This window comes from Centropristis striata, chromosome 9 (assembly GCF_030273125.1).
Source record: "Centropristis striata isolate RG_2023a ecotype Rhode Island chromosome 9, C.striata_1.0, whole genome shotgun sequence".
NCBI classification, from domain to species: Eukaryota; Metazoa; Chordata; class Actinopteri; order Perciformes; family Serranidae; genus Centropristis; species Centropristis striata.
In genome coordinates, this window is record NC_081525.1 from 40,271,756 (window position 1) to 40,542,712 (window position 270,957).

At 38.0% G+C, this 270,957-nt stretch overlaps 8 protein-coding genes across 13 annotated transcripts in view; 4 read left to right on the forward strand and 4 right to left on the reverse strand.

Moving 5' to 3' along the window:
* Positions 1-972, reverse strand: part of LOC131977922 (angiopoietin-related protein 4-like) — an 8,443-nt gene extending 7,471 nt beyond the window's left edge. For all 3 annotated transcript variants that reach the window (XM_059341395.1, XM_059341394.1, XM_059341393.1), the window contains exon 1: positions 798-972. The gene's annotated coding sequence lies outside the window, so the exon portion shown is untranslated. The remainder of the gene's footprint in view (positions 1-797) is intronic.
* An 18,564-nt stretch (positions 973-19,536) lies between these two features.
* On the forward strand, positions 19,537-65,991 carry kank3 (KN motif and ankyrin repeat domains 3). Its single transcript, XM_059341391.1, has 12 exons — positions 19,537-19,629; positions 41,294-41,358; positions 44,057-44,137; positions 46,254-48,050; positions 49,865-49,964; positions 50,166-50,399; positions 51,349-51,439; positions 52,373-52,592; positions 53,251-53,393; positions 57,208-57,408; positions 61,163-61,264; positions 65,267-65,991. Exons 3-12 carry the CDS (start codon positions 44,101-44,103, stop codon positions 65,315-65,317), a joined length of 2,976 nt encoding a protein of 991 aa, XP_059197374.1. The 5' UTR covers positions 19,537-19,629; positions 41,294-41,358; positions 44,057-44,100; the 3' UTR covers positions 65,318-65,991.
* A 5,144-nt stretch (positions 65,992-71,135) lies between these two features.
* Positions 71,136-75,995, forward strand: LOC131977924 (GTP cyclohydrolase 1 2-like). The gene is made up of 6 exons (XM_059341401.1): positions 71,136-71,906; positions 72,805-72,914; positions 74,192-74,247; positions 74,332-74,363; positions 74,480-74,564; positions 75,605-75,995. The coding sequence occupies exons 1-6, from the start codon at positions 71,648-71,650 to the stop codon at positions 75,732-75,734; spliced, it is 672 nt and encodes a 223-aa protein (XP_059197384.1). The 5' UTR covers positions 71,136-71,647; the 3' UTR covers positions 75,735-75,995.
* A 2,129-nt stretch (positions 75,996-78,124) lies between these two features.
* LOC131977925 (phosphatidylinositol 3-kinase regulatory subunit gamma-like) lies at positions 78,125-101,173 on the forward strand. Its single transcript, XM_059341402.1, has 12 exons — positions 78,125-78,651; positions 83,581-84,251; positions 87,289-87,429; positions 87,996-88,095; positions 88,643-88,741; positions 94,372-94,552; positions 95,312-95,437; positions 95,707-95,846; positions 96,727-96,903; positions 98,513-98,584; positions 99,894-100,064; positions 100,984-101,173. Exons 2-12 carry the CDS (start codon positions 84,011-84,013, stop codon positions 101,171-101,173), a joined length of 1,638 nt encoding a protein of 545 aa, XP_059197385.1. The 5' UTR covers positions 78,125-78,651; positions 83,581-84,010.
* Positions 101,174-110,884: 9,711 nt separating this feature from the next.
* LOC131977893 (gamma-interferon-inducible lysosomal thiol reductase-like) lies at positions 110,885-115,675 on the forward strand. The gene is made up of 7 exons (XM_059341357.1): positions 110,885-111,065; positions 113,378-113,566; positions 113,654-113,725; positions 113,805-113,894; positions 114,455-114,607; positions 115,296-115,364; positions 115,469-115,675. The coding sequence occupies exons 1-7, from the start codon at positions 110,925-110,927 to the stop codon at positions 115,526-115,528; spliced, it is 774 nt and encodes a 257-aa protein (XP_059197340.1). The 5' UTR covers positions 110,885-110,924; the 3' UTR covers positions 115,529-115,675.
* A 7,049-nt stretch (positions 115,676-122,724) lies between these two features.
* On the reverse strand, positions 122,725-180,029 carry pde4cb (phosphodiesterase 4C, cAMP-specific b). Of its 4 annotated transcripts, XM_059340877.1 has the most exons (16): positions 179,593-180,029; positions 138,944-139,135; positions 137,982-138,023; positions 136,638-136,674; positions 135,832-135,905; positions 135,696-135,745; positions 135,298-135,410; positions 131,807-131,900; positions 128,955-129,127; positions 128,775-128,873; positions 128,139-128,303; positions 127,953-128,052; positions 127,270-127,424; positions 126,527-126,649; positions 125,226-125,408; positions 122,725-123,305 (listed from the first exon to the last, which is right to left on the reverse strand). In XM_059340877.1, the coding sequence occupies exons 1-16, from the start codon at positions 179,832-179,834 to the stop codon at positions 122,751-122,753; spliced, it is 2,397 nt and encodes a 798-aa protein (XP_059196860.1). In that variant the 5' UTR covers positions 179,835-180,029; the 3' UTR covers positions 122,725-122,750. The 4 variants fall into 4 exon arrangements, with proteins under 4 accessions (XP_059196860.1, XP_059196856.1, XP_059196857.1 ...); XM_059340873.1 differs by lacking the exon at positions 137,982-138,023; XM_059340874.1 differs by lacking the exons at positions 137,982-138,023; positions 179,593-180,029 and adding an exon at positions 157,653-158,080.
* A 71,747-nt stretch (positions 180,030-251,776) lies between these two features.
* Positions 251,777-260,655, reverse strand: LOC131978174 (integumentary mucin C.1-like). The gene is made up of 4 exons (XM_059341705.1): positions 260,522-260,655; positions 257,726-258,094; positions 256,568-256,731; positions 251,777-252,330 (listed from the first exon to the last, which is right to left on the reverse strand). The coding sequence occupies exons 1-4, from the start codon at positions 260,592-260,594 to the stop codon at positions 252,286-252,288; spliced, it is 651 nt and encodes a 216-aa protein (XP_059197688.1). The 5' UTR covers positions 260,595-260,655; the 3' UTR covers positions 251,777-252,285.
* Positions 260,656-262,488: 1,833 nt separating this feature from the next.
* Positions 262,489-268,271, reverse strand: LOC131977209 (mpv17-like protein 2). The gene is made up of 5 exons (XM_059340408.1): positions 268,097-268,271; positions 266,675-266,836; positions 264,120-264,196; positions 263,420-263,548; positions 262,489-262,777 (listed from the first exon to the last, which is right to left on the reverse strand). The coding sequence occupies exons 1-5, from the start codon at positions 268,269-268,271 to the stop codon at positions 262,655-262,657; spliced, it is 666 nt and encodes a 221-aa protein (XP_059196391.1). The 3' UTR covers positions 262,489-262,654.
* Positions 268,272-270,957: the final 2,686 nt, after the last annotated feature.

Below are 270,957 nucleotides of genomic sequence, written 5' to 3' on the forward strand. Positions count from 1 at the left end.
AATGTAAGTTAGCACAACAAAGGAAGCCAGTTGTCTGCTCAAAAACAAGTTGGTGAGTTGTTGTTACTTATATCTTTAAGTTGGGGTTCACAACAAGGGACAATAGTTCTGATAACTCTTATTTCTTTGTTGGGAAAAGAGGTCATTAGCGAAAGCTAGCGGCTAACTGATGCTAGCGGCTAACTGATGCTAGTGGCTAACTGATGCTAGCGGCTAACTGATGCTAGCGGCGCTGCTTGTTACAGCTACAAGAGTAGCCATTAGCGTATCAATGCTAACTCAATATTGTGGCAGCAACATTAGCTGACATTTCATAGCGGCGTTACAATCGTGCCAATTCAGCACATTGCAGAAGTTAGCAGAAGTAAGGATTAAAAGTTATTACAATGTAAAATTATAAGTTAGTACAACTTACAGTTGAGTTGACAAAAATCTGAATTCAGAGTTGAGCAAACTCAAAAACAAAACTTAAAATATTTAGTTTAATTGTCCAACTTAAAATTTTATGGAAGTTTGTTGCCTTGAAATTTTGAGTTCACCCAACTTTTCTTTTTTTGCAGTGTAACATTATGCAACTTAACCTGACAAACCGCTGATTCAGCACACAGACACACAAAAAAAACATTAGTTTAACTTGTAATGGCTGAAAATGAAAGCAGACAGCAGAGAGGAGCTATGACTACATGACATGTAGCACAGAGTCAAAGTACAGTAGATCCACTAGAGCCAGCAGTGACCTGGAGGATCCTCATGGTTTGGTTTGGTGTGTAATGTGTGGACTGATCCGGAGCACGTACCTCCTGCTGCTGCAGGCTGCAGACCTGCACGTATCCTCAGACCTCCGGCTCTCAGCTGACGTGAGGAACCAGTTTCTGTGTGCAGTCTGGTCCAGGATCAGCTGGGCGAGGACGTTTTTCCGTTCTTACTCAGCTGAATCAGGACACAATGTTCGACTGGTAGATGAGGTTGTGATTGGACGCTCTGCTTACAATAACAGCTGTTTCCTGAAAGTGGGAATAAATGTTCAGGAGGAACAGAATCTGAAAGATCTGAGTATTTGTATTAAAGTCCCTCATTTGAATTTGTGGTGGGAGTCATCACAAAATGTTGTAACTAAATCTTCAGTCAGGATGCTGAGAAACCAGTCAGGGAACAGTTTTATATTTTTTGGCCCTGCTAGCACATTATCCTTTAGGCCATATTTCAAAATAAGCTCCAGCTTCCTTACTTTCCTTGATTTATGGCATTTTAAGTGATAGTCTTTTAATCTTTTCAGTGCTTTGAAATACTGTCATAATATCGACTGCAGCTGATAAACAAGACATGTCAGGTCAAATCAGATTTATTTATAAAGCGCATTTACAGACGGCTGAGCCGCACCAAAGTGCTTCACATAAAAGTGCAATAAAATACAGAATTGACAAAGGTAACAAAGAAAACAAAAAACAAAACAAAATTTAAAATAAATTAAAAGAAGATGGGATATTTTTTAAAAGCACTGTGGGATTACTAGGGTACACTATTCCCTAGCACTTGCCAGAGGGAAAAAAAAAAAAAACTTTAATCGAAGGCAAGAGAAAAGAGGAGGGATTTAAAAACATTTAGTGACTGCGCTGCACGGATGTGGAGGGGGAGGCAGTTCCAGAGTCTGTCAGCCAAAAATAATTTAAAAGCCATAATCTGCATTGCACACATTTGTCCCCTCTCAGTTTGGAGAAACTCTGCAGCAACAAGCCTTGATATTCAAACTTCATGTCTACTGACATCCCATCTAATATATGATGTGTTCCTTCAAGGAATCCATTATTTGCTATTTTTGATTTCATCATTAGTCAGCTTCTTAAAGACGAGCTTTATCCTGAAGAACTCCACCTCTTTACTCCACCAACACAAACCCATTTTAAAGGGAGATGGATGGTCAACAGTCGATGCCACTTTGTGTCAAGTTGTGTCATAAATCTTTAATACATTACATTACATTACATGTCATTTAGCAGACGCTTTTGTCCAAAGCGACTTACAATAAGTGCATTCAACCTGATGGTACTAGACATAGACCATAGGAATCGAGTAAGTACATAACTTTAAGAGCTAACTGTCATTGCTAAGGAGTGCTATATGTTAAAGAAGAAAAGAAGAGAAAAGAAGAAGAACATTTTTTTTTTTTTTTTTTTTTTTTTTAATATATATATATCTGTTAGGTGACCATGACTTAACCGAGGTATTGTTGGAAGAGATAGGTCTTCAGCCTGCGGCGGAAGATGTCCAGGCTGTCTGAGGTCCTGATGTCGGTGGGGAGCTCGTTCCACCATTTGGGAGCCAAGACAGAGAAAAGTCTGGAAGAGGTTTTGAGGCGAGTTGACCCACGCAAGGTGGGAGTCGCTAGCTGTTTGGCTGATGCAGAGCGGAGAGGACGGGCAGGGGTGTAGAGTTTGACAAGGTCCTGGATGTAAGTAGGACCTGAACCGTTAGCAGCAGAGTACGCCAGAGCTAGAGTCTTGAAGCGTATCCGCGCAGCCACTGGTAGCCAGTGGAGGGAGCGGAGGAGAGGTGTTGTGTGTGAAAATTTGGGAAGATTGAAGACCAATCGAGCAGCTGCATTCTGGATGAGTTGTAGAGGTCGGATGGCTTTGGCAGGCAGACCTGCCATGAGGGAGTTGCAGTAGTCCAGGCGTGAGATGACCAGTGCCTGGACCAGGACCTGAGCTGCCTTCTGGGTGAGAAACGGGCGGATTCTCCTGATGTTATGCAGCAAGAATCTGCAAGATCTGGTGGTGGCGGTGATGTTTGTTGAGAGGGACAGTTGGTTGTCAAGAGTTACGCCAAGGTTTTTGGCGGTTTCTGTGGAGGCAACCACTGTGTCCTGGACAGTGATGTGGAAGTCAGTGGTGGGGGAGCCTTTCCCTGGGAGGTAAAGTAGCTCAGTCTTTCCCAGGTTGAGTTTGAGGTGGTGCGAGGACATCCACTGGGAGATGTCGGCCAGACATGCAGAGATACGTGCTGCTGCACGTGTTTCAGACTGGGGAAATGAGAAGATTAGCTGGGTGTCGTCGGCATAGCTATGATAGGAGAAGCCATGCGAGTGGATGAGGGAGCCAAGGGAGTTGGTGTAAATCGAGAAGAGGAGCGGACCAAGGACCGAGCCTTGAGGGACCCCGGTGGTGAGTAGACAGGGTTCTGAAACAGAACCCCTCCAAGTTACACGGAAGGTGCGGTCCTTGAGATAGGATTTGAGCAGAGAGAGGGCGGAGCCAGATACTCCCAGGTGATGAAGGGTGGAGATGAGGATCTGGTGATCCACAGTGTCAAAAGCTGCAGAAAGGTCCAGTAGAACCACAACAGATGAGAGAGAGGCCGCCTTCGCCTTGTGAAGCTGTTCAGTCACAGCGAGAAGGGCAGTCTCTGTTGAGTGGCCCTTCTTGAAACCAGACTGGTGAGGGTCAAGGAGGTTGTTCCCATGCAGATAGGAGGACAGCTGATTGAAGATAGCCCGTTCCAGAGTTTTGGAGAGGAACGGCAGGAGAGAGACGGGTCTGTAATTGTCCACTAAGGATGGGTCGAGGGTGGATCTCTTTAGGAGAGGATTCACCCTCGCTTCCTTCAGAGAGTTAGGAAAGCAGCCAGTAGTCAAGGAAGTGTTGACAAGATGGGAGAGGAACGGGAGGAGATCAGGAGCAATAGACTGAAACAGGTGGGAGGGAATAGGATCCAGCTGACAAGTGGAATAGGATCCAGCTGACAAGTAATAAAAATAAGTTAAGTGATCAATTAATGTCTCATAAGTTGTTGCAGCAAATTTTGCGTTGATACCATTTGTTACATGGGTTTAGTGAGAAAAGTTCCTTTTTTTTAACTTGAGAATTGATGGAAAAAGTTAAAAAGTTCCTGTTTTAGGATCCAATCACAGAGCGGGGAGGGACGGCAAGACGATGACGCGTACTACTGGACAGATGGAAGCTTGTAGTTTTGTAGTTTTCTTACGGATCCAACATGGCTGCTGCAGACGCGAAACTCTCTTTAGCTGTAGATGGTGTTTTAAATAGTTTAGAGCCAAAGTTTATTTTAAAAGAAGAACGTTTTGACTTTACACTCTTGTTTCACCATGAAAAGATGTTTTAGCCTTTCTTCAGACAGGATTTGGGAAAAATCTAATCTACTGCTACTAGCGGCGCTACTAAGCTAAGAGCTACCTACAGACGCTTTTGATAGACATTCATAGCGTCCAATAAACGGCTCCGGAGGATCGTAAACCACACCTCCTCTACGGAGAAATGAACGGCTGGTTCCAGACTAATCTCATTTGTGATTAGTCTGGTGTTAGCCAGGCTAGCAGAATACGACATAAAGACACCAAGACCTTGAGAAACACAACAGAAATATCCATGCTAAAACTTTTGAGATTATGAATTATTTGTAAAACTCAATGCGTGTTATATAATAATATAATATAATATATAATATATATAATGCGAGTGTTAGTGTTAAAGATGCTCACGTTCATTAGTTGCAAACTGATATGTTCAATTCACCAAAAACATGAATATCTTCTCTTAGAGCCTTCTTGTATAACAACGATAGCTACTAAATGCTCCTCAGTGTTCACCAGCTGGTCTCTGACTAGCTGATTGTTGATAACTGATCATTAATGATTATTGATTGGTGGAGACCAAAAACAGAACAAAAACAGAACAAATGTTGGACTTAAATTCATCAAGTGTTCTCTGTTTAGGATCAATGTCTGCTAACAAGTTTATTATAACAGATTTATAAGTTGTCAGTCTTGTTTCCCACTTGTTTCAATAATTCACTTCATGTAGCTTTAAAGTAATGCGCCACTAAAATACTTAAAAGAGGCTATAAAGTGTTTTTGCTTAGTTTGCTCCATCAGTTAAAACATTTTAAAGTGAATTAAACACTGAACGCTGCACCTTTTCATTGACAGGAAATATAGTGATTAAATAAATAAAAAACAGTTTTCTTTTGTGTTTTTATGTTGTAAAACTGTGTCACACTTGGTTTTAAACTTCCCTTCTCATACTTTACATTTCTAAATCTTTCTATTCCAGCTGAAGCCTTAAATGAAATGAAACTATGTCAAAGTTCAGACATGGTGGATATCTGATCAAATGATAATATTCTCCCTAATTATCAGACAGAATGTGTTAATCTGCAGATAGTAAATCACTTCCCTGTGACATCAGCAGGAGGTCGAGACACTTTTCATCTTCTAACACTTCCAGAAACATTCCTGAGCAGATTACAGCAACACAACATGTCCCATCAGAGCAGCACATGTACAGTACATGAGGAGGAGGAGGTGTAGACTGGCTGTAGTGGGTTAGTGTGTGAAAGGTGACGGTGTTTTCACGTGTCTGTGTTGCATCAGCCTCTCAGAGAGTTTCCCCCTCTGTTGGAGTCAGACATGCTCAGCTGGAGGGAAACATCCAGAAGATCTGCAGCTGATCAGATATCAGATATTATCTTCAACCTCCAGAGCTCCTCAAGACAATTATCAGTTACCTGGAAAAACAAACAGCCACTTCACAGAAACTCACGATGAGGATGCTAAAGCTAAAGCTAGCAAGGATCGGTTTGATGACTAGACGTCACATCGTTGACAGACGACACACACGTTTATCACACTATTATTATTATTATTATTCTGTGATTTACCTCTGAAACTGTTTCTCTTGGTTTATAATGAGATTCAATGTGTTTAAAGCTGTTTGTCCACTGATCCCATATCTACTTTTTGTTATTAGTTATTTATTATTGTTGTTTCCACCAGCTTCATTCTTCTCAACTGGGCTTTATTGATTATTATTAGTTTATTTAAAAGGGGACAGTGCAATTTCATAAAACACATGATTATACATGGTTAAAAAAGCCAGAGTTAGCCAGAAGGCTAGTTTTCATCTGTAGTCCCCTGGCCATGATGTAAAAAAGCAGAGAATTACGAAACAAAAACAAAAAAAAATACGTACAGTGAGGCGATATATACAGTTGAACTGTTTTTATCCTCGATGGATCAGTTTGATTTTAGTGTTTACATGAACAATTAATGTAGTTTAACCTTTGTGCATCACTAGGGACATTTTGGATTTCATTTTATGTTTATCAATCATTTTGTTTTACAGCATGCAGCATACATTTTGGCAAGGTTAAAGTAGTAAATTAAAGTAATTTAACTCATTAAAGTTATGTTTATTTATAGTCGTTAAGGATGCTATCAATATATTTATGTTTGTATTTACAACCACAGGACATGCATCATCAGAAACCCAATCCTATTAAAAAATACCATAATTTTAGTTAAATGTTTTGTACTTTTATATCTTCACAAAAGTATTTCAGATGTAAGTAAAGTGCATGTTTTGGAGGAGAGTGTGAGGGAGTCAGCTCAGTTCATTGGCAGAAGGAAAGTGTGTGAAAGGTAACGCTCGTGCTCATATGTTGATGTCATGGAGGGATTTATAAAAAGCAGCTGTTATTTACAATTCAAAGGTTGAATCTCTGTCCATTCACTGGGATCACAGTGAACTTTTACCCAGATTCCCTCTCAGCATCTGTATCCTGGTTTCCCTCTCGCCTTTTTTTTTTTTTTTTACAATCCGATTCTACGGCTTGCACTTTAACCTAGAAAGAGTTTCCCCGAGGCTTCCACTCCGTCAGGAGAGTAACTGAGGCCAAGGCGTGTAAACGCCTCATTACTGACTGACTGAGAGCTTTTTACACTGAACGTAGAGTTTCATGGATTAAATCAGCAGCTAAAGAACAAAATCAACACTTGAGCTTAAACATCAAGAAGTTTTATTGTGTTAATTAAGTTTCTGCTACTCTGTACCATAAAAATACTTCATGTTTTTGTTCTTTTTATCTTTCTGTTTGAAGCTTTTCCTATAATTTGTATATGTTTTGATTATGATGTCAGGTCAGTCCACCATTTTTAATCCACACTGAAATATCTCAACAATGATGTGATTGATAGGTTGAAGTGTTCTTCATTCACAGAAGATCTTAATGACTCAAGTGTTCCTCTGACTTTTCTTTTCGTGCCACATGCAGGTTAAAGTTTTCACTCATCATGTCAAATATTTCAATATCTGCAAGATGAATCAGTACTGAACTTTTTTCCCCTGATGATGATTCTGCAGGTAAACAAACTTTTCATTTGACCAATTCTTTGATTTGTGGCCACAACTGATAGCTTTGCATCCACGACTCTACTGGCAACTATTTCATACGACTTAATGTCAAAGATCCAAACGACTAAAGCTTCACAGACTCTTAAAGGAGATATCTGAAGCAATTTTCACATATTTATCACTTTGTATTACTATGTGTGAACGGATTGTAACGTAACTTCAAAATGAAGACTTTTTTGGGTTACCCATATATATATATATATATATATATACACACACAGAGGGCAAGGGTAGGCAACCTGCATATGGCTCTTTTTTATGATATGGAAATGAATTAAGATTATTTGTCTACATTTTTATTCTAATGTATCTCTGTTGGAGACATTGTCCGATTGTAAATATACGTAGCATATAAACAGACATATTCAACTTAAATGTGCGTCATAGCCCACATCTGGCTCTTTGCCTTATCATATACAGAGGAAAATAGACAGATTTATTTATGGTTGTGGCACCAGATGGATTTATCTTTGTCTTTTTTTGGCCAAAAGTGTCTCTTTGCCCCCTGATCTAGTGGTCTAACACCTGGGTCACTGCAGAAGTGCTTTAAAGCTGCATTATTTGTAACGGCCAGCAGGGGGCGACTCCACTGGCTGCAGAAGGAAAAGTAGGTGTTGGAAGAAGACATTTCAACCATCCAAGAGGCTCGTTGGCTGAAGCATCCAGACATGTTTCGTCTTGTTTAACCTGAGCATCTTTATTAACTTGTAAACTGTCTTTGACAGGCTGCTGATGCTGAACGACAGCTGGAATGTTTCAGAAACTGAAAACAATTTGAGAGCAGAAGATTCATGATGGACGTCCTCTCTTATCACTCCATGTTGTTGTCAACAGATTCAGGTTCAAGCCAACCTGAACTCTGTCACTCATTTCTGACCTTTAACCACCAATAAACCACAGAACCATTCTGTTTACATTACTAAAACATTTCTCACCTTTAACCCTTTATCAGGCAAAGAACTATATTTGGTAACTTCAGGTAATATTGCAAGAAAAAAGTTGCAAATTTACTAGATTAAAGTGGCAAAACTACAAGAAAAAGAGTTGCAGATTTAAGAGATTTAAAGTGGCAAATCTGTGCATAAAAAGTTGCAGATTTACACGAAAAAAAAGATTCACCACTTTAACCCTTAATAGGACACTCATTGAAATACTTGCAAATTCTAAATTTCAACCCTAGAGAATATTGAAGGATATTACATACTGTTAGAATGTGTGAAAAAAAAATACGAAAATAATATTTTGAGAAAAAAGTTTACAAGATTAAAGTGGCAAATCTACGAGCAAAAAATGTGCAGATTTATGAGATTTAAAGCGGTGAATCTGGGGGAAAAAAGTTGCTTTTTTCCCACTTTTTTCTTGTAAATCTGCGACTTATTTCGTGCAGATTTGCCACTTTAAATCTCTTAAATCTGTGACTTTTTTTCTTGTAGATTTGCCACTTTAATCTAGTAAATTTGCAACTTTTTTCTTGAAATATTACCTGAAGTTACCAAATATAGTTCTTTGCCTGATAAAGGGTTAAAAAAGTGAATCAGGTACTTTGTTCAGAGTTAAAATGTGACAGCAAATCTAATCTAAACTCATCTTGAAACATCCTGCATGAAATAACATCCATTTTAGAATAAACCACAGTTTACCTTTTTTTTAGTATTAATCTCCAGATATTAGCTCTCATGGAGCTTCTCTGGTTCACCGCCACATTACTTAACGCTCGGCGTGGCCGTGACCTCGGCTCTGAGGGTCAGATCGCTTCTCTTACACATTTCACCTTTTACCCAGAAAGCAGAGGGAAGCCTGAGGCATGTGGAAATCAAGAGAAAACTTTCAGATGAGGTTATTTTTAACCACGTGTACAGAGAGAGTTAGCTAGTTAATCTCCTCTTTCATGTTTGAAGGTTAATCTTTGAATTATAAAAAATAATTCTGTTCACTTTTTGGTTTTCTAACATTGCCCAAATGTTTTTCCATGTCGTTAACAGAAGATTAAACACATACATGTTTCAGTTTTATACAGTTTTAAACAGGAAATCTGACGGTTTAGTTCTGTTTGTTGTGTTTTGTTAACACCTTTTATACACTACCGGTCAAAAGTTTTAGAACACCCCAATTTTTCCAGTTTTTTATTGAAATTCAAGCAGTTCAAGTCAAATGAACAGCTTGAAAGGGTCCAAAGGTAAGTGGTGAACTGCCAGAGGTAAATAAAAAAAGGTAAGCTTAACCAAAACTGGAAAATAATGTACATTTCAGAATTATACAAGTAGGCCTTTTTCAGGGAACAAGAAATGGGTTAACAACTTAACTCTATGGAGTCTTGGGATATTTTGTCCATTTTTGAATTCTTTTCATGTCTTTGTGAGTCATTTTGTGTCTTTTTTTGGGCATTTTGTGTCTTTTTTTAGTCCTTTAGTCCAACATAAAATGTGATTTTGTATCTTTTTTTTACTTTCAAAACACTATCATGCTCAATAAAGAATTTTAAATGTTGCAAATGTGCATTAATTTCAGAGTACACAGACATTAAACTGCATCATTTTCAATTAAATTCTGGAAAAGTTGGTGTGTTCTAAAACTTTTGACCAGTAGTGTATATCTGGCAGAACCTTGACTGCTACTTTGCGCTGATATTTCATATAGTGTCTTTTCTATTATGCTAAAACAAGTTTATTTTTTATTTTTTTAATCAGATTCTGTCAAATTAAATGCATGGTAAAAATGAAGCGTTTGTATTTTGGGGCTGTTTGTCGACCAAACTAAACTGTGTTGGACACTTTTTTTGAAACCATGCTTGTGCTTAAATGCACTACAATTAATTATTAATAGACCAAAATCATCATCAGATTAATAATGTTGAAGTTAGTTGCATATTTAATTTTATGACCTCTTCAGCTTGTTTTTCTGAAGCCAAGCGAGGAGCTTGTTTCCTCCTCGAGAGGCCTTGAAACTAATGAACGAGCTGTTCCTGTTTGGCCTCTCCTGCAGGCCGCGCTGATGAAAACATGTTTTCCTGCCAGCGTCTCTGGACTTTGAGTCGACTCGTCCAGAATAGATGGACATAGATAGACACAGAATAGAAGGTGTCCTCTTATCTCCATCCTGCCGCTCGCTGCTCAGCAGGGAAACTACTCGTTCTTCTGATAAAGAGCTGCTGGCGTTTGGCGTCCAACTCTTGTTTTCCTCACCGGTCATTCACTGTGTACAGAGTTAAAGTTAGCATGACCCGTGATGGAGGTGAAGGGTCAAAGACACACATGAAGGCAGGGGTGTCAAACTCAAATTTGCCCCGCAGTGTAATTTTATTTGGCCCGCGAGGCAATACCAAATTATTATCTTATTATTGTACTATAAAAGCTGACCCGCCGGTATTATACGGCGCATTTACAGCTAATACTACAAATCAACCAGATCAATTCAACAAAATGTAACAATTTGCTAATCCTTTTTTGTTTTTACATGGATTAAATTGAAAACTGCTCAAAGACAAAACATTTCACTCTTTGCATATGTTAGACCTGGATAATAAGTTGGAAAAAAGACGCAGATTTACGAGAAAAATGTGGAAAAAAGCAACTTTTTTCTCCCAGATTCACCACTTTAACCCTTAATAGGACACTCATTGAAATACTTGCAAATTCAAAATTTCAGCGCTAGAGAATATTGGAGGATATTACATACAGCTAGAATGTGTAAAAGAAAAACATACGAAAATAATATTTTGAGGAAAAAGTTTACAAGATTAAAGTGGCAAATCTACGAGAAAAAAATGGGCAGATTTATGAGATTTAAAGTGGTGAATCTGGGAGAAAAAAGTTGCTTTATTCCCACTTTTTTCTCGTAAATCTGCAACTTTTTTCGCGCAGATTTGCCACTTTAAATCTCTTAAATCTGCAACTTTTTTTCTTGTAGATTTGCCACTTTAATCTAGTAAATTTGCAACTTTTTTCTCGAAATATTACCTGAAGTTACCAAATATAGTTCTTTGCCTGATAAAGGGTTAAAAAAGTTAATCAGGTACTTTGTTCAGAGTTAAAATGTGACAACAAATCCAATCTTTTAGTGCAGGGGTGTCAAACTCTGGCCCGCGGGCCAAATTTGGCCCGCAGTGTAATTTTATTTGGCCCGCGAGGCAATACCAAATTATTATCTTATTATTGTACCATAAAAGCTGACCCGCCGGTATTATACGGCGCATTTACCGCTAATACTACAAATCCCACAATGCCCTGCTGTTGTTTTGGCGCGTCCATCAGGACAGGACCCAGAAACGCTCCTCTGTGACAGTCGTCATAGCAACCTCAAGCTAGAGCTGTCTCCCAGCTACCCCTTCCCAAAAATGGAGAAAAGAAAGGCAGAATTTATTAACCTGTTGAAAAACTTTATTTTGATATTTAAATCAGAACGATGCAAATAGAAATGAGGCATACGATTTTTATTTAATTTTTATTTAATTTTTATTTAATAAATTAATGACATTGATGTGTTTTTTATTTGAAATTTGATTTTGCATGTCTGGACTATTTAGTTATATATTGTATGTTTATAAGCGTTGCTGGTTCCATATTTAATGTTAAAGCAAAACATGTTTGGTATATATTAAAAGGTTTATTTGTTCAAGACACAAAATGACCAAAAAAAGGAAACAAAATGACCAAAAAAAGACACAAAATGACCAAAAAAGACACAAAATCACAAAAAAAAGACACAAATTGACCAAAAAAAGACACAAAATGACAAAAAAAGACACAAATTGACCAAAAAAAGACACAAAATGACCAAAAAAAGGAAACAAAATGACCAAAAAAAACACAAATTGACCACAAAATTATCAAAAAAAGACATAAAATGTCCTAAAAAGACACAAAATGAACAAAAAAAGACTTGAAATTTGATTTTGCATGTCTGCACTATTTTGTTATATATTGTATGTTTAAAAGCATTGCTGGTTCCATATGTAATGTTAAAGCAAAACATGTTTGGTATATATTAAAAGGTTTATTTGTTCAATGTTGGCCCGCGATTTTATTCAAGTTTTACATTTTGGCCCATTGTGTATTTGAGTTTGACACCCCTGCATGAAGGTGTAAAGAAATGCTTGTAAAATTGTTTCTGTTAGGATAAGAGATGCAGCTCTCTGCTCCGTTTTTTCAGATATTATTTTTTGGATCTTTCTCTTGTCGTGCTTTGTAGTTCAATGCTGACATTTTTATTTTATTTATCTGCAGTGTTTCACACTCGTTGTTGTTAAAGCTACTATGAATTGCAAGAAAATCCTCATTAAAGACACCAGCAGCTAGTCCTTGAGCTGCAGCAGCATCCTGTAGCTAGCTCAGGGAAGTATCTCCAGACTGAACACGCTGGAAGATTGATGTTAACTAGCTTAAATGACTGATAGCTCCATGAACAGATGGATCTGGTTTTTACTACTGAATCAGCCATTTTGGTTCACCTGCACTGCTTCATCAGGCCTGAAGCTGTTTGTAGTGAATGACTCCAATAAACCAACCGTGTGTATGCTACATGATCTGAACAACTATAACAAGCAGCATGAAGATCATTTGCTTCTTACGTGGCCGGTCTAAACCATATACAGTCTATGGTCTAAGCTAAAACTAATATTACAGATGTTTTGCTTCCTTCTAGTGGCCAAAAATAATCTGTTAAAATCAGTTCATGCTGCTTTGATGTGTGTCTAAATGATATCCATCTTCTATGAACTGAACTCAGTTTTTGAAAGAATTAATCTTTAAATCTGACTAAAATATCCAATAAAATAATTTAAAATGTCACATTAAATGCGTTTCATACGTGTGGAGCTGCAGAGTGTTTACTTCCTGTCTTTGTTCCAGAGTGAATCAGAATGTCTCATCATGGAGGTCATGACTCACAGAGAGAGTGACGCTGCTCCTCCATCACCTCTTTCTGTTTCTCTCCTGCTGAGATAAACTGTGTTCAGCTCCCTGAGAGAGTTTATGATGTTTATTAACCAACAAAGTTTATAATGTGATCAAACACTGCACGTTCTAGCTCTGATAGTAGAGCATTAAGATAGAGAGGTCAGAATGACTTTATTCATCCTGAGGGTAAATCCAGTTATTCTGGTAGAATCTCTGTTAGAATGAGACAGTCTGATGACTGCAGGAGAGAATAATAAAATAAATACATAAATCCGCCCCTTTTTGATCATTGAGTGTCTGTGTTTATGGACCAGTCCAACTTATTATCCAGGTCTAACATGCAAAGAGTGAAATGTTTTGTCTTTGTGCAGTTTTCAATTTAATACATGTAAAAACAACAAAGGATTAGCAAATTGTTGCATTTTGTTAAATTGATCTGGTTGATGAAAGGCTAAAAAAAGTCTCAACCCAAGCAAACAAATGATTAATATTATTTTTTACAAGAAGAATCAGTTTTATTGTCATGGTATAATACCTAGTTTTCATATTGAAATGCAGTTGTAGCCCCTCCATGCTAAATACAAAATGTATTTCAATTTTTTAAATTAGAATACAACATAGGCATAAAATAAATGTATATATAAGTAGAAGTATACAAAAGTAGCACTAAAGAATGTAAAAAGGAAACTGAATTATATTTGCAAGGAGATATACAGTTGAATATCTAATTACGTTGGAATAATATGACTTTGTATGCAACATATTCACTTATTTTTGCATTTTGGAGTTTAGTTTTAACAGGTTGTATTTAGCTGAGAGCAGTAGAATGAGTTTAGTGAGGATGAGGGTGTGTTGGTGTCTCCAGGGTCTGATTTATTCTCTCAGTGACCTCGTGGAGCGGAGCTGACGCTGACACGGAGGAAAGAGAAAACATGAAACGCCTCGATGCTTCCTCCATCAGGAAACTCTCCTCCTCATATATATATATATATATATATATATATATATATATATATAAAGACTGCTGGGAGTCTGTGAGGGACGCTGTTGGTGCAGCAACATTACGAGGCAACATTTATTATTTTAAAGTTGCATGGAATCTAGGGCAGAATTTTTAAACATTAAATTACTGGGTAACGCTTTGTATTAAAGTCCTTGTAATAACCATTAATTAACAAGTAATAAGGCATTGTTCTCACTTTAGATCCCTTTAGCTGCAACAAGCATGGTTAACTGTTAACAAGTGCATAGCTAACTTATAATAGATGAGCAATAAAGATTATTTTAATATCAATAAGCAAACAAAAGATTAATAAAGGCATGGCAAAGACATAATGGGTGGGTTATGGGTGTTTGTAATGCTATTATGAACAATTATAAGATACTCATGAGGCTTTTATTAATGTTCTTATTATACATCTCTTATAGGTAACACTTTATATTAAGGTCCTTGTAATAACCATTAATTAACAAGTAATAAGGCCCTTGTAAGTCCTTACAAGATGCTTATTAACATTATTGTGTGTTTATAAGCTTATATAAGTGTTAATAATGGCATTACAAACACCCATGATCCACCCATTATGTCTTTGCCATGCCTTTATTAATCTTATTTTGTTTGCTTATTGATATTAAAATATACTTTATTGCTCATCTATTATAAGTTAACTATAAGTTAACTATGCTTTTTGCAACTACCAGATCTAAAGCGAGAACAATGCCTTATTACTTGTTAATTAATGGTTATTAAGGACCTTATTATAAAGCGTTACCAGAGCTTGTTTGTGTGCGTGTGTGTGTGTATATATATATATTGTTGGTAAGTCTCATTGTTTCAATCAATGTATATCTTCCAAATATAGATAAATTAGATTTTTTAAGCTAAAATAAAGGTTTAGAATGCTTAAATATCATCTTTGGCGTTTTTTAATGGGCCCCTTTGATTAAACAGTGGCCCCTGCTTGGCCCCCACAGTAACACTGCTCTAGAACCACCACTGCCTCTGACGTTATTCATTTTCCTCTCAGCTCTGTTTCTGGTTTCCACCAGCTCCTGATTGTAAATATCTTGTTGTGTGTCATGTTTCTGGTGGTGGCGAGCTGCCAGTCACTGCATTGTTCCTCTGGTCCCTGGGGAGACACGACTTCCTGTCCCTCAACCTTTCACAATAAAACAGCAGGATACAAAAAGAGTTGTCAGTTGACTTGTGATAAAGATCGTCACTTACTGACTTCAAATCCAGCAGACTAAGGTCGTCTGATGAAACAATATGAACACTTATTAGGGATAAGTTATTATTATTATTATTTTTTTTTTTTTACATATTTTTTTTCTTCTTTATATATTTTTTTATTGGAAATTAGCATTCATAAGCATCAGTACAAGACATAACTTATTCCACAGCTGTTTTCCACATTTTTGTTTTTTAAAGGGTACATTAGAACAAAGAGCCACAAAAGAAAAATAAATACAAAACAAAACAAAAAACATAGTATTATAATAATATATAATAATATATAGGGAGGCAAAAAAGCAGAGAAACAGAAACATTAACAATTATGCTAATAATACCAATACATAAATAAACACAGGATGCCAAGTATGCTCATTAAAAAAATTAAAAAATATTTAGGGATAAGTTAACTACTCAAGGTTCACTTGCAAGCTTTTTCTGAGGCTTTTAATTTTGTTTTAGTAATTTAGTAAAATGTGTCACCTCTTTTTAACTTGTTTTGAGAAGTTAACTCAAGGTTCACTCATGGGCTTCCCCACTGTTTGCTTCAGTCATCTGGATTTTACTATTTACTACTTTTACAGATTTTTACTATTATCCATTTTTACCCAAGTCTGATAAAAAAAAGAGCTTATAACCACATCTCCTGGTCTTTCTCACCATATGAAGTTTGCTTTTATCATGTGATCACATATTATTATAAAATATATTATTTTTAGTCCATGTTTCTGTTCAAAGATGGTCTTTGTTATTGGATGTAACAGCCTTGATGATCAAACTCCATCCACGAGGACGAACATGAGATCACATTGAACGCTCAGGAAAAAATGTTTCCAATGTCAAAAATTAACTTTTGAGCTTTGTAGGAAGCCTTTAATCTAAAGAAATGTTAATATAAATAGGTGAATAAACTGAACATGAGCTTTGTTAAATGAAACATCTTTAGCCAGAGGAAGTGGAAACTAAGACTGGATGGAATAATTTCTGTTTCTGTGATAGTTTCTGTTGTTTCTCAGAGCAACAGATACAAACCAGATGCTTGACAACAGCAGTTATTGATTATTATATGTTTATTATCAGCTTTGGCTTTCTAATTCTTCAAACATTCACAAAACTCACCCAAAGCTCTATTACAATCACACACAATTTATGTAATCCTGTGACTGTTTACACTTAAAAAATAAATGACAATGCCACTTTTTCACCCTGCCAGAATGTAGCTCCTTCTGCTAAAGATAGTATGACGTTGTTTTTAACAAATGGAAGTTTTATTTTCACTTTCTTGTGGCTCCTAGTTCGGCGGTTGCTTCTCTCTTCTTTTCATTTTCTTATTCCCCCGTCACCCTGTTTTTCTTTTTTGAGCCCGTGATTTTTCGTGAGACATTTTATATATTATATTATATTGAATTCTGCTCATCAGACCCACACTGTTATTGTGAAAATAAAGTTTCAACCACATAACATATTGAAATGTGTATGTGTTTATTATGTAAATACACATAACTTGTATTATAAGTGATAGAAGTCAGCAAATAAACGTAGGGGTCATCTCTATCATCTGAATAAATATTAATACTGATGCTTTAACATGTAAGCAGCAAATTTTCAGTTTTACTGTATTATAATTAACATACTGTTGAATAGTCGTTTAATAAGTTCATGTGGTTTGTTTGTAAAATCTTAATCTGTAAAGTAGCTCCAGCTGTCAGATACATGTAGTGAAGTAATAAGTATAATTTCCTCTGAAATGTAGTGAAATAGATGTATAAATACATAGTAGACTAGAATAAAACTGAAAGCACTTTGAGTTGGTTTCAGGTGTAACTTCAACCTGAAGACAACAGCGTCCTCCTGTGCTGAGTGGCAGGTAATGCACTTTATCAGGCTTTATTATTATTTAATACACTATGAAAAGCAACATGTAAACACACAGTTTTGTTGTTGTTGTTGTTGTTGAAATCACTTAATTTTTGCATGAAACACAGGGTAAATAGGCCTAAGTCGTCAACACAAAATAGTCCAAAAACAAAAAACATTCATGAAATAACAGTGACTTAAATACAGATGTAGCCTATTATTTCATCTTTATTATTGCTAACTCCCCTAATGTAGCGTTCATAAACAGTATATGAACATTAAATGACAGCTTGTTGGTGTTATGAACAGGTAAGTATTATCACATTGATATTTAGAATGTAAACAGTGAAAGACGGGACTTTTGAATCAAGCATCATGGGTTACAAAAATCTGTTTATTATTTTGACATTACTAATGGAAAAGCGGTGTAATAAGGGTGGGCCGACATCTGTACCGGCCATGAAGCATTATAACGACGCGTTTTGTCACTTCTTTGGCGCCGTTTGACTAAACTGACTAATAAGTTCCGCCCCTCTGACGTATCCAGCCGGAGGCTCTATCTCGATCCTCATTGGATGATCCAGCTGCCTGTCATTGACTCCTCCAAGCTGTCATCAGCGGCAAAGTCAAGAAAGCTGCGTCACAACCAGCAGATCAGACAGGAAGGTGCCTTCAAAACAAAAGCACGAAATGGGTAAATAAAATATATATTATTATTTATAAAAAAAATAAAAAAAATACTTTATACAACCTTTATAACGTTGTTGTAGTATGTTAAGCACTCTGTAAAAAAAAACAAAAAAACTTTAACACCTCCACTGACCCTTTTTTAGTCTACAGAAACATAATCAAGTAAAAATGAACAGTTTGTAGCTGGTTAGATTCAATTTAAACTACAGAAAAACGATCTCAGTCATCAAACATCCTATAAACTACATATGAAGAATATATAGTTTTAGTTCTGTTATCATAAATATAGCCTTTGATTCAAAATATAGGCTACTTTGGTTGATTAATTTTTGATTTTCTAGCAATTAAGATTGTGTGTAATCATATTTTTAAAACATCTCAGACAAAACTAGCAAAAACAAAATCAACACAGATCCAACAGAAATAGGTAAAAACTGAAAAAAAGTATTCCCACTCGACTCAAGTAAGGTATAATTTTGAGTATTTACATTTTCTTAACTCAACTACAAGAGGAAAATATTGTGCTTTTTACTCCACTACATTTATTTGATTACTATAATTACTTTGCAGGTTTAGATTAATAATACAAAATTTCAGTCAACAAATTATGACATTCTATGTCAAGACAAGACTTTATTGATCTCTTGGGGAAAAGCTACCCAACCTTTACCAGCTGCAACATTAATGTGAAACTTAAACATTAAAGCATCAGTAATTATAATCTAACAAAATAAAATAGCCTACATTCTTCTGAAAAGGGCCGTTCTACATGAAAAGTGGAATCAGAATCAGAAAGGTCTTTATTGTCATTATACTCAAGTACAATGAAATTATGGATGGCTTGTCTCCATGCGCTTAGAAAAAGAAGGATATATATATTTATATATATACAACCATAGTAAACAGAATCTATAAAAATATTTAAAATAGAAAGATAGACAATATATATAGGACAATAAAAGCAAGAAAAGGTAAACAACAGCAGTAATAGCAGCTTAAAAATTAAAATCATTTTAATTAACCCTTTATCAGGCAAAGAACTATATTTGGTAACTTCAGATAATATTTCGAGAAGAAAGTTGCAAATTTACTAGATTAAAGTGGCAAATCTAAAAAAAAAAAAGTTGCAGATTTAAGAGATTTAAAGTGGCAAATCTGCGGCAAAAAAGTCGCAGATTTACAAGAAAAAAGTGGGAAAAAAGCAACTTTTTTCTCCCAGATTCACAACTTTAAATCTCATAAATCTATGCATTTTTTTTTCTCGTAGATTTGCCACTTTAATCTCGTAAACTTTTTTTCTCAGTATATTATTTTCGTATGTTTTTTTTTTACACATTCTGGCAGTATGTAATATCTTCCAATATTCTCTAGGGTTGAAATTTTGAATTTGCAAGTATTTCAATGAGTGTCCTATTAAGGGTTAAGACAAATTAAGTACGCCTACATTTTGATGTTTTTATTGTTGTACTTTTACTGTAGTAAAATTTTGAATATATTATTGTTGCTCTTCCACACAGTGATATTGCTACTTTTTATGAAGGTAAACAATCAAACCACTTCAACGTTAGTGTTTTATTTTGAAATCCCAAACCGGAAATACATTTACATGTTACCTATCTTGACACCAGTCAGAGAGGAAGGTTTTTTTTTTTTTTTTTTTTTTTTCCAATCTTCTCCTCCCAAACTTTTCTTACCTTCTCCTGAAAGTCATGACAAGTCTCAGAGAGACTGAGCGGAGAGACGCGAGGAGGTAAGAAACAGCCCGAGGGATCGATCCATCACATGATACTGATACTTATTGATTAGCTCATTATCGACTGACTCACTGACTGACTGACTCCGTTAACGACAAAACGATTAACGCTGCGTGTTTTAACTAATTAGCTGTTAACGGTGAATTATTGATAACAAACTGAAGTTATTGTCTCGTTATTAAATCATTGCTGCTGCAGTTATTCCTGCAATGTTTACATAACTTTTATTTGTTTGTTTATAACTCTACAGTTCTTCATATTGTTTATAAACTTTAAATCCTTTGACATCTCAATAGAGACCTTTAGTTTCTATCTTTTTAGTCATATGACTAATAAGGCTTTTTTTTCGCTTCTAACTTTGTCACTATTATTGTTAATAGGGCTTCTTTTTTTTTCTTTTTTTTTGCAATTTTTTTAAAGCATTTTCTAAACAGCTTATTTATTATTTATTTATTATTTGTTTATTTTTGACACTTTAAGTCTCAGAAACATTTTTATATTTTTTATTTTGTTTTATATTTATTTATTTATTGTTTATTTTTAAGACTGTCTAATAAGGCTTTTTTCGCCCTAAAAGCGCTTCTAACTTTGACACTATTATTATTAATAGGGGTTCTTTTTTATTTTATTTTTTTGCTATTTTTTAAAGCATTTTCTAAACAGCTTATTTATTATTTGTTATTTATTTATTATTTTTGACACTTTAAGTCTCGGAAACATTTTTATATTTTTTATTTTATTTTTTATTTATTTATTTTTTGTTTATTTTTAAGACTGTCTAATAAAGCTTTTTTCGCCCTAAAAGCGCTTCTAACTTTGTCACTATTATTATTAATAGGGGTTCTTTTTTTTTTGTTGCTATTTTTTAAAGCATTTTCTAAACAGCTTATTTAATATTGAGTGTTTATTTTTGACACTTTAAGTCTCGGAAACATTTTTATATTTTTAATTTTTTTTTTTTTTTTTTTTTTTTTGTTGTTGTTTTTTTTTAAGACTGCCCAACCAAGCGTCCACTTCTATACTTAAAATGTATTTTCACTGTCTAAAATATGTTTTTGTGTGTGTGTGTCATATTTTGGTATTCTCAGCATATTTAGACAGTAATGTGCTTTTATTGCTCTTTAATTATTGTCTCCTTAAAGCAGATTCAGACACAGTATTGTTCTTCAGCGTTCATTGTTTTGCTGTTGTTCTACTAATCAGAGAACTAAAAGCATCTTTTCTCTCCTCAGGCCTTCTCTTGTTTTATAGCCTTTTATTTTGTGGCTTGTCCTTCATTCAGCTGGTTCTTTATCTCTCCTCTCCCTCTCTTTCCTTCTCTTCCTCCTGTAAATCACGTCTGTTTTGAAAAGTACTGCATAAATCATAGAGCTGGTTAGCTTGCTGGTAGGAGTAGAGATCTATGAGAAATCTCTCTGGTTGTGTTGTGGGCTGTTCCATGGATGGAAATCCCCCCTCTCCTCCTCCGTTACTGTCTCCTCCCCCCGGGCTGCTCTCCTCTCTGTTATTACCCACTGCATCATTTTCCAGTTTTTAAACTGTTGAAGCTTCAGATGTTTGTGAGGAAACAAAACATTAAACAGCCTCGAAGTATCAGAGTCAATAATAGAGGAGAGAGATCTAGTTAAACATGGACGCTCCTCCTCTTCCTGAGGGAAACATTTAACAGTAGGCCAGTTGGTTGTTTACACTCTGTTTCTTAAACTTAACCAAGTGTTTAGCTGCCTAACCTTAAAGTGGCTGTCATCTGTATTCTTATGATAACAACGTGAAATTACCACCTGAATCTGCAGCTCCGCTTGGTTTGATGGAGCTTTATTTATCAGTTCTAGGGCCGATCGCTGGCTGGGGGCGGGATTGTAAAGCACTTTGTGTTGCATTTATATGTATGAAAAGCGCTATATAAATAAAGTTTGATTGATTGATTGATATCGTCACCAACAAGACCGACAAAAACATTTATCTTTCATTTGATTTGATTTGTTTAACTGCACTGTGATTGATACGGGATTATGGAGTTATCTTACAGCAAAAGCTAACATTAACACCTTACATTCAGTGTTAATAATAATAATAATAATAATAATAATGATAATAATAATAATAATACTTTTTTACTTGTTTAATTGCTAGTCCATTTTTTTTGTTATTTAAGTTTTTATTCAATTTCTTATAGGTCAAACATCATTCAAAAGAGATCAAACTTTCACACAAACAAATCGACCATATTAAACAAAAATACATCAAATAAAAACAGAAAATGCATAAACATGCAAATACACATACATACCCAAATCCCTGCCCATAAACAGCGCAGCAGCACATTTCCCAACACTAAACACTGTGTTTGCAAAGTTAGTATATGATAATAACATATATACACGCATATATACATACACACACACACATAAACACAAGTCGTCCTCCCTTTATATGTTGTAGGCACTTATTCCCCATTGCTAGTACATTTTTTAGATTTCTAGATTATACTGCTTGTTTACTATTTATTGTTATTTTTATTTATTATTTTTTATTCTTCTCTATCTTGCTTTCCACTTTGCTGCTGTAATACTGGAAATGTCTCCGTTGTGGTTCTAATAATGGGAAAATCTTATCTTATCTCTAAACGTAACGGCTTCCATAGCGTTCAAGACGAGCTGCAGCATCGTGTTGTTCATGTCGTTTCTCAGGTTTCTTTCTGAGAAGGTTCGAGAGTTGAACCAACTGCCATCCAGCTCCGCCAAGCAGAAGAACCAGGTGCCCGTTGGTTGGTTGGTTGGTTGGTTGGTTGGTTGGTTGGTTGGTTGTTTGGTTGGTTGTTTGGTTGGTTGGTTGGTTGGTTGGTTGGTTGGTTGGTTGGCCCACTGCTTCAGTCTCCATCAGTCTCGTTGTTTCTAGTTATTTGGCTGCAGCAGCTGGTTGTTTGCTTGATGAAAAAACCTTTTCGTAACGGGTTTTTAGCAGATTTGATTTGAGAGAATTTAATGGGGTCCGAATAGGTAAAAAGATATAATGACTCATCAAAAGGAAAAACTACATAGCAGGGCTGGGCTGCTGAATGATGTTATAGTTTATATATAAAATAGTAAAATAGAACATTTAGCAGGTAAAGACAGATATTCCCTTCAGGAGTTGGTGGAGACCAAAAATGGAGCTAAAAGTCTAAATATTTGACTTCTTCGGGTAAACTCAGCAACAAAGATTTGAAGTTAGTGTGGAAATAGACAACTTTTAATGTCATTATTGTTGCCGTCGCTGTGAAAAAAGACAATCAGATCGCTTTCTAATCTCAGTGCTATGATAACAGGAAACAGCCAGCAGTGTTATCTGAAGTTTTTATCACTTCTATTTTATTTATGTTTTGTTTCTTCTATCTGATGCTTTAAATGAATGTTAATAAGCCTATATATGCCATTGTTTCACTACATTATGTCCATTCGGTGATAGAAGTTTTAATTTGGGGCTTGAAAGTCATTTAAAGGTTTTTAAATTTGTTCCATGAAAATCCATCGGACCGTCTACAGGTTTGAGACGGCGTCCACTGGTGAAGCAAAGTTTATGTTTCTGGTTTCTGAGTGAGGATTTGATAGAAACCACAGAAAACATGAGAATCTTTAGTCCTGTTTGGGAATAATCATGTTAAGAATGTGGAATAAACTGAGGCTGAAGAGAAACAATGACTGTTTATTTACTTTAGTGAGGAATGTCAGGATGCTGCCGCCTTTCTGTTCTACTTCATCTGGGAAAATGAAAAATTAAAGCTGCTTGAGTGCAGCTTGAAAAAGCTGCTGTCAACTCTGTCACTTTTCAGACGGAGGTTGTTTCTTGATGAGGATGTAAAGCAGAAGACAACCTGAGAGAACAGAGCTTGTCTTGTTTATTGGTGTTAATCTTTGTGTCAGTCCTCAGGGGAAAGTGTCTTTCTGCAACAGGACTCTTTCTGGCTTTGACTTACTGCTGTCCTCTAAAATAGACTGACTGTAAGTTTAGTTGGTGTCAGGAGGTCAGGCTGATATTTCCTCTCTTCCTCCTCTTATCTTTTCCTTTTAAACTTTTCTCTGATTGCATGTGTTCTCGCTTTGTGCACACTGAAGAACAACAGGACGGTTTATTGAAACAAAACTGAATTAACTTTGTGTGTGCTCAGACTCACGAGCCTGATAAGATGCATGCTGTCATATTTTTAGCTCCATTACGACTGGTTTCAATTTTAGCACCTCGAGTCGCTCTGCAGTCACACGACCAGAGAAGAGAACGCTGTTCACCAGGTTTAACCCATTGAAGCCTGGAAAGCGTTTACGTCGTTTTTGTAGTATTTGTATAAGCTCTTAAATACTTTTTGAATTTCATTTCTATCTGCTACAGAGGCTGAAAAATCTATTATTTAGTAGAAGAGTTGACACTTTTTTCCCCAGAATTTTTCCAGAATTTCCAGAAAATTAGAGGCTTATTTTAAAATCGCCCAGCGGTTTTTCAGGCCTCAATGGGTTAAAGGGATACTTCACCCTTAAAATCCCTTTTTATATCAGTTAATCACCCGTGTAACCTTGAACTGGAACTGGAAGAACATTTTGTCTCTTTTGAGAATCCGTAAAATTAGATTATTTTTTTTAAATGACTCTTGTGCTTACAAGAGCTGCAACCAATGATTATTATTTTTGATTTATCTGCAAATTATTTTCTTGATTTACTGTTATAATGGTCTATAAAATGTCCAAAGTAATGTCTTTAAATCTAAAGTTTTGTGAGTCCAAGATACAAGACAGGGAAAAGCAGGAAATCTTTTCCATTTTGCCATTTTTGCATTAAAAATGACGTGAATCATGATTATCAGAATAGTGGGCCTTTTTTCTTTTGTCCATTGATTCATCAGTTAGTTGCCTAATCAGTTATTACCAGTTTGTGAAGAGAAACCAGCCTGTTAAACAAGAATCAGCTGACTAAACCTCACAGCATTCTCTTTGTATTGAACGTTGAATTATTGAAGTTATTATAATATTTAAGTTTTCCAGCAGGTTCTTTATTATTTCTGAGTGCAGCATCAAGTGGACAATCAGATGTTTGTTAGACAAAAAACAACATAAAGTAACAGAAGAGTGTGTTTAAAGGATCATCAGACACATGAGAACCACTTTATTAGGCTTTTGCTTTTCAAAATCTTTGTTTTGATTTTGATAAATGTCATTGAAAGCTCATTTTGATTGATTTAGAATAATATTCTTTTTTTTAATCCACTGCATTTATTTAAAACCTTTAATTACTAGTATATAATATATTACTATAATAACTATACTATACTATAAGTTACTGTAGTTGTTTATTAAAAGATAAGATCAGTTTATAAAGTAGTTGTATAGAAACAAGTTTTTTTTAAAAACAGTAAAATTCTTCTTATACATGAATGCATCTGTTTTATTAATCCAGTAATATATTGCATATTAGCATTCACAGGGTCAATATTTTTGCATTATTATTTCCTTTACTTTTAACATTTTAAAGTACATACAGCTGATTTTTTGAATGCAGGAACTTTACTGGAACGTATTTTGGAGTATTTTTCTGGAGTATTTTTCCATGACAGCTCTGAATGACTGGCCCCATTGAAGTGAATGGCAGCAGTGAGTTTTTTTGGTTGTTTTTTCATGCATAGTGAAAGTCACTTCCTGTCAAAGGTGGAGCCATTTGTTGATTAGTTTGATCCTGTACTGTTGTTTATTTGTTATTAAACCATCTGATTAGAATCACAACAATAATTCCAGACTTTAAACATATTAATTGTTCCATGAAAGTCTGTGGTTTGTTTATCTTTTTTAAAGATCTTCTTCTACAGCAACAGTTAGTTTTAAGTGTCGAGCTGCATGGAACCTGATAGCAGCAGCTTTTCATCATAATTAGCAGCCGTCCAGGCTTTGGAAATAGGAAATTACCACTTTCAGCTTTATGCCAGATCCTCAGATTCTCCCTGAAGGAGGAGAAGCTCTGCAGAAGTTCACAGTGTTTGAGAGAAGCAGCTGAACCTTTTCTACATATGCACTACCGGTCAAAAGCTTTAGAACACCCCAATTTTTCCAGTTTTTTATTGAAATTCAAGCAGTTCAAGTCAAATGAACAGCTTGAAAGGGTCCAAAGGTAAGTGGTGAACTGCCAGAGGTAAATAAAAAAAGGTAAGCTTAACCAAAACTGGAAAATAATGTACATTTCAGAATTATACAAGTAGGCCTTTTTCAGGGAACAAGAAATGGGTTAACAACTTAACTCTATGGAGTCTTGGGCTATTTTGTCCATTTTTGAATTCTTTTCATGTCTTTGTAAGTCATTTTGTGTCTTTTTTTGGTCATTTTGTGTCTTTTTTTAGTCATTTTGTGTCTTTTTTGGTCATTTTGTGTCTTTTTTTAGTCCTTTAGTCCAACATAACATGTGATTTTGAATCTTTTTTTAACTTTCAAAACACTATCATGCTCAATCAAGAATTTTAAATGTTGCAAATGTGCATTAATTTCAGAGTACACTGAGACATTAAACTGCATAATTTATCAATTAAATTCTGGAAAAGTTGGTGTGTTCTAAAACTTTTGACCAGTAGTGTAGTTTTAGTTTTTATGGTAACAAGGTAAAAAAACCCATCTTGTCTGTCGTTTGATTTTTGTAGAAGAGATGCACAAGTTTTAGAAATGTCTCCAGAGCTGGACAGGAAGTAGAGAGCAGTTACAAGCTGTAAACAGCAGAATGTAATAAACAGATATTTAATATTGAAACAAACGCTCTTTTGTTTTATCTTCTTGGACAGTTTGAAGTTAGCAGACGCTTTGATATTAACAGGAATCCATTTCTCATGATTATATTTACCTCGGTTAGTCTCGAGGTCAATAACAATCTGCTTCTGTGAAAAGATTCTTGCAAATTGAGTTTGAATTTTATTTAATTATTTTAAATCAAGATGACAGATTTATGGGCTTTTAACTTCGTTAAATAATGATGAATTAATGTAATTTCTTTCATGAACTCCCTCCTCTTTGCGTGCTGAATAAATAAAATCAGCTGTGATTTGTCCTTTTGATGTTAATTCTGTCCAGCGGGGACACTGAGAGACAATTATCTCTGAAAAACAAAGACATTTCTCAGTTGTGATCCTGAGAAAAACTTGTTGATGGAAGCGTTGGAGAAAATGAATAGAAGACTCACACTTTATCATTATGAAAACAGTCGTAGATGTCCATATAAGTGAACAGTCATCTGAAGATAACACATGACCTTTAATTTTCTGATTGAAAGTTAGTGAAAGGTCGTCTCTTTGAATAAGATCTACAGTCAGCCGTCGCCTGGAGCTCTGGATCTCTAGCTCTGATAAATAGCCGAGTAAAGGATTAAAGATACATACACTACTGGTCAAAAGTTTTAGAACACATTTGCAACATTTAAAATTCTTTATTGAGCATGATAGTGTTTTGAAAGTAAAAAAAGATTCAAAATCACATTTTATGTTGGACTAAAGGACTAAAAAAAGAGACAAAATGACCAAAAAAAGAGACAAAATGACAAAAAAGACACCAAAAGACACAGAATGACTAAAAAAAGACACAAAATGACAAAAAAGACACCTAAAGACACAGAATGACTAAAAAAAGACACAAAATGACCAAAAAATGACACAAAATGACAAAAAAGACACCAAAAGACACAGAATGACTAAAAAAAGACACAAAATGACCAAAAAATGACACAAAATGACAAAAAAGACACCAAAAGACACAGAATGACTAAAAAAAAGACACAAAATGAAAAAAAGACACAAAATGACTTTCAAAGACATGCAAATAATTCAAAAATGGACAAAATAGCCCAAGACTCCATAGAGTTAAGTTGTTAACCCATTTCTTGTTCCCTGAAAAAGGCCTACTTGTATAATTCTGAAATGTACATTATTTTTCAGTTTTGGTTAAGCTTACCTTTTTTTATTTACCTCTGGCAGTTCACCACTTACTTTTGGACCCTTTCAAGCTGTTCATTTGACTTGAACTGCTTGAATTTCAATAAAAAACTGGAAAAATTGGGCTGTTCTAAAACTTTTGACCCGTAGTGTATGTTCCTATAAATAATCAGAATTTATAGAATGTTAGCGAGCGTCTATGTGCTCTAATCAGACGCTAGTCCCTCTGTCATCTCCTCGGCCTGTGAATGCAAAACCAAGGGCTAAAAATACCCACGTTAAGTGAAGTGCTTGGGAGAGAGACACTAATCAAACATCAGGGTGGGAACAGTTCTGGTTCTGGTTCATCTGGTGAGTTTCAGGCTCCACCAGACTCTGGTGATGATTGACAGGTCAGGATATTTGACCCTGAAAGGCTTTTTGGCGGGTGAAATGGTGAAAGTGGCGTTCTGGTTAGAGCGTCAGGTCAGACTCACTGACCCGTTCTCTCTGAGGAGAAACCAAACCACCGCTGCTTTTGGAAACGTGTCACTGCCATGCTGCCACGTTTAAAAATCTTTCTGAATCCAGTTTTCATTTTTGGATCAAACAATCAGAGTTTTGTTGAAGTTTAGTTTGCGGTTGTACTTTTCTCGAGATTCTGAATCAGATGCCTGAGAAAACGTCTCTGAGGGCAAAGAGAGAGCGAGGCCTCGACCTCCAGCTCAGACAGAGATGTTTCTGTCTCTGGCTCCCAACGGGAGAAATGTTCAGTTTAACTCCATGAAGTCATGTTCAGTTTCACTGCAAGAGGAAAACAATCTCTCATATCTTCATTTCATTCTTTTTCTATATTCCCACCAATCTCATTTTTCTGTTTAATTTTTATCTTTTCTTTTCTTTTTTTTTTGTAAATTTTATTTATGCAAAGTTTTGGCACATATATATATATATACAGACACATACAGTACAAGAAACATAGAAAAAAATAAATAAAAGTAAAGTAAACAAACAGATAAAACAAAACAGAAGCACCAGACAGCCAGCCACCACTTAATCATTAACGTAAAAAGAAAATGTGCACAAAAACATGTCGTTCCAACAAAATGCTTTATCTTTTCTTTTGTGTTCTTTTCTACTGTTTTTTATGAATATCAGCATTCTATAAAAAGCTTTTTTTAAAATTTGTTTTTACTAAAACTCTTTGAAAAATATCATAAAAAATACTGGTTCAATTTTCTAATAGAATGCTAAATACATTGAAATAAATTACATTATAAAATTAAATTAATAACATTAAAGTTATAACTTCCTCTTTTTCTTTTATTAATTGTAATTAAATAATGAACTCCTGCCTTATAGGTGAGTTATGTGCCATTAATAAGAGTCACATGCTGTGAAAATTCATTAAAGTGAAGTTTTAAATATTATAAATTGTAGATAAACATTTAATCTAATATAAGTTTGAACATTTTCACCACCCACAAGTTTGCAGCTTTCATTTTTTCACAAATTATTAATAAAGATTCACAGGTTACGACACAGATTCCCCAAAAAGGCAGGACGTTGTCTGAAACTTAAATAAAACTTCATAACATATTCAACTGAAAACTTTACAGACGGACAATATCTTGTATCTTCAGACAGATTATTTCTGTATTGTAGAATGATTTAATGACGTTTAACACGGCGTCTTAACTTCATTGGAACGGGGATGTGAGTGGTTCTGGTCCGGATGCTCTGCAGTATTTATCTATTCCAGAGTTTACTTAAAGTCTTAAAGTCTGTAGTTCTGAAAACTAAAATGCTAAAAAAGACATTGTGGGTCCTGATGGAGCCAGGGGTAGTTTGACAACCAAAGAGTTTGTTGTTTTTGCTCAGAAATCATATCTGATGGCCTTGAAATCAGTCAAATCTGCCAAGCTCATGTTTTATTTGCTCTGGTTTATGTCATATGGGGTTTGACAGGACGGTTTGACTAGATGACTGAGGAAACTTCTACTTTGTTGCCAATTTCTTGCCTTGAATGTTTCCAGTAAGACATTTTAGTGACTGTTTAGGTGACAGTTTTAGACCCGGCTGAGAGTTTTTCCTGCTTGAAAACAGTCCAAGCTGCATGTCACTCAGCAAGACATTTCTCTCTTCACTGCTCTGATTGGTTGGATTGGTTTCATTGCTTCATTAGTTAACTTTAACCAATCAGAGCAGACTCTCTCCTCATGCTGAACCCTGCTGCTCCCTGGGAATAAAAAATATGCTTCAAGACTAATTAATCTCTTAAAGCATCTGTAAATCACTTCTAAATGATTCATTCACCCCTTTAAACCATTTCTTATTAGAAAGTGGAACCATAATACAGAAAAACAGATCAATAAAGCAGCAAAAACATGAAGGTAAATGAGTAGTGTAATAAATGGAGTAGGTAGTGTAACACAGCTATTCTCAACCTTTGGGTCGGGACCCCAATTGGGGTCGCGAGATGATTTCTGGGGGTCGCCAAATCATTTTGGAAGTCAGCTCTGTCTCCACTGTGTTAAAGTGTTCATGGGTTAATGTGTTTTAGTCTTTTTGGTCATTTAATTTATTTTCTTTTTTTGTCATTTTGTGTTTTTTTGGTCATTTTGTGTCTTTTTTTGGTCATTTTTTGTCGTTTTTTAACAACATGCATGTTAAATTGGGGGTCGTGTCTCAAAAAGGTTGAGAACTACTGGTGTAACAGACCAGGTGAAGGTTAGACAGAAGGACATGTAGAAGCCAGATTACATGAAACGAGGCTCCTCTACAGTTTGGGTCAGATCCCTCTGCAGATTGTCGAGGCATCGATACGTCCAATTAAGCCCCTTAATGTCTGCCAGACATCAGATTGCCCCTCAGGAGCAACGAGAGGCCCAATCTGAGACGCTAACTGCATCAGTGCCTGATGGAAAACTGAATTAGAGCCCACAAACGTGTATTTTCCAGCAGAGCAGCCGTGTGCTGATGAAGGTGTGTTTCAGGAGCTTTGAGACATTTCAAAGACGAAGCAACACCCGCTGCCTTGTCATTACTGACACTCTGCATCAAACACATGCTGAACTGGTATAATTTCCACCAGTGGAGGAAATAGCCTCATAATAGACACATATTTCTGTTGTTTCTGGGCAGAAACGGGCTGACATCTGGTCCTGTTCTGTAGTTATGAGAATCAAACATCTGGAGACTCCAGTTGCTACTGTTGTGAAACAGACAAATGGGTCACAGTCTTAAAACGCAAATCTGGGGACCTGATATCTAGGTCAACTCAGAGAGCCTTTTAGAGACGCTTAAAGCTGGTTTATTTTAGTTTTTTATGCTTGGCTAGAAAACACAAAGAGCTGAAGTGATTATAGAAAAAGGAAATGTGAGGAAAGAGACACATTCAGCTGAGAGAAAGAGGCTTTTGTTAGGTTTTCCAAAAAGCAGCTTCTATAAAAGGTTCAGTTATGGAGAGTTTGTGTCTCACCACAGAGGGAAAACAAGGTGTTTTAGTCCAAAATGCAACGTGACATCAGAGCTGGAAACTGGATAATTGGGGAAAAGTCGATTTGTGAGCGCTGCCTTGTTTCAGGAAGGGAGGGGCGGCCTCAGTCAGCTGATGGACGCTCCTACTGGGATACAAACTGTCTGCAGACTCATGCAACATTATTATTTATATAGTTGAACAACTGATTTACATTTTAGCCAAATGTCAGTATGGACGAGTGCAATATATCCAAATGCAGGAGGTGCAAAATTAGTTATTATAATCTGAAAATAACAAATATACAGTACAGGCCAAAAGTTTGGACACACCTTCTCATTCAATGCGTTTTCTTTATTTTCATGACTATTTACATTGTAGATTCTCACTGAAGGCATCAAAACTATGAATGAACACATGTGGAATTATGTACTTAACAAAAAAGTGTGAAATAACTGAAAACATGTCTTGTATTTTAGATTCCTCAAAGTAACCACCCTTTGCTTACTAGAATATAAGACATGTTTTCAGTTATTTCACACTTTTTTGTTAAGTACATAATTCCATATGTGTTCATTCATAGTTTTGATGAATTTACAATGTAAATAGTCATGAAAATAAAGGAAACACATTGAATGAGAAGGTGTGTCCAAACTTTTGGCCTGTACTGTAATCACAATTATATATTTTCCCAAATCGTTCATCCCTTGTTGTTATTCCAAGAAGGAGTTCTTGTCCAGTCAGGTCTTTTGGTTCTGTGGATCTCCATCAATCTTTACTGGATTAAAAACCATTAAAAACATTCTACCAGCAGATGAAAAGAGGAAGTTTAGTGTTCTCTGGGTTTGTGGAAGACTATTTGGCGGGGTATTAAGGGATCCTCGAACTAAGGACCATTATTATTATTACCATATCTGTGTACAAAAGGTTGGAAAAGGCCTTTAACCCAAATGAAAATGAAGCCCTCCCCCTCGAATGAACGTGCAGGTAGCTTCCTAAGCAGATGTGGAGCTGGAGGTATATCATTCCCCCTTTTCCAACAAAATCGTGCTTGTCTTTGAACCAGGATCTTCTCAGCGTCCTCAGATCCGCTGTGGAGGTTTAATGTCGTCTTCATTTTAAAAATGAAGTGCCGGACTTCCCCTGCGACTTTATTGAATTCGCTTTGTGACATTTTGAACCTGGACACTGTCGGGAAACAACGAGGCCTCACAAAAACCTCCCAGAAACAGAGTCGCCAGCAGACTGGCATAAAGCCTCATTGTGGACGCTGAATGTGGCTGATTGTGTTTGCAGCAGAATCTGGAAGGAAGCGGGGCGGGGCGGGGGGGGGGGGGCAGCATGTGATGTTTGAAGTCAACCTGATTGTGATTTCTTTCAGTTGATATTTCTCTTTATCTGGTTACTGCAGGACACTTGAGATGTCAGAGATGTGACGTCAGCGTGTGATTTATGTCGAGAGAGGGGAAGTTTCCGAACCCCGTATGAGTCTATGAGGAGCGAGGCGGCCGAGTGTTGCTGCGACACTCAAACACTCGAACACTCGGCCAAAAGTGATAACATGTTATCTAACCTCCGTGTGATGCATCATGTGATGTCGGCCTCGCTGCTGTTGTTGGCCTCAGGATGCTGCAGTGTGTGTGTGTGTGTGTGTGTGTGTGTGTGTGTGTGTGTGTGTGTGTGTGTCTGTATTTGTTCAGCTCTCAGGTTTTGCTTGTCTTCTCGCCGGTGTTTTCCTGCTGCCTTCAGGAAGCAGCTTTCAGGACGGCCTGATGGGTTTCCTGACAGGACCCCCCCCCCCCCCCCCCTAACCAGTTCCTACTGGGAGACAATGGGAGGTCTCCCACAGGGGCATGGAGGGGTTATGTGTGTGTGTGTGTGTGTGGTGATGAGGGGGATTTATTGGGGGAGTAGTGGGCTTCCCTTCAGGAAACTGCAGATTTATCCCCGCAGCAGAGAGGCCCTCTGGTGTGTGTTGGTGTGTGTGTGTTTGTATCAGTGTCTATTAGTCCTAAATGTCCTCACAAGGATAAAGACATTAAATAAATCTCCTCCTCTCCTCTCCAAGAGATTAAGTTCAAGATTGGCAGTTGGTTTTAGGGTCAAGATGAACCAGGATGGGAGTTGAAGAGTTTGTTAAAATGGACATTTGTGGCCAGATGCTCTTTCCTGTTTCGTAAAGCAACAAATGAGTCGAGGTTGAAAGTTCATTCTTGACTGTAGAAACTACAAAAATATCCAACGTCTAGGTCAGTTTAGCAGCTCTTCTGGAGGCCGTTCGGAGCCGGAGCTCGTGTGGTTCCCAGTTAGTTCAACTAGTGAACTAGTTCCCAACATCTGCTGCTCATCTTGATCACTATGGACGCTGAATACATTCTGATTAACACTGAACGTAAGATGTTAATGTTGGACTTGGTTGTAAGCGCTGGCCCGCTAGCATTAGCCCGCTAGCATTAGCCCGCTAGTCCGTATCAATCACATTGTAGTTAAACAAATCCAGTAAATGAATGATGCACGTTTTAGTTGTTCTCTTTCAACGGCATCGAGTTGTTCCTGTTGGTCAGAGAGCCCCGCCCCCCAGTCCCTGAGGTAGAGTTAGCGGTTCAAGACCAGCATAGAGTTGGTGCCACTGTGGAACCAGTTCCCCCGGCCGGGAGCCGGTTCTTTGGCGTCGGAGAACCAAAGAACAGTTTGCAACTGGGCAAAACCCTTAAACTTGACCGGAGTCACTTCAGGTGTTAGACTGTGAGCAGCCATAACCAGAACATGCTGCAGAAAAACATTGCAGAAGCACAACTGAGCATTTTAGTCTCAAAGTAGAGATGCTAGAGGGCTAGTCTGGCTATGTAAACATCCATTTCTGTTGCTCTACTACGTCATCTGGTATAACTGATCTGATTGGCTAAGAGCTACCTACAGACGCTTTGATAGACATTCTAACTGGGGATTCACACCGGGCGCGTTACAGCAGCGTCACGGCAGCATAGCGAGCCGGTCGTATACACGCGAGAACACGCGATAATCCTGACCATACGGGAGACCGCGAGATCCCGTGATAAACTCTAAACTCTATTTATACAGTCTATGGATAAACTGTGAATGAACTGTGTGTATAAAGTAAACAACAACAACAACAAACAGCTTACTTTTCTTCTCTGACATGAAAGATCTGTTGATCTGACCATCTATCCTTATAAAAACAATATGTTATGTCATAAATGATTGTATGATGTTCCACTTCAACAATCAGTCTCTTGTCGTCCGTGTCGCCGATCCTCTGAGACCCTTTGATTGATTGATTGATTGATTGATTGATTGATTGATTGATTGCTGATCTGGTGCCCCAGTCATTGATGTGAAGTAGTTTTAGGCTGCATGAACTGCAGAACTGTTTTATTTTAAAAGGGGGCGGAAGTGTTTTACGTTGATTCTGAGTCGGACTTCCTGTCTGGTGATCTGCTCTGTTGAGATTTACGCGGTTTAGCAGCGTCTCGCGGAGAAATAGAAGTCCTAGCTAATGCTCACGTAGAGACGCTGCTGAGACGCTGCTGTAATGTTACGCTACGTGCCCGGTGGAAACGCTCTCATTGATTAGAGTGGCGGCTATTTGCAACGACTGTAACGCGCCCGGTGGAAATCAGGCTTAAGCGCCCAATAAACGGCTCCGGAGGATCGTAAACCACGCCTCTTCTACAGAGAAATGAACGGCTGGTTTCCAGACTAATCTCATTTGTGATTAGTCTGGTGCTAGTGTGTGGGTGTGTGTGTGGGCAGATTTGTGAATGGGTTTTTTCTCATGTAAAGCAGTTGGATAGTAAAAGTTTCTGTGAGTGAGAGAGGATGTCGGCTTTCACTCCCTCCCTGTCTGTCAGATTCTGAGGATGAGGTCACTGCTTCAACAAACCAGAACAACATTTCCTCTTCCACTGAACACAGGACAACTCAAACACTCCATGTCACATGTTCCTGGAAACAACTGCATCAATAACAAGCTGTTCTGGAATAATTTTGGGTTATTTTTATAGAAATAAATGTGTGTGTTGCTCCTAAATCTGCCTGCTGTATCTCAACTACCCCGATGGTTTGATGTCTGATCAGCTCATCACAAAAGATGATTCCTCTAAGTTCATTTTATGACCTTTTGGGGTTCCCATTTACTAGATTTGACTCATTTCACAGAGCCTGGTGCAGCTGCCATGTGAAGAAATGTGACTGTGAGCTGCTGCAGTTTAAAGTTGATTGCACTGCTGCATTAAAACTGAAGAAAGCCGTGTAATTTGCAGCCATGGACTCACAGTTTAGTGAGTCTGAAGAACAATTAAGTTTATCTGTTGGCAATAAAAATACAGTTTGGCGTTTACTGAATTAAGGTGGTATGCCCACAATGTGTTCGCTGAGTTTTGTAGCTGTGAACGTCTTCTTTGTGTGACTGCAGGATCATGTGATTGTGTGTGTGTGTGTGTGTGTGTGTGTGTGTGTGTGTGTGTGTGTGTGTGTGTTTGTGTGAATCTGCAGACGTTTGCGTGTTTCTGTTAGCGCACACATGTATAGCATTTATGGGCATTTTTGGTATTTTGTTTCTGGCTTGTGCAAATGTCATTATGAGCATTGGCATCTCTCTCTCTCTCTCTCTCTCTCTCTCTCTCTCTCTCTCTCTCTCTCTCTAGAGAGTTAGTTGACAGCGTGGCTCTCAGCTGTTCTTTCTGTTGTAGAAAGAAGGAATGCAGCTTCTCCCTGAAGTCTGTAATTTGCTGCCTGTCATCAAATCAGAGAGAAAAACAGCAACACTTGAGAGCTGTGTGTGTGTGTGTGTGTGTGTGTGAGTCATGTGAGGAGGTTAAAGATGAAGAGTGGAGGTGGGTCATGTATAAAAGGGTAGAAATGAGGCGGAGGAGAGATTTAATTTTCTATCTAATCACAAAAAAACAGAAGAATGCTTCTCTGCCTGTTCAGCGGCCATCTTTGTTGTTGCTCGTCATGATTTTTCTTTGCTGTTGTGGCGGACTTATTTAAAATGCATTATTGTGTCTTTGATTCCTCCTTGAAAGTAGATACTTGTATGTTTGTTGGGTTAGTAGGTACTGTTCTTGCTTTTCCATTAGCAGAAGTTGATATTTTTTGGTTCCACCTCTGTTTGTTGGCTGAGCTGACAGTTAAAGTTGGAGAAAGTTAAAGTTTGCTAAAACAAAGCAGAGAATCTTCACTGGTGTGATGCAGGTCATCCTGCACAAACTTGTGATTTTTAAACAGCCAAGCTGAACTTTTCTCTTCCCTCGACTCAGAAAATGGCGAAACTACAGCTTACAATTGATAAAGTGCAGACTTTCCTCAGTTTGGTTGCAGATGAAAGAAACAAATGTAAATTTGGTATCACTATCAAACACTGAATGGCGTCGTTTCTGCATGCACTCATAGTTGTTATTGTGTATAAAATGTGGCGCCAATAATGATGATGTCACATCGAAACTTCCCCAGAAACCTATGTGTTTTATCTTTAAAAACACATACTTTGTTGACATTGATACAAACCATATCACAGCTCGACTGGAACAAGTTCACTAGAATACGATACCATCCAGCTTTTACTAAGAAATAAAGGTACTTGCACACAAACTTTAGTTTTTACACAAGTAATAAGTACCTACTTATTGCAAATGATGCTTAAACACATCGGATCATGTGAAGAATAAAAGCGGCAATCGGCTAAAGTTGCATAAACTGAAGCCAGATTTGTTTCAACCTCATCTAATTCCAACCAGACGGATTACACGCTGCTAGAACGGCCCCATAAACAAACACATCCTTGAGTCATGTGACTTGTTTATATGTTGTATTGGATCCTAAACAAACTCAAAAGAACAGTAAACTCACCTCGCTGTGGGCCGGACCAAAGTAAACGCCATGATGTCACATCCTTAAAAACCTTGCTGTATATATATATATATATATATATAACTTGTGTCTGATTGGCTGAGACACTGCGGCGTCATGTTTACAGACCTGAGAGCTGAAACTGACAGAAACCCTGATATGCTGATAAACATATTATTATCAGTTAGAGAAGATTATCTGTTTCTTTTCACTTTGTACTCTAATTCATCCATAGTCCTAGCCTGGCTAACAGCAGACTAATCTCAAATGAGATCTAGTCTGGGAACCAGCCGTTCATTTCTCCGTAGAGGAGGTGTGGTTTACGATCACGAGGATTTATTTTCACGCTTTATTCCCCCTCATGTCATTCAGCCACACACATCCACTGATTTTATGGGCAATAAACAAGCTGCTGCGGGTCTCGTAGCGATACCGGTGATCTGGCTACCAGCCGGGGGACAGCGGAGCCGCTGAGAGACCTTTCGCCTTTCAACTTTCGCTCTAAACTATTTAAAACACCATCTACAGCTAAAGAGAGTTTCGCGTCTGCAGCAGCCATGTTGGATCCGTAAGAAAACTACAAGCTTCCGTCTGCCGAGTAGTACGCGTCATCGTCTCTCCGTCCCTCCCCGCTCTGTGATTGGATCCTAAAACAGGGCTAAGAAACGGCCCTGGTTTCCAGACCGCCCTGGTTCGAAATTAAATTTGAGCGCGCAAGGCAGTCTGGGTATACCCAGGCTACCATAGTCCTAATAATAATAATATCATGAGAGCTAATTAGTCCTCTGTGTGTTGTGGTCTTTACTTTGACAGTAAACTGGCTGCTGTGTGTGTGTGTGTGTGTGTGTGTGTGTGTGTTTTATCAGTAGTCAGTCAGCTAGAAGGACGAGCGGCGTGTTTCAACAGCGTGTGAGGAATGTGCCCGAGGCTGCTGGAAACCACATCAGTGTGTGTTTGAAACAGAATGAATGAGTTCATGTATGTGAGGTGTGTTACTGTATGTAACTCTGTGACTGTGTAGCGGCTTTGTGCTCTCTCTATCTCTCCTGCGTTGTGTAATTTATAGTGAGACGAAGAGACCCAATCAGCATCCAGACATTTATTCTGGTACAGGAACAGTCAAATCAGTTGCATCTCTCATACACACATAACATCTGAAAAGTATAAAATTAAAAGACAGTGCAGGTTAGCTAACTTGTAAATAAAAATAAAAGAAAAACACTGTCAACTTTCTACGAAAAAAGAAGAAGGGCTCAACCATAAGGGAGCTATATAACAAACAAACACAACTTAAACCAGCCATCTGCAGTGAAATTAAATTAGTTAATATAAAAAAAGACGGAGCTCATAGCCCGTGAACCCACCATGGAGCTGCCCCCCGGGGTCCACCACCCCAAACCACAGGGGTGCTGCGTTCAATCACCGTGGTTACTGAGAGATGCGTTTTTATACATGGCAAGTAGAATCAAATTTCTCATGAACTGATTAACTACGTTACACATGTCAGAGTGTAACTGTATCAGTGTGCATTTTTGTAACTCTGTTTGTGTTGCATGAATCTTTCCCTCCATTTTAAAAGTTGTAACACAGCGGCTGTATATTAGTCTAGACGGATTTCAGAATAAAGGCCTCCTATAAGAAGTGAGGAGCATTTATGGGTACAAGTCAGGAACCCACCGACCTTACAGAGTCCAAAAAAAATGGTTCCCAAGCGAACATTTGAGTTTTTGACCTTCTAATTTGTATATCAAATGGCCACCAAATTGCCCATCTTGCAGTCATTGGACCATTTCCCCTTAGTTTTTTTTGTAAGTAGGCAATCAAAGATGAGGAAATTAAGTTTCTGGATCTATAGTCTAGAGTCAGAGCAAGGATATAGTGGAGGCTCAGTGTCTTTTTTATGTATATATATATATGCAAAATACCAACTGGAACATTTAAAAGTGATAGATTGAATATTTATGTCGGCCTTAAAAAATGACAAAAAATGCTTAATTTCACCTTAAAAGTTGATATTTTGCATATATATATATATATATGTATATATATATATATATAAGACACTGAGCCTCCACTATATCCTTGCTCTGACTCTAGACTATAGATCCAGAAACCTAATTTCCTCATCTTTGATTGCCTACTTACAAAAAACTAAGGGGAAATGGTCCAATGACTGAGCAAGATGGGCAATTGGCCGCCATATTGATATACAAATTAGAAGGTCAAAAACTCAAAATTTCGCTTGGGAACCATTATTTTTTGGGATTCAGCACCCTTGAAATAAGTAAAGTAGGCCGGTTCCTGACTTGTACACATAAATGCTCCTCACTTTCACTTTTTGGACAATTCCGTCTAGACTATATAGTCCACATGGACAACGACACCTGGACTTAACTTAATAAACTAACACACCTGTGCTGGTGAAGTTTTTGGCGGTGCAGGTGGACGCTCACCTTGTCACATTTTATTGTTTGCTGCTGTTTCGGCCTTTCATACTTCTCTAACTTTCACTTCTCTTGATTTTGTAGATGATTCAGTTCATCCAATTTTGAAATTAAAAAAGAATACTTTCTGCAAGAATTTAGGCTCTTTATATTTATTGCATGTCGTATTTCTCACGCTTCTAAGTATGTTTATTAATAGTGATGTTACCTATTCATAGAATCCTACTTAATCTTTTTTAATGTGTCCCTTATGGCTTCTTCAGTTTTAATCTACAGTATTTGGGGTATGAATCAGTATTTTTCATTGAATATTCCATTAAATGAAGGTTTTGGGGAGTGTTATGATTTTGATACGCATGTTTTTCCTGTCAGGCTTTATAAGAAATTGTTGAGTGTCATTTGATGCTAATTGATGATTTAAATGTTTGCTCTTCTGTGGCGTGTAGGTGGTTGCGGCTCACAGCCACTCCCTAGTAAAGATGTCTCCTCATGTTCAAAAAAACATTTGCCTGATGAAGGTCTCATATATCTAAGTTAGACCGTGAACAAGAGTCTTCTCTGTATTTTTTATCTCTTACACAGCTGCCCATGAAATAAATGCATGAAGTTTTTTCCTTTTTTTGAACCTTTGAGTAAAAAAGATGTAATTGAGAGGCCCCAAATATAGTGCACAACTCCAGATGTTATGTCCTCAAAGGTGGCAAATTGACAATTTTATACATATCGTATATAATATATAATATATAATTTGGTGTTTCTTAGATTGTGTTGCAAAGCATTGTGCATTCTAGTCGTAAATCTCCAAAAGGTGATGACCAGATGTTAAGACGAAGTTAAGACTCATTTCCTCTGAATGGAAATATCTGCATCCAATATGATTTTCTACTAGTTTGTTCAGGGTCAGAGTGGTTAATTTGTCTGTTTAACGGGTTAATTAGCTGTATAAATGCATCAGTTTAGCATCACAGCGAATCAGAAGAGAACTTTAATCACAGGAAGAGTTGTAATCTGTTCTCAACATGTCCTGTTGGTGGTAAAACTGAAAAGGTACTAATAGAGGTCTATTTCAACTGTAAAATAAAGAAAATGGTCGTGTGAAAGTGTGAAAGGTTTTATTTGTGATGGCAATGTTCTTATTGGTGGTCTGTTCCTTTTGCTACCGGCATGTGCGCTCATTGTCCACTGCAAAAAAAGCCAACTTGTATTTTTTGGCCTAAAACAGTGATTTAAGTTGGTAAAACTTGGAAATATAAATTATTGACATTTAGGGCAATAATGTAAGTTAGCACAACAAAGGAAGCCAGTTGTCTGCTCAAAAACAAGTTGGTGAGTTGTTGTTACTTATATCTTTAAGTTGGGGTTCACAACAAGGGACAATAGTTCTGATAACTCTTATTTCTTTGTTGGGAAATGCGGGAAAGCGGCGGTGAAATACGGTCATTAGCGAAAGCTAGCGGCTAACTGATGCTAGCGGCTAACTGATGCTAGCGGCGCTGCTTGTTACAGCTACAAGAGTAGCCATTAGCGTATCAATGCTAACTCAAAATTGTGGTCGCAACATTAGCTGACATTTCATAGCGGCGTTACAATCGTGCCAATTCAGCACATTGCAGAAGTTAGCAGAAGTAAGGATTAAAAGTTATTACAATTTAAAATTATAAGTTCAAAAATCTGAATTCAGAGTTGAGCAAACTCAAAAACAAAACTTAAAATATTTAGTTTAATTGTCCAACTTAAAATTTTATCGAAGTTTGTTGCCTTGAAATTTTGAGTTCACCCAACTTTTCTTTTTTTGCAGTGTACTTTAATGGGTCTACTGAGTTGTTAACATGTGAAATGTGACGGTGGATCTCTCTCTCTCTCTCTCTCTCTCTCTCTCTCTCTCTCTCTCTCTCTCTCTCTCTCTCTCTTTCTCTCTCTCTCTCTCTCTCTCTCTCTCTCTCTCTCTCTCTCTCTCTCAGGGCTGAAGGAAGGAGGGAACCAGCCTGATCTCAGCTGTATGAATCTCTCTCTGAGCAGCTGAGAGGTAAAGCTTCCCACCAGTCAGGGATAATTCCCCTCACAATCCTTTAACACCTCATTGTGAACACATTAAATCCTGATTATCCCATGGTCACTCGCCACAGAACAAAAAATAACACTATTCATTTATATTTTCATGCAAAATCTGAAGTTTTGCACAAGCCATTGAAATCATTATTATCCCAGAAGGTTTTTTATGCAATGAAAACAACGTTGACAACTCCAGTAGAAAGTACGAATCTCAGGCCCCGTTTACACCAGGACGCTTGCGGGTAAAAATGACAAAATCTTTTATCGGAAGTGCCTTTTGTTTAGACAGTGACGCCGTTTTTGGAGCTTAAAAAAGCAAAAATCTGAAACCACCTTCCAAAGTGGAAAAGCATGCATACAAGCCAAATCCACACACTTTTGCATCACCGTATGCAGCAGATTTCCTCCTGAAAACGCTCGTCTAAACGCGGAATAAAAAGTGAAGACGCAACGCCACTTTTGCGTCTTCTGTTCAGACCGTCATCATGTAAACATAGTCACAGACAGGCTTGGCAACGGGAGATGTTGTTTTTAGTCTGCTGAGTTCTGAGACAGAAAGCTAACATTATGTACGGATGGTTGACATACGGTGAATATCATTTGACAGCATATTAAACTGGACTAGTTATTATCCAGCTGTCATTGTTACTGAATCAATACCATGATTGATTTGTAGTGTGGAGACGGTGAGACGTCACTGAACTGATACAGAGGACCAGAAGGTTCAGAGGGACTCTTTACTTCTTCCAGTTTATGTGTCAGCACATTCATTTAGAACAATGAATGTTCAGGAATTAATAATCAGACTCAAGTATTCACCCAGACCATTGTATAATTCATTTTTACAGTTTTAAGTTCTAATCTGTCATATTTAAGTTAATGTAACTTCTCTGTAGTTATCCAGAAAGTTTTCCATTTGCTGTTAGGAACTCTTTCTGCTGTTTTCTTGAAGCAAAATAAATGTTTTTCATTTCCTGTCTGTTTCCAACAAACGGAAGAACCACATCAATGTCAATATGGCGAGGATAAAAGAAAAAAACCCTCCGTCAGGTTTCTCTCTTAAAGATGTTGAACAGAAAGATTCAGTTGAAGAGTTTCCCAGTCACCAGTTTATGTTTCGCCTGTTTAAAACTTTTTTGACGCAGGATTCATCACTTAAACATCCTGCAGTGTTTTACAATGAAGTCGGTTCCCTTAGAGTTTCTTCTTCTCGTGTGTCTGAATAAATAGACATTCTGCTCAAAGTAAGTGAGGTTTCCCTCAAATCTGTCCAGAGTTCAGCGGTGTGGTGGTGAGGAGGATCCTGAGCTGGATGCTGTCATTAATGGAGCAGCTGTCTGCTGGTTTCTGGACTCTGTTCATCTCTTTGTATGGAAGAATTATCCTCTCTTTATTCAAGAACGTAGATTTTCAGTTTGAGAGCATAATTTGTCTTTCTCGTGCTCAGATTTGTTCTCCTCATGCTCACATTTTGCGCTCGCACTCAGATTTCTGCTGCTTTCTTTCAAAATGTGTGCGTGCACTTAAAAATCACATGCTTGTGCTCACATTTCTTCTTCTTGGACACAAACATTGCGCTCGCACTCAAATCTAAAGTCTACGTGCTCAGATCTCAACTCTGCACTCTCAAAACTTTTTAGGACTACTTAAGATTAATTCTACCTAAATATGCTGCGTCTTAAATAGGTGACGATTCAAATAGCTGGCTAAATATGCTGCGTTTTGAGAGCGCAGAGTTGAGATCTGAGCACGTAGACTTTAGATCTGAGCGCGCACAGGACATATTTGAGTGCGAGTAAAATGTTTGTGTCCAAGAAGAAGAAATGTGAGCACAAGCATGTGATTTTTAAGTGCACGCACACATTTTGAAAGAAAGCAGCAGAAATCTGAGTGCGAGCGCAAAATGTGAGCATGAGGAGAACAAATCTGAGCACGAGAAAGACTAATTATGCTCTCAAACTGAAAATCTACGCTCTTGAATAAAGATAGGATAATTCTTCCATACTTTGTTGTTGACTTTGTTCGGAGGTTTTCCCCCTGACTGCCAACTCCACAGTGTGCCATATAATAAACATAACACACACTCACATGCTCAAAACTCCAACGTGCATGTGTTTGTGTGCATCTGGCCCTCTTGGTGACTTAATGACTCTTCTACTTTAAGTCTGTAGACAAGTTCAAGCAGCTTCCAGTAAAGAGGAAGAGAGCTTGGAGTTAAAAACACTCTCAGGTATGGATGATGTCACGCTCAACGTCCTTCAACGCCTCTGAAGAGGAGAGCAAACAATCCGTCTTTATCTCCAAAGAAAGGAATTCACCTTCTTCTGAATCCAGTCACACGTGCTAACGAGCCAGAAAGAAAACACATAAACTTCCTCCACACTCTCTAGTGAGTTTACAGCCGCTATAAAGACGCCTGTGTGTCCGCCATTAAAGTGAGAGCAAGGAGCTTGTTTTTGTGTCTCCTGTTAACAAAAACATGTCCTTAAGAAGAAGAATGTGATTCTGATTACAAAATAATTTAATATAAAATCGAAGCATGCTGGTTGTCCATCAGTCGGTCAGACGGACTTGTGACGATGTTTTCACTGAACTACTGTGCTGTTTGTATAAATCACATTATTTTCCTGCTCTTCTTCTTCATGTCCCTGTGTTTATTGTGTTTACTGTAGCCTGGTGTTGATCCGAAGCTGTGTGTGCTGAAAGGTCCTGAAAAATGGCTCAGTCGGTACAAGTGAACCCGAAGCTGCCTGGTAAGAAACTGACTTTATATTTCCAGCTTGTATCCAACTTTCCTCTGTGACTGAGAACATCTAAATATTCACTTTGAGATAAAGTGTGGGTGTTGGAGAGCGCCGCTGTTGTTGTAGTCGACCAAAACGATTAGTTTGAACTTGTCAGTAGCATGTTTGGTGAGTTAATGTTTCAGATAGTATCACACTGATGTTAAACCGCAGGAAATAAAACCTATTTTAAACTCTGTGATGTGAATTAATGTCGTTTGTACTGTAAACACGACAGATCAACTCACATACACTACTGGTCAAAAGTTTTAGAACACACCAACTTTTCCAGAATTTAATTGAAAATGATGCAGTTTAATGTCTCAGTGTACTCTGAAATTAATGCACATTTGCAACATTTAAATTTCTTTATTAAGCATGATTGTGTTTTGAAAGTAAAAAAAAGATTCAAAATCGCATTTTATGTTGGACTAAAGGACTAAAAAAAGACACAAAATGACGAAAAAAGACACCAAAAGACACAAAATGACTTAAAAAAGACACAAAATGACCAAAAAAAGACACAAAATGACTTACAAAGACATGAAAAGAATTCAAAAATGGACAAAATAGCCCAAGACTCCATAGAGTTAAGTTGTTAACCCATTTCTTGTTCCCTGAAAAAGGCCTACTTGTATAATTCTGAAATGTACATTATTTTCCAGTTTTGGTTAAGCTTACCTTTTTTTATTTACCTCTGGCAGTTCACCACTTACCTTTGGACCCTTTCAAGCTGTTCATTTGACTTGAACTGCTTGAATTTCAATAAAAAACTGGAAAAATTGGGGTGTTCTAAAACTTTTGACCGGTAGTGTATATCATGACACATTGTAACTTTTTAGGTTATTGCCTCTAATAGAAACATTGTGTCAACACTATGGCATATAGAGGAAGAAATACTTTATTAATCCCCTCCAGGGGAAGATCCAGTTCTTCTCACGCTGTTGTTTTATTACATGCTCATGCGTTGGAGAGGAGCCAGGTGACGGTGCAGCTACCGGCTTCCCTTTCAGCGAGCCGAGTCCCTGCAGACGGAGCTGCTCTACGTCTGAAATGTTTATCCTGATTTATATTTAGACACAGAAAACATTATCTGCAGTCTAGTAGACATGATGCAAGATTTGAAAGAAAACAAAGTCACCACAAGTGTTTTTTGAGGCAAGCAATACATTTAACACGTTTGTGGATAATTTCAGTCTAAGTATATGACTGTATTTTTCTGTTTTAATAAGAAAAACTTTATTGCAGTATTTCCTTTCTTAACTAAAGCTTGTGGAACACATGGATGCAGAATAAGAAAGGCTGATGCCACTTAGCCTTGTAGCCAGATTTTCCCAGTGGACACTTGCGGTATTACATCGAAAAATTCCCCTTGCAGCCCAGAAAGCATTTCCCCACAAGCTCCATTATGTTGCTTCCTAATATGAATTTTTGATCCATGAAGGTTTTATGTTCTTAAAACTTTCCTACAGCCGAGAAAAAAGATTTTAAAGTCTGTGACATCATTGCAATGTAAGACGTATGCAGAGTGGGAACTTGTGGGTCATATTCAGTGGGCTGCATGACGCGGAAATAAGAAGTCAGTCCGGGATCCATTTCTTATAAAACATCCATGATGGAACGTAGCAAAGTAAGGCAAGGCAAGGCAAGGCAAGTTTATTTGTATAGCACAATTCAACACAAGGTAATTCAAAGTGCTTTACATACACATCAAAAACAGCAAGACATATTTGAAAACAGTAAAAACAGTCAATAGATAAAATAATAAAAAGCACAAGTCAAACATTGTGTAGTTAAAAAGTAAGGGCAGTAGAGTAGAGCAGATAAGTGTTAAAGTTAAGATACGCTGCAGTAAACAATAGTGTTTTTAGTCCTGATTTAAAGGAGCTGAGCGTTTGGGCAGACCTCAGATCTGCAGGTAGATTGTTCCACAGGTGAGGAGCAGAATAATAAGTAATCGCCACTCGAACGCATCTCTCACCTGCAGCTCCAGTGGCCGGGGGGCGTTTACACTAATAACAAAGACTAGCTGGCCATCTTTAAGTATGTAACTACTCCGTCCAGTCACATGTTCTCTCCCCGTCAGATCTGGGCTCTCCGTTCATCTACTCCAGCCAGGAGGAGGCTGAGCAGCAGGGCTCCTACTCCGTCCAGACTCCGTACGGTTTCCAGCTGGATCTGGACTTCCTCAAATATGTCGAAGAGATAGAAAGTGGGCACAACCTCCGCCGGGCCCCCGTCAGCTCCCGCCGGCCCGGCCGAGGGCTGAAGCTCTCCCAGAGGAGCGTGGGGGGGCGGACCAGCGGCTGGACCTCCACAGAGTCTCTGGCGTCTCCGGCCAGCGAGGACGGCAGAGCTCCGCCGCCACCGCCGCCTCGTAACCGCCTCGGCTCGGCGCCCTGCGAGGTGCTCTCTCTCTCCCCCGTCACCCTCCTCAGTGCTCCTCCTCTGTCTGCAGGAGCTAAGGTGCCACCTCCTCCTCCGCTGCGTAACCCCCGAGTGGAGCGGACGCTCCTGGAAACCAGCCGGAGGCTCCAGCAGGAGCAGACCCACCAGCAGCAGAACGGCGGGCGCCTCCAGCTGGCAGATCCTCCCAAACCGCTCCAACCCACCCAGTCCTCTCAGCCCCTGCAGAGCAGCTGGACCAAACCCAGTCCTCAGACCTCGGGGCGCAGCACTCCAGCCACCGGAACCACAATGACTCCGATCCCTCCGAGCCAGCTGCAGACCGTCAGGGAGCAGATGGCGACAGCCTTGAAACAGCTGAAGGAGATGGAGGAGAGGGTGAAGGGAGTTCCTGCCCTGGAGAGAGAGGTGGCCAAGCTCCGAGCTGAGAAGGACATGCTGCTGTTAGCCCTGCAGGAGAAGAAGGAAGCCATAGAGGCAGCGCAGCAGAAGCAACAGTCCACAGAGTCTTCTACCCAAACCACAGAGATCCTTCAGACCGACCACGGCCTCCACAGCCGCCTGGCGGCGCCGGCATCACCTGGCCGGAAAGGCCTCGTAAAATCTGGAGAGCTGAAAAGGCTGACTGAGAAATTTGAGGGGAAGGAAGAGAAAGCTGCAGAAGCATCAGCAAAAGTTTTAGTAAAAGCTCCAGAAAAAGTATCAGTGGTTGAGAAGAAGTCGGTGGCTGTAGGCGACGATGTGCCGATGGACTGTGTGGTGTTCTACCACCGCCAGAGTAGGAAAGATGCTTCTGAGGGCACCGAGGTCACCGTCTGTGATCAAGGCACCGGGACGGAGGCGCCTCTGGTTCACGAGGAGGGAGTTCAGGCCAGCGTGGAGACCGGAGACGCTGAGGTCTGGGTGATGGAGTCTCTCCTCGGGGTGACCAGCGAAGCTCAGAGGGAGATCGACACCTTACAGGACACCATTAAGTTCCAGCAGGAGTCCATCGTGGCTCTGGAGGAGCGGCTCAGCGTGGCCGATAAAGACATGGGGGTCCTTAAAGCCCAGGTGGAGGAGAAAACCTCCAAAGTCACATTTGAGAAGGGGGTTCTTGCAAAACCAGACATGGTGAATGCTCAGGTGGAGACGTTTACTCCTGCATTGATCCATGCTGCTGTGTCGTGTCTTCCTGAGGTGAAGGACGCTTGTGTTGGTGAGAACTTCTCAGCAGATCAGATGGACCAGTTCACCCAGACTGAAGCTGCTGCAGTGGAGGCAGCAGAACCAGCTCCTGCTGCAGTGGTCAGCACGGGCTCCCAGTGGGAGATCCTGTTTGAGGAAAAGCTGGAGCAGCAAAAAGTTTCAGTCCCGAAGAAGAGACAGCTGACCATCGCTGAGTACAAAGTCTCGCCAGGAGAAGAGATGGTCAGCGCCGCCGAGAGCAGAGAAGAAGACGGAGCAGAGAAGACGGCAGCCGGTAGCACCAAGACAGGTGAGTGTAGCCAAAACTATAAAAATTGACAGAAATACAAATTCCAAAGTACCAGATTTCAGTAAATAATGCATAGAAATTATGTTCACATTTTAAACTTAAACAAATACATTTTAGTAAACTTTGAATTAATGAATTTTACATGAAATTACCCTTTTAAACTGCTTAAAATGAATTACAGCTCTTATTCAAATAAAATTAATGACAGTTTCTCTTTGTTTTAAATAAAATAAACCACTCTTTTTACAATAAATGCACCGTCTCCTCCAACCTCCTTCTGCTTCCAAGGGAGAAACACAATGACACAAAAAACACGGAGCGAACCACAATAAAATAACCATTTACGAGCTTTAACACAGGATACGACATGTAAATAATAGTTATTATTTAATAGTTATTATTTACATTATAAATAATGTAAATAGTTTCTTTTCATGTTTTACCAACTCTGTAGCATCATAATCGTGCTGTTTTTGCCGTAACGAGAGCAGGAAGTCTAGTGCCTTCGATAACAGGAAGTAACAAAATAAGAGTGGTGCTCTTCAAAATAAAAGCACAAAAAATAAAGTGGCATAAATTATAGATGAAATTAACTGCCATTTACAGTGAGCACTTTGAGCTATTTGCCTTTATTGTCAGGTTAAAAATCCTGGGCATCATATGTAGTCCTTTTGAAAAACCTTTCACTTCAATCATTTCAAATAAATTCCCTGGAAAGTTAATTCAGTAGAACATACTGTAATTTATTACTTATTTAACCCTGCTATTATGTTGCGGGTCAAATTGACCAATTTCAGAGTTTAAAATCTTAAAAATATATAGTTAACAGTATGTGTAATCCACATATAAAATAAAAATGGTTAATTTCACATATTTTCAAGTTTATATTGCATAGATACTATTCTATCTACTGAACAGTAGAGGTGACTCATATCAACATCACTCCATAAAAGAAAAAAATTAAAAAGAAAAACATTTGTGCATTCAATAACTAAATGTCATGTTAAACTGTTATATTTTATACGTAAGTATTTCCAATGTACATAAGAAAAGTTTTAAAATGCAAGAGAGGTAAAGAACACCACTGCACTAAATACTGATTGAGATGTTAGTAATGGAGTTAATCATGAAATATAAACAATGTTTATGGGGATTTTTGGGTTTTCTGACACTTTTGGATAATTAAACACGCCTCGGGTCATGTTGACCCGTGAACATGAGAAACAAATATAACAGGAGGAAAATAAGAATGTGCTCGAAAGAAATATCTCATTAAAAACCAAGTAAATATTAAGTCATCATTCTTTTTTTTTAATGGACTGTTTTTCATGGCCTGTAGGCAAATCCACATTTAGCTGCAGCTTACCTGTTATTCACTGGCTAAAAAGATCACAAGGTTACACTAGTAAAATTAATATTTATTTATTTATTTATTATTTATTGGGAAATATTTTTTCCCAATAGAATTGATTAGAATAGAATAGCTCTTTATTTGTCATTGTCACATGTACAATGAAATTCAAAGTGCTCTCCAGTAAGTGCAACATTTAAGAGTCTCTAAAAATATAAATATAAAAAGAAAAAAAAAATATGTACAATTCAAAATACCCAGTTTAGACACATAAACACACCCAGACATACATGCATAGTCACACAGGAAATGACCCCAAATAAAGCATTTCCCACATAAACATTTCCAATTAAAAGAAAGCTCAGTCCTCCGGAGAAAGACTGATAACATAATGTTGTATACATCATGAGGGAGGTTTGTGTTTGTGATGTATTGATCCATCTGCTTCCTTTATAATTATCAGGTATGCTGAAATCAATCATGAAGAGGAAAGATGGAAGTAACTCTGAGAATCGCACCGCTGGCAAGAAGAGTCTGCAGTTCGTTGGCATCCTAAATGGAGGGTGGGTAACATGAGCCCTATTTTATTTTTTACCACAGTCAAAATAAAATTAGAGCAGCAGATAGTCTCCAGGTTGGAAATAACATGTTGATCAGGTCTCATGTTGAACAAGTAACAACAAAACCTTTTTTCCCTACTAATACCATTATTCTACTTTAAAAAAAGCTTTCTTTGTAATCCAGCAAATATTTGTGTCTCCCAGGTATGAATCTACATCCAGTGAAGATGAAGAGGAAGAAGAGGAGGAGGAAGAGGAAGATGGGAGTTCTTCTGGAGAAAGTGGAGAAGGCGAGTGCTTGGACAGCACGGAGGAAGACGAGGCGGTTCTGGAGGAAGAAACATCAGAGGAAGAAAGAAACGTCAACCTGGACGAGAGCGACACTGACGAGGAAACTCTGAGAGCTGAAATCTATTCACCCGATGCTGTCAAAGAGAAGTTAATACACTTTAATTAAAACTTTAGTTAATATGAGTTAATAATTAAAGCAGCTCTTTTACTCAGGAGCCCGCAGAAAATGGGTTGAATATACACTACCGGTCAAAAGTTTTAGAACACCCCAATTTTTCCAGTTTTTTATTGAAATTCAAGCAGTTCAAGTCAAATGAACAGCTTGAAAGGGTCCAAAGGTAAGTGGTGAACTGCCAGAGGTAAATAAAAAAAGGTAAGCTTAACCAAAACTGAAAAATAATGTACATTTCAGAATTATACAAGTAGGCCTTTTTCAGGGAACAAGAAATGGGTTAACAACTTAACTCTATGGAGTCTTGGGCTATTTTGTCCATTTTTGAATTCTTTTCATGTCTTTGTAAGTCATTTTGTGTCTTTTTTTGGTCATTTTGTGTCTTTTTTTAGTCCTTTAGTCCAACATAAAATGTGATTTTGAATCTTTTTTTTACTTTCAAAACACTATCATGCTCAATAAAGAACTTTAAGTGTTGTAAATGTGCATTAATTTCAGAGTACACTGAGACATTAAACTGCATTATTTTCAATTAAATTCTGAAAAAAGTTGGTGTGTTCTAAAACTTTTGACCAGTAGTTTCCTGATGAAAGTTTAGTGCTGATAACAAACCAAGCAATTCAATTCAATTCAGCTTTATTTATAGAGCGCATTTCATGCACAAGGCAGACTCAATGTGCTTCACCATGTATACACATAATTACAGTTAAAAAAACAACAACAAAAAACACAGAAAAACAAACAAAAATCAATTACAAATTAATTGAAGAGTGCAGGTAGACAAGCTATTCCATATTCACCACATATACACTTACTTACTCACACATGTGCACAATTCAACCAAAAGATAGGTTTTTAATCTGTTTTTAAAAATGGTTACTGATGTGGCAAGCAGCAAATAGTTCTGTGTTTGGCCTGTTTCAGGTTTGAGCTGAGCTCTAAGATGCGTGAAGCGTGCCTCATTCTGAAGAACCACCTGAACGATGACATCACAACACTGAAGAGTAAGGAAGTGGTGCGTCCCTGCATGTTTTTTCTTTTATCACCATTTTATCACTTTAAAAGTTACACATTTAACTCCACCACGTCATTTTTGGGATAATGCTAAATTGTAGTTAAGGTTGATGGGGGCTGTGTGACTGTATTTTATTGTTTAAGAATATATTTGGCACCAGCAAACATTAATTAAAAACAATAGGAGCTTCATGTAACAATAACAGGATAATAGCTTTGGGAACTGAATCATTGTTGAGTTTAACAATAGATGGTTAAAAAGGATTTCCCTTGATATTCAGTCAGATGACAGCTGCTGTAAACTCTGACTTCCACTCTTGTTTTTAATTATTTTTTATTATATATTTTTATTGATTCACAGTTGCAGTAAACAGCACAATCGAAGAGACATATTTTCATTTTCTTATATAACATATATATATATTCTCATTCCACTCCCCCCAGAGACCCTTACATTGTTGTATTAATAGGTTAATACATCAGATCAGTTAAGACAACAGTAAAAAAATATATATATATTAATAATAAAAATAAATATATATATATATATATATATATATATATACACACATATACATAAATATATATAAAATAAAATAATAAAAAAATAATAATAATAAAACATACATATATATACACATTCACACATGCATATGCAAAAATATATATATATAAGAAAATACATATCGACATATATACACACACCCTTACACACAAATATGCACACACCTATCCATATAAAACATAGTGTAACACAGGTTGTTTGTTTGCTGCCTCAGCATGTTCAACAGATCAGCTGTTGTTTTTAATTTGATCAAATTAATGAGAATATGGTGAGACAATAGCACTTGTAAAATGAGTTGTGGAAGAAGTAAACAGATGAGATGTGGACTGTAGTATGATGTAAGGTATTGTATGTTGATGTTCCCTGCAGCTGTCCAGCAGCCACACCGTCCAGCTGGAGTGGTTCCGGATCTCCAGCGCTAAGATGGCCCAGTCCTGCCGGGTCTCCGACTACCTGATGGCGTTCTCCGAGGTGTCGTCTGTGCTGCTGCAGCACGTCGTCAACATGACCGACGGCAACGGAAACACGGCGCTCCACTACAGCGTCTCACACTCCAACTTCGGGGTGGTGGGGCTGCTGCTGGACACAGGTCAGTGGCAGGGGCAGTGGCCTCGGAGAGAAATAATCCACATTATGAGATGTCACCGGACCAGCCATGGAGATGATCCAGTTCATAATTTAACCAACTGTTGAAGAAGCTTTCAGCTGATGATCTCGTGTCTGTCTGGGGACCAACGAGCCAATGAGAGAAGAATACTGTCTTTATCTATTTGACCAGATTTGAAAACTGTTTCTGCTCAAAACTTTAAAGCAATCATCTTGAAAATGTTCAAGTTTCAAAATTTCAAAACTTCTGTTAAGTCACTATCTAAAGAGGACAAAACAACAAAGGGCTTTAAGATTATAACTTTAAATAGTGTTAACATGATGCTTATTGACAGAAAAAATAGCTTAATATTCTTTCGTGTAGTGTGTTTGGAGTGAAATAAATATTATGCTATATAATCTTTACAAAAACAAACAAACTAGGGCCTGCTCCATGAAGCAAGTTTAGGAGTCAGATTAACAATAATAAGCCTGGTTTATGTGGTAAATTAGCTTTATGGAACAGGCCCCTGCTATAAAACTTGGTACAGTAGGTTTATTAATTTAGGTTTATTAATCTAACTGTTGTGTTAGACTGCAATAGTAAGTGGTAATGACTGTCTATTCCTATGTAAGTGTGTAATAAAGGCATGTGTTTGCAGGAGTGTGCAGTGTGGATAAGCAGAACAAGGCGGGCTACACGGCCATCATGCTGGCTGCTCTCTCCACGGTGAAGGAGGAGGACGACATGGCCGTGGTCAAGAGGCTCTTCAGCCAGGGGAACGTCAACGCCAAGGCCAGCCAGGCAAGTCCTCACTGCTCACAGCCACAACTGGCTCTGTGTGTGTGTTGCACACACACACACAGAGCCAGTACTCACTGAACTGAAACACGGCCCAGCGTTCAGTTCTGCAGCCGTACGTGAATGAGCCAATGAGCTGAGAGTTAAGCTGGATAAAGCTTCAGTTTGCACACTGAAAATTGCAATAACAATTAGAAAATTTCCCCTGGGGAAATTCTGAAACAACCTTGCTAGCATCTATTACTAGGTTTAATTTATCCAAAGCGTATTTAAACACAAAACATATTTAAATATGTAAGATTACTGTGAAACTAACCTCATGCCTCTTTGGGGGCTAAATCATAAATATAGATTGAACTCCTTGACGTTCATTTTACAGTTTAACCTCATTTGAGTTAAAGTTAGTCTAACGATCGACAGGAAGTCTCTTTTTGTCCTTTCAAAATAAAAGCGTCCGTTTTCAAAACAGGCTTTTGCAGGGTACTGTATTATATATATTTTATGTTGCTCATGTATGCATGTTTTTATACATACTGGAGTATAAATCATAGTGATTAATTGATTATTAACGTTCTAGATGCTTGAGTTGAACGCCCGTCCCTCGTTTGTTGTTTAGTCCTAAAGTTATACATGTATATATATATATATATATATATATATATATATATATATATATATATATTATGTAGACACTTTCTTTTTGTCCTTCCATGGTCCCACAGTCATTCCTCTCTAGATAAATAGAAACATGCTGGATTTGTGGATGAATTTAAATGTGTTCTCATGCTGTAAATGTGCACGAGATTAATCAGTAGTTACAGATACGTTCAAAGAGCGTGTTCTGTATTTAGACAGGTATCACCTCAGAGGTGTGAATGACCAACACGTGTCTGAAAACAACACAAAGACTCACTGTTGAGTCTGTAGTCGGCTCCAACAGCCTGAAGCGTTTTATCACCTAAAAGAGTCGATCCTGCTCAGCTGGCTTTGTTAAATGAATTGAATCTGATGTAAACAGTTAATGTGAAAGCATTAAAACCAAACATAGCAGCAGTTTTACATATAACAGCCCAACAGGAGAGTGTAAGTGAGGTGAGTCACCAGTTTAATCTGTTCCCAACATTACAGGATACTCTGAGGTTTACAGCATTCCTCTGCTGAATCTAAACTTTGTTTTCCCCCCTGCTGCTTTATAGTGTGTGACATTCACAAACATCTCAACAACAACACACGCAAACACTCAAAGCTCAATATTACTTTTGTTATTCGTGAAAACAAAAACTATTTTTTCAATAAATGGCAATACATTGTTTTCCTTCTTGCTAGTTTGGTTGAAGGTAAAGAAACCAGTGTTGTGGTGATGAAAGCTTCTTTGTTCCTGTGTTCTCTGACGGGGAAACAGCATTTCCTGTGTTGTAATAAAGAAAGAAGTACATTCAGAGCCAGACTGGTTCTAGGTGTGATTGGGTTAAATGTGTAGCCTAACGTGCCACATTCATGAGGATCTGTTGACTTGAAGTGGTTTTGTCTGCTGGCTGATTGAATCAGGTTGTGTAGCCTCTCACTGCCAAGTCATAGGACTCTGAATTTATAGCATCACTGCTATAAATCCAATTACTGCTGCTTGTTATTGTTGCTGTGGGGAACAAAACACAAGCACGCTATGCACTTTTAGAATCAGGAATTTAAGTCATTCTGGTTCCTGCTGGGTTTAAGTTTAGCTCACCAGGGGTGTGTGTGTGCTCAATGACATTTACAAAACCAGTTGCTTGACTTTTATTTTAAAGAAGTGGCTCAAATTTAAAGCAAATGTTGAAATGTCATGATGAAACTGAAGTTTGACAATAAACAATCCTTTGAGGCATTCAGTCGTTCGCTCGTTGGATCGATTTTCCAACAGTCTACTGAATTCTTCTGAAAGAGTTTCGACAGTTTCAAGGCAACCAGCAGCGTCTCAATTAAATGTTTGAATCAAAAATGTTTGTTTGTAGCTCCAGTTTAAAACTAAAATAGTTGTTCTGCAGATTTTTCCCCTCCAGGGATTGACTGAAATTATAACTTCAACCAAAGCCTGGTTAATGGTAGAGTACAGGTTGGCGTGCAATACAACAAAACTTTTTTTAGAAACACTGTCTATTCTTTTCAACCTGTTTTCTTATATAACCAAATTGTCAGATGTGATCAGGTTCATTCTTATGTGACAAGGTCAGCTAATGGTGGTCAGATGATGTTACCATGTCCAAAATCAAATGCCTTAAAGAGAACAGTTATTTATCGTGCTATCAGTTATTGGAATAATTGCCCACTGAATATACGTGAACTGAATAGTAAATATCTTTTAATTATTACTTGAGAATGCACTATTTAAATTTGTGAGTAGTGAATTAACATATTTACTGTATGAAAGTGAGAATTAATGTAATAGATATGAATGTAATAACTTATTCGGAATGATTTCTGATGACGTATATAATAATGTCTACAATGTTTAATTGTTAAGTGATTTTTGTTTTGTCTTGTGAACCCCAGGAGGACTAGCTCCTCAAACTTTTGGTGACAGCTAATGGGGATCTTTTTAACAATAAACAATAAACCAAAGAAGATTTTCTTTGTTGACGACAGCCCGATTTGCTAATTTAATCTGCGCTGCCACTAATAAACAGTGAGTGACTCCTACATCCTGCTGTTGTCAGTCAGTTTGTTTAGGTTGCACTGACCATAAAGGTGGTAAATGTTCTTGCACGCAGCCAAACTGTGTGCACACGCTTATACAAGTCATTGTTTACGAACTGTAGAAGTGTCCACATTTAAAGCTGGCTCTGATAGAGGAAGCAGCAATCTGCAGATGCAGGCTTTTTGTGAGAAAGTCACTAACGGAGAACAAAAAATGTGCGTTAAGTAGTTGAATGATTGCTGCGTGATAACCATAGACTGTATAAAATAGATGATAACTAAAATGCTCTGACCGAGGTGCCTTAGATTGAAGTGTTCCAGAGGAGCTGTACTGGAATTTAGCTTTTAAAAGAAGCGGGGTAGAACTGAAAAACAGATAAAGCATGTTTGCTTAGCAAACCTTATCTCTCTATATAAACGTACCTTTTGTAGTTAATCTTTAGTTAAAGTCAACAGTTTCCTCATTCACATTGTTTCAGATAGTAGAACAACAGGATCAGCATCAATAAGTCAGTGTTGTTTGTAGGCGTGTGCCATATCATATCGTTCACGATAATATCGGTATTATTTTTTTTATGGTTAAAGAAATGCATATCATGATATTGGCAACATTCCTACTTCTTGATGTCGTGGTTAAAGTTGTTTTAATCACAAAAAGCTACTTACTCCCTGTTGCTAAACACATGCAGCTTTCAAAATAAGAGCACAGTGTGTGAAGAGAATCCACCACAGAATTTACAAGAAGACTGTCAAAATAAGATGCCTTAAATAAAACATACAAGAACCTTTATTCTCCTTTACAAAATGTCATTAAAATATGCCCCCGGAACCCCTAAATGGTTATTTTTATTATTTGCTCATACGAGCAAATTTTTTGTATTTGACAACTGTTGAGATTTGCACTTCAAACTACATGTTAGATTTTTATTTATTTATACAGACTAAAAAAAAAACATTTTCTATATCTTTTTAAGTATTTCCTAATATGGTCAAGAATATCGTTATCGCAAAAATAGCCTGCAATATCGTGATAATCTTTTAGGGCCATATCGCCCAGCCCTAGTTGTTTGAATGGTGTGATCTTTTTTCATCACTTAATAAACAGGAAGTAGAAGAAATGACGTTATTTGTTGATGTTTTGCAGGCGGGCCAGACGGCGCTGATGCTAGCCGTTAGCCACGGCCGGCAGGAGATGGTGCGCGCGCTGCTGCAGTGCGGCGCCGACGTCAACGTGCAGGACGACGAAGGATCCACGGCGCTGATGTGCGCCAGCGAACACGGCCGGGCTGAGATCGTCAAACTGCTCCTGGAACAACCTGGCTGTGACATCTCCATCATTGATAACGTAAGGCTTTTATAATGTTCTGATCAACTCACTGAGGGAAACTTTCAGTGACTTTCCCTGAGCTAACCAAGGTTATAATAGTTTGGGATTTTTCATCAGTTTTAGTTTTAATTTCTTTGTGAATTTTTGTTTTCAAATTCAGTTAGTTTTAGTTAGTTTTTAGAGTGAGTTTTCTAGTTTTAGTTTAGTTTTTAGTTTTTGAAAATGCTTAGTTTTAGTTTAGTTTTTATTAGTTTTAGTGTTAGTTTTAGTTTTTTTTGTAATGGGCTATGTGTTGGTGCCAGATTCAAAGAGGTCATAATAAATGTTTCCTTTATTTCCTTTGGTTTATCATCTCAGCCCCAATAAGGTTATTAACTCTTACAGTTCTGGGTGTTTTGTATTTTGGTTCTAGTGTAAACATCCCAGTCTCAGTAAACATATTCACCATGTGTTGCATGTTCAAATAGAAACACTGAATTATGAATGAAAAAACGAAAAATAAGGACATTTTCACTATAATTTTAGTTAGTTTTAGTTAGTTTTGTAACCACACAATACAGTTTCAGTTAGTTATCGTTTTTTTTAAAAACTCTAGTTTTTATTTTTATTTCAGTTAACAAAAATGTGTTTTCAATTCTAGTTTTGGTTATTTCGTTAGTTTCCGTTAACTATAATAACCTTGGAGCTAACAGATGAATGTTGGATCGCTGACTGGAGGAAACATCTGAGCACTTCCTGGTCTGGGATTCAGTTTAATCTGCTCAGGAAGCTGCTCCTCATGGGAGAATGCTCTATGTTCCTCTCCTCGTCACCTCGTTCTCTGCTGTTTCTCTTTGTGTTATTTGTTAGCAAGATGGGCTGAGAGCTAAAGAGCCTCGATCAGATTAGTTTCATCTGCCTTCTACAGAAATCACTGCTGTTTACAGGAAACACAATCACTGTAAAACCCTCCGGGGACGAATTAAACAGCCACGACTCCTCTTCACAACCGCAGACGAGCAGATTTCAGACACGATGCCCTGCAGCGCTGCACACTAACACATGACCCAGTCACAAGCAGCAGCAATGCTGCAGCTGCTAAAAGCTAAATAAGGTCAAAAATGTCCATCAGGGATTCAATATTTTGTCCAACGATTGACTTATTTTTGGGACAAAATGTAAAGTGCATCAGACTGTTAGTGGGAACTTTTCCTTGTCTGAGTCTGGAACAACACTGTGTGACATTTCTTGCTTTGTTTTCTGTTAATGTGAACAGCCGGTTGTTGGAAAGTGATTTCACAGAGGATTGTTCTGGATGCTTGACGAGGCCAGACAGATATTTGAGCGTTCACATGTGTGCCATGAATGAGTCGGCCCTTCAGAGCAGCAGCTCCTGGTTTCTGTTTCAGTGTTTCAGTGTTTCAGTGTTTCAGTGTTTCAGCACAGCTGGACAGACAGAGAGCTGTAGGGGGGATGGAAAACATTTGGGGAAGCCCCCACCTCCACAAAACACAGAGCAGCACCACAAACCATGATGAAGATACAGTGGAAGCAATCACTGAACCTCAGTTAGTTCGGTTTTCATTTCATGCATTATTGAAATGGAGATTGTTAGCATTCACAGCTCTAATGATATCATTTCTGTCTAATCAGGCCTACAGTACAGGCCAAAAGTTTGTTTCCTTTATTTTCATGACTATTTACATTGTAGATTCATCAAAACTATTAATGAACACATTTGGAATTATGTACTTAACAAAAAAGTGTGAAATAACTGAAAACGTGTCTTATATTCTAGTAAGCAAAGGGTGGTTACTTTGAGGAATCTAAAATATAAGACATGTTTTCAGTTATTTCACACTTTTTTGTTAAGTACATAATTCCATATGTGTTCATTCATAGTTTTGATGCCTTCAGTGAGAATCTACAATGTAAATAGTCATGAAAATAAAGAAAAACGCATTGAATGAGAAGGTGTGTCCAAACTTTTGGCCTGTACTGTACGTCTGAGATATTTGGGAACATATATGCCAAAGCATGCGACAGCTTGTTAGCTAGACGGGTTATTTCCCTGAATGTCCAAAATCAGTTCAATAGGATATTAAACAGAGAAAAGCACAACATCTCCATATTTGAGAGGATTTAAATGACATTTTCAGACATAAAAAGACTAATTCATTCTGTAAAATGTGCTAAAAAATATTATTTCTCCATCAGTAAACTTAACCATTAATCAACTAATTGTTGCAGCTCTTAAAAACACACAATACACCAATTATATGTATGACACAACGCTCTAATGTTTGTTCACATGTGTGATTCAGTCTGTTCTGCATGTTCTGTAGATGGGAACAGTATGCAATGTTCCTGGAGTTATTCCTCCAGCAGTCTCACTACTGATTTGAGTTTTTTGGGTCCATTTATTTTGTATTCGTAACATTTAACAGTGGAAAAAAGTTATCCATATCTTTTTGTTTTCCCCCTCTTTAACTCACATTTGCCATTGCAGAAGAATTAAAGTCCTTTTAAAAACATTACATGAAACCTTTTTTCATAATGAATTATTCTTTTGAAAGGTCAAAATGGCAGGATCTCTCCTCCTCTAGATGTATGTCCTGCCTGAGCTGTTGATGTAATCGTAGAAAAAGAACAATTACAAATACAGAGAAATGCTGATGAATGTCTTTGCTGTTTACGGCCAGTTAAGGACGTCTGATAGTGAGCTACAGTAACTGATGAGAGTGAACAAGTTTCCCCTGCAGCCATTATAAGAGTGATATAACACAGTCTGAACAGGAACAACACTGTGTAATGTGGATCACATGTTCCACCTCCAACTCTAAAGCTCTCTGTCGTCTCGTGTTTTAAGAAGAAAGTAAACTTACATTTCCTCTCTGTTCCCTCCTAATATATCTGATACCTCTGTTCTAATATATACAGTGGTGAAACAAGTATTCAGATCCCTTACTTAAGTAAAAGTACTAATACCACACTGTGAAATGACTCCACTACAAGTAAAAGTCCTGCATTCAAAACTTACTGAAGTAAAAGTACAAAAAGTATCAGCATCAAAATGTACTTAAAGTATCAAAAGTAACAGTACTCGTTATGCAGCACGCCCCCACTCATTGTAATGTATTATCTAATATATTATTAGATTATTTGTATTGATGCATTTATGCAAGTAGTGCTTTAATTACATTTTTTTTAAATGGGGCTGATTTTAACCACTTAATATACTGTTGTGAGGTTTAACTTAAAAAAAAATGTCTCATGACTTTAAATTTTTTAAGTTTTTATGTTAAATTTCGACCTGAAAAGTAACTAAAGCTGTCAGCTAAATGTAGTGGAGTAAAAAGTACAATATTTGCCTAAAAATGTAGTGGAGTAGAAGTATAAAGTCACATAAAATAGAAATACTCAAGTAATGTAAAAGTACCTCAAAATTACACTTAAGTACAGTACTTGAGTAAATGTACTTAGTTACTTTCCACCACTGAATATCTCTAATATCTCTGTTCTAATATCTCTAATATCTCTGTTCTAATATCTCTAATATCTCTGTTCTAATATCTCTAATATCTCTGTCCTAATATCTCTAATATCTCTGTTCTAATATCTCTAATATCTCTGTTCTTATATCTCCTTATATCTCTGTCCTAATATCTCTAATATCTCTGTTCTAATATCTCTAATATCTCTGTTCTAATATCTCTAATATCTCTGTCCTAATATCTCTAATATCTCTGTTCTAATATCTCTAATATCTCTGTTTCCTCTCTCCTGTGTGCAGGACGGCAGTAACGCTCTGTCCATCGCTCTGGAGGCGTCTCACAATGACACAGCTGTGCTGCTCTACGCCCATATGAACTATGCCAAGACCCAGCCGGCTGTGGTGAGTCCTGCTCCTCCTCATCCTCCTGCTGCTCTCTGGAGATGGAATAGTCATACGTAACAGAGCTAAAAACTCCAGATATGTGCTGTGCTCATGATGCATTAGTGTCGTGTTTCAGATCACACACTGCTGTCATGCACTGACTGTAAACCTGGTGGATCAGCTGGAGATAATCAGCTCCAGACATCTCTGTGTATCTGCACTAACTCCATTAACCCTTTGATGCACAACATATGGACAACCCTTCTAATACACAACATGGGTTCATACAAAGTTGATTTAAAATGAAATGACCTACTATAATAACAGTAATTTGTTTCAAATAGTTACTTTCCACACTCATATATTTTGCCACACATACACTGTATCTGGTAGGTATTCACAGCACTTTAGTTTTTCCACATTTTTTTATGTTTCAGCCTGATTCCAAAATGTATTAAATTCATTTTTCCTTAAAGTTATACACACAATACCCCCATAATGAAATGTTTGACCCATGTTGTGCATTAGAAGCGTAGTGATACAAAAAGGGTTTTCATTCAAAAAGTAAGAAATGAAAACGAAAAGTGAGGATGTATGATGATCTAAAACAAGCTGATTGAGGAAAACCTGGAATACTGAATGATGAAATTAATTTATTGCGAAGATATAGAAAATTAAAAACTCAGTCGGGTCACTTTAGACCCATGTTGTGCATCAAAGGGTTAAAACTGATGCATTAGCCCACTGATGGCTTCAATGTGACTTAAATAATGTGCTACTAAAAAAAACCTACATGCAGAACATAAAATTGCTTAGTTGGCATTTCAATCACTACCACTGCAGTTTCCTTGCCGTCATTTAGCTGCTGCAGCACTGCAAACAAAGAAAATTTCAAGGCAACAAACTTCAATAAAATTTTAAGTTGGACAATTAAACTAAATATTTTAAGTTTTGTTTTTGAGTTTGCTCAACTCTGAATTCAGATTTTTGTCAACTCAACTGTAAATTGTACTAACTTATAATTTAACATTGTAATAACTTTTAATCCTTACTTCTGCTAACTTCTGCAATGTGCTGAAGTGGCACGATTGTAACGCCGCTATGAAATGTCAGCTAATGTTGTGACCACAATGTTGAGTTAGCATTGATACGCTAATGGCTACTCTTGTAGCTGTAACAAGCAGCGCCGCTAGCGTCAGTTAGCCGCTAGCATCAGTTAGCCGCTAGCGCCAGTTAGCCGCTAGCATCAGTTAGCCGCTAGCTTTCGCTAATGAATTTAACCGCTTTCCCGCATTTCCCAACAAAGAAATAAGAGTTATCAGAACTATTGTCCCTTGTTGTGAACCCCAACTTAAAGATATAAGTAACAACAACTCACCAACTTGTTTTTGAGCAGACAACTGGCTTCCTTTGTTGTGCTAACTTACATTATTGCCCTCAATGTCAATCATTTATATTTCCAAGTTTTACACAAGTTGGCTTTTTTGCAGTGTGGCGGCTCCCCTCCGCTGCACTGCAAAAAAGCCAACTTGTATTTTTTGGCCTAAAACAGTGATTTAAATTGGTAAAACTTGGAAATATAAATGATTGACATTTAGGGCAATAATGTAAGTTAGCACAACAAAGGAAGCCAGTTGTCTGCTCAAAAACAAGTTGGTGAGTTGTTGTTACTTATATCTTTAAGTTGGGGTTCACAACAAGGGACAATAGTTCTGATAACTCTTATTTCTTTGTTGGGAAATGCGGGAAGCCAACTTTCCGAGGTGCCACCAGGCTCTTGAAGTCTCCTTGTAGCTGTGCTGCCTCCAGCTGGAGTCCACACATGTAAACAACCCTCATCATGTTTCAACTTACAGCTGAGTTGACAAAAATCAGAATTCAGAGTTGAGCAAACTCAAAAGCAAAACTTAAAATATTTAGTTTAATTGTCCAATTTAAAATTTGATCAAAGTTTGTTGCCTTGAAATTTTGAGTTCACCCAACTTTTCTTTTTTTGCAGTGTTCGTACCAGAGTAGGAGACTTTAAATGGTCACAGAGTGTGGGACACTTGACATTTCTCACCTCATGAGTGTAACATCCACTTACTCACTTCATGCACTCAGAATAGCAAGTATAAATACAAATGTACGTACACTACTGGTCAAAAGTTTTAGAACACTCCAACTTTTCCAGAATTTTATTGAAAATGATGCAGTTTAATGTCTCAGTGTACTCTGAAATTAATGCATGTAACAAATAAACAATTGAAGTTAAAAAATAAATCATAGAATCAGTTTAGAAAGGAAAATGTATTCTAAACTGTTGACTCATGGAAGTAGCACCTTAACAGATAGAACAGCTGAACACACTCAATGGAAATCAAATATTCTTCAGAAAGTTCTTCCCAACTCTGTTGCAGAAGTTCCCTTAAACGTGGAGCAACTTGTAGGTTGTAAGTGATCAAGAAAAGTTGGGACACCTGTAGGAATTGGTAGCAACTTAGCAACTTTCAAGGCTTGATCAACCTCCGTTGCTGCAGAACTGCTTTAAGTTGTTAACCCATTTCTTGTTCCCTGAAAAAGGCCTACTTGTATAATTCTGAAATGTACATTATTTTCCAGTTTTGGTTAAGCTTACCTTTTTTTATTTACCTCTGGCAGTTCACCACTTACCTTTGGACCCTTTCAAGCTGTTCATTTGACTTGAACTGCTTGAATTTCAATAAAGAATTGAAAAATTGTGGTGTTCTAAAACTTTTGAGAGTTCAAAATGTGGCCTCCTTACATTTATCACATTTAGCTGTCTGCAAAGACAAAAGGAGAATATATATGAACATCTGTAGTCAACCTTTGAAGTTTCACAAAAAAAAAAGCCACCAGTTCTGAATCAGCTTGTAAACAGCCTGTAAGCAGGCTGAGTCTGTCCAGTGAGAGTGTGTGTTGTATTTAAAGTGGTGGATCAGTAACTGAAGCCTTGTTTGGGTCCTAGCTGCAGGTTTGGGTGTGGTGCACTGACTGGAGGAGCTCTGCTGCCCCCTACTGCTGTTACTGAGCTGCTGTGGATTGTGTTTTATTGTAGGAGACAGAAAACTAAAGTATTTTCATTACTACTGCATAACTAAAATATTTCCATTTAACTAATTTAAGTTCAGTTTTTAAATTTACATACCAATACAAGTCAACAATGAAGGAGCCTTCCTTCAAGGTTTAATGGCTCTAAACCCTTTTTTTTTTTTTTCCAACACTATCTTTATTTATTTTCAGACATAATAACACATACATATAACTACTGGGACTCCGAACATATGCCCCAAACCATGTAAAACACAAATAGTAAATATAAATCACAAACAAAAGAAGGAAACTTAAATACTCAATAAAAAAATAAATAAAAATTAAATTAAATTAAATTAAAATTTTAAAAAATGACACGATACTACATAAGTAAATAAAAATAAATAATAAAATAATACATAATAGAAATAAGAGTACAGATGGGGGAGAATAAATACAAAACCAACCATATACTGCATATAAATGTATAAACACGTAAATTAGAAAGTCAACACCAGACAAACATTTTTCCAAAATGGGCTGCAGAGGGCACTGACCTACCAGGTGTTTCCTCTAAACCCTTTTTACAAAGTCTTCAAAATTTGAAATACGCTTAATTTATTTTTTTTAATTTTTATGCTTTCAAAGTGGGATTTAAATATAATGCTTGTTTTTTAACATAATCTGGTCTTTCAGCTACACAATCACTCATGTAAACCAAAACGGTTTTAAATAAATGTTGATAAAATGATCCAGTAATCATATTTGTTTGATAAAGAAAACTTTATTTTCCTTTGTTATTCCTTTGTTATTCTTCCAGGAATTAGCAAGCATTAAATAATCAATGACCAATAATAATGATCAATGACAATATACATTGATTCATGTTTAATGTGTTCAATTTAGACTTGATGACAAAAAAGTATTATTTGGACGTTTGTTTACCGCTGTATTAACAGACGGACCTGTTGACTCTGTGTGTTCCAGGCCAGTCCCCGGAGCCCCACCAGTCCCCACAAGCCCTGGCCCTCTGACTGAAGGGACCAGACCAGCAAACTCAACTGGATTTGAGCTGTGACAAGCTCCACTGGAATTTACTTAAATATAAATGTATTTATATATTGCCATATGTCCTGCATTTATAAGTATTGTTAATATGAGAATATTATTTTTCCATAAAGTCGTGAATGGTTATATAATATACTTGACTAATATGAGTTCCTAGCATATCTACCAGAGGTCACCAACGCTTGTTGTTGTTGTTGTTGTTGTTGTGACAGGAGATGAGGCCTTTACACTTATTATTTGCACTCCACTAATATTTTTACTGTTGGGGGCAACACACACCAGTTCGATGTGATGCATGTCAGAAAAACTACAGCCATAATTTTCCATTGAAGCCCAAACACTGACATCAAAACAGACGTCAGGATACCTCACAGAAACCAAATAGCATGCATTTTTTACATGCAAAACATGCAGATTATTGACTGAATGGTTTGAAACATCGTGCTACTTTATCTCACTACTTCTGTTAGAAACATCACATGACACACACACACTGTGTGTGTGTTGCCTCTTCTTCTCTTTCTGTTTGTCTTTGTTAACTGATCTGTGAACCTCTTCACCTTTGTAATCTGCACTGTCTGTGCATTGTATGTTCATATAAATATATACATATATGTATTCATGTCTAAAATAAACATTTACATAAAAGTTGATTGTAAATAGTTGTTTCTGCAAGCATTAGATAGACAGACAGACAGATAGATAGATAGATGGATGGATGGATAGATAGATAGATAGATAGATAGAAATTGAAAGAATTGGGAAATGACAGTGTAGCAGCAGCATTACACACAGAGACAATAACAACACAATTAAATAAAAAGAACAACCTAGGCATACTTCAAGCAATAAAATATTTTTAAAAAATACAATAAAAAATAAAGTGTCTAAAGAAGGAGTATGTATTAAGGAGTAGAATAGAATTCCAGTGCAGAATAAATATGAATATACAGTATAAAAATGTTGGTGCTATGACAAACATGTTGTAAATGATAAGGGTCTGAAATCTCTTTCAAACAATAAGTTTTGAGCAATTTTTAAATCAAAATATATTAAAAAATATTTTAAATGCAGCAATGAAGTTATGAAAGCAATGTTGCAAAGTCATAATATAGTCTGACATCAAACTTTTATTTAAAAAGTCATACACTGTAAAAAAATGTTTGTAAAAATTACAGTAAAACACTGTCAAATTGCATCAGAAATAGGCCCTAAAATTAAAAATGTAATATCACCGTAGTAGATGCTTGTTATTACCGTAAATCAAGGAATAATGCAAAACTTTTAGACTGTAGAAAACACAGTTTTTTCATGTAAAATGAATGGAGAAATACCATAATGTCACAAGGACACAATCACCCTAAAAATAAAGGCACTACTCAGTCTAAATTACAGTTTTTGCTGATTTTTGCATTTAAATTTACAGTAGAAAACTCCCTGTTTTTTTAAGGTGAAATTCTGGCAACCACAGCTGCCGGTATTTTACCGTAAATTAAACAGATTTTTTTTACAGTGTAGTATAGAATGCCAAAAAATATGAAGAGAGACGCCATATTGTCGTATGTCCAAAAAAACAAAACAATAAACGGCGTAGAATAATACGGTGATCATGTTGAAAAATGTCATTGTGTAGTTTGTCAAAAAATGCTTAAGAATAGTATGTTGATTGTGGTTACAGTATATCCAAAAATATATAAGAACCTACCATATTATGTTCACAAATGTTAATGTTGATAATGGTAATAGTGTAGTATGTTGGAAATACATACAAAAGCACCATGTTACAGTAGTGTTCAATATAATATCAGTCCAATGTGACAAACCAGATTAATCAGGTTAGTTGAAAGGGGCGTGTTCATAAATATAGCAGTGTCTGCTGTTGACTTTACAAACACAAAACTATTTTGTACAAACGTTTTTGTTTCTATGATTTATCAATCCTGTGATCACTAAACTAATATTTAGTTATATGACCAGTTTTAACTGCTTCACATCTGTGTGATGGATCAACCAACTTGTGGCTCCTTTCAGCTGTTATTACACTCCAAGATCCTCTAACAACAAGTTTATAAAAATTATTTTTGGTCCTTTTTGGACATCCCATAATATGATGTTTATTCACTATTTTTGGACAAACTATACTAATACTTGTATAAATAGAGTATAATTAATAAAAATTGACATACTATAGCATGTCTGTTTTTTTTTTTTTTGAGGGGGTCATTTTCAAAAAGTAGTGAGTCGACAACTTTCCTGGCAGCAACACATTAAACAAGTGTACCAACACAAGACAGAGCAAGTCAGATAATATTGATTATTCCAACAGCTGGTTTTCTGTCTGCAGCCTTTATTTCTCCATCACAACTTGGAACACAAAACTTGTGAGATGATGATGAAGCAGGTTAAATTTGCAAGACTAAAACACTGCATGCAACAACGCTGATTTTAAAAAAAATGTTATTTAACCTTTATTTAACCAGGGAATATCCCATTGAGATTAAGAACCTCTTTTTCTTTAAGGGAGCCCTGGCCAAGAGGCAGCAAACACAGAATACAGTTACATATTTACAGAACATACAGACCTTAAACACGTCATGAGAAACAAGTGCATGTTGTGGAATTGGCCTCAATAATTTAGTTTGGATTTAAAAGTGTTCAAAGAAACAAATTCAGTTAATTTCCATTCTTTCTGGCGCATATTCCAGCAGAAGGTGCAGAGTAAATAAAAGCCCTTTTACCAACTCTGTAGAGCAGAAGGACAGAAAGCAACAACTGATTCCTTTGTAATTGTGACATTAGTTGACAGAATTCCTAGATCTTTTCCATCGTGATTAAATAATGAAACAGAGGAAGAGAGTTGAGACGAGGACACATAGAAACTGTAAAACCACAGTAAGCTCAGTTCATCATTGATCATACGTTTGGTTTTGGTCTGTCTGATGTTTATCTTGCAGTAATACAACATACAACAGATAGCAGCAAGCTTTAGAGGCACAAGACAGTCAGCAGGCTGAAGGTCGATCTGTGAGGATTAAAATACTGTGTGTGACATAAACTGAACACAGGACACTCAGAATATAAACTGTATGCACCCATAGGGAATGTCGGGTCATTTTTCAGTATTTAGAGAGCCTTCACATCCCTCAGAATAAAGAATACCTTTATTATAAAGTTGTTTGTAATTTTATAATTAAAAAAATAATTGTTTTTTATTTTATTTTATTTTTTTATTAATTTAGACAAAACACAACACAAATCACCAATGGACAAACACAGAGAGAAAAACAAAAAACAAAACAAAAAACTCAGCAACAAAATCACAAAACCAACCCAAATAAATAAATAAAACCACAATAATAAACAAGAACCTTAACACATCAAAACTAAACAAGACACAAACAAACATCAAACATAATTACCACATAAAACATACAGTATATCAGTAAACTTGATAACCTAAGAAAAAAATAAAAAAAGGGTTAAGTTAAAAGCTTCCACCTTTCCAAATACCGTCCAACATCACCATTCCTATTAGCAATATAACCTTTAAAACAAAACAAAATACAAAATAACGTTTAATAAGCATCCTAAATTGATTAATATTCAAATAATCTGCATTGACAGCTTTAAAAAATAAATCTTTTCCCCAACAAGATAATTAAATTAATAATATAACTGCTTGTCTCTGTAACATCACCTAGTATAACATGTATATTTTTTATATATATAAAAAATAATTGTTTTTGGAATAATTAGACTAATTAATGCCAGAACATCTCTCATTTCGGAAATGCATGTTGGTTCAGGTATTTGAGTATAAACTGGCTGACAAATCTGTTGTATGATTGATCCTCCTCCTTCTGATTGTTTTCAGCTTGTTTATAACAATTTTCCATTAATAAGGAGCTCTGCATGACTGTGTAAAACAAACAGTGTGGATACAATACTGTCATTTTGGGCTGAATTACCATTACTGGACTTATAGCATTTACTTTTACTCACCAACATAATTTGTAAATGTAAGTGTTTAAAGTGTAAAAGTCTGTTCAGTTGTATTAGTTATGATGACGGCAGAGGTTGATAGTTTAACTCAGTATAACATGAGGCCAGCAGAGATCTTTACAATAGTTCTTGGAAGCAAAAGGGTAAACAACTCCCTTGAAACAAATAGAACACACAAAACCATGTAATCTGTGGAAAATGAGTATGCAGAATCAATGATCTTCAGGTCACAACACAAAGGGAGATAGTAGAGAGCTGTCTGATCTGACATCATGTGAAGAACCTGTTCTCGCTGCTCTGCGTCAGAGACATTTCTAATATCTTCACATCAAAGGTTCCACTACGTGTTACTGTGCATCATGTTCACTGCTGACCTAATGTGATGTTAAATAAAACTAACTCCAGTTAGGATCTGTCAGGATATTGATGACAACCAGACAGCCAGTCTAACAAACAGCCGTCCATAGTCTAAAGACACTTATCCAGATTAAGGTTGAAGCAGTTTATAGAGACAAATATTCATATTAAAGACTTTAATTCAACCAGCAGGATCAGGTTAAAACCCAAACCTTCTTTATCTGAAAAGACAGTGAAAAATCTAGAAAAGGGGAAACAAAAAAACAACAATGACATTTGTGATAACATGAAATACTGACCCTTCTTAGAAACACTGCACTTCCAAGAATCATGCATCTTGTATGATGATGTAAGTATTCACACAACACAAGACTGCTATGTTACTGTTTTAAATATAAACTTAATAAGCATCTCCGATTATTGTCTCCTCCTTTAAGGTTATGTTGTCACTGCAGCTGATCTGTCAGCAGGATTACGTAAGAAGCTAATGGCACAATTTTCATGTATTCTGGAGTAGATGAGAATCATGAAGCAGAGACAAACTTTTTTTAACTTTCGTTAACATTGCACGTTGAGCAGCATTCATATGGAGTCAGAATAATTGGAGAACTATTCTCCTGTTCATATTAATATCTCAACTCATCAGTTTCCTTTGCTCTTTGATGCCACACAAATACTGAAATCAGCTGTCAACGTAGTTCTTCTTGTAGTTTCCATCTTGTTAATGGCTTAAAGATCATGACACACAAAAGAGGGAACAACTTCAGAACTAAGGAAATGATCAGTTGGATCATGTGATGGTCACTCACTGACTGCACCATTCTAGTTTTCTTTTCTTAATGTATTTTAAGGACATTTGTTCTTTCTCTTGTCACCATGTGAAATACATCTTCAGTAAGTTTATGTGAGTGTGGCTATAGTTTCTTTTTCTTTCTTTAGACCAGTAGTTCTCAACCTTTTTGAGTCGCGACCCCAAATTTAAATGCATGTTGTCCGCGACCCCCACTCACTGAACACAATCTCACACGCACAGTTCAGATCACCCAAAAGACACAAAATGACCAATAAAAGACACAAATGACCAAAAAAGACACAAAATGACCAAAAAATGACCAAAAAAGGCACAAATTGACCACAAAATGATAAAAAAAAGACACAAAATTACCAAAACAGACACAAATTGACTACAAAATGATTAAAAAAAAGACACAAATTACCAAAAACAGACACAAAATGACAAAAAAAAAGACACAAAATGATAAAAAAGACACAACTTGTCCAAAAAAAGGAAACAAAATAACCAATATATATATATATAAAATATTCCTATATTATATCTATAAACTGTACATTTCTCTGAGTGGCCCCCACTTTTGTACAATGCTAAATTTAGAAATATAAAAAGAAAAAACATAATTTTTTTAGAACCATCGGAACAGTTTGAAAGCATCTCTGTCCAGAGCTATATTTTAGCCATCTGCTAAATTTGATTAGACTTTATTTTTCTGCTAAATGTGAACAAATAATTCAAAAGCATTTTCAGGCTTGCATGTACTTACATTATGGTTGTTTCAAGAATGGAAGACTATTTTCCTGTGACCTTAAATCAGTTTGTAGTAACTTGCTTCTAGGTATTTACAGTCAGATCACAGGATCAGCCAAATGTACTTCCTTGTGATGTAGAATTTGGAATTGATTTATGTGGTGATTAGATACCTTGTCAGTGCTGAGTTTAGGCCCACGCAACAGCTCAAACACGTAAATTGTTCAGAACTAATCACTTTCTGCACGGGTGTCTTGAGGCTCCAGTGATGCTGTAGCTGGAGGGCCCACATCAGGATATAAAACCAGGGGATGCTGCTCTGAACCACCAGCAGACTACTGGGCTAGTTTCATTGCTTCCTGCAGTATCTACCACTGAAAGAACAGCTAACATCCAGAATGGAGTATCACAATGCTGCAGAGATGAACGGGTCTGACGACTATCTGAACATATGCAAACATAATAATTTGTGCAGAGAAGAGAACGACTCCAATGATTCTGCTGATGCTAACAAGCTGTCTCACATTGAGAAAGCTTACAGCACCATCCTGAGCGAGCTGGGCGAGGACGTGGACCGGGAGGGACTCCTACGAACGCCACTACGAGCCGCCAAAGCCATGCAGTTCCTCACCAAGGGCTACAAAGAAACCACTCAAGGTCAGGACTCTTCTTTATGTTCTTTATATTGTTGGAAAGAAAACTGGCAGTAGAGCTAACTTCATACAATCTCAATACTAAAGACTTTTCATGTTAGTTTAGAAAAGAATAACGGTATTTTGAATTGAATTGATAACTAGCCTACAGCACCACCACACACTGCAAAAAAAGAAAAGTTGAGTGAACTAAAAATTTCAAGGCAACAAACTTCGATAAAATTTCTAGTTGGACAATTAAACTCAATATTTTAAGTTTTGTTTTTGAGTTTGGTCAACTCTGAATTCAGATTTTTGTCAACTCAACACGATTGTAACGCCGCTATGAAATGTCAGCTAATGTTGCGACCACAATTTTGAGTTAGCATTGATACGCTAATAGCTACTCTAGTAGCTGTAACAAGCAGCGCCGCTAGCGTCAGTTAGCCGCTAGCGCCAGTTAGCCGCTAGCGTCAGTTAGCTGCTAGCGTCAGTTAGCCGCTGGCTTTCGCTAATGTGCGAATTTCACCGCTTTCCAGCATTTCCCAACAAAGAAATAAGAGTTATCAGAACTATTGTCCCTTGTTGTGAACCCCAACTTAAAGATATAAGTAACAACAACTCACCAACTTGTTTTTGAGCAGACAACTGGCTTCCTTTGTTGTGCTAACTTACATTATTGCCCTAAATGTCAATCATTTATATTTCCAAGTTTTACCAACTCAAATCACTGTTTTAGGCCAAAAAATACAAGTTGGCTTTTTTTTGCAGTGCATGTTGAAGGTTCGTTGTCCTGCTGTCATTTCTGATTTATGAAACATTAAAAGTGAATAAATTATTTTTTTCTTTGCTGAATGCTCGGTTCCTTTACATCTATTGCTCCAGTATGAATACAGAATGTAAAGCTAATATCAAACCCACAGATATCTTAAACGACGCCATCTTTGATGAAAACCACGAAGAGATGGTGATTGTCAAGGACATTGAGCTGTTTTCTCTCTGTGAACACCATCTGGTGCCCTTCTTTGGCAAGGTAACTATTCATGCTCCCATAATTATGTATTAATCATAAAAATCCAAACAGATTTTGATATTTGACAAAAATGTAGTGCCTTTTATTAATATCTAAACATAAACACACAAAGATCTCTTACATCTGGTTTGTTAAGATTACTGAAGAAATATTTACTGAGCATTACATTTTACACAAAAAATATATTTTCAAACGTCTACTTCTCCGGCATAATTTCACCTAGAGACTCCATTTAAACTTTAAACAGTAGACACAAGTCTTGTGTATCGGTGTATTAATCCACGTTTCGATAGGTCATCTAGTTTTTTGTCAATCCCTGTTCAATGACCATGATCATTTTTGGAGAAATTCTGAGATTATAATGGGTGTGTATTGCACGGAATGTTCGTGTCACAGTGTGTGACATCATCGCCAGAGTGTAGAGGGAGAGAAAAAACTGTAAAAAAAATAAATTTGAAAACTGCGCTCCAGGCCGCAAATTCCACTCTACAGAAATAATTTATACATAGAAACGTAGGAAAATTAGTCTTCTCCCTCACAATCCTCTGGTAAAGCTGTCAGAGTTATAGTTTGGGCGTAGGATGCACAGATGCTCCACCAACACCACCAACAGCCTCATTGGCTCCCATATTAAAAACGCAGGAAGATTTCTGAAAAAGGGAGATGTAACAGCTTTTTTTAGATCGCTGTAACTAATCTATTTTTTCATTTTTCTTTAAAAAAACATATGTAGACGTTCAGGAAGAACTCAGGACGCTCAAAGTGAAGTCGGATCAATGATAGGTATTATGGTTTTGCCAAAAATGATTTCTGTTCGAGGCCAGAAATTCCAGTCTGTCCACCTCTGGCTGCTGTCACTGTTCCGGTACATTGGCAGTTGGTGGCAGTTAATTCTGTTGATTGCTCTTCTCTGATTGCCTTTGATCCTTTGATGTGATTACAGTTACAGATACACACACACACACATTAGCGTAAGCGTGCACACTCCTCCAGATACACATGCTTCAAACACACACGCACATTTTGAGGTTAAAGGTCATAGGTTGCTGTATAAATAAATACTTGTAAAGGAATGCTTGTTGTAGGTGTGCTCCTTGTATATTATATAGTATCATAACATTACTAGTATTAATTGTTATAAATCTCTGAAGAATCTCATCATAGTGTACACACACCGGCAGTAGCCCCCGTGGCCCTTTCACTGTTTACCCAGAGGACATTTTCTAGTTTAAATATATTATGTTATTTGTAAACTATACTTTCTTTACATATTCCAGGCTCATATAGCATACCTCCCAAACAAGAAAGTGGTCGGCCTCAGCAAGCTTGCTAGGTAGGTGAAACAAACACACACACACACACACACACACACACACACACACACGCTCATCACTTTCATTCTCTTCACTTTTTTCAGAATTGTTGAGATCTACAGCAGGAGGCTTCAAGGTAAAAATAACTGCTATAATACTGTATGAATATACCTTTCTTTTCTTTACTAGCTTTATTTTTTTAACTTTCTATTGCGTGTGTGTGTGACGTGTAACATGTTGTTGTCTCCACAGTTCAGGAGCGTCTAACCAAACAGATTGCTGCAGCCATCTCTGAGGCGCTGCAGCCTGCTGGGGTCGCCGTGGTGATTGAAGCTGTGTGAGTATCAGCTTTGCTTTTATTCATATCAGACTGTACAATTAATGTTCTGCTGGAGCCACACACCACCACTAATCACAGTAGATCAGAGGTGTCACACTCTGGCCCGTGGGCCAAATTTGGCCCGCAGTATAATTATATTTGGCCCGCGAGGAAATACCAAATGATAACCAGAGCTGGCCCGCCGGTATTATACAGCGCAAATAATACTACAAATCCCAGAATGCTCTGCTGGTGTTTTGGCTTGAACACAGTAGATCAGTGTGGAGCAAACTGAGCAACAATTAAAGTGTCTTTATGCACTTTTTCTTGCTAGTCCAAGGCTTGAATGGCTGCACATTCATTGAAGGATATTATTATTAGTCATTTGGTTTATTATTGTTATTTTATTCTTATATTTATTTTTAGCCTGTGGAAAATGATTACTGTTAAATTTAAATTTAAAGAAGGCCTCATATAAAATAAAGGGACATAGGATTTTTATTTAAATTTTATTTGAGAAATGAATGCCATTGATGTGTTTGTTTGTTTTATTTGATATTCGATTTTGCATGTTTGCAATATTAAGTTATATCAAGCTTTGCTTGTTCCATTTCGTTTGTACTTGTTTAGGTCCATTTTTTCAATAAATATCAATGTTGGCCCGCGACTTTGTCCAAGTTTTAAATTTTGGCCCACTGTGTATTTGAGTTTGACACCCCTGATGTAGATCTAAATGTAATTGTATTTGACTTTATTATTTTCTATTATAATGATATTGTTAGATAGATAGAGATGTACTCGAAAAAAATGTTTGTGGTTATTTTGACAATTGATAAATAGGGAATGTTTATTTTTGTATCATTTTGATTTTTTTTCCAAATCTCTACCCTTCAAAGTCTGTAGACTACAGCCCGGACACATATTGTTGCCTTTAACAAATATTCACTCAACTCAACTAACTGTTCTGCCATAAGAAGAATGTGAAACCAAGATTGGACGTAATGGATTTTGTGCAAATGATTACTGAAGCAGTTTAAACATTTTTCTTTGTTTTTCAGCCACATGTGCATGGTGATGAGAGGTGTTCAGAAGATGAACGCCAGCACTGTTACCAGCGTCATGATGGGAAGATTTAATGACGATCCCACGACCAGGAAGGAGTTCCTGGACCTCACAATTAAGAAGTGAAACGTGTTTCCATGGGCAGACAATGTAAACACACAATCAGCTGTTGACTGGTGCATCTCAGCCAGCTGAGCGTTGGTGGTGACTCATCTGCAGCTGATATTTTTGTATTTGTCTCTGTCAAAACCTTCATTTTGTGTTTACGATTTTATTGTCATACAAATACTTACAATTTACTATTAAATTGTCTATTTCTGTTGATTTTATGCCACAGTGGTGCTGTTGTTTTGGCTTTGAAACAAGACAAGACCAATAAATCTTTAATGATTTGCTTTAACATGTTCTTACTTCTCATTCTTTCAATGTGTTTTTTTCGAAACTGTGTTTTAGCATTGATACGCTAATGGCTACTCTTGTAGCTGTAACAAGCAGCGCCGCTAGCATCAGTTAGCCGCTAGCGTCAGTTAGCCATTAGCATTGTTTAGCCGCTAGCTTCAGTTAGCCGCTAGCATCAGTTAGCCGCTAGCTTTTGCTAATGATCGAATTTCCCAACAAAGAAATAAGAGTTATCAGAACTATTGTCCCTTGTTGTGAACCCCAACTTAAAGATATAAGTAACAACAACTCACCAACTTGTTTTTGAGCAAACAACTGGCTTCCTTTGTTGTGCTAACTTACATTATTGCCCTAAATGTCAATCATTTATATTTCCAAGTTTTACCAAATTAAATCACGGTTTTAGGTAAAAAAATACGATAAGATTATTGTTCACCAGCAGCTGAAAGACACACATTGGATGCATTTACATGTTTGCCAGGTAGAATTGTTGAACAATATTTCTAACCTCTTTACATGTAATTATCATGTCATTAAACGTGATTCCTTAGTCACCCTGTGATGAGATCATTTACTCAACAGCTCTGCAGAGACATAATGCAACCAAATAATCTGTAAATAATATCAGTACTTATGAGATTACCAAAGACACAATCTGTTATAACTGTAGATGTGAAATATAATCTCTTTTCATTTGAAACATAAATCTAATAATATAATGTATGCTACTGCAGATCCATGCTGTTGGAGGATCTGTTGAGTTTAACAAGATAATACATAAATAAAATACATTTCAACCTCTACTTTCATCTACTTCCTCTTTTTGCTGCAAATATTGCTGAAATGATCATAATCTATATTAGATTAGAAATGAGAATAGAGCTTTAAACATGAACTCAATCTATCTCTTTTAATTATGTTTTTTTATCTGAACTATAGAAATATGATTAATGTTTAAATTTATGGAAGAAAAGAAATGGAAATAGAAATGGCGGGGGTGTAAGAAACAGCACGACCCAATTTAACCTGCAACATACCAGAAATATGATAATAGATATTTAGGAGCTCTCACCATGCCTGATTTAAAAATAAATAAACCTAGAAACCCATAAACATATAGTGAATGGCAAATACATGAATAGCATTTTTTTCTTTTACAGAAATGCTGCAAATATCTACTAGGCTCCATAATAATCACTGTTTTGGATCCTGTGAAATGCATTTGAAGAAGAAATGCCAATTTTCTGTGTTTTGAAAAATGTACAAACAGATAATTAGAAGATAAATATATGCTGACGCTAGAATCCATGTTCTCAAGATAAAGATGTGGAAATACATGACAGTTTCTTTTGAAGAATGAGGCAATTATTATAATGAATGTTATTCACAAAATATATAGCAAATACAGAGTAAAATAGCACACACCAGCAGAGGAAGAGTCGGCAGCATGCTTAAAGAAGAAATGCCTTTTTCTTTGCTCACCAAATTTGTTTAATTTTTAATGCATGGACTTAGTTTATTACAGCAGAAACTGTGTGTATAAGATTGCTAGAAATCTAGCAACATTCCACTAAAAACAACAAATGATATCTCACAAACTGTATGTTGCTGTAATTATCCAGAGTGTAAAAAATGATCACAAGATGTTTCTGTATCAGAAACCAACAGAAGACGACCTGTTTTCTCTCTTCCAGTCTGTAACTGGACTGACTGGGATATCATGGGGGGAGTTGGGGGGTTTCTGTTTTGTCTACAGTGCCGTAACATTTTTTTTAACCAGTTACTTCCACACCACTTCTTTCATTATGCTGATCTGTGAAGTGGAACGTAACGCTGGCTGAGTTGAGAGGTCAGGGGCTCCCGCTGCCTAGATACATACAGTCTAATATTAGAACATTTCCTTGATTTGTTAGCAGCATCTCTGCTGACTCCTGAGCACATGGCAACAGCCCGGCCAATAGGATTTCAGGAGACCACTAAGCCCCTCGCTCTGTATAGCAACAGTGGCATCCTTCCCTTATTTATTTATATAGGAGTTTTTTTCCCACCGACTCATTCTCATGCTCCTGTCCCCCACTGTGCTTCCACACTGAGCTCTCAAACTGTGAAAAAGAGTTACAGAGCGAGGAGTAGAGCTGCTTTTACTTTTGCCTTTCCTTTTCCTGCAAAAGCTCTTGAACCTACACCTCTTTTTAAAGATTCTTTTTCATACTTGCATATATTTTTAAAGATTTTTTTTTTATATATACTGCACCCCACAGATCAGTGGATTTTTTTTTCTGTGCATTGCATTTAAAAGTAAAAACAAAGTGGGAAATGTCTTGGAAAAGGTTTGATTTTCATGAAGACGTGACGTGTCTCGGTGAAGAGGAGAGGGAATACCCAGAGGAACGGCATCGTGGGAAAATGTGGCACTCAGAGGGGACGGACAACAAGCAAGTGGAGAGGATCTTTAAAAGATGGAGGACACAGACAGGACGGGATGGGAGGAGTGGGGGGTGGAGGGACATTGGATGGCGTGAGGACCGAGGCCGGTGGTTGGTTTGATCTGAGCCACGTGTCCGTCCAGCCACGTCTCTTCACCGCTTCATGGATGTCGATGAAACGTTCCTTCCTCTGCCCGGTCCCGTCTGTCTTGGCCCAGGTAGGTGCTGCTGTCCCGTCCTGATGAGCTTTCAGTATTTTAGCCTGTTCAGATGCTATCTACACCAGAAGTTGCCATTTTGAAAGTTCTGTGCATGTTCAGGCTTCGTATGTCTTCGTCATTCCGAGCTTGGCTACGGGACGATGAAGCTCGAAGGCGTTTGGGGAAATATGGCGCACATCAGCGTCCCGTTTTTGAGATGCAACGCTGATCGATAACAGACAACGATCCAATATTTGCTAAAAACAAAAACACGTTCAGGGGACAGTCGTCAGCAAAATAAATTACATTTTTCTTGGATGGTGGATTGACGGTTTTAATCGCCCCGCACTCTGAAAGTACTTGACATTTTCAGGAGAGCGCTGCTGCACAACATACGTGAAGACATTTTTATGTCTCCAACTTTGCGTCTCTCCAATGCTTTTCCAATCCAATAATAAGAATAAAGAGTAAATGCTGTTTTCTCACCTCGTGCGTTGTTTTGATGAGGTCATCATTAAAACACAACCATGTTTGGGAGAGCACCATTTTTTGGACTCACAAACATTAGAAAGATTGACATTGGTCCCAAAAAAGGTTATTAATGAAATAACAGCTGTGCGTCATCCAGGATGCATGGCTGTTTGAAGTTGTTTTTTTTAAGGGAAGTATTCAAACATTGGCTTATGAAATAAAAGATTGCAGGACTTAATTGATCGTGTTTAGTATGTTGCATCGTCTCAACAGGAACTGGACACAATGTCCCGTCAACATCAGCCATGAAGACTTTACGGCTGCGTACCATTTAATGTGGACGCCATTTCAAATGCTTTGACTTTTGATCTGCATTGCTGCATCGTTTAGTAAATGTGGAAAATGCTATATCCTCTTTTTATTTACCATAAAGACATCTGACTATTAACAGTAATAATACAGATAAAGTCAATCTGATTGTCACGTAATCTGCATTTTAAAAGTTTTTTCCGATACCTTGGACGCTAAAATCAATGCAGAAAAGCTTTAGTTGTACAGATTTAGTGAATGTGGAAAAAAGATTTGATAAAGAAATGAAATGAGGTGAAATGTGTTTTGTTTTTTCAGTTGCAGTTTACAGCAACTATGAGCTCATTTTTTTCTGTTTTAAACATTATCTGTTGTGATGTGATCAGATCAATCATGATTGCAAAGAAAATAATCCATCAGATCTTTAATTAAACACATTTTAATAAAAAATAATAAGTTTGGGTTATTTTCCGCTTGTGGCGCAGATGATATGCCGATCTCACATCTCCAATAGGACGTCATGTTTAAAGGCTATAGGAGGATAATAAACCGCTGACTAACTCCAGATGCTTGGAGAGGACGAGGATTTTAAATTCTTTTTACCATGTAATGCTTTCATGATATAATACTGGACTGTTTTTATACATTAAAAAAATTATTGATGGAGATTTCCCAATTAGCAAAGTCCCATGACGAGCCAAAAGGCAATATTCTAAACTCGGTCGGATATTATGTGCCTGGACATTATTTTACCTTTTAGGTTTCAAGGGCAACACTCGAGAAGGAAAAGTAATATTTGTTTGTGGAAAGATATACTTGAGTGATTGTTTTACGCAAAAAGAAAGAAAGACAGAAAGAATTAAGAGAATTAATTTTATTGTGGGGTTGTTAAATGTTGATCTGGTCCGTCACTGAAGCAACATGAAACATAATCTGCTTAAGTGTGTTTTGCAGTTATTCTCATAGAGCAGATCTGTCTGTTACGCATTTATTTAATTACCAAATTAACTACTTACATTTTTCATAATGCCCTCTAAGACAGCCTTTTCTCCGATAGAAGTCTGCTAGTTTTCTTTTCTATGATTGGGAAGTAAAACCTGACACTGAGCTCTTCTCAGAGTCTTCCAGTCTGCATACAGCTTGTTCTGCAGTTTACTGGCTGCTCTTCATCACACTGAACATTAAAACTGGCTGATGTTGATATAGTCATCAAACATGTTGCATTATGTGCCATTTCAGATATAAATATACATCGTGATATATCTCCTGACAAATCACTTGAAAGGAACATCTGATATTAAATAATTTATTAAGTGAATTAAATACCTGACAATTCAACAAACTTCGGTAACACAATAACCAACTAAGTGATGTTTATAGATGGTTTATAAACAATTAATAACCATTTACAAAGTGCTACACATATTTAATCTTTAAATGTTTTCAACCAATTTCTCAAAGGTATATGAATCATTTAAAAATCATTAACATACTTAATATGCTGTTAAAAATGTTAAAATGAGTGCAACTAAAACTATTAATAAACTATTAATTATACATATTAATTATACATTTTTAATGGTAAAGTAACTATAAACTTACATTAATATACCATCTATTTGTCATTTATAAATTATTTAGTTAGTTAAACATTAATAAATGATGTATTTACCATTCTAAAAGGCCTATATACGGTTTATAAATGATGATTAAACATTAATAAACTATCTGTTTACCATTTATAAATGAGGGTTATTGTAAAGTGTTACCCAAACTTCATGTTGAACACTTCATTGCATAAACATGTCAGTGAGTCTGAAACATGAAGCAGTAATAAAAGGGTTAACTGCCCCAAATATCAACCAGGGGACAGAGCTTAGTGCTGCTTCTTCAACTGTTACTGGGCCAGATGTTTGCATCTGTTCACACCTGACATTATTATGGCTGATCTGATTTAAGTCCAGGTGTAATAACAGCGAGACGCTTTGAGATGTGATCACTCAGAACACATTCAGGTCAAGGTTATTATAGTCAACGAAAACTAACGAAATAACGAAAACTAGAATTGAAAAAACATTTTCGTTAACTGAAATAAAAATAAGAACTAGAGTTTTTAAAAAACGATAACTAACTAAAACTGTATTTTGTGGTTATAAAAACTAACTAAAACTAACTAAAATTATAGTGAAAATGTCCTTAGTTTTCGTTTTTGTCAACTTTTTTCATTCATAATTCAGTGTTTCTATTTGAACATGCAACACATGGTGAATATGTTTACTGAGACTGGGATGTTTACACTAGAACCAAAATACAAAACACCCAGAACTGTAAGAGTTAATAACCTTATTGGGGCTGAGATGATAAACCAAAGGAAATAAAGGAAACATTTATTATGACCTCTTTGAATCTGGCACCCAACACATAGCCCATTACAAAAAAAACTAAAACTAACACTAAAACTAATAAAAACTAAACTAAAACTAACCATTTTCAAAAATAAAAACTAAACTAAAACTAGAAAACTCACTCTAAAAACTAACTAAAACTAACTGAATTTGAAAACAAAAATTCACAACAACTAAAACTAATGAAAAATCCAAAACTATTATAACCTTGGTTCAGGTGATCCTGGCAGCAGTGAAAGTGTCCTGGGCCACATGAAGGACCGCCTCCTCAAGAGACTGCCTGAGACTACTCGCTGGCTTTTTCCATGACGTCTGGGAGTTTTGGAAAAGCCCATACACTGTAATAAATGATTCTGTAGTCATTTAATTTTACTTAATATATTTGATAAAATGTATTAAATATAAATGCGTCCTTGATTTTGAGGCAGTTGTTTAAGTAACTTTAATATAAAAATGTTTGGGATATAATCTACTTATTTTGATCACATGAAATATAATCTTTATGTGTATGTAATTCTAAATCAAGAGAGTTTTGAATGAATCCAACACAATAGAATTAGTCTGTTTTTAATTGACAGGCACTTCCTGTTAAGTTATTAACTCAACTTGCAACGTAGTTAGATTTAATTAATAATATTGCGTGCAATCTGTTGCCTCAATTTTATTGAGTAGTTATTGTTTATCTTTTTTTACAGTGTAGAGATGTATACATATAGAGGGAAACATAGAAAAGAGTAGATCTGAACGTGCCCCTCCTCTGGTGTTCATGATGTGGGGAGTGAAAAATGTCTACACGACTTCAAATGTCATTTTCGTAAATTACATTTGAAGGAAGCAATATTACAAATGCTTCAAACATTTACAGTCATTAGGTTTTCCTGCAGCAGGCCGAGGAACGGAGCCAGTCTGGGTTCTGATTTCTTTAGTCTGACTCCTGTTCCTCCAGCAGCTCTCTGAAACTCTCACAGGTCTATCACTAGACAATAACCTGATAGTTTAGGTTCCTAAAATGTACCTGAACATTTTACCTTTGCACATCAGGAGGCCTCCTCACTGTCCGCTTTTAAAAGGAATCTTAAAACCCATTTTTATTCTCTGGCTTTTAACTCAACATGAGCCTTTGCTCTGTTTTATTTTTTGCTTTTATTTGTTCTTTGTGGTTTTTTAAAATTAAGATTAATTTTAAAACCCACTTTTATTTACTGTTTTTTGTTTTACCCAGCATGAGACTCGCTTTGTTTTAGTTGTTTTTGCTTGTTCTTTGTTTTTATTGTTTTTATTGCTGGTCTGTCCTGCCATGTACAGCACTTTGTATCAGCTAACGCTGTCTTAACCCATTGAAGCCTGGAAAGCGGATACGTTGTTTTGTAGTATTTGTATAAGCTCTAAAATACCTTTTTGAATTTCATTTCTATCTGCTACAGAGGCTGAAAAATCTATTATTTAGTAGAAGAGTTGACACTTTTTTTTCCAGAATTTCCAGAAAATTAGAGGCTTATTTTAAAATCGCCCAGCGATTTTTCAGGCCTCAATGGGTTAAAGGGCTCTATAAATAAAGTTGATTTGATTTGAATTCACAAATATGTAGGATATTACTCTAGACATATGCATGTAGTGGTACTTCTCCTGTGTTAGGCAGGTGTTTATAATGTGAACTGACTCTACTGAGATCAGATCACCCTAAACATGTTTATGCCACGTCTGAAAAGGGAAATTTTCCCAGTTTACAGTACTGACTCTCAAACTGCCTTTTCTGTTTCAGATTTTCTGCCATGAGATGATGAGTGAGTCGTTGAGGAGGTGGAGCTTCAGTGTTTCCCTCTCCGCTGGTTCACAGATCAATAACTAGTGTCCAGGTGTCCGTCAGCTGTTCTGTAGTTTCTCTGGTATCTCCAGGTATGACTCCCTTTAAGAGAATGACTGGAGCAGAACAGAGGAAACTCCCTCTGAGTGCATTAAAGTGAACAGAGGATATCCTGGCGATGTCCCCGCTCTGCTGTGTGACCAGGTTCAACTGGAGCTTCAGGCTGACAGACATGCTCTACCTCCACAACACAGGCCAGCCTTGAACTCTGCAGCGCCCCCTGTCTATCAGCCATGAGTCCAACGGTCAGCTGATAGTATGTGATCAACATCCTGCTGCTCCACCACCTCAATAAAACCTACTGGACTATTCAGTCTGTGTTGTGAAAATGGCAGAAGAGAGTTTCAGAGCTCTGGACTGCTCAGAGGACCACGCGCTCCGGCCGGCTGACTCCCCGACGTCATCGCTAGCATCGCTCCATCTCAGGGACGAGGTCATCGACCATATGGGGGATAATCCTGAGCCTCATTCTGTGTTTTCTGTGATGATGTCATCACCACATAACCAATCAGGACAGCAGACAGACACATCCATGGCTTCTAGGCCTGAGCCTTCACCAGCAGCTCACGGTAAGGTTTGGTTCCATAATAAACATTTGAGGCATTAATACTGATGATTGTGAAGTTATTTTGATGCATTCCAACAATTACAGGAATACAGGAAGGATGAGAAAATTATCTTTTAACAAAGATGTTGGCTTTGATAAAATGTTATACTTTTTTTTCTGCTACAAAAAAACCAGAAGATTTCCAAATCAAACTTCTGTGGCATTTAATGAGCCATTAGAACACATGAAGACATTCCTATATGTAAGGACCAAGTCATTTATCTGATTTTTCAGTTTTTGTCTCCTGGGTGATGTCAACATTTACAGGAATCATGTTGGTGTGAGAAATTATAAACCTACATTTACAACAGGGTATCACAGTTATTTCAGTTATCATTCAGAGCTCGGGGAGTCACTTTTTTGGCAGTTGGAACCAAGGTTATTATAGTTAACGAAACTAACGAAATAACGAAAACTAGAACTGAAAAAACATTTTCGTTAACTGAAATAAAAATAAAAACTAGAGTTTTTTAAAAAAACGATAACTAACTGAAACTGTATTGTGTGGTTACAAAACTAACTAAAACTAACTAAAATTATAGTGAAAATGTCCTCAGTTTTCGTTTTTGTCAACTTTTTTCATTCATAATTCAGTGTATTTATTTGAATGTCTGGGATTGGGATGTTTACACTAGAACCAAAATTCAAAACACCCAGAACTGTAAGAGTTAATAACCTTATTGAGGCTGAGATGATAAACCAAAGGAAATGAAGGAAACATTTATTATGACCTCTTTGAATCTGGCACCCAACAAATACCCCATTACAAAAAAACTAAAACTAACACTAAAACTAATAAAAACTAAACTAAAACTAGAAAACTCACTCTAAAAACTAACTAAAACTAACTGAATTTGAAAACAAAAATTCACAACAAAATTAAAACTAAAACTAATGAAAAATCCAAAACTATTATAACCTTGGTTGGAACTAATCCAAGACCTGGATGGGCATGAAACATAATAAATGAGAATGTCTGAAAATAATATGGTTCTTTGGTTTATACTGTGTACATAAAAATAAAGAAGAATATCAACTTAAAGACCCAAGAAGCTTTGCAGGAGAAAAAAACATCCTCTTTAAACTTTGAAGAACCCAGTTCATACATTTTGCAGTTTAATTCACTTAACTTTGTGTTTTTGGTTAAGTTTTGACTAAATTTAACAAATATAAGGGCAGTATCTTTAAATTATTTTTGGCTGTTAAGGTTGATTTTGCCACAAGTCAGATTGACACCGTACAAGTCAATATGCGTCAGGGGGCTTTACTTTGCTATTGGAATAGTCACTGAGGCTCCAGATTCCTCAGAAACAGTCAAAACATTCATAACTAATAACTATCACATAACCCTACAATGGACTATTGTAAAAATTATCTGGGGGGCTTTCATGCTCCAACTAACCAGTTTCACAGTTCACACACACTGCAAAAAAAGAAAAGTTGGGTGAACTCAAAATTTCAAGGCAACAAACTTCGATAAAATTTTAAGTTGGACAATTAAACTAAATACTTTAAGTTTTGTTTTTGAGTTTGCTCAACTCTGAATTTCTCTGGCACGATTGTAATGCTGCTATGAAATGTCAGCTAATGTTGTGACCACAATTTTGAGTTAGCATTGATGCGCTAATGGCTACTCTTGTAGCTGTAACAAGCAGCGCTGCTAGCATCAGTTAGCCGCTAGCATCAGTTAGCCGCTAGCATCAGTTAGCCGCTAGCATCAGTTAGCCGCTAGCATCAGTTAGCCGCTAGCTTTCGTTAATGACCTAATTCCCCAACAAAGAAATAAGAGTTATCAGAACTATTGTCCCTTGTTGTGAACCCCAACTTAAAGATATAAGTAACAACAACTCACCAACTTGTTTTTGAGCAGACAACTGGCTTCCTTTGTTGTGCTAACTTACATTATTGCCCTAAATGTCAATAATTTATATTTCCAAGTTTTACCAACTGAAATCACTGTTTTAGGCCAAAAAATACAAGTTGGCTTTTTTGCAGTGCAGCAGCTGGTCACTGTATTACATTTATCAAAGCCTGAGGTGTCATCTCCGTACTGACTGTTTCTTATGATTAACAGTCCAAAGCCTAAATATAATCAGTTAACTATGACAAAAAAAAACTGTTTTAAAAGCAATGAAAAAGCTAAAACAAAGAGCGAATAATTGCTCTATGATTCATCAATTATCAAAAAAGCTGCCAGCTGATCGATAAATCCTTTCAGCTCTAGAGAAACAGAATGAAAACACTTCAGAAAGACAAAGAGAAAGTTTAGCAGCTGGTTCAAAGCCTCACCAAGATTCAAGATTTATTGCAGAGCTTTTCTTAGCTTTTTATACCAGGCAAGTTTTAACAGAGCTGCTCTGTTTGTAGGTCAGAAGTTAATGAGATTACGCCCTTTCTAATTTTACAGCAGCATTGGTATGATTCCTCCAACATACGCCTCCGTCTGCAGCAGCGATGCCATGCATCTCCAGACATGCTGCAGGATGATTTACATCAGCTCTCACTACATGCATGAACCAGCCACATACTGTAAACACAAACAATTCAAACATGAATGCAATGCTTTCAGCCAATGCCTGACAGACAGCTTCTCACCTTCCACTGCTCTCATAATGCCACATTAACACACACAGGGCCAATAAACACAAAGGGACATCAGCAGCTCCACATGGCATCTCACTGGGACAGCTGCTGTTTGTTAGGCGAGGCCAGGCGAGGTGTTGAGGAGTGTTGAGGAGTGTTGAGGAGTGTTGAGGAGTGTTGAGGAGTGCCCTTTCTGGTATTCGAGGCAGTCAGACAGTGTCACCTGTCAGCAGACTAGTCTGGACAGACTCTCCCACATGGTGCAAGACTGAGCAACACAACGATATCTCCCTCTGGAGTCCCTGTCAGGGGGCCAGCAGTGTGTGCTGAACAGCCACAAAGTTCAGATAGCCACATAAAGCCTGGCCTCAGCTGACTCCAGGAGTAACACAGGGCGGCTCTACGCTTGTTTGCAGAGTTGGCAGAGGCTGAAATGGGCCAGAGCGGCAGCGAGGCTCAGTCTGCTACCTGGACAGAGTTCCTGCAGGACCTTTCCTCCCCCGGAGATCATGATGACGCGAGTCCTGCACTAACAACCAGCTCTGTTCAGGACGGAGGTACTCTTCACTTCACCATCTCTTTTTTATGCTTGTTAGAACTTTAACAGAAGCATATTTCATATCCAAAATTAGAGAAAATATATGCATGTTCAGACAAACTGTTGTGCAAGCATACTTTAGAATTTGAGCTATTTACAATGTCTCTTGTTTTTGTTTTGAAATCTGTTAATCAATTAAACATAAAGGCTATATAATGTGTGAAAAAGGATAGAGACTATGATGAATTTTCTATTATGAAAGCAGTTTTTAACGCAGTCTGTGACAAAAATAAGCCCTGATGATTCCAGTCTACACTGTGCAGAATACGAATAAGAAAACTTTATTATCCACTGAGTAGAAATTCCTCTTTGGTTTCACCATAGACATGTCTCAAAACCAACAGAATAAATAGTAAAACAATAAAGAAAAACATTTCAAAGATAGAAAAATATAAAATAGCCTACAGCAATAACTGTACTTCACACATCACCCATTTAAGTACAAAATGCAAGATTACTTAAAGATTTGACACTGTTTTTAAATTTTGTACTTATAAGCAAAAGCTTCATTTCCTCTCTGGTCAGAACTTCAAACCAAGAAGAACAGAAGCAAAGCGATGGCAGCCAGTGAGTCTGAAGACAACCACCTGTGTGATGCTGAGTGGTACTGGGGAAACACCTCCAGGTATTAAATATGTTCATATGGCAGCTTGATGATTTAATGCATCACTTGCTTATTTAATACAAACAATGTATCTGTTGCTGCTTTTAATGGAAATTCCTTCAAATACTTAAGATATCTGAAATGTTGAGACTGTTGAAACTCATTTTGTTTGCAAGTTTTCCTCCTTAAACTGCCACATGGACAGTTTGAAACCTTCATGTCCTCCGTTATTATGTTGTTCTTTTTTAACTTCTTAAGTGTTCTTGTTCTATTCTGTACTTTGTTTTCTATTGTTGTTTTTATTTATGCTACCTCAGTATTTTATTCTATTGTATTTTATTGTACTTGAATACCGGACTGCTGTGACAACCGAATTTCCCTTTGGGGATGAATAAAGTAATCTATCTGTCTATCTATCTATCTATCTATCTATCTATCTATCTATCTATCTATCTATCTATCTATCTATCTATCTATCTATCTATCTATCTATCTATCTATCTATCTGTCTATCTATCTATCTATCTATCTATCTATCTATCTATCTATCTATCTATCTATCACCCAGAGAGGAAGTCAATGAAATGATGAGAAACACTCCTGACGGCACGTTCCTGGTCAGAGACGCCTCCAGTAAGGTCAAAGGGGAATACACTCTAACACTAAGGTAACTAGTGTGTATTATGAGCATGTCTGGTGTGTGTTTGAGCTCCCACTAATATAATAAATAATAAATAACATCATGAGGAGACTGTGTTCGCTCCAAGTAGTCCGAGGTCAGTTATTATTTCCTGGTTTCAAAGTCTAACTGTGGTTGTCTGGTTTCAAAGTCTAACTTTAGTTGTCTGGATTTATAATGTAATTTTATACATTTCCTGGTTTTCTGTCTAATTTTAGCTAAATCAGGAGCGACTAGGTTTCAGATATAAAAGCTTTGTTGATTAGACTTTGGCGCAGACTTCAGCGCTCAGCAATATAAAACCGGTTCTGACCGTAGTGTTTTTCCAGACTCATCCATCTCAGACGTGTCTGAGGGAACGCTCCGACTCAGATCAATGCTGTCTGCAGCGTCTTTTACACCTTACGGTTGACTCCTGCTTTATATTCTCATGAAGCAACAGATGACACTGTGTTGTTGGGATGTTGGCTGTGGTGGAAGAAGTATTCAGATCCCTTACTTAAGTAAAAGTACTAATACCACACTGTGAAATTACTCCACTACAAGTAAAAGCCCTGCATTCAAAACTTACTTTAGTAAAAGTACAAAAGTATCAGCATCAAAATGTACTTAAAGTAAAATTACTTATTATGCAGAATGGACACATTCAGATTGTTTTATACATTCTATATATGGTAGATTATTTGTATTGGTGCTTTTTGGAAGCAGCATTTAAATTTGGTAAAAATAGTGTAATGAGGTTTAAAATGTCTAATCACTTTAACTTTATCATGTTTTTTTATGTTAAATCTTGACCTGAAAAGTAACTAAAGCTGTCAGCTAAATGTAGTGGAGTAAAAAGTACAATATTTGCCTCAAAATGTAGTGAAGTAGAAGTATAAAGTTACATAAAATGGAAATACTCAAGTAAAGTACAGGTACCTCAAAATTGTACTCAAGTACAGTACTTGAGTAAATGTACTTAGTTACATTCCACCACTGGATGTTGGCCTCCAGTAGAGGTGTGTGCAGGAGGCAGTTGGGTGTTAACCCTCTGGGCCCACTAAGGACATTTTCAGCCATTTCAGAAATTTTTCACTTGATTTTTGGCAATAATTTTGGCTGTGATACTGCAAATGACATGATTTTTGGAAGAAGGATTTCTTTTTTGATATATTTTGAAATTCTAATTTAATTTTTTCTAATGGCTCTATAATACACTGTGTACAAGCTTACTACCCTTTCGAGCCCTTTCGGGCTGAAAATGTCCACCTCCAAAAAAATGCTATAAAAACTTTACAGATTAATATTTTTTTTACTTTTTTCTGCATAAACCTCTTAAACAACTTCTGCCCTGCTCAAAACTACCAAACATTCAAAGATGTTGAGAATTTTAACCCTTTAAATGCCAGTTTGATTGCACAATGTCACTGTTTTTCAAAGAAAAAACACAAAAAAATTGAGTTATTTTCCATATAATAAATAATTTTTGGCTGGGGCATTGGTTTTTATCACAGCCTTGGGTAGGTCAAAGATTAAGAACAAAATTGATTTTGATGCATTTTTAGTTTTTGTGTAGTGTCAGATTTAAAATGTAAAAACCCCTTTTTGGCCACTTGATAGCAGACATGTCCACTTCTAAATAACGCTTCAAAAATATTACTGAAATATATGTTTTTCCAACTTTTTGGGGTTAAATCTTTTGATCAACTTCAGTCCTGATAAAAACTATCAAATATTCAATTATTTTCAGGATTTTAACCCTTAAAATGCCAGCTTGATTCCATGATGTCACTGTTTTTCAGATAAAAAACGCACAAAAATTGAGTTATTTTTCATTTCATAAATAATTTTTGGCTGGTGCATTTATTTTTTATCACAGCCTTGGCTATGTCAAAGATTAGCAACAAAATTGATTTTGATGCATTTATAGTTTTTTGTGTAGTGTCAGATTTAAAATGTACTACCCTTTTATGGCAGACATGTCCACTTCCAAAAACACTATAAAACTATTACTGATATATATTTTTTTCAACTTTTTGGGGTTAAATCTTTTGATCAACTTCAGTCCTGATAAAAACTATCAAATATTCAATTATTTTCAGGATTTTAACCCTTAAAATGCCAGCTTGATTCCATGATGTCACTGTTTTTCAGATAAAAAACGCACAAAAATTGAGTTATTTTTCATTTCATAAATAATTTTTGGCTGGTGCATTTATTTTTTATCACAGCCTTGGCTATGTCAAAGATTAGCAACAAAATTGATTTTGATGCATTTATAGTTTTTTGTGTAGTGTCAGATTTAAAATGTACTACCCTTTTATGGCAGACATGTCCACTTCCAAAAACACTATAAAACTATTACTGATATATATTTTTTTCAACTTTTTTGGGTTAAATCTTTTGATCAACTTCCGTCCTAATCAAAACGATCAAATATTAAATAATCATCAGGAATTTAACCCTTAAAATGCCAGTTTGACTACATTATGCTAATATTTCTTATGAAAACAAGATTTGCTGTGTTTTGTTAGATGTGTGTGTGTGTTTGCTGTTTCATGTGTCTAGACCTTACTGTAAAACTTGTAATGTCTAATAAAGTTACTCCTGTCATACAGAGCCATATATTAACTCTTTCAAGTCAATAAAAACATGGTCCCTCTTCTCTTACTGCACTTCAAAGAGGTCACTGTGGAGAAAACAAAAAACAACGGTTTGTAAGTTTCTGCACCTGGCTGGAGTCCTGTCACAAACTGTCTGGAGCTTTTTTTTTTTAAGTGCCCATGTTTTTATTGACTTGGAAGAGTTAATATATGGCTGTATATGACAGTAGTAACTTTTCAAGTTTTACAGTGAGGTCAAGATACACGAAACAGCAAACACACACACACATATCTAACAAAACACAGCAAATCTGCTTCATAAGAAATATTAGCATAATGTAGTCAAACTGGCATTTTAAGGGTTAAAATCCTGATGATTATGCAATATTTGATGGTTTTGATTAGGACTGAAGTTGATCAAAAGATTTAACCCAAAAAAGTTGAAAAAAATATATATCAGTAATAGTTTTATAGTGTTTTTGGAAGTGGACACGTCTGCCATAAAAGGGTAGTACGTTTTTAAATCTGACACTACACAAAAAAACTATAAATGCATCAAAATCAATTTTGTTGCTAATCTTTGACATATCCAAGACTGTGATAAAAAATAAATGCCCCAATAAATGCCCAAGCCAAAAATGATCTATTAAATGGAAAATAACTCAATTTTTTTTTGTTTTTTCTTTGAAAAACAGTGACATCATGGAATCAAAACTGGCATTTAAAGGGTTAAAATCCTGAAAATAATTGAATATTTGATAGTTTTTATCAGGACTGATGTTGATTGAAAGATTTAATCCAAAAAAGTTGGAAAAAAATATATATCAGTAATATTTTTAAAGCGTTATTTAGAAGTGGACATGTCTGCCATCAAGTGGCCAAAAAGGGTTTTTTTCATTTTAAATCTGACACTACACAAAAACTAAAAATGCATCAAAATCAATTTTGTTCTTAATCTTTGACCTACCCAAGGCTGTGATAAAAACCAATGGCCCAGCCAAAAATTATTTCTTATATGGAAAATAACTCAATTTTTTTGTGTTTTTTCTTTGAAAATTAGTGACATTGTGCAATCAAACTGGCATTTAAAGGGTTAAAATTCTCAAAATCTTTGAATGTGTGGTAGTTTTGAGCAGGGCAGAAGTTGTTTAAGAGGTTTATGCAGAAAAAAGTAAAAAAAAATATTAATCTGTAAAGTTTTTATAGCATTTTTTTGGAGGTGGACATTTTCAGCCCAAAGGGCCTGAAAGGGTTTTACATTTTAAATCTGACACTACACAAAAACTAAAAATGCACCAAAATCAATTTTGTTCTTAATCTTTGACATATCCAAGGATGTGATAAAAACCAAAGACCAGACCCAAAAAAATATATTATATGAAAGATAACTACATATTTGTGTTTTTTTCATATAAACATCAGTGACATTGTGCAATCAAACTGGCATTTAAAGGGTTAAAATCCTCAAAATCTTTGAATGTTTAATAGTTTTGAGCAGGGCAGAAGTGGTTTAAGAGGTTTATGCAGAAAAAAGTAGAAAAAAATATTAATCTGTAAAGTTTTTATAGCATTTTTTTGGAGGTGGACATTTTCAGCCCAAAGGGCTCGAAAGGGTAGTACATTTTAAATCTGACACTACACAAAAACTAAAAATGCATCAAAATCAATTTTGTTCTTAATCTTTGACATATCCAAGGCTGTGATAAAAACCAATGCCCCAGCCAAAAAAAATATATTATATGAAAAATAACTAAATTTTTGTGTTTTTTTCATATAAAACATCAGTGACATCATGCAATCAAACTGGCATTTAAAGGGTTAAAATTCTCAAAATCTTTGAATGTTTAATAGTTTTGAGCAGGGCAGAAGTTGTTTAAGAGGTTTATGCAGAAAAAAGTAGAAAAAAATATTAATCTGTAAAGTTTTTATAGCATTTTTTTTAGAGGTGGACATTTTCAGCCCAAAGGGCTCGAAAGGGTAGTACATTAAAGTGGGCCCAGAGGGTTAAGGACAATGCATTTACATGGTGGTTAAAGCCAATAAGAACGCCTCTCATGTTTCCATATCTGACATTCATCCAACAGTGATGCACCAGTACGACACTGACCGGCTGCTCCTGTCTGCAGAGGAGTAAAAATATCCTGCACCAGCAACATTTGTGCTGGGTTGTGCAGGGTTCACTACATTTTTGGATGACGCATTTTAGATATCAGCCACGAGAGATTTCCACTTAAATGTTCAAACAAACCAGAATATCAATTATTGATTGTCACAGCTATTCAATGCACCATAAGATGTTTAATTTGATGGGGTGGTGCACTGCAAAAAAAGAAAAGTTGGGTGAACTCAAAATTTCAAGGCAACAAACTTCCATAAAATTTTAAGTTGGACAATTAAACTAAATATTTTACGTTTTGTTTTTGAGTTTGCTCAACTCTGAATTTCTCTGGCACGATTGTAACGCCGCTATGAAATGTCAGCTAATGTTGTGACCGCAATTTTGAGTTAGCATTGATACGCTAATGGCTACTCTTGTAGCTGTAACAAGCAGCGCCGCTAGCATCAGTTAGCCGCTAGCGTCAGTTAGCCGCTAGCATCAGTTAGCCGCTAGCTTTCGCTAATGACCAAATTTCACAACAAAGAAATAAGAGTTATCAGAACTATTGTCCCTTGTTGTGAACCCCAACTTAAAGATATAAGTAACAACAACTCACCAACTTGTTTTTGAGCAGACAACTGGCTTCCTTTGTTGTGCTAACTTACATTATTGCCCTAAATGTATATTTATATTTCCAAGTTTTACCAAATCAAATCACTGTTTTAGGCCAAAAAATACAAGTTGGCTTTTTTGCAGTGTGGTTGAATAATGCTTTCATTGAAAACAGAGCAGAGAAAATTGTTTAGAGATGCATTAAACATGTTTTAAATTAACAAAAAAAGGACTGTTTAATATAGAAGAAAATAGAAATATAACATTTGTAATTTGGGGGGCATTGGAAGCAAAATGTGACAGTTATGCTTTGAATTTTGCAGGAAAGATGGCTGCAACAGACTGATAAAGATCTTCCATCATGGGGGGAAGTACGGCTTCTCTGAGCCTCTGGCCTTCCCCTCTGTGGTGGACCTGATCCACTACTACCAGAACAAGTCTCTGGCCCAGTACAACTCTAAACTGGACACACGGCTCCTCTACCCAATCACCAGATACCAGCAGGTGGGTCTATGGGGCCTTGAGCTCTGAACGTCTTGATTTACAACTATATATTTATTAAATATAACAGCATAATCCTTTTCAGTTTCATTTATTGCAGCCATTTATTGTTACTGCTGCCATTTGAAAATCTGTCAGCCTAGTCAGTATTGTTTAAAGCAGTAGTTCTCAACCTTTTTGAGTCGCGACCCCCAATTTAACATGCATGTTGTCCGCGACCCCCACTCACTGAACACAATCTCACACACACAGTTCAGATCACCCAAAAAAGAAACAAAATGACCAAAAAAGACACAAAATGACCAAAAACAGACACAAAATGACCAAAAAAGACACAAAATGACAAAAAAAGACACAAAATTACCAAAAAAGACACAACATGACTAAAAAAAAGACACAAAATGACCTAAAAAGACACAAATTGACCACAAAATGATCAAAAAAGACACAAAATGACCAAAAAAAGACACAAAATGACCAAAAAAAGACATTAAGTGACCAAAAAGACTAAAACACATGAACACTTTAACACAGTGGAGACAGAGCTGACTTCCAAAATGATTTGGCGACCCCCAGAAATCATCTTGCGACCCCAATTGGGGTCCCGACCCCAAGGTTGAGATAGCTGGTTTAAAGGATCCTTTTAATGACATTAGTTAGTAATAATGGAACTAACAGGCTACAGTTCCAAACCTCCTGTAAGTTTAGTGAAGTTGAGACAGTTTAAATGGTTCTAAATATCTTTTATATTGTGGTGTGCAGCAGCAGGTTGTGATGGAAGTGGACATCGATGCGGTTGGAGAACAGCTGAGGATATTTCAGGATCAATACAAGAAGAAGAGCAAAGAGTACGACCGTCTGTTTGAGAAGTTCAACCAGACCTCACAGGTATGACAGCACCATTCATACTTTTACTCCTTTAAATAAACCTGTGCTTTTTATTGGTTCAGCTCTTTTTAAGTAAATGTTTTACCTCGTTGCACGAAACCCGCGATTCGCGCCGCCGGCAAAAATTTGCGTCTATTCGCGTGTTTGCATTGACTTTGTATGTAATCTTGTCGCGCGAAATATTCGCTACGCGTCCGGTCTGAACACACTGTAACGCCTCACCACAGTCTTAAATGTAAAAGTAAAGATTTGTTGCCTTTTCCCTCCAGGAGCTGCAGAGCAAGCGGACGGCCATCGAGGCTTTCAGTGAAATCATTCGGATCTTTGAAGAGGAGTGTGAGACTCAAGAACGCTACAGCAAAGAATACATCGATATGTTCCTCTCACTGGACTCCACAGAGTCAGACAAGTAGGATTCAACATATCTACAGTTTGTTTTCATTTTGTCAACATTCTTTCATTCTGTTCTACCCACTTCTTGCATTTTAAAAAAAAAAGTTAAAGGAAAAATCTAAACTGAAGATACTCACTGTTGGCCACGATCAACAGCATAATCCTTTTCAGTTTAATTTATTGCCGCCATTTATTGTTACTGCTGCCATTTGAAAATCTGTCAGCCTAGTCAGTATTGTTTAAAGCAGTAGTTCTCAACCTTTTTGAGTCGCGACCCCCAATTTAACATGCATGTTGTCCGTGACCCCCCACTCACTGAACACAATCTCACACGCACAGTTCAGATCACCCAAAAAAGAAACAAAATGAACAAAAAAAGACACAAATTGACCACAAAATGACCAAAAAAAGACACAAATTGACCACAAAATGATCAAAAAAGACACAAAATGACCAAAAAAGACACAAAATGACCAAAAAGACACAAAATTACCAAAAAAAGGAAACAAAATGACCAAAAAAGCCACAAATTGACCACAAAATGATAAAAAAAGACACAAAATGACCAAAAAAAGGAAACAAAATGACCAAAAAAGACACAAAATGACCAAAAAAAGGAAACAAAATGACCAAAAAAGCCACAAATTGACCACAAAATGCTAAAAAAAAAGACACAAAATGACCAAAAAAAGACACAAAATGACAAAAAAAAGGAAACAAAATGACCAAAAAAGACACAAAATGACCAAAAAAAGAAACAAAATGACCAAAAAAAGGAAACAAAATGACCAAAAAAAATTGAAGATACCCACTGCTGGCCACGATCATTCAGCATACTCACAGCAGACTGTGAATGGTTTGTTCAAGTTGTTGGTTCTCTTCCATCTTGTCCAAAGGATTCAGAACAACTCGGATGAGCTCCAGTCCAGGGTGGAGGAGATCCACAACAGCAAGAAGAAGCTGGAGGAGGAGCTGAGGAGCAGAGCGCTGGCTCACCTGGAGGTCGACAAGAAGATGAGCAGCCTGAAGCCAGACCTGGTTCAGCTCAGGAAGATCAGAGATCAATACCTGCTGTAAGTTCATCCTGCAGAGAGGAGCTCTGAACACTATGGAGATAAATTATTACACATTTAATATCTTATGCCTGTCTGTTTTTGTTCATTCAGACTTAAGAGAGGTTTTTTTTTCAGTTTTTCTGCAAGTTTTTTGTACTTTTCCCATTCATGTACAACTATTTTCAGTACTTAAAGAAGACCTTGTTTTACCACAAATGTGATTGATTAGAGCAGAGTAAACATGGTCAATTATTCTCAACCCTCAGATGTGTCAACATCTGTATCTGTATCAAGGCTATTATAGTTAACGAAAACTAACGAAAACTAGAATTAAAAAAACATTTTCGTGAACTGAAATAAAAACGATTTATAAAAAAACGATAACTAACTGAAACTGTATTGCGTGGTTACAAAACTAACTAAAATTATAGTGAAAATGTCCTTAGTTTTCGTTTTTGTCAACTTTTTTCATTCATAATTCAGTGTTTCTATTTGAACATGCAACACATGGTGAATATGTTTACTGAGACTGGGATGTTTACACTAGAACCAGAATACAAAACACCCAGAACTGTAAGAGTTAATAACCTTATTGGGGCTGAGATGATAAACCAAAGGAAATGAAGGAAACATTTATTATGATCTATTTGAATCTGGCACCAACACATAGCCCATTACAAAAAAACTAAAACTAACACTAAAACTAATAAAAACTAAACTAAAACTAGAAAACTCACTCTAAAAACTAACTAAAACTAACTGAATTTGAAAACAAAAATTCACAACAAAATTAAAACTAAAACTAATGAAAAATCCAAAACTATTATAACCTTGGTCTGTATCTGTATCAGCTCACAAGCAACCACATAACTATAATAAGATGTAATCCATCTGATAAACGTGATAAAATCTTTAGTTCTAAACAGTCACATACAAGTTACACAGCTGACTTGGAGAACCAATCAGCTGTTCTCATTAATGTTCTCAGCTGTGAATCAGCTCAGCACCTCGACAGCCTGATGGAGAGTCAGATAAAATAAGCAGATGTTATGATTATTCAGGCTTTGTGGAAGAATTTCACTCACAGCCGCACAGTGTCTCTACAGAAACAGGTGCTGCTACTTTAATTAAAGCAGAACTCTGCTGACAGAATCATGCATTAAGAGTCAACTTGTACTACATTACCATGAAACATTTCACACAGGTGTGTGTAGGGCTGGGTGGTATATCAGAATAACACCGATATATTCTAAAAGAGATATGTAGTTGAGACAATACCTCCATACCGATATATAATATCTTTTGAGGTTGCCTTAACTTATCACCACTATTTGTTTGCTCCTCTCTGCTCACTAGCAAGAGCTAGTTCCTAAGAAAGAAAAAACAATGGTCCTGCAAATTTTTATTGCATATGAAGCTGGATCTGATGAAATTGCTTATGAAGGTTTTTAATGTGATAAAGTCTTTAACACAGGTTGATGTTGATTTCCTGTGGCGTTAAGTTAAAACGAAATACTTGGCACGTTTTGTTTAAAGTTAATCATCCTTCTATCTTGTTATAAAAGCATCATCTTCATCTTTTACTTACTAACTATCAACATGTTTCACTGTGTTTGGTGTGTTTCAGCTGGCTCACCCAGCAGGGAACCAGGCAGAGTCAGATCAATGACTGGCTGGGCATCAGGAACGAAGAAGAGGAGTGAGTATCCTCTTCATACTAGTCAACTGAGCTTATAGCTTATATTTTAACTCAACAGAAGTATATAAATTAGTGTTCAATACTAGAAAATTTCCCCTGGGGAAATTCTGAAAGGGCCACGGGGGCTACTGCCGGTGTGTGTACACTATGATGAGATTCTTCAGAGATTTCAAACTATGCCCTTTAACCTCAAAATGTGTGTGTGTGTGTGTGTGTGTGTGTGTGTGTGTGTGTGTGTGTGTGTGTGAGTGTGTATCTGTAACTGTAATCACATCAAAGATCAAAGCAATCAACAGAATTAACTGACACCTGTTCCAGCTCAGTGACAGCAGAGGTGGACAGACTGGAATTTCTGGCCTCGAACAGAAAGCATTTTTGGCAAAACCATAATACCTATCATTGATCCAACTTCACTTTGAGCGTCCTGAGTTCTTCCTGAACGTCTACATATGTTTTTATTTAAGAAAAATGAAAAAATAGCTTTGTTAGAGCGATCTACAAAAACTGTTAAATGTCCCTTTTTCTGAAATCTCCCTGCGTTTTTAATATGGGAGCCAATGAGGCTGTTGGTGGTGTTGGTGGATCATCTGTGCGTCCTACGCCCAAACTATAACTCTGACAGCTTTACCAGAGGATTGTGAGGGAGAAGACTAATTTTCCTACGTTTCTATTTATAAATTATTTCTGTAGAGTGGAATTTGCGGCCTGGAGCGCAGTTTTCAAATTTATTTTTTGACAGTTTTTTCTCTCCCTCTACACTCTGGTGATGATGTCACACACTGTGACACGAACATTCCGTGCAATACACACCCATTATAATCTCAGAATTTCTCCGAAAATGATCATGGTCATTGAACAGGGATTGATAAAAAACTATATGACCTATCGAAACGTGGATTAATACACCGATACACAAGACTTGTGTCTACTGTTTAAAGTTTAAATGGAGTCTCTAGGTGGAATTATGCCGGAGAAGTAGACGTTTAAAAATCTCCAATTATTGTTCTTTTTTGCTCATTTTTTTCGGCCGTCCCATTCATTTCAATGCAAAATTTTGACATTGGACAATTAGTTGAAAGGGTTTTTTTTTAGTTTTCTCTATTTGGTTTTAGCCACCTTACAGAGTTTGATTCTAAACCATGAGTGCATACATCTGTGTAGTGTACAAAGTCAAGAATGTAAACAGTAAAACCTTATATTCTACTTTTTGAAATGTTGTAAAGTGGCAATAAAACCCAGCTTCTGGTCAATTTTACGCTTTAAATAATATATTTCATAACTAAATGCAACCCTTCCTAATGCCCTCCAGCCCCTACACCCTGGCAGAGGACAGCAGCCAGGAGGACCAGGAGGACCGGAGCTGGTACGTGGGAGGGATGAGGCGTAAGGAGGCGGAGGAGGTGCTGAGGGGGAGGAGGGACGGGACCTTCCTCATCAGAGACAGCCAGACTCAGAGAGGCTCCTTCGCCTGCTCTGTTGTGTGAGTACCATCAGATTTGCATCTTTTCCATAATTCAATGGATCGGACATTTTTACCAAAACTTGGTGCAGTGCAGATTCAAGTCAAGTATAGTTTATTTGTCCCAACTTGGGCAATTTGTTTGCAGTCTAGGTGTATAAAATACATAAAAAACAATACATTCCAACACACATACATACAACAGATCACAGCCTCATTATATATATATATATATAAAAATAAAACAAACAAAACAATAGTGCAACAGAAGGCCAATTGCGGCCCTCATGATGATATTTTGTGGCCCCCACCTTGATATGAAAGTTTAATGTCAGTTTATAGGAATGGTACTTTACTTTTTTGTGTTTGGAAGGTCCCTTTAATTACTTTTTGGGTAATTTTGTGTCTCTTTTTTTTTTGGTAAATTTGTGTCTTTTTTTAAAATAATTTTGTGTCTTTTTTCGTAATATTTTGTATATATATATTTTTTGTAATTCTGTGTGTTTTTTTGGTCATTTTGTTTCTTCTTTAAGTAATTTGGTCTTTTTGGTAATTTTGTGTCTTTTTTAAATGATTTTGTGTCTTTTTTGGTAATTTTGTGTAGTTTTTGGTCATTTTGTGTCTTTTTTAAGTCATTTAGTGTTTTTTCAGTCTTTTTTGTAATTTTGTGTCTTTTTTTGATTATTTTGTGTCTTTCTTAAGTAATTTAGTTTTTTTCTGTCATTTTGTGTCTTTTTTTGTTGTTATAATTTTGTGTCTTTTTGGTTATTTGGATACTGCCTCCAGCGGCCCCCAGGTAATTTGAGTTTGAGACCCCTGCATTAAGGTCTTATCAACTTGAAATGTGGCTAGTTTTCTTAAACACGATTATCCTCGTGTCTGCAGGGAACTAAACTCCTCTCAGAACATGAATCATTATTGTGATGTGTTTCCTGTGCAGGGTGGATGGGGAGGTGAAGCACTGTGTGATCTACAGGACGTCCAGCGGCTTCGGCTTCGCGGAGCCCTACAACCTGTTCCCGTCTCTGGGAGAACTGGTCCTCCACTACCGCCACACCTCCCTGATGCAGCACAACCAGCAGCTGAATGTAACGCTGGCCTGGCCCGCGCTCAGCCAGCAGCCCAGCTGAGACACCAGCAGCCATGATGGCGCCTTCCCAAAGCTTCAACCTGCACCACAGAGGCACCAACCAGGACTCTGTTACCCCCCCCAACAGGCTCCAACAGAGACCACCACCAGAACCTCCAGATCAGATCAGATCTAAATGTTTTACACTGGTAAGATGTCATAGCAAACTAAAACATTACTCATCACTTCAATCCTTAGTTAGCTTAGTTATTAGGAAGAGTTTTTGAACAGCTTTTCATTTTAAGATTAAACAGTTTAACATCAGCTCTGTTGGTTAAATACAGTGGTTGCATACTGAATGCAGCTGTGTTCTAATCTACTTTGTTTTTTTAAAGCCATTATTCCTAATAATTTAAATCCCATTTAGTCACCATCTGCACATACAGCTTTAAAAGACAACTGGGGTTGAGTGTGTAGCTGAATTAAACCTTTTACTGAGGTAGTCCTGAAATAATGCCTCATCAGACAACACAGTCCTGGCGTTGGTGAGGCTCCAAACTGCTGCTGGTATAAAAAATGTAAAAATCTTAACAGTTTAGTAGTTTAACATCAATATCAGGGTAACAAAGGAAACTAATATCCAGATTTCAGAAGGATACTAGTATCCAGCTGCCACAATACTGATGTTAAGTACAATAATCAAACTATTTGGCTTATCAAATAATCAGGACACTACATATTTATTTATTTATTGCTTGTTTTTCTTTCTAAAAGGCAAGCACAATATATCATGAAGGAAGTATTAAGTTTCATACAGTATTGAAGTCATTTCTACAGTCCAAAGCCGTCATCCCTCCACAGAACATATCTTAAATCAGTGCAGTTGCAGTGTTTAACTTGCTTTTGGGAAACTGAGCTCAGGATGAGACTGCACTACCATGCACAGGTGCATTATGGGTAGTGTAGTGTAGAAACTGAGGAGACACACAAGCACTTTATCAAACAAGACACCAAGACAACCAGAAGACAGACATGCAGATAAAAGAGAGCTGCAGGTTTGAGACTCTGATCTCATGTTGTGATGTTGCTGGTTGGACAGACGTTAATTTCAGTGATTAAGGAAAATAGTTATTTTCTTACTGTTCATTCTGACATTATATTCAAGATATTTACAAATGAGACAAACTAGGGATTCATGGATTCTACCTCTGGGGTGTATTTATACTGTCCAGCTCCTATGTGTAGAATATTTTTGTCATTATAGCATCTCCAAGCTATTGGCAGATGATGATTTTTGTTTGTAGAAAAATGGGACAATCATGCTAAAGTTTGCATAATCTATAACGTGTTGCTTTGTGCTCACTCTTTAACACTTTAAAAGTGTTAATAATAATAATAAATGTGTGGGTGTTAACTGTGAGGTAGCAAACATAAGACACATACTGAAATATTTTCTCTGTGTTGCACATTTTTGAATATCAACCCAAAATAAGCACAGTTAACTGGGTGTTTGTGAGATAATCAGGTTCAGATTAATCTTTGGTGAATCAGACAAATGTTATTTTAATATTTAATATTTTTGTAGGGATGCACCGATATCGATACTGATAACAGATTTTGGGCCATTACTGACTTTTTTTTAGTGATAATGGACCCGGTCCATTCATTTAAAATCTATGTCTATATACATTATATATTAGACATTTTAATTCCTCTTTAAATTCTGACTTATTTGTTGGTGAAAAGGCTTACATCTTTTTCCCATGTGCACAAATTTGTTATTTAAATGATAACTTTATATCCATGCATTTATTAGCTACATAATTGTTTGAAAAAGCAGTGATCCCAAAGTCTAATTATCTGTACCGAGACTGGCAAAGATGAATCAGTGCATCCCTGGATTTTAGTTTAGAGATGATGTACACTGCAAAAAGAGAAAAGTTGGGTGAACTCAAAATTTCAAGGCACCAAACTTCGATAAAATTTTAAGTTGGACAATTAAACTAAATATTTTAAGTTTTGTTTTTGACTTTTCATAACTCTGAATTCAGATTTTTGTCAACTCAACTGTAAGTTGTACTAACTTATAATTTTACATTGTAATAACTTTTAATCCTTACTTCTGCTAACTTCTGCAATGTGCTGAATTGGCACGATTGTAACGCCGCTATGAAATGTCAGCTAATGTTGCGACCACAATGTTGAGTTAGCATTGATACGCTAATGGCTACTCTTGTAGCTGTAACAAGCAGCGCCGCTAGCATCAGTTAGCTGCTAGCATCAGTTAGCCATTAGCATCAGTTAGCCGCTAACTTTCACTAATGACCTAATTTCCCAACAAAGAAATAAGAGTTATCAGAACTATTGTCCCTTGTTGTGAACCCCAACTTAAAGATATAAGTAACAACAACTCACCAACTTGTTTTTGAGCAGACAACTGGCTTCCTTTGTTGTGCTAACTTACATTATTGCCCTAAATGTCAATCATTTATATTTCCAAGTTTTACCAAATTAAATCACGGTTTTAGGTCAAAAAATACAAGTTGGCTTTTGTTGCAGTGTACAGCTAGAGAGAAGATGTTCAGGTGTTTTAGGTTTGAGCTCTGGTTGAAAAGTGTCCTTAAGTGTTCCAGCTCCAGCTGTCATCATTTCTTCGTTCCTCTCAGGAGAGAAGTCTTGTCCCTGCATGATGATGCTGAGGTTGTTTCTAGCTGAGGCTATATTAGCACAAACACCCTGGAGTACCCTCAAGGAGAGTAGTATTATCCAAGATAGATGCTCTCCTATGACAGCATAATATTTAAATGATCATATTTAACCCTTTTTTTAAGGTGCATGTCTAATAGACCTTATCAGCTGAACTTACATCACACTTGGCATGTGAAGCTGAACACATTAAAATGGGCCTGTGTGCTATGTATTACACATTTATGTGACATTTTTAAAATCAAAACAATAAGAAAAACAAAGGCTCATAACAATTTGGTAACAATAATGGTGTTGATCCCAGACAATTCAGTCTGAATTCAGTTAAATTCACCTGAAGTGAAACTAAAGACACAGAGGCTGAAACTATATCAGAATAATAGTCAAAAACTAGTTGAAATTAAACATATAAAGACTTAAAAACATTACAATGAATGCTTGAATTTTGAATTTTGCAAATCAACTAGCTAAATAGGTATGATTCCAGCTATGGTGGACCAAATATAGTATATAACCATAAAATGTGACAAACTTATGATACTGAAATTAGAAAACAATAGTTTGAATACTGGTTCACAGCAGCAGAACATACCTAAAAGTATTTTTCTAAGTGTGAGGTTTATTCAAAATGGTGATGGAAGTTACATCTATCATGATAACTCATTGTGAAATAAAAGTTGTTTACATTGTAGGCCTACCAGGGGAACAGGGACTCCTTTAATAGTGAGTTACAGTAAATCATTCAAACTATTTTTATAGACAAAAATATAGTATAGTCATTAAATATGCCATGGTTAGTCTGGGTTAATGTGATGTTTCCTGTTTAATGGGTCTCATAAACTGCACTTGTCTCTTAGCGACCGTTAGCTCGATGCTAGTTGCACTAAAGTTTCTGTTATCAGACTGTTTCTAGCCAGTAAGGGAGTTGGAAATATTGTGTCAAATTTCTACTTATTGGCAGTCAAAAAGATGTAAATGTTGATGATTTTGCATGCCATCATCGTGTAACAGACTTGGGTATTATATGTATTACTGATTATAATATAGACATTATGGCTGGGGACTGTTTTGATACTATAAGTTCTTCACCAGCTATAAAAGTTGTGTTAACTGTCTCTGATGATGGGTTAGCCATATTCTATGTTTTTGTCTCCATCCTTGGTGCTAAGCACTCGTTGCTGTTAGCATCTCTTCACTCAGACAGTTAGTGATGCTGCAATGTCTTCTTTATCAAAGCTAGTGAACAAGTTTCATGCTGGTTTGGTTTGTTGAATCTGTAATATAGTGTTGCACAGTGGAGAAAGGCAGGACTCACCTTACCTTCAGGTAGTTACTCTTTAAAGAGAAGAATCAGATTTAGACATGTTGGTCAGCTGTTCATTCTGTTTTTAATACTCAGTGCTTATGGACAAGCAGTACTGCATTCCTGTGTAGAAATGAGGATGTGTAAGAGTAGTTTAGTTATGAAATACTGTGAAGTTAAGGGATGTGTGACTAATGTCCCGTATTACAGGATGTTCATCAAAACCAACATGGTCTCCAGCAAATCCGTGGCTATTTCACGGATTTGCTTAACTCAAAATCCGTGGAATAGCAACGGAATCACTCAAATTTCCGTGAAACTGACACGGATTTCGCTACAATGCAAGTTAATGCCAGTCATATCCCGTGGCTATTCCAACATACAAAGTGATTATGTACATTCACTGAGTGAATATTTAGAAAATAAAACATATATTTCTCGCTAGAAATGTGATCAAAATCCATTTTTATGCAGAAACTAAGTCAAAATATTGATTTTTCACTAAAAATGAGAGAACTGTCCGCCATGTTGTTTGTTCTGACCGCCGGGACCTTGAAAGTCACGTGACTTGGAACAAACCAATAGGAACAAATATTAACTTGCATTGTAGCCAAATCCGTGTCAGTTTCATGGAAATTTGAGTGATTCCGTGGCTATTCCACGGATTCCTGTGAGACCATGTTCTCAAAACACCATTTCTTCATCTTTTTGTGAAATGTGATACAGTAAAAAATAAAAAAAGGATAGATGCACCTGAATGATGACAGTGTTAATGACTCTATGTGAGGCATGGAGGTACATCTGGCATGTGAAACCAAAACGTAACCATTAGTCCATTGTGATTAGAGATATTTTTTTTAATCTTATATTAAATACATTTTGCACTCTAAATAGATTAGTTAAGTGTTCATTTCTGTCCAAAACTTAAAAAATAATATTGTCAATTCTAAGAAAAGTACTTGTATATCCCAGTAGGCTTGGATGGTTTTATGGTAGACAAGGATTTAGAAATTAAAAACATCCCAGTCAGTTTTGTAGCAGGAATACAGAAATGCAATTGTTTGTGGGTTTTAGGTTAAAGCATGGTATTTGCACACGAGTCTCTACTGTGAGGTGGAGATACTAAACGTCTTCATGTCCATCACTGAAGCAGGTGCTGGTGCTAAATATGGACACGTTGCTGATGAGATTGATATTTCGTAGCTGATAAAAGCACCGATGAGTTTTTAAATGTCGTCTTTAATGAGCTGACCACTTCGTTCTGTGAAGTTACATTTTTTGTGCAATTTTTTTAAACTGTTTCATTATTATGGTTCTACAGAAATGAATTGGAAACTTATCAGAAACATATTTCAAAATGATTGTTGGCAAATACTTGGTGTCTCATATCATAAAATGTGTGTCATGATTTACTTTCAGCTCATTCTTCACTATTACCTGATGCTTTAACAACCATTACCATGATTGATTTGCTGTTGCATATTCAGATCATTTTACACAGCTATAAAAATACTATTATATTGAAATAAAAATGAGAAGCAGATTAAAGTTATCTCTACAGGTACTAGCTATTTTTGGTAAGCTACTTAGCTAGCCTGCCAATCTTAGACTTCTGTCTTTTTTATTTGATACTCTACATAAAACCTCTAAAGAGGTTTAGAATGAACAATGCCTGATTAACAATAAGACAACTGGACCCAGTCGGATGCTTTAGGAAGGACTTTTTAACTGGCTGTCTTGTTAATTAGGTTCAAGTTGATGAGATTAAGTGAAGGATAAATATTGATATTGTTAAATGTAGAATGACTGTCTGACAGCAAGGTGTTGCATTAAACAAGGAAAATGTAACAGATTTAGTGGAAATGATGCTGGGGTGAATTCCTAAGAAGGGAATGTATTTTTTTACACGGTTCCTCCAAGGAAGTTTATATTGGATGATTGTTTGTGTTGCAGGAAGTAGTCTGTCTCTGAGGGAAAGAGGAGCAGGGAATGGGAGTTGGGATTATGGATTATGTAATGTGTTTTTATACCGGAGAATAGGGCAATTTGTCTGGATTATGGTTAACAAAGTGTTTTTTAGCTTTTGTTAGCTTGTCGTCATGATCAATGGGCCTCATGCAAGAACATTTGCATGTCATTTGTAATTAATATGGATTTTCAAACTCAAAATCACTTCAAAGTAATGAAATATGAAATCCATTGGTGAAGAAATGCACATAACTCAGGTGGTCTGCACAACCTGTAAACTGTCTGTGTGCAAAACAAACACCTGAAAATACGAGGAAATTGGTACATGCATCACAAACACAAACAGATCTGTTTGTGTTTGTGGTTTCTGCAGGAGGCCCAGTGGTGTTGTAGTGAGCAGGAGGATAACAGAAGTGTTTGGGTACAGGGACGTATGGAGGAAAGGAAAAGATTCTGGAGGTTTGGTTCGGTATATGTTTCTGACACTGGAGACAGATTAGGTTCAGTGTGAGTTTATGGGATGTTAAGAGGAAGAAGGTCAGTGAGTAGTAGGTTAGTTAGTTAGTTAGTTAGTTAGTTAGTTAGTTAGTTAGTTAGTTAGTTAGTTAGTAGGTTGGGCCAGTGGATGATGATGCCTTCAGGCCAACATGGGGATTTAAAGCCCCCCCCACCCACTCATATGCACCTACTGATGTGTGTGTTAGTGGTGGTATTATTTTTATTATGAATTCTTGAAAAGTAACAATTCTGATTTATTCAGTGGTGCATAGACTGATTTTGAAAGGGCAACAGATCTAAAGAAGAGGTTCAAAATAAACTTTGTGCTGATATGATACAAGAAGTGTCATTAACTAACGAGATCATCGTCAATTGTGATGTTTCATTGTTGACATCGTTTTGTGCCAATTTGGTACAAAAACACAACAACCAACATGGTCTCACAGGAATCCGTGGAATAGCCACGGAATCACTCAAACTTCCGTGAAACTGACTAATTTCACTACAATGCAAGTTAATGCCAGTCATATCCCGTGGCTATTCCAACATACAAAGTGATTATGTACATTCACTGAGTGAATATTTAGAAAATAAAACATATATTTCTCGCTAGAAATGTGATCAAAATCCATTTTTATGCAGAAACTAAGTCAAAATATTGATTTTTTTCACTAAAAATGAGAGAACTGTCCGCCATGTTTTTTGTTCTGACCGCCTGGGACCTTGAAAGTCACGTGACTTGGAACAAACCAATAGGAACAAATATCCATGGAATAGCCACGGGATATGACTGGCATTAACTTGCATTGTAGCCAAATCCGTGTCAGTTTCACGGAAATTTGAGTGATTCCGTGGCTATTCCACGGATTCCTGTGAGACCAGGTTCCAACACTTAGCAGAGGTTTGTTTCCAGTCTCACCTGACTTAGATGGAAGGATCTTTATCAACTTTTTGTTAAATATTGATAATCCATGACTTGATTCATTGATCAGGTTGAGCTGTGATCAAATACCTCTACTGTCTCTGCAACACATTCAACATAGTACTTGATGTTTCTGCAACTTTTATTTGATTTCCATTGTGGTTGTATTGACTTGTGTTTGTGCTTTAAACTGAAGCATCTGCTGTAGATGCCCTCTGTTGATAGCCTGTTGCTGTGAGAAAATACTGTTATTGTTAAAGCTTATTTAATGTATTGATTATGCAATGACATTCAGCTTTTTTGAAATAGCTTGTGTTTCATTTCGGAGTCATATCTGAGGAAAATTGATGGTTTCAAACATTTTTTTGTTGGTGTAAAACCTGACTTACCCACTTCAGAACATCAGTGTTCATGTATGCACTTTCAGATCCCCAAATAAATCTGAGATGATGATTTCATGAATTGTTTTGAGTCTTATTTGATAACCTGAGGATTTCAAGGGTTTTTAAATTGTTTTATTGACCAACAGGAGGATACTGCAGCAGATCTTTTTCACTATGTTTAGCTATGTTGCTCATTCCATGAAAGCACAATCCGTACAAGTTTCACCTCGATGTAAAGGGGACTAATCAGGCTATTATTATTAATATTATTAATATTATATTAGTATTTTTAAAGGGGAGAAATAATTGACCAAAATAATGTTTCCAAACTTTTGAGGAGTTTATAAAGAATACAATACAATACTATGGTTTGCACCATTGATTTAAATGATTACTGCACATAATCATGATTAAAAATATCTACTCACAGCATATTAAAAACCCTAAACATTCCCCAAGAGTACAAAAATATGGCCGCAACACAAGAGGTATAACATGTAAACTACAGCGTAGAGTCAAATACATGAACGTGTGAGAGATATTGATTTGAGAAGCACTTGACTTAAAGTAAAAATAGCAACATCAATGTGGAGAAATATTCAGTTTAAAGTAAAAGTCATGAATACTTTTTGTAAAAACTTCAGTAAAAGTACAAATATATATGAGAATGATATATTTTATATTATTGGAATATACTGATTGATCAGTTATGTTTACATCATGTATATAATGCTGGGTAACTTGTGAATTTACATCTGAGGAGCAATAGAATCTTACTTTAATGGATAATAATACACAATCACTTGTTTGTTGTATTTATTTTATATTAATAATCTGAATCTGCAGAGTGACTAACGTTGTTAGATAAATACAGTGGAGATAGATAGATAGATATATTACTTTATTCATCCCCGAAGGGAAATTCGGATGTGTATTTAGTTGCTTTCCACCACTAGAACCTGTTATCTGATAAACTTATGCAACATGTACATGCAGTAATACCATCACCAAATACAGTACCAGTGGTGGGAGAGGTATTCACATCCCTTAATTCAGTAGAAGTACTAATACCATATTACAGAATAACTCCACTACTAGTAAAAGTCCTATTTAAATTAAATTAATTTAAGAGCTGATATCTAGACGTTTACCATGGTTTTCTTGATAATTATTTTGGTTATCATCAAGAAAACCATTATTATTATTATTATTATTATTATTATTATCATTATTATATTGTCTTTCTTGCTTAAAGGAGCTGGTATGACTATTAGTACATTCTTATAAGGATGGAAGGAGGGAAGAACACTATTTTGAAATTGGTTTCACTGACTTTCCTTCTGCAAAGGAAAATCAATAATATATCATCAATCTTATCATACAATTGGCCAAATGGCATATCCATAAATGTCGCTACATTAATCGAAAACCTCTCTTTCTTGTTTTTGTAAATGAAACCAAACAGTATATTGAATCTATTAAGAAATCTTCCAACCTGAAAGCTGTAAAAACTTTTAATTTATGTAAACTTTACAGTTTTTTCGTATGAGGACTTGCATATCTATTGTTGATGCTGACGGCGTTTTGTATTGTTGTTGTATTGTTGATGTATTGTCTTGCATTGTGTTGCTTTAATAAAGTTTAATTTAAAAAAAAATAATAATAATATTTTGAAATGCTTGTAAATCCTGCTCTGCTCATATGCGACCACTAGAGGGATGCAAATCACCATAAAAATACCCAGGTCTATTTTATTTAAAGGCTTTATCACCAATAATATTGTGGCGTGTGTGTGTGTGTGTGTGTGCGTGTGTGTGTGTGTCACTTCATTCCCCACTATGAAGCTGTTCATATTAATCCTAACTTTTGAAGCAGATATGATAACTTGTTTTCTGTCCTGGCTCTTGGAGTTCTCCGAGGTTCCCTGAAGGCAGCAGCAGCTGAACACACCTGGCGTTAATCAGCTGATGAGGAGGCTCTAAGGAGGAGCAGCTCCTCTCCTCTCTGCTCCTCTCTCCTCCTGCTGTCAGACATGAAGCTGTCGGGGCTGCTGGCGGTGCTTCTCCTCCTCTCCGGTGACCGGAGGAGCTCCGGGACGTCTCACCCCAAACCGGCCTGCCGGTACCCGCCGTCCCAGTGGTGCCGCTCCCTGGAGATAGCCATCCAGTGCCATGTGAGTAGAAAAATATACTGAATATATAGTTACATATGGGATCACAGCAGAAAAGGCTTAACCCTTTATCAGGCAAAGAGCTATATCTGGTAACTTCAGGTAATATTTCGAGAAAAAAGTTGCAAATTTACTAGATTAAAGTGGCAAATCTACAAGAAAAAAAGTCGCATATTTACGAGAAAAAAGTGGGGAAAAAAGCAACTTTTTTCTCCCAGATTCACCACTTAGGGAGTAGGGACTCATTGAAATACTTGCAAATTCCAAATTTCAACCCTAGAGAATATTGGAGGATATTACATACAGCCAGAATGTGTAAAAAAAAAAAACATACGAAAATAATATTTTGAGAAAAAAGTTTACGAGATTAAAGTGGCAAACCTACAAGAAAAAAATGTGCAGATTTATGAGATTTAAAGTGGTGAATCTGGGAGAAAAAAGTAGCTTTTTTCCCACTTTTTTTCCCTTAAATCTGCAACTTTTTTTCTTGTAGATTTGCCACTTTAATCTAGTAAATTTGCAACTTTTTTATATAGAATAAGTTGCGAATAAGTTGCAGATTTACGTTTTTTTTCTCGTAGATTTGCCACTTTAATCTCGTAAACTTTTTTCTCAAAATATTATTTTCGTATGTTTTTTTTTTTTTTTTTTTTCTTTTTTTTTTTTTACACATTCTGGCAGTATGTAATATCCAATATTCTCTAGGGTTGAAATTAGTAATTTGCAAGTATTTCACTGAGTGTCCTATTAAGGGTTAAAGTGGTGAATCTGGGAGGAAAAAGTTGCTTTTTTCCCACTTTTTTTCTCGTAATCTGCAACTTTTTTTCTTGTAGATTTGACACTTTTATCTAGTCAATTTGCAACTTTTTTCTCTAAATATTACCTGAAGTTACCAAATATAGTTCTTTGCCTGATAAAGGGTTAAATATTTACATCAAGTGAAATGTGTCAAGTGTTTTTAAATTAGTATATTGTCTCACAAAAAGAGGAAAAAACTGCTAAATACTAAAGTAGGCTATATTTGCATATGAAGAATTCATTTCTTTTAATTTTCTCTGTCTGTTGTGGTTTATTGTAATTTTTCTTTTGAGAATTCACAACAATATATGAAATGCCAAACTGTTTTTATTTTATTTTATTATTTATTGTGGCAGGAGAAAATAGATTTTCTAAAAGAAACCTTGTTCTAGCTGCTCTTTAAAAATGGGCTAATACTGATTTCTTGAACATAGACGATGAGAATATTATTTTTGTTGTCCCAAACATGAAAAACTCTCTGTCTGTGTCCTAAATGAGAGTCATGCTGCAGAAATTGAACACCAGAGGTTGTTCATGTGACGCAGAGCAGCTCTGGGTCAAACTTTAATCACATTAAAGTTTGAAGAACAAAAACAGAATAATTTGCTTTTACTTTGAGCTACAGAATCTATTATATTATGTATAAAATGCTTTTCTGAAACTACAAAGTTCAATTTACAATTAAGTGAGACAAAGAAAAGCAAGTAGGAGCTTTAACCAGCATCATCAACACGCTTTGATTTTAAACTAAACTGTTGAGTTTATTTTCCGTGTGGACTAAAACAGGATGGATCCCTCTTCCTTTACTAGCGGATCAATAAATGAATATCGTGTCCTCTGCTTCCTGACCATCAGTGGTTGGTGGGAACGTCCTTTTAAAGGTCCCAGAAACTAAATGTTTGCTTTCTTCAGCTGATGTTCAAACATCTGAAAGTCACTAACGGTGAGGATAACAGACCAGCTAAAGTGGTCTGTTGACTAACCGTAATATAAAACTTATAATAAAGACGAAGGAATCTTTCATATTTTGAAAGTCTGAGTGATGGCAGCATCAAATATAATCAGCCTTGGTGTCATTTGTAGAGTTTAAAAACAATATCAAAATGTTAAATGGTCAATGGCAAAAATGATTTGGCAGATTCCATTTTTTTTTTTTCTGTTTCCATTAGTTGCCTCATTATTTATTCCGTAAATTTAGCACAACCCGGTGATTGGGCCAACTTTAATCAAAAATCACCTAATTTTAGAAAACACTTGCTGGTTGGAATATTATATAAATAAAACAAACATAATGCATACACAAGTTATGCTAGACAAATGAGTCAGAAAGGAAAAAGTTTACCTTCCAACCTTTGTCTCCTACTGGTAAAAAATAAAATTAAATATGGCTTTTTTTTAATTGTCCCATGGTTTATTACCAGACTAGAACATGTATATTAAAGCTCACCAGGATCTGCGTGACTGTAATAACTTGTATGTGCTGATATTTTTCCTCCTGGTCTGGTGTCCTGCTGCAGGTCCAGAAGCAGTGTATGGAGGTGAACGCTACCAGGACCAGCCGGGCCGTTCCTCCGGTCTCCGTCACGCTCTACTACGAGAGTCTGTGTCCGGCCTGCAGGAGCTTCATCACCCAGCAGCTCTTCCCCACATGGACCATGCTGCAGGACATCATGGCCGTCACGCTGGTTCCCTACGGCAACGCTAAGGTACGCTAAGCTACGCTAAGGTACGCTGCTCCTCCTCCTCTATTACTGTAAATATCATCTCATGACTCATAAACTCTTCTGTTGCAGGAGATCCCATCAGGAAACTCTCCGTTCACGTGTCAGCATGGAGAGGCTGAGTGCAGAGGGAACATGATGGAGGTCTGAATGTTTTATCATCTTCATGTGTCTCTAACATCTGATCTACAACATGCTGACTGTAGATGATTCTGTTCTTCAGGCGTGTATCATCCATCTAACGGGACATTCAGCGTTTCACATCATCAACTGCATGGAGGCGTCTGCAGACGTCCTCAGCGCCGCTCAGCCTGTGAGTATCTGCAGATAAACACTTTACACTGATACACAAGTTAACTTCATCCAAATGAGTCAAATTATTAGTGACAAGACATTGAAACATACCAGGAGCTTTATAATACGACCTACTGTACAACAGATGGAGTGGTGCTTTGTTAAATCATAAAAGTAGAATAAAATATAAGTAGAATAAAAAAAGTAGAATAAAATAAAGGCAAAATGAATACCTTTGGGGTTTCAGGCAGTACAGTCTGGCTAAATAAGCAACAATCAGAGTTTTAAATATCTTTGGGTGATTGGGCACTGATGTGCAAAAATGTGCTATTAAATGAACCAAAAATAAAATGTAGGCACTTATTGATTAAAAACTAACATAAATTGATATTTCTCTTAAAATTTACTTCTTTATCAATTCCCCTTTATTTTAAATTAACTAAATTATTAATTATGAATTATTTTAAATTATAAAAAACTATAACATTTTCCCCTTTTCTCTCAGTTTTTAAGTGTTTTTCCTCCAACTGACTGGTGTTGTGTTAGATCCATTAAGCCTCTTTCTGTATCTCCGTCTAGTGTCTGCAGCTGTTCTCTCCCTCCGTCTCCTGGTCGCGGGTCGACTCGTGTCTGAACGGCGCTCTGGGTCACCAGCTGATCCACGCCAACGCCGCCAAGACCCGAGCGCTAGGCCCCGCCCACACACACGTCCCCTGGGTCACCTTCAACGGGGTAAAACACTCTGACTGGTTATGATAGATGGATATTAATAATAAAGTGTTCCAAAGAGAGAGAAACATTAACCACATTCAGTCAGAATGTGATTGTCCTTGACTGTGATCTTCCATAAATGATTCATAAGGCAGTCATAACCACTCAAACCCCCAAAACTACTAAAAACTGAGACCTTTTAAAAGAGAAAGCAGCAGATAGTTATTGGTGAATCTGGGATAATGACGTGTTTTTGCATGAGAAATGACTTTAACAACACTGAAATAGTTTCAGCTGAACTTTTTCATACATGGAAGTAAAATGTAGAATATTTACCACTGAAATGAAGCAGGAAACGGCTTGAAGAAAATATTCAAAGTAAAAGTATCTCAGATAAGTAAATGTACTTGATTACACTGAATTGTACTGATGACATAAGAGTGGTGCTTTCATTTCATTAGAATAAGAAACTTCAGATATTGGACTGATTTTTAAGTATTTAAAGAAAAAAAAAAAATTGTGTTCCAAATTGTACAAAAGTTTGCACACCACTGTAAACTATGACCTCAGTAAACATGTTGCATATCTCAGTAAACATGTTGCATATCTCAGTAAACATGTTGCATATATCAGTCTCAGCTGCTAGTTTAAAGTCTTCTTCAATACAAGATAATTTTGTAAATGAGATTTAAAGATGAAACTGTTTCAGGAGTACACGGAGGAGAACGAGGACCGGGCCATGTCGTCTCTCTTCACCTTGGTTTGCCAACTCTACAAGGTAAGATCTTTAGTTTTTTTTTAAAGATTATTGGATTAATTTGTCCGTTTCTGGTCAACTTGACGACATGTTTCAGTTTTTAATGAGTGTGTTTGTGTCTGCAGGGCGTGAAGCCTCCAGCGTGTACTGGAGCTCCAGTCAGACTGAACAGAGGCTTCTGCTGAACAATAACATGTATAATAATAACAGCAAATAATAATAAACATATTGCACAAATTAACCCCATATAAATCATATTAACATGTTTAATAAAAACCCAACGCATGATCTCACATCTGAAGAACTAAAGTGTATTAAATGTCTCTTATGAACTTCCTGTTTGTGACTTTATTCCCATTTGAAGAACAGAGTTTATTAAATGAACAAACAACCAGTTAAAATAAATTTCCATATTATTTATTGGCATTTTCCACTTAAAACACCCTGAACTCCCGAGAGTCTTTTGGCTTAGAATGAGAAACAAAAATATATATTTTTTTTCTTTGATAAAACCATTGGAGTGGCAGATGTACACTTTAAAAGCATACTTGATTTTTAGGCTCCAGAACATAAATCAGATGTCCTATGATACAGTACTTTGTCTCCACAGACATGTTGAAGAATAAATATCTTTATAGCACGACACAGGCGGAGAAAACAGACAGCATGAACATTAACGGTGGCAGTATCGGCACGGTAACGGAGAGCGTCAACACATTAACACTGTATGGCACAGACCACTTCCTGTCAGAGCCACGCCGCTGCTGCTGCTGCAACACGCTGCTGTTGCTGCAACACGCTGCTGCTGCAACACGCTGCTGCTGCAACACGCTGCTGCTGCAACACGCTGCTGCTGCAACACGCTGCTGCAACACGCTGCTGCTGCAACACGCTGCTGCTGCAACACGCTGCTGCAACACGCTGCAACACGCTGCTGCTGCTGCTGCAACACGCTGCTGCAACACGCTGCTGCTGCTGCTGCAACACGCTGCTGCTGCTGCTGCAACACGCTGCTGCTGCAACACGCTGCTGCTGCAACACGCTGCTGCTGCTGCAACACGCTGCTGCTGCTGCAACACGCTGCTGCTGCTGCTGCAACACGCTGCTGCAACACGCTGCTGCTGCTGCTGCTGCTGCTGCTGCAACACGCTGCTGCTGCTGCTGCTGCTGCTGCTGCTGCTGCTGCTGCAACACGCTGCTGCTGCAACACGCTGCTGCTGCTGCTGCAACACGCTGCTGCAACACGCTGCTGCTGCTGCTGCAACACGCTGCTGCTGCAACACGCTGCTGCTGCAACACGCTGCTGCTGCTGCTGCAACACGCTGCTGCTGCAACACGCTGCTGCAACACGCTGCTGCAACACGCTGCAACACGCTGCTGCTGCTGCTGCAACACGCTGCTGCTGCTGCAACACGCTGCTGCAACACGCTGCTGCTGCTGCTGCAACACGCTGCTGCTGCTGCAACACGCTGCTGCTGCTGCTGCAACACGCTGCTGCTGCTGCAACACGCTGCTGCTGCAACACGCTGCTGCTGCTGCTGCAACACGCTGCTGCAACACGCTGCTGCTGCTGCTGCAACACGCTGCTGCTGCTGCTGCAACACGCTGCTGCTGCAACACGCTGCTGCTGCTGCTGCAACACGCTGCTGCTGCTGCAACACGCTGCTGCTGCTGCTGCTGCAACACGCTGCTGCTGCTGCTGCTGCTGCAACACGCTGCTGCTGCAACACGCTGCTGCTGCTGCTGCTTCAACACGCTGCTGCTGCAACACGCTGCTGCTGCTGCAACACGCTGCTGCTGCTGCAACACGCCTCAACTACAGTCGGAAATCATTCAAATCCACAGCAGGATGAAGATGCCATGTTTCTCTTGTATGTGTGGCGTTTTCCCCAAGAAAGTAACGTTTTCTTGCATCAAAATGAAAGCTTTTTATAATCCATTAAGAGCTTAAAATGATTAATTTGTTCTTGACCTCCATTGTATGCATTTCTGTCTCTTACGCCAGAATCACATGCATCACCTTTTAATTAAATATTTCCATATATTTTACAAGGGGAAACTTATTTTTTTCAACCTGGACCATATTTTGCCATATTTCTGTCCATGTGACTAATGGGTAAAGTTTTACATTGGTTGTCCACTTAAAGTGCTCGTTTTGATATTTGACAGTATTATGGTCAGACTATACAGAAAAATAAAACTTTTTCCTAACCTTTGGCTTGATGTTATTGTGAAGTTTCCTTCTGAAGCTGTGACTGGTCTCCAGTCTGGATGAGGAGTTTAAACTCCACACACATTAAATGTTTGGAGATATTTGTTAGCGAGTCTTAAAGCTTAACAGACGATATCAGAACTGCACAGCTCAACTTTAGTCTCTTTCTGAAAACTTTTCAGTAAGAGACTAAAAGTTGAAATGCCCAGTGTTTCATGTAAAACAGGTTTATGATCAGAGCCATGCAAAATATAAAAACAGAAGATCTGTTTCCATGGCAACCTGCCCTCGAGATGTTGATATTGTGTCACATTTGGCCTGTTGATGGCGCTGGAGCATCACTGGAGGAAAAGTTTGGTCTAAATGCTGCTGATGGGGTTCACATGGCACTTTCATACTGGAGCTTTGACAGATTTCATCACTGGAAGGTAAATAAGAAACTTGATCAAACATTTTACACACAGTTTAATTTCTCATGTGATTGTTTTCACAACAAACACAGTTTGTGTAAAAGAACAGAAGCAGAATATTGCTGCTGTTATGAGAAATATGTGTTTACTATGGAAGCCCATTTCTGCAAATGTGAAATAAAAAAATCCTGTAAGTCGTTATGATGATTATATATTATGACTGTTTTCCAAAAGAAGCCTTGTAGACGAAGACATTTCAACACGTTTTCTTTAAGTTGTGATGAGTGACTCGTATGCTTAATAAGAATAAATCAAGATTATTCTGACACACATTCAAAGAGAATTGTCTTTGATAAAAAACAAAAATCATATCAAAGAGGCAAAACTCAAATAAAATTGCTGTCTTAATTGCCTTAATTGGCTAAAGCGCTGTAACAATTGTAATTATAATTGTGTGGCCTACAGAGTTCACCACGAGGCAATATTCTTTAAATATTTACACAAAGCAAAGAAAAAAAAACAATTGTTACAGAAGTTTCCCATTATTTTGGTATTTTAATATTTTTTGTGAGTTTCTCTCACTTATCTCAAAATAATGAGATCTATCTATCTCAGGGAGATAGACATTATTTCGAGAGTTTTCTCATCATAATAACTTACAGAATCTTTTTTTTTCTTTTAATGGCAGAAATCGTCTTCCATATTATTCTGATTAATTCTTTTCAAGCCTAAATAATCAGTTTTCCTGTCTGTGGATGAAACGTGTTGTAAAGCAGCAGCGTGGCCCTTTAACACTCTATCACTCATATATCACATGTAAGGCTGAGCAGTGAAGCTTATAGCTGACTCATGAATACTGTTACTAGTGTTACTAGTGTTTCTACCAGCAGGAGGCGCTCCGTCTCTTTGTGTAGTGCTTGTTGCTTCCTGGTTCTCTAAAACACTGAACGTGACTCTGAAACTAAACATTCTCAGTCTCAGCTTTATGAAAAAAGACTCAACAGGCTGATGATGAGCTGCACAAACTCTAATAAACTGTCTGCTTTAAATACTGGAAACACGTATCATTGGTAAAAACTAACACATAAAGTCAAAGACTTTGATACAATCATCAGGTTAAAATCTCTAGTGTAAAAACATTCAGCATCATAGGCTGGCAGGTGTTGGTGAGGTTTGGACACTTATGGCACACAGTTATTATCCCAGTCGAGCACTTCCTGTCAATAAGATTATAATAATAATAATAATAATATAATAATAACCTGATGGAGCACAATCTGGTTAGTTTGATCCGATTCATTTCTGTCAGAAACTTCTGATCTCCACATCAGCAGGGCAGGAAACTTATTAAAGGAATTAAAAGATCCTTACAGGAAATAAAACATTTATTATACTAAACGGGCTGAATAAGTTGAACTTTGGTGCAAAAATGTTACTAGAAGCTGTTCTAGTAGTAAAGCATCAGATCAGATTCACTTTAGGTTTTAATAATAAAAGACAGTCATTAAACTGCCGTATTTAAGTTCCTTTTTTTAGGCTGATATAAATTTAACTGATTGTTATAAATTATATTGTCTCATAACAATCAAATGCAGCTCAATTGAATCAAAATCATATCTTGATACTTTTTGATATCAGCAGATATAATATCGTCAACAAAATTAACATAATTTTGTGATGAAACCTGTGAGTTACATCCATAATCCCAATTTAAATGATTGTATGAAAATAAAGATTAAAATGATTATAAAAATGATATAAAAATGTCGTCCGGGTTAAAACATCTCATATCCCTTGTTGTTGAAAGACTTTTGTTTTGTGATTAAAACTGAATCAGTGTTGGGGAGTAAACAGGAACAAATTACAGTAACCAATCAAAATGTTGGCAATTCAAATACTATTAATGATTCTTATTTTCAGTAAAAAGCTTATGAAGCATCAAGCAGCTGTCTCTACAGTCAGACAGCAGTATGTGCTCTAATGTTGATCCATTGATTATTGATTATCACTGGATCTGTTGTCGATCACACTGCTCTAAACAACTGACTGCATCATGTTTATGAGGAGCTGACCACAAACATTTTCCCTCTAAACTCAGAAACAGGCTCTAACATTACTGTACAGAGGAAAGCTTGTTTAACCCTTTATCAGGCGAAAAAAGTTGCAAATTTACTAGATTAAAGTGGCAAATCTGTGCGAAAAAAGTCCCAGATTTACAAGATTTAAAGTGGCAAATCTACAAGAAAAAAGTTGCAGATTTACAAAATTTAAAATGGCAAATATTTGCGAAAAAGTTGCAGATTTAAGAGATTTAAAGTGGTGAATCTGCGAGAAAAAAGTTGCAGATTTAAGAGATTTAAAATGGCAAATCTACAAGAGAAAAGTTACAGATTTACGAGATTTAAAGTGGTGAAACTGCGTGAAAAAAGTTGCTTTTTTCCCCACTTCTTTCTCTTAAATCTGAGACTTTTTTTCTTGTAGATCTGCCTCTTTAATCTGGTAAATTTGCAACTTTTTTCTCTAAATGTTTTTATTTCTTATTTTGGATATCCGCTGCAGTTACCAAATACGGTTCTTGGCCTGATAAAGGGTTAACAGCGGTGACTTTTACAAAAACATTTTTTAGGACTTTGCAGCATTATTTCCCAGTTTAAAACATTTGTTTTAAAAGTCTTCAAATATGAATCAAATGTAATAAGTTACATTACATTCATGAAGTTATTAAAATAGTTAAATTACATTTTTAAACAGGGTAACTGGTGATGTGTAATCTTTCCAACACTGATGCAGATTATGAAAGGCCGAATGGTGAAAATTTTAAATGTTGCTGCCAAAAGGAATTATGGGACGACATTATCAGCGTTCCTTTAGCTTTTAGAGATTTCAACCAGCTCTTATCATGGCTGCTACGGGTCATCTCTCTCTTAACCCTTTATCAGGCAAAGAACTATATTTAGTAACTTCATTTAATATTTCGAGAAAAAAGTTGCAAATTTACTAGATTAAAGTGGCAAATCTACAAGAAAAAAGTTGCAGATTAAAGAGATTTAAAGTGGCAAATCTGCGTGAAAAAAGTTGCAGATTTACAAGAAAAAAGTGGAAAAAAGCAACTTTTTTCTCCCAGATTCACCACTTTAACCCTTAATAGGACACTCAATGAAATACTTGCAAATTCCAAATTTCAACCCTAGAGAATATTGGAGGATATTACATACTGCAAGAATGTGTAAAAAACACATACGAAAATAATATTTTGAGAAAAAAGTTTACGAGATTAAAGTGGCAAATCTACGAGAAAAAAATGCGCAGATTTATGAGATTTAAAGTGGTGAATCTGGGAGAAAAAAGTTGCTTTTTCCCACTTTTTTTCTCGTAAATCTGCAACTTTTTTTCTTGTAGATTTGCCACTTTAGTCTAGTAAATTTGCAACTTTTTTCTGGAAAAATTACCTGACTCTAACTACCAAATATAGTTCTTTGCCTGATAAAGGGTTAAGGAACATTCCTAAGCAGTGTGTCTTATAAATCCAGTATAACGTGACCTCCAGATGGTTGTGAATATAATAAGTTCCTGCCCTGTCTGTGTGACCAGCAGGTCTACAGGTCGAAGCCCTTTGTGTGTCTGGTAGAAGAGCTGAAGCAGAGACGGTAAAGTGCTACTGTGGACCGGAGGCACCCTGATAAAAAAATGCTTTTCAAGCACATAGACACAGACGAGACCAGCAAATACAACAAAGACTAAAACTGTCCGGAACTCTAAAACTATGACACCATTTAAAGTCATCTCAGGTAAAAAAATAAAGCCCAAACTAATGATACAGGTGGTGTCTTTGTGTCTCCACCAGGTGAGACTGGGGCCAGTCTTCTTCTCTGTGCTGCTACACGCTGGTTTAATATATTCTTTGATTGCTTCAGTTGCCAAATTCTCTATTAAAGGGTTTTAATTCAATGTAGAGACACGCAGGTGGAACAAAGTCTCAGTTTGGAGGTAAATCAAAGAGGAGAGACAGTTTGGGGTCGAGGGTCAGGTCAGGGACTCCACTCCATCCGTGCTACATTAGATTTATGTTTCTCTTCATACCTGAGCTTTAGTCCATCATTCTCTCTCTTCTACATCCTGTATTTGGTAAAATGATTCATCTCTCACATCATTCTCAAACAAAGAAATCACACTCACTTATCCCAACCGGACTCTAATTTCATATCCTAAATTACAAACTACGGTGCAAAATTATTTCCAGGACCCTGTGGGACCCCGTGGGACCCCGTGGGACCCCGAGGGACCCCGTGGGACCCCGTGGGACCCCGTGGGACCCCGTGGGACCCTGTGGGACCCTGTGGGACCCTGTGGGACCTCCTCAGACGATCCTCATTCTCCTGTCTGAAAGTCTCTTAAAACACTTATTCTGGAGGAAGACGTTTCCGTTACCTTTGTTCTTGTTCTTGTGTCTCACATCGCTCCGTTCTTCTTCTCTGTATAAATGCAGCAGTCTTTGTTCTGGGACTCTGAACCGAAGCTACAACGAAGCAGGACGGGACGATCAGGCACCCGGAGAGGATCCTTCTCGTTAAATATAAAATAAAGCAGAGGGGGAAGGTCCCTCTGTCTCCAGAGTGTCTCCAGTGTAAAGGGACTGTAGTGATTTACAGACGTTATTGGTGAAGGCCTGCCCCGCCTCCTCTCCTCCTCCTCCTCCTCCTCCTCCTCCTCCTCCTCCTCCTCCTGCTCCTCCTCCTCCTGCTCCTCCTCGTGTCTGTGGGCGGGCGGGGCAGGTTGTGCTGGTTGTTACGTTCCCATGCGGAGGCAGGCCACCCCGTCCCCCTCCTGGCTCAGGTCTCTGTCTCTGTCGGGACCCTCGCGCCCCGGGGACGCCAGGGTCCTGTGGGGACTCCGCACCGACATGGCGGCCAGGTTCAGGTTTCTGGAGGGGTGGGGCGAGGGGGGGCGGTACCTGCTGCTGCGGGGGTCCGGGGACAAGGAGGGGGAGGAGGAGTCCCGGTGCCGCTCCCCCCCGGACTGGGACTCCTCATCCAGGGGGCTCTCCAGGTCAGAATCCAGCTCCCCCTCATCCTCCTCTTCCTCCTCCAGAGTCAGTTCAAACTGGAACTTGTCTCCTCCTCCTCCTCCTCCTGAAGGGACGGCGCCTCCTGCTCCCACAGCTCCTGGTATGGCCTCCAGGTGGCGCTCCTCGGGGCTGGAGGGCGAGGGGCTGCGGGGGATCATGCTCTGGTACCACTCCCTGTTGTCCTCCAGCGTGTCCAGGATGTCCTGAGCGTCAGGGTGGACCAGGTCCGCCCACGTCTCCCACAGGGGGTGCACGATGAAGTCTATGAAGCCCACCTGGACATAGGAGAGGGAAGAGGAGTGGAATAGAAGAAGAAGAAGGAGAAGAAGAAGGAGAAGGAGAAGAAGAAGAAGACGTAAGTCGCAAAAAACTGCCCAAAATTTAGCATTGAAATGAATGGGACGGCCGACAAAAAATGAGCGAAAAAGAACAATAATTGGAGATTTTTAAACGTCTACTTCTCCGGCATAATTTCACCTAGAGACTCCATTTAAACTTTAAACAGTAGACACAAGTCTTGTGTATCGGTGTATTAATCCATGTTTCGATAGGTCATATAGTTTTTTATCAATCCCTGTTCAATGACCATGATCATTTTTGGAGAAATTCTGAGATTATAATGGGTGTGTATTGCACGGAATGTTCGTGTCAGAGTGTGACATCATCACCAGAGTGTAGAGGGAGAGAAAAAACTGTCAAAAAATAAATTTTAAAACTGCGCTCCAGGCCGCAAATTCCACTCTACAGAAATAATTTATACATAGAAACGTAGGAAAATTAGTCTTCTCCCTCACAATCCTCTGGTAAAGCTGTCAGAGTTATAGTTTGGGCGTACGACGCACAGATGATCCACCAACACCACCAACAGCCTCATTGGGTCCCATATTAAAAACGCAGGAAGATTTCTGAAAAAGGAAGATGGAACTGTTTTTTTAGATCGCTCTAACAAAGCTATTTTTTCATTTTTCTTAAAAAAAAATCATATGTAGACGTTCAGGAAGAACTCAGGATGCTCAAAGTGAAGTCGGATCAATGATAGGTATTATGGTTTTGCCAAAAATGCTTTCTGTTCGTGGCCAGAAATTCCAGTCTGTCAATGTTCCGGGACATTAACAGGTGGTGGCAGTTAATTCAGTTGATTGCTTTGATCTTTGATGTGATTACAGTTACAGATACACACACACACACACACGCGCGTAAGCACACACACTCCACACACACACACACATATTTTGAGGTTAAAGGGCATAGTTATAAATCTCTGAAGAATCTCATCATAGTGTACACACACCGGCAGTAGCCCCCGTGGCCCTTTCACAATTTCCCCAGAGGAAATTTTCTAGTTTTAATTATCATATATTCTATTGAAATAATAGATTTAATTATTCTAGTCACAAAAATTTTTATTTGTATTTGTAATATTAATAATTTACAAAATGATGATTGCCTAATCTGCAACATGAGCCGTTATTAAATGATTTTGTCAAGTCAGTACTGAGAAGTTGCAGCAGCAAGTGTGACTAACAGCATGCTTGTTAGATAACACTGAATGTTAGCACATTTTAAAAATAAACAAAACAAAACCTGTAAATTAATGAATTTAAGTCATTATGTGTGCCTACTTCTAAACGATTAGTAGAGGGAGAGAAAATATTGTGTTGACACATGAAAAGTGTATTGCAAATACATTATAATATAAAAAATAATACAATAAGACAGACACACAAATGTGTATGGAAGGTCTCCTCATAGAACCATATGGGTTTCTACATCACAGATAGTGACACTGTGGCATCTCACCAATCAGCAAATCAACAAGATTCAAGCTTTCCTTTACTGTCATTGTAGTAAAAAGTATACAACTAAATTAACGTGTGCTTCTCATATATAAGGTGCTTTAAAAAAGACATTCAGACATTACACATATGTAATAAATAGTCTAAAAAGATAATGAATATTTAAAGGTAAAAGATAAAGTGGTGATGGATGCAGATGATGTGTTATTGTCTGTTTAGGGTTGCTGTGGGAAAGAGACTATAATAAATATAATAATAATGACTCAATTGACCTCAATATAAAAATGAAACATTTTGCAAAAAGTCTTGTAATATCCTCCAATAACACTTCAGAGTTGACATTTTGAATTTTCAGAAGTGCCCTATAAAGGGTTAACCTAGCTTTATAACATGTATCACCTGGGTCTTCTCTATGGAGGCGTTGTGTTTGTCACACATGGCGCTGATCTCCATGCCTTTGTCCCGCTCCCGGTCTCCCTGGGTGAAGAACTCCCTCATGATGCGCTCCGTCCACTGGCGGTACAGCTCCAGAGGCTTGGTGGGGTTGCTCAGGTCAGCACAGTGGACCATGTTCTGCAGAACCTGCAGGAGAAACAGTCAGACTTCACCAGAGAACCTCAGAAACACTTCCTGATGTGAGAACACAAGAACCTCTCTACCTTTAAAAACCTCCTGAAGACCTTCAGCTCTTCAGAGAGCATCTTCTCTCCTAGCACCACAGCACTTATTGATGCACTAATTATTATCGCACTATACCTTGATTGTTTGTTTTTACTCTTCCTGTAAGTCGCTTTGGATAAAAGCGTCTGCTAAATGACTAAATGTAATGTGTAGAGGAGTTCAGCTCAACAGATGCAGTAACGTCTCTGTGTCCAGCAGGTGGCAGCACCTTCACACTAACACCTGGTTGAACCACAGACTGTATAAAGGGTTGAACCACAGACTGTATAAAGGGTTGAACCACAGACTGTATAAAGGGTTTACTACAGATGGTTGTCTGAGAGTCTGCTGCTGAGTATTTACTGCTCATTTTAAGTTTTTGAGCTAAAAAACTGTTTAAGTTTCTGACTATGGTGACAGATTAAAGGGTGTGGATCTGTGGGGTTGTATGAGGTGCTATAGTCATATTATATTATATTATTATATCATATTATATTATAGTATTATTAGCTACAGTGTTGGTTTCTACTGGAGCAGCAGGCAGTAGTACTGGTAGAAAACCTGAGCAATGTAAAGCTGTGGACAGGGGCAGCAGCATAACATGTTTTAGCCCCTAAAATAGTCAATATCAGTATAAGTTTATAGATTTAGAATATTTTCACGACTTGGCCATAAGACAGCTCTTTCCCAATTGAATCTATGATCTGTTCCCTCTCAAAGCCTCCAGACTTGTTTGTCAAAAACAGGAATTTTACCTCACAGTCCACAGGAGCTGCTGGTCTACTGCTGCATCAATAACACATAACCCTTTCAACTAGTTGCCCAACTGCACAGCCTTCAGAGCTGCATATCACCAATGCTGGTCTGGTTGGTTTCTGAGAATCTGCTGCACCTACTGGTACCTTGTTACCATGTAGCAATAAAAATATACTAGAAACCTGATTAATCTGGTTAGTCACATGGGACTGATACTATATTGAACACCACTGTATCTATACTTATAAATACTTGTATATTAAGTGTGAAAGGTGCGTTCTCACCTGGATGCGGTCGGAGTAGTTGTCTAGCAGCAGGACTCCCAGACTCGTCACCTTTTTGGTCTCCACCATCGTCTTCATGCCGCCCAAGAAGTCGATGTGTTTGGACATATCTGTGGCAAGCACCTGATCAACACATTCAACACATTGTCAGTCAGTTCAATTACATATTTCTGTTTCCCATGCATTTTTGCTTTTCTATATTCCGAGAGACAACTAGTTCCGTTGGCTTTTAACAGAAGAGTTTATTTGCAAATAAATGAATAGATGATCACAACTTTGTCTGATTTCCCTTTAGTACAAAATGAAATACATTATTATTATTATTTTTTTTGAGTGAAGTTTGTTCTTGTCGGTTTCCTCTTTCTCAAAACTCTATTTTTCCCATTTTGTTGGTTCCATCCAGCTGTAGAGCTTCAACTAACGATTTTCATTAACAATAATCACTTGGTATATAAAATGTCAGAAAATAGTGTAAAGTTTCCATCCCAGATTCCCAAAATCCAAGGTAATGACTTTTTGTGTTTTGTTATATTTTGCACTAAAACTAGTTGGCAAAATATTTATTTTAGAAGTGATTCTACCAGCTGCTGCAGCTCTAGACAGATGATGATTAAACATGGAGTTAACCGTCAACTCTAACTGTCCATGAACATGAAGAGAATAGAATAGAATGAAAAGCAGACTGTGAAGTGACAGACTGATGAAAAGTATATCAAGATGTAAGAAGCGGTGCAGCTGTTTACCATATCGATCACCATCTTCCGGAGAGAGTCTCTCTGTTTCTTGGTGAGGTTTTGGAAGATGTCACAGTTGTCTTCTTGCAGCAGCTTGAAGCCCACAGCGAGGTGGTGGTTCTCCAGCACCGAGGCATCGTTGTACATTAGCGCCAGCTCCGAACCTGCAGAGATGAGCCATGAAATAGTTAAAAGCCTGTAAGCAGGGCTGCCCTGTCTACATCATATCCTGTGATACCCTGGACTCAGTTCAGACCAGTTCAGACCAGTTCAGACCAGTTCAGACCAGTTCAGACCAGTTCAGACCAGTTCAGACTCAGTTCAGACCAGTTCAGACTCAGTTCAGACCAGTTCAGACCAGTTCAGACCAGTTCAGACTCAGTTCACAGCAGTTCAGACTCAGTTCAGACCAGTTCAGACTCGGTTCAGACCAGTTCAGACTCAGTTCAGACTCAGTTCAGACCAGTTCAGACCAGTTCAGACTCAGTTCAGACTCAGTTCAGACCAGTTCAGACCAGTTCAGACTCAGTTCAGACCAGTTCACAGCAGCTTAAGTCTAAAAAAACTAAAAAGACCATCAGCTGATTACTGAGGCACACAGTGAATTTATCTCTTTCATTCAGGTTTTCTACAATGTTGATGTTTGTTGTTATTGTGAGAGGAACCTACTGGTGTTTATTAGAGTAACCTACTGGTGTTTATGAGGAACTGGTTGGTGACTCCCGGGTGGTCCACATCATGGATGGCACTAGCAAACAGAACCGCCATGATCTCCAGGTCTGTGAACACCGCCTGGGTTAACAAAGAGGAGAAAACACATGTTGAGAACAAAACACTGATATTAAATCATAAAGAACTAGAGACTGGACTGGGCTCACCTCTAAGGCGGGGGTGGACAGCAGCACGTGGGTGGACTGGACCACGTCAGCTGCATGGATGTTGTTGTGGTACGCTACGTCTGCGTGGTAGTGGTCCTCCAGGGTCATCATCAATGTGATGAAGGTGTCATCTGGGATCTTAAAGGTTTTCAGAAGGTCTCGCTCCTGGAAGGGTGGATGAGGAAGAGAAAATAGCCACATCAGCCACACATCAAAGGTTTCTTCTTCTGTGGTGTTGATTCAAATGAGTGGGGGAGCTGCCTGACCCTAGAGAATACAGCAGATAGCTGGCCTGGTCACAATACAGGACTTCTGGTTCAAACTACGTATTGTCACAAAAGCACATGTGACACAGGAAATGATGTAATAATCACGTAGTCATGCTGGACAATAATGTGGTTGGAACACATGTTCACAAAACAGCTGTTCCACATTCTTTACTACCTCCAGTACTTTTTCTCCAAGTGCAACTTTGGTCCTTGTTGCAAAACATACAATAAAGTTCCTGTTGTTTCAGGGTATTTTTGGCGCGGGTTCCTATATATTCCAATATCATGTGACAGAGTCAATTTATAACTCTGGAACTGTTATATAGTATCACATTGTGATTATTTCAGCAGACTGAGTGATTCCTACCTGGAAGATGGAGTACATGATCACCGTCAGAGGGCGGTTGCCAGAAAATTCTGCTATCTTGAATATATCCAGACCCCAACGATTAATGTCCTCAACCTCCTGCAGAATAAAACAGACATCTGTAAGACACACTGTGTGTGTGTGTGTGTGTGTGTGTGTGTGTGTGTGTGTGTGGCCCACCTTGGCCAGCAGGCTCTCGTGTGGCGTGCTGACTCCAAAGCGAGGGATGCATGCGGGGGCTAGGCCGGGGCTCTGGGTGACCTTCTTCACCCCGATGATCTGGGACATGGGCCTCTTCTTCTTCTCCTTCTCCTTAGACGGCGGGGACAGGATCTCCACGTCATGTTGTTTCTCTGCAAGGAGTAAAAACACACACAGAATGTTGAATAAACGTCATCATGTAACTTCAGAAATTAAAACTTAACCTGATTGTTTCACTGTCACACTGTCAGATTCCACAATACAGCAGTTCTTATGGAGCTGCTGACTTTAAAATACAAGATCACTTTTTAACGTGAAACTGCTTCAGTCAGTGTTATTCCTGTCACCGGGTCGAAGACAGAGCTAAAGATAATTCAAAGTAAAATAAAAAAAAAATCTCCTGAACAAAAACACTTAAGGAATCCTAACCACCATCCTCCAACGATCCCTCTCTACTTCACAGCAAAAAACATAAATAAAGTGTGTTTAACTTGAAGTGTTATTCATAAATCATGTTAACAGGCAGAATGAAACACAGCTGCAGTATAACAGCTGAGGTTAAGGTGAATGAATGTATAATATGAATGGACTAGAGGAGTAGAACGCTAAGCATGATGGGTAAAACGTGTCAGCGTCAGGAGATCAGCTCTGTCTTCAGCTTGGACTTGTTGGGCGTCTTCAGGTTGGAGATTTATTTATTTATTGATTGATTGATTGATTGTAATCCTTTCAGCAGCAACATCACAACAAGGTTCCCACAACATCAGCAACATAATCTCCAGATGATTGTTGACACAAAGGTTCTGATCCTGCAGACGCCATGCTGTTGGATCATGACTCATCCAGACTGGTTCAAACCAAGAAAATAATCCATGTGACATCACAGACCGCTGTTTTACCTCACGTCCTCATCATCATCACCTCAGTATCCACATCACCACGCTGCTCTGTTAGGATTTACCGCCTGATAACAGCAGATACAGCAGCTCACGCCTCCATAAGGAGCGTCTGGCCTCCCTCACCTCTCTCACTGTGCCTCCTCTTCCTCCCTCACCTCTCTCACTGTGCCTCCTCTTCCTCCCTCACCTCTCTCACTGTGCCTCCTCTTCCTCGCCCCCAGCACCACGGTGTTCATCTCCTCGCCGAGCCGCTCCTGTCAGCTCCGTCCTGGCCGGGCTGCTCCTCCATCCTGCCGGCGGAGCTGCTGAAGACTGAGCCTCCTATTGATGCAACACGCCGTCTAATAATAATGCACCCTGTTGCTACGACAACGCCACACAATGTGTCCAGGAATGCTGTCTGTCGCCGCGCCGGCTTCTCTTTTAGGGAAGGAAAAACCTTCCTCACCTCCTCCATCTCTGCTGCTAACAAACACTCTGCCCTTCCTCTCTTCTTCAGATATCACATAATAGATTCTTACATCAACACTTCCTCTTTCCTTCTCTCTTTCCTTCTCTCTTTCCTTCTCTCTTTCCTTCTCTCTTTCCTTCTCTCTCTCCTTCTCTCTCTCCTTCTCTCTCTCACAATGCTGAAATTCTCAGCTCCCTGTTTCTTCAAAAATCTTTTATTTATTTTACTTGATTTTTTTTACTTCTGTTTTTTGTGCCGTTTTTTCTTCCTTTCCTCTTCCATCTCATCCTTTTAAAATCCTCCTCTCCTCCATTTTTCTCTTTATATTTAAAAGCCCTTTTTCCTTGTAAATGTTCTGTATTCTTTACTCAGATAATACACAATTTATTTTATTTTCTTATTTTATTTATTTTTCTCTGCTATATCTGTAGCCGGATGATTCTTCCTTTTAAATGTTCTCTAATGAAATGATAAATTATAAGTGTAAACAGCTGATATGGACACTATAGACATCTGAATTAATGATTTTTGCAGTATAACATTTGTCAGGTAAATATGAATGTAGAATTTTTTAACAGTATTGCATGTATGTATTGATTGAGTTTGTTGTTGTTTTTCTTGTATGTTCTGTTTTTGTTTATGTTGTTTGTATGTCATGTTCTATGTCTTTATAGGGACCCAGGAAGACTAGCAGTCGCCAAGGCAACAGCTGATGGGGATCCATTCAATAAACAAAAAATAAATAAACAAAATAAACATGACTATAAGCTATTCCTCTTCCTTCCAAGACCCTCTTTTCTCAGTCACCTCATACACACACATTTTAAATGCAAAAATGATAGAAAATGCTGAATATGTAGATTTCCTGCTTTTCTTTTCTTGGTTTTATATTATATTACACTGAACATCTTTGGGTTCTGGACATTTAATGACATCACCATGAAACTTTGAGAAACTGGGATAGACTTTTTATCGTCCAAAAACTATTAATCGAGAACATAATTTGGCAGATTAGTCTATAATGTAAAAAAAACCCACATACACTTACACTACTACTTATAAAATAAAATGAACAGTTAAATAGTAAATAAAGCAGCTAAGGCTTTCTTTCTTGGGGCAACACAACATTATAGCATCGCAAGAGACCAGTTGAAACTTTAAAAAAATATATAAAATACTAAAAATGTGTAAAAGAAAAAAAAGTGTATAATTCACACAGAATTCTACAAAAATATTTTGACATAGACTTTTTATTTTTAGCACATTTACCTATTAGCATAAAACATGCTATATCATGATATATAGTGTTACTGAGGTGAAAGGTGAGAAGATGTTAACCACAGTGCCCACACTTCATTTTTCTGAATAACTATTGAATGAGGCTGTGCCAGTTTTAGCTAACTAGGCCTAATAAACAGTCAGCTGAGTGTTTGTTTCCATTGAAAGGGTGAGCAACAGCTTTGTTTTCCACCAGAACTCACCGAGGAAGGTGTTGGTGATGAACTCTGACACCTGGTTCCCTGAGCGACTCGTCTCTGACAGCTGAGTCAGCTCGCGGTTCAGCATCCTCTTAAACTGTGGCGACAAAAAAAAGGAAAAACCAGGTTAGTAACCAGGAAACACTGCAGATAAACAAGTTAAAATACATCAATATGGCCGTTCATTTAACTGTGAAACCTTTACAGAACTGACACCATGGTGGAGGGATTATATTTTTCATTTCATTTCTTTCACTATGATGTAAAACAGCTATTAAATAACTTGTTTAATTCACATTTAATGATGTCTTTGCTTTTACTGAATACTTTTGTTAATTCTTAAGTTGATTTTTAAAAAAGTTTACATAAAAACATAGTCTAAGAATATGGAAGAAAGGTTTCAAGTCTCAAGTTAATTAATTGTCATACATAACATACATACATAAAGACTACATATGGACAAAAAAAATCCTGTTCTAAAGACCAGGATACAAAAATTGCAATAATAAATTACATGCCTAGGAAACACAAAATCAAGACAATACAATAATAGAATAATAAAGGCAGCAGTTAAAAGACAACAGTGTCAAGTTAAAAAAATGCAATCAGAGCAAAGTACTTAAATAAGGCACATAATAAATAAAATGGCATAAAAATAATAATAGGTAGTTAGATGCTTCATCAGATAGAGTCAGTGAAGACGTGTCCACTAGGTGGCGCTACAGCACCATAACAAGCTGTCCTCATGTTAAAGAAACCACTGAGAGTAAAACTTGTTATTATCAGACTGTCTGAACAAGGAACTCTCCACGAACCCTTCAACTCACTACAATATTAGCCTCCTTTATTTAAACTACGTTAGGATAATAACTGGCAACTTTTGGTGGATGTGGGAGCTCAGTGTGGTGCACTTTGCGTTTTCAGAATTCAGGCATGAACTTGGTCCAGACGTGTTTGTTCTCATCCCCGGGGTTCAGGTTCATAACTATGTTCACACTAATGAACACATAGTCATGAATATTATATTCTAATTCTTGGCAATCCCCCTAAATCGTACACACTGGTCCTTTAACTTTGGTGAAATTGGTGATGTATTTCCATTTAAGGTAATAAGTTGGTTGATCTAATTCACTTTAATGTCATAATTTAATTTCAGCAACATGTTGGCACAACATGTAGACTGATGCTGACAGACCTGCTGTTATTATTATTATTAGCACATTTATTTCTCATATCTCTGACTATGTTGTCTGTTGCAGACACACAGGAGAAATCTGCTCTGAGGTTGTAAAGAAATCACGAGTGAAAGTGTGAAGAGTTTTATCTCAGCGGTAGCTCCACAATGATTATATAACAGCTGTGGCACGTGGAGAGAGAGAGAGAGAGAGAGAGAGAGAGAGAGAGAGAGAGAGAGACGGAGAGAGAGAGAGAGAGAGAGAGAGAGAGAGAGACCTGCTGCAGTGGATACTATGTGACACACATATAGCCACAAACAAAAACACTCTGACATTATGTAGCTTTAACCAAAATGTCTCCAAAATGTATCAAGCCTTCCTCACAACATTTATCAAGTTACAGCTCTAAATCATTTTACTAAATCATCATAGCTTCTCCCTCTACCATTGATGTGTTTTGCCTTTTTTATGCACACACACACACACACACACAGTCTCAGCATGCAGCCTGTGTGTCGCTGCAGCCCTGAGTCCAGTCTGACAGGTATCTCCCTCAGCGTTCAGCCTCTCTATAGAGCTGCTCTGCTGATCAACACGTCCTGATGTAAACAAGAGGCAGCTCCCGCCGCTCACCAGTCTGAGTCTCGAGCAGAGACTCACCTGTCTGAGTCTCGAGCAGAGACTCACCTGTCTGAGTCTCGAGCAGAGACTCACCTGTCTGAGTCTCGAGCAGAGACTCACCTGTCTGAGTCTCGAGCAGAGACTCACCTGTCTGAGTCTCGAGCAGAGACTCACCTGTCTGAGTCTCGAGCAGAGACTCACCTGTCTGAGTCTCGAGCAGAGACCAACGCAGAGAGCCGGTGCAGGCATGTCCGCCCACGCATGTTGATGCTGGAGGTAAGAATCCCCAAAACACGAGCAGCAGACAGAGTCTCTGCTGCTCAGAGGAGCTGCTGGCTCAGCGGGGACGGGTCCAGCACCAGAAGAAGTCCGTTAGAAAATAAAAAGTTCCCACAGTCCCATGTGCTGTCCTGGAGGTGAGGGGGGGTCGGAGGGGGAGGGGGGGGGCGGGTGAGGGGGGGGAGGTTGGGGATGTGGTCCAGCATCGGGGGAGGAAGGAGGTGACTGCAGTCGCTCCTCAACTACTGTCACACTGTCAATGAGAGCAGAGAGGGAGCTGAGGAACCCCCCCCCCCGCACGCTGCCTCCCTGCCTCGGCCAATCAGATCCGTCCTGCTCCAGGGGCTGGGTGGAGGAGAGCGATCTGATTGGCTGGCTGGGAGACGGAGGAGGACTGACTGTAGCAGCCAGATGGAGAGAGAAGCATGAAGGAGATGCTCATTAACTCTTTCAATGGAGGGAGACGCCATTCATGATGTTCACACTGCAGCTGCATGTTATTACACCAGAATATAACCGCTCACAGCTGCTTTATAACAAGAATAAACAGGAAAATATACCAGGACTGCTCTCAACACACATCCAGATGCATGTCACCTGCTTTTGATTCATATTTTTAAGCTAAAAATAAAATAAGTCATTGTTTTGATGATGAAAGCAGTCATTCCAAAGATCAGTGAACGCAAAAGGCAGGAGAAAATACACACATTTATTTATTCTTAGTATAATTTACCCTAAAAACAGGTAAACCACTGATTCTGCTCTCGGTTTTTGAAACATAAAAGCTTGTTGTTTCACAGCAAAGAACACTTCACCCTTTAAATCACCATTTATACAACAATTACTCACTCTGTGTTGCCTTGAATTCTAAAGGAAAACTTTGTTTTTCCAGGGTAAACGGAAATCCCAAAACTGAGAAAACTCTTGATGAATTGCAATTAATGGGGTCAAAACTACACTAAAACATCCAATTACAAATCCTCTCACCACTCCCTTACTTCTTCCCAAACACATGCACGTTCTCTAAGATGTACTTCAAACTCTCCTGCATTAAACAGACTCATGCTCTTCATGTGAGTGAATCTTATGAAGCTGCGATCAAAATAGGTACTTCACTCTTTTTCTTGTATTTATTAGTAAGAAGTGTATTTTGTGTATCCTGTTGTATGCTGAAACTTTGACTTTTTATTTGTATGGCATTAAAAACCTGAGTGCACATGTTATTTGCTCCAAACTCTTTCATTCTCGTGATTTTTCGTGTTGTATGACAGAGGATCATGTTTGTACCACTTGTTCATGACAAATTGGAAACTCTTTTTGATGAAAAAAAAAAAATTGCTCCGTACGCCTCTTAAGATGTGTAATGTTTTGTTCACTGACCCATTCTTAATATTCTCTTTAACAGGAGTAGTAAGTCACCTTATTGGAGGCCATATCTCCCACTGAGTGTCTGGTCTGCAGCGTCTCCAGCTGGTCCAGACACCAGTCCAGCTCCTCCAGCGTCTCCACCGCCAGCTTCTGGTAGGGCTCCTCTGGAAAACACACAACAGGTCAGACTTTATCTCAACATCCACTTGTTGAGATCCAGAGATGTGGTTCGGTTCTTCTGAAGAACTGTTTTTCTTTGGAGAAACAACTTCAAAATCTTGATGAGCTTGTCATGTTGCACCTGTCCTGGTTTAAATCTTTATGGATCTAAACACCCAAAATATCACACTCCTGCCTTTTGTAATAGAGAACAGTATTTTCATAAAAAGACAATTAATCTAAAATTAAGATAAAAGTATTCACAGTTTTGTGAGGATGTTAACACTGACCTGTGAGACATGGCTTACACATGGACGGCTGCTCTCTGCTGGTGGGCCTCCTGCAGGAGCAAACAGAGGAGGAGTTGGCACAAATAGAGAAAACAAGCAGTCATTCACATGTTTCTCCTCTTTCTTTCTTTCTTACTTGTTTGCTACACGTTCCTGCAGATGTGTCAGAACAGCAAAGTTACTTCTCACTGTTCGTAGGCTGGCGAGCACCTAGAAGGAAGGAAAAGAGGAATGAGAATCTGAGAACTATTAATGGGTCTTAATGGAGAAACATGAGAGACTAACTGAAACCTACAAAGACTGAACAAACAATGCATGGCTCTACTCAACTAAACAATATCTGCACTTGGTCATCTGCATGCTGGTTAATATTCAAGCAGTAAAACTGCTCTGCACTGATGTAAACTGTCTGTAAAGCCCTTTCAGGCAAATCTGTGATTTGTGATTTTAGGCTCTATAAATAAAATTGACTTGACTCTCATGCTTTCCCGTAACATTGTATTAAAAACATGTGACATCAGTTATCTCTGACAATAAGACTGGTAATATAAGGGATTAGTTCAATATCAAGCTGCAGGTGGAACAAAAGTGTATTTTAGAGGATATTTTTGAGAAATAACACAGAGACAGATTGTGTTAACAGGACAACATTAAAGAGCACACACACACTCTTACATAAAGACTTAGGCTGTTCAGGACAAAGAGTGTGTGGGTGTTTACTGTGAAAAATGAACCATGTCTTATTCCTCAAACTGGTGAGTAAGGAGACATGTGGACTGTCTGGGTTGACTAACACCTACAGTAACATTAGACACTAAACCTTTGACCTTTGACCCTGCTGTCAGATTCCACCAGTCCCATGATGGCACACAGACACCGGACTAGGACTCTGTATTTCTTTTTAAATCCTTTACAAAACCAGCAAAACACAGTTTCACTAACCTGTGCAAAAGGAGTCACTATCATGTCTTCTCCATGCCTGCAGAGACCAGACAGACAGAAAACATCCAGTGAAAAAGAAGTTTGAGATACAAAAACTCAGAACACAAACACACAAACCAACAATGACAACAAATAAGGGATCTTGTTGTCATCATTTAACTGTGAGAACTGTGAAGGAAGAGTTAGCTCAGGTGTCAAACATCACACTGGGCATGGGGAGAGGAGGAGATTGTTTTAGTTCTACAAAAATGTCTCAGAGGCAAAGATACAGATTATAGTGAACCCTCAGAGCAAGAGAAGTGGTGCTTCATCTCACCAGGTAGGACTGTACTGATCGAGGGTTACTGGCTCTGTGGTCATTATTAAGCCTGCCATGTAAAACCACTTTGTCCCTTCAGGTTCAACATGAAGAGGCAAGAAAACCAGAAATGAACCCACTGATTGGTTAAACTGTACTGAACCATTTAGCAGCTAGACACAGATATGTGATGCAGGTTTTAATCTGCTCTGCCTCCAAGATATATATTTGTACAACAACAACTCTGTGCAGGTGAGGAGCAGCGTTAAGGCGTTGTGTGCTGGGAAAGACAACTTTAGGAGAGGAAGTGTTTTCTGGAGGTTTTGGGGTCTCAACATGCAGCTCATAACATCCAGACTTCAGGGTGAATCATGCTGCCAGTGAGGAGTCAGATGTGAGGCAGCCTGCCCAGCAAACATGTTGAATAAAGACTTAAAGATATTCTCATGAACAGGTTCCTAGGATTTCCTACAAAAACGCTGCATGATAGCTTATAAAATATGACTGTTAACTTCTGGAAACGTGCTGTGAATGTTGTGAAACTGAACTATTTGGTTAGCTTTAGGCACCAAAATCACTTGGTTAAGGTTAGGAAAAAATAACAGGGTTAGGGTAATAAAAATACTTCCAACAGAACACAAACAGGTCTCCCATTGTCCTGGTTTTAAGGGACTTATGTAGACAAAATTTTATTAGATTGCTAGGAATTCAAGTGTATTACTTTTGGTAGGAAATCACAGGAACCATTCATGACAGCAGCCTGGTATATAATATATATATAATATGACAATTAGCAAATTTAAAGCGTATTATCAAATTGCTGAATGTTTGAAATCCCTTGTGTTCTCTTCATCTGTCCAATGCTTGCTGGGACTGTTGTTCTAACTCATAAACATGTTGTTCAGGTTGTGGTCAGGTAAAGGTAACGAGTGAGTGGGAGTCAGTGGGAGTTGGTGGGGGGAAGAGGTGGAAGAGGTAATAAGTTTGACTTGTGGCAACAATCCAAAAGAAGAAGAATCACAGCATCTTGTCACACTTTGTCTCACCGAGGTAGCCAATTGACTTCCCAATGCTTCAATCCCTCCTCCCTTCAAAACAAAGGAGCGACAGCTATTGGTGGTCGAGGCCCATTTACACTCAAAGACTGTTAGCTGCACAGAGAAACCTTTAGCTTTATGAACAAGCAGAAACTGGATGAAAAAATAGTTCTCAGCTAAGATTTTAGTTGTGAATGTCGTTGTACGTAGCTGAGAAACATGAGCTCTGCTATAAAAGCCTCTTTAAAGCCAGAATGTAAACATGACATAATACATTATTGACAATGAAATCCAATGTTTTTCATAGTAACTCAATAAAGTATATTTGTAGTATAATCAAATGAAAATAGAAAAATTAGCTTCAGTATTAATTTTCAAAACAAACATGCTCTTAAAATGTACTACATGTACAGTACAGGCCAAAAGTTTGGACACACCTTCTCATTCAATGCGTTTCCTTTATTTTCATGACTATTTACATTGTAAATTCATCAAAACTATGAATGAACACATGTGGAATTATGTACTTAACAAAAAAGTGTGAAATAACTGAAAACATGTCTTATATTCTAGTAAGCAAAGGGTGGTTACTTTGAGGAATCTAAAATACAAGACATGTTTTCAGTTATTTCACACTTTTTTGTTAAGTACATAATTCCATATGTGTTCATTCATAGTTTTGATGCCTTCAGTGAGAATCTACAATGTAAATAGTCATGAAAATAAAGAAAAACGCATTGAATGAGAAGGTGTGTGTCCAAACTTTTGGCCTGTACTGTATCCCATTCCAGTAACAAAAACTGACAATAGTAATTCAATTAAATGATTTTTCAGTGTGAAGGCCCACTACACTGGGATTGAGTCATGTGTTGGTATCCAGTACGTAGTAACAAATAAATAAATAAATAAAACACATTGGTAAACATATGTCAGATGAACAGCTCTATGAAGCATTTCTTTAAAATACTCACAGGTCGCTGGCGGTGGAGGAGTTTCGGGACATGGTTTTGGGCGACAGGTCGAAGTCGGAGTCGGAGCGGTAGAGGAAGGACTCGCGGCGCTGGCTGTGGGGGAAGTTGGCCTGCAGCACCAGACCAGAACCAGGACTGGTCTGGGGGTCCAGGGGGCTGCGACCCACCGAGAGGCCATTCTCCACATCAAAACTACAGAGAGAGAAGAAATACAGACATAAACACCACTGGTACACTCTCAGCTGTTACCACCTGCTAATGCACTTTAATTTAATTATTTCAGGCTACCTGCTAATACCACTATGTTTAATAGTATAAGACTAATGCTCCTATTACTATTACTGACTACTAGCACTACTTCTATTACTGCTACTAGCACTACTTCTATTACTGCTAATGCTAACCAGATTGATTAAGCCTATTTTAGATGTCACATTTAACATTTAGGCAAAAATAAACCATTTACACAAACCAGATCCTGTAAAAACATTAAATTCTCTGAAGGCATGAATGACTCAGCTGAGACAGTCATGTAGAAATAAGGCAGTTTACACAGAGCAGAGAGGAGAGGACAAGAGAGGCTGTTTACACAGAGCAGAGAGGAGAGGACAAGAGAGATTGTAAAAGTGTAAATAGTCTAATATGTATAGCATGAGGAGCCCCGAAAAGAATAAATTATTTAAAGAAACTCAATTAAAGTTCCCCCCTTCACTGTTACCATAGAAAACCTCAAATGCTAAATGAACTGGGGTCATGTCTCAGCATTACCTGTAAACCCTACGGCCCAATAATGTGACAGTAATATAAGTCAGCTCACATGGAGACAGAAAGACAAAGCTCTAATATATGATTATATATATAATGATAGCTGAGGCAGAGACAGGATGATAAACCTCTATACAGAAGGCTGTGTGTCCACATAGAAACGTGTTTCAAACAGCAGCGTGTCTCTAACAACCCTAAACAATCACAAAGAAGACACGAGATGCTGAAACTAAAAAGAAACACAAAATCATCACGTGTATAAATATTCATCGCATAAAGAAACATCTGTACAACGAGCACAGACCAACGTCTATAAAAAGGATAAAAAGGTTAGATTTGAACTGCTAGATGACCTTGTGATTACTCACAACTAAACACACACACACACACACACACCTTCCCCTCCGATATCTCCATGTGACGTCAACAATGACTCCATGCATGCTACGTCAGTCCCCCCCCCCCCACTATCCCCCCATCACTACAGTGAAAGGCACCCCTACTGCTGAACAAAGCACTGATACCATATACTTAGCGTCTATCAGCATCATTTTTTTAAATTGGATTTTATTGGTATGATCAAAATTAAATTAGGTTTTTTTTTTCCACCTGCTGAGACCAGACAGGACCAGAGCTGGACCTAGACCTGAGTTAATCCCTCTGAAGGTGAGGAGGTCCTGCAGGTCTGATGGAGAAGCTTCTTTTTGCAAACATTCATTCAACTAAACTCCTCTCACCCAAAATGTCCTTAGAATGAAACAAGCGACACACAGAGCAAAGAGCAAAGAGCTAAAAATACAGAGAGATGAAGAGGACGAAGGAGAACTTGACTTTGAGTTTTAGTCTGAGCACACAGACAGGGAGGGTTCAAGTTTTCACCATCATCCTCATCATCATCATCATCCTCATCATCCTCATCATCATCCTCATTCCCTCAATGCAGCTGCAGCTTCATGACACACTGATCCACTAAAGAGAGAAACAACCGTTGGATTCTCTTCTTCTCTCACCTGAATATAGCACCACAAACATCCTCTACAATATTAGATTATATATAAAGAAATATCTATACTATAATAAATATCTATACTTGAGTGGTCATTTTAAGGTATTTATTTTATAAGTTAGATCCATTGTTATCTTTTACCCCCCCCCCCCCCCCCCCCCCACCCTCTCCTGGTGATAACAATAGAAACAGAGAGTGGAAGGCTGCTCCTGGTTCTATTTTTAGCTCCGCAGCCTCCAGCGCTCCAGCAATAGCAGCGGCTGATAAATGAAAGATGGTTATTATGCAATCGATGCTGAATGAAAGACCCGATTCACAGAACAGAGACAGACAGAGTAGGGGGGGGGGTGTGTGTGTGTGGGGGGGGGGGGGGAGAGATGATGTACTGATGTGGCTCAGCATCTGATTGGTGTGACACGGCAGAGGGGCGGGGCTTGGCTGCAGCAGGGTTTACCTCAGTGATAACACCCCCCCCCCCACACACACACACACACACACCTCTCCACTACACCCCCCCCCCCCCCCCTCCCCTGGCTGGTGTAGTTGCCGTGACGAGGCTCCATCAGAGGCGCCTGATGACGTCAGAGGCTATAAATAGATCAGCCTGCCAGGAACGAGGAGAGAGGGAACTGAGAGACTGGTGACGGAGCTGACGTAGATACCCCCCCCCCCCCCACACACACACCCCTCCCCCCCAAATGATTTCTCCCCTCCTCATGAATAAATATATGAAGGATTTTCTTTTTCATTTTGAATTGGTTGAGTGCTTCAAGATGACTCCAAGTAGAAATAAACCATAGAATGTTCTCTACAGCAGGAGGATGTTGGACTGTTGCTCAAGGGCACGTTGACATTCGTGTACATGGTTAGAAGGTTTTTACTGCTGCTGACTTATCCTTTTTTTATTTCTCTTTTTATTGTCTTTTTTTTGCTTTAATTAACCTCTTTATTTGTGTTTTTGTGTATCTGGATGTATTTATTTATTATAAATTGATATGATGTGACCCAGCTTAATGTGAAGTGCTGCTAAGTTTCAGTTCACTTATTGTTTTTTTTTTAAGGTTTTTGGTAACAAAAGATTTTCACAGATTCTTTGTCATCATCATTGAGCTCTTCAGCAGTGAGCTGTGCTGCTGGTCACTGGGACTCAACCCCATTCAGAAATATGAGAAGAGGACTGATGGGGAGAGAGCGCCCACTAGTGGAGAAAACACACTACTGCACTGACCCATAAACAGGCTCTGCTCAGAGTTGGTCTACTCTACTGCTCTATGTGAGCTCAGTTTTTATAATTTCAGTATTAAATAGACAGCTGACAACAGTGATGAGGCTCTTTGAGGACATATTCGGTTTCTTGTGCAGGAAGGAGAAATAATGTTAGTTTAAAACAAATATAAAGGATGTTCAGCAGACAGACAACAAATGTATCAACCTTATTTTGTAGTTTAAATTTAAAGGCCGTTATAGAGTATAACACAACAAGGCTAATGTTTTCAGATCCAAGCTCCGTTTTTGTGTAGAATAATCAGTATTATGTTTGAGCATTTACTTTTACACGACTTCTGTCTACTGCTGATTGATTTCTATTACTACTAGAACTACTAGTTGTACTAATGATACAACTTGTTATACCTCTACTGCTGCCACTGGGTATGACAGGCATCATCCCTTTAAACAGACAGACAGGCAGATGAACAGACAGACAGACAGATAAACAGACAGACAGGCAGATAAACAGACAGATAGGCAGGTGAACAGACAGACAGACTGATGAACAGACAGACAGGCAGATAGACAGACAGACAGACAGGCTGTCTGGCGTCTTGTTTAGTTGCAGCATAACAGGTTGACCTTGCTCCGCTCTGCTCAGCATTGTTCTCCATTTCTCTGACGTAAATGACGGCTCCCTTTTCTCTCTTTAACTCTGTTTTAACAAACTTTACCCCCCCCCCCCCCCCACACACACACACACTCACACCCCTCAACGCCCACATCCGACCCTGCTTTTGTTCGCAGGATGTTTAGTTTTTCACCTCGTCAACATCTGGAAGAGGAGGAATCCTTTTCTTCAAACCAAATAAGACACATGCCAATAATAATAACATGGCAATTCTAAAATTGGCAAGCAACAAAGTTTCCTTTTGTATTATCACTCAGGATAAGTGTGTGTGTATATCTGACTGCTGTTAGATTATTTGATTATTCAATTTACAGAAAACTAATAACCAACAAGTTCACTGATTGAAGGGCTCGATGCTTCTGGTTCCTCAAACTACAAATATGGTTTCCATTTTTACTCCTCTTCTATTTTAAGTATTTGAGATTAAATGCAATTATATATCAACTTAATAATGAAAATGTGACATGAATGAACAAAAGTTTTGGTATTAGTAAGTATCCCAGCATGCTATTTGAACCAGTGAACCTCTGAGTCTCTTGTGTCAGCAGTCATCAGGTTATTTGTAATGTTGACACACTTTTTACTCAACAAACAACTTAATTTGCTTCGGCATTGTCTCTAAAACAGAAACCTGTAATTAATGCAATGTTCATGTTCAAAAGTCATCAGTGGCAACCTCGTACTGTATAAAGGCAAACAAATGGTTTAAAGGACATTACTTTTTCAAGCAAAAGTGGCAAATAGTCGATTTGTTGCATTTCTTTATCTTATCTGACAGTAAATTAAGTTTTTTGGGGCTTGAGGATTTTCGGACGAAACAAGTAATTTAAAGACTGACCTTAAGCTCCGGGAATTATTTGCTGGCTTTTTTTTTTACAGCAAAGATAGCTGAATAATTAAAAAAAACTTATTGTATTACAGTTACTGCTGAGATGATTGTTTTCACCAAAATTTGGGAAGAAATCAGTCTTCACTTCAAAAATGAATCTAAGAGATTAACAGTCACACAACAGTGAACTTTTACTGCTAAAGTCGAATCTAAAAATGTCACATTAATAAAGCTGCTGAACAAAGAACTGCATAGATGAAGAGTCTTTCAGTTTGGTGTATTTTAGGCCAACGTTTCTCATCAGGCTGACTTTATATTATGCTCATGAAGCTTTTCTTCTGTAACTGTAGCAGAGGTTAAACTGTGCAGCAGGGATGCCCATGGGAACCCGCCCAGGGATTTAAGGAACTTTCTGTTATGTGTGTGATACAGAAAACAAGCATCAAGGACAGATGTTATCTAATGGGGATGACACAGGCCCAGGGTCAAAGGTCAAACCTCACACACACACACACACACACACACACACACACACACACTCCCTCCTGTTTTCTTTCCTCGTAGCGTGGGAATTGGCCGAGGGACCAAAAGCATCACACCAGGAAGGAGGCGAGAGGTGAGGAGGAGAGGAGCAAACAGGCCAGGAACACTGTGTGTGTGTGTGTGTGTGTGTGTGTGTGTGCGTGTGTGTGTGTGTGTGTGTGTGTATGTGTGTGTGTGTGAGAGAGAGAGAGAAAAGGAGAAATAAAGAGAAAATGGCTAAAATGTACTAATGATTTTACATGATTTGAAATGACAAAAAGAGAGAGAGAGAGAGAGAGAGAGAGAGAGAGAGAGAGAGAGAGAGAGAGAGAGAGAGAGAGAGTGTGTGTGTGTGTGTGTGTGTGTGTGTGTGTTCAGGGAGTAAAGAGGGTTTGTTTGTTTTACACCTTCTCTAACCTTTTGTACATTTGATCTGAAAGCAGCAGAAAAACACCCCCCCCCCCCCCTCAAACACCCCTGACTAACAGACCTTTCCTTTCATCGTCACTGTGTGTGTGTGTGTGTGTGTGTGTGTGTGTGTGTGTGTGTGTGTGTGTGTGTGTGTGTGTGTGTGTGTGTGTGACAGCACACAGAGAGGAGATGTTGGCAGGAGAACAACAAGCAACAAAGTTGCAAATAAATGCTTTTAGTTAATAGTTTTCCTTTTTTCAGATACACTGGTACTTTATAAAACATAGCTTGTAGTGTATGTTTTGGACTTTCATCCACAAACAAGCTGTATTTTCTTCTTCTCCTCCTGCTGTGATTGGCCAACATGGCTTTATGTTAGGGTTTACTGCTGCCTGTCAGTCTGGTGTTCTGTGTCTTCATTTGGTCATAGATCTATCTCAGTGATTGTGTGGACGGGATTTATTTTTTCTTCTTGAGAATGAAGGAAGAAAAAAAGACATTCTCATAAATTTTCATATTTAAATTCTCATTGATTCCTCGAGAAAATAAATAAATAAAGGATAAATGAACCACAACCTTCTCCAGATGCTACAGCTGTATTGATAATCCAGATCAGACACGGATAGAAGATAAATGCATATAAAGCCACACACTGCTCACTTCTGGTGAGAAAACTTAAGAAAAAGGATCAAATCAGTTTTTGGACAGTGTGCTGCTCACATAGAATCACTCTCTGAACCTCATGGATGCTCATTTTAACAATAAAGATAAAAACAGCCAGAAACAGTGAACATGGTGCAGCTCTATGCCTCTTGCACCATGTTGTATTCGAAATCAAGGAATGCTAAAAAAAAGTTTCCTGCACCCTGAAGAATCCGGTTAACATCAGAGCATCACTGCTGTAACAGCTGAACCTGGTCTCACAGGAATCCGTGAAACTGACACGGATTTCGCTACAATGCAAGTTAATATTTGTTCCTATTGGTTTGTTCCAAGTCACGTGACTTTCAAGGTCCCGGCGGTCAGAACAAAAAACATGGCGGACAATTCTCTCTAATTTTTAGTGAAAAAATCAATATTTTGACTTAGTTTCTGCATAAAAATGGATTTTGATCACATTTCTAGCGAGAAATATATGTTTTATTTTCTAAATATTCACTCAGTGAATGTACATAATCACTTTGTATGTTGGAATAGCCACGGGATATGACTGGCATTAACTTGCATTGTAGCCAAATCCGTGTCAGTTTCACGGAAATTTGAGTGATTCCGTGGCTATTCCACGGATTTAGAGTTAAGCAAATCCGTGGCTATTCCACAGATTCCTGTGAGACCATGTTGAACAGCTGGTTACTGTTGGTACATTTGGTTTATCGCCCAGAACAAGGTGAATTACTGCTGTTCATCAGTCTGCTGCTGATGAAATATTACTCTTCTTCATGGAGCCACGCCTCCATGAAGAGCTGATGAAATATTACTCTTCTTTAGGAGCCACGCCTCCATGAAGAGCTGATGAAACATTACTCTTCTTTTAGAGCCACGCCTCCATGAAGAGCAGCTGCTGCTTCATCCACCTGACCATCCAAACACAGAAACACTCTGAGTCCAACATCAACATCTGATCTCAGAGCAGCTCATGTCTCTCTAAATATAGCCAAGGGGAGGAGAAGGTTGCACCAGTCAAACCAGCTGCTGTGTTATTATTTTTCTGTGACCTTTGACCTACAGGCAGAGGAAACACTCCTTAAAAACAGCAGACATCTGTTTTGATTGCTGTCACGAGAGAGAAAAGAAGAAGGAAAGCGAGATAAGAAAGGAGGCAGACTGACTGTTACTCTATCAGATCCTGAGTGTAATAAATACAACATATTAAATATATATATAAATATATCAACACAAACTGTAGAAACCTTGGTGTGTCTACAACCGGTGGAGCTGTGCACTTCATTACAAAGTGTGAAGTGTTTTCACACTAGTTTTAACATTAGAGTTGCAACAATCATTCAGAAAAAAAAATCATTTTTATATTTTACATTTTTCATGCAAAAATGGCAGGAAAAGCTTTTTTTCAGCCTCTCAAACACAGAGATGTCCTGCTGTTTGAACTGACAAAACAAGACATTTAAAGACTTCAACATTTCATTTTTTTGACATTTGTTGTTTGTTATTTAACTGATAAACCGAGATGCAGCTTCATCAATAAAAAAGGAATTATTAGTTGCAGTTTACATACTTTGTATACGCTGCAGATGCACCACAATATATTAAGTTCTATTATATTACATTACCACAATATATTCAGTTCTACTTCAGGTTAACCTCCTGATGCTTTCTGCTTTTCATTTTACAAGAGTTGTAGCTACGGAGTAGATCTCAGCACAAACTCACAATCGCCATTTATTTATTTTTCAATTTCAGTTTTGTCTTATCGAGGCATCATTGTCAGAAAACTATGTTTTAAGTAAAGTATAGTTACTTATAGGTTTAAGAGGGAGGGGCGCGTATATAAACCCTTTGGGCTTTTTGATCTTTCCTGCATTTTCTTTTACTGTTTCTTGTACTGTTATTTCCTAACGATTGTATGTTTTTTTTAAGTGCAAACAACAATAAATAAAAGAAAAATAAAAAAAACAGTCTTTCCCCTCGTCTCCTGGTTGGAGGTGACAGGTTGGTAGGACTGGCAGTGATTTATTTAATACTTTAATACTGGCAGTGATTTATTTAATACTTCTGCAGCTGTTTTCTTGTGCATCAATCTTGGTGGAACTCTGAAGACTGGCCCTTTAAACATGAATGTGACTGGAGCAGAGCTGCAGTGGTTAACTTGTTGGAGTCTCAGAGGTTGATCCAGTCCTGCGGTCAGGTATTGATCCTGGAGTCTATGAGCAGTGATTAGCTCTGTCCGTCCAGCCGGGAGAAATCCATAGAGAGGCTGATGAGCATTAACATCATTAGAAGCTGGTTAGGAGGGAAACACACTGGGCCAGAACCAGCCAGAACCACACACACACACACACACACACACACACACACACACAGGCAGCGTGTGATTACAGCTCAGCAGCAGAGATCTAGATTTGGCTTCAGAATCGACCTGAAAATCGAACAACCTCACATCACACTGGCTGCATCTGGACCGGCTGGTTCAGGGCACGAACACACACACACACACACACACACACACACACACACACACACAGTGTGTCTTTGCCCAGCAACAGGCCCTCAGAGCTCCTCTAATCATCTTCATGCACTAACTGGCGCCTTTCGGTTTACAGTGATTGAGTCCAGCGGCAGGCAGCAGCGCTCCTCTTCCTCTTCTAATTACTGAAGACGAACCAGGAGCAGCCAATCACAGCGCTGATCAGCACGACACTGAGACAGCTGAGGGAGAGTTTCTGTCTTAATTGTTTTGAGGTGATTACATAATGTAACATTCTTCTCTATTATCATTAACAAAAGTAGGAGGAAGTACATTATTATTGAACAGGATAATGTGGATTTTGAATTCTGTATGGACATTTTTTAGATACACTGCACTGCAAAAAAGCCAACTTGTATTTTTTGGCCTAAAACTGTGATTTAAGTTGGTAAAACTTGGAAATATAAATGATTGACATTTAGGGCAATAATGTAAGTTAGCACAACAAAGGAAGCCAGTTGTCTGCTCAAAAACAAGTTGGTGAGTTGTTGTTACTTATATCTTTAAGTTGGGGTTCACAACAAGGGACAATAGTTCTGATAACTCTTATTTCTTTGTTGGGAAATTTGGTCATTAGCGAAAGCTAGCGGCTAACTGATGCTAGCGGCTAACTGATGCTAGCGGCTAACGGATGCTAGCGGCTAACTGATGCTAGCGGCGCTGCTTGTTACAGCTACAAGAGTAGCCATTAGCGTATCAATGCTAACTCAAAATTGTGGTCACAACATTAGCTGACATTTCATAGCGGCGTTACAATCGTGCCAGAGAAATTCAGAGTTGAGCAAACTCAAAAACAAAACTTAAAATATTTAGTTTAATTGTCCAACTTAAAATTTTATGGAAGTTTGTTGCCTTGAAATTTTGAGTTCACCCAACTTTTCTTTTATTGCAGTGTGGAATGGTAACGTCTCTTAAACATATTTTATTTTAGGTAATTCTTACTTTTATGTTGTTTTATATTTATTTAAATATCATACCCTTAAAAATACTGCATGAAAACCAGCTTCAACATGAATCTGAGTCAATGTTCATCCATCATGCAACATAAACTGATGAAGCATCTTTAAAGCACACACACACACACACACACACACACATACATACATGTCTTTAATAGTTGTGAGGACCACCACTTCCCCTAGCCCAACACACACATTTCAGGGTTTACCATCTCTGTTAGGACCTTCCCTGAAATTCATACAGATGATTAATTAAGGCCTTTAGATGCTATCCTAGCATTTTCTTTGTGAGGACTGGGAAAAATGTCCTCACAACTACAAATGTCCTCACAATGTTGGTATTCTGCCAAGGGTTGGTCCTCACAACTATATGAAGACAAACACACACACACACACACACACACACACACACACCACCTTTTCTTTTTCTTATTATATCACTGCAGTGCTTTGTAACTAGCCACATAAAGTTGTTTAGGTCTCCCCTACCTCCTCCTGCTGTGGAGGCGGAGCCCTGAAGCCTGTACAGGTGATCATGTGATCATGTGATCAGGTGACCAGGTGATCAGGTGATCAGGTGTGTGCAGCAGCCTGCTGCATGTGGAAGTCTTCCCTCATTTGTTTGGATTGTGTAAAAGTCAACCAACCACTATTGTCTAATCCTGCAGCAGGATAATATAACAGAGCCTCTTTGTGAAGAGTTGATGTGTCTGAGCTGGTCACCATGTCTGAGAGCTGTCAGGACAACAGTCAGGTCTCTATTCTAACAGTTCTGTTATACACAAGAACACACACATCACACTGGTTGCTGACGTCAGCTGTGGTTTCATGGCTGCTGCTGGATGCCGATCCACCAGGCCTGTTATTACTCTCTGCCCAACGCTCCGCTCACTCCACTTCTGTTTTACCACCAAATAAGAGCCTCCAACACAAAGCATGCTATGAAACATGCTAAAAAGGTACAAGCCGGAAACCATCTGGCCGACTGGTGGACCAGTGGGACGTCTGTCTGTTGTAGGAACACAGAGAGAACCAGAGACTGGGAGCAGAGGCTCCAGAGACCGGGAGCAGAGGCTCCAGACTGGGAGCAGAGGCTCCAGAGACCGGGAGCAGAGGCTCCAGAGACCGGGAGCAGAGGCTCCAGAGACTGGGAGCAGAGGCTCCAGAGACTGGGAGCAGAGGCTCCAGACTGGGAGCAGAGGCTCCAGAGACTGGGAGCAGAGGCTCCAGACTGGGAGCAGAGGCTCCAGAGACCGGGAGCAGAGGCTCCAGACTGGGAGCAGAGGCTCCAGAGACTGGGAGCAGAGGCTCCAGAGACTGGGAGCAGAGGCTCCAGAGACTGGGAGCAGAGGCTCCAGAGACTGGGAGCAGAGGCTCCAGACTGGGAGCAGAGGCTCCAGAGACTGGGAGCAGAGGCTCCAGACTGGGAGCAGAGGCCTGTGGTCCTGTGGTTCAGTGGTTTGAGGCGTCAGCCGTGAATTGCGTGAATGATTTAGGATCACGTCCAGTGAACAGCCACTGGCATGTCAATACTTCCTGTCTGTCCTCACTCGGGGTCAAATTCTTTGTCACGAAAGAGCAAAACCATGTGAATACATGTGTTAGATATCATCTCATTCTAGAAAGATGACACAGATCTGAAGGTTTCGGCTGTGAAACCCAAAAGACAAAAGTCCCTGGAGCGGAAAACTGGACGGATATATGACATCATCATGACATCACATGTGACATCTGCAGGACAGCTGTGAAACGGCTGAGAAGAGACTGAATGAACATAAAGTCACAACAGCAGCTTGGTGCAGAGATGAAACTAGTCCCAGTATGAACTGGGAATCACAGACTAGGAGTCAGTGGACCAACGCTAGCGAGGCACTGGATCACAAAACTCACAAGTTCAGATCACAGTTTTGAGTCACAAGTTGGATAATTTTTTTAATCGGCAAATAAAAAAGGAAGAAAAATAACAGCTATTTTTTTACTAGGTTAATAATAATCACTAGGATAGGGTAAAAGTTGGATCAGATTTGAACTTTGACAAACCACTAATATAATTCATTTTGAATGTGAGTTTGGTATAAAAACTGTAAATATTGTAAAAAAATGCATATATATATATATATATATATATATATATATATAGATGTGATTCCTGGTCACTGCTTGTAGTTCAAGTTCAATCAAATGAAAACCTCACTGATATAAAAAGGAGCGGAGAAAAGATTTGATTCTTCAAACTATAAAATAATTATTTTGCCATGTGTTTAATTTCCAGCCAATTGATTGACCATCAACACTTGCAGAATAAATCAAAACTTTATTGTGAGACCACTCACAATAAGCTGTTATTTATCCTGCAACTAGTCCTGATGTTTCACCTCCTCAGACTTCTGGAAGTAGAGCAGCTGGAGTAGAGCCAGAAGCCCTCACTGTGTTTCTACATGAGTCATCCTCTCTCTACACTTCATCTCAAGAACTGAGGAGGAACTTCAGTCAGAGGTTATAACTCTTTTTTGGCAGAAAATGAAGTGCACTTAAAACTGGACACGCTACTGAATCAGCTGTGCAGAATTCAATCTCCTGAACTGAACCATCAGATCCAGATCACTGAGACATACGATGTAACAAGTACAGAATGAACTACAGCAGGTGGAGCTGCAGCCTGCATCAACCATCAACACCTGTGTACAGGTGAGTCAACCTGAGCAGCTGTGATGACATCACTGACTGGTGCTCCGTGAGCAACAGCCAACGTGACTCTTTGTTTACATCATGTTGCAACATGCTGGCAGCTCTCAGTGACCTTTGACCTCCTGTAGAGTGAGCTGTGCGTCACATGGCAGCGTGTTGACATGGGCTGAGGCCCCGAGGGCCCCGAGGGCCCCGAGCTGCCAGCAAAGGTCACATCTCGTCTCTGAAGAGTCGGGAGGACGAGCTGCATGCAGACAGCAGGAATACATATATATAAATATATATAAATATATATAAATACCTGCTGGAGATATTCATCTTTAACCAATTAACCAATTAAATATCAGATAGGCTGATCAATTCATCAGAGCTCCATCAAAACAGAGGCTGGCCCATAAGGGATTTTTGAGACCAATGCAGATTCTGATTTTAGAGAAAATTAATCGATAACGGATATGGTGGCCGACAGAGCAATTTTTGAGCTGGAGTAAAAAATAGACCTTTTTTATGTGGATTATGCACCAACAACACTGTCAACTTTCAAGTCACATCTCAAAACACACCTGTTTAGACTAGCCTATCCCTAATATATTCATCATTTTTAAATTACAATTTTTCTCTGTACTGTTTCAGTGTTGTTTATTATTACTGTCATTGCTGTTTTATTATTATCGTTTTGTTTTGTTTTTAATTGTTTATTGTAAGGTGACCTTGAGAGTCCTGAAAGGCGCCTATAAATAAAATGCATTATTATTATTATTATTAATATTTCACCACTCTGCAAATGTTGCCCTGCTTTCTCAAACATAAAACGTTATTACATAATATTTAACATTATTATGCATTATTATACATTGTACAAACAATGTATTACATTGCATTACATTACATTGTCAACCAATTCTCTAAATCATAGGAATAAATTAAATTGCTTAATAAACATCAATAATGTTCAGTCAATTGCTGACTATTTAAAAAAAAAAAAGAATAAAAAAACTAATAGCTAACACGTTTTCTGCATTATATATTGCAAAATATATTATTATTGTGAATATATTGTGTTTCCATAAAGGCACATATCGGTCAACATATACACCGATACCAATAGACCAATATCTGCTCAAAATATCAGTAAAATGATACATCTTTTGCCTCATGATTGTAATATATATTTCTTTAGTCAATTTGTCTTTTTTTAATGATTTTTTCATGATGAATCTTAAGTGATTACGTAATAATCTCTGATGATTCCCTCCATATCTTCAATCATCGGTCAAAATGATCACAATTACATTTTTTTTTTTTAAGATCAGATATCAGCTGGTTCCTGGTTCCTGATCTGATGGAGGTTTCTATGATGGAGGTTTTTGTCTGACCACGACAACAGAAAAACTGTGATGTTGATAGAATATTTTCTGATCATTTAGTTTATTAATTTAATTGCATGAATCTGGTGAATCTAGAGACATAGAGGCGTTCTAATAGTTTTAGGATGTCAGTCGTTGTGGGAAGTTATTCTGCTGAAGCCTGATCTCATCTCATCAGGATGATTTAGAGTTTCTGTGGTTTCAGGCTGTGAGAATGTTATTGTCCCGACAATAGTTTCCATACATGTCTCAGAGAAGAGAATGAGCTCCATGCATCACAGTAAAGAGAAGCTGACCACAGCAGCAACTCCAGCTGAACACATTCACAACAACACCAACATGTCTGCATAGCGCTTTTCTTACTTGGTCTGAAGCAGCTGCAGGAAATATTGATTTACTTAAGAAATCTTTTTTTTGTCAGATTTGTCAGTAGATCATAGATAAAGAGCAGCAGGCAGATCATTTCAGACCTCCAACACACAATGAGAGTTCACAAAGCTGTTCTCTGAGCTTCAAGTTAAGACAAACCTGTCTGAAAGGTGTGTTTTATTCACAGTTTTAGATAAATTTCCACTCTGACAAAAATACAGTAATGTAAAAGTAAGACTGAAAACTTAATAACCAGAGCAAAGACAGATCTGAAGCACTGAATAACAAAACTGTCCAATGGAGAAAAATGGAAAAGCAGCACATCAACAGATTTAATGTATAAGAATGAAACAAAACTGCCCTTAAAAATACTAATTGGTTAACCTCATGAATATCTGTGAGAAGTGTGTTTGCATGTTAATTATTCAAACACACACCAGAAACTTAAATAATCCCATAAACACAGGAACATAAACTGGTCAGACTCAGTGAGGTTCTGTTGAACAACTATGAGACATTTCATCATTCTGTCTCCAACATGCAGAGAGAAACTACTTCCTGTCTGCTTCCACCTCCAAGAAATATATAAATAAATATAAATAAATATATAAATATCACAACACAACTCTCATTTATTGTATTAAATTCATCTTGTACTTCAAACTTACTGAAGAGCAGCTATAAACTGAGTCCAAAAGTATTTTCTCCCACAGGACGGAGCTGAGGAGAAACCCACCTGAACTAAGTTTATTGAATATATGTTTTATTTATTATATTATTATATTTATTACCATTTAACTTATCATCACATTACAGCTGATTATGGGGCTGTAGTGCTGCTTTCTTCCTCTCAGTTGTTGATCTACATGTGGTCAGCTCCTCTTCTCTCTATGACTCAATGAGACTCTATGTCTAGCTGACATCAGTGAGACGTGCTGAGAGGTAAATAAATCCAGATGAGTCTGACGTTAGTCATCATCATCATCATCATCATTACTGAAGTTTCACATGAAATACTGAAGAAAACAGCACTAATGGCCAGGACAAGATAGAAATGAAAGGAGAACATAGAATAGGACACAAACAGAAACTGAGATAAAAGCTTAGAAAACAACTAAATAACTAAACTAGATCAGGCTAAAGGTAAAGAGGAGCTGGTTTGTTATTTGTATTATTTTGCCCCTCACATTTTTTTCTATTCCAGTTCTAACACAGTTGTATATATTATTTCTGTTTTGAAGTTTAGAGCCTTTAGACCCTCTGACGGTGGCGTAACAATGCGGCAAATTTCCAAATTTGCAGTGCAAGTACATGCAGGAAAACACGACTCATATTAATGTTTCAGACTGTTCTCTGCAGCCGTCCTGCAGACGGAGGAGTAAAGATTGACGTGATGTGGAGTTTAACTGTGTCCAATGTAAAAACAAAAGTAAATGACAATATATATAACTTCCGTGGCTCACGTCACCTGCAACTACTTCACTTTCAGTATTTATTACATTTATTAATATTAGTTTTTTGGCCTAAACCCAGGTCAGTGGTTTTATTGCGTAATTTCACCAAAACTGCAGCCTGTTTTTACAACAGTGCTATAATGATTGTGTGCTACTTTTAGAACGATACGCTGCCGTTTTGACCAAAGCTCATATGTGTGTATGTGTGTGTGTGTGTGTGTGTGTATGTGTGTATGTGTGTATGTGAGGTAATGGTCTATTCTGTCATTGAGGTTGGATATCTTGTTGACTGATCACATATTGGGAATCTAAATGTCTACTTTCATGCCGTACAAAACATGAAGACCTAATGAGGGCTTTATTAAAGATAAAAACAGCTGTTTGACCAGTAAAGGATAAAGCTGCCAGGCTGAGCAAACTGGTTGAATATATAACGCAATATAAAAGCAATAGAACAGGGTCAGTAATAAGAAAGCATGATGAGATATGATTTTCATTCATTTATCTTATCCCAGCTGACTCTGGGAGAGAGGCAGGTCTCACCCACGGCCAGTTTAGAGTCACCAGTTAAACCAGTTAAAGTGCAGGTTGTTTTTGGACTGGGAGGAAGCCGGACCCTCGCTGACACGGGGAAAACATGAGAACTCCACATATTAGAGCTGCAGAACCGGGACCCTCTTCCTGTGAGGCCAGAGCGCTAAGCTAACCGCTACACCACCGTGTAGCCCGGTATGATTTACAATCCAGTCAGAAATACAAGCGGAGACGCGGTGCCGAGGTGATGTGTACCAGCAGAGGTCAAACTGTCCTGGTGGAACCATGGATATATAAATATATATATATATATATATAGATATATACAGAGAACTGGGCCTGTTCTGTGCATGCCTATCAAAATAGCTCAGTGGTGCATAAAAGCCAAAAAAGGACAATTTGGTGTATAAAATGACCAAAATCTTCCACATTATTGGCTTACGGAGTAAACACAATGCACTAGCATTCCCTTTAACCCGCCTCCCAATCACTTGGTGTGGTGGTCATTCATATGAATAGAGGAAGGAAAATAACTGGATTGGATATCATCAAACTATACATTGTTTAGGACAGACAGTAATGATTTAAATAAGGGATATTTAAGTGTAACGAGAAGCTGATGTACCTTTAAAAAAACTGCTAATTTACAAAAGTCTCTTTCATAATCTAAAGCTGGGGACAGACTACACAACTTTCACTGTCTTTACAGAGTCTGTACCTAGTCTAATGTCAGTCAGGTATAAAAATGTTAAAAAAACAACATAAAACAGACAGAAAGAACGTTTGAATATATCACCTCTGTCTCCTCTTCTATTCTGTCTAATAAAGATGAAAAATGCCCCAAAAAGTCCATTCGATCCGATCACTGATGCCTTTCCCTCATCATAACCGTAAAATCAGCAGAAGCTTAATAAACAGTGACAGACGTGAATCTCTGTTTGCCAAAACTAACTGTAAAAGCTCTAAACTAAGTGTAAAAGCTCTAAACTAAGTGTAAAAGCTCTAAACTAACTGTAAAAGCTCTAAACTAAGTGTAAAAGCTCTAAACTAAGTGTAAAAGCTCTAAGTTCACACCGTAAAGCATGATGATGACAGCAGCATGTTCCCGTATAGGAACCAATGGAAACTCCTACTGAAGGGTTGAGGGTTAAAGGGATCTGGATGATTATAAAGTTTCTCTGCTTTCTGACTGTGTTATTACACACATGTGGTCTCTCCATCAGGCCTATAAATACGTCTCAGCGTTCATTAGCAATCTGCCTTTGAAGGGTTTTTATTGGTGGGTTGACATTATAAAGACACTTTGATGCCCTAACCCGCCTAGCGACCATGATGTCATCACGACTCTCTGAGAGGCAAAATTAGTCACATTTCCTTCTGTGATGCTGGAGGCAGCAGGTTTATCATCTGGGGACCATGAATGTGTGTGTGTGTGTGTGTGTGTGTGTGTGTGTGTGTGTGTGTAGTAATGAATGAACAATAGATAGCGCTAGGTAAACTACAGTTTATTAGTTGTTGTCTGTCATCGAATGATTTATAAAACTGAACTTTTGAACTTTTGAACTTTTTAAATGACAACCAATACCTTCTTTATTGTTTATTTGTGATATTATGTAAAAAAGTGAATTTTATAACGTTAAAAGGAGAATATTTTAACATATACAGCTCTAAATTTACATTAATTTGATTTGTTAATAAATTAATACTCTCAGCCTCTCACTCTGATTCAGATCTTCAGTAATCATCATCATTACATTAACAAGCAGACAACTAAATCAGCTCCTTGTTGAGTCTAAGCTTGATTCCTAAAGTCCTGTTATGTTATTTAGTTTAGTTTAATCTCTCCACCTTCTTACAGCTGATCGTCATTTTGACATAAATGACCAGAGGGCTTAGTGTTGTTTCTGGTCTCACTACTGTAAGTCATTCTAGATGTAATTGTCATAAAAATCATTCAGATTTATGTGGTACATTAATACTGCACACTTGTAATAAAAGTTCTCTGAAAAAATGTTTCTACTATAAGGTAAAAAAATATCAATTAAGTCTCTGCAACGGATGACTGTTGGGATACGATGGTGATATTAAAGGAGATTAAATGAAAAAACAATCATTAAATACTATTTAGTCCACTGAAGACCCTTCAAAATCTAAGTAGCACAGACTCACTGTCAGACTGAATGAGAGGAATAATCACTATAGTTTACATATTAAATGCTGACTATCAGTGAACTTCATTAGGAATGTTACAGGAATATTTTTAGAGGCAAAATCAGGATATGATGGAAATCTCTCGCACCTGAAAGAATGCTTACTTTAAGAATATACATGTACACACATATATATATATATCATGTAATATATATCATATAATATATATTATTGTACTGTACTGTATATTATTATTATACAGTACAAGAACCATAATAATATATTTATACTAACTTCTCCTGCAGTAAAGTTATAGTGACTTCGTCATAACTTATGAAGTGTTTGTCAGCTGAAGCATTGTGAAAGAGACAGAACTACACACAGTGTTGAGTTGTGCAATGACAACATCTGGAGTAAACACATCTGGATTAATACATCTGGAGTAAACACATCTGGATGAACACATCTGGAGTAATAAACACATCTGGAGTAATAAACACATCTGCATTAACACATCTGTATTAACACATCTGGAGTAAACATGTGGCCTACCGCCTCCGTTTCTGCACTATGTCGATGGGCCGGTTAACGGCGCGCGGAGAGCCGCAGATGTTCCCGTTCCTCACGGTGAAGTACCGGTCCTGGACCGGGGCGGCCACATACACACAGTCCGTCGGGAGACTCATGCTGCTGCTTGTTTTACTCCTTCTGCTCCTGCTCCTCCACTAGTCCTCCTCCTCCTCCTCCTCCTCCTCCGGACGCTCCGCTACTTCTCGGCTCTGGTGCGCTCTCTCCTCCTGCTCCTCTCCACACCAGCTCCACATGGAGGCGCGGGCAGACGGAGGAGAGTCCGACTCCTCCCCGGAGTGTTCGGGCTGCATGCCTCCAGGCCGGAACGGGTCGAGAGGAAACAAGGAACTTTAAAGATTTAAAGAGTCAGAAACAGCGCGGAGCTCCGAGAGAAACTAACGATGGTAGTTTATAACGCAGAGTGGAGAGTTCAGGCTCAACTCTCTCTCTCTCTCTCTCTGGAGACTCACTGCTCCTCCTCCTCCTCCTCCTGCTCCTCCTGCTCCTCCTCCTCCCTCCTCCTCCTCCTCCCTGCTCCTCCTCCTCCTCCCCCCTCTGGCTCTCTATGAGGATCTCCTCAGCACATGGACGATTTAAAAAAGACACAAACTATGTGTGAGTGTATGTGCAGCGTGTGTGTGTGTGTGTGTGTGTGTGCAGCGTGTGTGTGTGTGTGTGTGTGTGTGTGTGTGTGTGTGTGTGTGTGTGTGTGTGTGTGTGTGTGAAAGGGGGGGGGGGGGGGTCTGTGGTCGTAGTAGTTGTGTCACGTGTGTGTGTGTATTTAGTTTGTGCAGTGTGTACAGTAATGTAGTAATGTATATCCAGTATGTGGTGTGTGTGTGTGTGTGTGTGTGTGTGTGTGTGTGGCCGCCTGCTGCACATATTTTAACCGTTTACAGGCTCAGCAGACACACACAGCTACATTGACTTATGTCACTTCTGGTGACATGACATAGGGCTGGGCGATATGGACCAAAAGTCATATCCCGATACATTTAGGCTGAATATCGATATACGATATATATCCCAATATTTTCATCACAAAGTGAGAGCAAATGTTCAGTCAAAGTCAAATATGACATGGTGTACCTCTTTTTTTTTTTTTTAAATCAAAGGTCCATGAAGTGCACATTTAAATAAAAAACATCTTAAATAAAAATAGCCTATGAAATTAAATAGGCCAATCTTTTTCTGAAATAAATATATTTATATGAGAAAAGAATAACGAACGTCACAAAAGAACTAAATACGACAAACCCTAGTAAGGGCAGCAATTATATATAATGAAAGAAAAAAAAATGCGATATGGTCTAATTCCATTTCACATTTAAAAATATATCGATATATTTTTTATATCAATATATCGCCCAGCTCTACATAGACTGACCCTGACTATAACCGCTATGAACCTTCACCACTGACAGGAAAAAACTTTTTCTTTTCCCTCCAGCTCCAGTTGAACTAGTCGGCCTCAGATGTGTCAACATAATAAATCAATAATCATTTGGCATAAATAGGCCTTTATGTCGTAACATTACATTAGTTCTAGTCTGTCATCATATGCTTTATAAAATGAAAAAGAGATATCAATATATTGGTAATTCTTTTGAACAGAACTGAACTTGTTTTTATTGGTAAAATGACAACCAATAACTTGTTTATTGAATATTTGTGATCATGTTGTGTTAAAAATGTTTTTTTCTCTAAAATTAGAATATTTTAACATCTACAACTTTAATTTTAAATTAATCTAATTGATTTTATGAATGAAACTATACTTTCACTCCAGATCATCTGCCGTCTGTTGGACGAGCAGCCGGAGATGGAAAACACGTTTATCACAATAAACAGAACAATAATAATTTTGCACCTGGTCATAAAACAAATGAAACCACAACTCAACTCTCTAATACACTTTCAGCTTCACAACAATCCTATAAACTCAATCAAGCATTTCCATATATTGTTATTGCTGTTGTTAAAACAGCACCATATATGGTCGTTTCCAGCAGCAGGTTAGTTGTATAATAATTAAATAAAACGAGTCCTGATGCAGCGAGCTCCAATCGCTGCTGATGGACCTGATGATGTCACCAACTGACCGACTCGCTGCTGTCGACATCACACACAAATATTTGTCTTTTCAGAAACATGGCAGCCGTCCCAGCTGGACGTGTTGGGAGGCACATAAAGAGGAGCTGCAGGGACGTAGAACGTCCAAAAAACTCTTAAAAAACTGGCCTGACCTATAAAAAGTGGTGACGTGGTGAAGATGTGGAGGCAGAATCAGATATTTTACTTCCAGCTGCTCAACTTGACCAGGTTTATGTAAAAGCTGCTGCCTGAACTCCTTTTTATTCATACATATATATGATATACACTGTAAAACTTTTTACTGTAAAATTACAGTAAATTACTGGCAGCAGTTTCTCCAGTAAGTTACTGTAAAACTTACTGTACCTCTACTGTTTTATAGAAATACAGGTCCGTTTACTGACAAACTGTCTCGAAACGCAGAAAAAAATAGCATGACATTTAAATGTTTAACTCTAAATTATGTTACAACTAATCTATTTAAACTCTATATTAGGATTGCTGGAAAAACAACACATTGTGATTATTTCAGCCCAGACAAAAAAGAAATAAAATAAAACTTGTCTTCTTTTCGAAAATAATGACTTAACTTTCCTGACATGCTCAGCTGAAAACAGTAAATTCCTGAAAAAAAATATATAATTTTGATCGTTGGAATGCCTCAGCAATCATAATCCCACAATGCATTGTTTTCACAGCAATATACTGTACAATCATAATACAGCAAGTTACTGTTAGAATTTGACTATAATTTACAGCAAAGTCTTACAGTGTATATATATATGGCTCTACAAACTAATTGATGAATTATAATATTACATTATTTTCTCACTTCATTCTAACCTGTAGTTTTGATTGGGAAAAAAGGCACAAAACTCCTTATCCGCACTTACTTTCAAGTAAAATATGATAAAACAATTACTGAAGTAATTAGCATTTAGCATTAGCATGTAGCCGAGGTGTCCCAGTGTCCCAGTTAGACTGGACTGGAGCCCATTTAGCATTAGCATGTAGCCAAGGTGTCCCAGTTAGACTGGACTGGAGCCCCGCCCCCCTCCCACTGATCTCTCCTCCCTGCTTGTGCAACGTGCTTGTGAAACATGTTGGAGCTGGACCAGATGCGGGTGGAGGTCTGCAGAGAACGAGGTGTTTGTGAGCCGCTGTGTAACCAAACCCAGCAGCCAGAGGACTGGAGGCTCCAGCTGGCTGCGGCTCCGATGACCACATAGCGTCTGGTAATGAGGACGGGCTGCCAGCAGAGAGCCAGGACTCTGTGTTCATCAGCACCATGTTTATACTGATGTACAGGCAGTGGTGGAAAGTAACTAAGTACATTTACTCAAGTACTGTACTTTAGTGCAATTTTGAGGTAGGACTTACATTTTTTAATTTGTTTTACAAGACAAACAAAAGCGAACCAATACAGTTCCAACCATATGACAAATGAAGGAGGCTGTGGGCCAGATGAGCCCACAGTAACAACAACAACACAACACAACACAACAAACCAAAACAAAACAAAACAAGGAGCCCAAGGCAGCGTTGGTGTGTCCAAAGTAAAACTTCAGCATAGAGATCTGCCCGGTAACCACTGTACCATTGGCATATGAGGAATCACAATAAAAGAGTAGTGTCCATATTATATTTCCACGTGATTACTTCTGAAGCGCCCTCACCACCTTCATCCTACCTCTATAGTACAAAAAAAAGAAAGTAAAAAAAGAGAGAAAAAGTGACAGGTCTAAAAGAGAATAGATTAAAAATAAAATAGTATACATTCATATACACACATGCAGTCACACATGCATATACATATAATGCTAGTACAGATAATTAGTCAAGACAGAGGTTGGCACAGGTAGATGGAACACAACTTAACAACAGTAAGGTAGGAGAAACAAAACCAAAGAGTCCGGAAAAGAGTCCGTTAAGTCACCGGTAATGAGTGAAATTGCAAAAACTTTCCCCATTTTCCTTGTACTTCTCCACCTCATTCACCAGACTGTACGATATTTTCTCACATGCTGCCACCTTACCCAGTTCGGAGACTCATTCCTGAAGTAGCGGGCCTGTAGCATCTTTCCACTTTCTCTTTTGAGGTACTTTTACATTACTTGAGTATTTCTATTTTATGTGACTTTATACTTCTACTCCACTACATTTTTAGGCAAATATTGTACTTTTTACTCCACTACATTTAGCTGACAGCTTTAGTTTCTTTTCAGGTCAAAATTTAACATAAAAACTTAAAAAATGTAAAGTCATGAGACATTTTTTTTTAAGTTAAACCTCACAACAGTATATTAAGTGGTTAAAATCAGCCCCATTAAAAAATAAATTAAAGCACTACTTGCATAAATGCATCAATACAAATAATCTAATAATATATTAGATAATACATTACAATGAGTGGGGGCGTGCTGCATAACGAGTACTTTTACTTTTGAAACTTTAAGTACATTTTGATGCTGATACTTTTGTACTTTTACTTCAGTAAGTTTTGAATGCAGGACTTTTACTGTAGTGGAGTCATTTCACAGTGTGTATTAGTACTTTTACTGAAGTAAAGGACCTGAATACTTGTTCCACCACTGTATACTGTATACTGTAAGTTATAGTGACCTTTGATCTAAATATCAGATATCAGTGTGCAGATGAGATGAAGGTTCTCAGCTACTAGAAACCTTCAACAGACACTTTCTGATGCTCTGGGTTCAGACTCTGGGTCCTAAAGGCATGACGAATCTATTTAGAAAACAGGATGTTCATTATAAAAGTTAGTTTCTGATAAGTTTATACATTCTTCTAAAAGATTGTGCTCTCTTTCAAACTTTCTTACTTGATTGGCTAATAAACATCCACATTATAACCACTCATCTGTAAAACAACACCAGAAACATACACTACTGGTCAAAAGTTTTAGAACACCCCAGTTTTTCCAGTTTTTTATTGAAATTCAAGCAGTTCAAGTCAAATGAACAGCTTGAAAGGGTCCAAAGGTAAGTGGTTAACTGCCAGAGGTAAATAAAAAAAGGTAAGCTTAACCAAAACTGGAAAATAATGTACATTTCAGAATTATACAAGTAGGCCTTTTTCAGGGAACAAGAAATGGGTTAACAACTTAACTCTATGGAGTCTTGGGCTATTTTGTCCATTTTTGAATTCTTTTCATGTCTTTGGAAGTCATTTTGTGTCTTTTTTTAGTAATTTTGTGTCTTTTTTTAGTCCTTTAGTCCAACATAAAATGTGATTTTGAATCTTTTTTTTACTTTCAAAACACTATCATGCTCAATAAAGAATTTTAAGTGTTGCAAATGTGCATTAATTTCAGAGTACACTGAGACATTAAACTGCATCATTTTCAATTAAATTCTGGAAAAGTTGGTGTGTTCTAAAACTTTTGACCAGTAGTGTATGTGACTGTTATCACAGTGTTTCAGTATAATGAATCTATACTGGGAGTTTCCTGTTATTGAAAATTATGTTTCCTGTTTTTAAATGTTAAAAAGGGAGTAGTATATTATTTTTCATGACTAAGTTTATGATATATGTTTATCTAAACTAATCCATCCATCCATTAGTTGTACTATCTTATCATTTAGAGTTGTAGGGGGCTGCCCCAGTATATTTAGGGTTGATAATAGTATTAAAGTAGTAATAAATCCTGTTTCACAGCAAATAACTCCATGTAAAGACAGTTCTGTAGGTCTGGTGGTTATGTCTGTCTTAGAGACACAACAAAACTTAGTCAGCACGTGTATGTCTTGTTTATAAAATATTTGCTCCATCTAGCGGAGGAATCTTTAACCTGTCACTGTGTGTGTGTGTGTGTGTGTGTGTGTGTGTGTGTGTGTGTGTGTGTGTGTGTGTGTGTGCAGCCTGCAGGTTTTGTGTTTGCGCTGCTCGTTCCTGTTGCTGATTTCAAACATTAACATTTTACATTCACACTGAAACTGATGCTGCTGTTACCTGCAGCCTGCTGTGTTAGTGATGCATGATATGGATGTTAATCAGCCGATACAATGATCAATAATTACAAGCTTCTCAAGATAGATACAGATAACATAACTGATCATTTACCATTTTTGTATTTTAAAAAGAAGTTCATAACCTGTAGTGTATAAAGCAAAGATGTTGATTTGATATTCCATACCTGACGTAACCAAATTAACACAACAACAATTACTCTTCAAATGTTCGTTTATTTTTCCAGTTAAGTCCTTCAGAAAATGTGTGAAACAGTTACTCTCATAAACACTCATAATTCAAATTAAATGCGTTGACATATTACTGGCAGATCACAAACTAAAAGTGTAAATACTGTCACCTACTGTATTGATATAGTATAGTATAGTATCAGCTGATCAGTTATCATGCATCCTCTTATTTGTGGCATTGAGGCATTTGTTTGCTGCAGGTTTTTACTCATATTTATATTCTCCTGCAGGATTAAAGTCCTGCTGCTTCTCCTCCCACTAAACACACCAGAGGTGTTAGTTCAGGAGGCAGAGCCTCTTCATCTGGTGGTTTTAAAGCTTTTATAATCCGTATTTGTCCAAGATAACTTGACCAACAACACCCACATTCCCCACATTTAATCTGTTTTATCAAGAGTAAAGTCAGCCTTCTGCTGATTGAGACTAGTGAAGCTGTGCTGAGTCTCCAGCAGAGGTCACTCTGAGCCCAGAAATGACTCATTTACACAGGAAACACACACACACACACATACAGTATACAGACACAGTAAGCAAACCACAGAAACAAGGCGAGAGGGCACCGAACAATAGAACCTTCCAGAACATTAAAGGGTCAATATTACTAGAACCACTATACTCTTGCATGATTCATGAACTTAGATCCATTAAAAGATAGTTTGGTGTGAAAGGAGAAAGGTTGCAAACTGCTGTGGAACAGACTTTCTCCAGCTTTAAACCCAAACAAACATCTTCCACAGCTTCAAGAACAAGACCAGCTCCAAACCTCTCAGCTGCTTTTACACCGCTGGTAAACAAAAACAACAACAACAGCAATTCTCTGGTGGAACAATCAATATGGATTTTGGGACTGGTGGCTGTGGCAGGGTGTGTGTGTGTGTGTGTGTGTGTGTGTGTGTGTGTGTGTGTGTGTGTGTGTGTGTGTACATGAGAAACGAGGAACACATGTCACATTCACGTGTTGTGAGCAGCCGGGCTGGCGGGCTGGCGGGCGGGGGAACTATTCCAGGCTCGGGGGTTTTATTTTGGGGGTCTGTGTGTTATTGTTAGCTGAGGCTCTACTGGGTCAGAAACAAGGCTCCTGCACTGGGAATGCACCAGATTACAGACTGGGACCAGTATGAGGCTCTGCAGGCTGATCTGAGAGTTTTAAACCACTTTCTGTAAATGACCTGGCTGTTTTACATTTACAGTTTTGGTTGCATCAGTAATTTTACAGAAAGAAGTCGTTGAAACAACTTCTATCAGGACAAAGGAACGTTCCCTTAGCTCCCAGTTGGTTCCTTTATCTGTATGTTATATTTATATGACAGATATGCAAAGCTACCAGATAAAACTGTAAAATCTTTTAAGCATAACCTGCAAACTTCAAGAAAAACTAAAAGATTTTTAACACACAGCTTGCAGATGAGAAACTTTTTACTGTTTCACATCAACAAGGACATTTCTTTCACATTTGAGGAAATTGAAATAATCAAGAAATGTGCAGCATTGATAGCTGTTGATGGTGGAAAATACTTTAAAACTATTTCCTTTTCATTATCCCCTGATATTTACAGGTCTGATGACAGCAACACTGAGGGATACAAACAATATTCACAAAACTAGAACTGCAACCTGCAGTTGTATTTCTCTGTCAACCAGCCAAGTTGCAGTTTACATTCATGTCTGATGATGAACAACATGACAGCTGCCTAAACATCTAAATCAGCCCGTGTGGCGTGTTGGTATAGCTAACAAACCCTCTACTCTCCATGTAAACAGATGGGACCAAACTAAAAACCAAAGAACAAAGAACACATCACCAGAGCAAGAGGACAGAAACCATCAGCATGGTCCACAGTCTGATAGTCAGGACTCTGAAGTTATGAAGTTATTACTCTACTCGCTTGTATAATACAAGTGAATAATTTCCAGGGAGAAACATGCTGACTTTAAAGAGTCTATTTTTACGGAGGAGCACAGAGGCCTGATAGAGAGCTGCATCACATGGCTCAGAGAGCAGCACCTGGAGCTGAATATCAGCTACACCAGGGAGCTCGTGGTGGAGAACCAGAGGACAGGAGGCTTGTTCTGATGTTCTGATGTTCCTAGTGGAGACGGTGTAAGGACCTCAGGGTCAACACCAGGAGAAACAGTCAGCTCCTTCTGATGCAGTAAACAATGCTTCAATATGGAGCTGCTGCACATTTAAAACATGAAGCTTCTCTCACATCTTCACCCAGCAGCTGATCTAAACACTCCCAACAGTCACCAAGTCATTCTTCCTCCAAATGTGAAATATAGTCACAACTTGCCCTTCTTTTCTTGACTTGTGTTGAAATGTGTTACATAACAGCCAGTAAAGTGTTTCTGTAGAAAATGATGATGTCACAATAAAGTGTTTCTGTAGAAAATGATGATGTCACAGTAAAGTGGACTTTTGACCTTTTGGATATAAAATATCATCATTTTATCTTCTGGCCAAAATGGTGTTTTGTGAGGTCACAGTGAGCTTTAACTTCCAAGAATGGGATGAAATCATTCCGTCTCTGGTGCCGATACATAACAAAGTATTAATAAGTATAACTTCCTCTACAACCCTGGGTGATTACAACAAATCAAAAAACAAGTACGACGCAGGAAGGACTTTTGGCTCAGAGGTGTACTTCAATAATAATAAGTAAGTTAATAAATAAATAATAAGTTCACAAACTTCACAAAAAGACAAAAACAGCCACAGGTGCTACTAGCAAGAGTGAAGTCTACTTCTATAGTAAAGGCCATTTTCTACCATTATTATTCTGAGTTTCCCCTTTTCTTTCCTTCTACTGTATAGCATAGACTGTACAGCTGTATAGTCCATGTGGGTGGTGTGAAGGTGTGGTGTGTTTGTGGTCTGCTGGATGTGGTGAAGCAGCTCCACTGATCATACAGGAAGAAAAAGTGTAAAAACACACTGGAAAGTGTAAAAACACACTTATAAGCATGCAACTGAAACATTAATGTGCTCATAACTGGACACAAACACAGAAACACACAGGAGGAGAATAGTTCTGTAGCACATGAGTCAGAGCCTCATGGTGCTGCAGCATCAACAGGCGGAGCGATCTCTGCTGCACCACCTCCCTCTGCTGCACCACCCTCCCTCTGCTGCACCACCTCCCTCTGCTGCACCACCTCCCTCTGCTGCACCACCCTCCCTCTGCTGCACCACCTCCCTCTGCTGCACCACCCTCCCTCTGCTGCACCACCCTCCCTCTGCAGCACCACCTCCCTCTGCTGCACCACCTCCCTCTGCTGCACCACCTCCCTCTGCTGCACCACCCTCCACCCTCCCTCTGCTGCACCACCTCCCTCTGCTGCACCACCCTCCCTCTGCTGCACCACCTCCCTCTGCTGCACCACCTCCCTCTGCTGCACCACCCTCCACCCTCCCTCTGCTGCACCACCTCCCTCTGCTGCACCACCCTCCCTCTGCTGCACCACCTCCCTCTGCTGCACCACCTCCCTCTGCAGCACCACCTCCCTCTGCTGCACCACCTCCCTCTGCTGCACCACCTCCCTCTGCTGCACCACCCTCCCTCTGCTGCACCACCCTCCCTCTGCTGCACCACCTCCCTCTGCTGCACCACCTCCCTCTGCTGCACCAACAACAATGGACCAGGAACAACACACTAAACACACTGTCAGAGAAGATGCATTTCCCACATATAAACATGTGAATTGTGCTGAATGTGCATCTTCTTTAAACAGCCTGAACACAACCAGCTCTCTTCACTCATGTTTGTTCATGTTTGTTCATGTGTGTCAGGGTCATCAGCTGAAAAATGTCTCTGGGAGACTTTCAGCAAAAACAGGAAGTCTGTTGAATGAAACTTGCCACAAACAAAACTAGCTTCCTCTCAGAAGCTGTTGGGTAAAATGCCAGCAAACTAAAAAAAACTAAAAAAAACAGTTCTGCTGAAGAAGGCCAAGTCACACACAGAGACACACCTCCACCTATAGAAGCTTTCTACTGTTTAGATTTCTATCAGCATTATCTATAAAATACTCATTATGCCAGTTCACTATTAGGTTTCTTCACTGTAATTAACACAGTCTGGATAAAACACTGATTGATCCACACCAAGCTGCCCTTCTACATCTGCTAAACAAAGTTACTGTAATTTTCAGTTTCCATCTGGTGAACAGCATTAATGTCAACATCCACATAGTAATTACTCTGAAGGCTCCACTACTTCCACTTTCACAACCCAAACCAACATGAATGGCTTTTATCAGCCAAAATGCGTCATTCAAGGTAATAAAAGTCAAATATAAAGCTTCAGCGTCCATGCACAGTATTTTTAAAACTCATCACACCACATCTGTAATTATATCACCATGTAGAGAACGATGGCGAGTCATAAACATGTGAATCCGTCCTGATGACGCCAGAGTGACATCAGCTGGACGATCTGACAGTAGAAATACTTCATTGTGTTCTTAGTTCCCTCACTGGATTTCTTTGTGAACGCCAGTAAGATAAAAACACTGTCTTTGATTCTATGGACTTTTTTAGTTTCACTGAACTACATTTCATTAAAACTTTTAATCATTAAATCATTACGGAGCACCACAGGAAGTCATTCTGCTCGTGGCTGCTGAACTTTTCAACTTACTTTGAGTCAATAAACTGCCCTGTGGACTTTATTCTCCCCATCAATAGCTAGAAGCCTCAAATTTATTTTATAATTCACATCTTTTACTGTGCAATAGAGGCTTAACAGTGCAGTCATTTAACCCTATAAAGCCTGAACCATGAAATAATTGCCAGAAAATTAAATTTTTTTAAAAACCGAGTGCTTATTAACCTGCTGACGAATTTTAAGAAATAAATAAATTGCATATATGAATTCTAATTTGTATCATATTTGATACATCAGGTCTTTTTGTGCAATTTGTTGCTCAGTGATTGTTTTTCTTGAACTAACAAAAACATATAAACCCTAACATTTTTAACCTATTAAGACTTTGACTTTTCCTTTTTCCTCAAACATGCAAAATACATATTTTTTCCATATAACACAACATCATAGATCTGCTGATATGAAGTTTTTTAATGCAGCAATGACTGATCCACTCGTGGAACCTGCATATCATTTTTGCTACATCTGGTATTTTTGTGCAATTTGTTGCTCAGTTTGTTTATCTTCAACACATGTATACATCAGGTTTTTGATGATGTAGAGGTCTCAAAAATAACTGTATCTAATATGATACACTTGGCTTTATAGGGTTAAGGAAAATGACTCAATGTGGACATGTATTTCTGTTTAAAATCACTTATTGTTATGTTTAGAAATAAGCAGATTGTATTAAACAGCAGTAGAACATGAGTCCATATCTGTCGGCCAGACAGTGAGTCTATCCTCCTGGCTGTGTGAGGCATCCTGCAGCTGAACTCTGCAGTATGAACCCTCCCTCTCATGAATATGTGCAGCTAAAGAAGCAGGATGTATATTTAGGAACATACCCCAGGCACGAGTGCCTTCGACCGTGTCCGAAGCCTGTCGGCGCCCCTTTCCTCGCCAGGCGGGGGTCTTTATTCATGGTCCCCGGAGGTCCTGACTGGTACGAGACAGTCTGGGCTGCAGAGAACATGAGCTGAACATCTGAACGAGCCGCTTGTTGATCCGTGAACTTTACATCTCAGAGTGTTGTGGCTTCCCCGTGAACCAGCAGCTGGTTCTGGAGAGACTCCATCAGGTTTTACACGGCGACCAATCACAACGCAGCAGGACTCCAGGTGAGAAATGAAAACAAAGTGACACAGTCAAACGGAGGCAGGTCTGATTAATCCTCAGCGCCTCAGGATGCAGAAAAACCACCGAGGAATGCTGCAGAAGTCGTTTAGAGAAGTCGGAGGCAAGCCTCGACAAGCTGACTGGGTCTGGTCTCAGTCTGGTCTCAGTCCCTCCAGGAGGAGGATCAGACCGGGAGCTGCTGCTGGTTCACTGAAGCTGAAGGACTTTCCTCTGTGTTCCTCCTCTCTTTGTTGTTGTTGTTGTCAATAATAAACTAATCCCTCACTACATTCCTCAGAGGCTCTCTGGGAGAACAGCTTCACACTGTAGAGAAACTCTAGACGTGTAGAAGTCTAAAAACTCTCAAAGGAGCTTCGCAACTCCCTCAGTCTGCAGAAAGGGGAAGTGCTGAGTGTTAGAGAGAGCGTCACAGGGCTGACCTCCTCTTCCTCCTCTTCTTCCTCTTCTTCTTCCTCCAGCAGGGTGACAGCATGCAGAGTCCCCTGAGGACAGCCAGCGAGTCCTCAGGAGGGTCAGGACTCTTTATCTACACCAGGTCCAACGCAAGAGCTCAACTTCTTGCAACAAGTTAAAGGCTGATCTTCTTTCAAGCTTGTTTTCAGATATTTAAGACAAAGCTGAAGAGTGTTACTCTGTCTAAACTTTGAGAATACTCTCACATTTAGTCAGTTAGTGAGTTAGAGAGGAACATGTCGGTGTGTCCTGACTTGTCAGAGGGAGCTGTGACTCCAGTTGGAGTGTCTGGCGGCTGTTTTAGTGTCTGGCGGAGCCGGTTGGCTGGTTGGCTCAGCCGCCGCTGACACGTGAGATCAACACGCCGCCTGACCCGACACCCTCCTCCTGCTGCCTGCAGCTACACAATCACAGGGGGATATTGTTAGATTTGGTACTGGGCAGGCTGGTAGGAGGGTTGGTGTGTGTGTGTGTGTGTGTGTGTGTGTGTGTGTGTGTGTGTGTGTGTGTGTGTGTGTGTGTGTGTGTGGTTAGGGTGGGCGGGACTAAGGCCATGCAAGGATTCACAACAAAACCTGTTACACACAGAACCAAACTAACACAATCTCATATTTACTAAAAAGTTTATGGTATTGTTTAGAGCAGCGGTTCCCAAACTTTTTTAGCCGTGCACCCCCTTCTATGTCCCAACCGTGTTGACGCACCCCCAATCCCCCAGACCTTCAAAAAAAACAAAATGCAATAAGCTTTTTTATAGCCATATTAAAGGCGGCATGTTTGATCATGCTCAAATGACCAGAACACACATATAATAAAATAATCGCCATCACAACAATGAGCTCTCGCATTTGAATTAACCTAAAAAACAGTTTCAATATAATGCAACAAAATTATGAACAAGCTTCCACTTTTAAGAGCAAAGAGGATGGTGACAGGCTCAGGATCAGAGGCAGAAAGCACATAAGTTGGGGGAATGTTATCATATTTTGAGCCGCGTTGAACAAAAATTGCAGGAAGTTTAAATGACCGTGGAGGTTTCACAACCCCGTCATCATAACACAGGCTGGAAAAATGGAAGAAGATAACTTCTTCTTCGCTTCATTTTAAGATGAAGTGCATTTTGAATAGCCTGCATTTATTAATTAATTAATATTACAGTTTTTGATTTTACATTTTACAAAGAAATGTTTATTTACACTTCTTTATTGTGTGGAGGGAAAAAAATGTAATTGTGTAATTATCAGACCGCCATTACATTTTTCATCTCGCGCACCCCCTAGAGGCAGCTCGCGCACCCCCAGGGGTCCACGCACCACACTTTGGGAATCCCTGGTTTAGAGTATAAATTAAAGTACTAACTAACAATTATTTATTTTTATAGATTAATCAGCAGATTTTTTGTATTAATGTAGTAAGAAACTTAGCCTGGGTATACCCAGACTGCCTTGCACGCTCAAATTTAATTTCGAACTGCGGCGGAGTCTGGAAACCAGAGAGGTTTCTTAGCCCTGTTTTAGGATCCAATCACAGAGCGGGGAGGGACGGTGAGACGATGACGCGTACTACTGGACAGACGGAAGCTTGTAGTTTTCTTACGGATCCAACATGGCTGCTGCAGACGCGAAACTCTCTTTAGCTGTAGACGGTGTTTTAAATAGTTTAGAGCCAAAGTTGAAAGGCGAAAGGTCTCTTGGCGGCTCCGCTGAGATCACCGGCGTTATGGTAGCGGGGCTATTAGCGTCGCTAGCGGCTAATAACTAATAGCCGCTAGCAACGCTAATAGCCCCGCTACCGCGGACAGCGGAGCCCCCAGAGACCCCCAGCAGCTTGTTTATTGCCCATAAAATCAGTGGATGTGTGGCTGAATGACATGAGGGGGAATAAAGCGTGAAAATAAATAATCTTGCAGAAAGCGAGAACTGGAGAAGCAAAGCAGCAGCAACACTCTCTCACAGACACACACACAACAAACATCCATCTCTGTTGCTCTACTACGTCATCTGGTATAACTGATCTGATTGGCTAAGAGCTACCTACAGACGCTTTGATAGACATTCTAAGCGTCCAATAAACGGCTCCGGAGGATCGTAAACCACACCTCCTCTACGGAGAAAAGAACGGCTGGTTTCCAGATTAATCTCATTTGAGATTTGTCTGGTGTTAGCCAGGCTACAAGAAACTGGTTCAAAATGCTAACTGGGCTTCTCAGCGTCCACATCTTTAAATGTCTTATTTTGTTCTGCCAATACTCCAAAACCCCAAAATATTGAGTTTACAATGAAAAAAATCAACATATCCTTTAATTCAAATGCCACTTTTTAAAACTATTTTGTCTTGCAGAATGTCTGAAATGATTAATTATTATCATTATCAAAACACGGTGCTGCCAGTTATTTCTTTGGCCGACATTATTAATTCGTTACTGAAGAATAAATATTGGCACGATAACCAATCCTGATATAAAACTGCCTGTACACAAATAAAGATTCTGGTTGATCCAAAGAGGGATGCTCCTTTAAACCTTAGATCAAAAAGATAAATCAGGGAGGAACACCTCAATATTAGTGAGAAAGGTAGTCCATGAGACATTTCACAACTTCTCTACACTCATTAACTTTTCACACATTATTCAATCAGAAGACGCTAAAATATGAAAATATGGGACCAATAAAGTACTGACTCAGAAGTGAGATCACACACACACATACACACACACACACACACACACACTCTTGTACTTCTATCTTTGTGAGGACCCTCATTTGAACAGTTTTTTGAATTCCCTTGCAAGTTTTTTAGTTAGTTAGTTTTAATTTCATTGTGAATTTTTGTTTTCAAATTCAGTTAGTTTTAATGGCTTTTTAGAGTGATTTACCTAGTTTTAGTTTAGTATTTATTTATTTTAAATGCTTTAGTTTTTATTAGTTTTAGTATTAGTTGTAGTGTTTTGTAATGGGGTATTTGTTGGGTGGGAGATTAAAAGAGGTCACAGTAAATTTTGCCTTTATTTCCTTTGTCTGATCCATCTTCATTATGTATGAAAAAAGTTGACAAAGATGAAAATTAAGGAAATTTTCACTATAATTTTAGTTAGTTTTGTAACCACACAAATCAGTTTCAGTTAATTATCATTATCATGTAACCTTTAACCCTTAAAACTAAGTCTGAAATCTAAAAAAAAAAAAAAAAAAAAAAAAAAAAAGCCTTTAAAGAAGTGAGGACCGGCCAAAATGTCCTCACTTTGCAAAAATGTCCTCACTCTGTTGGTTAAAAACGTGTTCTGGTCCTCACTATGTAGGAAGTACAAGAACACACACACACACACACACTACAGGAGACAGCAGTCAGATCGCACCAATACAGAGCTGTTAAAACGATGTTCTTGAAATAAATATAAGCTGCAGAATAAATAATAAATAGAGTATGACGGGCAGTAATACAAGCCATAATATAGATTTATTCTGATAAACTGCACACAGCTCCAGATGAACCAAAGGTGGAAGTGACTCATCAAAACAACAGATCTGTTGTTTAATTGTGAGGAGAACTTCTTTAATGTGATCATTTTTATTCCTTATTGCCTCCAGCAGCTGATTGGCCACGGCCAGCAGTGAGGTCACAGACTGGGCTTCACAATGCTAGAAGTAAAGTTTCAAACATTTAGTTTAGATGGAGATTTATTTATATATATTTATTTTATTTAACAGTCAAAGTCACCACAACCACTTCCCTCAGCACTACGTCAACTTTCACACCACTTCTTTATCTTCTAAAAGTGGTGTCACTTGATGCAATGTGGTTGCTGCTTTTTTGTGAAGCACGTATATTAATAATAATATTTAATAATAATGAACTGAAGCAACACGGGTATAAATACAGAGCCTGGTGTAACAGCCGTTTCATTTAAAGACCCGTTGGTGTCAGTTAAATCATGATAGATAATATGAGTTTCTTATGTTAACGTGACTGCTGAGGGTCTTTAGTCTTTATTTTTATTATTTTTAGTGTCTGACGTGTGACATCACAGTAAACAGCAAACTTTTTTATTCCTTTCAGCTCTCTCCAAACACACTGAGGCTGCAGCAGAACAGCTTTGGTTGCTGTGTTCTCATTCTGACACAAAGTATTGTCCCAGTTATGAGGATTTATATGCATTTTTGGACATTTAACAATAGGTTTACCTCAAAACACCCATCAGATACTTGTAGTAAACTTGTAGTTTTTTAAATAATGCCTTGATCTACCAAAGTTTTATAAAGAAACAACCTTTTATCTCTCTTAATTACTTTTTATTTCCTCTTCTCTGTAATCTGAAGTACAAAATCATCACTTTAATGCTGTATGAAGTAAAGTCTAATTTTGAAGGTTTTTTTAATGAAAAATGTTTATTTTTATGTAATTAAGTTAAACTTTGCTCTTTAGCACCACAACTTATGTTTGCTCTTTTGAAAAAAGAAACTCTTATATTATAATAATAACAGTGAAGGATATATAGGAACTGTTCTGCTCACCCTGTGGTGTTATTTAAAGCTTTATAAAGTTTTACATTCTTTCTGCTTGTCACTCTTCTTTATTACACTCCACCTGCCAGATTTCCAGTTACAAAATAATTGCTTTTTTTTTACTCTTTGACACACCTAGTGATATATGGTTAACTTGAATCACTTTTATCTGACAACTGGCTGTGAGTTAGATTGGTGAGAAGCTTTTCTCATCAGAGTTTAATAATAAAAGTGTTGGTTGAGGAGGCTGCAGCATTAAAAGGATTAATGAGGAGTAATGAATGGAAGCTCAGGTGTTCCTGCTGTCTGTTGGTCACCAAAATAACTCTCAAATGCCACATTACTTCATTTATTATATTAATATTCCTCTGGGTTTTAAAAGGTCTATTGAGACCTCTTTGTTTCCTTTGGCTCTCATCTCATTTGTATTCATGTGAAAATGACAATAAAGAGACAAAAACCAACACTTCTGCTGTAAACAGCTCTCAGCCACATGAAATAAATCTCCTCAGCCTCATAACAGCATGTTAATAATATCAGATGACTGAGAACAAGAGATGCTGAGGTTGTTGTGGGAAATGTCATTATTTTCTCAGCATCATAGTCCTCTTAAAGTCCTCAACATTCTTTGAAAAGGGACTGAAATTACACTACCGGTCAAAAGTTTTAGAACACCCCAATTTTTCCAGTTTTTTATTGAAATTCAAGCAGTTCAAGTCAAATGAACAGCTTGAAAGGGTCCAAAGGTAAGTGGTGAACTGCCAGAGGTAAATAAAAAAAGGTAAGCTTAACCAAAACTGGAAAATAATGTACATTTCAGAATTATACAAGTAGGCCTTTTTCAGGGAACAAGAAATGGGTTAACAACTTAACTCTATGGAGTCTTGGGCTATTTTGTCCATTTTTGAATTCTTTTCATGTCTTTGTAAGTCATTTTGTGTCTTTTTTGGTCATTTTGTGTCTTTTTTAAGTCATTTTGTGTCTTTTTTGGTCATTTTGTGTCTTTTGGTGTCTTTCTTTGTCATTTTGTGTATTTTTTTGGTCATTTTGTGTCTTTTTTAAGTCATTTTGTGTCTTTTTTGGTCATTTTGTGTCTTTTGGTGTCTTTCTTTGTCATTTTGTGTATTTTTTTGGTCATTTTGTGTCTTTTGGTGTCTTTCTTTGTCATTTTGTGTCTTTTTTTGGTCATTTTGTGTCTTTTTTAAGTCATTTAGTGTCTTTTTATGTCATTTTGTGTCTTTTTTTGGTCATTTTGTGTCTTTTGGTGTCTTTCTTTGTCATTTTGTGTATTTTTTTGGTCATTTTGTGTCTTTTGGTGTCTTTCTTTGTCATTTTGTGTCTTTTTTTGGTCATTTTGTGTCTTTTTTAAGTCATTTTGTGTCTTTTTATGTCATTTTGTGTCTTTTTTTTGTCATTTTGTGTCTTTTTTTAGTCCTTTAGTCCAACATAAAATGTGATTTTGAATCTTTTTTTTACTTTCAAAACACTATCATGCTCAATAAAGAATTTTAAATGTTGCAAATGTGCATTAATTTCAGAGTACACTGAGACATTAAACTGCATCATTTTCAATTAAATTCTGGAAAAGTTGGAGTGTTCTAAAACTTTTGACCAGTAGTGTATGTTAACGTTCATTCAGTCATTTTCTACAACTAACCACATGTAACAGCTGCTAACAAACATCAGTCTAATGTTGGACACTTTATGACTCTAACAGTAGTTTTTAGTGTGCGTATGAAGACGTGACTTGATGAGGAATGTTCCTCCAGCAGCTTTCTTAATGCAGTAGTTTGGGTAAATGAGCAGGTCATGGTTGTTTACATGGAGAATCTATTTCTTACGTCACTACCCTCCAGTCTGTTTATTCTAGCAGGACAGTTACTACACAAAGCCATCTCTATTATATAGATATATAGCCCTTTATATAGATATATCCATATCTATACGAGAGCTTTGGTTCTGTTCTGATCATTACTAATCTGATCAGAGAGTTCTGCAGATATCTTTTATCTTTAAACATTACAGAAATGAGATCTGTTGTGACGTAAAAGAGACACATGCTGCTTGTTGTGAGTCATGAGGAACAAACGGCAGCATTAAGTCTGATCCTGTGTTACTGTGGTGAGGGGTCCACACTGTAAAAAATGTTTTGTTTAATTTACGGTAAAATACCGGCAGCTGTGGTTGCCAGAATTTTACCATAAAAAAAAAAATGTAAATACGATCAAAAACTGTAATTTAGACTGAATATTCCTGTTGTTTTTAGGGTAACTGTGTCCTTGTGACATTATGGTATGTCTCAATTAATTTTACATGAATTGTTTTACATTTTTACAGTAAAACTGTGTTTTCTAAAATTTTGTACTATTCCTTGATTTACGGTAATTTAAAGTGTCTGTTACGGTGATATGCAATTTTTTATTTTACGCCCTATTTGTGATGCAATTTGACAGTGTTTTACTGTAATTTCAACAAATATTTTTTACAGTGTAGAGTCTCTGCTCAGCTCAGACCTCATGTAGGACACCAGCAGTCCAGCTGCTGTTAATAATATAAATAATAATAATAATATAAAGAAGTCTTCCTCACACACGTTCTGGAGCTGCTCCACACTGACCACCTACTGGACTTTGCTATTTAAGACCCTCTCTGAGGTCCTGCAGGTTCCTACAGCCCCCTGCCCCATCACAGCTCCGTCTGCTGTTTACAGTTTAAATAATTCCCAGTGTGACTTCCTGTCGTTCTGTACCTCGCTCGCCCGTCGACTAATCCTTCTGGAATGGAAAGATGCCACACACTCTGGATCAGAAGTACTTTATATTATATGAAATTGGAAAAAATAAAACACACACTTAGAGGTTCAGCTGGCAAATTCAATAAGATTTGGCAACCTTTTCTGAAATATGTGGAAGAGAAATCAGAGCTGCATGACTCAAGTTAATTCGGACAACCACAGATCTCATTGTGCTGAGATGACAAACTGCTTAAATACTCTTCAGTATTACTGTTCTTCTCTCATGTTTTTTGCTTGGTTTTTCTGTTTTGTTCTCCTGTAAAATTCTCTCCTTTTTTATGTTTATAGATGTCCTCTTTTACAACATACTTAACTTATATTGTCTTAGATTGAGTCATCTATTGATCATTATTATTATTGTTGTTTATCTATCTATATATTTGTTTTCGCTTTCTGGGGTGTTCTGAGTGTTCCTGTATGTCCGTGTTTTATTGTGAAAAAACGTAATAAACAAAGTTTAAAAAGAAAAGAAGCAGCTTTCGTCCTCATTGTCTGCTGAAGGCCAGCGAGACACCTGAGGCTCAGAACAAGACGCTCTCTCTCTGAGAACAACCAGCTCATTGAGACGCCAGCGGTCCCGACGTCAGGCTGATAGTTCCCACAGTTACCTTCTCATCAGACAATGAGCTTTTTTTTTGCTGAAGCCATCCCATGACACATGTTGATGACGTGAAAAAACAGCTTTTGTGATCCTGAGACTGGGTTTGGGCGATAAACATATCAGAAGTTCCCTATCAGTTGTTGTTGCCAGCTGTTTGTTGTAGGTTGGATCTGGGAGGGGGGGGGGTTATTGGGTTCATTTTATTTTGCTAGTTGAGTTATTATATAATTGTCTTCAAAGAACAAGTGAGAGACAGAGAGGCAGACAGAGCTGAAACAAAGTTTGTTGTTTGGAACACAGTAAGTTTTCAACCTAAACCAGATCTTTTTTATTGTTTTTGCGTCAAAGTGACTAATGGGGACAACAGTTTTTTGGGAGTATTCCAGTATTGAGCGAGAGTTCTGCAGCCAGTAGCTCAGAACGGGCTGCTATGTTACAGCTCAGGCTATATAGATATTTTATATATATATAAAATATCTATATATGTATATATATCAGGCATGAATCAGTTCATATTTTGATCCTACTACTGATTGTTTTAGTCCTCATCCTGCCATCGTCAACACAATAACTGACCTGCAGCAGGTCTCTGTTAACTAGCGTATACCAAGTGCCTTTATACAGGTAAATATACAGGTACGTTAGCACAACTAGCTAACTGCAGCCTGTTGATTTCCATCAAAGGTAACAGAGGTCTGTAAAGCTGTAGCAGCCTCGCTTGACATGTTGTTGGCACGATTCAGCAAGCACCAACATGAAACTTAGCAACCTCGTAGCTTGAACACGCTTCCAAGCTGAAGATATCCTGAATATATCAGCTCAACATCCCCGCTGGTTTAACTGTGACCAGTTGAAAATCTGAACATGCTGCACAACTAACTGAGACATTCAGCCCTCAAACAACTGATTCACACTGTCAACAGACTGACAAGAACCCAACCTGGTCTCACAGGAATCCGTGAAATAGCCACGGATTTCGCTTAACTCAAAATCCGTGGAATAGCCACGGAATCACTCAAATTTCCGTGAAACTGACACGGATTTCTCTACGATGCAAGTTAATGACAGTCATATCCCGTGGATAAAAACATGGCGGACAGTTCTCTCATTTTTAGTGAAAAATCTATATTTTGACTTAGTTTCTGCATAAAAATGGATTTTGATCACATTTCTAGCGAGAAATATATGTTTTATTTTCTAAATCTTCACTCAGTGAATGTACATAATCACTTTGTATGTTGGAATAGCCACGGGATATGACATCATTAACTTGCATTGTAGCGAAATACGGTCTGTTTCACGGAAATTTGAGCGAATCCGTGGCTATTCCACGGATTCCTGCAAGAACCTCATGATCACAACCTTCAAGATTAATTTATCTTTAACTTACACCTTCTGGAGACACTAGTATGTAAATACTGCCCCTGTATTATATGTTATCTTATTATTATTATTATTATTCTGATCATTTCTACCTGGGAGTGTGAGCCAGGGTGAAGCGTCTCTGCAGGCCGACGCCTCGGTTCATCAGCAGCTTGCGGAGCAGCAGAGGAGAGTGTCGGGGGGAGTTTCTAGGAGAGTGTCGGGGGGAGTTTCTTGGAGAGTGTCGGGGGGATCCGCAGGGCGATCCGGACCCTGAGGCTGGTTTCAGCCTGGCTGGCTGACTGCTGCTGCAGGAACCAGCGTCCCCACAGCTCTGCAGCACGGCCTCACTCATGCTGCCATGGAGGGTTTAGTCTCTACGCTGATCTCTGGTCCAGCTCTCTCTGTCCTGACTGGAAGTCCAAGTCATCCATCTCACAGCAGCAACATTCTTCAAAAGAATCCACTAAATAACTCTCCAGTCTGTCTGTGATGTTGCTCTACATCATCAGATACAGAACAGAAGTGTGGAAGCCTCCAAATAGTTCAGATCCACTTTAACTTCCCAGCCTGAGGATCCTGATCACCTTTGACAACAGCGCTATGAGCCGGTCCTGTTGATGGACACAGACGAGTGTATGAGCCCTCCCTCCCTCAGCAGTCTCTCTGTTTACACAGCCTGAGCCTGCCTAAATATGGCCACGCTGGATTATAGCGTTGTTAGCTAGTACAGGGGGAGCTAGCTGCTGTCAGCTCCCCTTTACTCAGTAAACTGGCAACCAGCAACCACTTTACCTCTGCCTCCTCCTCCTTCAGCTCCTCAGCCCATCAAACATTAGTGATTACAGCTCTACATGCCAGAGTTGTGTTGCATTGAGAGGCTGCAGCCTGGATAGATTTCCATTCTGCCGTCTCTTTGGGGCCCTCTCGGTCTAAAAAAAGAGCCCGCTTGAGATAAAAGATAGCAGGAACCCCCGGAAATGTCACTTAAACTTTCAGTCGTATCTCCAGTTTAAATCCCAGCGGCCTGAAGGGAAAAGATGGAAAACAGATGAAGCAGAGTTTCATCTTTGAACACAGACAGCTCTGACCCATAACAAGACCTGCTGATTTCAGCCAAAATACACAAACTAAAGTCCTAAATCTGCTTGTAGCTAAACATTCCCCTTGATAAGCAGCATGCTGTTAATACCAGAGGCTCCTATATTATATTACACACAGAACAGCTCACTTCATTAATACTCAGTCAGGTCATTTAATACCTCCAACACCAAGAACAAACATACTCAAACACAGTTATCTATCGATCAATAATATCATGGAACTCTTTGCCTCCTCACATCTCCAGCACGCAAAACAAAATGTCATTCAAAAAATTACTTAAGACACTTGATGCCGCCCACCAAATGAATGATTACTAATATGTTGCGATTTATTTAGTTTTCTTATTTTATTTATTTTTCTCTGCTAGATCTGTAGCCGGATGATTCTTCCTTTTAAATGTTCTCTAATGAAATGATAAATTATAAGTGTATACAGCTGATACTGACACTATTGACATCTGAATTAATGATTTTTGCAGTATAACATTTGTCGGGTAAATATGAATGTAGAATTTTTAACAGTATTGCATGTATGTATGAATTGAGTTTGTTATTGTTTTTCTTGTATGTGCTGTTTTTGTTTATGTTGTTTGTATGTCATGTTCTATGTCTTTATAGGGACCCAGGAAGACTAGCAGTCGCCACGGCAACAGCTGATGGGGATCCATTTAATAAACAACAAACAATAAACAATAGTACACCTCACATTACTTACAACACATTTCCATATATTCCCATGATTTAGAACAGCACAGCTTCATGTTCTATGTCAGGGATCAGAGATCAGAAACTGCCAGTGGTTGTGTGTGTGTGTGTGTGTGTGTGTGTGTGTGTGTGTGTGTGTGTGTGTGTGTGTGTGTGTGTGTGTGACAGGAGTATTATCACTAATGTTCTTCAGATGGCAGCAGACTAAAGCTAATATAACACTCAGACTTTAACTGTGATGTGAGAACAGAGCTGCTTAAATCAACATATTTTATCTGTTTTATGAGTGACGGATCAGAAAATAGATGAAGACAAAGGAAGTGTGAAACCTCCAGTGGATCTTTTCTCTTTAAATCTCTTTCAGTTCTTCTTCTGTTATTCACAGACGAGTTCCTTTCTTCCTTCCTTGTTATTAAGATGTTCACAGATAAAATGTCAGTCAGCCATTCTCTTCATGCTGCTGCTCTGTGAGGAGAGACTTTCCTTTGTCTGCTGGATCTTCAGACAACATGAGAAGTTCTCAATAGCAAATGTTAAAGCTCTTTTTAACTACGTATAGGTTAAATCAGAGTTATTAATAGTAATGTGTTATTAACCCTCAGAGACACCAGGGAAGGCTGGCGGTCCTGCAGATACTGGGCTCTTTAACAGGCTCTACAGCAGAGGTGTCAAACTCTGGCCCGTGGGCCAAATTTGGCCCGCAGTATAATTATATTTGGCCTGCGAGGAAATACCAAAATATAATACTACAAATCCCAGAATGCTCTGCTGGTGTTGTGGCTTGAACACAGTAGATCAGTGTGGAGCAAACTGAGCAACAATTAAAGTTCTTTATGCACTTTTTCTTGCTAGTCCAAGGCTTGAATGGCTGCACATTCATTGAAGGATATTATTATTAGTCATTTGGTTTATTATTGTTATTTTATTCTTACATTTATTTTTAGCCTGTGGAAAAAGATTACTGTTAAATTTAAATTTAAAGAAAGCCGCATATAAAATAAAGGGACATACGATTTTTATTTAAATGTTATCTAAGAAATGAATGCCGTTGATGTGTTTGTTTGTTTTATTTGATATTCGATTTTGCATGTTTGCAATATTAAGTTATATCAAGCTTTGCTTGTTCCATTTCGTTTGAACTTGTTTAGGTCCATTTTTTCAATAAATATCAATGTTGGCCCGCGACTTTGTCCAAGTTTTACATTTTGGCCCACTGTGTATTTGAGTTTGACACCCCTGCTCTACAGTGACAATACCATAGGAAACTATGAGAACAAGGGAAGCAACCATATCATGATATAATATCAGGAAGGGGACAAATAACACTTTAAAGAGAGGTTAAGACATGCCCACTTTATATCAACATCATGCAGTTTGGAGCAGAAAACACACAACTTTCTGCTTGTTGTACAATTGTTATTTTCACCTATTTTATTTGAATATTTCCACTAAACTCTCTCTAAACAGTCTTTGAATTGTTGTGGATTCAGTGAGCCCAATTCATGTGTTCATGTGTGATTATGTTATTCATTATACCAGCTGTTTTAATGTCTTTAATGTATAAAATGACTTGTTGTGACCTCTGAGAAAACTTTACAGCCACAAACTAGAGACCTGGAGCATGAAGAGGTGTGTGGTTTATTCTATATTGACAATAAGTAGGTTTCTCAGTACTTTCAGAAAAAAAAGTGGTCGCTATCCAATTGCAAAAAGATTTTTTTTTTTTTAAATGTCAAATCACAGCATGGTTTTTTTTGCTATGGTGTTCCTCTTTCTTCTTCTTGGTGTTTTTATGTGGTATGTTGGTGGATCTATGACCATTTTTTTAATCAATTCTTGAGTGAGAAAGGAATGTTTACATTTAGCTCCAACTCTCTAATATAAATGGTATCAACCCCAAAGTTTCTGCAACAAGTTATGAAACATAAGTGAGCAAAAGATAAAGTTTTTACAGATATATGACTGTAGAAACTTGACATACAGAGCTGAGCTTCATCTCAAAATAATGTTCAGTTTCACAGCTTTCACATGATCAGATATACTACCGGTCAAAAGTTTTAGAACACCCCAATTTTTCCAGTTTTTTATTGAAATTCAAGCAGTTCAAGTCAAATGAACAGCTTGAAAGGGTCCAAAGGTAAGTGGTGAACTGCCAGAGGTAAATAAAAAAAGGTAAGCTTAACCAAAACTGGAAAATAATGTACATTTCAGAATTATACAAGTAGGCCTTTTTCAGGGAACAAGAAATGGGTTAACAACTTAACTCTATGGAGTCTTGGGCTATTTTGTCCATTTTTGAATTCTTTTCATGTCTTTGTAAGTCATTTTGTGTCTTTTTTGGTCATTTTGTGTCTTTTTTTAAGTCATTTTGTGTCTTTTTTGGTAATTTGGTGTCTTTTTTAAGTCATTTTGTGTCTTTTTTGGTCATTTTGTGTCTTTTTTTAAAGTCATTTTGTTTCTTTTTTGGTCATTTTGTGTCTTTTTTAAGTCATTTTGTGTCTTTTGGTGTTTTTCTTTGTCATTTTGTGTCTTTTTTTAGTCTTTTAGTCCAACATAAAATGTGATTTTGAATCTTTTTTTTACTTTCAAAACACTATCATGCTCAAAAAAGAATTTTAAATGTTGCAAATGTGAGTACAGAGACATTAAACTGCATAATTTTCAATTAAATTCTGGAAAAGTTGGTGTGTTCTAAAACTTTTGACCAGTAGTGTATGTTTACTGCTAAGTGTCCTCTCCTGTTGACCAACTAGCCGACTATTAAAATCATCTGAAGCATTAAGATCTAATAATTAGTGGAGCACTTATTATCCCTGTTTGCCACTGTGATCATGTTAATGAAGCATTGAAGGAGTGAGATAGAAAGATAGAAGGACTCTGGTGCCTGATCGGCCGACTGCCAAAGTCCTGATTTAATTCTGGAGGTCAGGAGGTCCCCGCAATGAGCTCACACAAACACAGCTGTTGTAGAAAGTGCTGCCAAATGTGACCAGCAGATGGGGCCCACGCACAAACATACACACACACACACACACACACACACATTCTTGTACTTCTATCTTTGTGAGGACCCTCATTGGAACAGTGAATCCCCTTGCAAAGTTATAATAGTTTTGGATTTTTCATTAGTTTTAGTTTTAATTGCGTTGTGATTTTTTGTTTTCAAATTCAGTTAGTTTTAATAAGTTTATAGAGTGAGTTTGCTAGTTTTAGTTTCGTTTTTATTGGTTTTAGTGTTAGTTTTAGTTTTTGTAATGGGGTATTTGTTGGGTGGGAGATTAAAAGAGGTCACAGTCAATTTTGCCTTTATTTCCTTTGTCTGATCCATCTTCATTATGTATGAAAAAAGTTGACAAAGATGAAAATGAAGGACATTTTCACTATAATTTTAGTTAGTTTTGTAACCACACAATACAGTTTCAGTTAATTATCATTATCATGTAACCTTTAACCCTTAAAACAAAGTCTGAAATCTCAAAAAAAAAAACTTTAAAGAAGTGAGGACCGGCCGAAATGTCCTCACTTTGCAAAAATGTCCTCACTCTGTTGGTTAAAAATGTGTTCTGGTCCTCACTATGTAGGAAGTACAAGAACACACACACACACACACACACACACACACACACACACACACACACACACACACTGATGAGACAGATGAACCTTCTGACATAAACTCAGAGTAACAGAAGTCAAATCCTCCTATGGCTGTTTAATTGGAGGAATCTAACTGGAGAACATGCTGATTTATCTGATGTAGCTGATAAATATATATATATATATATATATATATATATATATATATCTTCCCAAGGCTCCTAACAGCATCACAGCTGAATTCTCTGGTACTTATTTAACCTCTAACCCTGGAAACCCTCCACATCATCTGCTAACACCGTCTGAGACTGAATGAAATCATTCAAAACACAAAACACTGTAGACCGTGTGGGCAGATTCAATCAAACTGTTGCCATATGAGTCAATGGGGAGAAAAGAAAAGGATCTGAATCCCTCTGAGTCTCTTTCTTAAAGTGACTAATGTTAGGATATGTGGAAGGATTTATTCCACTGAGTCACTCAGCCTTCCTCCTCCCACACTAACACCAGATCAAACACACACACACACACACACACACACACACACACACACTCTTGTACTTCTATCTTTGTGAGGACCAAAAAGACACAAAATGTCCAAAAAAAGACACAAAATGACCAAAAAAAGACACAAAATGACCAAAAAAGGAAACAAAAGGTCCAAAAAAGACACAAAATGACCAAAATGAGCTGACTCATGAGGACCCTCATTGTAATAGTGAATTCCCTTGAAAAGTTATAATAGTTTTGGATTTTTCATTAGTTTTAGTTTTATTTTCATTGTGATTTTTTGTTTTCAAATTCAATTCGTTTTTAGAGGGAGTTTGCCAGTTTTAGTTTAGTATTTATGTTTTTGAAATGCTTTAGTTTTAGTTTAGTTTTTATTAGTTTGTAATTATGGATAAAAAAAGTTGACAATGACGAAAACGAAGGACATTTTCACTATAAGTTAGTTTTGTAACCACAAAATACAGTTTCAGTTAATTTTTTAAACTCTCATTTTTGAGAGGACCGGCCAAAATGTCCTCACTTTGCAAAAATGTCCCTACTCTGTTGGTTAAACACGTGTTCTGGTCCTCACTATGTAGGAAGTACAAGAACACACACACACACACACACACACAGACAGACAGCAGTGTGTTAGCTATCTGAACATTTATCCACTACGCTCCATGTATCTGTAGGTGTAACTGCATCACACTACCAGCTCAACAAGGACTTTTAATAAAAAGGGATGGAAACAACCTAACTATTTTATTTCAGCGAAACGTCACTTTTCCTCAGCTAGTAAAAGTTTCTCTCTCAAGGCTGTTTTTAATGAAAAAGAGATTTCCCTTCATAGTGTGGGTGTGTTAGCAGCAGTTCAGCTTCATAATGAATGAGCCTCCAGGTGGTTAAACCCTCAGCTACAGGAGGAGAGAGGAGATGTTGGGCTGCTTGAATGCAGGTAGATCTAGAGAGAAACAAGGAGATACCTCAAAGTGTTTGTCTGAAGACACCTGCATGCATCTGGATGCAACTTGCTCATTATAACTGCAGATTTTTTTGTAGATTTTCAACAAAAGGCTACTAAAAGCAGAGCACGGGCGTCCCTCTCTACCTTTAAAAACCTCCTGAAGACCTTCAGCTCTTCAGAGAGCATCTTCTCTCCTAGACCACATGATAATTCTACTTCTCAAAGAATTGTCACTAGCACTTATTGATGCACTAATAGCTCTTATTGCACTATACCTTGATTGTTTGTCTTTATTCTTCCTGTAAGTCGCTTTGGATAAAAGCGTCTGATAAATGACTAAATGTAAATGTAAAATGTAAAACCACATAGAAATGTTAATCAAGCATTTTTACTGTATTATTTGCCTGAGTAGAACAAAGTAAAGAAACATTTTCATTTTTAGATAGCTAACGTTAATGTTAATGATGGTAAAAAAAAGTTAGCATCAAGCCCTGCATGGTTCCCTGTTCAAACTGTGTTGGTGATTGTAAGTATGTATTGATATTGGCTTCAAAAAAAGTTTTGGCATACGCAAACTATATGATAATGCATCAACACTGAGCAAGGGCTGAAGAACTCATCATTTACCTCCATCAAGACGATAAATTGCAAATTGTAACTTTTACAGAATAATAACTTGAGTTAAGCCTCCTGCAGATGCTTGTGAAAAGAAATTTAGTTATTCATCCTTTTCAGTCTGCAGAGTTATCTACAATATTACCTATTAATGTCGCCTTCAAGGGAGAATTTAATTGCTGGAGGCATTTCAGAATTCAGATTTTTTTCTGAAAGTGAAGTACATGCACAAACATTTTGAGGACTGCAGCTTAATTTAAGTAAAGAGCGGCCCTGAAAGTTGGAACACTACTTTATATAAAACAGCACTCCCCAATACGCATACTCAACCCTTTCTAGTATACAAAAATATAATGTACAACAATAATATGTGGGTAAGAATTGGTTCAGTATACAATAATGAGTCAACAGAGTCAAGCAGCAGGTTTTTCTCTCTTCACTGTGACTGTAAATAATCAGCAATAAGGGTTTCATCAACATTAACCTATTACAATCATCAGCTTCACAATATATATGTATATACTTTAATCCAATGTGATGAAACGTGAAATGTAAAAAAGAAATTGCTTCCTGTCTGGCCTTCTGTCTCTGAGCCCCAAGCTCCTTTCTTCCAACTGGACGAGTAAATCTATCTAATGTTTCACTAAAGATGGAGCTGGAGTAAATAATGCTCTGTTATTACAGCAACAGCAACAACAGCATACAGCTATTGCTGTATGGGACCAGTAGGGACCAGTGCTGGGGAGATTGCCCCGAGGCCATAATTAGCACATTATTTTTGACAAAATGATAATACAGAAAAGTGACTATATATTCCATTTTCTGTGTGTAATTATAGCACATCTTCAGTACTGTTGTTCTAGGGGTTTCAGGTTTAGAATGCCTGCTAATGTCTAAAATGTAAAACAGATCTGATGAGGTTAGAGAGTGAAGAAGACACAGAGCGGCGATAAGCTGGTCCAGATGGAACCACTGAGTCTCAGCCAGCTCCAGGAGGAAGAGGAGCCAGGAGGAAGAGGAGCCAGGAGGAAGAGGAGCCAGGAGGAAGAGGAGCCAGGAGGAAGAGGAGCCAGGAACATGAAGAGGCTCATTCTGGACTACTTCCTCTGGATCAGAGCCAGCTTCCTGTTATATTATATTATATTATATTATATTATATTATTAGAGGCTCAGCAGCTTCAGTCCTGCTGATGGAGAACTACAGTCACACCCTGAGATCTGTCTGTCTGTCTGTCTGTCTGTGTCCATGTTCACATGTCACATCTCTGCTTTAAAGGTGCTTGTGGAGCTCCAACAAGCCTTGTTTTGGTCTCTAATTAATAGCCAGCATCTTAACATTAAACACGATATTAACTCAAAATGAAAAACAAACATGTCCTGATCCTATTCATCACTGCAGTTTATTTTATTTTACAGATTATTATTATAATTATAATATTAACTTATTGTGATAAATACATTTAAATGAAGGATTCATTATTCATTCATTCATTTAGCACAGTCGCTGCTGATGGTTGCCTGTCTGTTCAGTGTTGACAGGTAATTATGATGCAAAAGATAATTAAATAAACAAAACAACACAATAGTGAATATGTTAAGTGACGGTACTTTTCCGTTTCCTAGTGAAGGCTGAGTGTGCTCTGAGGACATTTAATAACGAGTAGTGTTAATAATAATTAACATAATAACTGCACTTTTGTATGTCAATTTTCAAAGCAGCATGAAGAGGTCACAATCATTATATATATATATATATATATATATATATATGATATTATTAGCCAGACTGGAGATGGAAGGGGAAACATTTCGTCGAGGGGAACATTTCATGAGACTAGTGGGAATATCTGCAAAGATCCAGACAGCATGCATGGTTCTAAAGCTAAAACAAAAACTAATTGTTAAAGTCATTTTACTGTTGATTGGACAGCACATGCTGAGTATGAGTCATCTTAATGTGTGACATGTTGAACCTTGTGCACTAATTCAACAAAAAATATTTTTCCAGTGATGTAAAGAAGTTTTTTCCACAGTAATAAATGCATGTGTGGTGACATCACACATAGATTGTACTATAGGCTCCCAGCAGCCCACTCAGTGACTCATCAAGCTCTTTCATATGATCCAGTGAAGGATCGGCTCATGCTGATCCACTTTAAGGAAGACATTGTCTGTGATTGATACGCTGCTGTCTAATGTGTGATATGATACATTACAGCTATGCTGGAGGCACAGAAACACAAGAATACTAGAGAAAACTACAGTTATATTTAGTCTGAAGTCTTGCTCCTGAATATAATAATGAGTCAGTACACCTTGGAGATCCCTTCTATCAGCCATGTGTGACTCATCTGAACTGGAGGAGATTCATCACATCTCAGCAACAGGCCGCCACAGGGATGAGTCCTTTAAACCAGTAGTTCTCAACCTTTTTGAGTCGTGACCCCCAATTTAACATGCATGTTGTCCGTGACCCCCGCTCACTGAACACAATCTCACAGCACAGTTCAGATCACCCAAAAAAGAAACAAAATGACCAAAAAAGACACAAATTGACCAAAAAAAGGAAACAAAATGACCAAAAAAAGACACAAAATGACCATAAAAAGACACAAAATGACAAAAAAAAATGACATAAAATGACCAAAAAAAAGACACAAAATGACCAAAAAAGACACAAAATGACTAAAAAAAAGACATTAAGTGACCAAAAAGACTAAAACACATGAACACATGAACACTTTAACACAGTGGAGACAGAGCTGACTTCCAAAATGATTTGGCGACCCCCAGAAATCATCTCGCGACCCCAATTGGGGTCCCGACCCCAAGGTTGAGAACAGCTGCTTTAAAGGAAGTAAGTTAGCATTCATGGTCCCTGGGGTCGAACCTCTCAGACTCAAAGGATTTAGATTTGTATGGATTGAGGCGGCTGATATAGCAGCCATATCTCTCACTAGTCAAACTGAATATCTGCTGCATCGGTTTATTGTTCCCAACCCCTCGTAGCTGGTAGATTATGTTTATTAACAGGATATTAATCTACGGTTTCACTAGTTCGTCCAGTCCGCTGGTTAGCTTGTAGAGATCATCTGAAGCAGAACAGTATCATGTAGTAGTTCTCCATGGCAGAAAGTTAGCTCAATATAAAACATGCGACACTCTTTATAGTCCTCAACAGGACACGCATCCATCATCATATGAGGCCGTCTTATGAATTAGCGTCCTTGTTAGCACCTTCTTAGCACTTCTGTCCCAGAACCAGTAGTGGAAGAAGTATTCAGATCCCGTACTTAAGTAAAAGTACTAATACAACACTATGAAATGACTCCACTACAAGTAAAAGTCCTGCATTCAAAACTTACTGAAGTAAAAGTACAAAAGTATCAGCATCAAAATATACTTAAAGTATCAAAAGTAAAAGTACTCGTTATGCAGAATGGACCCACTCAGATTGTTTTATATATTCTAAATATCTTATTACATTATCTGTATTGATGATTTTATGTAAGCAGGGTTTTAATTTTGTAACGATATGGCTCATTTAAGTACTTAATATACTGTTATAAGATTTAATCAAATAAAAAAAGTCTAATCACCTTAAATTGATCATATGTTTTATGTTGAATCTCGACCTGAAAAGTAACTAAAGCTGTCAGCTAAATGTAGTGGAGTAAAAAATACAATATTTGCCTCAAAATGTAGTGAAGTAGAAGTATACATTTACAGAAAATAGAAACACTCAAGTAAAGTACAAGTACCTCAAAATTGTACTTAAGTACAGTACTTGAGTAAATGTACTTAGTTACTTTCCACCACTGCCCAGAACAAGTTGAAAAATATGTTCATATCAGTCATGACTATTCTGAACAAAAAAGACAAATACAATCCAGTTGACTGGGACACTTTACATGTCCATATGGTGCAATAAACCACCATAAACTGTGTTGTACTTTATTAAACGGTGTCTATCAGAGTATCTCTGCTCTTCACTGCTTATCTGACCTTAACTTCTGAGTAATGCTCCGATGATTAATACCCAAACCAGCTACAAAAATAATTAACCATCACATCTTTCTCCCCCAGCATCAGATCAGCTGTCTGTCAGGCTCTGCTGGTCTCCATGGCAACGGGAGCTCCTCCATGAAAACACTGTGTTGTTTCTAACAGTCGGTGACCTGCAGGAGCCCCAATTAACACTGAAGATCTGAAGATAACTGACTGATGGAAGAATAAAAGTTATACTTGATCATAATAAGGTTGAGATTATGTTAAACAGCCTATTAGATAATGGCATTATCATGTCATAATGTGTAAATAATTAGAAAGCTTCTAAAAGGTTGTAGTAGTTTAACAGGAGAGGATTCACTCCTAAAGCTTGTTATAAAAAGAGAAGGAAAACAGAGAAAAAGAGAATTTGAAGATGGAAAGGTATTTTTCCTCGAGATGCTTCAATGTGCTGCTAAACAAAAAGATCAGAAAAAGGCCAAATTATATCAAGTTTGTTCTGCAAACATTGGTCTTAGCAGAAGACTCACAGCTAACAACAACGAGGGGCAAGAAGTCACCAGAAACAGGCCAGCACGGAGGATTCAACACTAGAAGACTTCTTGTTTTCTTGTTTTTGCCAGTTATGGTCCTGAGCCTGACAGGAGCATGGAGGGATTATAACCTGACATATTTTAGCTAAACTTAGCGTTGCAATAAGAGTCTTGGAGTAAAGATAAAAAGTATGAAAAGTTACCTCTTGTTATTTTCACAAAGCAACCACTAAATATGAAACATAATGCTGTTTATACTATGAAATGTATAATATGCGTCTCTCAACCAGACTGTGATGTAGAGCAGCATGCCTTGTTAAAGAGCTGTTATAAAAGTTAGAATACTCAAGTCAAATTCTGAATATTTTTGCAGGAAATGAAGAAGTGACACCCATGAAGACACGTCTGTCCTAATGATCCGTCAGATCTCAGCAGCTCTGATACACAGGAAACAAAACACTTGAAGATGTTCTGTTGCCTTGATAAGAAATCAATTGGTCTTTCTTCTTCATCTATCTTTTACCTTAAATATCTCATTTAGAACCACAAATTCACATCACTGCTCCTCTGTTTTCACAGCAGATATCCATGTGTGAAGCTCTGAGAGGAGCCTCAGGCAGCTCCATCAGCTCCATCAGCTCCATCAGCTGACCAGCACAACAACACAACAACACAACAACACAAAAACACAACAACACATCACCTGGTGAGAAGAAAAGGCTCCAAAAGAACCAGGACGGCCTGCACAGAGAACCTTAACAAGGCTCAGCTCATCCTCAGCAGGGAGACGATGGAGCAGCAGCAGGATTCATTCTTCTTCTGAGACTTTCTCTGTTTTACTACAGAGGGATATTTAGAATACAGTCTATCTGATGTGTGTTGTTGTTGTCTGTATTAAAGTCATCAGACAGAGAACACTTTTAAACCAGCTATTCTCAACCTTGGGGTCGGGACCCCAATTGGGGTCGCGAGATGATTTCTGGGGGTCTCCAAATCATTTTGGAAGTCAGCTCTGTCTCCACTGTGTTAAAGTGTTCATGTGTTAATGAGTTTTAGTCTATTTGGTCACTTAATGTCTTTTTTTTTGTCATTTTGTGTCTTTTTTTAATCATTTTGTGGTCAATTTGTGTCTTTTTTGGTAATTTTGTTTCCTTTTTTTGGTCATTTTGTGTCTTTTTTTGGTCTTTTTTTCTTTTTTGGGTCATTTTGTGTCTTTTTTTGGTCATTTTGTGTCTTTTTTGGTCAATTTGTGTCTTTTTTGGTCATTTTGTGTCTTTTTTGGGTGATCTGAACTGTGTGTGTGAGATTGTGTTCAGTGAGTGGGGGTCATGGACAACATGCATGTTAAATTGGGGGTCGCGACTCAAAAAGGTTGAGAACTACTGATTTAAACAATGGTTGTTGGCTGAACTCTTTTTAAATATAAAACTCCTTCTGAAACATCAGCACTGACTCCTTCACTGTGATGAGAGGAGTCACAGTCTCCAAATCTCTGATGAGACGGTTTTAGATGATTTGAGGTCACGATTCAATTTCTTTTTTTTTTTCTTGTTTTACTGTCAAGTTCTGATTGGTTCAGATCAACAGATCATTGGTTTTATGCCTTCATTTTCAAAATCACTAAACTAGGTAACACAAGCTCTTAGCTTTTTGTCTTATAGCTAAACAGAAAACTGTGTCTCTGGATGTTTAGTCTGTTATGAGGTGAACCAGTGGTTAGTGGTGTGTTGGGGAGTTTTACTCATTATTTACTCAGAAATTATTTTTTCCATTAGCATATATAAAGGCTGAGAGAGAAGAGAAGTCAGTGAGTCATTATTTTTAGGAACACCTGTTCAGAAGAACCAACATGTCAGATCTGCAGCACTGAGATCACTTTGGGGCTTTATCTTTATTTAGAAAGTGCTTATGTTTTCCACTGCTGGAAGGTGGAATGTTTCACCACCAACAGTGAGGAAAGTCTCACCAGGAAGTGTTACTAAAGCTGAGCAGCGTTCATCTACGCATGTCCAATCTGCTCCTGCTGTCGTCCCATAAACCAGTTAATTTACACTGCATGTTGCTCTGCTGCAGCACTGAGAGCAGCAACATGGCAGGTGGCAACCTGCAACTTATCTGGCAACGTTTTCCAGCAGTCAACAGAATAAAATGTCATGAGAAATCTCTGTTTCCCCAGTCGTCATGCTGAAGGAGTTATGAACAGAAGAACAGAAGGGAAGACTGGCTGAAATCCAACACAACATAGAAAAAAGCTTTTCCATCTATCACATTTTACCATTTATTATTTATTCTGTGGTATCAGTCTCTTCAGTGAATATTATGGGATGCTCTCTGTATTATCTGAGGCAAATAAACAACAGTAAAGGTTGAGCATCCATTCACACAACACAACAGGGAGGAAAAGCTAAAGCAGAACAAAGGGGAAGTCCTGGATGAGTAAACCTGTTGGCGGTCCCAAGGTGCTGCTTCATTGATAATATCTCAACTAGAAGGTCAACTGGGTGAGACTGTACGGCTTACTGTCACCAAAAGGTCACAACATTAACGTTTCTCAGCCTTTTGAGAGGAAATTTTTATTCCATCACCAATTTCTCTGCCTCTAAAGTAAGAAATACCAGAAACACCATGACATTTGGCGGCTTGTGCAGTTTTTCTTCACTTGGCATCTGTAACATTAAGAGGAAAAGGTTTCTAAATTCATCTTATTTGTTAATTGGGATGAAACGAGTTCATTAGTGCTGTTTGCACATTCAAACCACTACAGAGTTACTGGAAACTGTCATGTTGGTGAAAAGACTTTCCTTCATCTCACTTTCATTTTCACTGGAGTGAGTTTCAATTTTCAGGTAAAAACTAACAAAACCTCAACTTTAGTTCAAGTTGCCAAAATATGTTGGTGATGAAGTCAATGTTGTGCATCTCACAAACATATAGTAACAACAACATCTCCACGAACAAACAGCCGTGAACCTTCAGCAGGTACCTGCAGAGATACCTGACACATTAAAACAACAATGTTATCCTCCATGTGACACCTGAGATGTTAAAGATGTTATAGCAGAGAACCGTTCCACATATTACTGCCAAGCTGCAGAGCAACAGAACTGGATCAACATCAATATTGTTTATTAGCTCAGCTGTTGCTTTAACTAATCATGGCTGCAATGCTCATTGCATTTAAATATCTTTTGTGTTCACTTGCAAATTTGAAAATCCAGTAAAATGGCCAGTTTTTGCAATTGTTATCAGGAAATACAGATCCATACAGATATGAAACAAGTCAACATTTTCAAGTTATTGATGACACTCAAAAAAAGGAAACTGGGTGTCTGCTACCTTCTCCTCAGTCTAACATGTAGCTTCCACTAAATAAAATGATGTTTTGTGGCTGAACAGTTTTAAAATATGTAGTTTTAGCATAAAATGCAACACTTTAAAATTTACTAGAATACTTTCTGTTAAAACAACCTAATTAAATTGCTGAATATAATATTTATTTCCTGAATAATTACTGTTATGTTCATTTTCATATGATAAAGGTAATCTTAAAACTGTTTTGTTGGCTCAGCACAATTAATTCATGTACTTCACTATTTTAAAAAGTAGTTGTAACTACCCTATTAAATAAAGTAACTCTTAATAATGTCATACATGTTTAAATGGCCCAAGAAAATTATGTTAGTATGTTACAATTACCCTTACAAATCTAGTTGGACTGACCTGGTAATTAAGTAACAATTATGCAAATACATCATGTTGACCCGAAATATTTACATTTTGTTCACTCAACAAAATTGTTTGTCGTTAAATTAAAGCATTTTATTTAGGTGGAAATTATTTCCATAATTTTATTTCGTTCTGGGAACAAGTTATTTTTTGGAGTGGATATTCTGGGGAGCTATCGATCACCGATACAATCAACAACTCTTCTGTAATAAATCCACTGTGCTGCACCTTTTATTTAACATTTCAAGCATTCTTCAGTCCAACTCATAGTCAACAAGCAGCATTAGCAGCTTCTGCCTCACCACCTGCCACTGTTTGTTCACCATGATGGATATCAGCCATTGGTTCAGCGTACCAGCTGTGTTGGCTCTAGTTAAGAGGTTTCCTCTACTTAACATGCTGCATGCCCACACGGCCAAATCAAACACGTCCAGGTTCTTCATGCTTTGGGTTTAAACAAGAGGGGCTCAGAGTTAAAACTGGTGTTTGGTGTCAGCAGGAACACTTCATGCTGGAGAGTCGCTCTGTCGTTGGGAGTTTAGTCACGTCACTAAGTGCGTAGTGTGTGTGTGTGTGTGTGTGTGTGTGTGTGCAGTAAACCTGTGTATACAAGAGAATAAAAACAAGAGACTTCCCTCCAGAAGCCTCCCATTGAGTAACCCCATTAGACACAAACAGCCAGTATATAAAGGGTTAGAACATGGAGCCCATTAGCTCTCCACATGTTGACGCTGTTTGTTTCAAGGACAACTACTGTCACTTAGCTGCTCCTGCCTTTATATATATATATATATATATATATATTTATATATATTATACAGTCTATGGTTTATACACAGAGAAGAATGGTAAAAGATGTCGTCTGAAACGTGTTCTTCTGAAATTCAATATTTGAAATCATAAATTGTACAGTCCAAGATTGGTGACAGTCATCATCCTTCATATCTACCTATTTATCCTATTATATCTATATACAGTGGCAAGAAAAGTATGCCCTTTGAAATGACCTAGTTTGCATTAATTTATCATAAAATGTAATCTGATCAGCATGAGTCCCAAGTAGAGAAACACAATGGTTATGCGGATATCACACAAACACATATTTTAGAAATTAATGCAGAAAACTAGGTAATTTCAAAGGGTTCACAAACTGTTTCTTGCCACTGTATCTACTCTCTTACATCTATCAATTATCCATTAAACTAACATTCATATCTGGGGAGGATTTTTAAAATTCAGACCTCACAGTCACACGTTTCTTTCCATGAACGATATGAATGAAACAATACGAGGACTGAATGCAACGTCAAGTTTCCTGTATGAAAAGCGCTATTTAAATAAAGTTTGATTGATTGATCAAACACAGCAGGAAAAGAAGCTTACCAATGCAGAAGAAAGATTACATTTAATGCATTGAAAAGTCTCACCTAAACCATAAGAACTAACAGGATATCTTCTAGAATAGTTATCTGAGTAAAGGCCTGTATTTCTTCCTGTAATACCAGCGAGGGAGCAGAGCTGGAGGATAAACCTGCAACCAGCTCAGACTGGTTCACTGATCAGGACCTGCTGCAGGATTTATGTTGGACTTGATGCCTGCTTGGTGTTCTGATTGTTCTCTATACTAAGTTAACACAGTCTGCAGTTTGTAAACTCAGAATATGTACCTTGCTTTAGAGTTTTAGAGCCTGTTTGTGTGTGCAGGGAGAGTCCCAGTGCTCCCAGTGGTCTCCATGTGTCAGACTGGTTTCATTAGATGAACCTGCCTTCTCTAACAGCAACACTTTGTGGTTTAGGCTGTTTAGGTGGCTGCATTTTAACATACAAATCTCTCCTAATGCAGATTTAATTCTGTTACGAAAAAATGAAAACAAAAATTATTACTTTAATCAAATTATAACAGTCTCTTGAGGCAAATGGTGTCAATGTGATTGGTGTTAGTGCAAAGCAAAGAGCACAGAGCTGCTGAAGTTACGTAACATAAGAACTGTAACTCAGACATTACTGCTGCTGCATTCAGCATTAAAAACATTAAAACATGATCAGGATGTCTTCAGTAACATGTGGATCATTAGGATACAGACACTGGACTGACTCAACCAATGTTCTGTTAGATGGAGCAGCAGCAGAACATATTTTAGCCACCTTAAAGAATGAACATCACTTGAAGTGTACAGGATGTTTTAAATATTTCCAGTCCATTACCTGAGATACAGGTTGATGTACTAATTTAAACAGGAGCCAGATCCCTTCCACAGAAATAGTCACTTTACATCAGTGAGCACAGTTTGTCCACTTGCCTCCATTGTTTAGTTTGTTTATGTTATTGTGTGAATTTAAACTTAATAAAATCTCTTTTACAGAATCTACAGGTCACAGGTTACCCTTTAACTGATTCATGGTGCCTTTATTCTGAAAAGATTATATGATTAAGATTGCATTTTATGACATAATTGCTGCAGCAGTAACATGCAGCTCTTCCTGATGAATCTATAATCAGCTCAGAACCAACAGAGGAACCAACAGATCTGCATCAGTGTGATGAATCAGGTCATTTTGCCCAGCGCCTCCTGTTGCTCCTGGATGGATCTGTTGTCCTCGCTTCTCATATAACCAGTCAAGATAAAGCAATTACAGATATTACAGAGTTATTGTTTCTGTGTGAGGTGGAGAGGAGGGGGGGGGGCTGAGTAAGCTGTTACCAACAAGCAATCAGCAGGATATCTGGCAAATATTTACAGAATAGCTGCATTTAAATACTTGCTGATGTGGTCCATGCTAACAGATTAGCTTTGGTTAGATTTAGTGAGCAGCAGTTAAGAGTTTACACTGTCAAACTGTGGAATAAGCTTCCTCTGCACATCAGACAAGCCTCCTCACTGTCCATCTTTATCTTTATAGTCATCTTAAAACCTATTTTTATTCCTTGGCTTTTAACCACGCATGAGACTCTGCTCTTGTTTTTAGTGTTTTATGGTTTGCTTTTATTTATTTTAGTGTTTATTTCCTGTTGTATTTATTTTGTTGTCTCTTGTTCTGTTTGTTTATGTACAGCACTTTGTTGTGGCTGTTGTTGTTTTAAAGTGCTTTACAAATAAAGTTGAGTTGAGTCAAGACGTCACAAAAACACCTCCAAGGATAACAGAAAGGGTCCTAACTGATCCTGTTTGGAGTTGAAGGCACCCTGTCATCATAGTGGTATATGGGGAGATGCTGTCTGAGAGGTGGGGGATTGTTTGGCTCTAAAACTATAAGAGGCGTCTGTAAAAATCATCTGCAGTTGAGGAGCTTTGACGGAAGCAGATCTGTGACTCCAAGCTAACTAGCTATCAGCTTTATAATGTGCTGCTTCATACTGAAATCACTGCTTGTTAAATTTGTTTTTTTGACGTGGAAAAAGAAAGTACGAAACCTAAAATGCAGGAAAAATGATAAATATTGCTGCTCATTTTGAGCAAGGCTGCCTGTAACTGTAACTGTTCATGGGGAGTTCCTGCAGGTTTCATATTAAATCATCTCCAAACGTTTTGACCTACCAAGGTCCTGATTTTAAGTTTACCAATATTTGTTTTTCATTTATATCCAAGACCAAAGGAATACTGTCTGTTAGATAAGATGCTGATCCATGAATTATCTTGAAAATATACAATACTGTTGCCTTTATTGTTACTACTGTGTGTGTATATATATATATATATATAAATATATATATATATATATATATTATAGTGACATTTTGTTGGTGGTGATGTGTTTGACAGGAAATCTCTCTCTAGTTCCAGAAGATAAATCATTTTCTCTCCTGCCGCTACGAGGAGCAGTAAAACTAATGAACAGGACTCTGACTAGAGGAGGTCAGAGCCAGGAGAGGATCTATATCTCTATTCTCTTCAGACCGTTGCTAGTGATTCATCAGGGTTTATCTGGATCCATCTGGATTCTTTTCTCTGATCCGATACCTTCACTGACTTGGTGGCCACTGAATATATATGGACTAGAAGTGTTTTACTCATCTCCTCTAGTGCTCCATCACTATCTGTTGCTGCCAGATGGATCAGAAACTCTATTTGTTGTTCTGATTGTTTGCTACTCAGAAATACACGGCACGTCACCCACAACCCACACTGCTGCAGAGAGAAGAAAGCCTTTTCTCTTCTTTGAGATTAGAGGCTTCCCATTCCTCAAATCATCCTGTGTCCATTAGACCAGTAGTTCTCAACCTTTTTGAGTCGCGACCCCCAATTTAACATGCATGTTGTCCGTGAACCCCCGCTCACTGAACACAATCTCACCTGCACAGTTCAGATCACCCAAAAAAGAAACAAAATGACCAAAAAAAGGAAACAAAATGACCAAAAAAGACACAAAATGACCAAAAAAGACACAAAATGACCAAATAAAGATACAAAATGACTAAAAAAATACACAAAATGACAAAAAAGGAAGCAAAATGACCAAAAAAGACACAAATTAACCACAAAATGATTAAAAGAAAAAAAAAGACACAAAATGACCAAAAAAAGACATTAAGTGACCAAAAAGACTAAAACACATTAACACAGTGGAGACAGAGCTGACTTCCAAAATGATTTGTTGACACCCAGAAATCATCTCGCGACCCCAATTGGGGTCCCGACCCCAAGGTTGAGAATAGCTGCATTAGACAAACAGAATGCCATTTCTAAGAACTCAATAATTTATAAAGCAGAAGGATCAGTTTAATTAATGAAATTATACTTGTTAATCCCCTTTAATCCTCAGACCATCTCTCTGATTCAGAAGCAGTGGAGGCTCCAGTTTAAAGACACCAACAGGAACATTCCCAGGACAGACATGTTATTATATGTGTGTGTGTGTGTGTGTGTGTGTGTGTGTGTGTGTGTGTGTGTGTGTGTGTGTGTGTGTGTGTGTTGGTATAATGGACAGATAGAGCTGCAGCTCCACAGAGTCTAGTCTTAGAGCTGCTGATGCTCCATCCAACCGCCTGTTGCTCCGTTTGGACACAGTTCACTGTCTGTCTGTGAGAGGGATAATAAAATACAGTCTTCACATTACGGATAGTGTCTGCGGACTTCTTAATTTTTTTATGCATTCATAATTAATTGTCACAGGCTGACTGGGAAGAATTCTACTATATATGGGCCAATAAATAGCAATTTTCCTATATGTTTTTCATGATGCATTTCTGTATATTGTCTTCCAATATGACATACTACAAGGAATAAACATTAAACATTTGAACTGATGGTAATGTGTAACTGTTGGGTCCCTACAGTCTTAGAGTCACTGAGCAGCTGGAGACATTAGTTAAGATTATATAACTTATGATCAAAAACTACAAGACAACTTCAAGCCAACATCAGCACATGCTAACTAACTAATGTTGGTCCAACAAGACCAGCTGACACCTCGTTTAGTGAAGATATCTAGAATCTGCTCACATGTCTCATCAACCCACAGTCTGATTGTAATCTGTGTATCTGTCTGCAGCAGCTCAGTGCAGGCCCAGCTGCACCTCACAGCTTTAAGATGCATCACAAATATAAAACAGAAGGGTGTCGAAGTAACAAACTTATCTATAATTACATTTACTGGCTACTCTTCCCTCCTGCCAGGCTCATCCATGTCCTGGTGTTAGTCCAGGCTGAGACAGGAGGTCCAGAATGAATCAGGTAATCAGAAAACACAAGGTTCAAGGAACAATCTGTAGAGTTATCCTGACTACAATCCTCATGATGTATTCTTTTAATTCCCCATATTACATCAGAATGAATCTGAGCTCTTGCCCTCAGGCCGTCGTCTCAGGGCCCCTAGGTGGAGGACTAAAAGACTCCAGGTCTCATTTATACCAACTGCCATTTATTAACTAATAGAAAGTAGCCCTCAAATTGCTCATCTTCACAAGTCTGCTTCTTGCACATCTGCACATTGCACTTTTTACCTACACTAGGTAGTAACTCTGCATTTAGGGGTATCAGCTCTGCAACGAACATGTGTCAGTGATTTTATATATGCGTATGGCGTTTCTTTGACTGTGTTTTATTAGATATTTATTGGGTCTTATTATGTTATCGTTGTGTACCTTGTCTTGTGTGTCCTGCTGCAAAACAAATCTCTCTTCAAGGGACTAATAAAGTGATTCTGATTCTGATTCTGAATCAGAAGCATCTTTACTGGCCAGCTACGTGCACATACTAGGAATCTGACTCTGGTTTGTCTCTTAATATTATCATTATTATTATTAAAAATAGCAAAAAAAAAAGACCGGTGAAGAATCTGTACAGGTAGTTTAGAGGTAGAACTAGATTATTATAGAAGTGTGTTTTTCCAGGCAGAGTGGTGCTGAGGGTCAGTGTCTATGTGACTGTTCATCAGACCAGCAGCCTGCAGAAATAAACTGTTTGAATAGAAAAGAAAATGAAATAGAGTTGTCTTTCTTTGCTTCAAAAGTAATAATTTATAGGCGAGAGTCAATAAATAATGTACGAGTCATGTTTCCACTGTACAGCTTCAGGGTGATTTCATTTTCAATGTTAACACTTTTTGATGATTTATATCAAAGCTCCGCTGTGTTGAGGTCTGACAGAGTCATTTATTGTTCTCTGAAGCAGGAAGGCAGAGACTAATGTATTCCTTGAAAGCAGAACAGCCCATTAAACATCACATCTGAGTAGAATCAACAAACTAGTTGATCAAGCAGCAACAACAGCAGTTTCCCAGTAACGTCTGACCTGTTCCTGCCTCAGGAGACTCTGTGTCTGGATGATTAACTCTGTCAGCTCACCATGAATCTTTACCAGCTGGAGGGAAACGCTCTGCTAGAGGAGGCAGCAGGGATTTTAAAATAAATGAGCCTTCAAGTTAAACTCCTGCTAAACAGTTTTGATGATGTAATTTTTTTAGCAGGAACAGTGAAAAAACACAATTTAATATAATTATTATGGACAATATATTAAGACTGCATCCAAGGAAACAGATGAAGGAAAGAAGGAAGGAAATACATAAAGACAAACTCAAACCAAAGCCAACTAATGTATCACAGTGAGCTGGCAGAGTTTATTTTCTCATCTGTTAAACTGGAATCCTGCTCATTTACATTATTTATAGAAACATTTGCAGAGCCCAATGCCTAAATCTGCTTTTGTCTTTCTGCATGACTCACTGGTGACTTGACAGAAAAACAGCATTTATCTCGTCGCTTCATCAGAAATCGTTGGTGAGAAGAAAAACACTCTCAGGTTTTGACTGAAATTCAGACTTTCTTTGACAGTTTTTGTTGAGTTGCAGAAAGTTTGTCACTTGTCAAAGTTGCCGTGTCGAACAAAAAGCAGCTTCTGAAACTTAAAATTCACTTTAAATCACAGCAATGTGTCTAGTTACAAATAAACTATTTTATTATGTATGTCAGGCCATAACAAGAGCTCCACCAATATGAGATCTTTGAAACTGATGTTCGAGAGGTAAATTCAGCTCTAACTGGATCTGGTGGCCCATATAGTCATTTTTTGAGCTGGAACGAAAATAAACTTTTTGCACCCAATTTTCAAACATACATACAAACATAAAACTTTATCAAATAATATTTAGCATTGTTATACTTTTTACAAACAATGTATTACAATGTCAGCCAATTATACAAATGATAACTGAGAAAATAAAGAATAAAGGAAGAAGAATAACTAGGATTAACCCATTGAGGCCTAAAACTTCCTGTAAAACCTCTGGGCGATTTTAAAATCAGCCCCTAAAACCTGAAGTTTTCCTGGAAATTCAACAGAAGTGTCAACGCTTCTACTAAATAATAGATTTTTCAGCCTCTGTAGCAGATAGAAATGAAATTCAAAAAGTATTTGAGAGCTTATACAAATACTACAAAACGACGTAAATGCTTTCCAGGCTTCAATGGGTTAAAATAATTACCTAAATAATCATCATTACCGTTCAGTTTCAGTTCAACTGCTGACTATCAAAAAAAGAAAAAGAATTTAAAAAATGAATAGCTACCACCATTTCTAAAGCATGCCAAGCAACATTTTCAACATTATATATGGTGTAAAAAAAATTCATAATGGCACACGTCGGACAGCATAAACACTGATACCAACACCGGACACTAATATATGATTATCTGATTGATAATTGATGATATATCTATTGGGCTCTACACTCTCCATACACAACTATTAATAAAAGTTAGTCATTACTACAGAATGAGCCGTTTCCCAACAGTAGAATGTGTTTTCCAGCTGCCTTCAGCCTGTCGTTGGTTTGAGTCCCCAGAGTCTCAGGAGTCCTGACTAATTGTTCCTGACTAACAGGTGAAAAACAAACCTTGAGACAGAGAATCGTCTCCACGGAGCCTCTGATGCTCTTTGCTGACATGTTCAGGCTGCTTCGTGTTTCCTCTGTCAACTTCTCAATAAACCACAATGATAATAAATCAATGTCCCTGCCACTGGACTCTTATCTTCACCTTTTACAATCACAAAGCCTCCTAAAGGAAAACCTGGCTGCTGGAGTTCAGAACAAAAACACTTCTGACTCTATAATCATTCATTAGGTCAGGGAATAAAGCATCTATCTATGATAAATAACACAGGCTCTGCTCACAAACTAAAGCAAGATGAGATACACTGTAAATAAAAATCTATTTAATTTACGGTAAAATACCGGCAGCTGTGGTTGCCAGAACTTCACTGTAAGAAATACAGTGAGCGTATGTAAATGTAAATATCAGCAAAAGCTGTAATTTATACTGAATAATCCCATTACTTTCAGGATAATTGTGTCATAATGGTATTTCTCCATTAATTTGACATGAAAATGTTATATTTTTACAGCAAAACTGTGTGTTTTCTACAGTTTATGACAGTAGAGTTTAAAGTTTTATGCTATTCTTTGATTTACAGTAATTAAAACTATCTACTACGGTGATGTACAATGTTTAATTTTACGACCTATTTCTGATGCAATTTGAGTTTTACTGTCATTTCTACAAACATTTTTACAGTGTACTCATAGCTGCAATGCAATCTTTATATTTTTAGTTCAATAATTACCTCTGCACTGATTTCTAAACCAGAGATTTGATTAAACACACAAAAGGCAGAATAATAGTATAATAACCTCCTGCAGCTCCTAAACACACTGAGACTGAGTCCTGGTGACATCATCCACTCAGGAAGCTCTTCATCCTGATTCAAGTGGAAAAATAATCATTTGCAACTACAATTAGACCACAGAACACTAAACTATTTGCATGGTTTGCTTTCTTTTTTTTATAAAAATATTCTCATTCCATTAAAAATAAATAAAAAGGAGACTGATCAATAACACAATGGTAGTTATACACACAGGAAACTAAACAGGAGGAACATCAGCAGCCTTTCATTCCACTGGGAGGTCCTCTCCCCTCCAGTGGTCCCAGTGGCTTTAATGGTCTCCATTTAGCAAAACAACATCCACACATTTTTAATATTGTTATTATTTTTTTTAAATGTATTTAATTAGTTATTTTATTTATTCTTGTTTATTTGTTTTCTCTCGTTAGAGCTTCTTGCTTTGTTTGCCTATTTATTTTCATTGTGTGATACATATAAATGAGCCATGTTATATATTTTTATATATATGTCGTAGCATCTGTCCCTCATCCACACGCACACACGCACACACACACTCTTGTACTTCTATCTTTGTGAGGACCCTCATTTGAACAGTGAATTCCCTTGCAAGTTTTTTAGTTAGTTAGTTTTAATTTCATTGTGAATTTTTGTTTTATTCATTTATTTTAAATGCTTTAGTTTTAGTTTAGTTTTTATTAGTTGTAGTGTTTTGTAATGGGGTATTTGTTGGGTGGGAGATTAAAAGAGGTCACAGTAAATTTTGCCTTTATTTCCTTTGTCTGATCCATCTTCATTATGTATGAAAAAAGTTGACAGAGACGAAAACGAAGGATCGTTTATCATTTATGTTTTTCTTTGTTGTTGTTTGTTCTGTATGTCTACTGTCTCTATTTGTGCTCCACATGCTGTAGTGTATTTGCCTCTCATGTCACCTTGTTTGTTGCGTCATTTCACCAATAAAAAATAAAAATAAAAAATAAAAACATCCACACAACATAAGTGCAGCTGCAGGTCGGCTCCTGCAGCGATATGTGTTTAATATGTATTTAATATGTATTTAACACGACTACATTAACTGTCACTAAGCCTCAGCCAACACTAACAACATGCTTCTGTCTGTTTGTTAAGGTGACATTATGAGGTCACGTCCAGTTTTCCTGCCTGAATAGCCTGAATCCCCGTGTCTCTACCTAGTGGGGACTCTTTATGTGATCCTCCCTTAGAGGGACGGCTCCATAGCAACAGGTGTCATCTCACCATCCTGGAGTCAGGAAAGCTCCTGGAGCAGCTCGTTCCTGCTTCAAGTCGACCGTTTGTCCACTTGGAATACATGACCACGCTGCAGACTGAACCAGAACATCCTGGAGCCAGAAGGTCACCAGGTCAATCCCTCACACAGCCAGCATGCCTCTATCACCACTAATGTGTTGTATAAGAGTCCTTGAGCAGGAACGTGAATCTCTATTTGATAATTCATTTTAATTCAGGTTGCAGAGCCGTCAGCCTTCACCCACGCTGAGACGGCAATTTAGCTTCTAGAGCAGCTCGTTCTGTGACATTATGATGTCATCATGACCTGCTGACACACACACACACACAGGAATGGATGCAGATTCAGTGGAAATAAGCAGAACAAGAATTTGCTTTGTGCCAGCTGGTCTAAACCAGCTGTTCTCAACCTTGGGGTCAGGACCCCAATTGGGGTCGCGAGATGATTTCTGTCTCCACTGTGTTAAAGGGTTTTAGTCCTTTTGGTCATTTAATGTATTTTTTTTTTTTTTTGGTCATTTTGTGTTTTTTGTAGTCATTTTGTGTCTCTTTTTGTCATTTTATGTCTTTTTGGTCATTTTGTGTATTTTTATGGTCACTTTCTGTCTTTTTTATCATTTTGTGGTCAATTTGTGTCTTTTTTGGTCATTTTGTGTTTTTTGTAGTCATTTTGTGTCTCTTTTTTTCATTTTGTGTCTCTTATTTTTTGTCATTTTGTGTCTTTTTTTGTCATTTTGTGTCTTTTTTTAGTCATTTTGTGTCTTTTTTGGTCATTTTGTTTCTTTTTGGGCCATTTTGTGTCTTTTTTTAGGTAATTTTGTGTCTTTTCTGTTCAGAATGGACCTTTAAACTTATAGCAAAGGACTTAAAAGATTAAAAGTAACAATAAAATATAAAAATATATATAAATGCACAGACAGAGAGATGTTTTAGTTGTTGTTTGCTTCATTATTTGTCCAAAATACGTCGTATCAACTGAGTTTGTCTGATCTGAACTGTGAGATTGTGTTCAGTGAGACAACATGCATGTTAGATTGGGGGTCGCGACTCAAAAAGGTTGAGAACTACTGGTCTAAGGGAAGAAAGTTGAGTATGAACTTTGGCATTATTGTCAACAGAGATTAATTTTGCTATACACATATATATACACATATATATACACATATATATACATACTATATGTACATGAGGTATCCAAAGATAAAGGTTGTTTCTTTAACACAGATAGAAGAAGATGCTCTATCAAACTGCATCATTCTATTAGTTTCAGTACATTTCTAACTAATGTTCATCATATGAAGCTGATATAAGGAGACAGTATCACACCAATGAATCTAATGTCATTACTTCTAATGAAGAAGAAGAGGAAGTATTACTGTATTACTGTGTTACTGTCTGAAGTTTCTTATTAGATCTTGTAGCCAAACTTCAACTAAATTAAATGTTGACCTCTGACTCATATTTAGCTCCACAGCATGAGTCCAAAAAGATTCTGGCACCGACCAGTTTTCCAAAAGCCCAATATGACATCTGCCAATTACTTGGTTTTCCACAAAACTGTCTGAAATCCAAAGATATAACAATTTTTATTATAGAAAATAAAGAAAATCAGGAGGGATTGTAGAACTGTTTCAATAATTTGGTTTGTTTCTCTGTATGCAAATTAAGCTTTAAAGTCAAAATTGTTATGTCTGCAAATATGATACACAATATTATCTAGATTTGATTCTTTAAATATGAAATCAAACACATTTTATTCTACTGATGATAAAATTATAAAATGTAATTTTATTTCAAGCCTTTTCAAAATATTGTACAGCTACGGTAAATGTGATCGGCTCATTTTCGTAAATATTAGTATCAATTTAATGAAAAAATAACAGTTTAACTTACAGTTTAAGAAAAGACTCTCCGTATTAGATAATAAAAACATGTTGGTCCATCTCTGCTGGCCATAATCAGGCGTATTAATAAAGATATAACTGTGGCTTCACACCCAGTCATGTTTTATATCAGCTCTTACATAAACTGGCATCCCACCTGAAAAAAGGATGTTTTATATTTAAAAGTAATCTGAGTCATATGAGATGATACACAATCACAGTTATTCTTGGAGAAACTGGAATATGTATTAAGAATAAAAGCAGTGTTGTTGTTGTTGTTGTTGTTAGTTAAAGGCTGCTGACTCATCATCTTCCTCCCACGACAGCTGATCAGCGTCAGAAACAGCTCAGACAGATTCACTGGCAGGAATATAGAGTCTGCAAATAACTGACATCACAGAGTCATGGCAGACTGGAGAGGGACTGGAACTGATGAGATACTGGTTGGACCAGTTCCTCACTGGTTCCTGGTCAACTGTCTGCTAGACAGAAATAAAAAAGACTGTTTTATTATCTCTGAACACAGTGTGGATGATATTAAAGAATATTTGTCCAGCATTTGTTTTCATTTAGGCCTTATTGGTCATAATATAAATCTGCTTACTGTGTGGTGTTAAAACGCCTGGAAGAAATGCCTGTAAAACCTATTAGAGAGCTTATAAATGTGGCTTTTATAAGAAGTTGAGTTTATTTGTCCAAACCTTCAATAAAGTTTTTATTTTTTTAAATCAACGTGTTGCATTGTGACACTCCCACATGTATTCTGATGCGTTTCATTGGCCAAGAGACCGAAAATAGGTGAAAATAATAATAATAATAATAATAATACATATTTATTTGACATTAAGTGGCTATATATAGAGATATTATTTCTTATTTTGAAGTGTTGAGTATCAGGGGAGAGGCCTAGAGAAGTATTTTTTACTTCAGCCTACTCCCTTTTTTTTCGAACCAAAATAATATCACGAAATGCATATTGAATATTAAGTTAACTGGTTCTTATTTCTATCTTATTACTGACGGGGCAGATGCATGTATATGTATAGGGCTTTATATACTGTATGTGTGTAAATGTTTATGTACATCTGTTTAATGGTGCCTATGTGTATGAATATGTATATGCATCTAGCCTACGCTGTTGTAGTTTATGTTGTTTTTTTTGTTTTTTTCGGTTCGAAAAGAAGAATTAATAAAATGAAAAAACAACAAATACTACAAAACGACATATCCGCTTTCCCGGCTTCAATGTGTTAATGTTATTATAATAATATTTACCCTCGGTCACTAATCATATGTGTCAGAAACATGGCGTTCCTTACATTTAGCCCATGTTGTGCAGATGGTTCAGTATGTTGCAGGTGTTTCATCCTGACATGAATAATGTTTCTTCCTCCTTGTTGCACATTTACAGCACCGTTAGAGTTTGAGTCTGTTTAATCGCTACCATCTGAACTTTTACTTCATCATCACAAAGAATTCAGTAGGTCCATCAGTAAAATGAAAACACTAAGTTGCTTTATGTCTGACCTGTATGTGACATTCAACCAAAGGGAAACATTATTTATTGGGACACATTCAGTCTCTGAACTGTCTGAAATCACAGAGAAAGTGTTCAGCTGCTGAGTGACAGTGAGTGTCACATCCTGACACTTTCTGTGTGACAGAAACCAAAACGTTCCTCTAATCTGATCGAACCGCTTCCTGTCTGCAGCAGGCCTTTGTCTCTCCAACACAAGGTTGTTGGAGAGACAGGCTGTTTAGGGTTATATAACCTCTGCAAACCCAAGAATGTCACACTAAAACATTAAATATGAGGCCAGATAGTCGTCAGATTCAGACTCTCTGAATATGCCAATAAAAATAAAATAATCTCTGAGTAGATAAGGCCAAGATAAACTGAAGATCTACCAAAGCTGCAGAGGAAGAAGATAAACACACAGAAAGACCAACCAACAGAAACCATCTAAATGGAAATCTAAACTACAGAGCAAGAAGCTCAGATAGTCTCACATCACAACAGACGAGCCAGAACAAGTCTGTTAAATGTGTTAATCAAGTGTTTATGATCCACCTCAACATGATCCAACATGAGACGGATGGTTATGTCAGTACTGATATATAACATACTGCAGAGTTCATGCTTCACTGGTAAAAAGACAAAAAAGGCCATTTTGAAACCATTATTATGATTCTCTTGTCAGTTTACTACCAGGAGACAACAGCAGCAGGTTGTCTGTGTGAGCTGAGACGATGTGAGCCGTCTGGAGCTGATGACAGCAGCTTTAATATATAATATAATAATATATAATAATATAACTCAGCCAATCACAAAGAGCTCTCATTGTCTTTTTAATTCAAGCTTCTCTCATTCTTTCTTGGAGGAAAACACAAAGACACTGTGTTAGCTAGCTGTAACATTCTGTACATTCTGACTAATAAACATGATGATGCAATGCCAAAATGCCTTAAATCAATTAAATTAATTAAGATGGAAAGAATCAGAGTTATAACCATCATGACAATAGATCTCCACCCAGAAACCTACAGCAGATAATAAAGTCACACAAAATGAGTTTTCACTAAACCCAGAATGGATAAAGTAAATTTTTTACGACTTCCGACGTATGTCCCTGTAATAAAACCATTATATTGCTTTCTACTTTTCTCTGTTTCTTTCTCTTTTCCTTTTAAACACATCCATCCAAACACCATCCATCCATCTCTTCCTGGCAGTGAATGCATCACAGGGAGTCTGAACCTCCGTCAGCCTGACTGATGTTCTTTATAAAGCAGGTTAGCGTTAGCTCAACCATCACTCACATCTCTCTATCAGCCTGTTAGAGCAGATACAACATGAAGCCCAGCCTGATATACAGCTAGATCTCTGCAGGAGGTGCTGTTTGACAGACCTTTAATCCTAATTACCTGCCAAGATCATGATCAGCCATAAGAGAGCTGGCCAGGCTGCTGTTTAACCCATTGAGGCCTGAAACGCCTGTAAACCTCTGGGCGATTTTAAAATCAGCCCCTAAAACCTGAAGTTTTCCTGGAAATTCAACAGAAGTGTCAACACTTCTACTAAATAATAGATTTTTCAGCCTCTGTAGCAGATAGAAATGAAATTCAAAAAGTATTTGAGAGTTTATACAAATACTACAAAACAACGTATCCGCTTTCCAGGCTTTAATGGATTAATTGAAATAAAGGGTAATTGCATTTTTTTTTTGTTTTTAAAGGGGTTAAGAATGCACAAAAACAGCCAACCATGGCAGTGAATGTGTTATTATAACAGGCAGCAACAGCAAGAAAAGTCATGTGAGTGATCTCATACAGCCACACTGACCAAACACCTGCAGCAGGATGTTTCTAAGGTAAACAGGTAAACAGGTAAACAGGTAAAGAGTCTGCTCTCAGGGCTAACTGTAGTTCACACGCTGCAAGAAAATGCTGGAAATCAACACATTTTCAACAGAGCAGACACTTTAGCGAGTCCATTTATGGATACTCTTGTGCAACATGCATTCTTTAAATATATTGATCTTAGTTACATTTTTCCTGAAGTTTCCACAGACATAAAATATTGTAATGCATAAAAAATGATGAACAATGATTTATAACTTCAGCTCAAAAGAAAGTATGTTTCTGATTTGATTTAATGAAGACAGCCCTAGCTGAAGGGGGCTCTGCATTACATATTTACAAAAAATCCATATCTCATAATCATCTATTTATAGAAGATATAAATGTTACACCACTTTAGTAATATCAGGTCTCCAGCTATCCGAGTCCAAAAAACAATTATGTGTTTCCCAAACTACGTCTTATAAGGAAGTATGATAAAAAAGCATTTTCCAAGAATATTCCAGTTAAGTAATGCAGTAGCACACTGAATATATTCTGAATATGTGATGATGTCGAGGGGTTTGCTCTGACTTTGAAGCCAGACGGAGAGAAGAAGAGAAAGAGAACAGAACCACCACAGATCTTTTTTTTCCTATTGTGGTCCATTAAATAGAGAAAAACAACCTGTGATGGTCTTATTTATGCCAGCTGGTGAGCTGTGGTCAGCTCCAGGATCTTTAGCAGGTGGTAATGAAAGCTTTGACAAACTGAACTGATCATTTATTGATGCAGTATCTCCTCATCATGACATTTACCTAAATTACCCTGATAAATGTTAGAGCCAATCAAATAATCAACTCATATTGTACCAGTGATCCATCATCTGATAGAGTCAGCTGTTTAAAGGTTTTGATGGAAAGCAACAGAGGAGGAAGACTTTCTGCTGTAGAACAACAAGAGTTGGCAGATTGATGACCCAGGCTACATCTGGTTACTATAATAATAATACCATCAATCATTGTACTGCTATTCATTAATGTCACCTAAACAGAGTCTGTGGGGCAGACTGAAGTGTTTTGGATGAACCATAGAGATTTCTGCCTCAGTGGCGGTTCTAGACCAATTTTACTGTGGGGGCCAAGGAGGGGCCAGTGTTTAATCAGAGGGGCACATTACAAATCGTCAAAAATGATATTTAAGCATTCAAAACCTTTATTTTAGCAAAAAGTCTCATATTTGGAAGAACTACATTGATTGAAGCAATGAGACTTACCAACATTAACATTATTTTTGTACGACAACGACATTTCTCCTTTTTTTTGCACCATCACTTTTTTATTTTGAGAGTGCAGCACAGTGAGAATGATCTATATATTTAGCCTTTATTGCACAATTAAACTATTATACAATGTACACATTCTAGGTTCCTTTTGTGTACAATGAGATATTGTTTGAACAAAAAATAGGTAAGAATTGTTCCGTTGTTCATCGTTATAAATGTATCATTTTATTATTAATTTTACACAGGGGCAGTGGCCCCTGGAGGCCCCTGTGTAGAACCGCCACTGATCTGCCTCCTCTAATACAATGGACTTGGCTTGTCGTGCTCAAATGACCACAAACTACATTTAAAATAGTCTACCACTAAGGTTTTTTATTCCAGATATCATGACCTAGTCAAGAGAAACACAGCCACTGTTGAGAGCAGTTTGATGTAAAAACTATAGCGGTGCTAATAATACTATAATAATAATAATAATAATAATACTGCTCACAACAAGGTGTGTGTTATCTTCAGTAACTGGCTCGTTATTTCTGGAACGAGACATTGTTGTTGATCTTTACAAATGTTTTGGGGGAATTTTGAGCAGCAGAATCTAGATGCCATGTGGTTTTATTACATTCAGACACCTCTACATATATGCTGATGTGTTCATAAAATCAAGCTCAGTCTAAGATTAAGAAATTCTTCTTTCAGAAGAACAGGCTACATCCCTTATTCCAACAACATTGGGACGCTGAGTAAAATGTAAATGAAAACAGAATGAATAAACCACAGTTTATCAGTTTGAACATAAAATATATTGTCACTGTACAGTTGAATAATGATATATTCTGTTCCATGTAATTCATATCCCAACCTTTCTGGAATCAGGGTGTGATATAACCACCACATTTTATTTGGAATGTACCATTCTGATTTCAGATTTGGGTGATTCTGCTTTTGATTTCACTCGTTGAAACTGAAAGCTCATCTCAATTAGTTTTTGCTTCTGAATTTAAATCACTAGACCTCGAAACAGCTAAGAGGGAAAATATTAATTTTGATTTATTTTTTTTGGGTGAACTGCCCCTTTAACTTCTAAAAGCGTAAATAAAAATATCCTAGTGTAATAGTTTACTATTCCTCTGTGGTTTATCCCTCATAATGAGGCAGAATAAGAAATATCTGGTTATATCTGTCAGTCTTTGGTTTGTGTTTCTATCCTTTTAAACTATTAAATCAATGTACCCTTTCTTTATATCGTCACACTGTTAAAATAATCGCCCAGGTTTTTGTCAAAATAGTTTTTTTTGCCTAAATCATCTCCTCATAGCCACCTATGGTAAATCTCCTCCATCCTCAGTGATCAGATCATGATTTTACCCCTTTAACATCATCACTTCTTTGACAATTTTCCACATTCATAGTCATCAGATAAGAACCAGCAAAGAAGAGCTAGAGGGAGATTGTTTAGTTATCAGTTTAGTTTATCAGTGTTTTATTGTTGACACTAATATTGGCAACACTTTATTTTGAAGGTGTCTACATTAGAGTGACATGAGCGTGTCATAAACATGACATGGGATGTGTCATGAACATTAATGAACCTTTGCAGTAACATTAATGCTCATGATACTTGTCATGTCATGTTTCTGACAGGCTTGTGTCACTCTTATGTAGACACCTTCAAAATAAAGTGTCACCATATCTTGCTTAAGTCACAAAGGCATGTTCAAAAGATTGCCTAAGTCATTTATTTCTCTTAAGTTACATAATTTACACACAGTGTTATTACTATGCCAATAGCCATCCCTTGTTACATCCTTTTTGAGTGAAATGATCAATAAATATCATATGTTACACTTTAGGTGAAGTTTTTTGTGTTTCCTGCAAAACTTGAAAAAATGAGTTAGGCGATTATTTTAACAGGGTGACGATATTTAACATGTCAGATATAAAAATAGATGAAGAGTATTCATGGAGAGTTATCTAGTCACTATTTCACCAGATTAAACCGACAGACAGGCTCAGTTGATCGGTTAAATCCCTTAGAAGTTTGATAAATTATCTCCATAAATCTGTCTCTATCTCCATAAACTAACTTCAGTCTGGCGGAGACTGAAGCGGAACTGAACCGGTGATTGAGACTCTTTAACCGGGTAGTGGTTACCGTTTCACCGGGGCGGGCCAGGACATGCGGGGCTTCCTCAGCCCGGGTCGCAGCTTCTCCAGGGTCCGGTTCCGGCACAGGTAGCGCTCCGTGTCCGAGTTGAAGCGCTGCTTGATCCGGATGTGGGTCCGGGGCTGCCGCCACAGATGTTTGGGGGGTTTGGCGAGTCCTGCTCCCTCTCTGCTCAGCGTCGTACACTCCATGTCTCTGCGTTAGTTGGTTCTTCTGCGTGTTTTAAACCGAGTTTATAACGTGAGAGACGGTGAGGAAGTGTCTGTGTTTCTGGAGGAACCGTTAGAGGAGCCGGAGGAGAACCATGCTGCTGCTGCTGCTGCTGCTGCTGTCCACCAGCCGGGTGCTGAAACCAGACTGAGCCTCCACTAGATATATATACTCTCTCTCTCTCTCTCTCTCTCTCTCTCTCTCTCTCTCTCTCTGTGTGTCTCTCTATCGCTGTGCAATTGGGCAGTTCATTGAAAGGGGTGTGTTCAAAATATAGCAGTGTGCCATTCAATCAGTGAGGTTCAATTTAGTATAAAACCAGGTGTGAATCAGGTGGCCTCTATTTAAGGATGAAGCAGCAAAATGGGTCTTTAAGACATTGTTCAGAAGAACAGCGTACTCTGATTAAAAAGTTGATTGGAGAGGAGAAAACTTATAAAGAGGTGCAAACTATTATAGGCTGTTCAGCTAAAATGATCTCCGATGCTTTAAAATGGAGAGAAAACCAGAGACACGTGGCAGAAAACAGAAGAAACCATCAGAACGATGGAAGAATAATGAGAATGGTGAAGGCTCAGCCAATGATCAGCTCCAGGTGATCAGAGACAGTCTGGAGTTACCTGTAAACTAGAAAATTTCCTCTGTGGAAATTCTGAAAGGGCCACAGGGGCTACTGCCGGTGTGTGTACACTATGATGAGATTCTTCAGAGATTTATAACTATGCCCTTAACCTCAAAATGTGTATATGTGTGTGTGTGTGTGTGTGTGTGTGTGTGTGTGTGTGTGTGTGAAACTTGTATCTGGAGGAGTGAGCGCGATTATGCGTGCATTAGTGTGTGTGTGTAGCAAAAATCGCATAAAGTTACCTGTTTATGTCTGCGTGTGTGTGTGTGTGTTTGAAGCATGTGTATGCATGTGTGTGTGTGTGTGTGTGTGTGTGTGTGTCTGTAACTGTAATCACATCAAAGATCAAAGGCAATCAACAGAATTAACTGACACCTGTTCCGGCTCAGTGACAGGAGAGGTGGACAGACTGGAATTTCTGGCCTCGAACAGAAAGCATTTTTGGCAAAACCATAATACCTATCATTGATCCGACTTCACTTTGAGCGTCCTGAGTTCTTCCTGAACGTCTACATGTGATTTTTTTTAAGAAAAATGAAAAAATAGCTTTGTTAGAGCGATCTAAAAAAACTGTTCCATCTTCCCTTTTTCAGAAATCTCCCTGCATTTTTAATATGGGAGCCAATGAGGCTGTTGGTGGTGTTGGTGGATCATCTGTGCGTCCTACGCCCAAACTATAACTCTGACAGCTTTACCAGAGGATTGTGAGGGAGAAGACTAATTTTCCTACGTTTCTATGTATAAATTATTTCTGTAGAGTGGAATTTGCGGCCTGGAGCGCAGTTTTCAAATTTATTTTTTGACAGTTTTTTCTCTCCCTCTACACTCTGGCGATGATGTCACACACTGTGACACGAACATTCCGTGCAATACACACCCATTATAATCTCAGAATTTCTCCAAAAATGATCATGGTCATTGAACAGGGATTGATAAAAAACTATATGACCTATCGAAACGTGGATTAATACACCGATACACAAGACTTGTGTCTACTGTTTAAAGTTTAAATGAATTACGTCGCGAAAAATTCGTATTACATAGAGAAAGTAATAGCACACCGATCCCGATTAAAATACAGATATTGCTGGATGGGACCAGTAGGGACCAGTAGGGACCAGTAGGGACCAGTGCTCGGTGAGATTGCCCCGAGGCACTAATAATATATAGGGGAATTTATACAAAAGAGGAAATTTAAAAACAGAAATAGCAATTGATTTATTCAATGCCAACATTTTATTATATTTGGTTAATTTAATGGCATATGCATCAGCTCCCATCATCCATACGTTAGGATTTATGCCATAACTTTGGAATAAATTCAGCTTTATTTGCACGACTGGGAACAAAACAGGGAGTCACAAGCTTTTGTGTTCATCATAGACACTATGACCTTTGACCTCTCAGTGACAGGCCTTTTGCTGTTGCTGCAATTACCAGACACAGTAAAGGGAAGAGGGCTCTCGTTATCACCTGGAAACACTAAAGACACCTTTCACCCTCTCCGTGTGTCACTCTGAAAGCTTCAGCTGTTCAGACAGAAACCTGCTGGTTCCCACCTGGACCCAACATAACACAGAGAGAATCAGAGCTAATGATCCAACACAACGCTCTCTGCTGACCTCACAGAGAGGAAAGATCCACAGAAAGAAAGACAGAGGGCTTCTGTAGTCAGACAACAGTGTTACTGCTGGATTTTCATGGCTTTTGCAACCATTAGTTGCTTATTTTCCATCACACTGATTGATCAACTAAATATTCTGGCAGCAGTGTCAGTGTGGAGATAGATACACATCATTTGCCTTCGTGAGGCCAACAGATGCTCCAAAAAATACAGCAGAACAACAACTCCCAAGATTAATTACAACAACAACACAAACATCAATCCTTTTAGAAGAAAACATGCAGCATGAACACCAACAGGCAGCATTTAAAAAGCTCTCAGACAATGCAGGAGTGGCACCCACAGTCATCACCAGCAGAAGCTTTTCATCCATGATTAAAGAAGACAGACAGGGTGAGTGTGTGACTGACCGGTGCTCGTCGTGGCCGGCCAGCGCTCGGCTGTACAGCACCTCCAGCCGGTCCAGCGGCAGGCCGTGGCTCAGCGCCGCCCGCCGCCCGTCGTACGGGTGCTCCTGGCAGGAGTGTCTCCTCCACAGAGGAGGCAGCAGCAGCGGCCCGGATAACCGGCGCCGCACCGCCTGGTGGAGGCCGGGAAGAGACTCCCGACGGACCTGCAGACGCAACACAAAGAGAGGAGAACATGAGGGTCCAAAACTACATCCATGATTCAAACAGAGAGACAGTTTTAGTTGATTAATGCTGCAGAGTTCAGGTCAGAGCAACATGCAGCTCCACAGCCTCATGTGACAGAACAGTTATATTAATATACTGTCATAACATTATCAAGAGAGCCTTCAGTCTGGCTCTTTATCTTCTCCACCAACATCACACTATTTATATTAAGTCCACATCATAACAACATGCTGTCTATCATTATAGATGTGTTTAATAGTTGTATACTTCAATCAAGTGAACAATAACAAAAATGACTCAGAACTCTATTAATAAAACATTAGAGATGAGACTTTAATGTCCCACAGAAATTATGAAATATCATCTAATCAGTTACAATTACCATATGTTTGCAAAACAACAGCGTCGATGCATGAATATATCTTGAATATATATGATTTAATAATCCACCTGAGAATTATGAGAGCTCCAAACTAAATGCTGAAATTATGCAGCAGTAAAATGCAAATCTGTTATATGAATGATGCTGTAACTGCAGATAGCAGAGAGAGAGAGAGAGAGAGAGAGAGAGAGAGAGAGAGAGAGAGAGCAGCTCTGTCTGGTTGAAGAACAGCCCTGAGGAGAATCCTGTGAGTGTTTGTGTGTTGGTGTAAAAAGACACATAACCAAGACGACTCATCATTTAAAGTGTCAGATGGGATCGAGGAAGTCCCAGAAATCCATGCTCATTTTGGCCCCCGGAGCTCAAAGCCTTTGTGTCTGTGTGTTTGTGCTCCAGCAGAGCCGTCACCTGGTGATGTTCAGAGACGTGATGGTTATTGATCTAACATCCACCAAGCTGAGCAGAGAATCTCATTGACCTGTATGGGGCCTCAAGCCTCAAACAGGAACCCGTCATAAAGACCTGCTGTCCAAACTACAACGCTCAGCCGTCCCCTCAGACCGTCTCTGATCTGATCTGATATCGATACGATACAGCGTCTGGAAATCTGATTTCTCTCTGGCTGCTTTTCTCCAGAACTAACAAAGATTAGATTTTAACTGACTGACGATAAAACTCCACAAACTTTGCCTTGATGCATCTAAAGACGAAGAAGTCATTCTTATTATTGTTTGGCCTTGTTGGAAATCAAGTGTTTATACTTGATTAGGATGAAAAGCTCCAGCTGCATTGTTATAGAGAGGGAGATGAGGCCATAATGTTTAAATATAGTGAGAACGGTGGGAAATATTCATTAGGTTGTTTAAATGAAAAGTAACATAAATAGTAAAGACCGTTAAAAAAAAAAGAGAGAGCACATTGATCAAGTGTGAAAGTTGATCTTGAGTTGAGCTTCTCCTGTTTGAAGGCCACATGGACAAGAAAGTTCTCAGAATAATGGAAAGTTTGAACATCGAGCAGCTTTATTTGCTAATAAAGACCGTGTGACACAAACAAATGGACCTCGATTTGTGGCAAAGAATGACTGTTGAAGCTCAAGATGGAGAACGTTGAAGAGGCTGAAGAACCCTTTCCAGCGACAGCAGGTTATTCTGTTTGCTCCTTTCTTTACCATCTTCCTGCTACAAGAACTAACAGTAGTTACACACAGGGATCAGTGGAATTGAACCTTGTTTGCATGTGAAAAGCTTTGACAGGTGCTGCAGGTGTTCACAGAGAGAATCTCTTCCTTCACTGCGGTTCGTTCACCTGCTACAGAAACACGGTTACTAGAGAAATCAGGTTATTCAAACCACCGTCAGTCATTAGGTTTCTCTTCTACCATGACCTGATTTTGCAATTAGAAATATTTCCTCTTTTTATGTGTGAGCTGTAAACAGGTGTTGGACAATATAGTGTCAGTTTCAGTTTTAAAGCAATTTTACACCAGGCATGAATATCCATGTGAAAAAATTTGGACAAAAAAGCATAAAAACTAATTCTATGGGTTCACAGATTTGTGTGCTTGTAAAATATTAGGCTCTTCTGTATTCCTGATCAATGAACCGGTGAGAAACTACTTTAGTCAGAGTTCAGATGGAGTTACTCTAAATAAATAGTATGTTCACAATCTTCTCTCTCATCAAGCCAATCAGCCATCAAAGTGTTGGGTTCATCTCTCAAAGAATAAATTAATGTGGTAATCTCTCATTTTACATTAATCAAGGTTGCTCCAATGATTAAATTTGATCCCTTTCTAAATGTTTCTTCAAGTATCTGGTTAAATCCTAAATTGCGGATTGGTAAACTCCTGATTTATTGGAGATATGGCAGCGAGGGGCGTGGTCACTGAGATCTGAACTGTAAAGGCTCTTTAAGATCTTTTGGGGAGCTGCTGCAGCGGTTCAGAATCCCTGTTTCACACTTTTTAAGGTCCCTGCAACTCCACCACATGTTAAGGGTTTTTTTGGACCCGATGCATTGACTCCCCACAATGCAGACTTCTTAGAAAAAAAGAGTTATAGAAAAGGACATGAGGCGGCCGTCTATTATTCTGTTGATTCAGACTCTTGGTAGCTCTGCAGAGGACATGGGAGGGGATCTGAACTTGGAACTGGAGCAGAATTTGTAAAAATGTCTAAAGATGTCTCAAGGGAAGCAAGAATACGCCTTATTTAATTCAACATTATACATAGATTTTATTGGCTCCTTCCAGATCATTTAGATTAGGATTATTATAGATAAAAGTGTGGCGATGCAATCTGAGGAAGGTACTTCAGTTCATGTCTTATAGTCGTGTGACAAAGTCCAACAATTATTTAGTTAATTGTGGATAAATATATACCGGTGTTTGCTATTATTATTCTTAACCTTTTTATTTGTTAACAAATTATGTCTTTCATGCAATGCTTATTTTATTTATTTGTTGTATTGACCTTTCTTGATTCAGTCTTTGAGTCTGAGTTTGTTTTATGTTCTGTATGTGTGTAATAGATGCTTGGAACCAGAGAGGGATTAGCACTGATGCTGTTTGGTTGTTGTTGTTGTTGTTGTTTTTAGTTTTTATTTTATTGTTGTACAATGAAAATGGAAAATAAAAAATGTTAATCACAAAAAATAAATAAATGTATGACACATTATTTGTAACTTTTAAAAAAGTAACGTATTACTTTACTTGATTGCTCCCTGTATAAAGTCATTTGTTACTTTTTTTGCATTACCGCCACATTGCATGAGATCAATTGCCATATAATTACCAGTTAACAATTGAAACTTTATACATTTTCAACCTGCTTTGTGTCACTGCAGTGCTATCAGTTGATCTTTTATCTGCATGTCCTGCTGCTCTGTCGTGACACACGAAAGTGTAATCAACATATCAAATGAAAATGGTTAATTTAACATATTTGCATGGATCTATAGGTCTTTCCAATGTACATAAAAAGGTTTAATGTGCATTTTTTAAATGAAAAACGAGTGAATTATCCTCATTGAACCATGATCTGTGACAGGTAAACAACACCATTGCACTAAATACTGATTGAGATGGTTAGTAATGGAGTTAATCATGAAATATAAACAATGTTAATTGGGATTTTTTGGTTTCTGACACTTTTGGATAATTACACACACCTGAGTCAAACTGACCTACGAACATTATTGCTGTAATGTTACCTCCACTTCATCAGTGTTCCAGTCACAGAGTCGTGGCTCATCACGGCTGTTTAGAGAGCTCAATGTGTCTGTAATACCATCCACGCTACAATAGAGACACGACTCAAACCTTCAACTGCTGCGTGTCTACCACATCCATCCATAGAGTCACCACTTAAACTACCATAGAACAGTAGAACTGCAGTCATAAAGAAAATTAATCTGGTGATTCCTGCTGCATGCTCAGATTTCTGTCTATAACACAAATACTGTAGCTGCTGTAATAATGTGAATGCAACATAATGTAGTTACAGTAACAGAAGGAAGGCTTTTACTGTGAAACTGCTTCAAAAAGTGTGAATTTATTCACTAAGCTCATCAACAGACTAATCATTTTAGATTTGGATATTTTCAGTACTTTGCAATTAGCAGGTCTGTTTTAAATAGCTTGGCCGGCATTTTTAGACGAAGGAAAGAATGGCAGAAATGGGTCAAACTGACCTACCAACATTATTGCTGTTTTTGAGAAATGAACATAACAGGAGGGTTAAAAGGGAAAACAGTGTTTAAATGGAACATTAACTGCATTTACTCAAACAACTTACTTGAGTTGTTTGTTCACCAAAATGTGCCCAAACAGTCCAGTTATCTTGACGTGCTCGTCACTAAAGCAGTTAGTTAGTTAGTTAGTTAGTTAGGTAGTTTTAACTCATGGACCTGTTTTATACGCTCAGATCCACAGAGCCTCTCAGCAGCCTCACTAGATGCTGTCGCTGTGTTGAATTTCAGAACTTATGTTGTTTGTTAAGTTAAATTTCTGCATTACAGACACATGTGATGTGATTACAGGAATGTGTTACTCTGCAGGAGAAATGATCTCTTGAATCCTCAGAAGTTACAGAAACCTGCTCTCTTGTTTGCATGACTTTTTTTTTTTAAGTATCAGACCATAACCCGGTTACTGCTATGGATGAAAACATACTTTTGGTTTTTGGTCGATACATATAATATTAATAATTTACTCTATGACACTAAACTGGTTTCTGTGGCACAGAAAGTTTTTTCATCTTGGGTTTTATTTTCTGACTCACTGACTGAATATTTTAGTCATTGATACAATCTGCTGCAGTGAAATAAACTACATTTCCTCTGTTCTGCTGATGTATTTCAGGCACGTTGACATTCTGCAGGCGACATTTCCACCTGCCAGCAGCACAACATCTCTTTATTTACAGCTGCGCCTTTCTGCTTTGCTTCAACATGATTTTTTTTAGCTGAATGACACATTTTGCTGCATCCAATCAGCAGCAGAAAGGAAGCAGCTGGTTGTCTTATCACCTGTCCGATCTCCCGCCACGCCACACACAGGAAGTGAGAATGAGGCGAGGCTGGTGTGTGATCAGAGGGACAGCAGGTGCTCTGCCTCTAAAAGAACCAGCGAGCTGCTGGGACGCTCCTCGCCACACTTCACTACTAATCAGAAGTGTTTCAGCGCTTGTGACTCACACTCGCTCCCAAAGTGCTGCTCGTATTTTGGGCTCAGTGTGGCAGGACGCAGTAGGAATCAGACCCTAAAACCTCCATTTATCAGTGTTCCAGTCAGAGTCGTGCTCATCACGGCTGTTTACAGAGCTCCATGTGTCTGTAATACCATCCATAGAGTCACTACTTAACCATCCATAGAGACACTACTTAACCATCCATAGAGCCACTACTTAACCATCCATAGAGTCACTACTTAACCATCCATAGAGTCACTACTGAACCATCCATAGAGTCACTACTTAACCATCCATAGAGTCACTACTTAACCATCCATAGAGTCACTACTTAACCATCCATAGAGTCACTACTTAACCATCCATAGAGTCACTACTTAACCATCCATAGAGTCATTACTTAACCATCCATAGAGCCACTACTTAACCATCCATAGAGTCACTACTTAACCATCCATAGAGTCACTACTGAACCATCCATAGAGTCACTACTTAACCATCCATAGAGTCATTACTTAACCATCCATAGAGTCACTACTGAACCATCCATAGAGTCACTACTTAACCATCCATAGAGACACTACTGAACCATCCATAGAGTCACTACTGAACCATCCATAGAGTCACTACTTAACCATCCATAGAGTCACTACTGAACCATCCATAGAGTCACTACTTAACCATCCATAGAGTCACTACTTAACCATCCATAGAGTCACTACTGAACCATCCATAGAGTCACTACTTAACCATCCATAGAGTCACTACTTAACCATCCATAGAGTCACTACTTAACCATCCATAGAGTCACTACTTAACCATCCATAGAGTCACTACTTAACCATCCATAGAGTCACTACTTAACCATCCATAGAGCCACTACTTAACCATCCATAGAGTCACTACTTAACCATCCATAGAGTCACTACTGAACCATCCATAGAGTCACTACTTAACCATCCATAGAGTCATTACTTAACCATCCATAGAGTCACTACTGAACCATCCATAGAGTCACTACTTAACCATCCATAGAGACACTACTGAACCATCCATAGAGTCACTACTGAACCATCCATAGAGTCACTACTTAACCATCCATAGAGTCACTACTGAACCATCCATAGAGTCACTACTTAACCATCCATAGAGTCACTACTTAACCATCCATAGAGTCACTACTGAACCATCCATAGAGTCACTACTGAACCATCCATAGAGTCACTACTTAACCATCCATAGAGTCACTACTTAACCATCCATAGAGTCACTACTTAACCATCCATAGAGTCACTACTGAACCATCCATAGAGTCACTACTTAACCATCCATAGAGTCACTACTTAACCATCCATAGAGTCACTACTTAACCATCCATAGAGTCACTACTTAACCATCCATAGAGTCACTACTTAACCATCCATAGAGTCACTACTTAACCATCCATAGAGTCACTACTTAACCATCCATAGAGTCACTACTTAACCATCCATAGAGCCACTACTTAACCATCCATAGAGTCACTACTTAACCATCCATAGAGTCACTACTGAACCATCCATAGAGTCACTACTTAACCATCCATAGAGTCATTACTTAACCATCCATAGAGTCACTACTGAACCATCCATAGAGTCACTACTTAACCATCCATAGAGACACTACTGAACCATCCATAGAGTCACTACTGAACCATCCATAGAGTCACTACTTAACCATCCATAGAGTCACTACTTAACCATCCATAGAGTCACTACTTAACCATCCATAGAGTCACTACTTAACCATCCATAGAGTCACTACTGAACCATCCATAGAGTCACTACTTAACCATCCATAGAGTCACTACTTAACCATCCATAGAGTCACTACTTAACCATCCATAGAGTCACTACTGAACCATCCATAGAGTCACTACTTAACCATCCATAGAGTCACTACTGAACCATCCATAGAGTCACTACTGAACCATCCATAGAGTCACTACTTAACCATCCATAGAGTCACTACTGAACCATCCATAGAGTCACTACTTAACCATCCATAGAGTCACTACTTAACCATCCATAGAGTCACTACTGAACCATCCATAGAGTCACTACTGAACCATCCATAGAGTCACTACTTAACCATCCATAGAGTCACTACTGAACCATCCATAGAGTCACTACTGAACCATCCATAGAGTCACTACTTAACCATCCATAGAGTCACTACTTAACCATCCATAGAGTCACGACTTAACCATCCACACTACAATAGAGACACGACTAAAACCTTCAGCTGCTGCATGTCTACCACATCCATCCATAGAGTCACGACTCAAACTATCATAGAACAACTGCAGTCATAAAGAACATTAATCTGGTAAATTTCTGTCTATAACACAAATACTTTAGCTGCTGTTATAATGTGAATGCAACATAATGTAGTTACAGTAACAGAAGGAAGGCTTTTACTGTGAAACTGCTTCAAAAAGTGTGAATTTATTCACTAAGCTCATCAACAGACTAATCATTTTAGATTTGGACATTTTCAGTACTTCAGTCTGTTTTAAATAGCTTGGCCGGTATTCTTACACCAAGGAAAGAATGGCAACAAAGGATAAAGCCATGGATTACCATGTTTGAAGCCTTGAGTTTGGCAATTTGTGCATTTCCATCTTGGTTTTTTGGCCATTGCCATCTTGGATTTGGAGCTAGAGTCGACCATATTTGGACAGGAGGGTGGAGCCAAGCTAGGATTTAGCACTAGCTAGCTAGCATGGTGCAAAAAAAGGAACAGCTAACTCATCAGAAATGTGTTTAATGAGTAAATGGACTGCATCTTTATAGTGCTTTTCTAGTCCACTCAAATCACTTTGACACTAGGTAGGAAAGGGTCATTTTCTCATCGACTTCTATTCAAGCTGACTTCTTTCTGCAGCCAATGGAGTCGCCCCCTGCTGGCCACTAGAAACAATGCAGGTTTAAGGCCAAACTTACAACATGTTCACCTTGATGGTCAGAAATATTGGACCTGTAATGATGAGCAGCAATGATGTCACTACTGATAAAACCTGGAGCTCACTGTGACATCACAGATGGAGGTCAGCTACAATAAGATGCTTCAGGGAGCTAACCTGATTTAGAAACATGACATCAAGCAACTTATGTTGCTGTACTGTTGCTATGGAACACACTAATCAAACATAATGCATGTTTCATATACATGTCAGACTGCTGCAGCAGAACAAGAGCAATCTGTCTGAGCTGGGACAGTTTGGTTGTCTCCAAATGGGACAATCTGACAGCAGGTCGGCAATCTGTTGCAGCAAATTAAGTCTTATTTCTGTTGCAGCTTCTCGTTTTTAATTTTCTCTCCATGACGACAGTATGTTTTGGATTTATGACCTGATTAATCTTTCTCTCTGCTGATTATGACTCTCAGTCTCTTGATCTCATTTTTGCAAATTAGTTGATTAGCCTCTTGTGTAAATTTGATGATTTCCCTCAACTGCAGTTAATCTGATGAACAGATCCTGTGTGTGTGTGTGTGTGTGTGTGTGTGTGTGTGTGTGTGTGTGTGTTCAGACATCTTGCTGCTCCGACCGATCACCAACATCATCTAATGTTTAACACCACAGGTCTCCGTCTACCACAGAGCTCCATCTGCCCCGCACAGCATCAACAGCCTCACTTTACACTCTGTTCACATTAAACACACGTCAACACATGCTAACACATGCTAACACATGCTAACAGACACTAGAGACACTAGAGACACTAGAGACACAGAGACACTAGAGACACTAGAGACGCTAGAGACGCTAGAGACACTAGAGACACTACAGACACTACAGACACTAGAGATGACAGAGACACTAGAGACACTAGAGACACTAGAGACACCAGAGACACCAGAGACACCAGAGACACTAGAGACACTAGAGACACTAGAGACACAGAGACACTAGAGACACAGAGACACTAGAGACACAAAAACACTAGAGACACTAGAGACACTAGAGACACAGAGACACTAGAGACACTAGAGACACTAGAGACGTTAGAGACACTAGAGACACTAGAGACACAGAGACACTAGAGACACTAGAGACACTAGAGACGTTAGAGACACTAGAGACACTAGAGACACTAGAGACGCTAGAGACGCTAGAGACGCTAGAGACACCAGAGACACCAGAGACACCAGAAACACAGAGACGCTAGAGACGCCAGAGACGCCAGAGACGCCAGAGACGCCAGAGACGTTAGAGACGTTAGAGACGCTAGAGACGCTAGAGACACTAGAGACGTTAGAGACACTAGAGACACTAGAGACACTAGAGACACAGAGACACTAGAGACACTAGAGACACTAGAGACACAGAGACACGTTAGAGACGTTAGAGACGTTAGAGACACTAGAGACACTAGAGACACTAGAGACACAGAGACACTAGAGACACTAGAGACACTAGAGACACAGAGACACTAGAGACACTAGAGACACTAGAGACACAGAGACACTAGAGACACTAGAGACACTAGAGACACTGGAGACACTGGAGACACTGGAGACACTGGAGACACTAGAGACACTGGAGACACTGGAGACACTGGAGACACTAGAGACACTGGAGACACTGGAGACACTGGAGACACTGGAGACACTAGAGACACTAGAGACACAGAGACACTAGAGACACAGAGACACTAGAGACACAAAAACACTAGAGACACTAGAGACACTAGAGACACAGAGACACTAGAGACACTAGAGACACTAGAGACGTTAGAGACACTAGAGACACTAGAGACACAGAGACACTAGAGACACTAGAGACACTAGAGACGTTAGAGACACTAGAGACACTAGAGACACTAGAGACGCTAGAGACGCTAGAGACGCTAGAGACACCAGAGACACCAGAGACACCAGAAACACCAGAAACACAGAGACGCTAGAGACGCCAGAGACGCCAGAGACGCCAGAGACGTTAGAGACGTTAGAGACGCTAGAGACGCTAGAGACACCAGAGACGTTAGAGACGTTAGAGACACTAGAGACACTAGAGACACTAGAGACGTTAGAGACACCAGAGACACCAGAGACGCTAGAGACGTTAGAGACACTAGAGACACTGGAGACACTGGAGACACTGGAGACACTGGAGACACTAGAGACACTAGAGACACTAGAGACGTTAGAGACGTTAGAGACACAGAGACACTAGAGACACTAGAGACACTAGAGACGTTAGAGACACTAGAGACGCTAGAGACGCTAGAGACGCTAGAGACGCTAGAGACGCTAGAGACACCAGAGACACCAGAGACACCAGAAACACAGAGACGCTAGAGACGCCAGAGACGCCAGAGACGCCAGAGACGCCAGAGACGTTAGAGACGTTAGAGACGCTAGAGACGCTAGAGACACTAGAGACGTTAGAGACACTAGAGACACTAGAGACACAGAGACACTAGAGACACTAGAGACACTAGAGACACAGAGACACAGAGACACGTTAGAGACGTTAGAGACGTTAGAGACGTTAGAGACACTAGAGACACTAGAGACACTAGAGACACACAGACACTAGAGACACTAGAGACACTGGAGACACTGGAGACACTGGAGACACTAGAGACACTGGAGACACTGGAGACACTGGAGACACTAGAGACACTAGAGACACTGGAGACACTGGAGACACTGGAGACACTAGAGACACCAGAGACACCAGAGACACTAGAGACACTAGAGACACTAGAGACACAGAGACACTAGAGACACTAGAGACGTTAGAGACGCTAGAGACACTAGAGACACTGGAGACACTAGAGACACTAGAGACACTAGAGACACAGAGACACTAGAGACACAGAGACACTAGAGACACAAAAACACTAGAGACACTAGAGACACTAGAGACACAGAGACACTAGAGACACTAGAGACACTAGAGACGTTAGAGACACTAGAGACACTAGAGACACAGAGACACTAGAGACACTAGAGACACTAGAGACGTTAGAGACACTAGAGACACTAGAGACACTAGAGACGCTAGAGACGCTAGAGACGCCAGAGACGCTAGAGACGCTAGAGACACCAGAGACACCAGAGACACCAGAGACACCAGAAACACCAGAAACACAGAGACGCTAGAGACGCCAGAGACGCCAGAGACGCCAGAGACGCCAGAGACGTTAGAGACGTTAGAGACGCTAGAGACGCTAGAGACACTAGAGACGTTAGAGACACTAGAGACACTAGAGACACTAGAGACGTTAGAGACACCAGAGACACCAGAGACGCCAGAGACGTTAGAGACGTTAGAGACACTAGAGACACTGGAGACACTGGAGACACTGGAGACACTAGAGACACTAGAGACACTAGAGACACTAGAGACGTTAGAGACGTTAGAGACACAGAGACACTAGAGACACTAGAGACACTAGAGACGTTAGAGACACTAGAGACACTAGAGACACAGAGACACTAGAGACACTAGAGACACTAGAGACACTAGAGACACAGAGACACGTTAGAGACGTTAGAGACGTTAGAGACACTAGAGACACTAGAGACACTAGAGACACAGAGACACTAGAGACACTAGAGACACTAGAGACACAGAGACACTAGAGACACTAGAGACACTAGAGACACAGAGACACTAGAGACACTAGAGACACTAGAGACACTGGAGACACTGGAGACACTAGAGACACTGGAGACACTGGAGACACTGGAGACACTAGAGACACCAGAGACACCAGAGACACCAGAGACACTAGAGACACTAGAGACACAGAGACACTAGAGACACAGAGACACTAGAGACACAAAAACACTAGAGACACTAGAGACACTAGAGACACAGAGACACTAGAGACACTAGAGACACTAGAGACGTTAGAGACACTAGAGACACTAGAGACACAGAGACACTAGAGACACTAGAGACACTAGAGACGTTAGAGACACTAGAGACACTAGAGACACTAGAGACGCTAGAGACGCTAGAGACGCTAGAGACACCAGAGACACCAGAGACACCAGAAACACCAGAAACACAGAGACGCTAGAGACGCCAGAGACGCCAGAGACGCCAGAGACGTTAGAGACGTTAGAGACGCTAGAGACGCTAGAGACACTAGAGACGTTAGAGACACTAGAGACACTAGAGACACTAGAGACGTTAGAGACACCAGAGACACCAGAGACGCTAGAGACGTTAGAGACACTAGAGACACTGGAGACACTGGAGACACTGGAGACACTGGAGACACTAGAGACACTAGAGACGTTAGAGACGTTAGAGACACAGAGACACTAGAGACACTAGAGACACTAGAGACGTTAGAGACACTAGAGACACTAGAGACACTAGAGACGCTAGAGACGCTAGAGACGCTAGAGACACCAGAGACACCAGAGACACCAGAAACACAGAGACGCTAGAGACGCCAGAGACGCCAGAGACGCCAGAGACGCCAGAGACGTTAGAGACGTTAGAGACGCTAGAGACGCTAGAGACACTAGAGACGTTAGAGACACTAGAGACACTAGAGACACAGAGACACTAGAGACACTAGAGACACTAGAGACACAGAGACACAGAGACACGTTAGAGACGTTAGAGACGTTAGAGACGTTAGAGACGTTAGAGACACTCGAGACACTAGAGACACACAGACACTAGAGACACTAGAGACACTAGAGACACTGGAGACACTGGAGACACTAGAGACACTAGAGACACTGGAGACACTGGAGACACTGGAGACACTAGAGACACTGGAGACACTAGAGACACTAGAGACACTGGAGACACTGGAGACACTGGAGACACTAGAGACACCAGAGACACCAGAGACACTAGAGACACTAGAGACACTAGAGACACAGAGACACTAGAGACACTAGAGACGTTAGAGACGCTAGAGACACTAGAGACACTAGAGACACTAGAGACACTAGAGACACAGAGACACTAGAGACACAGAGACACTAGAGACACAAAAACACTAGAGACACTAGAGACACTAGAGACACAGAGACACTAGAGACACTAGAGACACTAGAGACGTTAGAGACACTAGAGACACTAGAGACACAGAGACACTAGAGACACTAGAGACACTAGAGACGTTAGAGACACTAGAGACACTAGAGACACTAGAGACGCTAGAGACGCTAGAGACGCCAGAGACGCTAGAGACGCTAGAGACACCAGAGACACCAGAGACACCAGAGACACCAGAAACACCAGAAACACAGAGACGCTAGAGACGCCAGAGACGCCAGAGACGCCAGAGACGCCAGAGACGTCAGAGACGTTAGAGACGCTAGAGACGCTAGAGACACTAGAGACGTTAGAGACACTAGAGACACTAGAGACACTAGAGACGTTAGAGACACCAGAGACACCAGAGACGCTAGAGACGTTAGAGACACTAGAGACACTGGAGACACTGGAGACACTGGAGACACTAGAGACGCTAGAGACGTTAGAGACGTTAGAGACACAGAGACACTAGAGACACTAGAGACACTAGAGACGTTAGAGACACTAGAGACACTAGAGACACTAGAGACGCTAGAGACGCTAGAGACGCTAGAGACACCAGAGACACCAGAGACACCAGAAACACAGAGACGCTAGAGACGCTAGAGACGCCAGAGACGCCAGAGACGCCAGAGACGTTAGAGACGTTAGAGACGCTAGAGACGCTAGAGACACTAGAGACGTTAGAGACGTTAGAGACACTAGAGACACTAGAGACACAGAGACACTAGAGACACTAGAGACACTAGAGACACAGAGACACAGAGACACGTTAGAGACGTTAGAGACGTTAGAGACACTAGAGACACTAGAGACACAGAGACACTAGAGACACTAGAGACACTAGAGACACAGAGACACTAGAGACACTAGAGACACAGAGACACTAGAGACACTAGAGACACTGGAGACACTGGAGACACTAGAGACACTGGAGACACTGGAGACACTGGAGACACTGGAGACACTGGAGACACTAGAGACACTGGAGACACTGGAGACACCAGAGACACCAGAGACACTAGAGACACTAGAGACACTAGAGACACAGAGACACTAGAGACACAGAGACACTAGAGACACAAAAACACTAGAGACACTAGAGACACTAGAGACACAGAGACACTAGAGACACTAGAGACACTAGAGACGTTAGAGACACTAGAGACACAGAGACACTAGAGACACTAGAGACACTAGAGACGTTAGAGACACTAGAGACACTAGAGACGCTAGAGACGCTAGAGACACCAGAGACACCAGAGACACCAGAGACACCAGAAACACCAGAAACACAGAGACGCTAGAGACGCCAGAGACGCTAGAGACGCTAGAGACACCAGAGACACCAGAGACACCAGAGACACCAGAAACACCAGAAACACCAGAAACACAGAGACGCTAGAGACGCCAGAGACGCCAGAGACGCCAGAGACGCCAGAGACGCTAGAGACGCCAGAGACGCCAGAGACGCCAGAGACGCTAGAGACGCCAGAGACGCCAGAGACGCCAGAGACGCCAGAGACGTCATTATCCGTCTACCAACACAATGATCTGACTCTTATGGAGATAAAACTGTTTCAATATTATTTGTGTCAACATGTTATCTGTAAATACGAAACACTTTTCAGAAATACATTAAAAAAAGGTATGTATACACAAATTCTGTTTGTGAATCAAAAAAAGTCATTTGTGGATCTGAATTCTCCACACAGACGAACTTTACAGATTATCTTTATGTAATACAGGAAGTTATAAACAAGGGAAGTCACGTTAAATCAGGAAGCTGTCGTGTTTTCTAGCCTCATATCATTTTATTTGGCAGTGCAATCTTTGTGCATTCCAAGCATTAAATTTATCAAGTATTGGTATAATTTATTATAAATGAGGCCTGAATCTAAAGATGACTGACTCAGAATCAGTGACGTTTTAAATCCTGAACACCCATTTAACAGGCTTGCTTTTATGTGATGTCATCTCCTTTTTATCATATTGTTACTTATGGTAACACTTTACAATAACCAACTAAATGATGTTTATAGATGGTTTATAGACCAATTATTAACCATTTACAAAGTGCTATACATATTTAATCTTTAAATGTTTTCAACCAATTTCTTAAAGGTATATGAATCATTTCAAAATCATTAACATACTTAATATGGTGTTAAAAATATTAAAATGAGTGCAACTAAAACTATTAATAAACTATTAATTATAATTGAATTGTTTGTTAATGGTACATTAACTATAAACTTACATTAATATACCATCTAGTTGCCATTTATAAATGATGTATTGTAGTTAGTTAAACATTAATAAATTATATATTTACCATTCTAAATGGCCTATCTACGGTTTATAAATGATGATTAAACATTAATAAACTATCTGTTTACCATTTATAAATGATGGTTATTGTAAAGTGCTACCTTACTTATTTATTGTCTATATTGCTTTACCTATTTGTGTTTGTGTATTTTTTCCTTCATTTTTCCTGATAATTATTACTTGTTTGTTTGCCTGCTGTCTGCTAGGATTTTGCGTCTTCTAGAATTATTTTTCCCCAAATGTTTTTGTTGCCTTTCGCCTAGTTTTGCTTGGCTATCTCTGTTTCTGTTGGCTGTTTTTAAAATGTGCTATAGAAATAAAGTTATTATTGAGAAAATAATGCAGGAACACATGACAGTCATGCCTTTTTTACTGAAATACGTAGTATCAAGTTGTGCAATCACTGTTATATAAAATAATAAAGAACAGTAGTTGTGTGGTTATTCAGATCGTGCATTATGGCAGCTATTCTCAACCTTGGGGTCGGGACCCCAATTGGTGTCTTTTTTTATCATTTTGTGGTCAATTTGTGACTTTATTGGTCATTTTATTCCTTTTTTTGGTCATTTTGTGTATTTTTTTAGTCATTTTGTGAATTTTAGCCATTTTGTGTCTTTTTTGGTAATATTGTTTCTTTTTTCTTTTTCTTTTTCTTTTTTGGTCATTTAGTCTTTTTTTGGTCATTTTGTGTCTTTTTTGGTCATTTTGTGTCTTTTCTGGTCATTGTGTCTTTTTTGGTCATTTTGTTTCTTTTTTGGGTGATCTGAACTGTGTGTGTGAGATTGTGTTCAGTGAGCGGGGGTCATGGACAACATGCATGTTAAATTGGGGGTCACGACTCTAAAAGGTTGAGAACTACTGCTCTATGGTTCATAGTGTATCATGATGGTGACACACACACACACACATATAGAAAGCTGTGACTGATGACAGCGTGATGATGTAATCAGAGCGTTCATCAGGACACGTTGATCCTTCATCAGAGCATCAAATCTGCTGCTGTGTTCCTAATTTGGGAAATGAATATTAATTGATGGTGATGGGGAGGATCAACGTTCCCAGTGTGAGAGGAGCGAGACGAGAGAACAGCCGACCTGTTCTCTGGTGCTTCACCTGCCGCTAGAACGGCACCTGGGCTGCAAAGAGTGTGATTAGTGTCGCTCCATAAATAGAGCCGGGCTCAATCAGCCTCTGCCTCTGTGTGTGTGTGTGTGTGTGTGTGTGTGTGTGTGTGTGTGGTTGTGTGTGTGTGGTGATTAACTCAGAACAGAATGTCTTCATGGAAAACTGGATGTTTTCATTCAAAAAGTGAACTTTCAGAGCAGCTGGAGGTAAAGCTGAGTGGGTTTATGGTCACGTGACGGCTCGGCTCCCTCAACTTCTCTGTGATAATAAACATAAAAGAGTCTTTATATATATATATATATATATATATATATATAACTCTGCTGCATTCAACCAGAAAACACCAGTAAGAAATAAAAAATACGGGATACATAATAATTTTGTGTCCTTTTTGTAATTTTTTGTCTTTTTTTGGTCATTTTTTGTCTTTTTTTAAATAATTGTGTGTTTTTTGGGGTAATTCTGTGTATTCTTTTGTAATTTTGTGTCTTTTTTGGTCATTGTGATCCTGTCTCCAGCGGCCCCCAGGTAATCTGAGTTAGAGACCCCTAGTTTAGGATTACTGGGTTCTTACGGGTTAAAGAAGACATTTAGTGATCTTTCTGTGTGGAAGGATCAAAACTTCTAAAATCTCTTGGTGGTTCTCACAGCGAGAGGACTGCCGGTTCTCCTCCCACCTGCAGCTCTTCTGTGTTAGTGTGTATGTTCTCCCAGCGTGGGTTCTCTGGGTTCTCTGTATTAGTTTCATTGATGACTCTAAATAATAAAAGGGTCTGTAGGTGTGACAGAGAGTGAATGGTTGTGTGTCTCCATGTGTCTCTCAGCCCTGTGACAGTCTTTCTTCCTCCCATTTGATTGGACGGCAGAAAAGAGTTGAGTGGGATATGTGGAGCTACTGAGGACCATTATAGCTTGATAGATAATATAATTATAATAATATAGAATATAGAATAAGTATATACAAGAAAGTATGAATTTATAATTTGCTGTGCAATGGTGTCAAATCGGTTTAAATTTTCAATTATGAGGGTTTTATCTTAAATTTATCATAAGATAAATGAACCCTTAAACCATGAATACGGGATTAAAACTGGGAAAATGTATTTTTCATTTCATCTGGACTTTAAATGGCCCATTTTATAATGTCAAGTTGACATCTTTAAACCCCCAATGTAGCACAAGTACACTTTATATTTCCCCATTTATTGTTTTTTTTTGTCAGTTCTCTTTTATGATCCTGACATTTCTAACTGCACTTGAAGGCAGCATCATTCATTTAACAGGAGCTCGACAAGAAAATAAGGAGACTTGAGTCATTTCTGCAGCAGAGACAGATTCACTGAACTCTTTCACAGGGTTCTTTTCTCAAAACTTGATTTCAGCATTTGTCTGCATGCCGATTAGGAGGACTGGTGTTTTTGCTGCACTGTCTGAACATTTTTTTTTTTTTTAATAATTGAGAGCATTCAGCATCAAAATTCAGAGTTGTGAAAGAACATCCAGAGACTTTATCCTGCATTTACTACAAGATCAGAGGGAATGAAAAAATGTCACTTTAGTTCTAAATTTTATATATATTCAATCATTTAAATACCTGATAATTAAGCTACCCTTTATGTGGATCCCTGTAGATCATCAAAAACAGCGTATTTGAAGCATATTTCTGTGTCGGAGAATAATTGAAACTCATTTTAAAACGCTTGGAGCTGACGTGCCACATTGTGAGTGCCTGTGTGTGTGTGTGTGTGTGTGTGTGTGTGTGTGTGTGTGTGTGTGTGTGTGTGTGTGTGTGTGTGTGTGTGTGTGTGTCCCCTGTGTCTTTATTAACTGTGAACAAAGCCCAGAAGTACAGATAAAACTTTTATAGCCGTGAGGTAATAGAAGTCCAACCAGCATCACTATCAGACTCAGAGACACGACGTGACGCACAAACTGAGCTTCACGTCTTAAAGTAGGACTTCAGTTATCTACACACTGGATAAGAGAGGAGGGTGTGTGTGTGTGTGTGTGTGTGTGTGTTTACCTCATGTCGAGACATCGTTGCTGATTATTTGTTGCAGCAGCTGAAACAAAGAAAAAAGAAAAAAGTTTTAAAATGACATTCATCACTCTTTAATCTAGTTTTGTCAGAAGAAATGTCAATCATTACAAAGAATATGTTCAGAGAAATAAGGAGAATAAAATAAATACTGTCTCTCATAACAATAAACAGAAGCTTTCTGTTATTGCTCATAGCCAAATTAATCATCCATCACTTCACTATCTGCAGAGATTTCTGGCATTCAAAAGTCATATTTTTGCCCCAAACAGAATTATTAGTTAGTTTGCACTCGTACATTCAACCAAACACAAAAAAAATCTAAATAAATAGCGCAGGAAGTCTCTTCTACTAATAAAGAAGAGAAATGAGAGTATAAGTGGCCTATAAAACTAGAGAACGTGATGATTCTGATCCATAAAGTATTGATATGACTCATCAACACCACCTGTTATTACCATGTGCTCAGTGATGGCTGAAAGCCTCCATGCAGCCAGACGAGACATGATGAAGAGGAGACATGATGAAGAGGAGACATGATGAAGAGGAGGACATGATGAAGCACTTTTATTACTCTGATGAACCGATCGGTTTGTTTTCAGCCCAAAGACGCAGCGGAGACACAAAGTTTAACTCGATCAACAGAAATGATCACTAAGACTCAACAGCAGACAGAATGAGTCGACTGGTGAAAATTAAATCAGGAGACGATTTATGAGACAATAAATCATAACACGGTGAGCTGACAGCATCAGATACTGCTTTAGATGCTTTAGATGAACCAAGTGGTTCACAGCAGGACCACTGATACGGGTTTATAAGGCCGATCCCTAACTGATCTAACTGATAACTGATCCCTGATATCTGCTGCTGGTTTTATTGGGCCGATTCCTGAAGCCGATATTGTCTTTTTTCCTCCATTTACATGATAAAGATGACACAATGATAACAAATGTTAAACAAGTCTGAAAGAAACATTTATTAACAAAACAAACAAAACATATTAACAGTTGGATAGTAAACAATGTGAATGTGTTCTAGGCCTCCACATATCTATTATTATATATTTATTATTACATATTTCATGTTTTTCTTTTTTAATCCGGTATCTGTTCTGCATTGTTTTGTTTTGTTTTTTTTCATGTTGTAAGGTGACCTTGAGTGCCTTGAAAGGCGCCCTATTAAATAAAATGAATGATTATTATTATTTATCAGCAGCAGCTCACCAGATCATCATTGATCAGCGAACGCACGCATGTATCAGCCAATGCCGATACAAATAAAAAACACAAATATCGTCCCGATATATCGGGCTGTGTCTACCTCTAGTTCACAGTAACTTTATTCATATATTCAGGTCAAAATATACCATTAAGTCATGTTAGGGGATTCTTTCACTATCTTTTTAGACTCAGTATAATCATATTATTTATTTATACACTAGATATTTATTCTCTGCAGGGTTGATGTTTGGGTAAAGCCAGATATCTCTATAAACTGAAGGATTAAACATCCTTTACATGTTGAGTCAACACCACTTCTTATGCTAATTAAACCATTAGAAACCCACTCTGCAGCCCAAATCTGACTTTATTTCTGCCAGTTATCGTCTGCAGGACCTCCAGGGGGAGATTTCTGCTGTAATTCCTGCTGTTTGTCAAAGGGAAGCTCATGGATTATTAAACTTATTATTAAACTTCCCTTTGGGCCATTAGAGTTCGCTCAATCCACCGTTCAGTTTTATTTAAAACTCAACATGGCAACCTTCAGTAAAAATGTTTTATTCATACTCACCGATCTGTCAACTAGATCAAACTATCAGACAAACATTTATAATGAAGAATCACCATCAATACTTTAACATCATTATCTGGTTAACACAGGGCAGACCTTTGCTTTCCAGTCATGCTGCAGTTAATGATTAGTTTTTATTATTAAGTCATCTGCCAAATCATTGATGACTCCATTAATCATTTCGGCTATACATTATTTTTAAATGCCCTTTATAATTAAGTCCCAAACCCAAAGACATTCAGTTTATGATCATGTGACAAAGAAATGGATAAAATCTTCACATTTATGAAGCTGAAACAAGCAATTATTTTTGGCTGTAAAAAACAATTATTGGATGATAAAAATAGCTGCCCAATTATTCTTTGTCCATCAAACATTTCATTAATCTACATCTGATGATGTTACTGAACCTTTTACCTCTTTTTCCTGGTTTAACAGTAACCAGCACTGCCTCATCATAAAACATATGTATTTTTATCTCAGTGATTTGTGACGGTTTGAAGTCTTGTTCTTCAGAAGGTTCTATATTATTATATAATATATACTATATGTTAGATGTTGTTCTAGAGGGTGTGGACACATCACACATGCAGTGTTTGTCTGGGAGGAGCTGCTGGATAAATCCACCTTCATTTATCAGGTTATTATGTTCCAGTGTGGCCAGAGGCTGGACTTTATGGTGTTGTGTTCTTCTAAAAGTGGGTCTGATCTTTATTCCACTCCCTTCTATATCAGAGGTTTTCATTTTATTGAACTATATTGATATCAGGGCTGTAAAGTAGAAGAATTCTCTGATTAGCAGGTGTTATTCAGGTGCAGCTGCAAAAACTTGAAGTGTATGAGCAGTCATTTATGGCTGACTGTGGGAATGTAAAACCTCCTCATGCACCTATCCAAAATAAATAAATATATATATATATGATTTATCTGATTTATAAAGCAGAGCCATATATACATACATAGTGGATTTACTTCTATAGGCAGCTGCTAAAGCCTTCAGTCTGGGGGAATATTGGCAGATTTATCAGTTTTATTAAAGGCACTGTGACATTTATATTGTATCCTATACATCATTTCTCCTGCTGCTCCTTTAAGAAATCCTGCATGTTTCTGTGGAAAGCTTCCTGTGCTGCTCCACCAGCTCAACACTAAACACAAGCTGCTGTTGACACTCTGCAGGCAGAGCCCAGTCAGCACATTTACTGGTTTTTTTCCACATTGAAGTGTGGAATTACCCATTAAACATAAAAAAGGATCTTATAAAGTGCAGAAGCAGTACATGACAAAAATAATTTATGACAGGGTCTCTTCTATAACATCTACACAGTTTTATATCTGCACAAATGAGAGCATGATCTTTTATGTTAAAGTATATCCAAAATACTCTTATATATATTTAATAGAGCTGTTAATCAGTTAAAATGCTGAAACGCTTCACCTTGATGTCAGACGCTCCTTCACCATGTGAGACTGAAGCTTTTATCTACGCTTCCTTCAAAGCCACCAGACTCCTTTAACTAAAATAGAAATTTAACCTCCTGGAACACTGAAGTTGCTGCTGCAACATGACAGCCACGCTGAGTTTGTTGGTGTTTTGTGAGTTTGTTGGTGTTTTGTGAGTTTGTTGGTGTTTTGTGAGTTTGTTGGTGTTTTGTGAGCTTGTTGGTGTTTTGTGAGTTTGTTGGTGTTTTGTGAGTTTGTTGGTGTTTTGTGAGCTTGTGTGGCGTTTGGCAGCAGATATTCTGAGCCTGCTTTCTACATCTTGGAGCTAATGCTTAGTGGGCGTTTCCATTTTAAAACCTGCAAAAGAATGTGGATGGAGTCAACCTTAAAGGTTTTATACCAAACAAATATGCAAAATGAAATTATATTGGTGGGTTTTGCAAGTTTGAATCTGAACAGAATGTCATTATACTGCTGATTATTTAGCAGATAAACATAGAAACACCTGCCAGCTAAAACAAAATGTATTAAATAATCATGAGCAGCTCTTCTGAAGTTGTATTTGTGAAGCTTTTTGGGGATCCGATCAGAGTTTTGTGGTCTGTGGCATCCCGACTTCAAAGTAAAAGAAAGAGGAGTAATTATTATGACTCCAGTCCAGAAACACGTCTGGTTGGGACCAAAGCTGAGTCAGAACAGACGGATCAAGGATCCACAGGTAGTTAAAGAAAACATGGAGCTCTCAGGTCAGTCAGGATAACAAGAAGCTCTGCTGGCTGTCACTGAGAGTGAGTCAAAGTCAGAGAAACACTGATGGAGACCACAGCGCTGTGGTTTGATCCTTCAGAGCAGAAGAAGAAGAAAGGAGCAGTAAGAGTCATTGGACAGATTGCAGCTGCATGCGAGGCACAAAGACTGGTGAAGGACACTAAGTTGATAAAGGACAGTAAGTTGCTGTAGTTAACTTTTGAAGGGGAAGTGCTGGAGTCAGCATGAGTCCATTTGAGTCCTCTCAAATGTTTCTGCTGCCAGGAAGATGTCAGAAGTCGTGGGAGATGTGGGAGATGTGGGAGGACCTCTGCTGTGTGGAGGAGTGAGAGAAGAAGAAGAGAAGCAGAGAGCACTGCGGGGGAATCCAGCACACAGACCGACCGGTTAGGAAATGAAAGTGAAGAAGATCAGAGCAGAGAAGGAGAGATCAATGGCTGAAGCTGTTCAGAGAGTGAGAGAACCACTGGAACGCTCCTAATGGAATAATGTCCACAAACTTAATAAACCACAAACATAATAAAAATCTGCAGCTTTTAATACAATAATCTCACAAACGTAAAACATTTTCCACAAACGCTGCTGCCGACTACAAACGTAACGCGCCATTTCCCACAAATGTAATAACTATTAGGTTTGCAGGGACTTATTACGTTTGTGGGGAAGTGAAAATCTTCAACTTTCAATATTGTAATAACCTCCCACAAATGTAATAACGCAATCAATAATGGTCGTTGTGGTTGTTGTTGTTTGTTTGTTTGCCTGTACACACACTACTAATACTGACCGTGGGTGCAAAATCCAGCTGCTGGCTCTCCGCTCCGCTATCACACCACAGTTTTATAATGTCCTGCTAGCTCCATTATCAGATAGAAACCAAACAAAAGATGGCCGACCCTGATCTGGTTTCAGTCTGAATGGATCGTCTGCTTCATTAGCTGCACGCTCCGCTAAATGACATTCAATATACCTTTGTCTTCATCTGTTGCTTTCTAGGTGCCGCATCCAATTTGGGGAAAGGTTATCATGGCATTAACTGCATTAATGCGTCAAAACAGTTCATTAAAAATTAATTTGTTGCCGTGCTATCATTGCTTTAACTTTTAATCAAAGACTCAGATATTTCCTCACATAGTTCCATCTTTAGGACTGATGATTTAAACCAGGAAAGTCTGATGTTGGTAGAAATGCTCAGTCTATGATTCACATACAGAAACACTTTGTACAGGAACAAATGAATGGGACTTTTCCTTCCAGAACCAGAGGAATCTGAAATAGTGCCTCACACTACTAACAAGTTGAAGTACCTAGAGTAAAGTTCCTGTTATTCAGTGTAGAGCATTGTGCCACTTACACTCACTGAGAGTTTCTTTAGGATCCTTCCTCATGTTCCAGTCTTTTAAAACTCAGTAGTTTTTCTTATTTTGCCTGCAACATCAACAGAAAAACTCATCTTTAAAGCTCTCTAGTGAAGCTGGGAACTCTTGAACTGCAGCTCTTCACAGTTTCATGAAGCTTTGACAGCCTCCAAGCAGCAACATTTCTCTGGTTACAGTTGGTCACTTTCTTTGTGAGGAACTATTTCACTTCCTAAAGTAATGTCAGGCTGCCTGGTCTCTGCTGTGATATGTGGCATTTAGGATGAAAGTTTCTTAATTCTCCCCCGAGGGGCCATCATCAAGGTCTTTACCTGCAATAAGAACTCCTCATGTCTATTTAAAGGCCGACCTGGCAAGCTGCCGGATCTCCTAATTAGTGCTTTCATTAAAGGACGGAGCATTTCAAAGGTCAATCAATTAAATATTCATAATGAAACATCCAACAGCTCAGCTGAAAGACAAACCTACAACATGTTGTCTGCTGTAGTCATAAAAAATATGGCTTATTTACAATTCATTACAATTTTAAAAGCAGTTCTCTGTTTAGTACTAATAATTCACATGTGAGAGCTGAGACTTTATAAGAGAACATACTTTTAATTTAACCGACTTCATGACCATGCTTGGTGACTGCAGAAGCACAAAAACAATCAAAAAAAGACTCACAAACGCCTGCAGAGACACCTGACAGCCATTAGGGACACAACTAGACTACAAAGAGACACAAAATGACCATAAAGACACACTAAAAGATCACAATGACAAATATTCAGACAAATGACTCTGAGACAGAAACGACCAAAAAACTACAAACTGACTAAAAAAGAGACACAAATGACTGCAGAGACATGAAATGACTAAAAAGGCAGAAAACTGCCACCAAGAGAGAAAACCACCAGCAGATACTTTGCGACTACAAAGACAAAGAAACAAAACTAAAAAAGGAAAACCATCACGTCTCTACGTCTCTCAGGAGGCAGTGGGTCTGAGTGTCTGAGCCAATAATCAATAATCTGCCATGTTGGACACTTTGACTGGCAGCTCGATATCTTCTACAGCTCAAACATCTTGTCCCGCAATTATTCAGAATGTGAGCGTGAACAGTGTGATCTCCTGTCCTGCAGCAGCGTCTGTAATGATTAACTATCTGAACGGCGGCGTTCTCCTCTTAAACTCTCCAACCAGCATCATAAAGAACACCGAGGCGTCTGCTGAGGCGTCGTGGTGACGCACATCAGATAGCTTTATTAAGATTTAAACTGATAAGGAGCAACGTTCAAGAGCTTCAAATAAGATCTCCACTGTGACACTCAGTCTTCAACCTCAGCCCAACAACGCTACCAATCATTAGTGCATCATTACGGTCCATGTTTCATACCTCCACTGTCCTTTTTTTAAGGAATATTAAAGAAGCAGTTCAAAATGTTCTTGCCATAGACTCAGAGAGTTTCAGCTCCTGGCCAAGAAACAGACTCCAACAATGTTTTGTGTTAAAATCAAATAAAAAAAACAAGATATAATGATATAAGATATGATAAAACGCATCATTAAGCAACTATTTTACATTAATATATCAAAATTAATTTGATGCAGCACTGACCTCAACAACTCAGATCTCCAGGTTTGGACCAAAAATGTTTGTTTTTTAAAGTTTCAGTTGTTTTAGCCACATGCTGAACTCACATGCTCAACAGCAGAAACTAGAATATGTTTCCTTTCGAATGACTGCGTGCATTTTGACCTTACAGTTCTTCTGGTCAAATGTTTGGTCAAATGTTTATTGGATCATATATTTTATTTTTTATTTTATTGGATCATATTTTATATAGAAAATGTTTACTAGTTTCCTCTGATGTTTAGGTCAGTTTTTACTTGCTGCTAAAGTTCTGATTGCACAGACTTGTTTTACATTTAGTCAATCATTTCTGTTGCACAGTCTCAAACTATGGCAATGTGTCATTACACATTGCGTCTAAATTTTTTTTTTTTTTTTTATGTATTTTTTTGGGCTTTTTCATGCCTTTAATGGACAGGATAGTTGAAGAGAGACAGGAAACAGGGGGCAGAGAGAGGGGAATGACATGCAGTAAACGGCCGTCCGATGCGGGACTCGAACCGGGGCCAGCTGCAGCGAGGACTGTAGCGTGCATGTGTCTACACATGGGGCGCCTGCGTAACCCACTACGCTACCGACCACCCCACATTGCGTCTATATTAATGACGTATGTGACAAATAAACAGAAGCTCTCCTTCAGACATATTTGTGGCTGGTAATTTAGAAGAACTTGCTGCATTCAATTATTTTCGGGTATTTTTAATTTTAAATCAGACAAATCATTTTATACGAGTGGTCTGGACCAATCAGCAGCCTCCGGGTCTGAACCAGGAAGTGCCTTAAGCTGCATTTTACTGGAAATTCCAGAAGGGTGGCTGCAAAAGCATTTCAGTCCATCCATTTCAATACAAAATGAGAAAACGTCTCATTTGATTTATTACCTCAGATATTTTTTTTAGGACAACACTACAGTCTCAATCACTAGTAAAAAATCATCTTCAAGACAATCTGATGTCAATAGTTCTAATAATGGCCCCATTTAGAAGAAAATAGAAGATAAATAATCGTATGATTGGGGGCGGGGCTACCTTTGATTGACAGGTGGCTAACAGGCGAGCCGTCATCAGAAGAGAAGAAAAGCAATGCGTATCCACGGCAACGTGTCAATAAAGTTGTTGTGTTTTTTTAAAGGACGTTTACCGGTTTTGTCTCCTGGATACTTTTGACTGTATTTTCTCTTAATGACAGTTTATTTCAACATTTTGTTCATTAAAGATTGTACAAATAGGCGTTTCTGGAAAAAAGATGGCGACACCAGATTGCGATGAGTAACTTTGGTGACGTCACGGTGACTCGTCCGTTATTTATCCAGCGGTCTGTAGGATTCATGTTCAGTTTGGAACTCATTTATTCTATATTTCATTACTTTGAGTCAAGTTATGAAACCTTATGAGGAGAAAACTGTTCTTGCATGAGGCTCATTGGTTTAATTGGATGTAAATGGTGTAAATATATATATATATATGACTGCATGTTGAGTTTAACCTGAACTAGTGTGTAGACTAGAGAGGGAGATGTCTGACGTCCACTGTGGGCAGATATCTTTGTGTTTCCCGCCCTGGTTACACAGAAAGGACCTGAGCTAAACCAACGCTGGCTCCAGCTCAAACAGAGAGATTTACTCTGAGTTAGTCAGTCACACAGAGGACACCGCGACTGTGGACAGTAGTTACAGGGACCGAAGTGACTCATTGTCTTAATCGATCTACACACAGGTGTGTTTCACTCTCTGACTCACTCCTTCAGGTTTCATTTCATCTCATCTGACTGTAAGTTTCAGTCAGAAGCTGCTTTTTGTTCGACACGGCAGCTTTGATGAGTGACATCATTTCTGCAACTCAACAAAAACTGTCACAGAAAGTCTGAATTTCAGTCAAAACCTGAGAGAGTTTTTCTTCTCAGCAACGATTTCTGATGAAGCGACAAGATAAATGCTGTTTTTCTGTCAAGTCACCAGTGAGTCATGCAGAAAGACAAAAGCAGATTTAGGCATTGGGCTCTGCAAATGTTTGCAGATAACACAGGCTGAGATGGTGAAGGCTGATAGAGGAGGAGGAGCAGGAGGAGGAGGAGGAGGAGGAGGAGGAGGAGGAGGAGGAGGAGGAGGAGGAGGAGGAGGAGGAGGAGCAGGAGCAGGAGGAGGCGCAGAGCAGGAGCAGCATGCCATCTAATGGACAGCCAGAGGAGGCTCATGCTCCTCATGTTGAGCCTCGACTCTGAAGGATTCCCAAAGTTTCCCACACCAGAGAGGCCGGCCGGTCGGACGGAGCGCTTTAACCCTGAAGAGGCAGCGTTAGTTACATAACTGTCCTGAGTGTAAAGCACAGCAGGTGCATGAAAACAGTCTTATACAACACATGAACTCACTGCACAACTTGAAGGATCAGATTCTCCTTCCAGGCTGAGAACAAAAACCCTGACAGGAGACGCAACATAAATAAATACATTCAATGTCAGACATTTGCAAAAGAGTTCAGACAAAAAGTTTGGTTCATCTCTCAATTCTCATCCATTTAAACATGAGAGCTACAAAGAACAATATAATATATATATATATATATATATATATATATATATATATATATATATATATATATATATATATAATACGCTGACTTATATTAACACAATGACAAAAAATAAGCAATTACAATTAATTATCGCCCAGCTGTAATCAAACTCTTCTTTCCTTCTGTTTTTATTGACGCTGCTGGTTTGAATCCAGAGGCCGACTGGAAGAAACCAACGAGTAAAGATCTCCGTTTAGCTTGAAACAACAACAAGCAGCATGTCACATTTAGTTTAAACCAATAAAACAGCTACAACAGGGAGTCGTAGCTGGTTATATATTACAGATTGACTTTAATACTAATGTACAGGAGTATTAAGTGGAGTATTGGTCTTTGGCCTGTTGGACTCTGTTACTGTTTGCTGATTTGGGATCGGTTACATTTATTTACGTTGTTTTATAGATTAAAACTCCTTTATCACTATATTGGCATTCAAAACACATTGTTGTCCATGATTGACTTAACAGGACTGGGTTTGTTCTGGACTCTGTCTCAGCTTGGACCAGTTAAGTTGCTCTTGTTGATGCCTGTATGACTCTATAAGCAACCAGACCATCAGCAGGAACACTGGCTATCTCTACATGTTTATTTTAATGTTTATTTTAATGTTTATTTTAATGTTTATTTTAATGCCTTTCCTCAGTTTGATTCACGACAAAATTAGACGGAACAATTTACAGCCCACAGACAAACAAAAGAACTTTTGTTTACATTTTTCCAGTCAAAGTATTTTTCCTCACAGTAACCGCAAGATGTTGTTATCATTTTTATTATTATTATTATTATTATTATTATTATTATTATTATTATTCATTCATCATCCTTAACTGTTTATCCTAACTCTGATCCCCAGAGGCAGGTTCACCCTGGACGGGTCAGCAGACCATCACAGGACAGACAACCATTCACTCTCTCATTCACTCCTACGGGCAATTTAGAGTCACCAAGTAAATCTCAGCTGCATGTTTCTGAGTGTGGGAGGACCCACCCTGACACATTTATTTTTAATGATTTATTAGTTTAAAAAAAAGTTAAAGTTTAAAATAAGTACTGTACATCAAACCATTTAAACTTGTTTTTGTTTTGTTGTGTATTATTATATGTCCACCCTGTCACTGACATACCCATAAAGCCTCTATGGTTTCATTTTTACATTTAAAAACAAATAATTAAAACATTTTTTTTATCAAAAGCACAGTATATACTATAACAATCATATATAAAACTAATATATGATTCATGTCAAAATATGAAATCATGTTGGTGGCTAAAACAAAGCTGGCTAAGATTGTTAATGTTTCTTTAATTACTACTGTCAGCTGCAGCTGGTCGAGTAAAAAAGTTAGAATAGTGGAATAATAAATGTAAGTTATGTCTTTTTCCCACTTGCTTCCAAAACAAATGCACACACCAGCATATTTACAACAGGAGGAGGTCACGGGAACATGGCTGCTTTCTTCCACGCCCATAAAATCAACACAACTTATAGTTGTTTTAAAGAAGAATTTAAAAAAATGGATTCCAATCAGAGAATGTATAAAAAGTTCACAAATAAAGAATCATCTGCAGTTTCTTGGCTTCCTATTCTGGAAACGTGAGTGTGTGAGAGGGAAAGTAGCAGAAAGAGAGAGAGATGAAAGAAAGAAAGAAAAGGATGCGACTGTGTCAAACAGTCAAGAGACTGTGTGTCTTTCTGTGTGTGTGTGTGTGTGTGTGTGTGTGTGTGTGTGTGTGTGTCTCTGTGTGTGTGTGTGTGTGTGTGTGTGTGTGTGTGTGTGTGTGTGTCTTTCTGTGTGTGTGTGTGTGTGTGTGTGTGTGTGTGTGTGTGTCTTTCTGTGTGTGTGTGTGTGTGTGTGTGATTCTGTGTGTGTGTGTGTGTGTGTGTGTGTGTGTGTGTGTGTGTGTGTGATTCTGTGTGTGTGTGTATGTGTGTGTGTGTGTGTGTGTGTGTGTGTGTGTGTGTGTGTGTGTGTGTGTCTTTCTGTGTGTGTGTGTGTGTGTGTGATTCTGTGTGTGTGTGTGTGTGTGTGTGTGTGTGTGTGTGATTCTGTGTGTGTGTGTTTCTCTGTGTGTGTGTGTGTGTGTGTGTGTGTGTGTGTGTGTGTGTGTCTGTGTGTGTGTGTGTCTGTGTGTGTGTGTGATTCTGTGTGTGTGTGTATGTGTGTGTGTGTGTGTGTGTGATTCTGTGTGTGTATGTGTGTGTGTGTGTGTGTGTGTGTGGGTCAAACAGACAGTATGAAGGAAGCAGATATGGAGGAAGGAAGGAGATAAAGACAGGAGGAGGGAATGCATAAATATTTTGGGGAAATACATTCCATGTTGGTCTGCTCATGAAGCTGAATTATTCCAACAGCAGACCTGCTTATATTATCACATGATCATACAATAGAACACAGCCGCAGGATAAATATGTGATCAGATCTTATCAATAACTCTGTATCATACACATGCTGAGTCAATGTGAAAGTATCACAGAGGAGCCAAACTTCCAGAGAAATATTCATGATTTTAGAGAAATACCATGGAAATGTTACAGGAAACTAGCTGTAATGTAATAAAAACACTGTATTAATATAAATGAATGTATTGTATGGATGAAATATGACATCACTTTAGATCCTGCCAGTTTAAAATCACAGACTCGCTTCATATCTCTGTATCGGTGGAGTAAAGACTCCCATCGTGATGTTTGTGATTTCTCAGTAATATCTTTATCATCAGTAATCTGTCAGCCCTCGTGGTCGATCACTTACTTTTTCATGTGAAACACAAACATATTGAACACATCGGCTGCCTGTCAGCGGTCTGCCGTCTGATCAGTTTAACTTTAATTGACAGATTGATTGACTCACCTTGTGACCGCTGTCTTCTTCTTCTTCTCTCCGTACAGACTGTCTGAAGGTAAACACCTGTAAACACCTGAACCTGCTGATCACTCAGGTAATGCTGCTGCACTTATCGCTGTTTCCATTTTTATTGCGGCAGATTACTTCAGTTAGTTAGTTAGACTTCAAACTCTGCACAATGCAGCGCTGCCTGCCCCGAGCGTCACTGTGACGTCGACGCCCCGCGTCACATGACCGGAAGAGAAGGAGCGGGACGTAAACAACTTTACTACACCAACCACGAGGACTACACACACACACACACACACACACACACACACACACACACACACACACACACACCTAGTTCTGTCTGCGTGTCTGCTTATCTATATTTTAATTAGGTTGTTCAGGCTGACTTGTAATTTTCCTACTCATGCCCACTTCCATGTTTTTTCATTCTTTCTTTCATTCATTCTTTATTTTATTCTTTATTTTATTATTTCTTTCATTCTTTCTTCCTTTCTCTCTATCTTTCTCTCGTTCTTTCTTCCTTCCTTTCTTTCTATATTTCTCTCTTTCTTTCTTTCATTCTTTCTTTTATTATTTCTTTCATTCTTTCTTCCTTCCTTCCTTTCTCTCTATATTTCTCTCTTTCTTTTATTCTTTCTTTTATTATTTCTTTCATTCGTTCTTTCTTCCTTCCTTTCTCTCTATATTTCTCTCGTTCTTTTATTATTTCTTTCATTCTTTCTTCCTTCCTTTCTATCTTTCTCTCTTTCTTTCTTCCTCTCTTTGCTTCTATCTATCTATAAATGTCTTTATAAAGCAGAATGACCCCTTTAAAATACTAAACTAGAGTTTACAATAGCAGTTGTAACAGAAGCCATGTAAAGTAAGTGGGAAAAACATTCTGGTAAAACATTTTCTAAGTCAGATTGATCTATGTCTGATTCTGCTGAACACACTTTTACCCTTTCAAGGAAAAATGTAATTTAATGCTGAAACCATTAAGTCCATGAAAAGTGTATGTGCAATTTTAGATTGTAAAAGGTTTTGTCAGGGTGTTTTTTGTTGCTGTATTATATTTCAGCTACAAGAGGCTGAAACCTCCACTAACCCGTTTTCTAAATAGGATTGAAAGCATTTATGTTTTCTTCCAGGTGAGTTTTAATTCTCTCTCTAAACACAATTTATTATGGCTGAAATGAGTAATACAACAAATGAAAAAAAAAACTAGAAAAATGATCCTGGCCAAACTGTTTTTCTCACCTGTTCTTAAGTCATAAACACAGGAGAGAAACTATTTAGACTTTTTATAATTATTAATAACCATTGTTGTTCTCAACTGGCCCTCAGGTTCCCTAGATTATTTATGTTTAAGGAACATTGTTCTGTTTTTAGCCATTTGTTTAATCTTAACTAGGAAGTCTATTGAACTACATCATTCCTTTAACAAGACAAATCTGCCCAAACAGGCAGCTTAAAGACATAAAAATGCAATTAAAAACATTTACATAAAGCACCATAACAGGAGCTGAGAGGCCAAGATGAATTTTCTCTTTGGCTTTCTAGTTCACAATATTTCCTGAAGGGATTAAACCAATAAACATAAATTAATTTTGCACCATACACTTTCCCGTAGGAGCTTTGCTTTTCATTTAATTTCCAACAAGATGCAATACAGTAAAAACTGTTTTTCATTTCATACAACAGGCCAAGCAGTCAGTTTATTTACACTTCAATTAAAAGTTGGGTTTAACCCATTGAAGCCTGGAAAGCGGATACGTTGTTTTGTAGTATTTGTTTAAGCTCTCAAATACTTTTTGAATTTCATTTCTATCTGCTACAGAGGCTGAAAAATCTATTATTTAGTAGAAGAGTTCACACTTCTGTTGAATTTCCAGAAAAACTTCAGGTTTTAGGGGCTGATTTTAAGATCGCCCAGAGGTTTTACAGGAAGTTTTAGGCCTGTAAAAGTTTATTTTAGTAAACAATAAAAAAAAGATGCGTCTGAACTGTTACTCTCGTGTTACTCAGATGTGTGTTTAGTTACTCGTCTTCTACTCGAGTGTCTCAGCAGTGATTTTACTCTCTGACTCTGATGAACACTTTAAGTTAGTCTCTTCAGGCTCTGACCTGTTAGTGTAACCATTCATCCTGCAGACGACGTCTTTATCTGTAGTCGGCTCGTCTATCTGCTGGAAGCTGACGTGTTGAAGTGTTGCTGAAGAGACAACAGGCTCCTGAACACAACATCAATCTGCCACCACCAGCGACTCAGAAAGAGTTCAGAATATTCCTTTTATTCCATTGATAACATCATCATTATGTGCTTTAGTAGGCTGGCTTATATCATCATCATACACATTTTTAAAAGCAAAGATTGACTCCGATCCCTGAGCGTAAACATGCTGCAACATGACTTTAGTCTCAATCATCAGCACGTTTACAGAATCAGCATTAATGAATCAGAGCAGCAGGACACATGAGAGTCAGCAGGATTACATGTATGTGAAGAGATATACAGAGAAAACTGATCTGTCTTTGAGCTGTTAAAATGGGGAAATGCAGCAGTCGCTTATGTTTCTGCAGAGAATTGTAATTGTTTAATGTATAAATAATGTAAATGAGCAGGATTACAGTTTACCAGATGAGAAAATAAACTTTGCTAACTCACTATGTTACCTGCATTAGTTGGCTTCGGTTCTAGTTAGTTTTATGTATTTCCTTCCTTCTTTCCTTCACCTGTTTCCTTGGATGCAGTCTTAATATATTGTCCATAATATTTATATTAAATTGTGTTTTTTCGCTGTTCCTGCTATAAATTGACATCATCAAAACTGTTTAATAGGACTTTAACTGCACTGGATGTCTGAGGCCATGAGATATTATTCATACAACAAATATAGCAATAAATAACATAATACTAATTATATTTCACATGTACTTGTATATTACAAGTTTCCATGTATACATTAATTCCCCAAAAAGGCACTTGAACATGCAGATAACATGAATTTCACAGACACTTTCAGCCAGAGGTTGGACCAAGTCACAACGAGTCACTTTGAAACACTTGATACGCTTTTCACCAAATGTAATATTAACAGCAGAGTTATATTATTATAAAGATGATAAACAGTCAGAGACCACTGCAGAGTTTTATACACCGTCTGAATTATCATTTTCATTTTCTCTAACTAGTGAAAGAAGTTTATGATTCTCTGGTTAGATGCTGTCGGTTGGTTCAGAGTCTCGTTAACTTTAGTTGTTTCAGGGAATAAACTGATTCCTGTCACAGTTTTTAAGTAATATACCTTTTAATCTTTAATCTTTACCTTTTAATCTTTTAATCGTATCAAGCATTTTCAAGTCAAAAGGCACAAGTTGAGTTGAATAAAGTCCAGAGTCATTGGTGTTAAAGTCAAATAAAAGGTCAAAGGTAAAGTCAGGTATTTTGTGATTTGCTGGTTTCAGTCTGTGACTCTAGTTGTGACTTGAGTCCTCGCCTCTGATTTCTGTTTTCAACACTGGAAACATCTTCCTGTTCACTGTTGATGACATGATTCATAAATCAACATGAAAGTTACTGTGTTGTGACGTCTGACGTCATATTTTAAGTGAAAACATTAACATTAACAATCAATTTACATTTGTATCCTTCTCTGTTCTGTTTTCAACAGAAGGAAGAGTTAGTGCAACATTTGATTCAACAAGTAGAATTAGAAACAGAGAAACAAGCAGGTCAAAGGTCAAAGCTGAGGCAGAAATGCTCCATTAATCCTGTCATTGATAAAAGTGCTTCGTAAAGAAATAAGAGCCTGAGAGAAAAACATGAAACTTCTTTTTCTTCTGTTGTTGTTCTGTCAGACAGGAAGTGTTCACTTAGAGAGCTGGGCGAACGGAGACTGCTCGTTGACTTTACCCTGCAGAGACACAAGTTCATATGAATGAGTCAAAGGAAGAAAACATGTCCATAATAAACTGTGAGAGGTGTAAAACGCCTGTCTGGTCTTGTGTTACAAACCTGTTTTACTGACTGAGCAATAAGCTTCAACACGTCTGAGAGCAGCTTTACATTAAAGGTTCAGACATGGAAGAATACTTCAGACTAACCCTAACACGAGCCTTCACCCTCAAAATATCACTTACTGACACATACTCACCATGAAGAGATTCACAAAGAATTATAAAAGGACGACAAAGAAACAAAACAACCAGAAAGAGTCACACAACTACCAACAAGGACACAAAATAACCACTAAGAGTTACAGAATGACCACCAATAAACACAAAACAACCACAAAGTAACAAAAAAAAAGTCGCACAAAGAGGAACAAAGGACTATTCAGAGACACCAAAGAACCAGAAGAAGACAAGATGACTACAAGGAGACACACAACAACTGTAAAGAAATAAAACTATTTCAAAGAGACATAAAATGACGACAGATAGAAGCAAAACAACTCGAGAAATGACTATAAAAAGACACAAAATAACCGGAAAATACACACAATTAGTACAAAAAATTACAAAATTACCAAAAATGACACAAAATTGATATGAAGAGACACAAAACAACCAGAACTCACATGTCTTTGGATGCATTAATAATAAATCAGAGAACAGAGAAGCTCACATTCACACACAGCAGGAAAACATTCATCCACAATATCACACCACTCACATCAAACAATGTTATTGTTCTAAATGTTTTTTCTTTTTTTGGCTTTTTCAGCACCTTTCAGGTTGATTTTATCTGATATCATCAGTTCTCTATTCAGGACAACAGATAACTGGAACATATACGTTCATGCACTGAACTAATTTAACTTCATTTATCTTTAGGGACTGAAACAATCAGCACAGCGACAGAAAGTTCTGGTTTGTGATTGGAAAGAAGAGAGAAATAAAGGAGGAAAACACTGAGAGGAAGTAGGACTGATGAGCAGCATTCACATGTACAGTACAGGCCAAAAGTTTGGACACACCTTCTCATTCAATGCGTTTCCTTTATTTTCATGACTATTTACATTGTAGATTCATCAAAACTATGAATGAACACATGTGGAATTATGTACTTAACAAAAAAGTGTGAAATAACTGAAAACATGTCTTATATTCTAGTAAGCAAAGGGTGGTTACTTTGAGGAATCTAAAATACAAGACATGTTTTCAGTTATTTCACACTTTTTTTTAAGTACATAATTCCATATGTGTTCATTCATAGTTTTGATGCCTTCAGTGAGAATCTACAATGTAAATAGTCATGAAAATAAAGAAAAACGCATTGAATGAGAAGGTGTGTCCAAACTTTTGGCCTGTACTGTATATTTATATTTATATTTAGTGAACAGCACTTCTGTCCTGTAGTTGCCTCTAAAAATATGTATTGTCAGAATCCAGCCCTGTCACTTATTAATGATGTGCTCATCATCCCCTGCTGGCGGTGCAGAATCAGCTGTTTCCCTGTCTGTATATATGTTACGTATATATATATGTTACGTGCTGCTGTGCATGTACAGTATGTCTCTGTGTTCTAACCAGAACAACTCTCTGAAGCTTTTACTGCTCCTCCACTCTGGTGGTAATAAAGATGTAGAGATAGCTGGTGACGTTGGTGCTATTCTATGGAGAGAGCTGCTCTCATGTGTTGGTCACACTTTAATCTGAAATGATCTGAACATTAGGGTGAGAGACTCTCAGCACCTGCTGACTGTCTGATGCAGCGCTGCTGATAAGCTGCACTTCAAGGAGAAAGAGCTGAGTCATCACCACACTGACTGTTTCTGGGACTTTTTAACAAACTGACAGTCTGTCGAGCTTCCTGTTGTTGTTGTTTCTGATCAGAAGAAAGACGACACATGGCCGATAATCATCTTTAAATGATTCACAGTCTTCACTTTTAACACTTTTCCACAAAAGAATGTTGCCCCCTGCTGGTGAAACACCAGAGAACCTGCAGACATAAAGCAGGACCTGATAGATGATATTCAGCTCATATCATCAGTCGCTGCCCTGCAGAGTATAACTGCAGTAATACACAAATGAAAAACTGGGAAAAACTGCTTTAAAAGGTTTTTTTTTTATGTTTTGGTAACGCTTCATAATAAGGTCCTTAATAACCATTAATTTAATTAAATATTATTTATATTTTTATTTCTGTTTCCCTGTTTTAATTGACTGTTTTTACTGTTTTCAATTGTGTCTTGCTGTTTTTAATGTTTATGTAAAGCACTTTGAATTGTGTTGAATTGTGCTATACAAATAAACTTGCCTTGCCTTAATTAACAAGCATTAATTAAAATATATCATATACAATAATTAAATAACACGCTTTAGATCCGGTAGCTGCAAAAAGCATAGTTAACTTATAGTTAACTTATAATAGATGAGCAATAAAGTATATTTTAATATCAATAAGCAAACAAAATAAGATTAATAAAGGCATGGCAAAGACATAATGGGTGGGTCATGGGTGTTTGTAATGCCATTATTAACACTTATATAAGCTTATAAACACACAATAATGTTAATAAGCATCTTGTAAGGACTTACAAGGGCCTTATTACTTGTTAATTAATGGTTATTACAAGGACCTTCATATAAAGCGTTACCGATGTTTTTTTTAACAGGTCAGCCTAACGGGTTATAGGTGATATGATACTTATTATTATATGTATTGATGATGTAATATTTATGCTCAAAAATCATGATGATTTATTTGACCTTTGACCCCAAAAAATGTAGTTAGTGCCCTGTGGTTTTGCTGTAAAAGGTTCTGATAGTGATGAGAGCATTAACTACAATGTTGTTGTCTTCTTTCAGCTTTTATATGTTGTTTTCAGTGATTAAATATTCTCAAATTGATTTTGTTATAAATGTATTTTAAAGTGTTTAACAACTTTTTAAAAAAAGATTTGTGTATTTTAGACTTAATATTATAAAGTAATGCTATATTTTAATATAATTTTATCTCATTTTTTACTTAATCACTATCTAGATAATAATTTCCCTGTTAAATAAACTTATAATTTCTATTACTCTTGTCTTCATTATTAAACACAATGAAGTCAAAGTGGAGTTACTGCGCTCTGCTTTGGTTGTGAGTTGGATTTTGTAGTTCCTGCAATGTTTATGTCATTATTTATCTGAAATAAAACAAATTTGAAGTCTAGAACTTTGTCCCAAGATAAAACAGACATCAAGGAGTTTTTTTTAACTCAATTTCAACCAAAAATGTAGTTACTGCAGTTAGACTTAAAACCAAAGCAATTATCACAGTCTGATTTGCATATATATATATATATATATGCATTTAAACATAAAACAAAAGCAGTGTAGCCTTGTATTTCTTCATTGTGTTGAATAGTGAATATAAATTATACGTTTATTAAATAGGTAAATTATTATCTAGATAGTGATTAAATCAAAAAGTCAGATGATTTTATATTAAGACTAAAATATAACATTACTTTACAATATTAAGTCTAAAATACATGAATCTGTGAATAGAGTTGTTAAACACTTTTAAATATTCAAAACAAAATCAATTTGAAAATGTTTAGTCACTGAAACCAAAATATAAAAGCTGAAAGAAGACGACAACATTGTAGTTTCTGCACTCTGCTTTTTCTTTTCTATCAGAACATTTTACAGCAAAACAAACAGTCCGATGCAGAGATTTAGAGAAGCGTGTATAGTGTTTGTGAGGACACGTGCTACTAGTGGTCCTGAGTTAGTGGGGACTCCAAGTCCTGATCGTTAGAGGTGGTCCATTTATTATACTTTGTTTGTTTTGGGCATGTTGTTTTGAGTTGTAGCTTATTTTGCTGTATTAATAAATCATTTACTTTTGCATTTACTCAGTTTACCTGTTTTATTTCCTCTTTACCCTGGGTTAATTAACACCAGCCATAGAAACAGTGCAGTAGAAATATAAAGTTACACATGTGGAAATATTCAAGTACAAGTTTAGTATTTGAGTAACTTTATTTAAGTTCTACTCCACCACTTTATATCATCGTTGCTGCTGCCCAGGAAGTTGTGTTTTCACTTTGATTGTTGTTTGAATCTATTGCATCAGCCACTTCCCATGTGGTAAAGTATATATAAATAAATATATTTCATCTGTTAAAAAGTAGTTCCTGTTCTCTAACTCACCATCGGCACGTCTTCAAGCCTCTCAAAGTTGGACCTGGGTGCCTGGAGACACTTGACGGTGAAAACCACCAGCACCAGAACGAAGACGATGCAGAAGATGCAGATGACGGCGACGAGGCCGGGGTTGGCTGCCAGGTCCTCCTGGCCCCAGTCCTTAGACACACCTGGGGACACAACCAACAGAACCAACAGACCGGATCAATCACATTCAATGCTTCAGTCAAAAAAGATGCTGCTGAAAAAGACAGAATTGCAACTCTATTTTTAGGGAAGAATGGATTACAAATGTTTGTACATTTAATACATCACTCTGTTGTTAAATGACGTTTTATTTGGTGAAGCTAGCATTCTGATGTTCAGAACTTGAACCTGAAAGTTTAGGACCTGACGTTTATTTGTTCCTTGCTAAACAATGACTTGGTTCAACCTCCTGGTTTGTCATTTCATTTTACTGATTTGTTCTTTCATTTGTACACTAACATTATACAATTTTCAAAACAAGTTTCCCAGCTGCCTCCAGTTACAACTGTTGAACCAGAAGTTTGTTTACTCAATGCATAATTGTGCACCGATGTGTGCAAAGTGAGAATAAAATATCGAAAGTGATTATTTTCCTCTCAAGATTTTATGTTTAAAAAAACAGCTGGTTTGGAGTCTGTTGGCCACATGTGAAGATATTCTGCCCCCGAGTGGCCAAAACTGATTTACTGCTGAATGAAACTCAACGAAGCTCTTGAACTGATCTCTTTAACTGCAGAAACAACCAGAAAGGGGCCATATGTACATGAGAGTAGATTCTTTACATCCCATCTGCAGGATCTTTTGAAGTTTTTAAATCCTCCTTAAAAACACACTTTTTCTCCCTGGCTTTTAATCAAGTTTAAGTGGACATCTTGCAAAAACAAAATTTTATTCAAATTTTTAATTTATTTTATTATATTTTTAATTTATTTTATTCTATTGTTGCACTGTGTTTATGTATTTTAGTATTTTAGTTTTTACCGTATTTTCCTGCAACTGTGATATCTGTACAGCACTTTGGTCAACCCCGGTTGTTTTAAATGTGTCTATAAATAAAGTTTGACTTGACTTTAGATTTAGTCTCTGCTTTGAATCATAAAACAGAATAAAGCCTGTGAGCTCCAGCAGCAGTCTGACCTGCGCTGGTCGTGTTCACGCTGCTGGTTTCAGTCACGTTTGATGGTTCTGATGTTGAGCTGATGGTCGATGTTTGAGTCTCGTTGGTCGTCTGGTTGGTGGTTGGAGCAGCAGGAGAAGATGAAGTCTCACTCGGATGTGTTTGCTCCGTCCTGTTGGTTGTGTGTGGGGGAGTGGAGGACTGTGGTGATGATGACACTTCTTCTGTGGTGGTCGTCTGGTTCGTTGTCTGAGTGTTTTTCTGTGTGTTGCTGGTTGCCGACACGCTCAAAGTGACAGGATTAGTTTTTGCACCCAGACTGGTGTGGGTTGGAGCGGTTGTGGTTGTTTCCGTTTCTTTTGTGGTTGTTTCAGAGGAAGTGGAGTTATCTGCAGAGGAACAAACACAATAACCAACTCTGTAACGATGAGCAACATTTGCACTTCATCAAGGAAAGAAAACTGTGTTTGTTTGTTTTTTCCCAGGTTGATAAAGAAACTGAGCTAAAAGGTTCATGTTCCCCAAAGCCGCCCTGCTTCTTTCTCTATTTGATTCTAAATGGGACCATCATTTAAAAATGTTTCTTTGAAGAAAACTTGAAACTAGCAATTGAAACCATAAACTCATTATTAAATGTTTTAATACATTTCTGGTTCTGGTCCTGTGTACAAGCTTAAACCGGTTTGATTTTATGCAAACTGGATAAACCAGCATTGTCATTATGACACTTTCTGTCAAATCAAAAAGTAACACAGTATTATGCCACTAAATCCAACTTGAATTGCAGTGTTTCCCACACATATACTGTATTTGGGCGGGTTGTCAATTTTATCAAATGTTTTTTTTAATCCATCAGAAGAAAAACAACATCTCCGACTGATTATCTCCCTCCACATACACACAGAGTGAAAGAACATGTTCTCTGGTAATAAAGTAACATTAGAGGACGCAAACCTGATGCAAGTTAATAAAGTCATTATACAATATTATGTTTGTTAATTAATGGACAAACGGAGACTCTATTGTTTCACCAGCATCATGAAGATCGGTGGAGGTGGGAAGATGTGGACGACACCAGAAATTTGTTTACCAGAAATTTTGTGTTTTTTAAATTTACGAAGCGACTCTAAAACTGTTCCTTTATGGAAACATCTTGAACTAAAGAGGTGAGCTTCTCTGCTTCTTCGTTTTCTGTTTATTGTCTGTTAGCAAATCAGCTTGGAGACGCATTCCCAGCACCAGCAGTTATCAGTCTCATTATGTTCCACTGTGAGGCAGCTGCTGAGTCAAGTACGACACCTAGTGGCGACATTTGGTACGTTGGTTCACTCCGCTGTTTGGCTCAATATCCAGGTGGTTTAAACAGTTTACCACTGGCCCAACTCAAACTGTACAGAGGTAAGAAATCAAGTGAGAGAAGGGTCATGACCTCATAGACGCTCATAAGTCGTGTTTCCATCAACAAATTTCAATGTGCATTTTGAAGATTTGCATTAGAAAACCTTGATGCAAACACCAAAATTCAATAAAACTTTCGAAAATGCCCAGAACATTTTTTTTACGCTCGCTTGAGGTGGGTTTTTTTTGTCTTGATCATATAATTATAGCCTATTATACCTCTTTTTTGTCGTTGTTTTTTCTCTATCTTTACTCCTTCTACTGTTTACTGATGGATTAGCTTACAGCAACACATTACACTGCCATCTTCTGATCAAAGTACGTTTTGCAGCTTTGTTAATTTGCTCTAAACAAGTTGATGGAAACGTCTCTAATTCACATTTTTTTGAATGCAACATTTAAAAATTTCACATCAAAACTTGTTTAGCCTTAAATGTAAACCTGCTAGTGGAGTCGCCCCCTGCTGGCTGTCAGAGAGAATGCAGGTTTCTTCTGCACTGGCTTAACTTCAGCTTGCTGCTTGCTTTATATTCTCACAGGGGACATATTTATGCATTAAGAACATTTGAAACTTTTTAAATACATTTTCCAAATATACTTGCATTTACTTTAAATGCATGGTTTTTACTGTGAATGGAGTATTTTTACAGTTTAGTTTTACTACTTAATAAAGGATGAATACTTGCTCCACCACTGCTCCGTCTGCTGATCAGGACCGTATAATATGATCAAAAGCTCCAAAGTCAATGGACCTTCAGCTTGTTTCGTCAATTAAATGAAGCATTACGTTTCAGTTTGACATTCAAATAATGGAGTTAATTGTTGGGCGTATTTACTCAAGCAGAAATAAAGATGTGTCAGTCATGATGTGTGTTTACTGATGACGCAGACAAACAGCTGGCAGCCGGCGGGCATTGTGTCCATGTGTGCTTTAAAGTGTTGGCAGAAGTATCAGACGGATCACTTCCACTGATTCAATATTTGCTTTCCACCCAGACATCACCATCCCATTACCTTCTATGTGATTTACTAAAAGCAGCTCACATTTTCCCTTCATATCGTTCTAAATATCCAAAATACAGAAGGTCAAACTCAGCAGGCTTGTTTTTGACAGCAAGACACATTAATATGTTGCTTAAAATATATAAAGGTTTCTATTCGTACAAGGCTGACTCTTGTCAAAGTTTTAATACAATCCTGGCCTCAAATATTGCTGTTGTAGGTACAAATTGAACAAAGTACAATGTCTTCCTGTTCATTGAGAGAAACGTACCTAAAGTTGCTTCTCACTGCAGGTTTCCTGTTTGCATAACTTTGCATGTTCATAAGATTTCGATATGACGTTCAATTCAAATTCTCTAACAAATGAAACACCTCAGTTACAGAAAAACAGGTGAAAATGTGAAATGTTGACTTACCTTTGCAGACAGCCAGAGCAAACAGGCCCAGCAGCAGCAGCAGCAGCAGCGTGAGGTGCATGGCTGCAGGCATGTTGAGGAGAAGCTGCTGCTCGTAGCAGCACGGCTACATCCTGGACAGCAGGATGTGAGAGTGCCTGAGGAGGAGTGCTCTAACTGGGCTGCTGATATCAGATCCTCAGGCTGCTGAGTCAATGTTTGAACAGTGCTGTTCTGCCCTGCGCTCTGTTTATTATCTCATTTAAGTGAGTTTGCTTGCATTCTCATGCTATAATCTGTAACTAGAAAAAGCAATTTCTGAGAAATTAACTGCCAAGGTTTGAACACAGCTGGAAAAAGTTCTGAGAGCAGGAGTGTGTCCTTCAGTTTACTTTTATTTCTGTGGTTCATCAACAGAATCATGTCCATCACATTATGACAATTCATTTTCCAGGATATATAACTATCTGTATCCTTTCTCTCCCAGAAACATTGGTAACACTTTACAATAACCATCATTTATAAACGGTAAACAGATTTATTATTGTTTAATCATCATTTATAAACTGTTTATAGACCATTTAGAATGGTAAATACATAATTTATTAATGTTTAACTAACTTAATCATGTATAAATGGCAAATAGATGTATATTCACTTATAAATATGTCTATTAATGTAAGTTTATAGTTACTTTACTCTTAACAATTCAATTATAATTAATTGTTTATAAATAGTTTTAGTTGCACCCATTCTAATATTTTTAACTCCATATTAAGTATGTTAATGATTTTGAAATGATTCATACACCTTTAAGAAATTGGTTGAAAACATTTAACGATTAAATGTGTAAAGCACTTTGTAAATGGTTAATAATTGGTTTATAAACCATCTATAAACATTATTTAGTTGGTTATTGTAAAGTGTTACCGAAACATTTCTATTTCAGGCGTCTGACCACAATCTTGCAACATTTCAGTACATTTCATTTACCTCTATGCATGCTTATCTATAGTCATATTCTCACATTTTCAACTTTTTGACAGCAAGGAAACACAAGTGAGCATGAACGAGGAGTAAAAAGCTGAAAATCCTCCTTCATGCTCACTTGTTTCCTTGCTGTGATGATCTGTGGCTGTCTATCACCTGATCACCTGATCACATATCCAACAGAGAGCATCTTCTACTGCCTCTTCTTTCTCTTCTTCAGTCGTTCATGCTGCTGTCATGCTCGCTCCTCTTCCTCCTCTTCTTCACCACACAGTCAATACATGTTCATCAGCTCATCATGCCACCAGTGTCTGGACTCCACAGGGGGAGTTATCTCACTACAAATCTACCTGTAGAGTCTCAGCACCAAAGACTGTCTATCATCTTATATCACCTGTTATAAATAATCACAAAATCATCTGTTATAAATAATTCACTATTCTCGTATAAGCCTCTGTTAAATAAACATCATCATCTGTTATAATAAACTCTTATATTTACTTCACTCTCTGATTGAACGTCTATCCATGCAGACAGATTTAGAAATAACCAGTAAACAATTCCCGAGACACAAATGTTGGTCACTGGGTAAAGTTTGCTTTTGTTGACAGAACTCAAATACAGTAAATGTGCAAAAGTATCCATGAGAGTGATTCTCTATTATTAGTCTATTCTGAACACATTCAACAGTATGAACACACAGAATTAAACTCCAGGCAAACATTACAATACAAAGTATGTAAAAACTAAAAGCCTTTTCCTTTTGTCTTAAAAAACAAGGTTGTTTTGCACAAACATTCATCCACTGTCATTAACCTGTTTTAACCTGTTTATTTAACCAGTTTATCTGAACTGGTGTGGCGGTGGGCTGGAGCTGGTCCCAGTAGACTCTGGTGGGCTGGAGCTGGTCCCAGTAGACTCTGGTGGGATGGAGCTGGTCCCAGTAGACTCTGTGGGAGGGGGCTTCCCCCTGGACTCTTCACAGACTGCCACAGAGAAACTTTCACTCACTGTGTCCCTAAACATCACAGCTCCTCTGGTTCAGATAGAAGCTTGAGGTCAATTTAAACTGGAGAATGAAACAGAATAAACTCTGTTGTATCAGTCTTGAGTTGAGCTGAAGTTTGAGCAGGTCAAATGTTGCTTTTTGTCCGATGAAAGACGTCACAGCTGAGCAGGGATCCGGCGCCGAGCGTTCTCCTCCAGAGGTTTGGGAGGAGGGAGAACTTCCTGCTGCAGAACCACAGCGCTGCTGTCTGATAGCGGCTCAGTCAGGAGGCTGTCATCCTAAACAAATACACACATTCATATCATCAATATCACCTTTTAATAACTGAGATATAATACTCTGACAGACACAATGAATAACTAGAGTTCTGATATCTAAATACATTGTTAGTGATTTATTTCTTGAGAGGATACTAATTATGTAAGGCAGAACATTGGAAGGAATTGAAATATTGCACTAAATCCCATTAATAAAAAGCATTATGTGAATTAACTTCAATAAACATAAAACTAATTTGTCAGGCTCAGTGTAAGCACACATTATAAGTAAAGGAAGTTGTTAAAAAGTGACGCTGAGGTGATGGAGGTGAGTTTTCCTCTCATCGTAGTGGGCGGGGCTAAGACACGAGGAAGAGATGCAAGTTAGAGAAAAGAGGATGCAAAGTTACATTTTGGGACAAACCCGACCAGACCAGTGTTTGTGTCTGGTTATTGGAAGTCCAGAAGCAGGTTTAAAAAACAAACCTTCCCCTGTTGTTTCTTCCAAAGCTTAAGATCGTGGTTTTGTTGTGTGATTGAACCAGTAACTGTGATGTTTAAAGCAACAATCATGACGTAGGAGCAGAAGTTGTCCAGTGTCAGCGCTGTGGTCACATGACTAGATGTTCAGAAGGTCCATGAATGTCCCGTGTGGTCACTTACTCTGTGTTTGAGGTAGGAAAGGTACACGCCCCACAAGCAGTCCACACAGTTCACGTAGATAACGCGGAATCTGGGCGCCACGAAATAGAAGTTGATCAACTGAGCAGGAGGCCAAACACAGCAGTCCGTCTGCAGGCAACAACACAGAGAGGATCAGCAAACAGATTACACAACACAAACACTGTTAAACTGTCACTTTCTGCTTCTTCTGACTAATGATTCTCTTTAAACATTACGACAAAGTGTCTTATAGATAGTTATCATTAGTGGTGTCCACTAATGATGGTTAAACTCTGCTGAGTAGATTTTATAGCTTCAGTAGGTCCACAAAGAAAAACTGTGGGGAGCTGTTTGATGCAGCAAAATATTATAAATATTTATAGAAAATATATATTTTAATATACCAGAGGAAAAGTAAAGGTATGATTAAAGAAGTGAATATCTGTGCTAAAACAAATCCATCTGATAACTGTTGACATGTTTCAGTCTGGACCAACTATAGATGCTAAAAAGGCTCAAAATGGCAATAAATAAAAATAAAGTCTGGACTGATGCTCACATTCAGTTTTTCTTTTCTTTTTTTCATGTTTCATATGAGCAAGAAAGCACACAGACAAGACAGTCAGCCTCAGTTTAAATTAAAATGCAAAAAGCTGAAAAGTTAACTTTTAACTCTGGTTAAGTGATGAGGTATACTTGCCCTATAAAGTTCCAAGAATTTGCCTTTAAAGTCCTTGAATGAATTGGATAAACTGTGTCCCTCCAAGAGACCCATACCTGAAAAAAAAATCAGAGTTAGAGTTAGAGATCAGTGCCATGCATCATTAAAACCAACTTCAGTTCAAGTCAGACAGAGGCTGAAGGGTTGTAGTTAGGAGAGGCTTTTAATCTTTCTACAATACAGCATGGTCTTTAGATAGTAAATAATGGTTTCATTTAGGTTAAACTAGACGATAAAGCGAGGTATAATTTAGGGCAGGGCTAGCTTGTGCTTGACAAGTCACCATGGCAACCTGTAGCAAAAAAACTCCCTGGACGCTGCTGAAGCCACTGCGGAATCACAAAAAAACTCTGGTTCCGCAAATGGCCATGTGAGGCTGCAGAGCGAGTCGATGGACCACCTCTACAGCAGAAACACAGGTTAACTACCCTACAGGTTAACTACCCTACAGGTTAACACCCCTACAGGTTAACCACCCTACAGGTTAACAATCCTACAGGTTAACACCCCTACAGGTTAACTACCCTACAGGTTAACAACCCTACAGGTAAACAATCATACAGGTTAACTACCCTACAGGTTAACCACCCTACAGGTTAACAACCCTACAGGTTAACAATCATACAGGTTAACTACCCTACAGGTTAACTACCCTACAGGTTAACTACCCTACAGGTTAACACCCCTACAGGTTAACCACCCTACAGGTTAACAATCCTACAGGTTAACACCCCTACAGGTTAACTACCCTACAGGTTAACAACCCTACAGGTAAACAATCATACAGGTTAACTACCCTACAGGTTAACCACCCTACAGGTTAACTACCCTACAGGTTAACAATCATACAGGTTAACTACCCTACAGGTTAACTACCCTACAGGTTAACTACCCTACAGGTTAACACCCCTACAGGTTAACCACCCTACAGGTTAACAATCCTACAGGTTAACACCCCTACAGGTTAACTACCCTACAGGTTAACAACCCTACAGGTAAACAATCATACAGGTTAACTACCCTACAGGTTAACCACCCTACAGGTTAACTACCCTACAGGTAAACAATCATACAGGTTAACTACCCTACAGGTTAACCACCCTACAGGTTAACTACCCTACAGGTTAACAATCATACAGGTTAACTACCCTACAGGTTAACCACCCTACAGGTTAACAATCCTACAGGTTAACACCCCTACAGGTTAACACCCCTACAGGTTAACAATCATACAGGTTAACTACCCTACAGGTTAACTACCCTACAGGTTAACAATCATACAGGTTAACTACCCTACAGGTTAACCACCCTACAGGTTAACCACCCTACAGGTTAACACCCCTACAGGTTAACTACCCTACAGGTTAACAACCCTACAGGTTAACAATCATACAGGTTAACTACCCTACAGGTTAACCACCCTACAGGTTAACTACCCTACAGGTTAACTACCCTACAGGTTAACAGCCCTACAGGTTAGCCTGATATAAAAACGGCTTTGGTTCCCAACAGTGTTGGTGATGCAACCATGGCGTAACCAGACTCAGAGAGTTGAGGCATGGCCGCTCGCTCTGCTTGTTTCCTGTTCACTGTCTGTTGTTGTCATGTTTATGTTGTTTGAATAGTTTTAAGCCTGTTTTTCACTCGTGCGTGGAAATTAGCTTTAGCATCATCACTATTAGCCATAGACTGTTAGTGCTCAGTATGAACTAAGCTAGCAGCTAGTGTTAGGGTTAGTGCCACCCTTTAGTCCAAATAAATAATAATACATTTAAAAAAAGATGTCAATGGACAAATACGAAATGGCTCCCAAAGGGTAATAAACTGTTTATGGTAACAATGTTTATCAATGGCACTCTTTACACTCACATTCATAGACTGTTTAAAACATAAATGTGACGTCCGCCATTTCTGAAGAGCGATTGTAAAGCCCATTGCAGGCTCCGGCTGTCGCCATCGTTAGCATGAGTTAGCATGAGTTAGCAGGAGTTAGCATTAGTTAGCCACACTGGGACGAATGCAGCCAGTTGCTGAAACACGACATTTTGGGCATAAATAGATGACAATGACGGGTACGCTTTGGGCTGTTGCTACTGTTTTATACAGTCTATGGTTGCTACTTGACAATCAGGAATGAGGCCCAGGCAGAGAGGGGTTTGAGATTTAGGTTCACATTGTGTTTTCAGGTCATGAAAGCTAATTGTAACATTTTGGTTGCCTAAAATGAGTTGCTGCGATGTTCCGTTGTATTAACGTACCCTTTAGTGTTCATTTATTCTTTCCAATGAATTATGTCTAATTTTTGCTAGCTAACATTAGCATCCCAATTAATACCACAGTTTACGTGAATTACCAAGCCAGCTATTCAATGCTAGATTTTGGTGGTAATTTAGCCTATGCTATGCTAACAGTGCTACCTTGCCCCCCTGCTTCATCTCATCCAAGTATAATTTCTGGCTCAACAACATGGTGACAGCCAAGATGCTAAACTCAAACTTAATAGTGTGCAGGCCTACAGTCAATAATCTCCTGACCTATAAAATACCACATCCCCATAAATGGAGAGTTGACCGTCTGGTCCGCCACGATCTTCATGGCCAACGTCTTCAGAGCTCTCCCAGCAAAGACTCGGTCCAGGAAGTAGAACCAGCAGGTGAGTGGAGGGCCCATGGTGCAGCCCACCGTAAAGATCCTGCCTTTAGGAGGAAAGAGTCAGGAGGAAAGAAAGAGCATCAATGAGTCGGATATTCAACATTCAGCACAGATGGAGCACATAAAAAGTTTAATATGTAGTTGGAATGAGTAAATCTGCATTACAACCAGATGTCAGTAAGCTAAAAGCTCCATCTGTTAATGATAATTGTATCTCAAACAATATATATATGAACAGATGGAGCTTTTAGCTTTCTGACATCTGGTTGTAATGCAGATTTACTCATTCCAACCAGATATTAAACTTTTATCTGATTGAGGCAAGTGATTCGTACATAAACTAAAAAAAGTAGCAATCATGTAATCAAAACAAAATTATGTAATTATAGCTAACATAATGATGTTGGTTAAGTTGATATAAATACTCTTCATATATTCTGTGTATTTAAAATTTGTTTTTTTTCCAGTTGATCATTTCTATCGAATTGAAATGATTCAACTTTAATTTGCTAACATTACCAGAATTTACTATTCGTAATGACATAAACTTTATTAATGTAAATTAACCAGCTCCTCCAGGTTGTTCTCACATTGAGATAATATCGATAAATATATATATATATTAATATATAATATAATATACACTACTGGTCAAAAGTTTTAGAACACACCAACTTTTCCAGAATTGAATTGAAAAATATGCAGTTTAATGTCTCAGTGTACTCTGAAATTAATGCACATTTACAACATTTAAAATTCTTTATTGAGCATGATAGTGTTTTGAAAGTAAAAAAAAGATTCAAAATCACATTTTATGTTGGACTAAAGGACTAAAAAAAGACACAAAATGATGAAAAAAGACACAAAATGACTAAAAAAAGAAACAAAATGACTAAAAAAAGACACAAAATGATGAAAAAAGACACAAAATGACTAAAAAAAGAAACAAAATGACCAAAAAAGACACAAAATGACTTAGAAAGACATGAAAAGAATTCAAAAATGGACAAAATAGCCCAAGACTCCATAGAGTTAAGTTGTTAACCCATTTCTTGTTCCCTGAAAAAGGCCTACTTGTATAATTCTGAAATGTACATTATTTTCCAGTTTTGGTTAAGCTTACCTTTTTTTATTTACCTCTGGCAGTTCACCACTTACCTTTGGACCCTTTCAAGCTGTTCATTTGACTTGAACTGCTTGAATTTCAATAAAAAACTGGAAAAATTGGGGTGTTCTAAAACTTTTGACCGGCAGTGTATATAATAATAATATATAATATATATCCCAGCTGGCCTCTTCCTCACCTGACCTCCTCCAGTCATGAACTTTGTCTCTCTGTCCAAAGTTCTCTCGGCTCTGCTGCATCACGTCTCCCAGCATCATCATGATTCCTGGACTCAGCGTGTTGGTGAGCAGCAGCGTCCGGCCCTGGAACAACGCTCGCCAGTTCAACATGAATCTACCCACCCGGGGAGCCATGGCCACAGAGAGAGCACTGGCATGGGAGGAACACTACTGTCTACTCTCTCTGGGGGGAAGATGACTCAAAAAGGAGAGAAAGAAAGTAAAAAAACCTATTTATCCCCTCCAGAGGGCTGGATGTCTGCAGTCAGCCAATGAGAGTGAAGTTGACTCTCGTTCCCATTCACACGTTTACAGTCAGGTTTTATTTACGTAACTTTGCTTGTATAATGTTACATTTTACATGCTGTTGGAGTCAGAACAAATGAAACACACCAGTTTAACACGTTATTATGGGAAATGTTGACTCACCTTGCAGTAACTACAAACAGGATGAGCACAGCCATGTTTAGAGAAGGCTGCAGGTCATAGCGACGCCGTTTAGACACATCTACAGTACATTAAAGATAAATGGGACACATCTACAATACATTAAATATAAATGGGACACATCTACATTTATGCTAAAGCTTTTTTTTTAAGTATATTTGTATGGCATTTCAACTGGCTTCCTTTGTTGTGCTAACTTACATTATTGCCCTAAATGTCAATAATTTATATTTCCAAGTTTTACCAACTTAAATCACTGTTTTAGGCCAAAAAATACAAGTTGGCTTTTTAGCAGTGTGGTTCCAACAGATTTCAGTATGAAGACCTAAAGATTGAGGATCACACACTTAATAACTGATCTGCTGACGGATCACAGACGATACCAGATTCTTAACAGAAATATATTTCATTCTACATTTAAAAAAACATAATAATTTTATCAGCATTCAGAATTTCCACTACGATGTAAACTTTTTTTTTTTTTTTTAAGTAATTATTTTAACTACAAGCTACTGTTTCTAGTTATGTCATATATAAAATTATGTTGTTGAAAGCTTATTTTCTGACGGAGAAGGGAAAAGGGCTTCTCCTGACCGGATCAGATCCACTGTCAAGTCACTGGATGTTTACTTCATAGACTGAATATAAATAAGTTTACTAAAGTTTCAATTGGTGAGAAAGACTTGAGTCCCTGAGCTGCAGAGGGAACAGCTAGCTAACAAACCAGACAGTTTTATTATTAACACAACGTACACCTGATTTTTTTCTTAGTTATAAGCTAGTTAGCATTGCTAGCTAGTTAATGAGCCATCTAGCTCGCTACACTAGCATAGTGCTGACGAACTGAAGCTTCTTTGATTTTGATTGATTGAGAATTTATTTGAACACGAAATAAAAGATGAACAATTAAAAACAAATGAATCACAATAAATACAAGACAACACAAAATGAAACAACAACAAGACAACACTTATTTGTGTTCAGAAGGAGTCAAAGCTTATTAAATCCCTTCTCCTTATGTTAATTTACTATATTCAGTTATATAACAACAATAATATCATATATATGTATGTATAACACATTGTAATGTAGTATATAAACTTATTATTACCATTATTAACATACATATTAACTGGTACAACTAAAGGTACATTTGTTTGGACAAATATAATAAACTACATATAATAAAAATACATCAAAAGAGTCTAAAATCTTGATAATAACCAAAATAATTATCAAGAAAACCATGTTAAATGTCTAGATATCAGCTCTTACATTAAACTCTTATGAGCTATTGTTTGTTGTTATTATATTTGTCCAAACAAATGTACCTTTAGTTGTACCAGCCATTAAAATGAACAAGAATCTGAAGAAAGTAAGGGTGGTCTAATCATTTCTTAGGGCTGAGGGATCATAGGGCCGGATGGAGGATGGAGAGGAACATTTAATATAAATGAGGGAACATAAAGATGACTCTAGCTGAGCTCTCACTTCAACATTGTTTATTCGGGTTAGGGCAACACCATTACATGTTTTCAGCCCTTGTTTGGTGCCGGTGGAACCAGAACGTGATGTTTCCTCCACAGCTTCCATGTATCAGCTTCCTTGAGTAGCAGCCGTTTGGAAAGGAGGACTGGATCATTTTAAGCTGTTAAGAATAATCATTTTCCTATTTTTTCATCTGAAAACACATGAAAGGTGAAATATTTTATTTTATTATCAATCTGAGGGAACTTAGCAGACATGCTCCTGTCAGTTTTTAAATGTAATTAATACAGGAATAATAAATTGCTCTTTTAGAACAGCATTGCAATATATTGTTGAGGTGCAAAATGTGTTGAACAGATAAAAACAGCTGCATGTTACCTGACTATGATCTCAGCGGAGCATTAAGTCTGTTTCCATCTCCTCCGGATGGTTTGGACCATAGACTGTATATAAATAATAATAATAATAATAATAATAATTTGGACGGAGGGAGAGTTTCCTGCTTCACATCCACAGCTGCTGTCAACACAAACCAAGACACACAGACATTTATATTCATATTCAAATAAAACGTTTTTGTTTGACCCCGCTGCCCATCAGAGCCCCATATACCATATGAGGCTGAACTACTCTGTTCTACACTGAACAGCAGATGTCCAACCCTCGGCAGACAGAAAAGGTTTAAACTAGAGTTCAGAGGAGAGGAAGTACAGGTTGATCCTGTAGCAGAAGCCAAACACAGCAGGACGCCTGCAGGGAAGAACAACACAGAGGAGCACAAACAAACACAAACACTGTTATAACTGTCACTTTCAGCTGCTATCTGTCATTCACAGGATTATTATTATTATTATATTATTATATCAGGAGGAAAGTCAGGGTATGA

Coding starts and splice junctions, on each gene's coding strand:
- LOC131977209 (XM_059340408.1), bottom strand. CDS start 268,271: ATGGCTCCCCGGGTGGGTAGATTCATGTTGAACTGGCGAGCGTTGTTC. Junction 266,837..268,096: donor TCATGACTGGAGGAGGTCAG/GTGAGGAAGAGG, acceptor TTCCTCCTAAAG/GCAGGATCTTTACGGTGGGC. Junction 263,549..264,119: donor AATTCTTGGAACTTTATAGG/GCAAGTATACCT, acceptor TGTTGCCTGCAG/ACGGACTGCTGTGTTTGGCC.
- LOC131977893 (XM_059341357.1), top strand. CDS start 110,925: ATGAAGCTGTCGGGGCTGCTGGCGGTGCTTCTCCTCCTCTCCGGTGAC. Junction 113,726..113,804: donor GCAGAGGGAACATGATGGAG/GTCTGAATGTTT, acceptor TCTGTTCTTCAG/GCGTGTATCATCCATCTAAC. Junction 114,608..115,295: donor CCTGGGTCACCTTCAACGGG/GTAAAACACTCT, acceptor AAACTGTTTCAG/GAGTACACGGAGGAGAACGA.
- LOC131977925 (XM_059341402.1), top strand. CDS start 84,011: ATGGCAGAAGAGAGTTTCAGAGCTCTGGACTGCTCAGAGGACCACGCG. Junction 87,430..87,995: donor CAGCTCTGTTCAGGACGGAG/GTACTCTTCACT, acceptor CTCTCTGGTCAG/AACTTCAAACCAAGAAGAAC. Junction 98,585..99,893: donor ATCAGGAACGAAGAAGAGGA/GTGAGTATCCTC, acceptor AATGCCCTCCAG/CCCCTACACCCTGGCAGAGG.
- kank3 (XM_059341391.1), top strand. CDS start 44,101: ATGGCTCAGTCGGTACAAGTGAACCCGAAGCTGCCTG. Junction 50,400..51,348: donor CCCGATGCTGTCAAAGAGAA/GTTAATACACTT, acceptor GGCCTGTTTCAG/GTTTGAGCTGAGCTCTAAGA. Junction 53,394..57,207: donor TCAACGCCAAGGCCAGCCAG/GCAAGTCCTCAC, acceptor GATGTTTTGCAG/GCGGGCCAGACGGCGCTGAT.
- LOC131978174 (XM_059341705.1), bottom strand. CDS start 260,594: ATGCCTGCAGCCATGCACCTCACGCTGCTGCTGCTGCTGCTGCTGGGC. Junction 256,732..257,725: donor CGTGAACACGACCAGCGCAG/GTCAGACTGCTG, acceptor TTGTGTCCCCAG/GTGTGTCTAAGGACTGGGGC. Junction 252,331..256,567: donor GGCTTGAAGACGTGCCGATG/GTGAGTTAGAGA, acceptor GTGTCTCTGCAG/GGTAAAGTCAACGAGCAGTC.
- pde4cb (XM_059340877.1), bottom strand. CDS start 179,834: ATGAGTGAGGCCGTGCTGCAGAGCTGTGGGGACGCTGGTTCCTGCAGC. Junction 135,411..135,695: donor GTGTAAGCCATGTCTCACAG/GTCAGTGTTAAC, acceptor TGTGTTTTCCAG/AGGAGCCCTACCAGAAGCTG. Junction 126,650..127,269: donor GGAAGATGGTGATCGATATG/GTAAACAGCTGC, acceptor TGTGTTGATCAG/GTGCTTGCCACAGATATGTC.
- LOC131977924 (XM_059341401.1), top strand. CDS start 71,648: ATGGAGTATCACAATGCTGCAGAGATGAACGGGTCTGACGACTATCTG. Junction 71,907..72,804: donor CTACAAAGAAACCACTCAAG/GTCAGGACTCTT, acceptor TCAAACCCACAG/ATATCTTAAACGACGCCATC. Junction 72,915..74,191: donor TGGTGCCCTTCTTTGGCAAG/GTAACTATTCAT, acceptor TACATATTCCAG/GCTCATATAGCATACCTCCC.